At 38.5% G+C, this 239,665-nt stretch overlaps 3 protein-coding genes across 5 annotated transcripts; all 3 read left to right on the forward strand.

Annotated features, from left to right (window-relative positions):
- The first annotated feature begins 24,025 nt into the window (after nt 1-24,025).
- On the forward strand, nt 24,026-59,133 carry TXNRD3 (thioredoxin reductase 3). 2 transcript variants are annotated; one of them, XM_088134270.1, is made up of 16 exons: nt 24,026-24,284; nt 34,998-35,058; nt 39,446-39,555; nt 40,271-40,390; nt 43,139-43,211; nt 46,882-47,001; nt 47,351-47,493; nt 49,737-49,852; nt 49,943-50,168; nt 50,339-50,431; nt 50,762-50,838; nt 51,452-51,608; nt 52,497-52,604; nt 54,646-54,741; nt 57,343-57,477; nt 58,044-59,133. In XM_088134270.1, the coding sequence occupies exons 1-16, from the start codon at nt 24,162-24,164 to the stop codon at nt 58,110-58,112; spliced, it is 1,827 nt and encodes a 608-aa protein (XP_087990396.1). In that variant the 5' UTR covers nt 24,026-24,161; the 3' UTR covers nt 58,113-59,133. The 2 variants fall into 2 exon arrangements, with proteins under 2 accessions (XP_087990396.1, XP_007425248.3); XM_007425186.4 differs by lacking the exon at nt 24,026-24,284 and adding an exon at nt 24,442-24,618.
- Nucleotides 59,134-63,904: 4,771 nt separating this feature from the next.
- On the forward strand, nt 63,905-157,382 carry LOC112540307 (uncharacterized). The gene is made up of 32 exons (XM_088134692.1): nt 63,905-63,978; nt 66,915-66,977; nt 67,422-67,507; nt 68,289-68,375; nt 69,086-69,195; nt 77,075-77,197; nt 77,953-78,029; nt 81,401-81,618; nt 87,428-87,593; nt 89,405-89,611; nt 89,933-90,094; nt 95,595-95,675; nt 98,151-98,313; nt 101,834-101,908; nt 103,306-103,458; nt 104,294-104,384; nt 110,153-110,246; nt 113,804-114,009; nt 115,668-115,750; nt 116,311-116,385; nt 117,137-117,269; nt 118,840-118,994; nt 120,115-120,292; nt 121,811-121,878; nt 131,120-131,189; nt 141,454-141,485; nt 145,355-145,377; nt 147,503-147,574; nt 148,447-148,571; nt 153,877-154,012; nt 155,520-155,660; nt 157,256-157,382. The coding sequence occupies exons 1-32, from the start codon at nt 63,905-63,907 to the stop codon at nt 157,380-157,382; spliced, it is 3,654 nt and encodes a 1,217-aa protein (XP_087990818.1).
- A 13,959-nt stretch (nt 157,383-171,341) lies between these two features.
- CHST13 (carbohydrate sulfotransferase 13) lies at nt 171,342-229,451 on the forward strand. 2 transcript variants are annotated; one of them, XM_007425185.4, is made up of 3 exons: nt 171,342-171,653; nt 219,034-219,116; nt 223,291-229,451. In XM_007425185.4, the coding sequence occupies exons 1-3, from the start codon at nt 171,560-171,562 to the stop codon at nt 224,134-224,136; spliced, it is 1,023 nt and encodes a 340-aa protein (XP_007425247.1). In that variant the 5' UTR covers nt 171,342-171,559; the 3' UTR covers nt 224,137-229,451. The 2 variants fall into 2 exon arrangements, with proteins under 2 accessions (XP_007425247.1, XP_025020521.1); XM_025164753.2 differs by lacking the exon at nt 171,342-171,653 and adding an exon at nt 188,164-188,292.
- The last annotated feature ends 10,214 nt before the right edge of the window (nt 229,452-239,665 follow it).

The raw sequence follows: 239,665 nt of genomic DNA on the forward strand, positions 1-239,665 counted from the left end.
AAATGAAGGATAAAAATCCAATAAATAAATGAATAAAACAATAAATAAAGCAATCCTATGCATGTTTACTGAAGAGGAAGTATTTAATCAAATGTGTTACAGTATGTCAGATGTTTACCAAGCGAAGAAGACTCCATCTCAGTCATAGTCTGCATACAGAAGGCTCTAGATTTTCAGTTCCCTCCAGAGGCACCCACAGATCTCATCAAAGTGGGGTCACAATGCTACTTTCATCATTTCCTCCCCCACTCCCCTGAGCCCCACTGTGGATATCTCTGATTCTTCCACATTTCTGGCAGAATACCATCCCACACAGCTTGAAGAACTTTGGCTAAAGCAGTGTTTCTCAACCTCAGGAACTTTAAGATGTGTGGACTAACTCCCAGAATTCCCCAGCCAGCATGCTTTAAGATATGTAGTTTTCAATTCCCAGAATTCTGGCTGGGGAAGTTGCTGAGGTTGAGAAATACTGGGCTAGAGTGAGCAAGGTGACTCAGTGGTTTAACTAGTACTGGTCAGTTTGTACTTTTTATCAGGTTCATATATTTTCCATTGATTTTTTTTCATTAACAATATTATCCTGCTCTTCATCTGCATCTTTATCTACAGAGCAAATAAAGCCTCTTATTTTACTCTGGCTATTTAAGAACTTCCAAATCCCATACTGCTGCACGTCATCTCTGTTGTCATACAAATCAGTTACCAATTACCAACAGTGATTTAATGGTGCCAAAATATGTGAACCTGCTTCAAAGATTTTGACAAAGTTTACCATCAATATTAGTTATAAATCAGAAATGGCAGTACATTCTGATGTTTCCAAAAGACTGGACTTCCATGAAGTTTTTGATAATGTCCTCAGGAACTGACACTCATCCTTCATCAGTATTTTGTAGACTAGATCCAAGATTTTGATGAACATCCACAGCTATCTTCCTGCATACCACTGATTTATGTAATAATTTAAGGCAGCCTTCTCAATCTGGCATTCTTTAGGTGGTTTGAGATAGCAGCTCCAAGAAGTCCCAGCTAACACCATGGCTATATGTCTTGCCTCATTTGCTGGGGGACACATGGGGAAGAGCCTCAGGTGAGGACTGGAGGTATAGGTAGGTAAATATGAGGGAGAAAGAACCTGACTTTTTGGCAGTTTGAAGGCAAAGCCAAGCATTCAGTGCAGTTGTGAAGCACTGACATATTATGACTGCATCCCTCAGTCCCAGTTAGCAGCTTAATTGTCCTGGTTTGAAATAAGCGAAGCTTTGGGACCATTTTCAAAGATAGTCCCATGTATTACACATAATAATCCAAACTGGAGGGTATCAGAGTGTAAATGGCTGTTGCAAGGCTATCTCTGTCTATATGGGTCAGCCTAAGGATTAGATTCTAAACTGATAAAATACTCCAAGTCATTGAGTTCTCTGTAGCGTGTCAGTGCTGAATCCCAGATTATTCCCCCACCCCACCCCACCAACTATGCATCTGATTTTTGAGTGCAACTCGCTTCAGAACTGAAGAGTTAAACAGACAAACCCTCCACAAGCAGCGTTTCAGACTTGTCTCAACACAGTCTCAGTTTATCACCTTGCACAAACAGTGTTTTAGAAGATTGCCTAACTCACCTACATGATATGAAAAGAAGTGTTCAGTTAAAGAATATATAATTTTTACTGCAAAGGGGAACAAGCTAAACATTCTACTTTTGAAACAAAAGTGGAAACAACAAGCTAGTCAAACAAAAATGGAAAAATATGGCATTTGGTTCTCTCACAGCAACATTTTCTCATTCTCGTGGAGGCTTACCAGTGAGTGAGAATATGTGATGGTACTGACATGCATACTCTGAACAAAGGTCAAGTGCTTGGGCCCAGCTTTTCCAACCTGACACCCCTGTAGATGTGCTGATCTTCAGTTCCCCATAACTGCCAGGCAGTATGACCATGGGCCATGATGGCAGAGCACAATGGGGATTGAAGTCCAACATATCTGGAAAATACTAAGTTGGAGAAGGCTGGTGGAGGTGTTCTGTGTTATAATTTATCATTGGGATCAGTGGGGTTGGGGGAGGCAGTATAGGGTACCTAAGCTGGGTTAGACTTAAGTTGATAGAAAAGTGCTCCAGATCACTGAGGTCACTTTGAGAAGATCTGGCCACTCTGGAAGGATCAGTGAGTTAGGAGAGGCAGTGAAGAGGTAGAGGAGACTGGCGGAAGCAGTAGAAGAAGAAAAGGATGGAAGTGTGGAGGATGCACACAGGTTATCTCATCCTAAAATGAAAGGCAACTGTGGGGAGAGAATGTTGGGAAATCTTTGCGGCCAGTGGGTGTGACAGCCCATGCAGGATATTCCTGTTGGGTTGCCTGCGGCCTAGAGACACTGTTCTCTTGTACAGTAGTAATACAGCATTTTTCTGTGTTTTCTCAATCTGTAGTTTTAATTTCTGTGAAGGAAATCATACTTTCTGGCCCAGAAAATATATTTATGGATAACTGTATACATCCATGTCAGGCCTGTATATGTAATGATCTGCATGTTTTCTTGATTTTTTTGTTGTGTGTGCGCATGTATGCATGCCGAGTCTCTGGTGTCTGAAATGGCCCTAATTGTGCAATGGCTTTTTTGCCCCCTCATTTTCCTTGTTTGATCTAAAGATTAAGGGCCAATTCCTGGTAAAACTAAGGCGTGCTTCTTACACATGGATATCACATTGTGTTGAAGCAACCTAATCCCGTCTTCGATTATAGTTAATGAGCTCTTTACGTAATTACAAACTTCCCACCTCAATGCAAGGTTATAAATTAGGGTGAGATAAATAATGTATATTTCATGTACTTGACAAAATATTTTACTTGGGTCTTCCTCACATTCCTTCTGTTATTAGTGAGCAATTTCTTACAGCTTGATTTTTTTTTTAATAATTTGCCTAAAACAGAAATTTAGCATAGTAGAGATACTGCAGTTCAGAGCCAATCCTCCAGGTGTCAGGTTTTGCTAGTTTCTCATTCTGTGTACTCGAACTTCACATGCTATGCTGTATAGCTAAACCTCTTTCAGACATGGATTTTTAAATCCATGGACCTCTCGTCTCTCTGGGTCTTCACTTCCATTCTTCCAGGGAAGCCACCCCTGGGCCGTTTCTTTTCCCTTCCTGACCAAGAACCAACAACTGCTCTGCACACTTATCTTCCCTCTCCAACTTCTCTCCAGCCTTTCTCTCCAGCTACTTGGTTCACTCCAACTACAGTCTTTTCCTCTCCTCCCCTCTCCTCTCCACTCCGCTCTCTCTCCAATTTTTGGTTAGACCAGCAGAGTCTCCCGCGGCAACTGAGGAGTGAGTGTCCCCCCAGGGCTCTAGTCCTCACCACCCATGTACCTCACTGCACCAATGGGACTGTTGAGTCAAAATCTCACCAGCTCTTCAGGCCTCATGACAGAGCAGCTGCCCTTCAAGGCCAAAGTGAGCTGCTTCTTCTCCTTTTACTCACTCCCATGGCTAGCTCATGCCAGCAGAACAGCAGCCAAGCCAGGCCACTAAAACCCATATGCCACATATATTTTGTACATCTGCAGTTAAAATTCAAATAAGTGAACGTGTCTTATCACACTCTGGAATCTGAAAAATTATTGCAGCATCAAGTCTTGTGGGCTACAGCTCATTTCATCAGATGTAAGAAAAGTGTGTAAATATGCGTCCTAGCTCACACAGTAAGCCAAGAACATGATTAACTTAATCAGTGTTTGCTGAATAAGCTATAGTTGAGTGGGTTCATAGGTCAGGCTAAGCCAAAAACGATGCTTTAGAAACTACAAAACACGAAGCCAAGCAGATGCATGCATACATACATGCATACATTAAACCATTGTTGCTCCAATTAAGCAAATCCTACCATGGCCTCAATGGCAGCTGCTGGTACCCATCATTCTGTCTTTGCTCAATTTTGGCTTTCTGAAGTTGTGGCCTTTCCTGGAATGGAAGAGGCTGAGTTCAGTCAATCATGCCACTTCTCAGTTGGATTACTGTAACTCATCCTACATTCTCCTGTCCCTTGAAGCCCACATGGAAACTTAAGTTGCTGTAGAATGCAAATGCTACATTGGACAATGTCAGGCCCATTAGTCTCACATGACACCATTATGGGACTACAGAGGCCACCATTATCTTTCCAGGTATGTTTGGTGGAAGACAATTGTACCAGCCAGGAGATTTAGGCAGGGTAGTCCATTTTTCTCTGTACTTTTTCTGTGTGTGTGTGTGTGTGTGTGTGTGTGTATTTATCATATTTATATAGCCACCCATCTCACACAAGGTGACTCTGGGTGGCGTACAACAATTAAAAAATAAATACATAAAAACAATTACACATAAAAAACGGTAAAAACACACAAAACAGGAGGGGATAAAATTAATAAGGGAGCCATCATAAAATCTCCCTGGCCCCCTGGGACCCCCAGGCCTGCTCACATAGCCAGGTCTTGAGGGACTTGTGGAATATTAAGAGGGATGGAGCTAATCTCACTTCCGGGGGGAGAAGATTCCATAAGGCGGGCACCACAGCAGAGAAGGCCTGGCTCCTGGGACCCGCCAAATGTAATTTTCTAGCAGACGGGACCTGCAGCATGCCTTCTCTGCCAGATCTGATGGGATGGGCAGATGTAATCAGGGAGACATGGTCCCTCAGGTAACCTGGCCCCATGCCATGAAGGGCTTTAAAGATCAAAACCAGAAACTTGAATTGGACCTGGAAGCAAACTGGCAACCAGTGCAGCTCACGGAGCAGAGGTTTAATGTGTACCACACTAGGAGCACACATAACTGCCCACACCACTGCATTTTGCACCAGCTGAAGCTTTCGGATACTCTTCAAGGGCAGCCCCATATAGAGCGCATTACAGAAATACAAACGGGAGGTGACTAGGGCATGAGTGACAGTGATTAGATCCCTCTGATCTAGGAATGGGCACAACTGGCGCACAACACAAAGCTGTGCAAAGGCCCTCCTGGCCATGACTGCCAGATTGTGCACAGGGTCTGTCTGGGGCAGTGCAACCCCATTCAGTACCAAAGATAGGATAGCTCCAGCACCAGAAGGGCCCAAAACCCACAGCCACTCAGTCTTGTCAGGATTCAGTTGAAGCCTGTTGTTCCCCACCCAGACCCTCACAGCCTCCAGCCACTGGGATAAGACATTCACAGCATTGCTTAATTTGCCAGGGGCAGAGATGTATAATTGGGTATCATCAGCATACTGATGATACCTCACCTCATGGCGACAGATGAGCTCACCCAGAGGCCTCATGTAGATGTTAAATAGGAGGGGGGAGAGCACCAAACCCTGTGGCACCCCATATAACAGGCGCCACGGGCAGTGTCTCTCCTCCCCAACCATCACCGACTATAATCGGCCCTGAAGGAAGAAGGTGAACCACCACAACACAGTGCTGCCCACCCTCAGTCCTCTGAACCAATCCAGAAGGATATCATGGTCAATGGTATTGAAAGCTGCTGAGAGGTCAAGTAGGGCAAGGATGGATGCACAACCCCCATCCTGCCCCCGCCAGAGATCATCCAAAAGCACGACCAATACTGTTTCCGTCCCATACCCAGCCCTGAATCCGGACTGAAAGGGATCCAGATAATCCACTTCATCCAAGGTCCTCTGAAGCTGTTGCCCAACCACCTTCTGAATCACCTTCCCCAAAAAGGGGAGGTTAAATACTGAACAAAAATTGCCAGTATAGTGGGCTCTAGTGATGGCCTCTTGAGGAGGGGGTGAACCAAGTCCTCCTTAAGAGGTTAGGGAACAACCTCTTAAATATCAAAAATGCATTAACCATCGCTAGAACCCACTCACATGACACCCCTCGGGCTGCTTTCACTAGCCAGGAGGGGCATGGGTCTAAAGAGAAGGTGGCTGAGCTCGCAGCCCCAAGGACCCTGTCCATTTCCTCAGGTATAAGGTATAAGCACCTCCCTTTTTTACTCCTGTGCATAGCATGGTTGAGTAAGACTTTAAATGTCTAAAAGCAAGCCTCTGCATCTCCCTGGCCCTTCTTCTTCTTCGTAAATGTTTTCTTATGCAGCTTAGCTCAAGAATCACTGCCTTTTGCCCCCAAGGTCAACCACCTATGCAAAAGTAGACTGATGGATGAGCTGGTGCTCTCTCACATAAACTTTTGCTAGCACTTACTCATGCTTCTTAGTAAATGCATACATGTATAAACAATGTATGCACTTAATAAGAATGAGTCAGTACAATAGCATACTATATAAGATGGGAAACCATTCCTAGGAAGAACTTCAGCATAGATTTGATGCCTCCTAATGGTGCTATGCATTAACCAGAATAATGTGGACAATCTTGCCAGCCAAAAGGATACTCTTCTGTTGAACATTGCCATGTCTTGTTTTATTGCCTTGCCTATGAATATTTCCAGCCTATATTCTATTCTGAAGTTAAAGTTGTTTTGCTTTGCTCAATAAATCATTTCAGCTGTAACTTCAGGTGGGCATTCATTGCCTCTGAATCCACAAACATACTTCCCACATTTTACTTTGGCAAAACAAAGCACAATTCAAGATACAGGTTTTATCACCTAGAAAACCCTACACGGGTTGCAGCCTGGAGTTCTTTGAAATCACCTGCTTCAGGTAGAATTGGTCTGCCAAATGCCTACTGAGAATGTCTGTTGAGGGTCCCCTGCTATTGGGCCATTGGAGGGAAAGGGCGTAGTAGTGACTCCCCTCTGAGGGAAGAGGCGAGGGTACCTCCCTTCCTCATGATCTTCTGGAAGCTTGGTCAAAATTGGTTGTTCTGGAAGGACTTCAGGAACCAATACTATATTGTCATCAGAGAGAGACTTGATGCTATTGCAGTTTATTGTTTTATGGGCATTTATGGGGTGTTGATATATTATGTATATTGCTTGTGTCCTGGTTAGTTTATTGTATTGTAAGTGATGTAGAAGTTTCATAAATAATATATATACGATTTGCTTTGAAATTTGGAGGCATTTGTGCAATATTTGTGTCATACATACTGAATAAATTAATTTAATAAAGAAATAAATGTACAGAATGGTTCTATCTGACCTGGGAATCACTGGTTCATACCTCATCAGTTTCACTGCTTACATCTTTTGGGATTTCCCCCCCCCCCCAGTCTAGCCAACTTCCCTGGAATTCCAAGTGGCCCCTCATCCAACTCTGCTTACCTTCCAAGATCCCCCAAGATTGACTGGAAGCTGCCATTTGTGGAGGCATTAGTAAAAATATAGTTTCATAATTTGCATATTCTATATTATAGAAACATAAATCCAAAGTCCTTGCAAAAAGGAGTCGGGAGCAGTTGCCGATAGCGCGGAAGCCACACTCACCCAAAAAAGGTGCGAAGCAACGGAAACCCCGCCTCCTGCACTCGCCAGCTGGGCTCTGCTCTAGGAAGGAGGCACTGGCAAACCACTTCCGAAACACCTTGCCTTGAAAATTGCAAAGGACTCGTCCAAAAACAGTCACTGCAGAGTCGGTAACAACTGAGTGCAGACAAAAAAAAAAAGGCCAAACTATCTTTGACAAGAACTAGAGATATTTTGGGTTTAAAACAAGAGTTTGTTGAAAAAATTGATAAAAGGAAAATAACAAATTAAGAGATTTGGTAGTCCCTTCTATTAAATTACAATGAAATGTAAGAAGCACAACCTGTGTCAGTATTGAGCAAAGATTTAGATATGTGAAGTGGCTACAGTGTTTTGCAACCGTGGCAACTTGAAGACATGTGGACTTCAACTCCCAGAATTCTGGGAGTTGAAGTCCACCCGTCTTCAAGTTGCCAAGGTTGAGAAACACTGGGCTACAGTACCCATAACAGGAACAACTGATGTTAATAGAACCATTCAATTTTTTCTAGGTTAATTAAGATCTGCAGAGAAACCCATAGCCATTATCTTGATTCAATTAACAGAATTACTTCACGGCAAATTCTAATTCACCAATTTTGTGCTGAAATCTCTCATCCAAATCCTTTTGCTGGAGAATGGCACATACTAATCAGTTTTATATATGTTCATTTATTTATTTTTATTTATTTATTTACCAAATTTTTCAACCGCCCATCTCCTTCCAATGGGGAACTCTGGGCGATTCACAACAAACATTAAAAACATAAATATCTATAAATACATAAAACATTAATTAAAAACATTACTAAAAAGGAGGAGAGTCCAAGAGGATGAAAAATCTGAGGTTGAAGACAGAAGGCCTCTATGGGGCTAGCCATCCCCATGCTTGAGGTATTCCCTCCCCACCCCAGGCCAGGTGGCAGAACCAGGTCTTCAAAGCCTTACGGAAGGCCAGGAGTGTGGGGGCCAATCGCAACTCCAGGGGCAGAATGTTCCAAAGAGCAGGGGCTACCACAGAGAAGGCCCGCCTTCTGGACCCCGCCAGTCGAAGTTCTTTCACTGAGGGGGTCCGAAGCATGACCTCTCTGTGTGATCGGGTAGGATGGGTTGAGGTCATAGGGGAGAGGCGGTCCCTTAAGTAACCTGGTCCCGTGCCATGTAGGGCTTTAAAGGTGATAACCAATACCTTGAATTGGACCCGGAAGCAAACTGGCACCCAATACAGCTCATGGAGCAGAGGCGTTACATGGGCCCTCCTTGGGGCTCCAACAATAGCCCGTGCGGCTGCATTCTGGACCAGCTGTAGCCTCCGGATACTCTTCAAGGGTAGCCCCATGTACAGCGCATTGCAGTCTATCTGGGAGATAACAAGGGCATGAGTGACGTAACTGATCCACAACCTGAAGTTGTGTAAAGGCCCTCCTTGCCACGGCTGCCACCTGCTCTTCAAGCAGGAGCTGTGGTTCTAGGAGGACCCCCAGATTATGCACTGGGTCTGTCTGGGGCAGTGCCACCCCATCCAGCACCAAAGATGACAATATCCTGGATACAGAGGAGCCATTAACCCACAGCTACTCCATCTTACCAGGGTTCAGCCGAAGTCTGTTGTTCCCCATCCAGACTCTTAAAGCCTCCAGGCACCATGAAAGGGCAGTCACGGCATCACTTACTTCACCATGGATGGAGATGTATAGCTGCATATCATCAGCATACTGATGATACCTCATCCCATGATGACGGATGATCTCGCCCAGCGGTTTCATGTAAATGTTGAAAAGGAGCGGAGAGAGAACTGAGCCCTGCGGCACCCCACAAAGGAGGGGCTGAGGAAGGGACCTCTCGCTCCCTACCACCACTGATTGGGATCGGCCCTGGAGAAAGGAGGCGAACCAGCACAAGACTGTGCCGCCCACCCCCAGTTCCCTGAGCCGTCCCAACGGATACCATGGTTGACGGTATCGAAAGCTGCTGAGAGATCAAGGACAGCAAGGATGGTCGCATTTCCACCATCCCGCTCGCACCAGAGGTCATCCATAAGTGCGACCAATGCCGTTTCCATTTCATATCCGGGCCTGAAACCTGACTAGAAGGGATCCAGATAATCCGTTTCCTCCAGAACTTTCTCAACCACTTTCTCACCACTTTCTCAACCACCTTCCCCAAAAAGGGGAGGTGGGAGACTGGACGAAAATTGTCCAGCACAGTAGGATCCAGGGAGGGTTTCTTGAGGAGGGGAGTGCACCAATGCCTCCTTAAAAGCAGCTGGAAACACTCCCTCCTTCAAGGATGTAGTAACCATCGCCTGGATCCAACCACATGTCACCTCCCGAGCTGCTTTCATCAGCCAGGAGGGGCATGGGTCAAGATGGCAAGTGGTGGCCTTCACAGTCCCCAGGATCCTGTCCACTTCCTCAGGAGCAACAGGATCAAACCGTTCCCAGATAACTGTGTCAGAAGAGTCCCCCAGTATCTCCCCAGACCCTGCCCCACGCTTGGAGTCTAACTTGGAACAAATCCGAGCGACTTTGCCCTGCAAATGCTCTGAAAATTCCTCTGCACGGCCCTGCAAATGAACCCCCACATCCCCCTTACCAAGGAGGGACCGAGTGATCCTAAACAGGGCCGCTGGGCGGCATCCTGTGGACGCGATAAGGGCAGAGAAGTAATGGTGCTTCACCACTCTTATTGCCACAAGGTAGATCTTGATAGCGGCTCTAACCTGTGTTCGGTTGGATTTGGTCTTTGTTTTCCTCCAGCGGTGCTCCAGACATCTCTTAACCTTCTTCAGCACCCTCAACTCCTCCATGAACCACGGGGAGTGTTGGGGCCAATGTGGCAAGAGAGCCCGCATAGGCGCAATCCTGTCCAAGACCCCAGCTGCCTCCCTATTCCAGGCAGCAGCCAAGGCCTCCACTGGACTGTGCAGCAGATCCATGGGAATATCCCCCAGCTCCTTCTGAAACCCTGATGGGTCCATCAGTGCTGGGGGTGGACCAATTGCATGGGTCCGGCCTCCCTGCAGAGGGGGGTGGTATAGGAGAAACTCAGGGTCACCAGGACGTGATCTGACCATGACAACGAGGAAAGCTGTAGATCTCCCCTCAGATCACTTTGCCATTGCTCCAACAAGAAAACCAAATCTGGCATGTGGCCACTGTCTCGGGTTGGGTCCTGCACAATTTGAGACAGGCCCATGGCTGCCATGGTAGCCATGAACTCCTGAGCTGCCTCTGAGGACTGTCCCAGGGATGGCAGGTTGAAGTCCCCCAGAACCATAAGCCTGGGGAACTCCACCACCAGCCCCAAGATGGCCTCCAGCAGCTCAGGCAGGGAGGCTGCCACGCGGCAGGGAGGCTGGTACAATAGCAGAACTTCCAACTGTTCATGGGCGCCCAACCTAATAAACAGTGTCTCACAGCCAGAAACTTGTGGAGCAATGCCCCTGAAGGCCACTAGAGATTCCCGGATCACAACAGCCACCCCTCCTCCCCTGCCCTGGCATCTCGGCTTATTTATATGAAACATCATATAAATGTTTCCAGCACAACATTACTTAAGCATAGAGTTAGGGTGTAATATATGTGGACATTGGAACACCACCACCACCACCACCACCACTATATCCTTGAGATAGTTTGCAAAGAAAGTATATTTTTATTGGGAAAACTCATCCACTGAACTCATGTTATCACAGAAAGTCTAACTATTGTTAAGCAAAGTTGGCCAAACACTTTGTCTTTGTTATGTGATTTAAAGTGAACTTTTGCACTTTCAAATTTGAATTTTGGTTGTTGCTCCTGAATGCCAAGTCGATTTGTAATAAATTTGTCCCGTGCACAATTTGTGGGTGAGGCGGCTGACCTGGCATGTATAACTGAGATCTAGGTGGGCCCAGATGAGGGTGTTCCTCTCTTGAAAACGTGTCCACACGAGTTTCGGATTTGGTATCAGCTGAGAGCCCAGAGGGGACAGGTGGCTTTTGTAATCTGTGAGACACTGAGGGCTTTCAGAGGATCTGTTCTGCAGATAACCAGACAGCTTTAGGAAACAGTTGAGTTTTCTGCTGATGCACTGCCTTTCCTGCTGCACAGGATCATCTCTGCCAGATTCAGTAACCTGCTGGATTCAGTTACTGGGGTGGCCTGTGGAGATCCCAAGAGTGTTAATCCTCAGGGATTTTCAATTTTCTGCCAGGCAACACTGAATCCAGGGCAGCTCAGGAGTTCTTCATCTCCATGGCAACCATGGACTTGTCCTGTAGAAGGCTCAGTGCATACCGCTGGTTGCACTTTGTATTACATTGGAGCAGCTGCAATGATCTAGCATTGAAGGACATTTCTATCATGGGAAATGTCACTCTGATTGCCTTTGACTTGCTGGTGTCATCACACCCACATGGAGATAGGGTTCCAGAAGGAGCTTAGGTTTTCCCCAAAGTTCTGGTGGTATCAGCCCCACTTCGCAGACCAGACTAGGACATCCACAGAACATTACAACTAACTTTATTGAGATTAGTTACAATAACAGAATCTTACAAGCCTGATTCTGCTCCTCTCCTCCTTTTACCAGTGAACCAGGGAAGTGTCTGCCTGAGCCATAGGGGGAAGCTGTGGCCAAAAGAGCCTTTGCATAGATTCATCTAATGTGCCAAATGGATTCCTGTAATGTGCTTAGCATGGGGCTGCCCATAAAGACCACTCAGAAGCTACTGCACTGGTTGCCATTTGACTTCTGGATGCAGTTCAAGATGCTGGTTATCACCTATAAAGCTCTTCATGGCAAAGGCTTGGTTATCTGAGGGACCACCTCTCTCCAATTGTTTCTGCTCATCTAATAAGATTGGGCAGGGTGGGTGTGCTCAAGGTCTCCTTGATAAAACATTATCTATTAGAATTTAGGAAGTATGCCTTCTTTGTCATGACATCTGGACTCTGGAATAACATCCCCAAGAGATTTGTATGGCTCCAATCCTGGTGATGGTCTAAAAGCCTTTGGAAAACTAACAATACCTATAGGGTTGTATATATTTCTTGTTTTGCTTGTTATGTATCATTTTTATTCTAGACATACATGAGCTATTTTTTTTTCATTGTTTCCTGCTTTTTTTAAAGTATTATATAAGCCACCCAGAGTCATCTGGGTTTAGACTTATTTTCATTATCATCAGCTGTGTAAGAAATTTGTTTGACAAATTTGGGGGTCTCTGAAACAGTAAGTGCCAAAATGAATGACACTTTATTCTCTGTTGACATCCTTGACAAATGATGTTTCTTCAGAATTTGGTCCTTGATATTTACTCAGAAATGATGCTGATGGAACTGATATATTGTGATGCCATCTGGCATTTACAAGATTGACAAAGGTTCTCTCAACAGGGAATACTCATCTTCTTTGTCTGAACAGAAGCACATGAATTGTGCCACCTATACAACAAGCAGATGGCCCAATTCCCCTCGCTTTTTGGTAGAGAAAAACCAGTTTGTCTTTTTAAAACAAAGTTGAGAACTGAGGCTGAGAAGATAAACAAGGCACCTTTCATCTTCCCAGAATTAACCAAGTGGAATGCTAGGGACTGTAAAAGGAATTGAGTCAGAGGGAAATCTGTTTCAAGAAAAACGGCTGTCTTTGAAAAGATTGGTAAATGTTTAGCTAGAAATATTGTATAAAATTAGTTTTGACTGTGGGTGCTTGACTGATATTTATGTTCTCTATACACATCCAGTAATTTGTTTTTGTGAAACATGGAACTTCGTTACATCATAGCTATCTCTGAACTAGGAAAAAAAAACAGCATTACTCTGTGATCTGTCAGAACTTTATCTTTTCCTGTATATTTTTTCTATTCAAGGGTCTTTTAAAAGGTTGTCCGTAATCTCAGTAGCTCTATATTTTATCTCCTCCACCACTGAATGTTTTACATATGATTACTGAAAGAAAAATGTTTACCCACTCTCTTTTCTTGTTTATAATAAAAGTATAAATAGATCTTGGTAGATAGATCTGTCTCCCAAAAGAGAGGGGCTGATTTCCCTAGTCACATGCTTCAGTGTTAGAGGGCCAGGGGGTAATTATAGAAATAATTACATTTTCGTCATATTTTTTTTCTGTAAGGCACGTTGGCTATGATGGCCTTATCTCTTCCACATCAGGAATAATGGAGAGCACGCCAAGGTATAGGCATCCCCATGGAAGATAGATGGAAGCAGAAGTAACTAACAAGTTGCTAATCCAAGACAGGGGGCCAAGTTAGAGTTTGCAGACCTCTAGGAAAGCTTTGAGACATCCAGCCTTCACCCTATGGACTTAGCCCTAGTGCTACCAATATATTTAGTAAAACGTTCCATTGAATTCTATCATATTTGATGTTCTTTCATCAAAGTCTGAAAAAGCTTTTAAGTTAAACAGATTTATCAATTTATTGTGTATCTTTATACCAAAAATTCTTGATTTCTTTTTCTATCCAAGATCTAAATATCTTTCTACTATCTTGTCAATTTTATTAGATAATAATTCCCAGAATATCCAGCCCCATATTGGAAAGAGCACAAGATTGCAGAAGAAATAACATAATACAATTGTTGCTAATAGATGTTCAACACTAATTGCTGGCACTGAGGTACTAAAACACAGGGGCTATATTCACATAATACATTGAATCACAAATTAATCAAAGACATTTAGCCTAGCCTGTTATAAGAACACAACCTGGGTTGTTAGTTTATCTCAGTATGTTCTGCAAATCGAGAAAATTAGGTTAATCCCATAAACCATGGTTAAATTATGAGTAGGCAGGTAGTGTAAACAAAGTTCATGTGCGTTTATCTGGTTTTTTTCCACATTAGTATTGCATTACTTATCGACTTTTGCTATTAAATAGTACCAGGCATTCCTTTCTTCCTTTTTCTTTCTCTTGTTCTCTATTTACTTACTTACTCGGTTTATATGCCATTCCAATGACTCTGAGCAGATTTGGTATATTAAATTAAGATGGAAAGAATATATTTTTATATCTGAATACAAAATTTATATTGATGCAATATTTTTATTAGTTTAATTGAAAATTTACACAGTAGTAGCAAGTCTATATGTCTATACCAGGTTAATTTTAGATGTACTAAAATGTAGAACTATAGCATTAGAAGTTCCCTCAAAACCATTTTGCCTGACCTCCTGCAGACATTCCTGTATAATTAGGCCATCACAAAGAATTTTCTTTCACAATTCTGCTTCAAGACTTCCACAGGGGATAACCAACCACCCCTTTAGTTTTTTACCTCTCGTAAATCATAATCTACTCTCATCCTGTTCAGAAGATTAGATCTAGTTCACTGACAGTCCTTCCTAGTGTTTACTTGTCTCCACTCAGTCCCTTCTCCAATAGCTTCCCCAGAGAATGTCTTTCCCATGTTTTTAACCAACTTTTTTTACCATTCTCAGAAACTGCTTCAATTTGTCTGTATGAAAGGTGGGCAGCCTTTTGAACATGCACTGCTAGGGGTTGGCTCTGAGGTTGCATAGACACCTGTAATGCTTTCCCCATAGCAATCATGATCATTCTCAGAAAAAGGCTACCTTCCTCATGTGATCATTCTTCCAGCACAGATCAGGTGCTTGACAGGCTGTGAAACATCTATCTGGGGGACTGCTGGGGGTGCAGCCATGTTAGGAATGGGGCATATGAGAAGGGAATCCCCGGTGTGATGGCAGCATGAGCAGAATGTGGGGGTGGCAATGCAGAGGAATTGGTGATAAACGGATACCTGCAGTGGGCCACACAAGAGGTCTCCAAATTACATCAAGCCTATGTTTAGTTCTGATTCTTTACAAACCTGATATTCTTTTCATATTTACTAGTAGCAAACATTCACATCCAGAATATTCACTTCCTATTTTTAGTAACTTACTGACAATTAATTGGGGGAAAACAAAAATTACAAGCTTTAACTAAAGTGCCTTAAATTCTTTTACTTGTTTTTCAGTGGAAGAAGCATGAACTAAAATATCTGACCATCTGAACTTCTTTTTCTAAAAAGATATATTGAGGCAGTATTATGTTTAATAATATTTAAATAAAATAAATGATTAAATATTTAAAATACATTTTGCTCGTTTACAAAAAAAAAAGCTATTCAGAAGCATTCAAAGCACTGAACATGATGCACTAAATTTGCCATTATGGGAACCATACAGGTAATTGAAATGTGCATATTATCTCTCTTATTATATTTTGTCTGTGTGTGTGTAAGAGAGAAAGAAACTGACAATGATTTGTGGGATTCTGATTAATATTAGTAGATGCGATTGTATAATCAAAACTTCAGAATGTATTACTCTTTATTGTGACTTATGAACTGTACACATAGCATATGCTGAATTATTTATCAGTCAAGTGTAAATGAATTGCCTAATAATTTATGGAATGGTCAGAGATCATGTTTAAAACTGAGCAATTAAATTGGGAGGGAAGGAGGGAGGGAAGGACATTCAGATCTTCCCAAATTAGATATAAATAATGGCATTGCCTTTTTGAATCTGATACCTTCCATATGCTTTGCTCTTCTTCAAGTTTTTCATCTGGAAGTTGACCAGACCAAAATCACTAGGCTGTGGAAAGCTGGAAAAAGGAGGCTCATATTTCATCTGCAACAGTATCAGAGGTTACAAGTAAGCCTCAGAAGTGATCTATCGTAAGACAGAATTCCCAGTATGACAAGTCTGTCTCTATTGGAAACTTTTGGCTTGATAAAGCATATAAAACCTTCAAGTTGGTATTAATGATGACATTTGGGCAAAATTTGAATTATTGCAAAATAGTTTTACATTCTGTCAGAAAACGACAGACACGGGTTCGGTTATCCAGTAGACAGAAGTTTTTATTGGGCACGTTTGCAAAGGTGGGTCCCTCCCGCAGCAATGGAGGAACCCCGAAGCAAGGTCTGACAGGTTTTTATACCCCCTATCTGTCCTCCCCCTCCTACGAGGGCTTGGCTCACAATCTCACCTTTTTTACCGCCCCGGAGTGCTGCTAATTAACCGCAAAACCGCAGACATTCCACTTTCCGAATCCAATCAGCGCAATACACATTCCAATCCCCACTTGACCCGACAGCCGCCCCCTGCCGTTTCTCTTCACTCTGGAGCGAACGTGCCTCTTGCCTGCAGTCTTTCCTCCCTCCTGCCGTCCTTCTCCACTCTGGTGCGAGTGTGCCTTCTGCCCATCCTCCCTCCTGCCGTCCCCCCAAGGCTGCCCCATGGTGCACAGCGCTCTCCCCTAGCAAACATGGTTCGTTTGAGGCCCTCACTTCTCCCTGCCTTCTCACAATCCCCCCTTTTTCTTTTCACGCCTCTGTTGGGCCTCAAACCTGGCTAACAGGATTGCTCCCTCGTCCCGGACCCGGGGCTTCACACACTGGGACAGGTAATTCCCACAAGCAGGGAGACATTGCATTAAGCAACATACTAGGACCAGTAAGGCAATGAAACCAATGGCTAGTACAAAAAGTTGTTTTAACCAAGCAAAGTTAGGTAACCAACTAGTGAGCCACGACCAATTCCATCCCTCTGGATCCTCGGATATGCGAGAGGCTAAGGTCTTCAACTTGGCTAGTTTTGCTTCAACATAATTCTTATTGTTGGTTAGGTTAAAGCAACAAAGACCTTGAAAAGATTCACAGCCTTGTCCTGCCCTTAATAGGAGATAGTCTATAGCTATCCGATTTTGAATGACCGCCCTCCTGATCTCAGTGACTTCTTCAGTGAGGGCTGCAATGAGAGAGGATGTAAGGTTGACACTTTTAGCCAGGAGGCAGGCCACCTTCCTTAGGTCCAGGTAAGCCCTTCCACTTAGTGCAGGAACCCCTACTAAGGAGAGGGCCAGAGCCATGGCTTCTGTTTCAGACAAGAGTGTCACATCACTCTCACAATCAGATGGCAGCTCCCTTTTTCTTTTTTTCTTTTGATGGGTGCGCTTGCATTGGAGGCAGGGCATATAGAGAGGTCAGGCGCCCTATGGCACAAGGGCCCCCTGAACTATAGGCTGGAACATAGGTGTAAGCTTCATGTCCACATAACAAAAAGAAACCTTTAGGTAGGTATAGAGGGGTTGAGGCGTAAGGGATATTATAGACCCCTCCACAAGTGAAAGCAGGACCTTTTGAGGGCAATGGAGTTGTACGGTTCTGGGTATTGTTGAAATATACACATTGAGTTGCATTGGTTATCCCCAAGAGATTTAGAGCCATTTGCCTTTGATTAGTCCAGGGTCTTGGAGTGGGAGAAGACCCAAAATGATAGAACATCCCCCCCCACGGGGGATCATCCCCAGTGATCAAAGCTGTCTGTGCCAATTCTACGCCTTTATGTTGGTCATCTCCTCCCCTGCCTTAGTTCAGTTCCTTTTAAGTTTTACTTTGAGTCCGTCTCCCGGTTGGGCAGTCCATGGTCGGGGGTCGGGAGCTCGCTTAACCCGATGGTAGTGGGTCCAACCCCCCTGTCAGGTCCGAACCGCTGATTCAGTTGTCAGGAGAACTTGGTATGGTCCCTCCCAAGACGGCTTCAGCTTCTCATCCTTCCACGTCTTTATCAGGACCCAATCCTCTGGCTTGTGGGGGTGTTGGTCTTTCAGCAAGGGGGCCGTTGAGTGAGGAGTCCCTGTTTTCTTAGAGACAAGAGAGATTGTGACAGTACCAAGAGATACTTTCTCAGGAAGGCATCCTTTAGCTCGGGGATAGGCTCTCCCATTGGAGCCAGGAAAGGTCTTCCCATCATCAGCTCGAATGGGGAGACCCCCACATCCTTGCGAGGGGCTGTCCGCATTCGAAGCAGGGCAACCGGAAGTGTCTTTGTCCAAGGTAGCCCTGTTTCCAGCCCCAGTTTGGTGAGATGTTGCTTCAACACCCCGTTGGCCCTTCCCACAGCTTTACAGTGTCTACCAAAGCCTGCACCCCCCGTGAGACCCTTCGTGCAGTTTCTCCACCATCCCCCTCATGTCAGCACGGCTCACTACTGGGGTCCCCTCAGTTGTAACCCAATGACCTGCTTCCTCCCTGCAACCTTCCCTTTCCAGCAGCTGTGAGTAAACCCCGTTCCAGCCAAATTTTCCCGAAAGTGTGCACTACTCCCCAGGCATATCGCGAGTCTGTGTAGACGGTGAGGGACACTCCCTTTCCCAACTCTAGTGCCCGTTTCAAAGCGTGCACTTCACACAGCTGAGCCGACCAATCCCCCGGTAGTGCCCCCTTCTCTATTGTCTCTCCCTCCGCCGCCACTATCGCATACCCTGACTTCCTTTGTCCCTGCTCTACTCGGCTAGACCCATCCACAAACCAGAACTCACCCTCCTCCAGCGGGACCTCCTGCAGGTCCTCCCGGGTCTTTGTTTGCAGCTGCAACAGGGTGGAGCACTCGTGCTCTGCCGGCTCCCATTCTTTCCACTCTCTCGCAAGAAACTCCGCTGGGTTCAAATTCCTGTCTGTTCCTACCACCACATCAGGACTTATCCGGAGAACTGTCTCATATTTCAACATCCTTCCTTCTGTCATCCAAGCAGCCGCCTGCTGACTAAGCACACTTAAGATCTGATGGGTTGAATGGACAATCACGGGGCTCCCAAAAGTGAGTTTTTTCCCTTCTGTCACTAGCACAGCAGCGGCAGCCACTGCCTGCACACAAGTCGGCCATCCCCTCACCACTGGTTCTAGGGCTTTGCTCAGGAAGGCCACTGGTTGATATTTCCCAGCCCGTCTCTGAGTCAGCACTCCAATGGCAGTTCCCCCATGGGCTGTAACGTATAGGTGAAAGGGGGGCCAAGTTCGGTAGAGCCAGAGCCGGGGCCGTCACCAGGCTCCTTCGTAATTCCCCCCACTTCTCTGTGTCCCTGTCTGTCCATTCTACCCTGTCAGATGATCCTTTCAACTTCTCATACAGAAACTGAGCCTTGCTCATGTACTCATCTATCCATAGCCTGCAATATCCTACTAGACCCAGAAACCACCGCACCTCCGTTTTAGTATGAGGGGGCTTCAACTGCATTATCCCCTGTATCCAAGAAGGATCAATCAACTTCTCACCCTTCCGGAGTACATGTCCTAAATACTTGACCTCCCTTTCCACAAATTGGACCTTCCCTTTTGACACCTTCAATCCTTCTTCAGCCAACCAGTTCAATAAAGCCACTGAATCTTCTCTCACCTTTACTTCCTTCTCTCCAGACACCAACAAATCATCCACATACTGCAGCACCCGAGAACCCCCAGGGGCCCGGAACCCCTGGAGTTTCTCTTCCAATGCCTGTCCAAACAAGAGGGGGCTCTCGGTGTACCCCTGGGGCAGCACCGTCCATCTCAGTTGTTGCTTCAGCCCACGCCTCCCATCCCGGGACAGCGGGTATTGGGCTTGCCTCAAACCCGTCACCCCTGGTTTCAAGGGGATGCTAATTGGGGCGATGCGAAACCGACCCGCCCCCCCTCCCCTGCCCATACCTCAGGGTTCACAACCTCCACGTCCGCCTCTCGCAACAAACACATCCTTTCTGCCTGTTCCACATTCCACAGCTCCACTACTAGACTACCCATTAGATCCCTTCCCAGCAAGTTCACTCTCGCCTGTGGGATCAGTAACACATCTGCAGTTACCTCCTTCCCATTCCACTCCAGTCTCACTCCCTCCAGTACGTCTGCCTTGACCGGAGAGCCTCCCACCCCCATCACCGATACCGACGTGCCCCGGGATTTTCGCAATCCCTGGGATCGGTTGGCACAGCGATGTTCGAGAGGCTCCAGTGTCCACGAGGAACTGCTGTTCCTCGCCAGTGGGACCCACCGTGATGTTTACCAAGGGTTCCCCGTGGGTCCCGGTTGGGGAACCATGACCCCCTAGTTGTACAGGGGAAACTCCTCTCATGTTCTCCCGATGTTCAGCATTATTGGGATCCCAATTTGGGTCTGCCAGAGGGAATTTAGTATCTGCGGCCGGGGCATTTGGGACATTTGCATTCCTTTGCTCCCAAGCCCCGAGCGCAGCTCGCCAAATCTGGCCCCTCTCTTCTGGCGTATAGAGGTGGGCTAAAATGTAATTCAGTTCCCCCAGGAGTATTCCACCGGGCCGAGAAAAAGTTCCAATTGTTCGGCGGCGGTATGGGCGTTCTCTTGCATACGAGGGAGGGTCTTTTTTTTTAATTCCCTCAACTGGGAACCGTTACGTAACTGGTGACGGTCACCCCCTGTGCGTTCGTTCCGTTCGGGACTTCCCGGACGGGGAAGGCACTGGCCGACCTTAGAATAAAGGGCAAGTTCTGAATGTCTTGGTTCAGCTGGTCCAGCTCTTTCCGCAGCCCGGGATAGGGTGGGGGCGCCGGAGGGGGAGCGGTAGGAAGAGGAGGAGGAGGAGGAGGTGGCGGCCCCCATTGAGGTCCAGTCAGCCAGAGGTCCTCCTCATCTTCCTGTTCTTTTTGGACAAAAATTTTGGCTAACTTGGGTCGAGGCCCCTCCCAATGAACATGGAACCAGACTTCCACATAGGGTTCCTGTGTTAACATTTTATGCTCCACAATGTAGTTTTTTAGTTGGGTCACCCAGTAATTACTGGGGATTCCAAGAGTATCCCAATGGTAGGGGAATTCGGGGTCCACTAGTGGATATTTTGGCCATTCTTTAGTGCACAAAGTTATCATGGTCGGTTTTTCCAGACCCCTGGTGAATGGACACAACCAGGGTGTCTCCCATTGTTGCAACAATTGTCCTAATGGAGAATCCGTGGGGATTCCCCCTACTGCGTTTTTCCCATTGGCCCCTGGCCTTACACTCTTACTCTGCGCCTTACCCATCCTTCCTGACTACGTTTCCCACCTTACAGAAGGTCCCGGACTCTTCTGTCCCCTTGCGGCGTCCAACGCCTCGTAACCACGCTAATCTCCCCGAGATTATGGGTAGGCTGTACTCACCAGACCTCCCGGAGATCTCCTCGTCGGCCGACTTCCTCTTTACTTCTGTCTGACTGGCGATTGGAGTCCCGTCCTGGACCCGACTCCGGGGAAAACGGGAGACACCTCAACGGGGTGTTACGGCCGATTACTCACCGGTTCCCCACAGTCCGGTCCACGTCGAGGACTCCTGGCTGGCTCGCCAATTTTGTCAGAAAACGACAGACACGGGTTCGGTTATCCAGTAGACAGAAGTTTTTATTGGGCACGTTTGCAAAGGTGGGTCCCTCCCGCAGCAATGGAGGAACCCCGAAGCAAGGTCTGACAGGTTTTTATACCCCCTATCTGTCCTCCCTCTCCTACGAGGGCTTGGCTCACAATCTCACCTTTTTTACCGCCCCGAAGCGCTGCTAATTAACCGCAAAACCGCAGACATTCCACTTTCCGAATCCAATCAGCGCAATACACATTCCAATCCCCACTTGACCCGACAGCCGCCCCCTGCCGTTTCTCTTCACTCTGGAGCGAACGTGCCTCTTGCCTGCAGTCTTTCCTCCCTCCTGCTGTCCCTCTCCACTCTGGTGCGAGTGTGCCTTCTGCCCATCCTCCCTCCTGCCGTCCCCCCAAGGCTGCCCCATGGTGCACAGCGCTCTCCCCTAGCAAACATGGTTCGTTTGAGGCCCTCACTTCTCCCTGCCTTCTCACAATTCCAAAAGAAAAAAATTACATTACACAGATCCATTGTCAGTAATATCCAGGACCAATACTTGTGCAATTTCAGAGCTTCCATTACAGATAATTATTACATAAGATTGCATAATTACCTCTCCCAGTTACACGTTATAATCAGTTTTCAGTGTGTGACAAAGGCTTGGGGTCATGAGAGAACAGTGAAGTAAAAAGGCTTGGAGTGAAGCGTGAGTTAATGAAATGACTCATACTAATCAATAGAAGGAAGTAATTCAGGCAACTAAGCACATAGCAATGGATATTAGCTTACAGTTAGTATAATGCTAACTTATCCAATGAAAAGTAAATAGAAAACAAATTGCCCATCATAAGATGGAAATGCTCTGTGTTGAGTGATCCTTTTATGCATAATATTTTGTACTCACACCAGTTTATCAGTTCTGCAATGTATTATATGTGACTCCAATCCAAGGACTCTGTCTGTTTCTGATTCAGATAGGCTCTTGCCCTTTATACGCAGCATTGGGGTGGGGGGAGGGAGGAGGAGGAGGGGTCAAAAAGCCATCTTGGGGGTTGCAGACACTTAATCAAAGCCCTGACCCTGCGTATGTGTGTGCGTGATGCTGATGCACATACAAGAGGAGCAGGACTTTGATTGTACAGGCAGGGTCTCCATCTTGGCTTTTTTGACACACCCCCCCCCCCATGACTGCCACTGCCTTCACAGCCATCTGCTGCACACCTTATATTGTGTGGGGATCCTTTCTTTTTATCTTGTTCTGTAGAGGTCGTGTACTCCCAGTAACCTAGAGAGATCCTTAAGGGTTCTATTTGTAGTGCTACCACAACCACAATGAAAGCACTATTATGCTTTTCTCAAAGTTGCAGCTCACCTCTCCCAGAATCAGAGATATCAATTGTTGCTAATACATGGGGAGCTTCGTGTGTGTGTGTGTGTGTGGCCTATTTTGAAACTCCTGTTTTAGACTGTTTTCCCCCTCATATTCCAGCCCCCCTCCTGTCCTGTGCTCATGGATCAATCTCATTTTCAGTTTTAATGTTTAAAATATAAGTTTAATTTCTGCATTTTCTAAATCTTTAAAATTGTTCTGGGATCTCTTTTTTAAAACTGAGATACATATCTAACATGCACAAAGGCATATGAAGCATGAAGCCTGGATTCATCAACGTGCTCAGAACAGCCTTACTTAATTCAGACCTTCCTTCAACTCACCCCACCCACATAGCAGCGGTTTGCAGGCACTGTAGTTCAAAACTGCTCGGAGTCATTAAGAAAGCTACAGTAGCAATTATTGTGGACATGGGATAATCTGTAACAATTCGGCAACTAGGCGTGAACAATCTACCAAACACAGAACGTTTTATGGAGAGGGGGGAAAAAGACATACATTATCTACACACTACATTTTGAAAGCTTGGATGTGAAACATTTTTTATGTACTCTGGAATCCATAACATCAAAAGTGGAGATGACTTTTCTCCTGCATAAGCAAATAAAAATCTCCAGTATTTCCTATAGTGCATTACTTATTACTGTTTGCAATACAAAAAAAGTTTATACTGTACATAGTCATAATGGTCGCAGTGCATTCTTCGGTATACCCGTAAATTGGCGTAAGTCCCCAAGCAAGTCCCAATTCCATACGCAAGTAGTTTGAAAAAAAAAATCCCACTGAACTCAGAGGAGCTTACTTCGGGGGAAGACAGAACCCAAATGATCTCCCCCCATTTACTCGGGAAAACAATACTCGATTGGGCTCCCTGAACATGCTGCTCGTACCCCTTGCTTCACGCGCCTCAGAGGCCGGGGAGGGAAGTGCGCAGGGCAAATTGCAAATTCTACCGTACTTCCGCTTCGCTTTCCCTCTGGCCGCCCTTGCGAAGCGGGCCCGCCCTGCACAGTGCCGCCCACCTGCTCGAGAACCGCCGGGTAAGCCCCCGCTTTTCCCTCCTTCCCGCCCTTCTTATTGGACGAGGAGGAGGGCGAGGGGCGGAGCAAAGGGTGGTGCTCCCGCAGACTAGGCCTCGCATGCACAAGAGTGAAAACCGAGCGCTGGGAAGGAGGTAACCGCTCAGTTGCGATTTGCCGGTGGCCGCTGTTTCTTCGGACTCCGTCGGGGTCAGGCGAGGGCCCGACATGCCGCCTCCGGGTCAGGTCCGGCTCCCAGACCGGGATGCGCTGAAGCTCCGCGTCCGCAGCCTGATCGGCTCCCACTGGGTCATGATCTTCAGCAAGAGCTACTGTCCTTTCTGCAGGAAGGTGAGGGCGGGGGGGGGGGAGGAAGCAGGGGTTGCCGTGGCAACGACCCTTTTTTCGCTGGCGGACCGTCTTGTCGGCTGAGAAGAGGCTGCCGTATCAGTTTCTGCTGGTGTCGGGGGTTCCTCGTATAGAGTCCCTCCCGCTTCCGTTGCGATTTCCCGTTTCTTCTTCCTTGTGAGCGCGTATTTCTCTCCCGGAGGCGTCGAGCAGCCTCTTCCGCTAGCCGGAGGGATGGGGTATGGCGCAGCTGGGCCCTCCTCGCTATGGCTTCCACGCTTTTGCGCCAGCGAAGGCTTGGCCGCGAAGATCAGCCGGGCCGGCGGACAGGAGTGAAGTAATTGGGCCTCCGGGCTAACCTCTTAGTAAAGGCCCCAAAATACTAATTTGGCAGCGTAAAGTTTGGTGTAGTGGTTAAAGGCATCAGGCTAGAAACCAGGAGATTGTGAGTTCTAGTCCTGCCTTAGGCACAAAGCCGGCTGGGTGACCTTGTGCCAGTCACTCCCCCTCAGCCCTAGGAAAGAGGTAATAGCAAACCACTTCTGAAAAACCTCGCCAAGAAGACTGCAGGGACTTGTCCAGGCAGTTGCCAGGAGTCATAAACTGACTTGAAGGCACCCCCCCCCCCCAAAAAAGTAAGGAGGCTAGATCCCCTTTGCCTTGCCAAGTCTTGTCTAGAGAGGTAATTCATCATCATCTTCAACTAGAAATCTAAGGTGGAATCACAGTGCCAGGATTTCTGAGCCCTTTATTAAGGAATGTTGTGCTGCACATTCTTTGAAAAAAAATCTCATTGAAAGGACATAGAGTAAATGTGTCAGGTTGTAGGTCTTTGTGGGTTGACGAGTGTGTGGTTTATGCATGAAATTCCAGTTGTATTTAAATAGCTTATTTTTCATGCTATATGTTAAGATGTTCAGAAAGGTTTAAAATATTAAGAGAGAAGGTGAAATAATTGTACTGTAGAAATTAAAATAATGGTAATTAAGTATGGATTAAAATATTATCTATTTTTCTTCTTAATTTTTTCCTTTGGTGTATCATTTCTGAACTTCCACATTCAAGCTGTTGGGATAGAGACTTTCCTGATGGAAATAAGATCGTTAAGGGTTGGGATTGTGGCAGTAGTTAAGTAAATGTTTTTAATTTAGGCAAATAAGTATATGATTAAACATATTACAGAGAAACAAATTAGTTAGATGGAATGGTAGATTCCTTCTCTGACACTACTCTGACCTACTGCTAGAAGTGGAGCTTTAATGTATTAACGAACATTCATGATTCCAGTAGTTTAGCAATCATTTGTTTGTTGCCACACAGGTTTTAATTGTGACTAATTTTGTACACTAATACTCTATACAAAAGAAAGTCTGGAAATCACAAGGAAACTTAAAACTTGTTTTTGAGTATCACTGCCTGTACAACAAATGATCTTGTACAACTCTTGCTAAAATGCTGCTGCACTCTGTGTTGAGTATCATTGTGGACCCAGGAAAAAATTAATATGATGAGTCATAGTAGAGATTCAACTATGTGGAGATTAAATATGATATATTTGACAGGAGTAAATGTGAATAAGAATTGGCTAGAATATGTTATCTCCTTGCATGATCTCTAAAGAAGCAGAAAATATGAGTTAAATAAAGAGAATGAAATTATAAAGGAAAGAACAGTAATTTATAGTTTCATATATCATAGAAATCTAAAATCAAATTCAACTTCTGGGGAAGAAATGGCAAACTGAAGATAGCTCCGCTAAAAGCGGAGCTGATGACCACGGCAGATTGAAGAGCCGGCAAGTGGACTGGCTCTTCATGTTTCCTCTCTGGACAAGGAGAGGACTTGAAATCACCTGCAAGTGCTCCAGACAGTTGCTCCTTGCAAGGAGACTGCAAGACAGTGGTCTCTGGTGGGTTTAGAGCTTTGGGAGATGAGGGAATGGCCATTTTCATTCAAACTGTGGTCAGCACCTTTTCAAAGGACACCGGGTTTGCAAACTTCCTTTTCTAATCACTTTTGGAATTTGCTTGTAAACTGCTTTTAAGCTATTAGGAAGGAACCTTTGGATCGACAAGTTTTTTATGGCGCCAGGTGAGTTTCCTTCAATACTTAGCAAAAATTTTAAATGCAAGTTTAAGGACTAAAATTTTTTTTTTTTCTTATAATAAACAGCAAAAGGGTGATTAGAATGTTGATTTTGGAAGGTTACAACTGACTCAGGGTCCAGATGGATTAGAAACAAGACTTTGAAATTAATTATAAGAATCCTTCCTGTGGGAAAAGGCTATTGTTTTGAATTCTTTAAAAAAAACGATAGGATGGAAAGTTGGATGCTAGAGGGAACCAGAAGGAACTAAAGATTACGATTAAAGGAGAAGAACACTTAAATTTGACTTACTAATACAGAATGGAGCAAAATACTTTAACATTGGGCATATTGAAGGATATTTTTGAACAATGGACCCAGAAGTTAATTTTGAAAGTGTCTGCCATTACAGATAGACAATGTTTAAAAGATGTTATGGAAGAGGAACAAGTTTTACCAGCCCAGACTGAGACTGATCTGAAAGTGGACTTAAAAATGACAGGCTACAAGAATGATATGGAAAGAGATGCTACACTAAATATACAAATGAAACCGGCTGATGTCTCAATAATTAATAATTAAAAGGGATATACAAATAATAAACCCAAAGAGTGACCTGGATAACTTTCCTATATTAGATTTACAAAACAGACTTGTTAAAGTTTTGAATAATTTTGTGAGAAGGGACAAAGAAAAAAAAGAAAAAAAAATCAAGTTCTAGGATATTATTTGAAGGGATTAAAGATTAAGATTGTTAAAGTTGGTTTATTTGATCAAGGTTAAAATAGATATGTTGCTATGGTAACTCTTAATGGACTTTAGCTGACCAGGGCTGAACAATGAGGTTTTAACGATTTGTTTACAGATAAGATATGAATATGGGAAGAAGAGATCATTTGTTGTATTTTAAGGTGATAAGTTACTAAAATTGTTTATACTTGTAATGAAGGGGAAGTCATTTCTTTATGTATTTTTTTAATGATATTCTTGTCTTCCTTTTCTTTCTTTTCTATTTTTCTTTTTCTTCTTTTCTGCACTTTCTATTTAATCTTTTATTTTGTTTTTTAATTTGTATTAGTTTTATCTTTTTGATTGTAATATTTAATAAAATTACTATAAAAATATAAAATCAAATTGAAAGGCAACATAGGGAAGAAACTAAACTGAATAACAAAATCTTAGGTTTAAGAAAGTCTAGGTGTAAATCAGAAGGGCACAAGCTTTTTCAGGCCAAGGGTTTCTGAATGGGTGTATTTCAACTACAGGTGGAACCAGATCAAAATCTAAGTATAATTAAATTCAAATTAACACAACTAAACATTGTTAATCTCACAGCTGTGAAATAACTTTGGGAGGAGCTTTAGAGGCTACACGCAAGGGTTTCAGGATATGCAGGTGTTCCCTGAGTCAAAATAGAGAAATGCAGTCTTTTTGCTAATATTGACAGTAAGAGCTGTGAACTGGGGACAAGTCTTTCCTAGATAGGATTTCAGTGAATCTTGTTTTCAAGCACTTAAAAAGATACTTCATGAGCTCTTCCCTGTTCATTTACTAATGGCATTTTTTGAAAAACCTTTAAAGTGGAGTTTCTTTCTGATGGCTTGATTGGATTAAGAATCAATTCAGAATGTTTATTTGGCCTAGTACTAAACAAAATGTTGGGTACTGTTATTACCTTCCAATTGTTCCTGAATATCTGAAACAAAATCAGTTACGTGTACTTCTGAATAGATAGGCATATCTGTTGAGTTCAGAAATACATATTCCCAAGTCTACTTAAGAAACCTTAGTTGTGTTTATACTTGTGTTAAAATAAAGTTTGTAATATTACTTAGAAACTATTTACTAGAATACTTGAACAGTTTTAAAAACTAAATTGGATGATCTTGTGTTCCCTTGAGTATTTGCTATCTCTTCATATCTTCCATAATCCAGAAGAAGGGCTGTTTATAATGAATCTTCAAAATTAGGTATGGCCTTGAATGATTACAAGGCAATTCTATATATGTAGCACTGGATAGTAATAGAAGGCAAGAAAAACAGCAGTTCTTAAATTGTATTGAATTGCTGCTTCTTGGCTTGGCTACATGTGTGTGTGTGTGTGTGTCCATCTTGACTGCTTCCACCAAAGTAGAAGGCTAAATGTCTAAACAGAACAGCACATGTGTCAGTATTACAAATACTATCTGCTGCCTAGCTGTACTTCCTTTCTCCTTTCACTGCATCTACTCCAGCTATCCTAGTGTTCATTGTGGTATAGTAGTGCTCTTACAGTTCTGTTCCATCAAATGTACTGAATCACATTGTTCTGACTTTTGCCTCTCTAGCTATTCTGCCAATATTCCAAATGAGTTATGTCTTTGGTTCTTTTTAGCTCAGTTTCTCAGTTCCTGAACTTTGATATGAGCTTTATGCCAATAGTATACAGTTCTTATTCTGGAAGCTACAGGTTTAATGTGTGATGGAAGGCTTGAGCAGGGAGGATTCTGAAATGGAGCTTCAAGGTTACAGGGAGGGGAAGTGACATTCCAAGCATCTCCTTAGCCCCCAGCTGGACTGTGTGAAAGTAAGGGGGAAGAGACTGGCCGTTCCCTAAGGACTTAGTGGTTATAGTTGCTTTCATTGGGGAATTAGAGTTAGTCTGGAGAGATTCTGTCCTTTAGGTGCTAGCAAATAAAGAAGCTGGACTGCTTTCCGGACTGTCTCGTGTGATTCTTGGGCTGAATCTGACAAATGCTTTCCAAAACTTTTGCCCCTAAGTAAATATCAGAAATTGGCTTTGTCTCTCATGCTATTCCTTAATTTTTCTAGGACCAAATAAGCAAGAAGTTTCAGTGCTACTTGAATTAACTATTTATATACAGTGGTACCTCTACTTACAAACTTAATCCATTCCGTGACTCTGATCACAAGTCGAGTTGGTCGCAAGTCGAAGTAAATTTTCCCATAAGTTTCAATGTAATTACCGTTAATCCGTTCCGGCATCCGCGGACCACGCAGCAGGGGCGGAAAAACAGCCGCTGACCACGCGGCAGGGCGGAAAAATGGCCGCAGACCACGTGTCAGGGGCGGAAAAATGGCCGCGGACCATGTGGAACGGGCAGAAAAATGGCTGCGGACCACGTGGAACGGGCGGAAAATGGCTGCGGACCACGTGGAACGGGCGGAAAATGGCTGCGGACCACGTGGAACGGGCGGAAAAATGGCCGCGGACCACGTGGAACAGGCAGAAAATGGCCGCGGACCACGTGGCACGGGCGGAAAAATGGCCGCGGACCACGTGGAACGGGCAGAAAATGGCCGCGGATCCGGTTCGTAAGTCGAGGCGAGTTCGTAAGTAGAGGTAAATTTTTGGGGCCGCAGCTGGTCGTATCTCGAAATTTTCGTAAGTAGGGGCGTTGGTAAGTAGAGGTACCACTGTATTAGAGAGAAATATTAGATTACCTAATTGTGTGTATTAGATCCAAAGTAGTCGTTCTCTTTCTATGAAGAAATAAATGCTCAAATACTGTAAACAACAGTATATCTGTGTAGCTCCATATTAAGAACATAAGTGGATCAGACCCCTGACCCATCTAGTTCAGCAGTCTGTTCTCACCCAACCAACTGCACAAGGAAGCCCAGTAGTCTCCAAGCAGATGGCCTTCAGAGGCAATTACACTGCCATCAAGGCTAATAGGCATTGATTCTTATGACTTCCATGAATTGGTCCAACTCTTTTTGGAAGTTAGCCAAGTTGGTAAACAGCACCGCATCTCATGGTAGTGAATTCCAAGTTTAATTACATGTTGTGTAAAAAACAAAAAACTTCCTTTTTTCTGTCCTGATTCTTCCAGGATTCAGTTTCATTGGGTGACCTCTGGTTCTAGTGTTTTGGGAAGGGGAAAATAGTTTCTCCTTGTCCACGTTATCCATAGTATGCATAATTTTGAGAGCAAAAGGGCTGCCTTCCAGGAGGATTTCTGTGTGGAGCTGAAACCGGCCAATAGGCATCCCTTTCACTCTCAAAGAGCTGCCTACCAGGAGAATTTCAGTTCTGCATGGAGCTGAAATTCTTCATTAGGCAGTTCATTCATTCCACCCACCTAACGGCCCAGGAGATCGCCTAACGACTGCAACTGGGAGTGCCCAGATTGTGGTCATTGAGTGAAGCAGTCACGAGGGCATCTCATTTAATGACTACTTTGCTCAGTGATCAAGATTCTGGTCCCAATTGTGATCATTAGGCGAGGAGTACCTGTATGTGTTTCTTATTTTCCTATTTCTAAATTGATTTTACTCCAGAATATGAAGAACTTTGTCTTAGCATATAATATTGTACTGCTTACTTTAATTACTGAATTGAACCCAAAGTGTTCCTTTTGCAGCCTAAAAGAATTGGGATCCAAAGGAAAAAAAGAGTGACTTTTCAATAGTTCTCCTTGCATCCCCCTTTTTTACCATCTACATTATTCTGGAAGGACCCACAATCCTCCAGAGAATGCTGCAGAGGGAATGGCAATTTTATATTTGATGTGTAATATTTATAAAACTTCCTTTTTAATAGGTGGAATAGGTGAAAACATAAATATAATATCCTTTGCTTGCCATGTTAAAAGATAAATGTTTGGTTAATTATGAGATACCCGTTGTTTATTTGAAACACGTCCCATTAGAAAGGACAAGAAGACAATCCAAATACTTAAGAATTGTGGAAATACATTTTGAATGTGACAACCATTTTTTAGGTAGAATATTGCATATCTGACTAAACAGATAGGTTATTTTATTTAAAAGTATATACATATCAAGTCAACTTAATGTTGCAAAATCCTAATTTAGCTTATGAAACTTTAGGCATGAGAGCCAACCAGTTAGGTCACTGTGGATTTTAAGGTAGATGAACTGGGTTAGAGAAGTTCATCTCTTCCAAGAATTCCAACTGCAGGATGCTAATTTAGCTGCAGTTATAATGCAGTTTTTGAATTAGCATCCTAGCTACTTCAAAGAAAATACTGCTTGGGTCACCATTATATATAGAGGTGTGTGTGTGTTTAAGTGAAAGAATTTAGGAATCAAGTGTGTTGTAGATCTTTATTCACATTTGCTGCTGTTGCTGCTGAATATCAGCTTGTCAGCTAAGTTGTACTGTAGCTTGTCAGCTAAGTTGTACTGCAGTTTGGGGATAGGCATCACCTTGCCATTTTGAAGAAAGAATTTTGAAGAAAAGAGAAGCAACTACAATATATAACTATTTGGCTTTTAGGGCTGTGCACATTTCAAAAATTATTCAGAAGTGCTTTGGAAGTGTGTGTGAATATGAGCTTAGTCCAGTGCTCAAAGCAGCTGCATTTTTTTTTTTCAGGTTCTTGTGGAAAATAAATAAAATAGCTTCTTTAAAGAAGTGAATTCATACACATTCTGAAGTTCCTCTTTTGAATCATTTTGATGCATGCACCACCCTACTAGCCATTTGCAGTGCAACAGCATGTGCTGTTATCTCATAGCTTTGATGGGATTATGTCACTAAATTTAGTGCTAGTTATTTGGCACCTCATACTTCTTGTGTTATATGATGGTTTCATTAGGTGAGTTGGCTGAAGAATGTATACTTGGATGGATACAATTTTTAAAAACCCAAATTATTTTAAATTACACGACATTAAAAATGATTGGGTTCTAGTCCCCCCTCAAAAAAAACCCTACAGTTAAAACTCCTGGTATTATTAGCAGAAGGAGTTGCTATTACCCACTAGACCTTTAGAGATTCTCCAAGGTGTACCTGTACAAAACAGAAAAGGCCACATTTGCAATTAAATGGAAAGAGATGCTTCCATAAGGATGTAAGTTGAAGAAATACGTTAAGTATGTTAAGTGAACACATTTTATACAGTTGATGGCACTCTGAAAAGAAAATGGAGGTGGTAAACAGGGTTCACTATATAAATGTCAAGCATCAGTTAATTTATTATTTCATATATTCAGAGTACATAATAACACATTTAGTCCTATTTCAAAGAGTTTTTTATAAAGAGTAGGGTGCTCATTTGCTATATGTTGAATTATTGAATGGTTGTGCTTGTATTCAGTGTAAGTTATTTACACTGTAGTTTAAGTTGCAGCTTTAATTTTCTGCATCTAATGTCTTTATTTCATAATCACTAAAATAAGCACCTCTCAAACTTTTCAGTATTTTCAAACATCAAATTGCTGCCTACAGGTAGTTCTCAGGTTATGATGGCAATTGGGACCTGGATTTCTGTTGCTAAGCAATGCAGTTGTAAAGCATGACAGCATGTGACCGCATTGCTTAGTGATGGCAGTCCTGGTTGCCATTGTAACTCCAGGACTGCATGAGACATTAAGTGAAGACCTCATGTGACCATGACATGAGAAGAGGCGGGAGTCCCAGGCAAGCAGGCTGGTATATGAGAGCTACAGGTGGACAGGCGCTATGGAGCACAGGCGGTTGAGTGGACGCCGCAGGTGGGTAGGCAGGTGAAAAAGCAGCGGGAGCAACTTGCAACTTCCTACCAGCTTCCCCACTGACTTTGCTTGTGGGAAGCCAGCAAGGAAGGTGATTATGTGACCCCGGGACACTGCAACCGTCATAATTGCAAGCCAGTTGCCAAGTGCCTGAATCGCAATCATGTGACTATGGGAACATTTCAACGGCTGCAACTTCACAAACTGGTCATAAGTCCCCCTTGTTTAGCACCATCATAACTTTGAACAGTCGTTGAACGAGTGGTCGTAACCCAAGGACTACCTGTATTGCTTATTTCTAAAAGAGAGAGAGAGACATGAATGAATGAAATATCTCCCATTGACATCATATGTTTTCTGTTTTAATACATTTTCCCATTAAGGTATTTTTGCAAACAGAAACAATGAAAGCTTTTAATTTTTTTAACTTGAAACGATTATTTCTTTAGATTAGAAACATTTGCAGAACTTTACTTGACCTTTGGATTGATTAGGCAAAAGATGGCATGCAAGGACATTCTTGTGAACCAGTCACTTATTTTCTGTTATTTATGACACATCCAAGATAGGAAAGCATTGGTTTCTTTGAGAGATTGATTGTTTCAAATAACTATACAAGTGGCATTCACTTAAAGCATACAGAACTTCAGTTTCCCCTCCATTCTGACTTCAGAGGAGAATGGAATGTAGTGAATTGTTTTATGGCCAAATTGTTCTACCATTCTGAGATTAACTATCTCTTTCCCTGGAATAGTTCTGTTTCTGCTAATATTACAGTGTGTATGTCTTTATTAAGCTATTGCTATGTGTTAAGTTATTACTAAATTCCCCTTAGAAATAACCAAGGGCTTTAATTAGAAGTTAGCTGGCAACTTCTCACAGCTAGAACATCCACAATATTCTTGTCTCTTGAGATCCTCTTCTCCATCTAGAAATCTGTACCTGGTAAACAGATCCTAAATGCCATTCTCCTCCCTGCATAGTAGTTTCTATTCTTAGTCCTCTTCTGTGAACTTAAACCACCCAGGAATCTGTGTCTCTTCAGCTAAGACTGTCAAAGCAAATCATTGCTTGGTAGTCATTTTCTCCTCCTGCTTCTCTCTAATTCCAAATATTTCCTGCCAGCTCCTTAGCCCATTTCAACTTCCCTCTCCACATGAGAGTCTTTGTATGTATGAAAACCTCATCTGGTTCTTCCCATAGCTTTTTCTTGGAATCAGATTATTAGTCAGAATTACAGTCTTTATTAACTGGGAGATTGTGTAACAGGATGGCAGACAAGCTCTATTTTCTCCATTCTGTCACAGTGAGTTAAAAAGAAATGGAACTTTTTAATGATAAATCAATGAAAACAGAAGTAGGAGTCTTTGGTAAGAAGAAAATGGTTGCAGTAAATAAATACTTCATAATTTTGTTTTGCTCACTTTTGGCCCTACTCCTGCCCATTCCAATGCAGTGCTGAAGACTGAATATTATGTTTGAATGTAGCCTTAGATTAAACTATTTTGGGGGGGGGACAATTAATATTCTGTGGGTACAAAAAAGACATTGTTTGTGTTAGAAGGTGCTAGTATCAGTAAAAAGAGTAGGTTTGGAGTCTCCTTAGAAGAACAGAATGTAGAGGCACTGGGTCAGCTCATAGTAAGGTCACCCTGTGTGGTTATCAGATCCGCCATTCCTGCAATAAAGGTCTTGTTATAATTTACCCTGCTTTTGTAAGTCTTATGTATCATTTCTAGAAGGTATAACCTGTAACCTTGTGAGCCTCAGGGCCCTTATGCATTCCTCTGGCGAGGAGCCCAATTGCCATTTTAGTTGTGCCTGACAATAAAATATACTTTGTTGCATCTGTCTCCAAATGCTTTGGTTCCTTATTTAAATGGGCATTTTCCCCACAACATTTTCTAATTATGCATATTTAGAAAACATGTTAATGATTTTTTGTAAAAATAAATAAACAAATAAATAAAAATTGAGACCAAAACTGGCAGCCTTACATACAGTGTATTTTAAGCTGTACAGCCTGTACAGCTGTACAGCCATCACTAAACAACCACTTGTTTATTTTAAATACTCGTTTAATTTAAAGAACATTGTTCCAAGAGTAGCAGAAATTCTATTTTTGTGCCTTGTCCTGTTTCCTTATCAAAATTTATATTTTGCAGGTAAAAGATCTCTTTCATTCTCTGGGAGTAGAGTACAGTGCTCTGGAACTTGACAAGATTGGTAAGGATAATGTCAGTCTCTACAGAGAATAAAACTTCCTCCAACTAGAATATGTAATAAAATGCTACAACTTATCAAGACTTTGAACAAATAGCTCTTAAAATTCATACTAAGCTGTCTGTGAATCTCTTCCATCTCTTGGATTACACCATCCCTTTCCAGATTTTGTGTGTGTGTGTGTGTGTGTGTGTGTGTGTTGCTTGATAACTTGTTAAAAAAATAATCTAAACTAGAGTCTCCCAAAATGGGATCTGTGGACAGTTTCTTTGTGTCCACCAGGTTCCCTGCTCTGACTTTTAAGCACTGGAACTGGAACACTGTAAATCAATGTGCCAAGTCTTCAGCATCATCTTAACTTCCAAGAATGCCTCTAGGCCCCTAACATTTACTGGAAAAAAATGGAGGTGTGTTGCAGTTCATTGTTTTCTTTGAGAATATGGGAACACTTCTGACCAAAGATAGACTAGCAAGGATGATAGGGAGCATTCTATGCAGGCAAACAAGAGGGGTTATCAGTGAATATTCTGGTAAACCAGTCATGATTTGTGACTATTGTGAATGGACAGGTTTCTTCTCCAAAAGTGCTAACATTTTGTGGAAGCATCCATGTTATGCTCTCAAAATTTGAAGAGTACCCACCTATGTAAAAAGTTGGAGAACCATAGCATATAATTAACCTTCAAGGAAAAATATTCAATTATTGGCAAGGATATAAAATTGTAGTAAGGGAACTAGATTCCATATTAAGTCTGGTACTATAAGATGCATAGGGACATGTCTTGCATGCAATAACTTGTGCTTTAAATCATATCCATTCTTAATCTGTTCAGCTATATTGATCTGGCTTATTCTGATAAAACTATTATTTTTACAGCACACATTTTGCATGTTTACTCTAAATTTTTCTACATTGAGTAGGTTACTGCAAGTGATTAGATTAGGTTTGATTTATTAAGAGCTGTCAAAATAAAAAGTAACTAAGATAACTGGCAAATTTGCTTTATTATTTTATCAGATATGCAGACTAAACTGAGTTTTTGCCTTATTTCTTTCATATGTTACAGAGTAAAAACAATATAGCAAAAGATCTTTGTCAGATTTTTCTCCCAAAAAGAAAAAAGAATAAAAGATTATCTGAAATATTTGTTTTCAAACATGCTGTACCGCAGTTTGGCTTACATTCCTCCCATATATGCATTTTCAGTATAAAATAAAATAATACAATTGTCATAAGGACTTGACTGAATAATACCCAACACTTTGAGGAATGACTTTCTTCATAGCCTAAAATTTCTGTCCTATATTTCAGTATTTTTGTTGGTATTTCTCTTTAACTGTTCATCTTTTGTTTGGTGGTATATGTTTAAGACTGGACTGGTTACTCTATACATTAATTGAGAAACCAGACAGATGGGACAAGCAAGTTATTGTCTTCTGTATAAATGCTGAATGTGGTGACTAAGTATGAAGCTTAACAGAAACCTTTTGAACTGCATCTGTATATTCCTAGATTTTGAATTCTGCAAAATAGATTTTTATCTGTTAGATTATTTTGTGTTTTAATAAGCTAACAGCCAAAAAATGATTGACTCTAGTCGTATTGACCCAAACCAGTACATTACAGAAGAACTTACTCCTAAACACATAACTTTGCTTTATAAATACAGTGATGGAATATTAAATAGAAATTATTAATTCCTAATAAAATTGTAGTACAAGAAAATACTTCTTTAAGAAAGTGATTCTAAGATTCTTGTATATAGGGCTAGCTGAATGTAATGCTGGACTCAGAAGAGAAGTTGTAGGAAATTCTGAATCATTCTTTCCCACCCACCTTCTCTCTTTAGTTTGAAGCTTTGATAAAGATCTTGGGAGATTTTGCTTCACTTTTATTTTATATTAATTGTGTTTTGCCTTATCTGAACCTTAAAAAACTGATTAATTATATCTGTTCTTCATTTTATCAAGCCAGTTTTAAACTAGAACTAAAGAGTCCTTAACTTTTGGGCCAGTAGGCATATCTGCATTTTTTGAAAGCAAGCTACAGTGGGGCAAAAAAGTATTTAGTCAGCCACCAATTGTGCAAGTTCTCCCACTTAAAAAGACAAGAGAGGCCTGTAATTTTCATCATAGGTATACCTCAACTATGAGAGACAAAATGGGGGAAAAAATCCAGAAAATCACATTGTCTGATTTTTAAAGAATTTATTTGCAAATCATGGTGGAAAATAAGTATTTGGTCAATATCAAAAGTTCATCTCAATACTTTGTTATATATCCTTTGTTGGCAATGACAGAGGTCAAACATTTTCTGTAAGTCTTCACAAGGTTTTCACACACTGTTGCTGGTATTTTGGCCCATTCCTCCATGCAGATCTCCTCTAGAGCAGTGATGTTTTGGGGCTGTCGCTGGGCAACACGGACTTTCAACTCCCTCCAAAGGTTTTCCATGGGGTTGAGATGTGGAGACTGGCTAGGCCACTCCAGGACCTTGAAATGCTTCTTACAAAGCCACTCCTTCGTTGCCCGGGCAGTATGTTTGAGATCATTGTCATGCTGAAAGACCCAGCCACATTTCATCTTCACTGCCCTTGCTGATGGAAGGAGGTGTTCACTCAAAATCTCACGATACATGGCCCCATTCATTCTTTCCTTTACATGGATCAGTCGTCCTGGTCCCTTTGCAGAAAAACAGCCCCAAAGCATGATGTTTCCACCCCCATGCTTCACAGTAGGTATGGTGTTCTTTGGATGCAACTCAGCATTCTCTCTCCTCCAAACACGACAAGTTGAGTTTAGACCAAAACATTCTACTTTGGTTTCATCTGACCATATGACATTCTCCCAATCCTCTTCTGGATCATCCAAATGCTCTCTAGCAAACTTCAGACAGGCCCAGACATGTACTGGCTTAAGCAGGGGGACACATCTGGCACTGCAGGATTTGAGTCCCTAGTGGCATAGTGTGTTACTGATGGTAGCCTTTGTTACTTTGGTCCCAGCTCTCTGCAGGTCATTCACTAGGTCCCCCCATGTGGTTCTGGGATTTTTGCTCACCGTTCTTGTGATCATTTTGACCCCACAGGGTGAGATCTTGCGTGGAGCCCCAGATCGAGGGAGATTATCAGTGGTCTTGTATGTTTTCCATTTTCTAATTATTGCTCCCACAGTTGATTTCTTCACACCAAGCTGCTTGCCTATTGCAGATTCAGTCTTCCCAGCCTGGTGCAGGTCTACAATTTTGTTTCTGGTGTCCTTCGACAGCTCTTTGGTCTTGGCCATAGTGGAGTTTGGAGTGTGACTGTTTGAGGTTGTGGACAGGTGTCTTTTATACTGATAACAAGGTCAAACAGGTGCCATTACTACAGGTAATGAGTGGAGGACAGAGGAGCCTCTTAAAGAAGTAGTTACAGGTCTGTGAGAGCCAGACATCTTGCTTGTTTGTAGGTGACCAAATACTTATTTTCCACCATGATTTGCAAATAAATTCTTTAAAAATCAGACATGTGATTTTCTGGATTTTTTTTCCTCATTTTGTCTCTCATAGTTGAGGTATACCTATGATGAAAATTACAGGCCTCTCTCATCTTTTTAAGTGGGAGAACCTGCACAATTGGTGGCTGACTAAATACTTTTTTGCCCCACTGTATATTATATAATACCAAAAGTTAGTTATATTTTAAAGGCATGCTTCATATAAAGCACTTATAACTTGCTATTTTTATTTTCTATAAATCTTTATGAGCTCAGAGGCATTCTTAAAAGTAAAAATGAACCTCCTGCTTTGATTCCAGTTTCCCTCCCACCCCACCTTAATTACAAAGATCCAAAACTATACTTTGAAAGTCTGGAGAGCTTGGCAGTTATCAAGGGTGGAGCTGGTATACTAATACTCATGAACATTGTTTTGGGGAACCAGTGATAATGAAGCTATCTTGTTTCTACTAACCATAGTTAAGAATAACTAACTATACAATATATGAAACAAAATTAGCCCAAAGTGGCATTGTCTGTCCTCTTTATGACTAAACTGGATGAGAGAAGGAACATTAATGTCTAAATTCTACATCTTTTCTGCATTTAAATGCTACAAGTCTGAAGGACATGTTTTGTTGATAGACTCTTAAAATATACTTGTATTTCAGCTTTAGGTTGACCAGTTTTTATGTTATGTACTTGTTTATGGAGTATTAACAATTCTACAGTCATTGAATAAATATTTTTACTAATTCTGTCAAACCTAGTTTTGTAATAGAAATGGATATTTTAATTTAAGACAGCTTACTACTAGCGTGGATCTTAACAGGGTGTATAGTGCTTTTTATGCTGCATAGTAAATCAATGAACTTTACCACTGTAAACAATATTTTTCCTTTGTTGTTTCTAGATGATGGACCTAGTATTCAGGAAGTACTACTAGAACTAACGAGCCAAAGGACTGTACCCAATGTGTTTATAAATGGAAACCATGTTGGTGGATGTGATCAAACTTTTCAAGTAATCTTGAACTCCTTTCTCTTATGCATGAAAATGAACTGTGACTCAGGTTTTTAAGCAGCTTCCCCAGCAGTATTACTTTTGCAAATTCTGATTATACTGAAATGAATTATTGTAAAGAATAGTATGCACACATATAAGATGTACATGTATGCACACATATAAGATGTGTGCATGCAACAAATTTTTGTTGTTGATTGAGAATGTAGTATCTGCCTTTCCTAACATTACCCTTTTGTGTTGTTGTTCTGTAAAGCTATAGTTTAGAATATTTACTTAAAATAAATTTTCCAGCTGTAGTATTTGTCACCTCTTAAAGCTCAAGAAAGCACTGATATACAGAATAGTTGCTGATCTGGCTAGCTGCATCCTGTTACCAAAGCAGACCTTGATGATCAGCCTGAAGACTTATCTAGGGTCTTTCTGCTCATAGAAACAAGTAGAGTTTCTATGAGTGGAAAGGGAATGAAGGCATTTTTAAAGTTTCTTTTTCCACTACTGACCCTTCCCCCTCCACTTTTCCAGAGGGTCACCCAACTTCTGAATGGGAAGTTATAAAACTTACCTCCGTTTCATTTCCAGAAACTTTCATTGGATCAAACAGTCATCCACGAAAGGAAGAAAAGCATTAGATTTAATTTAAGATTATGAATTTGAAGTTTAGCAAAACTAATAAGGGATTCCACTTTTTTAATGAGTTATGTTGTTATTGCAGGCTTACCACAATGGCACATTGCAGAAACTTTTAAGGGATGGAAAGGGTGAAGAGATGGAATCTTACGATTATGACCTAATTGTTATTGGTGGTGGTTCCGGTGGACTTGCTTGTTCCAAGGTGTGTACTCAGTGTTACTCCTGCTTTTTAGTATTTTAAAATGACTCTTCAGATTTATCCTATTGATTATATAATATAACATTATCAGTATTTCATGTTGATGTTGAACCAACATGCAAACTAGTTTGTTTATATCATAGTGTTAAAGAGCTGAAGAAGCTCTGGAGGAGAGCCAGGTTGCAATCCTACATGGAGTCCTACATGTAAATTCCACTGAATATTGTAGAATATGTATTTCAGTCACTATGCATCAGCTCTTGCTACAAGTGCATTACATTTTTTATTTTTCAGCAACCAATCCTACGTATTTAGGTATTAGCCTTTCTTGGCCTAGTCTTCTCCATATTGAACTATAATTTTCCTCAGTCCCATCCATTTTGGAAATTTTAGCAATTTAGAGAGTTATAGGCCTGTATATTGCAAAGCCCCCACCTCCATCCTGAGCCCATAGTCATGTGGTGTTGCCTCATTGTGATAGTGGTAGGCGTTCCTGGGAGGGATGAGTGAAAAACACCAGAAATGTATCTGAAGAGTGACCATTACCTCTGTGAAAATAATTCCAGCTGCCCAGGTAAAGCAAGCAGGCACCTGTATTGGGCAGCAGTTATATAGAAAGATCCTGGAGGTGGAAGATCACTTTAGTGATCACAGCAAAGGCATCATTTCATACTGCTCAGAAGAAGGCAATGAGAATTCACTCCTATATTTTACCAAGAAGACCGCATGGATAGAAAATATGAAATAATTGACAGTATAGTGTCAAATGGTGGGCCCCTAAGGTTGGATGGCACTCAACATGTTACTGAGGAACTAATGGTATTTATGATGTGACTAGATTAAAGTTTTCAGGTTGTCTAGTTGCTGATGTTGCCATGCAGATAAAGTCCAAAGCTGTGAAGACAGATTTATAGTGGGAACATAGTATGTAAGAAGTATGAAAATGCAAAGGTCTGCAAGCTGTAGTAATAAAAATCAGGGAGCACAGTGAAAAAAATGGGACTAAGGTTAAATATAAGAAGAACAAATTCACGTCAACAGGTACTGCAACCAGCTTTAGAAGTGACAATGAAGATACTGAAGTGCTGGATAGCTTCTGCCTTTTAGGGTCAACCATCAGCAATAAAGTAACCAGTAGTCATGCCACAGATTAGCACTTGGCAGAGTAGTAATGAAGGCCTTGGAAAAGATACTCAGATGCTGGGATGTGTCTATAACCTGCAAAGATCAGAATTGTGCAGGCAATGATTTTCCTTATGACACTATGTGGGAGTGAAAGTCCTGACTTCGCTCCCATCTGGGTGTGTTTCCTTTCGACTTCAGTGTGGTGGTGTACAGAGGCCAAATGCCAGAACAGTTATCCTTGTTCCAATATTTCTGGTCCTGACTGTATATTCCTGGGAAAGGTGAAACAAAAGAGAAAAACAGAATGAGCAGCAGCAATGTGGATGGACTAGTTACAGCAGTGATGGGTGCACTGTTGGAAGGCTTGAAGGACTAGGTCTGGGACAGATCTCCCTGGAGAAAATCTATCTATGTGGTCGCTAAAGAGTTGACATTGACTTGATGGCATATAATTAAGATTGCAAACATGGGCTTATGCTTTCTAATGTATGGAGCACACATTGTTCATGGATAAATTAATTTATTCCATCTAACGCAAGCATTTTTTCTTTTAAAAATTGGCCCTTTACACTTTTCTGTATTTTTGGAGGCCATGGGGGAAAATAAAGAATTATACCTGTCAGAATGAAAATGAATGGAGGAGGTGCAAAAAGCAACAGATAGTTGCTTAGGAAACCTTTGAAAATTAGCCTCACCAGCCATTTGGGAGTCATAGGCCTTTTTCCAATTCCTAATTATTTTAACCCTTTCTGTAATGCTAAATTAAACTTGTCTTTTCTTCCCTGCCCTTGCCTTATCTCCATTTTTCTTTTTTGCTGGAAAGAGGGTCAAGAATGTCTATACATTTACTTGTGTATTGTGTGTGAGAGATTGTTTCATATATGCAGATGAGGATGGATTAATTTCATAAATGGATTCTTTATAGGCAACTAATTTTAACCAAAAGTCATTAATTCAATTCAGTATATATAGTGATGTTTGTCCTGATCTCCTTTTTTGCAGTGTAGCTTCTGGCAGATGTACACTTACAGAAATATGCAAAATCTTCCATGTTTGGAACAGAACATTCTGGGGAACTCCAGAGCATTCTGGAATGGTCTTGTGTTTTTTTGGGGGGGGGAAATTAATCCTCTGAAGGTGGTTTGGGTATCTAGAACATTGCAGACAGCTTTCAGACTTGAAGATTAACTTCGGGAAGACTCCTGGGCCATCCCTGGAATGGCTGGAGCACTCTGTCCCCAGAACAGTAGGTTTTGCACATACCTATCCTTAACATATACATACATGCATATACAAGTGGGTCACTTGCATATGTTTATTGGGGAAGGGGAAATCTCCAGAATTGGTTTTGGCTAGATTTAACAATATAAGGTTAATAATGTGGGGAAGCTGAGTACTGCACAGGACTTCTGTCTGTATTTATATATTCTATTTCTGTTTTTTGGAACCATCTTTAATTCAATTTATCATCCTTTTGAATAAATCTGATAAATGCTAAATTGACTTGGGAAAACATACATTTGACACTGTATTTTAATTAGTGACTGTTGTTATATATTGTAACTCTTAAATTCCATATTTCAAAATCATAATCTATTCTGCTTATCCATTGCCTGTTCTTTACAGGAAGCTGCCACCTTAGGGAAGAAGGTTATGGTCTTAGACTATGTTGTACCAACACCATTGGGTACTACATGGGGTACGTTTCATGCTTGCATCAACTTCTTTAATGCTGCTTATTGCTCAACTTGCTGACATTCCTGATTCGGTTTATTCTAGATGGTTCAATAAATTACTATGTGTAATCAGTTCGTAAACATATGCTTTGAAAAAAAATTGGTCAGCATATTATGGAATATAATTTCAATTCTTTTTTGAGTCCATTTCTATAATTATATATATTCATATAAAAAGCAGTTACTCATATGGCTAATATTTTGTATTTTAAAACATTTTCTGCAAAAATGGGGAAAAATTCTGGGTGTATTAAATCTGCTTGGATGAGTACTTTGGATGTAGATATACTTTTGATATACTTTGACTTTCTTCTGCAATGTGGTTTCCTGATTATGCAACATGTTACGTATTTTATATGCTAATTGGGCTGAACATTTTTACAATAAGTATTACTCTTGCTATTATATTATATAAGCTTTATGTACGTGCACACCTGTGAGTCACTCTTGACTCCTGGTGACTACATGGACAAGTCCATGCAGTTTTCTTGGCAATATTTTTTTGGGGAAGTGTTTTGCTGTTGCATTTTTCCTGCAAGGAAGTGTCTGGCCCAATATTACTAGTGGGCTTTGTTCCTAAAGCAGGACTAGAATTTAGTTTCCTGAGTTCCAGCTCAGTGCCTTTAACCACTACAGGAAATAAGCTCTCTATATAAGTAGTATTAATTACAGTTTGGTATATTGTAAAGAAGAAATTGTAGCTTGCTTGCTTGCTTACAATAGAAAGACTTGACCAGAATGAGTATAGGTCAACTTTTATTACTGTTTCAATGTTTCATGTTTAAATGCTAGGATTAATTACACCACTATATTGCTACTTCTTTGTCGTGGTCCCTGCCCTTTGGAATGGCATTCCTCCAAAGGACTGCATTACCCAGACCCTGCTGGGAACTGAGAAACCACTAATTTTCCTTTTTTCCCATAAATACATTAAAAGTTGTTTTAAAATATGGGTAGTCCTCGACTTACGACTACAGTTGGAACCGGAACTTCCATTGCTAAGTGATGCAGTTAAGTGAGTCGTGCCCAATTTTACAACTTTTTTACCATGGTCATTAAGTAATCATGTCATAGAATGAATCCAGCTTCCCCCATTGACTTTGCTTGTCGGAGGTCCCCTGGGAAGGTCACAAATGGCGATCACGTGACCTCAAGACCCTAACTCTGCAACCGTTGTAAATACATGCTGTTTGCCAAGTGCCTGAATTTTGATCATGTGGCCGTGCGTATGCTGCAGTGGTTGTAAGTGTGAGGACCAGTCATAAGCCACTTTTTTCAGCACCGTTGTAACTTCAAACAGTTGTTAAATGAATGGTTGTAAGTCAAGGACTACCTGTATTGTACTGGAAATGTATTGCTAACAACTCACCCATGCAACACTTAAATAGCCTAATGGGACTCATACAATAAACTGTTGACCTCATAGATGCCTCATTTGTTGAGTTTCTAATCTTATTGGAAAAGAATGAAACAGTCTTTTAACAGCCATTAAACCACTGATGTTATAGTCTCTGTGGCTGTTGTGATCTCAGTTCATATTTACATCTTCTAGGTCCATAGTCAGTTTGGTATATGGAATTATTCTTATCTAATTTTCAGATGTGCACTTCTAGGCTTCTTCCCTCTGCATTTATATGAAGATTTCTACCAAAGTTGCAAATTCATGAAACTGGAAGAGACCTTGAAGTCCAGTTCCCTGCTAGTGTAGGAAATGTACAGTGATAGCATTCCAGATAAAATGGGATGGGCAATACTGTTCTTTCCAGATATTGTTAAATTGCAGTTTTCTTTCTTTTTTATTAAAAAAATATTAAAAATTACAGTTCACAATAAAAACTAATATAAACTAAAAAAAAGAATAAAAATAAGGTGCAGAAAAGAAAAAAATAAAACTATAATAATAAAAAAAAGAAATATATAAAAAATTAATCCCCCCTTCATCACAATAAGTGTAAACTATTTTAGTAACTTATCACATTCTCTTAAAATGCAACAAATGATATTTTCTTCCCATATGCCATTTCTTATCAATGAACAAGTTCTTAAAGCCTCATCATTTCAGTCCTGATGTCAGCAAAAGTCCACTAAGGGTTACCAGAGATAACTATTTTAACTTTGATCAAATAAACCAACTTTATATTCCTTCCTTTTACTTCTAACAGTCTTGATCTTTAGTCCCTTCAAATAATGTCCTAAAACTTGATTTCATTTTTTTCTTTGCTCCTTCTCACAAAATTCTTCAAAGCTTTAACAAGCCTCTTTTGTAAATTCAGTATAGAAAAATTGTCCAGGTCACTCTTTTGGTTTGTTATTTGTATATCCATTTTAATACAGCCAGTTTCTTTTGTACGTCCAATGTAACATCTTTTTCCATGTCATTTGCGTAGCCCATCATTTTTAAATCCACTTTCAAATCAGTCTCAATCTTGTTGGGTAAAACGTGTTCCTCTTCCATAATATCTTTTAAACACAGCCTGTTTATAGAGGCAGACACTCTTAAAATTAACTTCTGGGTCCATTGTTCAAAAATATCCTTCAATATGTTCAATGTTAACATACTGTGCTTCATTCTGTATTTGTAAGTCAATTTTAAGGGTTCTTCTCCTTTAATTGTAATCTTTAGTTCCTTCTAGTTCCCTCTAGTGTCCAATTTTTGGACAATTATCTTACTATGATTTTTTAAAAATTCAAAACAAAAGCATTTTCCCACAGGGATTCTTTATAATTAATTCCAAAATTTTATTTCAAATTTATCTGGACCCTTAGTCCATTTGTAACTTTCTAAAATCCAAGTTTTATCACCCTTTTGCTGTTTATTTTTTTAAAAAAATTCTTTTAAGTCTTTAAACTTGTATTTAAAATTTCTTTCACTATGATTTGAAGGAAACTCACCTGGTGCTGTAAAATTTGTTGATCCAAAGGTTCCTCATAGCTGAAAAACAGTTAACAAGCAATTTCCAAAAGTGATTAGAAAAGGAAGTACGCAAACGTCATTTCAAAGGCACTGACCGTGATTTGAGCAAAAAGATAGCTATTCCCTTGTCTCCCAGAGCTCTAAACCTGGAGACCACTGTTTTGCAGTCTCCTCACAAGGAGCATCTGTCTGGAACACTTGTGGGCGATCTCAAGTCCTCTCCTTGTCCAGAGAGGAATTATGAAGAGACGGTCTACTCACAGGCTCTTCATTCTACCATGGTCGTCAACTCTGGTTTTCCCTTGTTTGGGAAGTATTATGTCTCATAATTTCTATCATAAATGAAATTGAACAATCTTCATTTAAAAAAAAAAGAATAAAATTACTTTCTGTCAGTGTACTGTGTAGAGGTTTCTTAGTAACAGTATATTCAATTCCATTTTTTTCTATGGAGTGGTGTATTATCATGGAGTGGAAAAGTAAAAGTGTGTGAACAAAGTTATCTTAAATTGTTATTTTTCCCAAATGAAAGATATGTAATGTATCATGATGATTTGGCCCAACTTACTTTTCATTTCCTCCAGCAGAGGTATTATATTACTATTCTTACCATGTTAAAAGGCAGCTAGGATACATAAATCTGACTATGTATTATGATAACTTTTGTTAAATACTATTAATATTAAATGAAACAATTAAAATTACACCTTCCATTTCAGGGCTTGGTGGCACTTGCGTAAATGTTGGCTGCATTCCCAAGAAGTTGATGCATCAAGCAGCTTTATTAGGTCAGGCACTGCAAGATTCAAGGAAGTTTGGCTGGGAGTATGATCAGCAAGGTTTGTGAATTTATTTATGTGGCAGGATAAGAACACATGGTGATACTAAGGTGTAAAATCCTACAACTGATGTAAAACTAAGTTTTTGGTATAGAACAAATGATGAAATTGTAATGGTGTTTCCCTCTTCTCTTCATTGAATCTTCTCAGACTTGACAGTCTGGTCCAAATAGGATATATGTGTGTGTGTGTGTATCAATATGATTAATTTTTTCATTCTAAAGCACTTGGGTTTTAAATATTTTGCAGATAAATACTGCAGTGTGCTTGTACAAGCTCATTATAAATTGGATCTGAAATTAATCCGTTTTCATACTCTCTTACCTATGACACTTGTATCTCTTTTCAGTTAAACACAATTGGGAAACCATGACTGAAGCAATTCAAAATTATATAGGATCTTTGAACTGGGGATATCGGGTGGCTTTGCGTGAGAAGTCTGTGACATACCTCAATGCATATGGAGAATTTATTGGACCACATAAGATCAAGGTACTTGCAGTATTTTACAAAAGTTTTGATCTACCCAAATGAATTGTATATACAGGGTGTACCAGAAGTCAGGCCCCATAAACAATTTATTATATAAATTACATTAAATGTTTGAATTGGTTGCCATTTTCTTCTAAACACTTCCTTACTCATTTGATGCATGACCTCTGAACATTCCTAAGTACAGTAACAGTTTCTCTGGAAAAATAAGCACTCATAAAATGTATTGTGATTGACCTATGGGGTCTGACTTTTGGTACAACCTGTATATTTATTACTAGGAATAAAAAGTTAGTGAAATGGGTCAAAGTGAATATGGTTCAGGAAAACTTGATTTTCTTTAACCTATCTTGCATCTGCAGACTACATTGTCATAAACAAATTTGAAACTACTCAAAAGACATTGAATTAGTAACAAACTAGATACATGGGCGTGTTATAATCAGTTATGAAGGAACTTGTAAAATAATTCACTGGAGCTTTGCTAAAAGAAAAAAGTTTAAGATTTTTATATTTACTGTTTATATTAATTTATCTGCAAACTGATATTACAGTATGCAACTTTGGTTGCTGATTTAATTATGTGCATTTGAATGAGATGCTTCTCTGACTTTGGTATTAAATTGAAATTGCATTTGGTTATAAAGATTGAACTGGAAAATCAATGTTTAAAAATACAAGTATCTGAATATGTTGCTGTTGCTGTGTTTTGTATGTTAATGTTGCATTCTGTTTGTATTACCTGAAAAAAAGTATTGTGGTAAAGCTAAATATATGAACAATGTAAAGTATTGAGAATTCAAAGAGGCTTTCTGTGCTCTTGAAAGTAAGAAAATTAGAAAGGGCATTTAAACTTGAAACAAAGATTGTGATCTGTTCCATTAAAACTGTCCTTAGACTAAGTCCTTTTAGGCATTGCTTCAATAAAGAATGATTAGTTCAGGTAAGAAACACCAATTAGATAGTTCTAAAAATACATTTAGAATATACTGAGCTTCAATCCACTTGCTCCCAACATGATAACATACAATTAGATGCAAGATGTTTTGAATACAGATGAAGACATAGGTGAATAATACATTCATTTGCTAGTAAAGAAATGCTGATTTTTCAAATGAATGCTTTTAAAATTAGAATAATAAAATTAATCATTTCTGTATCAATCGTCTTACTTGTTTACAACTTGTATCTTTCTTTGTCCTCTATAAACAAGAGTTCTGATTAATGCTACTAGCTACTGCAGTGGTGTATGAGTAATTTAAGAAGTGTTCCAAGTTCAGAACCAAACAGCACTATTCAAAATGTTCCATCATAACATAATCCACATTGGAAGTAAACTTCAAACATGTCAAATGTTCCATCCTAAGTAACAATGAAGAACTTAAAATAGGTGTCTTATGTCCTCCTTTTTTGTCTACGGGTAACAAAAATAGGTGTGGTGGTAGTCTGTCTTGTGCTGGCTATCTCCTGCCTACAGAAAATTTGGCTAAGAAAGTGACTTTTTGCAATAAAATTTAAACATTTTTAAGTCCTTGTCACAGAGAGTTGAAGTGATATTTAATTCTCAGCGAAGGATTTACATCCATATATGGACAGGATAGCAGCAGCAGCTATGTACTTACTTAGTTGTTGGCTAGAGGCTTCTTCCTAATTTGTGCCCATAGTGCATGTTTATACATCTGAGAACCTGCCTGCAGAGCTCAGCAAAAACAAAGTGACAACAGTTTTTGCTGTGACATCAACATAACATTGATTGATTGATTATGTGCCATCAAATCACTATCAACTCCTAGCAACCACATAGATAGACAATCTGTCCCTAACCTGGCCTTTCATGTCTTCCAACAGTGCACTCATCACCACTGTAACTGAGTCCATCAACCTTGCTGCTGGTTGTCCTCTTCTTTTCTTTCCTTCCACTTTTCCCAGCATTAGAGCCTTCTCAAGAGAACTACTGTAGGCCTTCACATAATGTGTCCAAAGTAGGATAGTTTATATGTAAGGCAATGTTGAATCAGTGTAGGCTGAATCAGCCATATGTCATCCTGAACTCATTGTTTTAAATCAGAAAACTCAAAATAGTCATTCTAAGTGTAGAATATAGTAAACTTTGAATGTTTCATGCTCTATATAAAACATTTTAAGAATTGATTATGATAAATATATGCTGCTGGAAATAGCTTTTGGAAAATATTTAATGTCTAGAAGGACAGCAGACCTGATGCTGTAATTCTTTTTACTAGGCAACCAATAGAAAGGGACAAGAAACTTTCTACACAGCTCAGGCATTTGTTATTGCTACTGGAGAAAGGCCGCGATATTTGGGTATCCCAGGGGACAAAGAATATTGTATCACAAGGTTAGTTGAAATGAAATCATTACTTTTTCAATTTGTTGGAAAAGGATTTTTAAATTTTTAATAATTTATACTAATGTTGCTACTTTTCAGCGATGACCTCTTCTCCCTCCCTTATTGCCCTGGAAGGACTCTAATTGTGGGAGCCTCTTACGTAGCTTTGGAATGTGCAGGATTTCTTGCTGGCCTTGGTTTGGACGTTACAGTTATGGTACGATCAATCCTTCTTCGTGGCTTTGATCAAGAAATGGCAGAGAAAGCAGGTGCCTACATGGAAACACATGGAGTAAAATTCATCAGAAAGTTTGTTCCTATTGAGGCAAGTATCTTCAGTGTAAGATTTTTTTCTTTCCAGGATTGAGTGATATGGCAGATCAGCATAAATTGGTGACTTATATATATATGTAAATCAGAATAAAGACTATAGCAGTCTTACTGCAAAAACTTATGCAGTAAGCTATAAGTTTTGTTTCTTCTTCTTCCGTGCAGGTTATAAAACTAGAGGATGGCATGCCCGGAAAACTTAAAGTAATTGCAAAATCTACTGAAGGATCACAAATGATTGAAGGAGAATATAACACTGTAAGCCACTTATACATTTCTATGGGTAGGATTGATAGGATTGGCCACTCTTAAGTCCTTGGAATTCATATTAGAGGTTAGCAATAGCTGCCACTGCACAGTCTTTGCAAAAATCAACATTTGTTATTGGATTGCTTGCTTTTATCTCAGTGCTAACATCTATCCAATAATAATGTTAAAGAAATGAATGATGAAAACTTGCTAACATTTTGAAATTATTTTTGTGCATAATCTGTAATGCTTTTAAACAAAACTGTGCTTCTGAGTATGCAAAAGATTTTCTATACAGGACTGACACCCTGTAGTTTGATAATGATTCATTTTGTGCAGGTTTTGATAGCTGTTGGCCGTGATGCTTGCACCAACACTATTGGCTTGGATAAAATTGGTGTGAAAATGAATGAAAAGTAAGTATTTGAATTGTTATACTTCTCTGAGAACCTATTAATACTTGTTTGGAATTCTATTGAAAAGCGAAGGGGATATCCTCTAACATACTTACTTAGAAGACCTGAACTATAAAGGTACCACTGAATCTTAAGTATTGTGATCTTAATTAGTTTGAGATGAGTTTAGATTATGCTTGCAGTTTTTATTACCAGTAATGAGAATGCAAAATTCTTTTCAATTTTGAGATTTCTCAAATTTTTTTTTATTTTGCTGATTTTAGATAAGTATTATGAATGAAGCAGGAGATCCCACTTCCTTAAATTAATTTGTAATTTGCTGTAGACAAACACTTTGAAATTATTTACTTTGGGAATATTTTATTATTTGCTTCGGGAATGTATTATCTAATCTTTAGATAAACGAGTTGCCCTATTGGCACTATTTATGGAGATGAATCATAGAATAGTTTATTAAGTGTCAGACATTACTGAGCTACAATGTGCTTTCTATGTATCATACAGTACAGTGTGTGCGTGTGCGCACACACGTGTGTGTGTGTGTGTGTGAAAGAAGTGCAATGAAGTAATGGAGCTGTGATTTTGAACTGCTACCTTCTTCTTTCATAACAAGGAATGGGAAAATACCTGTGAATGATGAAGAACAAACCAATGTACCTCATGTCTATGCTATTGGGGATATTTTGGAAGGAAAGCCGGAACTTACGCCAGTTGCCATTCAGGCAGGCAGGCTATTAGCTCGCAGACTTTTTGGAGGAAGTTCTGTAAAGGTAAATGTATATTCCTAGTGGTAGTAATGAAGGACTTTTAAGTTTGGACAAAAGGCTGGCAATCTTTCATTTGGGAGCTTGAAATTCATTTGAGCTATTGCACTAGGTTTTAGGATAAAGCTTAACAATTTTGGTGGAAAGTACAACTAATCTGTCTGCAGATACTAAAATTAGTTCAAATGCAGTACAGCAGTAGCCACTGTTTTTTCAAATTGTTACTAACAAGAGTTTATTTATGTACCTATTTATTTGAACAGAACCTAACGCAGGTCTTACACAGTACTATACAAGTTCTCATGGGAATAGAACTGGGAGGAAGTCTAGATAGTTACTCCAGCAATATCTCAACATTCAAAATTCAAATTAAATTGTATTATGATGTGAGGCCAGCATGTTTAGAAACAGACAGAAAACAAAAAAAAAATCAAAGTCTCTAAACTTAAGATTTGCAATAAAATTGAGATTTGCAATAATTAAAACCAAAATACTAGTAATGATTGTAATTTTTTTGCTACAGAAATAATCTATATTTTTAAAGTGAAATAGCAAAATTTGGCAACATATGTAACATAGTAATGTTCAATAATTGAACATTATTGTCAGTTTTTTAAAAAACTACATAAAAATCTTCTGTCTGGAGTCCCTGCTCCAGAAGGAAAAATAAGCTTGAGTCATAATAACTCAACTTTTTCTGTTCCATAGCATTTAAATATACATACCTTTTTACCTAACATTCCTAAAAGGGCTGAAATTTAGATTGCTTTTTCTCTATAGAGTAGACCACTATCTGTGCTGTAGTCTTGAAATATTTAGGGTAGAATACAATCGTTGGCTTCTTTGCTATTGCTCTTACGTGTTCTGAGTCCTATTTTATGCTTTCAATTTTAGTGTGATTACATCAATGTGCCAACTACAGTGTTTACACCTTTGGAATATGGTTGTTGTGGCTTACCAGAAGAACAAGCTATTGAACAATTTGGACAAGAAAATATAGAGGTGCACTTGAAACTTTTCATTTGAAAATAGTTACATAAAAATATATATAACACACACAGCCAGCCATGTAGTCGTTCAGGCTTTTTAATTAGCTTGTGTAAAATAGCATGGTCTGTTGTAAGGAATGGAATGTATGTAGTAGTTCTTATTTGAATCAGCTGTATTGGGCATTTTCAGCCACAAAAAATTATTTTTAATGTACAACATAGTTAAAAATGTACAAAATGCAACATTTCAACAATAAGCCAATTGTTATCAGGCAAATGCAAACAGCAGTCAGTTAGCTGTAGGCCATGTGATTGGTACTCCAGTGAGGTGTCACATGATTAGGTCCCCCCCCAGTGTCACATGATTAGTTCCCCCCCCCCATTGCCTAAAGAATTCTGCATTCCATGTTCTTTCAGTTCAGTGTTCTTTTCTTCAAACCGTTTTGAGCCAGTAATTTTTCCATTTTGATTACTTGTTGAATCAACAAAATCCAGTAATGGAATTCACAGGGGAAAAAGAAATTTTTTCCTGGATGTCTTTATCAGAACACAGCTCATCACTAGGGTCTACAAAAGGTCAACCTATACCAACTAATACTTCAATTATCAATCAAACAGTGCAGGAAAAAAACATGATCAGGATGATAAGCACGAAGCTAAGATCAGATGCAAGATATAAGATAAGATATGGGAAAATGAAACCATAAAACAAGCCTTCAGGAAAAAAAATAATTACTCCCCAGAAAAATTTGAGTAAATGTGCAACCCCACCCCCCAAAATAACAAATTGTGCTATAAACTCTACCGTAGAGGGGAATATACACAGAAGAAATCATAAGCATTTGCCAAAAGTACAAAATTCACCTGCTTGTGAGGCAAGATAGAATACAAAAACATTGGAAAGTAATGACCTAAAAACCAAAAAAAAAAAAAAATCGCAACAGGATGTCATTTATTGGATCCCAGTGTCACCCAGCAAGAAAGTATACATGAGAGAAACAGCAGGTATTGAAGACCAGTCAGTAAAACATTGAAATGCCCTGAAAAACCAAAGTACCCAAAACAGTGGAGTTGATATGATGCATCGAGTGTTGCCACTGACCACATTGGAAAAACACAGTCAGTTTTTGAAGACAACAAATGCAGAAGCAAAGTATAAGAACATTCAAAATAGAAATAGGTAGCTCAAAAAAATGTAAAGACCATTTAACTTGAAAGGATGTGAAATGTAGAATTCTAGATGACTAAAAAAAATGTATTTGTAAAATTACTAAAATATAATTTGATATAAATTATATAAAAACAAGGAACCAATTATGTGACCCATCTAGAGTTAACTGACCATTGTTTGTACTTGTCTGATGACAACAGTTTATTATTGAAAAGTTGCATTTTGTACATTATTTACAATTGTGCTGTAGATCAAAAAATAGATTTTATGTGATTGAAAATGATAGTGAAACAGATACAAATAAGCATGGTGTTTTCTCAGAATGTTCTGCTGTCATATATTATACTTCCACTAGCTGAAAGCACCCATCAAAGACTAGAATCAGCTGTGATAAAGTGAGGAGACAGCACATTCCAGGATCAGACAACTCTGTTTTATACACTAGGTTGTTTTCCCTTTAGATGTGTGTTTTTGTATAATAATGGGTACTCTATTTTCCCTTTCCAAAAGAAATCATGAAGCTCTGTGATGCTCATCAAATTTCTCCAGCCTAAACATTTTCAGTGGTCAAAGGATAGTGTTTCTTCACCACATAAAGTATCTTTTTCCCATTTATACCCCACCTTATTTGGAATCTTCCTACTAAAACTGCAGTTCTCAATCCCATTTGTTTTTTGTTTGTTTTGTTTTGCAGAATGGGATCACTCTAGTCATCTTTTTGGTAAAATAAAGGCAGAAGACTTCATGCTTTGCTCTTCATAAAGTTTAGACTTCTGCCATGTAGACATCTAACTTTAGAAAGCAAATGTCCATGATAGTCAAACAGTAGAAGGTACATAGATAAAAAAAACAATCTTAACAGCTGAAGTCTGTTTTTCTCCAGGTATATCACACTTTCTTCTGGCCACTTGAATGGACAGTACCCAATAGAGACAACAATACCTGTTACGCAAAAATAATCTGCAGTAAGCTTAACAATGTATGTATTTTGCTCTAAAATAGAATATTTATGTTCATATCTTCAAAAATGAATGTCATGTGTATGTGAATTGCTCTATTGCTATCCACAGTAACCCTGAAATGTTTGCTATAAGTTGGATACAAAATCCTTCCTTGAACAGAAAAGTTCTTTCAAAGGCCTGAAATCTAGTAGAAATTATTATTAATTTTTGCTACCTCCCATTATTCTGGAGCAGTTTTTCCAGTGGGCAAAGGGATCATCAGGTAGAACGTGATATTGGTCAATTTCATTTTTATCTTAGTAGTGTCATGTGTAGAATTTCATTCCTTTTCTAATTCCTGATCCAAATTATACAATTGCTATGAAATATAGTTAAATATACAATTGTTAATATACATACATACATAGGGTTTCCAGCACACTGGCTTATTAACTTTATTAAAGCCACTAAGAAGACTAGATTTCCAAACAATCCACTTGGTCATACAGGTAGTCCTCGAGTTACAACAGTAATTGGAACCAGAATTTCCATCGCTAAATGATGCGGTCATAAAGTGCAATGTCATGTGTCTGCATTGCTTAGCAACAGCAATCCTGGCACTCCCTGTTGCTATCGTTAACTGAAGTCCACCGGTTGTTAGCCAAGGACCCACCCCAATCCAAGCAATTCCAGGCTTGGTCCCTCCCAGCCCCAAGCCTCGGTTCTTCCAAGATAAGGGACTGCCTCCCCTTCAACTCCCCCAACTGCCTATTAGCCCACCCATCTCTGCCCTTTTGGCTGCCCTGCCCTGATTAGCTGGGCAGCAAACAGCCCCAGAACCATGCAGCTCTAGGGCTGCTTGCCACACTGCGGCTCAGGGACTTCTTGGCATGCCACAGCTCTGGGGCTGGAAAAATCCCCTGAGCTGCAGCACAAAGCTGCAGCCACCCCTGGAAGCCTCAGCACCCCCAGCCTGGCCCAGCAGTGTGGTGTGGAATGAAGCCACAGCTGCACCAGGAAGCCTCAGCCGCCCCAGCAGGGTAGTGTGGTGTGAAGCCGCAGCCACCCCAGGAAGCCCCAGCTGCCCCAGCAGCATGATGCAAAGCTGCAGACACCCCAGGAAGCCCCAGCCCAGTCACAGTCACCCTCACCACCCTGTACTCTAAGGCTCTTGCTCTCCCACGCTTTAACACCCCAGCTGATCTTCGCCATCTTCTTCTCCTGTTGATGGGGCATGCCCACCTTGGCCCTTCATGAGGCAGCTGCTGGCCACATGAGGCCATCTTCCCCAGGTCTCATGAGGAAAATGCCATGCATGATTTTGGGAAGAAAGCCTCATGTAGCCAGTAGTTGCCTTGCGAAGGGCCAGGCGTGCTTGGTCAGCAGCAGGAGCAAGAAGACAGCAAAGGTCAGCTAGGGTGGTAGGGTCCACGGAGTGCAGGGAGCCAAAAGGGCATAGATGGAGGGTGGATATGGGTGGGTGGAAAGAGTTGAAGCACCCCTATGGTCATAATGCAGGTGGGCTCCCAAGCACCCAAATTTTGATCACATGACCACGGGAGTGCCGCAGCAGTCATAACTTTGGGAACTGGTCATAAGCCCCTTCATTCAGTGTTACTTTGAATGGTCACTGAACAAATGGTTGTTAAGCAAGGTCTACCAGATAGTCCTCGACTTATGACCACAGTAGGGACCAGAAAATTAGTTAAGCAGTGTGACCATTAAGTGAGGCATCACGTGACCACACCCAATTTTACAATCTTTTTTGTCACAGTCATTGAGTGAATCACATGGTTGTTAAGTGAATCACATGGTTCCCCATTGATTTTGCTTGTCGGAAGCTGTCTGGGAAGGTTGCAAATGGTGATCATGTGACGCTGCAACTGTTGTAAATATATGCTGGTTTCCAGGCACCCAGATTTTGATCACGTGGCTGCGGGAATACTGTGATGGTCGTAAGTGTGAGGACAGGTTGTAAGTCACTTTTTTCAGCACTGCCATAATTTTGAACAGTTGCTAAATGAATGGTTATAAGTTGAGGACTTCCAGTATATAAATGTATATATGTTATATACAATATGTATGCAAATACATAAATTAACTTCAGAGGTACTATCCTATAGCAGCTGGTTTTTCCAGAAAATGGCAGATTATATTCCCATCTTCTGCTTTCTCCATGTTTTCTCACTAATCTGGGTTGAAGTAAGTTTCATTTTGTCTCCTAGTTTTGGGTTATTGGTTTATTTGTTTTTTTTACCTACTCTAAATTCATAGAGTACAGACGATACAATTTTGTTTTGTTTTCTGTTCCTAACTTATCAGGCAATGTAAAGTTTCTTTGACTGCTCTTTCATTACTTTAGAAGACTGGTTGATCTTATGTGTTCTACTTTTTTTAGGAAGCAAATGTTCTAAATCAATTCCATTCAGTCTGAACATTTTTATATAGCATTTGTAGGTAAATTCAAATAAACTTAGAAGACAGACGAGTTAAAAGTTTCTATTAGTTTCAGCAAGATTAAGTACTGGCATATGAAATTTGATCATCATTCCTCAGTGGAGTAGTAGTGAAAAGAAAGAAAACGAAGTAACTGATCTATCTTCTTGTCTCTTTCTGTATCTTACATCTCTTAATTACAGAACCAGGTAATAGGATTACATGTTCTTGGACCTAATGCTGGGGAAATAACCCAGGGTTTTGGGGCAGCAATGAAATGTGGTATCACAAAAGAATTGCTCGATGAAACGATTGGCATACATCCAACTTGTGCAGAGGTAATAATTAAAATGTGTAAATGTTGCTTAAAAGATGTTGCGTATACGTTCAAACTCCTAGACTGATTTTCCTCTTTATTGTAACTATTTCCTAAGATCTACCATCATTAAACAAACAGCCACTCCTGTTACAGCTACATGTTGCAGCAATTTTTTCCCCACCCTATTATTTTCTAGAGCTCTAGTACTCATTTCAGGTTGAGATAATTGTTGTTTAGGAGGCAAAATACTATAGCACATTAATCTTAAACAAGAGTAATGTTTTGTTAATGAAACTCAGCTTAATATTGTTACCAAGAGAGTGTTCATGCCACGTGCAGGCATTCTCCCATATATAAATGCATATCCACCCATTTTCCTCTCTGTTTACCTGTAAGTCCTTTCCGTAATCACAGAAGTTGTATCTTTAGAGCTCCCTTCTGATTACATTGCATCAATGGAGACATTAAGGAGTGGGATGTGGGTATCCATGTTGTTGCTCATATATATTTACATAAAGTCCAAAATCTTTTATATGCTTTGTTGTTAGGGTTTCAGTCTAGTTATGCTATTTCATTCTCTTGCAGGTATTCACTACAATGGAAATCACCAGATCTTCAGGACAAGATATCACTCAGAGTGGTTGCTGAGGTTAAACCCTGCTGTTTAAACTGTTTTCTGATGGCCCACTTACCTATTGGAAGTTTCATAATGCATACCAAAATACACGGGTAAATAAGTAATATGTGATTGTAGTATTTTAATACTACAGGTGATGCATTTTTGAAACTTCTATAAAGATAGTGGTCTCTGCCAGAAATAGCAAAACAGCAGGGTGAACATTAATTCTGACATGTTTAGAATGACACGCAAGTGTATTTTTGAAGTTATGGCTCTGAACCTAATCTGGAGGCGAGTCATGGCTGATGATTTCTATACAGAGTTGGGAAAACCTATTCGTCCAGTCAAACAAGTAGAAAAATTTCTTCCAGAGGAACTTCTGAATTGCACAAATGGAATTTCTTAGTTTCAGTGCTTTTGTATGAACACTCAGGCACAGCTGAATGTACGGTTGATAAATTTTGCTAGCATCTCCTGTTAACTTAGTTGAGACACTAGTGCATTTTGTTAATTGTTAACATGAATGCTGAAGTTTGTTTGCATTTTTTATAAATATCCCAGTTCATATAGTCAGAAATCTGTTAATGCACATTATTCCCCCGTGCATCAAAGCTCCCAAGACATGTAATGTGTGTGTCTGTGTGTTTAAATCATATAATTCTAGTCATCAGAGAAAGCAGTATAACACGTGAAATTATCTCTACCAATTTTTGGGAACAGTTAGTATTTTGGCATTTCTCTTTAAAAATAATTCTGCCATCCCCCACTTTTGTCTATTCTAAAATAATCCCAAATAAAATTGAAATAATATGTTATAATATTTTCTGTTTATGCAGTAAGCAAATAATTTCAGCCATAGAATGAAATGTATTTGGTTAGATTACTAGTTTATAAGTACTTTGCCTCAACTTTGTCATAGCAGTGACAATTAGTTTATTGTGCTTTGTGAAATTCCTATTACAGTAAATAGTTTTAATCCATGGCTCTCCTTGGCAGTCCTCTAAGTTGGGTTAGCTTAAGGAGGTTAGGCTTGGGTTTAGTTCATTTTGTCCAAAAGTGTGTGTTCTAAATGCTTCAGTTCAAAAATTGTATCACATGAAGTGTTTTAAACTATGGTGCATCATGGAGAGAAGTCCAATAAATAAGCAATGTTATGTTGTGTAAACTGTTATATTCATTAAAAAAATGCAGCTTTTACTAAAATAAGTGTATGCATTTGTATTCTTCTAAAATAAAAATTTATGATGCCGGGAGGGACATAGATGACTTTTTATCATAGGGTGTAAAGTATGATATTCTGTTCTGCCTGAGGGGTGCAGGGATCTGGGCAGTGATATTCAGATGTAATTGGAATGGATGTGGCTGAAATGATTTTACTTTCATGTTTAGGAAGAGAAGTGAGAAATTTTAAAGTGTTTGTGTTTATGAAACTGCAAATATTAATTTTGCAGAGATTTAAGGCACCGATTTTGTCTCTTAAACTCAGACTGGAAAAATCAGCCCAGTATTGAGAGGGTCCAGAGTGCTGTATTTACAAAGTACAATGAGTGTCTTATGTATCTTCTTAAGGCACCAGTCTTGTTATGCAACCTCATTGTAGAAAGGTCCAAAACCTTCAACACTTCCCCAGCTTAAAATGGGTGTTGGGATTTCCTGGTTGCCCTCCCCACCCCCGTCCCCACTGAATCATAGCTATGGTTCATTCTCAAGAGATTCTAGGAATATGCTAGTGCTGTACTTCAAATATGTATCCACTTTCTTAAGATAGTCCATTCAAACTGTCTTATTAATCATAATTATGCTTATGGACAGGAATATGATTTTATCTGACTTCCATGTGTTTCACATTCCTTATACAGCCCACAGGGTTCTGTAGAAAGCTCGGTGCCTCACCCAAACTTCCCATGCCCAATTCTGCCTCCTTCTCAGATTTGTCTTACTCCCTCATACCTGATTCAAGCTCTCTCACCACTGGATAAAAAAGATCTTTCATCAACAGCTGATTAGAAGAGTTTGAATTTCTTACAATTGGACTATTTTGAAACTAATTTACTATTCAATTTGACTATTTTGAAATTAGTTTCAGAGCTGGATATTTTTAAAAGGGGTTACTCCTAGGAGGGATGGACTACCTGTCCTGCTTCTAATGCTGTGATTTTGCTTGAAAAATCAATTCCCCAAACACTCTACAAGGGTGTTCTAAATTTGTTGAGTCAATTCATATTTTAAAGGTGCATTGTGATTTTGTGAGGAGGTTGGGAAAGCAATGGGAGGAATGTTAGACTTAACCAAGAGAAGGAAGGAGTTGTACCCCAACATGTTGTAGGGTTTTTTTGAACCCCCAATAATCAGATTGACACAGACTCAGTAGACACAAAGCACAGGAAACTTACTGGGTTTTTGTATCTGTCTTCATGGCGGGGGGGGGGGTCTTTATTTTATGAAAGGAAAGCTTACAATAAAAGAAATAGTAAATTATTTAAAAAACCTACAACATGTTGGCGTACAACTTAGTTTTAAGGGAGAAAAATGGTGCAACTAAATGTTTGTGCAGTGATTGAAGCCTCCAGTGGCTCAAATAACTCAAATCCACAAACTTTTCTACATAGCAGTCCTAACATACTTTCTGTGGGAAAATTCCAAATATTTTTTTTATTCCAAATAAATAAATTCCAAAGTAATTTTATTCCAAGCAAGTACTCCAAGAAAGTTATCCAAAAGAACTTCTGATAAATGAAATTACTGTTAAAAAATCAAACCATTATAAAAGAATTCCAGTAACATCTATACATTAAATCCAAGTCTTATTTATAGCAAGATTTATACATTTTTGCACCTCTTCCACCCAAAACTATGTAATGGTCTGAACCAGTGTTTCTCAACCTCAGCAACATTAAGATGTGTGGACTTCAACTCCCAGAATTCCCCAGCCAGCATGGTTGAGAAACACTGGTCTGAACAACCCTCTTTTTGGGGGTTGAAGGCTTGGTTTTCATTTGTCTCTTACTTGTTTTTTTGGTTAATGGACAGTTCTGATACATGGTTTTCCTCCAACCATGTGAGAACTAAGGCTTTGGCTCATAGGACAATTAATCAGGATTGAGAAAACATCAAGCATTTCCTTCTATCCCCATTAAAAATGAGATATTTCCTTTTCAAGGCACTGTGCAATTGAGTTAGAAGAGATTGTACCCCAACCTTCCGGACTGGGGAACTACCAATCTGAATGCCTAAAATGCCAGTTTACAATACTGGCCACAATCCAGCCATTATACTTGGTTCACAATGGGACAGCTTTGCTTGAATCTAACAATCAAGAGAAACAGATCTGTGGGTCATCACGTGCTAGTAGCATCCAAGTCTTTGGATAACCTCACTCAGAAGGTTCATCCAGCGAGAGAGATCAGCCCGAACCTTGGAGGATCCAGTTCAAATGCTACGAAGTTGAGCCTAATAGCTGTATTGGCATACTTTCCTAATATTACTGGCTGAAACCAAAACGTAGCTAAGAGCGGAAGCACCATATTCACTCAGTATACTATTAATATAAAAATATGTAAATTGTAGCCTGTGAAATTCCATTCCTGGAAGGAACGTGGTGGGATGCAAAAAGGGCGGTTGGAAGCTGCGCACAGCATGTCGGCTGCTTCCCTTCTCAACCCGTTAAGGCAGTGTTGTCCAAACCTGGCCCCTTTAAGATGAGTGGACTTCAACTCCCAGAATTCCCCAGCCAGCCATGCTGGCTGGGGAATTCTGGGAGTTGAAGTCCACTCATCTTAAAGGGGCCAGGTTTGGACAACACTGCCTTAAGGAATAAAAATCATTGCAGTTTTACTGTAATTTTATTACACTATGGATTGCCATATGGCTATTGTTACCCATATAACAATCGTCTGCGGAAAGCGGCGGGTAAAAATCTAACAAAAAGGAAAAGATATGTGTTTCCCCCGAAAGACAGCAGAACGCGTATCCCGTTGAAAGAGGAGCCCCGCGGTGAAGCGACCGCAATGGCTTACAGGGGAAGAGACTTCTCTTATTCCAGTTGAAGACGAATTAAAATTGTTTTAACTCAGGGGCTAGGGATGACACGGCGTCGATCGGGCGATCCAGGGGAAGACTGAGTTGTTACTATGACCGTACAAGTGCAACGGGGGCAGGGCTCTAATCCGCAAGTATCTGACCTATAGTAACATTCACGCGCAAATCTCAACGAAGAAGGTAAGAGGACGCCGGAGCGAAGGCTCTGCGGAGAAGGTTTTGCTCTGCCGGTCAGACCGTCCTGCTCCTTCGCGGGTCGACCAACCTTTCACAGACAGGGCAGTCTGAGGAAAACGGTACCCCCTCCGTTGTAACTCGTCCTTTATTACGGCTGCTTGCAACAGAAGTGTTTCAAATGCCCCGATTCTTCAGAAATCCGTCTTGCCAAGAACACTTCTAGCTCGGTGGCAATACTCCGTTAACCAGCAATCGCAGACTACCATCTTCCAAATCCTCCATTCGGCTGTAGTGGCAAAGCCAAGGAAATGTTAATCACTGGTGGCTTCTTTGGCAGCGATGCTGGGATTGGACTTCTGGAGGGAAAGTCCCACGACACCCCCCCCCCCTTCCCCTTGCGTGAAATAGCTGCAGTAACCGCGTCGCTAAAGCGGACAAGCAGAACTCCCCGCCCTCCGAACGCCGAGTACAATTGGCCCCGCCCCCGTTTGCTGAGACCTTTTTAATAGAAGGCGGTCGCGTTCGAAATTGGTGGGGTGGGCGGTTGTCGATTCGCTCGCCGCCTCCCGATCAAGTCCGCCTGTGCTGGTCGCCCGCGGGGAGTTTCCCACCTTGACTCGCCGGGTGGATTTCTCCCCCACCCCATCGGGAATCCGCAGGCCCGCCCAGCACCAACCCCAACACCTCCTCACCATTGGCCGTCGTATCCCATTGCCTCGAGGGTCGTAAAAAGAGTTTTATTCCTTCGCGTCTTGCCTTCATTCCTTGAGAACCCCGTTTTTTTTTAAGCTGAAGCAATTAATCACTTTCCGTAACTGGAAGAAAGCAAGTTGATGAGGGGAAAGTGAACTCAGGAGCTCTTCCTCTTTGATGAGGGGTAAATCCTATTAGTGCAGCTAAGCAATAGGAAGCTGTTCACAGTATAGTCTATGTGTCAGGGTTGAGTTTCAGGAGACATCTGGTTGTTGGTAACTCTAATCTTATACAGCTATATACGGATATGAGGTCTTCTCCATTGACTCTTGTGAACCAAATATTTCAGCTTGATTGACTGAACCTATTTTTCTCCACAATAACAACCTTGTCATAGGCTGTGTTAGGTTGAAAGAGGGTGAATAGCCCAAAGTCACCCAATGAACTTCTGTGGTTGAAAGTGGAGAAGAGTCTGGATCTCCCCATTCCTAGTTCAACACTAATCACTACGCTACACTTCTACTTTCTTCCAAGTTGTAGTTATTATATTCATTCCACTTACACAGAATTGACACCAGCTTGATAGCACATAATTAATCAATACAATACAGACTCGGTGGTTTGCAATAAATATATATATATATATATTCATGGCTACAGTCTCTATCCCTGTTAATTCTGAACCTAGGAAGATAAACTATTACACTTTCTTCCCTGCCTAGTTGAACTCTGCTTAAGGATATCTAGCCAAAACTCTTATTAAGATAAATGGGTGGCACTGCTACTTTATTAGAGAAATTTATGTTTTGTTTTTAATTTCAGATAAATGCTTTACTGGTTAATGACAGAGCCTTCTTGTGTACCAGGAATCTGCTTAAGTCAAGATTCATTCTGTGCTGGCTAACCATCGGGCCTGAGAATGGACGTTAGTGAAATGATTGCCAGTGCTATTAAAAAGCCGAAAAAAAAAGGTGTCAAAAGTAAAAAAAAAAGGTGAATTTGAAGTTATCATTATTACATGAAAACATGTTTGCATTTTGTTCTTGTTCTTGTTTTCCTTTTGGGTTTACCTGCCTTTTATTTTGAATAGATCATAGATATGAATACTTGGTTATTGGCTTTTCCTTTTTTTAAAAAGGAAAGGATTGGTGCTTAAGTCTAATTTGAAGGTTGGGTAACAGGGTAACTTTCTTAGCAATAAGGATAGCTTGTTAATGAAACCAGTTATGTAGTGAGTAGATACATTCTTTATTTCTGGCAATATCCAAACAGAGGTGGGGCAGCCATCTAATGTTTTTGCTTTAATTTGGATTCCTGCACTGAACAGAAGTATGGATTCAAAAGCCCAAAGGATTCCTTCCAATTCTATAATTCTATAATGTGGAACTATCTTTCACTAATCATAAATGAGTGAAAGCTGATTATGGATATTCATCAATACATTTATTTTTAGGACATATTCAGAGATATTCCATTTCTCACTGTTTTGTATTCCAAAGGCTATGCCCTAAAATAACCCTAAAATATTCAAGCTAAAAATGCATCCCCACATAAACACAAAAGCTCTGTAAATTCAAATTAAGTGTCTTGACCTGGAAAATCTCTTGACTACTATTTTCCAGACACTCCAAGTCTCTGAGGACTTTGTTACTGAAAACTGAAGTTTCTCAGTAAAAAAGGAACTCATACCCACCCATATATTTATGTTTTCATGATTGTAGACTAGGTCATTGATAATTTAAAATTGTATACTTCAAAGAATGTAATCCTCACAATTTATTTCCCACTGGAGATGCAACAAGTTTCAATACAATCAATAGACCAAAGCTAAGAAATGAACAACAGTAAATGCAACAAAAGGTACGAACAGAAAACAAATAATAGACTATATAAATATAACACTGCATGACTCCAAATAAATCCTCTTCTGTGAGACATCCTTCCATCAACAAGTACCACTGACAGAAACTTGGCCACAGAATCAGCCTTTGAATTTTATCCAAAATATATTTAATATAAAACTGAATGTATCTGTCAATGTAGTTCAGTCCAAATAAAAATAAGGATTGTGATTATTACATCTTATTACATTATATGCAACTTTTCAAGCCTACATTGTACACAGGAGCCAATGTGAGTACCACTGTTGTCAAGCATAGATCTGCATAGATTGCCTAGGACTCCAATGTTAAATTAGATGCAATTTACCATATCTACTTAAAAGTCGGTTATACTGAATTTAATAGGACTTACTATTAGATATGTCTTTGAAACATCTTAGACTTTCATTTCTCTATTTGCTTCAACAGTATAGGAACGTGAAACATTTCAGGTCAAGGCCCATATTTGTCCTTTTGGTGATGCATCCAAGAGTTCACCGGAAAGTTTGAAAGGCTAGGGCAAAGAAATGGGTGGTTTCAGAACAAAAACTAAATTTCATTTAATTTATAGTAAATTTACTGTAAATGCAATTAAATATAAATTGAGTGGTCATTCCCTATGTAATTAATCATTTCCCCTTTCTGCTGTAATGATCATTTGGGGTATTCTTTGAAGGGCTCTAAAATGCAACTTCTCAAAGGCTCTGTAAGCTACACCCAAAGTTTCTAGGAGCTGCAAACTACCTTTGAACCTCAGACTGTACATCTCCAATATAGTAATAACAGAGTTATGGGGAGACAAAACTACTTGCTGACTGTCCAGCCATATTTTGTGTGATGTGTTAGGTTATGTCTAGTGTTAATTATCAGATTTAATGCTGAGTGTATTATTTTTTTCCTACTATAACTTTTGTTTTACAGTGTAGAATAAGATGACACTATATGTTGGAAGGTGTAATTTAACTAATGGTAACTCTGATACAATTAGCAATATGGTCTTTCAACTATGACATATTTTCCTTCAAATTAAATGATAATATACTGTATTTTACCAATATGAAATCATCTGGAATAAATATTCAGAGGGCACAAGTAGCTGTTGGGGGATGGAAAGCAAGCAAAATTTTCTCCCTCCTTCCAGCAGTGGGATACCTCAAACCCTTCCCATGGGTAGACGGAGTCTTCCATTCATGGGACTTAAAATTAAGATCCAATTTCACGAATTATATTTTGTTCCAAGATTGAATTGTTAAAATGTTTTTCAACCTTTATTTACATCTCTATAAAACTAAAGGTCAGTTTAGTCAGGTTTTCCAAATCCTTGCATATCTTTGGATTTGAAAATATTTGCAGTTCAATATTTATGTCTCAAATATATTTTATGCCTGCAAAAATAGAGAGTACAGACCAAAAAGGTTTCTGCATCCAGGAGCACATCTTGTCAACATCTATTATTTGAAAAGACAAATGTTAAGTAAAAATATGGTTTATTTGGTTTGGGCTTAGTGCAATATGTGAACCCAGCCATATACTGACTTCAGATCATGATTAAATAAATGGCTTGTCTGCATAGGTAATTTCCAGATTCCTTCTGGGAAGCCATTTTTAAAAATTTCCTGGATCAGAATTTTGAAGAACTTAGTACAGTTGAGCACCCAGCTTCTCCAAGCCCGAAAATGCACAGTATTCAAGAAACAATAATTGGCTATTGTGCAGAAGGAATAGAAAATGTAAAAAAAAAAGGGGGGGGGAGCAGGGAGGGGATTGGATGTTGGGAATTTTGAACAGAAGCCCTGAATCTTGCAACATTTGCTCAGGGTTCCACTTAATATATCAGCCCTGTTCCATGGGACAATGTCACGACCAATGTTCAAACTCTGCTGTTTAGTTTGAAAATTTGCCATTATGGTAAACTCTGCATGCTATCATAGTAATAGAGGGTTTTAGTATATTTTTTTAAAAAATTGTACTAATTTTTTAAAAATTTACTAACTTTTCTTACATCTACTAACAATTCCTTAGTTAATTCAAATCTTTATTGTTTTGAAGATTAACTTTTCAAGATGAAGTGCATGCTGAAGAGAAGTTACTTTTAAAAGATTCAACACATTTGTAAGTATATGCACAATGGAATCTACCTGAAATAGCATCTAATTTTATTAAAACGTAGCTTTCCTTTTAATCTTTACTATTAAGCTTATTAAGATTCTTAGTTGATGAGTTTTTCTCTTGTAGGATTTTTTTTTTTTTTTGCAGTTTGTCATTGTCTACCAAATTATAGTATATTGATTATTTATTCAGATATCATATGTCATAATATATAAATGTGATAAATGAATAAAGGACTATTTTATTTCTTGCATTTTCCTATATGTTGTCTAAAATTAAGTATACAGAGAAAAAATAAAGTGGATTTCAATTATGTGGGGATCATTAGATATCTTCCAGATACGATTTTCTTCTTATAATGTTTTATTTTATGTATATGTTTTCAATAATATTTTTGAAAGCTGTTTCAGCGTGCTTCCAACATTTGATTTTTTTTCCCCGTTTCAGAGTCACAGCAAGAAGTACTAGCTATCTTACCTTTGGCTTTGTTTTTATTAAAAGCTTACCTTATCAAGGTTTAGATATAGTAGGAGGTAAGAGAAAATAAATGTTACTTATTTAAAAAAATGTCTGGAGAAACTGTTGGAAGTTGAAGAGTTCTGTGTGCACGTGTGAGCATTAGAGAGAGCAGGGATCTAATCTTAGCCAGGATTAGTGAAACAGGTTTTATACCTATCAATATAGGCCAATCCCAGCCCCTGGTACACAATATCCTACATGTACACATGTGTGAGTGCCTAGGAAGAAAGAGAAAAGGAAATGGTCTCAGATAAGCAATCTTCTAATCAAAAAGCAGCTAGAGCGATTAGCAAAGAGGGGACACAAAGTAAATCCTTAACCCTTTATCTTTATTCCACTGTCCCCTTATCATTTGGAAGGCATGAGGTGCTGAAGAGCCCGTCCCATTGGACTCAAATCTGCAGCAGAAACATCGTTGCCTTTATTTAGTCTTTGCTTTTTTAAAAAAAACGGAGGAGTTCCACAGAAGTTTTGAATTACTGAAGGCCATATTCTTTCCTGGACCCCTGTCCTCCACCACTCCCAACTTGCTCTTGAGAATAGGAGGACTCAATGGAACAGCGTCAGGAAGTGGCAGTAATGACTGAAGGGAGGATAGTAATTTGGCAACGTTTGCCTCTTCCTCTTTTTCTGCAGAGGAACATCTCCTGAGAAGAGCTTGGGGTAAAACTCAGCAGGCTTTATCTTTATTGCCATCTCTGTTTTTCATCTCATTGTGCTTTTTATACAAAACAAAGCTAGAATTTTTGTTTGGAGGTGCGATCTAAAAACACTCCTTTTCACATTCTTTTGTAGCAACCTATAACAACAGGAGTAAAAAACTGGTGCTGATCGATGGAAGAGGATTTTTCAGTTTAGATTTGATTCCTTCTAATTGTACTGGTGAGGTGAATCTATAGATGGACTTCCATTTCATTTTGCATATTTTGTTTGTTGAGATGTACCTATTACATGACTCCAGTATGTCCACTGTAACTTTATACTAGTATTATATTTAATACTTTGATATTCACTCTCTTTTGCTTCATTTCTCTATTGAGTTCTTAGTGCTTTTTAATATTTTTACAATGGAATGTTTTTGCTTTTTCCTGAATTTTTGAGCCCTTTTGGAAAATAAGTTTTCTACCCATTATTGGAAGCTTTCCAGGATTATTGGAAACACATTAATTTAATTATTAAAACATTGAGTCAAAATGAGGTAGGATTAATGCAAATTAATTATATTTATGCATTAAGTTGGTATATGTGTTTTCTACTGATTTAAGTTATCTTACTAGGGAGAGTGGACTATAAGCTATACACACAAGTTGATAGAGAACTAGATTATTCCTTTGTATCTCTGTTTGTGTTCTTGGTAGAAGACAATAATTTATTTACCAGACTGCTAAAAAGGTTAGTTGCTAGTTGCATTTCTATGTTTACTATCCAATAGTTTTCTCTTCTGCTATAGCCAACTTAGAAACACAAGTATTAGTGTCTTCATAGGCAAGTAGTTAATTATTTTTGAGAAAATAGTTTATCTATTCATTTAAAAGACTGAATTTGTTATTAAATTCAGTCTTTTAATCATAATGTTTCTTTTAATATTTTAGTTAAAAGAGAAATGAATTTTCAAAAGTATCAATTCAATTTGGCAAGGATCATCACTTACTCTGACAAATTCAATGTTTACTTTGTTCTGCAAAAAGATTTTGCAATAAAGGTAAGATAATATATTTCCTTACAACATACCTCTATCAAAAGCTCAAGAATATTTTTAAAGTGGACATTTCTGGGATATTTCAAATATAGAGTAAAGAACTAGAATTTCTGATAAAGTTACAACAATGGCTTCAGGTCCTTAAAAGTGATCACATGGTATCTACAGATTTGAGATTAAGATTGATTCATCAAAAAATTGTATTTAGGATGTATTGGACTCCCCAAATAATGTATTTGAAAGGATGAATGTCAGATGTTTGATGCTGGAGGTATAAGAAATTTGAAGGCTCACTGATCCACATGATACGATCATGTGATCATTTAGTATCTTTTGGGGATTGCTTATTAATGTATACTAGTAGATTTATGGGAAAATCTTTAAATGTTAAAGATGCTAATGTAATGTTGAATTATATACCAAAGATTTGTAATTTGACTGTTGATCAGGAATTGTGGTTGTATCAAACTTGGGGGTGACAAAAAGAATTATATTAAGAAATTGGAAAAGTGATATTATTCCCCATGTCAAGGAATGGTTGTTGAAAATATGTGATCTGTGGAGTCCTTGGGGAAAATGTGTGATCTATCTGTTTTGGAAAAGGCGATATTTTCTACCAATCAAAGGATGCAGCAATATGTATTATTATGGCAGACATTCTACATCTTACAATAATATTTTGTATTGTTTCTGTTATAGTAGTGAATTCATTGGTAAACCAGTGACTATTGATAAGTATAAAATATAAAACATATTTTTTTTCCTTCTTAGTCTGTATTTTAAGTTTGTATTTTTAATTTTTTAAGTTCTTTTTTTAAGATTAAAAATTTCTTTGCTACAAAAAATAGATATCAAATAAATTTTAAAAAATCTTAAAATATTTTAAAAAGATAATGTATTTCCTTTCATGATATGAAGTGCCATTCTTAGATAAAAGAATTAATTTGCAAAATTATAAGTATTAATAACAACAATAATAAAAATATTTCCTGTTTTGGACAATTATGGTTAAGAAGTTTTAAATAGTTGAAATATCTATCTGAGCAAAATTGCTGAAAGAGTAAAAAAATATTTTTTGAAGGAAAATTATATTTAGAAGTTTGGAATTTCATATGGAGGGATGAAACTTCATTTAAGCCAGTATTTTTCAAAGGTGGCAACTTTAAGAAGCGTGGACCTCAACCCTCAGAATTCCCCAGCCAGCCTACCAGTTATCAAAGTAGTTACCCCTTTAAAAAACAATGCTTAGATGCATGCATTCAGATATATCCATGTTATACTCTCAGAATTGTCGCATGTGCTATCCTCAGTTCCTATCTATCAGTTAATGCCAAATTTGGGTTAAGATGGCAATGTGTGAAGCTGATTATTCCAATAGCTCCTCTGAGAAAAAAGTCTCCACTTTTATACTTCTGGCCAATTTTATGTTAAAGGAGGTGATTAAAGGCAATTTTAGTTGAAGAAAGCTGAGGGAGTCGCCCTAACTCCAACCTCAGAAGATAACATTACTACAATAAACATTAAGGTACTATAAAAAAATGCTGATTAAAGTCTAGAAAGCTTTTGAGAACTAATAATGGTTGCTTCATATGTTTATGCTAAAACAAATTAAGAGATAAGAGTTGTTACAATTTTCTGTATATAATGGTTTTCACTCATAGAGGCTATGCACAACTTGGTTTGCAACCTTTAATACAGGAAGTTGGGTTAAGTAACTCACAACAGAGACAACTAAAAATTACTGATTTTTTTTATCTTCCAAGAAACTGCAAATAGTTGAGATTTGACCAAGGACACTGAGGTCACATTAACATTTCATCACTGGTCCTTAGGTCCTCCTCCCCTATTTCAGCAAAAAATAAATGAAACTGGGGTGAATCTTGCTGAAGAGCTTGCTCTTGCTGATAATCAAGAGCATGTGAGCTCAGCTAAAGACTCACCCCAATAAATGATAATGTTTACAGATTGGGAAAAGAATGATATGACAACAAATAAAAGGAACTTATCTTTTCACAATGCACTGTTGCCAACTAGATTTGGAATTATTCACAGCAGACAACCTCCTACTCAGTGTTGGATATTTTGGAGAAATTGCAGGAATCTATTAATAAATTAAGTATGAAATGGTATGTGGAATTTCCCTTAATCAAAAACTTTTTAATTGAGTTAAAGGACCTTTTGTTTACTCTCACTAAACTGACTGAACAAATGGTGGAGACATGTGACACAGCTAAAGGGTCAGAAAAAAGAAATAACTTTTTATAATGCTCAAAATTAACAAGTAAACTACTAGTTTCACAAAAGAAAACTCAAACCCAAATGATTCTGACCCAAATACATTATTTAAAAAGTTTAAATTGAAACAAGGACAGCAGAAGAAAAAAAGTAAAAATATAAATAACTATTCAGTAAGTAAAATGGCTGGGAAGCTAAAATTTAACAGACTGTTTAATATTATGGATGCAGCCAATAACAACAAAAGGGAGAAGAAGGAAAGATACCACAAGAAGCTAAGCAAGAAATCAAGGAGGATTTTAACTATAGATCATAAAAATGATAACAGTTTAAGCGCCAGCTCAGTGACAAATGAACCTTGTGACAAGAGGAAAAAGTAAACTGCTTGTCAAACTCAAATAACCATTGATGCAAAACAATGTTTATGCCCTTTAATGTTGGAAGATTCAACTATGGGTTAACTCCAGATGCTGTAAATGTAAGAATGCCATTACTAAGTTGTTTAATATACCCTGGAACCCTAAACCTGTGCCCAATAAATTGGTTTTCACAAATTTCCCAAAACCAAAAGGAATGTTATCTCATTTGGAACAGAAATTGCATTTTGTTCAACTGATTCAACATTTAATTCCATCAATTGCTATAAATATGATCAGTAAGGTTTAGTACTTACTTACTTTTTAATTATTTTAAAGCAAGGATAATTGTTATATTCAAGACACTAGAAATGGTGGATAGCATATTTGAACTCAAGAATTTTATTCATAAAAAAATTATCATATTATCCTGTTTCTACAAAATACAGCCAACTGTATACCATTCCTACAAACCTAAAGACCAGCTAGCCAAACCATCAGGGAAAATAATTAACTAAGCAAATCAAACATCAAAATGTAATAATGTAATGTTTGTCTCTGCCATGGAATCAAATTGGTTAACGAGAGAAACAAAGCACTTGCAGAACAGATTTAATATTGAGTCTGCTTCAAATTGGCAACACATGAGATAGAGGCCAATGAACTAGGCGGTAACTCAGATAATCTAGTGGCCCTTGCAAGTGAAGATCCCAAGTTTATCCAAAGCTTGCTGGTGAATAATTCTAGAAGCAGGAATTGCTGTGCCATTTTTGACAAGGAAGGATTATTAAATCACACTGATGTTGAAGATTGACTATTTTCGGAATATAGTCCTGAGCATTCCACTTTGAAAATAATTTCCTGAAATATTGCTGATTGATTTAATAAGTATAATGATATTTATTTTACTTGATATTGAAGCGATTTTGATATTACTCTGTTACAGGAAACCTGGGTGCACAATCATTTTCATTTTCAGGGTTTTACCCTATCCATTATAAAGGCTATTAGAACTTCCAAGAAAGGGCATAACAATGCAGGTTTAGCAATCCTTGCCTCAAGTGCTTTAAAGGCAGAGATATCCTTAGTAGGGCACTATGAACAATATGCTGGCACAGTCCAATTAAAACTAAAACACTTTAATAATAATAAATATTTATCTTCCACCAGTTAAAACAAGCTCCCAAATCAAACATATTTGGATAGAATTGGAACAATATATATACAATCTGCTTTTAAAATTCCATCATATATATTTTGTGATTCTGGGTGATTTAAATGCCAGAATTGGCCCTAATAACAAAGTGCTGATAACTAAGTTCTCTTACTTATCTGCCAAAACTTGGGCAAGTGGATTGTATGACAAACAGTCTAAAGATCAGAACATCAACTATGTGGGCTCTTGTTTAGCTGGCCTTTGTAATAAGCTAAACTTAATCTTAAATGGTACAATGCACCATGATCATCCTAGTGAGTTCATGTTTACTTCTGGGTGGGGAGCAAATATCACAGATTATTGTTTAATATCTACTTAGATAATTTAATATCAGCCTGAGATCAGATAGTGATCAGCAACCTATAATGTAGCGGCTAAGAATCAGGCTGGAAACCGGGAGACTGTGAGTTCCAGTCCCATCTTAAGTACAAAGCCAGCTGGGTGACCTTGGGCCAGTCATTCTCTTTCAGCCCTAGGAAGTAGGCAATGGCAAACCACTTCTGAAATCTTGCCAAGAAAACTGCAGGGCCTTGTCCAGGCAGTCGCCAGGAGTCAAGACTGTCTCAAAGGCTCCAAAAACAACAACAACCAATGATAATGATGTTTGTCTGACTCAGTGTTATTCTCCCAATGTTCACAAAGGCAATTACAAATGCAAGATTTTTGGGGGCAGAACATTTAAATAATTACTTAGTTACACTTTTAAACTCTACTCAAGCTTTAAATTTTAGATCATGTATAATAAAAATAAATTATTTTAACATTCTAACAAATTTCATCAGTAAAAGTTTAAAATCTGAAGCATCTACTACATCAAATCAAAGAAATACTTGGCTGAGTACTACTTCCAGCTGGTCTGATGTTGGTTGTACCCCTACTAAGAAGAAATTAAGAGCTTTATACCTAGCATACAAAAAGTCTAATTTACAGCAGCCCCTTTTAAGTTATTATGAATTGAAGAAAAACTATAAGATATGCCAGAAGAAACAAGGCAGAGAGAGACTTCTGATCATTATTAATAAATACTTCTCTATACAAAGATTCTAAAACCTTTTGGAATTTAATTTCCAGGACTTTCACTGTTCCCTCAGTCCCAGATTACTGTATACTATCTAAGATCTGTAAAAAATATTGCAAGTCAATTTTTATGGAGCAGGGGCAGCCTATTGTGAGTATAGCAAAAAACATCAGATCAAAGCTACTTACCCTTTCACAGTGGAAATCAATATCAGAGGAAGAGATTGTTGACCTTATTTCAAAAGTAAAATCTGGTAACGCTCCCAGCCAAGTTAATATACCTTTTGAACTCCTTAAACAACATTTACATTTATTAGTGGCCTTATTTACTGTAATAAATAGTTCTGGTCTAATCCCCTTGGGCTGCAATAGGGCTATAATAGTCCCCCTATATAAGAAGGGAAAAATGGAAGACCCTGTCAATCATAGGCCAATTAGTTTGTTATCAATCCTGAGGAAACTCTATGCTAGACATTTAAATGAAAAATTAACCTCTTACACTGAGGAACACTTTGTTTTAACAAATGCTTAGGCTGTTTTTAGAAAAGGCAGATCAACAATTGATCAATGTTTTATATTAGCCTACCTGGCAGGAAAATATTTTATTTTCCTGAAAGGCAAATCATATGCTGCCTTTATAGATAAGGTCACTTCTGATTCTGTTAATAGAACCAAACTTTGGACTACGTTAGGGAATTTAGTTCAAGACAGGTGTCTCACATGTTTCATACAGACATTAAATCAAGATAGTAATAATGCAGGTTAAATGCAAAAGAAAAAGTTTACTTACAGGTGACTTAATAATGAACAAAGGTGCGAGACAAGGTTGTATTCTGGCCCCCACACTAATAGCCCCCACACTATTTAATATCTGTGTCAGTGATCTGGAGACTATATTGCTTCAGGTTGATGGGCAGTGCCCATTAGTAGCCAAAAGGAAAATGTGTGCTTGTTATATGCTGATGATGCTATTTTTCTTTCACATACTAGGTTAGGTTTGAAACGCCTACTTCAGGCACTAGTTAAGTATTGCCAAGAAAATCAATTACAAATCAACTATGATAAAACTAAATTTTTTTTTTTTTTAAACAAAAAACAAAAAGGGCATCTGGAAAATTCAAGATCATATGATAACACAACTGAAGAAATTTAGTGATCTGGGCATTTTATTTAATCATGCTCCATCCTGGCAATTTCATTGCAAGGCAATATTTCTGAAAGTAAAATCCATTATGATGGCTTGCTTAAATATTTTTATTCAAAAGGGTGAGGAGATTTGTTCCTGCAGCAATACATGTTTTTAATGCAAAAATTGCACCTCAAATTTTATATAGAACTCTAATTTGGATTACGTTTGTCAATAAGAACATAGCTCAACTGCAGGTGAATATTTGAAGATCTCTTTTAAATGTTCCAAGTTGTGTTCCAAATGCTGTTGTTCTCCTGGAAAATGGGCAATGCCCTTTAAAAACAAAGGCTTGGTTAAGTACAGTTGCAAACATATGATTTTTTTTTTTTTTTAAGGAATGATTCCTTCATGAAATCCCAAATGATTCTTTGGTAGATGGTGGTGTAAACGGGTGACCCAAAAGATTAACTAGATCGGCACTGAACCAGATTATTTGTTTTCCAGGGCTATGGCATCAGCTTTTTTTGTGTTAAATGAAGATTATGGGATAATTCAGTACAGGAATTAATGGCAAAAGCAAAGTGCTGTGTTCACCTGTAACTTTTGGAATTAATTACAAATATATATTTTTAGCTCCCTACCTATCTTAATAGTTTACATTTAAGAAAATACAGAATAGCTCTTTCAAAAGCCAGATTAAATGTGTTGCCATCAAATATGCTATATGGTAGATTTCAAAAGATCCCTATCTCTCAGAGATTTTATCCCTGTAATGGTATTGATCTTGAAACGGTGGATCATTTATTTTATTTTTAATTTTACAAGAGTTTTTGGCAGGATATTATCTGGCCTGTTTTAAAGTCAAGGCCAGGAAGAGATATTTATGAGTATGTTAAATTTTTGCTTGCAGGTGAAAAATCCTAAAATTACAGACTCAACAGCCAGATTTTTAACTATGGCTATAAAAACAAGATCTTTAGTAACACATCAGTAAGCTAGAGTTTTAAATGTTTTATGTAATATTTATCAATTATTTTACTTGTCAAACTGTTTTATATAATGACAAATTTTAGATTATATTTGTAATTTGCTATTTGGGTATTTGGCCATAAATAAATAGTGCCAAATTTTAATAACCATCCATAGTCATTTGCGTTTCAGGAAATAAAAAGATTTATTTATTTATTTATTTATTTATTTATTTATTTTAATTTAAGAGGCCTTAATTGTATGTATGTATTTATTTATTTATGTATTACATTTGTATGCTGCCCATCTCCCCCAATGGGTGACTCTGGATGGCTCACAATTAAAACCAAAAACCCAAGCCATTAAAAAAACAATACCATATAAATAATTAAAATTAATTAATCAATTAAAATCCGACTATACAACAACCGTATACATAAATGCTAACATAGTATGGCATGGCATGACATGGCATAGATAAGCCATCAATAAACACATAAACCCCATTTACATACCATTTAAAAGATACAGTCAAGAGCCCAGGATGTAAATAAGCAGCCTGGAACACATTCTGTCTAGGAGCCAACACTGAGATAAGCAGGAAACAGGAATTATTAAGCAGTAACTTAATCAAGGAAGAAGCCACATCTTCACAAGACTGGCAGGGCAAGCTACTCTATGTAATTTAAAGAGCCAACAAACTCCACTCTCCCTCACACTGACAATGTTACCTAGCCTGATAATGAAATGTCTGCAAGAAAACAACCAATCTCAGAGAACACTGAGAACTCAACAATTCTCAGGTCACCTGGAGCTCTAGAAGTTTTATTTTAGAGATAGATGAGGTAGGAAGCTTCTGAAAGGTTATCAGGTACATAGTTAAATTCTTGGGTTGTCGCTTGTTTTGTATCCCATTAAATTTTTGATACATAGATTTGATATCAGTAATTGTTTCTTAAGGTTTACAACAAGGACTATGCTGAAATATGCTGTATAGAAAAGCCAGATTCAGGACGATTAACATTTATATCATTTAACCCAGTGAAAGATGAACTCATCAGTGGAGGAATCACTGGCGTAAAGGTGATGGTTTATCTCATGTTTATTATAGATAGATTTGCTTGTTGCTGAAATGATCAGTAATATGAGAAATTGCATATTTTGGGAAGTGATCTGTACAAAATCAGGATATATTAAATATTTTGCCATTTAAACCTCTCATAGGTTTATACTTTATCACTGATATCTGTGTATTATCAGAATCTTAGGATGTTTTTCTTAATAATTTGCACTTCTTTCAAGCACTGTTGAATGCAGGAGTTCCATTCAAAACCAAGAACTATCTGGCCAACAGAAATATAATTTCTGTCTCTCTGTTGACCTATTGGACTAGTAGGCTTAGTGAAAGAAGAAACGTTAATGTTCTACTACCCTCCCATAGAAATGTTTATAATTATATGAATATATTGTCCATCAAACAATTATTCTGAGAATAGATTGGTTTATCTTTCCAAATTAGATAACAGAGTATATCATATACTTCCCAGAGAAACACAGGGACTGGTGAACTACAGTCAAGGTAGTTGCCCATGCCATGAATTGGATCTTTTTTCACAGATCTCAGTAATAAGTTCTTTTAAAATCCGTAAATGATCTCTGTTGCCTCTCCATAATTCCATTATGTCCCAGAAGTGTGTTATACTATTTTTTTTTTAAATTTCTGGATATCCATCTCAAATATCAAATCACAAGCTGGTTTATTTTTATGTATATTTAGGTATACTTATATATATATATATATGTATGTATATGTATCTATATTTCTTTCTGTCTCTTAGACTTGGAAGTTTAAAGAAAAGAAGGGCCCACTTGAGACTAACCCCATCCCAATGTACAATTACGGCCTTTTCCTTAGGTACATTATTTATTGATCTGAGCTTTGAACTAGATACTATGTAGCTATGAGCTAAATCCCTGAAAATGTGTTTTATTATACTTTGTCACATATTATTTAACTTAAAAAAAACGTGGGAATATGGAGATGAGAAAGCTATGTCTAACTATAAGAATATGAGACAAAATTAAATTCATCTGGTCATATTCACTAAGTTGGCAAAACATTTTGAACTTAGAATGGCAATTTTGGGTATTCTGACTTCAGAACAAATGCCATGTGTTCTGAGAGTTTTGTTCTGATCTTGCATTTTGCGTGTTGAGTAATGTAAAATTACCTTGAAGCAGAACCATTTGCAGCCTTGAAATTGGCCATTTCAGGTATACTGTGCTCTATGCAACATGTATGGATTTCAAAAGTTTTGTTTCAAGTTTAGAACACCACTTTAGAACAAAAACAAAACCCAGGAGCGTTCCTCCTCTGATTGCCAGATGCGAGACCCTATTTATTAAGTTGGGCACTAAGAAGGATCAGTTGGGACTGTTGCTGTTGAACCAGCCTCCCAGCTGCATAGCAACCTCCCTGCCTGAGGTTCTTGACTCCATGGCCGGGCTGGTAGTGGAGTTCCCCAGGCTTATGGTCTTGGGGGACTTCAACTTGCCTTCTCTGAGTGCAGGGTCTGAGGTAGCTCGGGAGTTATGATAGCCACAAGCCTGTCTCAAATCATCCAGGGCCTGATGCATAATAGTGGTCATACGCCTGACCTGGTTTTTCTGTCTGAGCAGTGGCAGGTTGTTCTGGAATTGGGGGAGATACTAGTTTCTCCTCTATCATGGTCAGGTCACTCCTTGGTGAGCCTCTAGTTCTCTGGCACCACCCTCCTCTGCAGGGAGACTAGGCCTATTAGATTGGCCTGTCCCAAGTGAATGATGGACCAAACTAGGTTTCAGAGGGAGCTTGGGATTGTTCCGGAAAGTTTGCTACACAGTCTGACCAGTGTAGCAAACTTTGGACAGGGGCGATCTGGTCCAAAGCCACATGGAATGGGAGAGCAGCCACGGCTTTGGACCAGATCACCCCTGAGCATCCTTTCCATACCTATGGTTTCCAGAACTCTCTGTGGTATACGGAAGAGTTCAGAGAACTAAAAAGGGTTAAGAGATACCTATAGCACCACTGGTGAATGACGAGGAGCAAAAATGATCGAACATGAGCTAGAGCCACTATCAGAGCCTACCTCATGGCAGTAAGGGTGGTGAAATATAATTATTTCTCAGCCTTTATTGCATCCACAGATAGCCGCCCAGCAGCCCTATTTTGGATGACCCAGTCTCTCGGAGAGAGTAATAGTGGGATTCACCTACAGGGTTGCTGTGAGGAATGTGCTGTGCATCTCATGGATAAAATCACTCATATCCAGTCTACATTGGACTTCAGCTTTAGGGCAGAACCAGTGGAGGGTATGGGGGCTAAGTCCTGCATGGTTATCTGAGGGGAGTTTGATCCTGTTGCACCTGGGGAAGTGGACAGAGCTCTTGCAGCTGCTAGTTCAGCCACTTCTGTGTTAGATCTATGTCCCCCCTGGCTGATTAAGGCTGCCTGGGAGGGGATGCATGATTGGGTATTGAGGCAGGGGGTGGTTCTGCTGGCTCTTAAGGAGGTGGTACTGCACCCTCTCCTCAAGGGGCCATTGCTTGACCCAACCAGTCTGGACAGTTTTCGTCCAGTCTCCAACCTCTTCCCTTTTTAGGGAAAGTTGTGGAAAAAGTTACTGTGTGGCAGCTTCAAAGGACCTTGGATGAACTGGATTATCTGAACCCCCTTTCAGTCAGGGTTCAAGCTGAACTACAGGACTGAGATGGCATTGATTGCACTCTTAGATGACCTCTGGTGGGAGCAGGGTGGGGTAGTTCATCCATCCTTGCTCTTCTTGACCTCTCAGCAGCTTTCAATACCATCAGTCATGGTATCCTTCTGGACAGCTTCAGGAGTTGGGAGTGGGTGGCACTGTGTTTCTCCTTCCTCTGGGGTTGGTTCCAGTCGGTGTTGATGGGGGAAGACATCCAGCCCACGGCCCCTACTTTGTGGGGTGTCCCAGGCTGGGTTCTCTCTCCTCTCCTATTTAACATCTACATGAGACTACTGGGTGAGGTGATCTGATGGTTTGGGGTGAGGTATCATCAATATGCTGATGATACCCAGCTTTATATCTCCACTCCAGGCTGCCTGACTGATGTCCTGGATGTCCTGTCCCAGTGCCTGGAGGTTGTAGGGGCCTGATGGGGCACAATGCACTTCAACTCAACCCAAGCAAGGCTGAGTGGCTTTGGGTATTTGGGCCTTCCAGTGACAAGGTTTTTCCATCTTTGGTCCTGGATGGGGTGGCACTACCCCAGATGGCCCCAGTGTGCAATCTGGGGGTCCTCTTGCACTGATGGCTTCTGGTAGAAGAGCAGGTGGCAGCCATGGCTAGGAGGGCCTTTGCACATCTTTAGGTTGTGTGCCAGTTGCACCCATTCCTGGACCAGGAGGCTTTGCTCACAGTCACTCATGCCCTCGTGACCTCTCATCTGGATTATTGCAATGCACTCTACATGGGGCTGCCCTTGAAGAGCATTCAGAAGCTTCAACTGGTGCAGAATGCAGCTGCATGGGTAGTAAATGGTGTCAGATATTCGACACATGTAACACCACTACTGTATGAGCTGCATTGACTGCCAGTGTGTTTCCAGGTGCAATTCAAGGTGCTGGTTATTATCTTTAAAGCCCTTCATGGCTTGGGACTGGGTTGCCTGAGGGACCATCTTCTCCAGTTGTTTCTACCCATCCAATTCAGTCTGGCAGGGTGGGAATGTTATGGGCCCTGACAGCCAAGAAAAGTCATCTGGTGGGAACTAGGAGATGTGCCTTCTCTGCCATGGCCCCTGCCCTCTAGAACATTCTCCCTTCAGATATTAGGATGACCCTGACTGTGTTGGCCTTTTGTAAGGTCTTGAATTGTTTTAAATTGTTTTATGTTTTTACTATTGTTCACCACCCATAGTCACTTGTTAAGATGAGTGGCTATAGAAATCAAATCAAATCAGATCAATCAATCAATCAATAGCACTCCAGCCGTTTCATATGTTGTTCTGGCAGAACACAATCAATTCAGTTCAGTTCTCACCTAGAATGCAAATTAATAGTGTGAAATTTGATCTTTAATTAGTAGAAATGTATTGCTATTGTTACAGTATTATTTGTAGGTTTGTAGAAAATTATGCTTTCACTTGTTAAAATGCTGGAACTCTTTCCTATCTGACTGAAAGAATTCTTTTTTTAAGAAAAACAAATTCAAAGAATGTTCATGGCATTTTCATAATTCAATGTTCTGATAATATTTTGAATTATAGTACAGAATATCCACACATGGGGAAGAATTGGTGTACAAATATGGATTTTGATGTCCTTATGCAAAGATATTATTGCTTTTCTGATGGTCACTTCTTCTGTTATGATATCAATGGGAAATTGCTACTTGAGATACCCAATGCACATCAAAGTTCAATTCTCTCTTGTGTCTACTCATCTGATGTTAATATTTTGCTTACTTCTTCAAAAGACAGTGAAAGTAAGTTGGCACCTAAAAGCAAAAAATATATTGACCTAATCTTTGTATTGACTCGGTCATTTTAAAGAACTTCTAATGGTGTTAAGAGAAAGTAGGGATGTTCATTAACATTATGGAATTTTCATTGTTTAATCAGTAAGACCATAAAAACAGAAAAGTGATATTTTAATGTATTATATCTCTCTAATATACAAACCACTCTCTCACACACATACATACAAGTATATGCATATACTTATACCCTGTAAACCTTTCAGAGACTTGAACAGGAACAATGGGTGACACCTCAAAAGATAAGGCATGATTATGCTACCTTTTTATGCAGTGAAGAGGGGCAGATGTATAAAAACACTCAACAAGATAAACTTTAAAAGGATTTATAGAGATGGCATGGATTGGATTGGCTTGATTCCAGTTCCTAATCTCTTCTAACTATTCTACTAGCCCCATGAAAATTTACAGTTTTAAAAATCTGTTTTCTCCTATGAGTTCTAATGTGGCATTAACTCTTAAAAGGAATATATATTACAGTTACCCGATAAGAAGATGAGGTTTTCCCCCATGTATTTACCTGTAACTTGGGGAGGGGATCATCTTATATTCCCTGATAAAAATAGAAAAAGCTATTGAAAATAAAAGAAAGAGCAAATTATTGTAGACTTTTATTTGGAAAACTGTGGATGATTTTCAATATTAGTTTAATGATTAGCTTCTGCTTGGGGGAAGCAGCTTGCCTAATTAATATTAACCCTTTCTCTAACATCTAAACAGGGTTCCTGGTTGGTTTCTTCTCCTATCCAATGAACTCTTCCTCTTGCCTATGGCCATCCAGTTTGTCCTCCCCCCCCCCCGCACCTTTCCCTTCACTTCCCTGTGCAGTTACCTCTTCCTTTCGTCCCACCTTTATTGTTCCATTTCCGTTTCCACTTCTTTTTGACTATTTCTGCAAGAAGGAGGGAGGAGAGTGTATGTATATGCATATACTTGTGTGTGAGAAAGAGTAGTTTGTATATTAGAGAGAATGGTTCGTATTGCAGATTAATTTTATGAATAGAGTACTCTATTTTACAGGGAATTAACTTCAGTAGTTACTAAAGCATTTTTTTTTATCCTGACCCCCCCCCCTTTTTTTTTTTTTACTATGGCTTTTAGCACAGGTGTGACATATGGATATATTTATTGAAAAAAGGGAAATCTCCAGGATTGATTATGGCTGAACTTTGCAAGCCAAGGTTGACAAGCTGGGCACTGAATAGGACATTTCTCTGTATTTATAATTATTTTTTCATAGAAACATAGTTTTGACAGATACCTCAGAGGTTTTCTAGTTTAACACTACTTGCTCCAGGATCTGCTAAAGCATTTCAGTTGGCTACCCAGCCGCTGTTTGAAGATCTCTAGTAAAGGTGAACATATTTCATGAGACATGTTAATCCATTGTTTCTCACCTTCAAGAGGTGTCTTCCAGTATCTAACCTGAATCTACTTCCCTGTAGTTTCAACATATTGGTTCTGATCCTGCCTCTGGAGCAATAGAAAACAAGTCTACTCCTTCCTGTATATGACAACCCTTTAGACATCTAGACTACTTTCATACTTCTTTTCAGTCTTCTCTTCTGTAGGCTAAATATACTCAATTCCTTCAACTATGACTCAGAAGACTTGTTTCCAGTTCCCTTACCATCTTGGTAGCTAGTTTTTCAATATCCTTTTTAGATTGTGGAATCAAGAACTGAACATAGTATTTCAAGTGGAGCCTGGTCATGGCAGAGAAGAGTAGAACAATTACTATCCATTATATGAACTCTTCCTATTAATACATCCCAAGACAACATTTTTCTTTTTAAAATTTATTTGTAGTTATTGATATGCCATCTACACAAGCAGTTCTATGTGGCTTGCAATAGTATATTAAAAACATTAATATAATACAAATACTAAAAATCTTTTTTTAAAGGGATTCTGTGTCAACTGCAGCTTCCAGATTGTCTTCAATGGCTATATAATGGGCAGTAGGAATAATCTTGAGGAACAGGAGGAAGAGCTGCAACCAAGGCACTGGTTAGATAAAAAATCTGAGCCTGAGGCAGAAGTGTAATTTGAGTAAGCGTCACAGACATGATCCTCCCTAATTCTCATGAAAATAAAGGGAGGGAGGGGGAAGCTCATTCAGACTTGCAAGATTGATGTCAGCCCTTCAAGGTAGACCAGACTAGGTGCCAGAGTTATGAATTCTCATGCTACTTTATTGTAAGGTTACAGGTAACCTTACTGGTACATGGAATGTCAGAGCCATGAACCAAATTTGATGTTGCCAGTGTGAAGACTGAACATTCTGGGAATGAGTGAACTGAAATGGGCCACTTTCCATCAAAGGAGCTATAGATCTTCTAGTGCAGATGAGGAAATCATAGAAAAATGGAGTAGCTGTTGTTAATAACAAAAGGGTATCTAAATCAGAACAAAAACCTGAAGGTAAGGCAAGCCAATCAATATTATGCTGACCCAAGTCTTAGCTCCAACCACAGAAGCAGAGGAAATAGAAGCTGATCAGTTTTATGACAATTAATAGTACCATCAAAACCAATATACTATTTTAGGATATTGGAGTGCTAAAATGGAACATTAATATCTGGAATAATGGGAAAATTGGCCTTGGTCTACAGAATGAAGCAGAAGCCAGAAAGTTCTGCCATGAAAATTCAGCATTTATATAAAATACATCCTTCCAGCAATCAAAATGCTGACTTGCAGAGAAGAAATGGAGTTATATCTAAATAAGCAATACAGAGAATTTGAGGATAATAATTGAATGGGAAGGACAAGAGCTTTATTTAAGAAAAATGCAGCAATCAAGGAAACTTTCATGAAAAGATGAAGGCAAAGCAAAAGAAGATATAAAGAACAGCTGGCTATCTATAGAACTGTATAAAAAAGATCCTGGAATTAAGGAAACACATAACTTTTCCCCAGATTACTATCATTAGGCAGAGGGAAACTAGCCTTTCAAGTTCTGACCTGGTCTGGCCCATGAAGTCTCCCACTCTTACGTCCTTTTCTGAGGCCCTTGTTAGAAAACTAGGCCTTCATCACCTAACTACTACCACTCTGGATCTGATCCAATGCCCCAAAGGCAGACACTGTCACTCAACATTTGTGATAGAAGTAGGTTGTATAAAAGTTGCATCTATTAAGTGACACAGGTGCAGCTTTTGTATATCCTGCCACTGAGCAAAGTTGAAAACTTCTGTCTGTATGAAAGTAGACGAAACAATTCTCATTTATTCTTTTGTCTAAGGGCTGATTCTGTTATCTGAAGGTTATCTGATTTGCCTTTGGGAGGGGTTAATCTGCCCCATTGCTAATGCCATGCCCAGCTGGTGTAGCACCTCGCTACCCTATCCATAATGGGAAGAGAACTTGCAGTTACTGCTGAAGCCCTGATTGTCCCTGTAGTCTACTTTGCCTGAACCTTTGTGATATTGAGAGTTATGTCTGACTCACTCCCTGTCACTCAGTTTCCACTCAGAGACATCCTGGGGCAATCTCATGCTTGTCCCAAACTAAAACCAGTTTGGATCAAACATGCCTTTGGAGGTATTGTCCGCAGATCCCTTGGCAACCACCTTCAACTACATTCAACCATACCATAGCAATGGTGTCTGTCTTGGCAGTATCTGAGCTTCTGAAACAGCGATACTCTTAGGTGGGCTGTGGTTATGCTTAGCTGAGCATAGTAGTGCAAGCTGTCTTGGAAGAAACTTCCAATGCTGAGTTCTTATTTTGAATTGATAAATGATTCTGCTTTGAAGCCAGAGTAACAGAAGAAAGAGAGGCTTAATTTAGGCAACCCCTTTTAAATGGGCTGGGGCAAACTTTGGGGAAGTGTACTAGCTAAAATGGCTCACTTACCCAGGCTATTTCTCTCTGGTGTGTAGGGAAATCCATTCCCCCATTGCATGAATTTAAGAGAGTGCCTTGGTCTGCACCCATATCTGTACCAAGAAGATAAGGACTCGTCTCTGGTAAATTAGATCCACCTTTACTCCAGCTTGTTCTTAGATCCACCTTTACTCCAGCTTGTTCTTCATCTAATTTATAACCCAGTGTTCCAGCTTATGAAATGTGCACAACATATAGTTTGGCTGCAGTTTTAATAGGGCTATCATTGTGAAAAGCTCTTTGCACTCATTATATTATCAAACCAGAGATTAAATAGCCTTCTAATCATTTTATGTTGGTTGTTCAGCAAATCAGATATAAGAGGAAATTCAATATACCCTTTCTCCATAATAATTGGAGAATTAGAATGGTACAATGAAGATACCACATAATTCCTAATCCATTAGAGGACTGCTCAGGTGTTAACAATGTATGCACAACTGAACGCATGAGCATCATAATTGAGCAGCCATTTCTTTCTCCTAATGATTATCTCCACAGATACAGCATAATTGTCTACAACAAGTAGCCCCCACTAACAGAGATATAACCCATGTGAAAGTATTCATGTGTACAAGAAGGTTTCCTGCCACAGACACAAGGAGCTCTATTTGAGGAGGCTGGCTTTTCAGGGGTGTCTCCGTTGTGACTTGGAAAGGGGAAGGGCTTCTATCAGAGCTCTCAAGTTCAGTTCTGCATTCAAAAGTACCATTTGTACAGGGCACTTGAATTCCTTAATAAGGAAGGAGATGGGCCTTGGATTTTACTCTGCAAAAATTCTCAGTGTAGAGCAATGGGATGTACTTTTCTCTTTGCCCCTGTCACACACTCCACTGAGATGGTTCCTTAACCATACTGCATCTACCCTTGTCAAAATTCAAAACTATCATAATGTATTAGAGCCATAGAAATCTTTCATGTGCTTCTTTATGAGATGCTGTTGATCAGCTACATTTTTTAATTCCTCAGAATTAAGACAGACAGAAAAAAAGGCATGTGTTTTTAACATAGAATATAACATCTTCTGTTTCAGGAGTGAATACCAGTTGGTTATGAAAATCATGTATTTTAAAAGTGATACATAAAACAAAAATAGGGTCTGACAGTCTTCATTTTTTCCATTGGCTTCAGTTCACAGGCCATAAGCCTTTTTGTTGACATCAGAAGCTCATACAGTATGTTTGGCTACCCTGAGCCTTAAGATACTGGGAGAAGCAGCTTGAACAGTCTTCTACAATGCTAGCCAGTTGTCAGCCCTGCTCTTCTTGTTTCCTCCCCTCCTTTATATTCATTAATTGTAGGTGTAATTAACTGAAGGAACTTCTTAAATCTCAAATCATGGAGGGAAAAGTAGGAGCTTTCTATTTGCTTGAATGCTGATAACTTGCAAAAAGATATGGTGAAATGAACTAGGTCAATATTTCCCCACCTGAGCAACTTTTATATATGTTGATTTCAATTCCTGGAATTTTCAGCGATTAATATGTTGACTGGGGAAATCTGTGCATTGACATCCAAATATGGAAGCTAGCCAGGTTGGGAGCACTGATCTAGTCAGAGGTGCCATGGGATGATGACGATGACAGTGACGATGACGATGATGATGATTTAAATTTATATGCTGCCCATCTCCCCCAGAATAAAAATTTCTCTTCAGGTTTTGCAGAGAAAAACTTCATATAAGATAAAATAGCACCTCTTGTCTTCAATGCTTGTGATTCAAGTATTTATGAAGCAAAAGTTTGTCTGTTTGTTCAATGTATATAGCTGCCCATCTCACATACATGGGTTCCAATTTTAGATATGTAACTGGATTATTACTCCTTTACTAACAGATATGTGTTTTTCTGATCTTTTTTTTATCCAGTAAAATCTTGGAATGACCAAGGCTGCTTGCTGCACGTATTTCAGGGTCATTCCAAAACTGTTACAAAGCTTCTACTGCACCCAAACACTACCTCTTTATTTATCTCTGGATCTCTAGATGGATCAGTCAGACTCTGGTCATTTGATACTATGGATGCTTTTTACAGGTAGCTGAAATAATTTTTTTTAATCTATACATTCCCTGAGTTGGATCCAAAGACACTGTTACAAAGTTCCCTGAGCATCAGCCCATGTGTTTCCTAAGATATTAAAATATGTAGTTTAAAAAATCAGGATGCTTTGGAGGCTTTTTTAAAAAAAATATTTTTAGATCTATACCAACATTCACAGTGCTATAATTGTGGGTATATTTTTGCAGCTCTAGAACTTGCAGAGAAGGTCAGATGATCATTGTTTTCCGTAGTTATCTCGGAGGTAACCAATAACTAAAGTATCTTTTGAATCCACTATCAGAGCATCAGATTGTGCAGTAACTAAAACTCTTTATGCCCTCTTAACAATTAAGGAGGATTCCCCACACTCCCAATCTGTGCCTTTTTTAAAAATTTATTTTTTACAAATATGTGGTGGCTTGCAAAAAACAAAACAAAAAAACAAACAAAAAAACCCCCAACCCTCTTCTGAAAGGCTGAAAGGTAATAGCAAGGGATTTTTTTTTAAATTAAAAATGCAAACAAATGCCTTTAGATATGGCAATACAGTGGTGAGCCTGGATTCAGAAGCCATTTCAAATTGAATGTGGTGGGGAGAATGAAGGAAGAGCAGCTGTAAAAATGCATACACAAACATCAAGACCTGGAAACTCCATTACAAGATACTGACCTTTATGGAGCTGTGGGGAGAGAATCAATTGCAGATGCTGTTATCTGCTCTGATTTCAGGTGCAAATGAAGTGGTGAAACTGAGGACAGGAAGCAGGTTTATGGCAAGAAATTCTACCCATGGAAAACAGGCAGCTTCCATGGGCTAGGCAAATGTTATGGAAATGTTTAATGATAGATTTTATTTATAAATCAAATTAATATCACTGCCCAACTCCCCCACAAGGAGGGACTCTGGGTGGTTCACAACCAAACAGTTAAAACCAATAAAAACATAAATAATGTTTTATTTAGACATAAGTAATGTATATTATTACATATTGTACATTTTAAAAGAGAAAATAGTTTTCAGTAAGAAATAAAGAGAAATCTGTAGAAACATCAGGTTGGAAATATGTCATCGAAACAACTGAGGCATTCCATTGGTAGTTTAAAAATATTCAGAAGAGCTTAGAGTGACAAGATGCCTTTGGATCAATTTCATATAAGTGGACTTAACATACAATAAGTGGGCTACTATTAAGCTTTTAGAATATAAAAATATAAATAGAATATAAATATTAAAGTTGCAGTGCAATACATGCTTCAGAGTAAGCTGGAGCTAGCATAGATGTGAATATATATAAAGTTGTTTGAACTATTGTCCATAAAATATATTTATTTTTATAAAGATATTGGATTCTTCCCTTGCATGTATCCTTGTAAATACCTCAATGATACATAACTGTAGTAGCTTTCATATGGACTAAAATAAAAATTGTGGAGGACATGTTCTGATCAATTTTCTGTGTGATATAGAAATGATTACAGTAATAGGCTTTCTTCATTTGTGTCTATTCCAAATTGACACAATATTAAGTTCAGCTTTCTTCAAACAAAATTACTTCAAGTATTTGGAATACAATTCCTATCTGTTCCATTCAACATTTCTATTGGTTGGTAATGATGGAAGTTGTATTCTAAAACATCTGTGATGACTCTGGTTCAATTGTACAAATTATTATTACCATTTTATGAAGATGTTTAATTTTGTTATGTCATGCATTTCAAGCTGGTTTCTTCAGCAGTACATAACCAGTAGCTGACTGCCTCTTTTCTTCTTACATTGGTCTATAATGCCATTCTTCTTTATCCAGTTTATCCCTCTTCCAAGAAGGAGTACTTTGGATTGGCACAATGGAAGATAAATTCCTGTACTGCTGTTCTGCTCACAATGTTCATATTTATGATCTGAATTCATTTACCAGCTTTTGGACTCATATCAACAGCCCAATAAGTCACCTCCACATCTGTAATGCTGTTGGGAAGTCCAGCCGGGTGGTTGCAATGGGTGTTGACAACAGGTATGTTAAAATGGTAATAAAACTGGCAAACCTCACCCATACCTTTCTAGGATTTGTGCTAAGTACTAATGCTTTTAATATGAACTAAATTCTGACAAGAACTGAAATTGTCCCAAAATAAGTATACTTATGGACAATAATATCTGTCAAAATGTTACCATATATCAGTAAAAAAAAAAAAAAAATCTTAATTTATGGAGACTGAGTATATGGGATTATTTTATGACAACAAAAAGTTATTTAAGAGTTCTTTTATATATGCTATAACTGTGAAGGTTTTTTCCAAAGGTTTACTAATTGTTTCTCTGTTTATTTTCAAAGTTTAAGAATAATCTCTGTTCAAAATGGGACAAAATTATGCACCGTCTTGCCACCTCCTTATCCTACCTTGCTTCAGTCAGTTCTCAGCTTTACCTACAACCGAACTAGTGGAACTATTTATTTTCTCTTGACACCCTGTGATATATGGGTTTATACAGCAAGGTAATAGAAAGTATGACATCCCTATTTTAATAACAGTTGAAAATAACAATTATTATTTTAGGAGAGGATAATGAATTGGATATGAGAAATTAGAAAATCTACAAAGAAGTTGAAAACCTAGGGAAAAATAGCAAATACTTTTTCTATATTTAAGGTGTAATATGTGGATGAAATTGATGGAATCGATTTATAAAAACGAGCCAAGACTTGTAATATGCAGAGTGTCATGGAGCACTTATTTATTTATTTATTAAATTTGTATGCCACCCATCTCCCCCAGTGGGTGACTCTGGGCGGCTCACAATAAAAGTAAACAGTTACAAAATAAATACCCCCATTCAATAATTAAAATTAATTAATTAATTAAAAAGTCAAACTACAGAAACGCTTATTTCAATGAAAAAGAAATAGTCTTAATGTTGCTAGTATATTTTAGAATTAAAATGAAGCACACATATATTAGCTTTCAGCTTCAGGTATCTTAGGAAATAAAAACATTTTGATAAATGTAAACAAATCAGTTGCAAAACATATGTATTTATCTTTGCATCACCAGAGTCTGATTGTGTTGTGCTACTGAACCATTGATTAGATAAAACAAGAAAATTAATATTTAAGAATATGAATTCACTTCTAACCCCCTAGTGATATGCCATCTTGAAATCTGTGGTATGTTTAGTGTTCACGGTTCCAACTTTTGATGTCTAAATAGTCCTCCCTGATTTGCATTTTAAGACTGAATATGGGAAAGAAATAAGGGAAAGAAAGAGCTATCATTTGAATAATAAGGTTGTTGTAATTATTATTTTTTATTTATTTTATTATTAAATTTGTATGCTGCCCATCTCTCCCAATGGGTGACTCTGGGTGACTCACAATTAAAAATCAAAAGCCTATAAACAATTAAAATACCCCATAAATAATTAAATACTCAATCCATTAAAATCCACTATAAAACAAACCCTATATATAAATACTAAAGACATTCAAGATGATAATTAAACTGATAATCTGTCTCTAGCATCTTCCTATATCTTTGCTGCCTGATATATGTGTTTGATTGCTTTAGCTGAGTAGCTGGGATGACCTTTTTGCCTTGGGTGACCCTACTAGATATATATATTCTTGACATACACTCCTGATCTTCTTTAGTCATCCCTCCCAGAGACAACCACCTTTCATGATAAGGCAGAATAGCAGGACTTGAGGGAAGATCAACAATAGCCCCACATTTTTTGCATGTAAAACAGTTCTTAGCCAAAATTATCTGAGTGATAATGGGAGTGGTAGGAACAGTGACTTCCTTTATTAACTGCCATTAAAATATATGATAGGTGGCAGCTCAGTCAATATTGTGTTCAGTTGTATTGTTGCTGACTTACTTACTTACCAAATTTGTCACTGCCCATCTCACTGCAGAGTGACTCTCGGCAGTTGGAACTATTGGAACTGAGGTACCATATTCTGTTTTCATTTTATTTTGTTTTTGATTATTGTTTGAGCAAAGGATATTAAATTATTTAATGGCGTATTAAGTTAAAAACACACCATTTTAATCTCTGTTTTTAAAAAGAAACATATACTTAACTTCTGCACTTTAGTTTTAGAAACACAATTGGAAAGATTTATGTAAAATTGAAGATCAGAATATATTACAGTTTTAAATGAACTACAATTTTCACTTCCATTTTGTTTTTAGCCTGCCCTTCTGATTGGCCCCCACATCCCCATTTTTTTAAACTAAAGCCTTTTGTTGTTATGTAAAAATTCTTGCCAAAAGGGCATTGCCTTTTCAGCTTGGAATCCCCAGGCTCACTGGCAAAACCACATCTTCAGGGCCTTCCAGAACAACATCAGGGTGGGGGACAATCTTATCTCAGAGGGTCACCATGGAAAAGGCCCTTCTTTGTGGTCCCATCAGGTGTACTTCCCTCAGTGATGGGACCCACAACATACCCAGCCTCCCCGCTCTGGTGGGCTGGGTAGATGTAACTGGGGAAAGAAATTCCTGCAACTAACCAGGCCCCAAGACATTTTTTTTTATCCAAACAGGCATGTTAAATTTGATATATGTTTTAGCAAACAGTTGTATTCATTGTGTTATTTTTACTCTGATTTTTCTGTTAATATACTTTTCCCCCTATGTTTGTTAGCTGTAAGTATGAGAAATATCTGAAATAAATAAAATGTTCTGTAGTTTAGGAGAAGAAATAAAACTTGAGCTTGGGACAAATGCCCTTTCAGAATTTTTGATCAGTATTGCTAGAACCAGTTATTAGGTAACACTTGTTACACTTCAGTTGAATAGGACCAACAGAATACTGTATATACTGTATCTCCATTCAAGGCTTAGCATAGAGATGATAAGAGATAACTCTGATGACCAAAACTGTTTTAGCCTCATTAATACTAAATGTACCTGAAAGAACAAGTTAGGGATACATCATCATGGGAAAAAATCTATGTGGTCACTAGGAGTCAAAAATGATTTGATAGCATGATTTGATTCAATACTGAATGTGACTGTTTAGACAAAACAACAACTATGTATTTCCTATCCAATGTAAATTCAGTAGAAGAAAAAAGAAAATAGAATGTGTGAATTATAATTTAAATAGTATACATGTTTCTCTTCCTTGGTGTAAATTATTCCTTATTCCTAATGCAATAGTTATTTTCTGGCTAGTATAATGTCATCTTTATTAAGCTTAATAATCCATCAAGTTCAAATATTATATTAGAAAAATATAATAAATGTTATATTAAGCTTAGGGAACAATATTGTTTCTTGAAATTTATCAGGAGTTCCTCAGTGAAAAGAGGAATCACAGCTTGCTTACCCACTGGGGCTGAGCTTCTGTATATAATACATAGCTGCCATATATAAAACCCGGCTAGATAACTACTAGTGCTCAATAGACTTTATTAATGCCCCTCTATCAATGGAAAGAGCTTTAAAGTACAGCCCCAGAATCCGTTGTAGATGTACAAGGGTTCTTAGTGAGAATCTGGAAAATTTTCAAAACCCCACCGTTTAAAGCACATGGCATTGAGTTTTCATGGAAGCTGTGCAATCCCTGCAGCTTGTTCGTTATGTTAATTACAATTGTATAGATTTAATCTGCTATGTTAAAATTATCTAATGCAGTGTTGTCCAAACTTGGCCACTTTAAGATGAGTGGACTTCAACTCCCAGAATTCTCCAGCCAGCATCGCTGGCTGGGGAATTCTGGGAGTTGAAGTCCACTCATCTTAAAGTGGCCAAGTTTGGACAACACTGATCTAATGGTTTAAAAATCCTGCTAACATTTTAGCTATCTAGCAGCAGATTGATTGGTTGATTATGTGCCATCAAGTTGTTATTGACTCTTTATGCCCACATGGGTAAATTTTTTCCAGGAGAATCTGTCCCCAACCTGGTCCAATGGTTCACCCATCACTAATGTAATTGAGTCCAGCCACCTTGCTGCTGGTCATCCTCTTCTCTGTCCTTCCACATCTCCCAGCATTTTAAACTTCTCAAGAGAGCTAGGTCTTTGCATAATGTGTCCAAAGCATGATATTTTGAGCCTGGTCATTTATGCCTTGAGTGAGAACTCTGGGTTGATTTGTTCTGTGATCCATTTGCTTGTTTTCTTGGCTCTCCATTATATTCTCAGGCATCTTCAACTTCAGAGTTAAAAATTGTCAGTACTCTTTCTATCCTGCTTTTCCCAAGTCCACTTTTATTTTCATAGAGCATCATTGGAGAAGCCATTGCCTTCATGATTCTGATTTTTGTAGGTATAGACACATCTGAATATCTTCATTGCTACTCTACCAAGAGCTAGTCTGTGGCAAATTTCTTGACTGCTATCTCCTTTACTGTTGATGGCTGATCCTAAAATACAGAAACTATCCAAAATTTCAATATCTTCATTGTTAGTTCTAAGGCTGACTACTGGACATGTTGTCATGAGTCTGATCTTTCAGTTTAATCTTAGTTCCATTTTTTCACTGTGCTCTTTGACTCTCCTTACTAGAGCTTGCAGATCATTTTCATTTTCAGCTATCAGAGTAGTGTCATCAGCATAGTCTGGATTATTGATGTTTCTTCCTCTGGTTTTAAAACTACACTCATTTTCTTCCGGTCCAGCTTCCCTCTATATATTCCGCATATAGGTTGAAGTGAGCATAGGGCAGTTGGGTTATCCCACACTTTATGTACAGAAAACTCATACAAGGATTAGCATATATAAATCACTTATCAGTAAGTGAAATCAAATATGTTGATGTCATTGAAGAGCAATTAGTTTCTCAGAATAATATTTACAGTATCACCCCATTAACTTACTACTCTCTACTTAACATCAGCATAAAGTCCTCCCTTTGTACCAAATTCAAACATCCTATTGACTGTTAATTATTTGGGCAGCTCTGAGTCTTAGTTTGTACAAAATAGACAATACTAATGTTTGGCACATAGGTAATAATGAATGTAATTGAGTTCGGCCAATTTCCCAAGGTCTTTATAGATATCATTATGACCTAAAGCTTTATCATGAATTCAAAAATTATCGTTGCTACTTAGTGTTAATTTTCTCTTTGATTAGGCAAAATGTGTCATAAATTCTGTTAGCTAACAATGGGAACAAATTGAAAGGTAAATAACTTGTGCTCATTTTGAGTGAGTACTGATATCTATATCATACTGAGCTATTAAGCCTTATGTAGTGCTTTCTTAGCCTTCTCTGCTGCACAGCACTTAAATTCAAGTGTGACATAACCCAATCAGTCTAATGATACTTTCCCTTCCCTTCCTGCCATCCAGCATGTGTAACCACCAGCTTTGTCTTTTCCTCACTGTTTCATAACCTAGAATGTCTAGAACATCTGTGCCCAGAATTCATATGTTCTGAGGACATGCCTGGATCAAACAGATACAGTATATTCTAGCTAGGTCTGACTGGAACACATATGTTTTTGTCTAGGTGGAGCACATATGTTTTGGTCCAGACATGGAATGCTCAGAACTGCTGTTCTATGCATGGAGCAGTCTATACTCAAAACGTTTTGCACATCATTAAACAAACAACAAATTAAACCCTTGTGACTACCTGCTTATATAAATTAATATTAATTTTTTTAAGAATAGGAAAGAACTGTCCTAGTTGCCCAAACCTTCAATCCTTCAATCTTCCTTACTTCTTATGAAGGTTGAAAACTGAAAAGTCATTAAAATAAACGAATGGCTGCTTGTCTCAGTCTCTCATTACAGTTCTATTGTAAAACAACTTTTATTAGTTGTACTGTATGTGATTGGAAAATGCTTCAAATTCTTATGCTGTAGCATATTTGCTTTGTTCATGTTAAATGTTTATTTGTCATTTCCAGAGAGAATGTGCATCAGATGGGCTGTTGATCCAATGAAGTAATATTAGTATAATAATTATGCATATTTATTATTTTTATCATTATTGCTATTGGTATTATTTACATCTGAGGTTGGTTTTGATTTTAGGACTGATCCTGCATGTAGAGTAGCAGTATGGACTACTAGGGAACTACAAGAACATTTACATCGAAAACACCCCTTAGCTTCGCAAGTATTTTTAATTTTGTTGTGATTAAACCAAATGGTTGGCCAGCTTTTTCATATGTTACAGAGAGAAGTTTATGACTTTGGTTTGTTCAAGGCAAGATGTTTTGATGGTATTGGCACAACATTTAAAATATTGGGTTTATATAGCTCATTTTCCAGAACATTTAAGACATAATGTTGTTTCACAAATTTCTAATACAGTGATCAATATGGAAATTATTTATTTATTTATTCCATTTATAATTATTCTTTCTATCCAGAAAGTGCTGAAGATAGCTAAGAATAAAAACCTCTTTAAAATTAAAAATCATAGGCCTAGCTAAAGAGGAAAGTCTTGAACCTTTCTCAAAACAGAAGTTGGATTTAGTGGTATCTCCCAAGGAATTGCATTCCATAGCATTGGAGGAACAACCTAAAATGAAAGCATTTTTAAAAAGGTTTCCCCAGGTATTAGTATCCAGACATGGTCCCTCAGTCAAGTCCTAAGATATTTAGTCAAGAACGACACTTTATATTGTGGCCAGAATAAAATGGAAAACAGTACAGGACTTTCAACACAGAAATAATATGTTCATAGTACTGAAAACTAGTTAACAGCGTACTGCATCCTTAGTGTTTATCAGCATCAGAACATTACATATACCTTCTTGTTGGTGGTATGTAAACTACAGTATGTTGGCTTGCAAGATAATCTCTATGTCTGAAGGAAGGTTGTTTAATGTAGCAGAAGAAAGTGAATGAATACATGCAGGGAAGTGAAGATGTAGGTTTAATTCAAATGTATGTCACAATGTATGAAAAGGTGTTTTTAGGTTGTTAAGGGTATGCATGAAAGCTTAGAATTGTGATTATTGTATTTTATGCTGCAGTGATTGGTGATAATGGAAAAACCAGGTAGTTTCTGGATCAGAAGGAAGGTGGTCTGATCTTGTGATAGTCCCCATCTAATGGCTTTCCAGAGAATAGAAACTGGGCTTTTTCAGAAAGCCTTTGATGATCACACAACTGGAGAAAGGTCTGAAGCATTAGAAAGGATGAAAAAAAAAATACCTTTGCAGTGTTGCTGGAGAAAATTGTTAAGACTACTTTAGACAGCACTGTGGGGCAGCCAGACCAATGTTCAAGGTACCATAATCACTCAACCTCATCTTCTGGACATGGCTTGAAAGGAAAGAATGAAACCACTGATACTGGTAATGCCAACCCAGCAGACAATCAAAAGCATAGCAGGTTTGATGGTATCAAAAGCCACTGAGAGATCCAAGAGAACTAATAGGACTACATTCTCCCTATCTCTTTCCCATCACAATGGCCAAAGCATTTTCAATCCTATAACCAAGCAGAAGTCTCTTTTGTTTCATAAAAATAAAAAACAGGAAATGAGAGCTTCCCAATTACCTTTTTGTAGTAGCTGTGAGGCTGCTTTCCATCAGACCAAATCATCTGATTATGTATTGCCAGTGCAGAGGGGTGAGTGCTTTCCTAAATGGGTTGGCTGGGTGGGTGGGTGGGTGGGTCAGTCATGTCATGCAAATAAAGCTATAATCTGAGAACTTAAGTAAATTATTGAAACATCTGATCAAAGCAGAAGCGGAAATTAGAACTCTGGCTTAGCGTGTGTATCTGTTATCTTTATAAGCAGTAAAGAAATTGGAATATGCCATAAGCCAAAAATGATATGAAGTACTAGGGATGGTTACATTTTTATATATGGGAAAGACTTTCTTTTTGAGCTCTGGAAAGATTAACTAATCAGAACAAAGCATGTTTAAATCATCTTTTAAGGCTTAAGTTTGTTGATGTAACCAAAGCACAGAAGCTGCTCTGAGGGGGTTTTTTGGGAGGGGCTAAACAATAGGATAAATATGCTTCAAAGAAATAATAATAAATATCTCAAAAGAAGAAAAGAACACATGAAAGTAAAATAAGATTGATGCAGAAGTTTTAACTTAAAACATATATAGATGTTTCTATTTGTATACAAATGGCTGAGGAGGTTTTCACTGAATAAAGTTTTACAGTATAAAAGATCCCTGAACATGGGCTGCCAGATTTCCCCATGCAGCCTTTGAAAATAGTAATACTACTACTACTACTACTAGTAATATTATTATTATTATTATTAATAATAATAATAATAATAATAATAATAAGCTACCTGTCTCCCAGCAACTCAAGGACCCAGCTTCTTTGGGAAGAGAAAGAGCTACCACCTACCATGTTCAAATAGTAACTTTCAAGCTTCCTCTCACTTTTGCTGTTGGGATGGAATAACTTTATTACAAAATCTTGCCATAATTACATGTTCACATTATAGTATTATGGCTAACAAGACCATAATAGTTTTGTCTGGTAAATGCAAAACAACATTGACCAAAATTGCTTTATAAAACTGTTGCATCTTCTTTACAAGTAAATTGACTTACAACTGGTAGATGCTTTCTGACTGAAAGCTATCTTAATATATCTTCCTAGATGTATTGAGAAGAATGAATATTTTCAACATACCCAAAAAAATAACTTTAGGACTTCAGTGAGATGTGAATGCCTCTGCAGCTTGTCCTCACCACTATGTTACTTGGTAGATGAAGGGATGGTGTATGCAGATAATCAGGAATTTCTGGTTCTTGGTATGCAGGTAAAAAAAGCAGCTAGATGTATATTTGTATATGTTTGCTATTAGAGATTATTTGAAAATGATAACTACATTGGCATGTTTCACAAATATTGCAAATATAAATTGAATTTATATCACTGAGCTTTAAGGAGGAGTCAGTACAGCACAATCAGACTTGTAAGATTCTGTTATTATAGCCAATCTCAATAAACGTAGCTTTAGCCTTCCTGTTGAATTGATTTAATGGCCTGGTTTATCTAGTGGGGCTGACACACACTGACATAATCTAAAGTATCATCATGCATTGGGATTATACTTTTCAGGGAAGGAATGTGAGTTACAGTATCTAAATCAAAAAGATAAAGTAGTATCAGATAAAAAATCAAAATGCTGTTTGCTTGGATCAATGTGAGAGGAAAGATGCTAGACTAGAGGGGCGTCTGGTCTCATCTAACATATTGGTTGATATGAAAGGCAAGAAGTTGAGTATGAAAGGAAATGGACATTGAGATTGAGGAGAGTGAGCAAACTGTCCAAAGGAAATGAAAGAAAAAGGAAAAAGAAGGGGTGGCCCTTCTGCTGCAAGGGGATTATAAGATAGTAACAGGTGACCAGGAAAAGGCAGAGATTCTTCCTTTGCTTTCCAAAGGAAAATATGTTGATTTGAGCAGAACATCTGACAAAAGGAGGCGGTGGCAAGTAAAGAGACAGTTAGGGAGCACCAGGCTACCATGAGCAAGTTTCCAGGACCAGATCAATGATATCTGAGTCTTGTAGAAATTTGTGGATATCATCTGAGAGCATCTTTCTGTGAACCGTGAGAATTCATTGATAATAAACATGCTGAAGGACAAATATTGTTCTTGTCTTCAAAAGGGGGAAAAAAGAACCCGACTAACTATGGTCCAATCAGCTTGACGTTAATACCAGGCAAAACTCTGGAACAGCTTATTTAAAAAATGCGTCACTTGGCAGGAGCTAGCATTGGTTTATAAAGAAGAAATCATGCCAGATTAATCTTATCTCCTTTTTATAGTGTGGCTAGTTTAGATGACAGCAAGAATGAGATGGACATTATATACCATAACTTCAGCAAAGCATTCAGGAACATCTCCTATGAGATTTTAGTAGAGAAGGTGGTAAAAAGTGGACTTACACTATGCTATTAAATGGATACAGAGCTAGTTGAATGCTTGTATCCAATATGTGTATATTAGTAGCTCCAAATTAAGCTGGAAGTGTTGTTGAGTGATGTACCATAGAGTTTCATTCTAGTCCTATGCTTTTCAAAGTATTTATACATGATGTTGGATAAATGGTTAGAAAATACATTTTTCAAATGTGCAGATGATACAAACATGGGGTGGCAAATGCCTTAGAGGACAGTATCAAGTTTCAGGAGGACCTTGATGAGCTGGAACAATGGGCAGAAACAAGGAAGATGAATTTCAGTGGGAACAAGTGTGAAATCCTACCTTTGGTTACGAAAAATCAGAGGCATGAATATAGGATGGGGAGAACCATACTGACCAGGATGTGAACTTTTTCAGAGAGTGTTTCAATTAAGTCCATGATTGTGCCATTTTCCATTTCATTTTTTGTTTGCTTGTCCATGTGATTGTTGTGGATTATCTAATAGGTTATAATTTTATGATGTAGATTTCAGATTTTTATGCTGAACATTTTAATTAACTTTTTATAACTTGGAAGTTACCTAGAATCTTTGGACTGTGGCAGGATATAAATATGATAAATGTATGCACATGCATGCAAAAAAAATTCAGGATATCTTGAACCAACAGTGTGATGCAGCTGCAGGAAAAGCAAGGCTGCAATCACAATACTCTACTGTCAAAAACAAGACACATCATCTATTCGGCATTGGTCAAATCATACCTAGAATATTACAGCCACCGCATTTTAAAAAGAGCATTTACAAATTGAAATATGTTTATAGGAATGCAACCAAAATCATAAGTGTCTGGAAGATAAAAGTTATAAGGAATTATTTGAAGTGTTGGCTGTGTTTAGCCTGGAGAAGAGAAGAATATGTAGACACACGAGCTATCTTCAAGTATGTAAAGGACTGTCATGTAGAAATGTTCAAATTTGTTCCAGAAGATAGAACAAGAAACAGTGTTTTCAAACTGCAAAGAAGAAGATTTTAGTTGAATGTCAGGAAAAAAATCCTAATGGTAAGAGCTGATTAGCAATGGAGCAGATTGGCTTGGGAAGTGGTGGACTCTCCTGTGATGCAAGCATTTTTAAACAGAGGCTGAATGCCATGTGTGAGAGATGCTATATTAGGGGTTGCCTAAACTGGGCAGATGATCTCCAGGCTCCCTTCCAAGCCTAACACTCTATGATTCTAGAGAACACTAAAATTTCATTCAATTATTTTAATTATGATTTTGGGTCAATAAATTAAGGTTTCATTGGGTTAAGATTAAACTTAGATGTGCTAGTTTAGTATGAATTTAATTATTGGACATAAGTTTGCATTAGATTTATATTCCTCATTTTAATTAGAATCTGTTTTACAGCTTCTGGTCTTTCATGCCAAGAGAACACCAGTAATTATATCTGAGATGTTTGGTGTATTTTGAGAAAATATAGCAATTTATTAGAGTGAGGTATAAATACATATTTCAGTTTTTTCAGGGGTACAGAAAAACATCAAAGATGCTACATAAAATCCAGTATGAAATGTTCAGTTTACTTATTCAATACCTTAAAAAGAAACCTTTGAACAGTGAAATCAGCACACAGAATAAACTTATATACATCATTTTAGAATTAATGGAAACCACTTTTACCTATCCAAACAAGCATAGGGAACTTAGTATCTGATCCATCCATTAATGTACATATGAGATGTGAAGTTAAAGTATTTCAATTTGCGACAGCATTTTGTACATCTTAAAATGTATCTCATTATTACTTGTAGAGTGGGTCTCCTTATATTTTGATTGTTTGTAGCTCAAAAATTATAATGAAACCTGAGGTTGGACACAGGACTTAGTCATTAGATTTTTATTGGTGACTTTTATCAAACAGCAAATATCTATAACAAGGGCTTCAAACTTTTTCAGGCTGTAATCCTTGTTAGTTTAAAACTTCCCAGAATCCTTGATCAAGGGGCAAAGCTCTAGTGATAGAAAGTTGGCTGCATTTGAGTGAATTTCCCTCCCCCCCTTAATTTCTCCAGGAACCCCATCAAGTTCTCATGGAACACTAGGATTCCATGGAACACCTTTGAAAAACCATGATTTATAAAACGTTTATATTCAAGGATTTAAACATTCCAGGCAGCTTATTCATATAAAATGAGTAGCACAAAATCATTGCCTCCTGCACACAGTGGTACTAGGGGAAAGAATCCTATAATGCTCCACAGAATTATTTTTCATTCTGCAAAATAATAAATATAAAGAGAATATCAGTTTGCAGATTTCTATACATCTGTATGTATATGTATATGTACATGTGCATGTGGTATATCAGATTTTCATCATATTGAATATAATATTTCCTTTAAAAGGATGGAAGAATTCTGTTTCTCCATACATCAATTCAAAACTTGGTATATTATGAGATGGCTACCTATAAAGATCCTGTAAGTGCATTTTTCCTAATGTTTATTTAAATTTAAGGTCAATATATGTACTAACATGGGTTTGTTTCTTGTTTCAAAATTCAGTATAACGCCAATTAAAATTATACATTGACATGCTTATTCTTTTCAAATAAGGTTTGGTTGTGTGCGATGGATATCACAGAGATCTGCTACACTGGACAGATCTTCATTCACTTTGGAATCTTAGAAGCTGACAGGACAATTTCAGTACAATTATATGAAAATTATCATTTCAGTAGTTACTAATGTTGTTTCCAAAAGGCTGCTGAAAGAATAGTCCTACATGTTACTACTACCTTGAGTTGCTGTGCCCTTTATGTAATAAAGATTGACACACAGTTATTGAATCTATGCATAGAAGGTTATGTACAATACAGATCTCTGCATATACATGCAAAGGATTCTTTCATTTACTTCAGTGGAAATTGGTTATGGTTTTTTCAATCACAAAATGCCAAAATCCATTAACACTTGTTTTATCAACTCCTAAAATGGTGTAGGTTATACATGATCATATCTTGCATGATTTTTCCCATGACTGGTACTTCTGGCATTCAGAAAAAATAAAGGTTGAGGTTCCTCAAATTTCTAGTTAGAAGAAGTGGTTAGTAGAATGTTGGCTGAGTTCACTGAGTTTAAGCTGCATGATAAGCGTAAAATCATAACTTGCCACAGATCCTATCTGATTTTATTTATTTATTTATTTATTTATTTATTATAAAAGGACTTATATGGCTCACAACAATCCATAAAACATAGTTAAAAACATACCCTTTCCCCTGGGCACCAGACCGAACAAATGAAACATGTTTAATTTGTTAAAAAATGGAAGCTAGCATGTACAGATCAAAACCTCCAACACACACACACACACACACATATATGCACTGTATATATATATATATTCTCATCAAGAGTGAGCCTAATATTCTTTTGTTAGAAAAATTAAAGTAATGGTTTATTTGGAAGTATGCTCAACTGTCCAAAAAAAAAAAAAAAGGACAAATGAAAGTAAGAGAGTAAAGGTGGTGGCATGTAGCATTCTGGAAAATCATGGCAACCATTTTGTGAACCTGGGAAGCCCACTGAGCAACCATTTTGGGGCAGCCCATGTGATTTTAATTAAAAAAAAATCTTTGCAATCACAGCAATTATTACATTTCTGAGTTTCAAACTTACTTTGTAAGAATTTAATGTTATTAAATATTTATTCGAAATAATTATTGCTACCTTAACATACCAGTATTTTGCTTCCAAAAACTATATAGGAGTATTAATCCAGTGGTCCAATAACCTTTTACATTTTTTTCCTATTTTTATTTTTATATATCACTTAGTCAGAAATTGCTTTCATTAAAAATACATTCACCATTTAGGTCATCCATTTACAACATGATACAGCCTATCGACAACTGGTAATCATGTGCCAGAAACCAAAATACAAATTGATTCACTTCAGAAGCTTACCTTCTCTGGAACTGGTCTTTCAAGTTTATATACCGAACGATGGCATTGTTTTCACAAGGCTTGTGAGTAATAGGAATAGTTGTGTAATATTGTGAGTGTATAGTTGAATGACATATTGCTGAAAGGACTATAATTATTTATGAATTATAACTGCCGGTTTCCTTATGATTCCTCTAATCATATGGTATGGCTCCTATATGTTATTTGATATATCTGGATATATCTTTGCAGCTAGTCATACAGGAGAAAAGGTTTCTAGTTGTGGAGATACAGTATATGTGGAGATTTTTAAATATTTGAATTTATTATCCCAAGATTCTTGAACAGTGAGCACTTTTATTACACGCAAAGTATAAAATGGTTTTATGGACATTTGTCAAAAATCTGTGCAAAATAGATATGACCAGCTGTCTTTCAGCTTTCATTATCTATGGAGATTTCTGCTAAAGTATTGTAATTCTTGCCAAGTTGTCTTTTAGACGTTCCCATATGACATACATCATTGTCGTGATTTAGGACTAATGGTACTGAACAGCCATTACCTTACATAAAATAATTCTCTTAATAATGAAAGTGTGGAAGAATACTAGTAAATGTATGGAATAACAGCCCTCTGATAAAAAAACATTTACTAATTTTATATGCTTAACCGTTCAGTTTTATGTACGTAGTTGTTATAATTCCTCTGTGTTAGGAAAGAGAAAAACTAGCAACAGGAATTCTTTATCTGAAAACACATCTGTTTTTATACATTAGGTGAAAAAGCAAGGATTTGATGGCTACTCTATTATAAAGCCTTTGTTCAATCTGAATCCGTATTTTTTACTATGGACTAAAGCTATAAACACAGTGGACAATGTTTGTATATAACAAATTAAAATAATATGCATATTTCAGGACAGATCACTTTTTATTGGCCTGAAATCTGGCACTGTGGATATTTTAAGTATTCTAGAGGAAGGCAATGAAATGACATTTCCTGAAAAAGGTATGAATAATACATTCATTGTTAATAATTTAATGTACAGATAAATTAGAAGACTTAAAACATAGGTCTGTGTAGTAGAAATTTTTCTAGCGTACATCACTAACACATGGTTCCCCCTCCCCTGGATACCTGATTCTATGGCTGGATTCAAAACAAGCACAGTGAGCAAGAAGGGACAGTTTATAACCATGGTTTAGCATGCTGTATAAATCCAGCTGTTTGCTTAAAGCAAGCCCCACTTATTTGAAGCATATGCACAAAGGATTGCAATTTAATTCACTTATGTTGTCATGGTAACAATCTAGTTTCTGTTCCTTGATGAGTTTTATCTTTAAATTACATACTTACCATTTAGTTGGGCATCATGCCCAGAAAAGACCATTTAAATATTGTGCAACTGTTATTTAGATTACAAGAAACTTCAAATAGATAACATGGCTACTCCATGAAGTATACTATGTAGATGCAATTTATATAATTAAATTAAATCCTCTGGCTTTAAATATTCTAGTTTTATATTTTCATACCATTATTCTAGCAGAAACATTTTAATGTTTAACATTTATTTAAATTTGCTTTCCTTATGTGTATTATTGTTAAAATTAGCCCTAAACCTAACCATATTTCTTAAGCTGGTTTAAGTAGAAGTATGACGCTTTTGTTATCCTTGCTCTAGTTCAAATAGCTTAAATAAGTATTGAATGCAAGTGAAAAACCAGTGTGTTGATCACCGGTAGCTCCATCCATGTTTGCAAAAATAAGAAGCATAATAGTTTTTGTTTTACAATATATGATTTTATTATTAGTCATTTTGAGAGCTAATAAAATGTGGAATAGTAATTCAATACTTACTGAAAGTTACAAAATATAAACAATGCACATAGTTCCTGTATTGCATTGGCAGAATATTTTAAAAATACCATTCTTTGGAGGGAGTACTGCATGATGACATTTTTAATACAAGAATTCATAAAATTAGCTAAAGTTGATGAATGTGTGAAGTAATTGCCCCAGGGATAAATAGTTCAGACGTTATTTGCCAGAAAGTGGATAACTGCTATAATTTTTTTTTTAAGCTCTGTTTTAAATACACAAATTTGTTTGTCTTTTACACTAAAGGTGACAAATTAAAAGCATTAATCTCAAAATGGAATTCTGGAATTACAGTGTTAAAATATGTTTAAAGTTTTGCGAAACACCTGTGTGAATGTTCTTAACAGCCAAGGTTCTGGGGAAATAGCAGGAGATGGAGAGTTAATGAATGTAATTGCTGAGATCATACTGTTACATGTCTCTGAATGAAAATTATGGTAGTGTGGAAGGACATACAGTAGTTGTGTAATATGAACCATCTCTTTATCTCTCTCCATTTTGGCTCAGAGATGTATTAGTATTGGGACAATAGAATCAGAACCAACCAAATGTACTCTAGGTTTCATCTTAGTCGTATCTTGCAAAGAGAACATAAGTACATGATTTTGTGTAGATCAGTGTTGTTTTTCACCTGTGGCCCCCTTGAAATATCCTAGGGCCCCCAGGGGACCATATGGTCCCAGTTGAGAACCGCTGGTGTAGATCATTAGTATATGATCCAAAAAAATCAGTGTCTACAGGCTTATTTTTTTTCAAGGGATTAATACGTCCTTACCAGGAAGGGACGATGCCAGAAGACTGAGTAATTTTTTTTCACAATTGACAAGTGTTCTCTCCCTGCATAATACTGTACTGTGTAATACGGTTCTTGTCACCTACTTAATTCCACCCACAAATATTTTAGTCAGGAGTTCTGTAACACTTTTCAATTATTTTGTACAGTTTAACTTTTGTCATTCAGTTGCTTTCAAGTCTTTGTGACCTGTTGAACATCATTTTGTCAGGACTGTCTATCAGTAACTGCTTATTTGAGTTTTTGTAAACTCATCCTTGTATATTCAGTGATAGTATATAGGTACCTCATCTTCTGTCACTCTCTTTTTCAGTTGCTTTCCATTTTTTTAAACATTTGGTCCTTCTCCAATGACTTTTGCTTTCACATTATGTGTCCAAAATATTTAAGCTTTAGCTTCATTATTAATGCTTCTAGTGAGCAGCAGTTCACTTTATTCCAGCTGAAACTGCTGTAGATGTAATAAATACATCTGTTTTTAAGTTGTTCCTAATAATGGGCAATTACAATTCCATTTATCTGGTATATTTTTTCTTTTTATTTATTAAATATTTTTGAATAAGCAATTAAAAACAAAGAGGGAGATCACAGTAGTTTACAAAGACATGTTTTATCTCAACTATCTCATAACGGTAAATATTAAATATCTATTAAAATATAGAGAAAAAACTTCTCTCTTGAACAATGTTTAAGTGCATATTCAGGGCCAAACCAAACATGACATAGACAAACTTTGCAGTGCTGTGGTCACTGTTAAAACAAAAGGAGGGGTCCAGTTTTAACTACAATGAAGATATGTGAGGAGCTGAAATTTATTCCTAGAAGTTTTCTTCCTTTCTTCAATCTTTCTGTGATACTGTCATTTCTGCAATTCAGTTATTTCTGAACTCAGAAATGAATCCAATGGGAGAGAGCCCATGGGGATGCAATTAGTCATATATTAGTGTTCTTTAGCTCTTAAAAATGGGCACTTTGAACACCTCCCAAGCACTTTTTATTGTGAAGGGGTTCTTTTGAGAAATGTTACAGACCACCTACAAATAATTTTAAAGGTCAATATTCAGCTGAAACCAGAACTTTTCTTGCTGAGACTAATGGATAGACAATTAGAAAAGAGTGATGGAACATTGTTTTTTAATATGATAACTGCTGCAAGATTATTATATGCACAAGAATGGAAAGATTCTGAAATACCCACAATGGAGAAATGGTTGGCAAAGATGACAGAATTAGCAGAGATGGCAAAATTGACTTGTCTGATTAGGGAAAGGACAATAACCACATTTATTAGCAACTGGAAACCCCTTATGGACTTTTTGCTGAAGAAAGAAAAAAAATGAACTTGTGATTTATGGGTTTGATGAAAGGGTAGATTATGGAAAGAAGGAAATTATGATGTAATTTTAGAGCAAGAGGGCAAAATATAAATGCATTTATAACCATTGTTAAGAAGATTGGAAGCTGCTTCTTTATAATCTTTTCTATTTTCTTTCTTAACTATTCACTAATTTTGTTTGTTTTCCTTATTTCTTCTCTAAAATTTATACTGTTTTTATCTTGTTAAAATTTTATTTAATAAAAGTTATAAAAGAAATAGTACCGACCACCAACAAAGAGACTGTTGTTATCTTTCCTGTGTTTCCAGGGTGGCCTTTATTATATAAAAGTTTTACAAACTTATTTCCTAACCTTATTAGATATCATTTGAGTATATGTTACAAATTATATACCATATTTTATTGTGTTATAGTATCAATATAAGTCTTAATATATTAGAATAATTGACAATGTTGTTGTTACAGATTTACAGGTTTTATAGGTTCAATCTCATGGGTTAGTTTTAATTGATTATATGTAGGTCCTGTTTATTTTTATAGGTTAATAGGCTTTGTAGGACTACAGGATATGATGGAATGGAATTATGAAGGCCAGACTCAGGAATATAAACATTTTCCTAGCTCGCCAGAGGAGCGTGGGAGATACAAGAGGATGAGACTGGCACCTCCCTGAGGAATTCATCCTGTTGTGGCTGGATGGCTTGGGAGCTGGAGTTTCAGTCTGGGAAGATTCTTGCTAGAGGTTGTAGCTAATAAACAAAGCTGAACTGAATTTGCATTGTCTCTAGGAGTTCCTTGGGCTAGGCCTGACATCAATCTTCCCAGACTCCTACTACCTTCAAGTTGAAGGAGTTTGAATCATGGCAACAGATCCTCAGGGAGGTGCCAGTCTCATCCTCTTGTATCTCCCACACTCCTCTAGCGAGCTAAGAAAATGTTTATATCTCTGAGCCTGGCCTTCATAATCCCATTCCATCACACAGGCTTAATCATTTGGCTTAGTTTTATACATTTTGGTCATACTTTATTTATATTTGCCTCCAAACCAACTCTGGACAGATAATATAGCAAAACAATATAAAAACAATACAAAATAAATAAGATGAGATCTGGCCACTCAGTACAAAAACACAGACAAAAACACATCCAACAAGGGGCTCCATCCACTCTAATCCAAGTCTTGGGAGAACAGCCGGGTGTTCATGACCTTTCAGAATGCCATCAGGGTAGGAACCATCCAGATCTCAGGAGGGAACTCATTCCAGATGGCAGGCATTGCAACAGAGGAGGCCCAATTCCTGGGTCCTGATAGATGGCACTAATTAATCAAAGGGACCTGTGAGCTGTGAGGTGATTAGTTATGAGTGACTGTCTGGAGAGCCTCCCAATCCAGGAAGGGATGCAACAGGCATACAAGCTGGAGCCATGCAAAGGCCTTCTTGGTCACAGCTGCCACCTGTTCTGCCAGGTTTTATGCTTACAATGCATACAATGTAAAGCAAGATAAGATGAAGAAGAGAAATTGGCTTAAGCTACCCAGTAAACTTCACAGTTGAGTGATTTCCCCAATCTTAGCCCATCCCTTCTAGCAACTGTATTTCTATTCTTGAACATTGATGCTTGCTCCTTGGGAGGAAAGCTATGGCAAACCTAGGCAGCATATCAAAAAGCAGAGACATCACCTCGCCGACAAAGATCCGCATAGTCAAAGCTATGGTTTTCCCAGTAGCAATGTATGGCTGTGAGAGCCGGACCATAAAGAAGGCTGAGTGCCAAAGAATTGATGCCTTTGAACTGTGGTGCTGGAGAAGACTCTTAAGAATCCCCTGGACTGCTAGGAGGTCAAACCAGTCAATCTTAAAGGAAATCAACCCTGACTGCTCATTGGAAGGATTGATAATGAAGCTCAAGCTCAGATACTTTGGTCACCTAATGCAAAGAGAGGACTCTTTGGAAAAGACCCTGATGCTGGGAAAGATTGAAGGCAAAAGGAGAAGAGGACGGCAGAGGATGGTTAGATAGCATCACTGAAGCAATGAGCATGAAACTGAGCAAACTCCGGGAGGCAGTGAAGGATAGGAAGGCCTGGCGCAATGTGATTCATGGGGTCACGAAGAGTCGGACATGACTTAATGACTGAACAACAAAAATGTTTTTATTTATAATATTTGCATAATGTCTTGAAATAAAGCTTTCTTGGAGGATTACAATCAGATAACAGGCCACATACATCTTTACTTAGAGTTCAGGGAACAAGTAATAACTGAGGCTAAGACTATTGACAGCATATGCTAATTAGAGTAAGCAGAAACAGGGCTATATAGACAACTTGTCTGACATAGTTCAGGATAGACCCTAGCTAAAATAATGTTTAAACATTATCTTGTATACAGAGAGTAATGCTTACACATAGAAATACTCATTGGGAACCATTTTGACACTGAAAGATGCATTAATAGGACTTATATAAAGTAAATTGAAGTGCTTGAAAAAGACCGTGAGTCTTACAGCATGATAAAGGTAAGTGTGAGTTGTTTATATTACCACAGGGTACCCCCTCTGAAAAATTTTAGTAATGCTATGGTTTGTGGTATTACTGTGTAAAACTAGCCATACAGCAATTAACAAATCTGAAAGCTCAGGGAAGCAGAGAAAAAGACATAATCCTGCAGATTGTATTATTATAATCTAAAAATAAAAGGTGTATTCAAACCTTAAAATTAGGTAGCACAATTCAGAACTGGTATTTATTTTCTATCTTCAAGAGGAAATAGAAGAAGATGCTTCAGCAAACTATCATGATGGTCCTGTAATAGCAGTGGATTCCTGCAAGAATCTTTCTATCTTTCTGAGTTGTGGGTAGGTAAAGAGATCAATGTTGCCTTTTTATAAAATAAGGTCATAAAGTGATGAAATAGGACAATGATGATTGCACACAAACCAGTGTCTCTTTAAAAAAGAATAAAAGATCAGTGCTCTGAAGAATAATGCTTGGCAGGGTATTTTGTGGCTGCCCCCTTAATTTTTCCAAACTGCATCTGGATTTCTGATTAGAAGAGCTGCCACAGCAGTTTCTAGAGCTTCTCTTTCCAGCATTTGACTGCTTATTCATACTGCTGCTAAGCAGGGTGGCACTGTCTACCCCTTTGCAACCTGACAAACTCAATATTATAGGAGGTACGCATATCTTACCCAAGGCCTTTTCAAATGTAGTACTCTCATTATATTTCAGAAGACTTGTTTCTATTTCACAAGATCTCATCTTCAATTTCAGAGATGTATGAAATACCATTGAGAAATTCCTTTAGCTACATTTACTTAAGACATTTTTAATTCTACTTTTGTTAGAAAAGTAGGATAGTCAGCATGTCATTGGGGTGTATTGTGCCTATTGCAATCCCATGATTTATCCACCTAACTCATGGGTTATTTTGTCAAATGCTTGCTGAAATCAAAATATGTCTATAGCATTCCAGTAATTATTTAAGGAAGTTAATAAACAAAATGTATCCTGTTCAGAGGCATGCAGATGGGGGCAATCTGAAAATAATGTTAATTTAAAATAATAACTTGAAAAAACAAAACACAGTAAGGTTAGTCTGGCAAGTTATATATTAACAAATGCAGGCTGATTTCTGGTGATTTAAACTATTCTTTTTATGACCTTCTCTAGAATCTTCCAGGCCTTGATGTCTGAATGACTGGCCTGAGTTCCCCTGCATCCTCTTTTTTCCCTTTTTGAAGATATGGGCAACATCTGTCCTCCTCCAGTCATCTGGCATTAAATCAGTTCTCCAGGATTTCTCCAAGATTGAACAGGCTATAAGTTAGTTCCTTCATTACCCTGGGATGCAATTCATCTAGTCAAGGAGGGTTCAAGTTATGCAAAGTAAAGAGGGATTCCCTGATCAAGATTTAATCATCCTGTTCTTCACAGTTTCCTGTTGGAAGCCTGAACTAAAACAATTGAATGGCTCTGACTTTTCTTTATGACATGTTAGTATTTTGCATTCTTCACTGAGCAGCTGGTATGCTGATTTTTTTCTTCTTCTTCTTCTTTGGAATATAAATGAAATAGCCCCTGTTTATTATTCTTGGGATTCTCTGCTAATATCTCATTCATAGCTTTTGCTTTCCTTTTTTATAATTTTGTTAAAGATTACAATTAGAAAAATAAAAACGAATACAAACTACAAACAATGTATGATTAAAGAAAAAGAAAAAAGAGTGGAAGTGTATAAAAGAAGAACAAAAAAAGAAAAAGAAAGAAAATATATAAAGAAGTTACTTCCCCCTTCATTGCAACAAGCATAAACAATTTTAGCAACTTATCACCATCTTTTAGAATACAACAAATAAACTTCATAAAGTCCAAAAGTGTCATCATTCATTCCATTTCAGCAAAAAAAAAAAAAAAAAAAAAACCATTAAGGGTTACCAGAAATAACTACAAATTTATTTTAACCTTGATCAAATAAGCCAACTCTATATTCATTCCCGGTACTTTTAACGATCTTGGTTTTTCGTTCCTTCAGATAATGCCTTAGTACTTGATTTCTTTTCATTTTTTCCTTGTCCCTTCTCAGAAAACTTGAACAAACTCTTTTGTATATGCAGTAGATAAAACTTATCCAAATCACTTTTCTGATTTAATATTTGTATGTCCCCTTTAATTATTAAGTCATCAACCACTTTTATTTGTATATCCAGTATATCCTCCTTTTCCACATCCTTCTTGTAGCTTGTCATATTTAAATCCTCATTACAATCAGTTTCAGTCACTTCTGGTATAGCTTCTTTTTCTTTTGCTGTAAAATCATTAGCACACAATCTATCTATACTATCAGATATTCTTAAAATTAATTTCTGAGTCCATAATTCAAAAATATCCTTCAAATTATCCAATGTTAAAATAGTTTGCTCCATTTTTTTGTTGACAAGTCCAATTTAGGTATTCTTTAACTGTAATCTTTATGCTCTTCTAGCTCCCTCTAGTGTTCAACCTTCAAAGTCCCATCCTATCATGTTTTTTTCCCCCAAAAAAACCCAAACAGCCACAGTTTCTCACAGGAAGGATTATTATAATAAATTATAAAATTAATTTCAATTATTCCATATCCATTTGGACTCTTAGTCCATTTTTTAATTTCCGACATCAACCTTTTTGCTGTTTAATCCAAAGAAAATAATACTTTCCCAAATCTTTAAAGTCATATTTGAACTTCTTTCATTCAGGAGAAGGAAATTCACCCAGTGATTACAAAAAAGACCTTGTGGTTCCAAAGGGTCTTAATATTTCCAAAACAATAAAAAATGAATTCCAAAAAAGTGATTAATAAATGAGGCTCAGTCGAACTTTATGCCCTTAAAAAGGTTATGACTGTGAGCTTAGGTGGAGTCCCTTGACTCCCAGCCACTCAACTCATAAGCTGACTGAAAAAAAGCTTGGTTCCTGCAGTCTACTCATGAGGAGTAGCTGTCCAGAGTACATGTGGGCTATCTCAGGATCTCTCCTTCTTCTGGAGAGATTTCACCGGCCAGGATCCAGCATCCAGCCACCACGTAAACGCCATCCCACTGTGGCAGAAACGTCTAGCTTACCATGGCACTCACCAGAAAGCTCCAAAGGCTTTTTCTACCTAGACTACATGTCTACACTGTTCCTTTGTGACTTGGCCCTCTTTCCATTTCCTGTAGTTGTTGTGTTTTATTTCTAGATTCTCTCTAAGCTTTTTGTGTAATCACATTAGCTTCTTCTGCAATCCTATATTTTTTTCTCTTCACAAGAATTAGTTGCAGTTGTGCTTCTACTATCCACTCCTTTAGGAACTCCCATCCACCTTGAGCAACTTTTCTGATGAGTTGCTTCTGCTAAGGATTTTACCATTGATTTAAATATTAAAATGCACTATTTTGAAATCTGGGATACAGATTTGACTACATTTAGCTTTAGTTTCTGTTAAAAGCAAGACCTTTGTATTGCATGGTGATCTTTTATTCCCATACCCCTTGTTTTTCCACTTCCTCACATCTTCTTTATTGATTAGTATCAAAGCAAGTATAGCTGATTCTCTTCTGCTTTCTCCACCATCTGAAGAATAAAGTTGTCAGCAAGATAAAAGATATTAAAAAAAAGTGAACTGTGTGTAGAAATGCAAACAGAATTAGTAATTATACTAAATTTAATCTGGAAGTTATTTAACAAAATAGAAAAAAATGCACAGGAAGCCTTTTTCCTTATTCATCTAAGGTCTATTCCCTCTGTTAGACACAATCTTGTGATGAAATTTGACCTCTAAGCTAAATTATACAGAAATGTCCATACAGTTTGCTTCCTGTGTATTTTAGTAGTATGTGGAGCGTCTGCATAAAAATGAATTAAATTTTATGTAATGACTATTCCTTTTATTTTCTAGTTCAGATGCCATAATAAAACTATGGAATATTAACAAAATCCTCGTGGCTGAGATCACGCTTGATAACACTTTAAGCACAGCCTGTTTCCTCAATAGTTCTGGTGACATTTTACTGGCTTTCAAAAATGATATTTATATCTTGCATCACAATAAAATATCACGCATTTTGAAAACTACTGTTCAAACTGCCAAAGTCTCAGAAACAGGTAATCTTAATTATATTAACTGAATAGTATTGTTTTTATAAATCAAACAGTCTAACCCTATCCCTTTTTATTCAGATGCATATCTTACTATATTTAATGGAATTTAAGACTTTGTAGTACTGCAGCTTCTTTGTGCCAGCTTATAGTAATATATTAATAGGGAATTCATTCTCTGCATGTGGATTCTCAGATAGCTAAAGCATTTGCCCGAAAGAGGGAGGGATCAGCAAATTTGGGGAAATTCAGACTTCACAGAAGTATGAACTAAAAAAATTACATGGAGGGGAAATTAAAAACAATGGAATAATGTTTGTGCATACTTAGTTAACATGGAAATTATTGTGGCAAGGCGATCTTTCAATATTGTGTGTAAATAGAACATTAATGGATTTATTAAAGTCTCACAGTCTCAGCTGAGGGTTTATGAAGTTCTGTGTAGTAGTTCAGAAAAATAAATGTTGTTGTCAAAACTGATAATGCAATCTATAACCTTCCAAGTATTGAAATGAACTTTCTTCATTTGATTCAAATGGACATGTGAACTTTCCATATTTGCTCAGTGAAGCTAGCAGGCCTTAGAAATGCTTTGAGAAAATAAATTGGAAAAATTTAAAAAAATTGGGAGAACCATAGCCAAGACCTATTAAAAATGATTATATGAGTACCCTTCAAAGCATCTGTGGCAGAAAGTATTCCCATATAGCCTATTTCCAAGAACCACCCCCCGCCCCTGTTTTGACACATCATAGCCACATGATTGCAAGCATTGCTACAGTGACTAGGATTGAGAAGCATTAAGATGTGAAGAAGCACAACAAGGTCTTAAAGAAAAGTGGGGTAAGGTTTCCTGCCTGTCAGCTGATCATTACAACTAACCTTTAACACAACTGAAAGTGTACTCTGGTGTTTTGAGAGAGGTTGCTGAGGAGACCAGATATTTTCAGGACATCTTTGCAGCCCCATCCAGTCTCATATACATACATTTGGGATTTGACAGAGAAGAGAAAGTCTGCATATGGGTATCAGTGAAGGTAGATGAGAAGAAATTTAGCATGTAGAATAAAGGAAATGATAACAAAACAATTATTTCAAAAATACCAGGGAATTTGGTAGTTCAACCAGTGTTTGCATCAGGACAAGATTTTGGGCAGAGTTCTAAAGCTCCATTTAGCAGGATGAATTGGAATGATGCCACTTACATCAAGCTGGCTGATTGTATCTTAAAGCAATCCTGGTTACCACTGAAAGAGCCAAACCTCTTATCCAATAACATTAATAGGTTCAGAGTTAGAATCTTAAATTTATTTATTTATTGGATTTCAGGGCTGCCTGACTCTATTTAAAAGAATCATTTTATATAAAACTAACACCTCAATTTACAAACCATAAACTGTGTTATTTTGTCTCCATGGACTCAAAATGGCATCAGGTTTGGGAAGATAAAGGATCCAAGAAAAAAATTAAGTGGTGTGTTTGCTATTCATTTAAGCAAACTACCGAAAAACATCAGCAAGAAAAACAGATTAGCTCTCCTTGTTGTTTTTACTTTAAATTTAAAAATATAGTAAAAAGTAAAATATAAATGGCTTTTTATCAAAATAATTTCACTGTCAGATAATGTTACTATATAAGTATCACCATTGTGATCTCCTTTCTAGAATCCTATATTTTTGAAAGCCAGCTTTTAGATGAACAAGACAAAATTGATGTCTCTAAATCAGTTGAGATGGCTTCATATCTGGTATGTATTCTTTTGATATCATTTTAACCAACTGAGGACCTGAGACCACTAAACTAATATTGGGTGCAGAGTCTGCCACCCTCTGTTAGATACATCCTAGCACAATAACTCCAAAGGGAAATCTGTTTTTAGGATTGCTTTAAAATGTAGATTTAGAATATGGCATTAACAAAAATATTTTTTTTCTGTATAAACATAAGCATGTTCTTACGTGATGTTTTCTGCTTTTTAAATATTAAGAATTTAGCAGATGCTTAACTTCAATCAAAGCTAATTTCTCATTAGGATCATATTTCCTAATGAGAAATTTTTCATACAGTGTACACCTCTTAATTCACTGAGATTTCAGTCCTTTACTCACTTAGCATAAGCCTCATTTCATTAATTAATAGAAATAAAAATATACAAGACTACATTGTAAATGTTAAGTACAGAACTTTCTAACACAAATATCTAATAGCTAGAAATTCATGCATTATAGTATTAAAAATTATAGTGCCATGGATATATTTAGTTTATAAATGCATTAGTTTTTGTCTGTTTCTTTTGTTTGTGGTCAGGTGCCTTATAAAGGCTATGCCTTCACTGAAGATTTTACTTCAGAGCTGCAGGTTTTGCCAAAGAAGAAAGGAAAGGTCAGAATACAAAAAGCCTACAATATAAAGAAAAATATATTTTTATCTGGGAATCTCCAAAGGATTTGGCTAGCGTGATTTAATGAATAATGCTTTGAATGGGTGAATTAATTTATGATGGTCTCAAACCAATTAAGTTTAATAGCAGCAGAATAAGCTTCTTAAAAGAGGATAATGTGATTACAAAGGAAACAAAATTCTTTCCTTATTTTATTAGCTATTTTTTAATTTTTTAGTTGAAGATAGAAAGGAGTTTCAGGGGGGTCTTCTGAATAGTATCTGCTTTGTCATGAGTCTCATTAGGTGGCAATTTTTTTTAGTCTACCTCAGTAAGGTTGCTCTGAAAATAAATCTATAAATAGAGTTCAGAAGGCTCACTTGAAGGAAGGGTGGGATACAAAGTAATATATAATAGTGTACTGGAGCTGTTATATACATATTAATAGAGCTGAGAATTAAAGATCACACTTTGCCTTTGAAGTGGTCGTGATTCTGCTGTCATGAATATAGTAGGAAATGGAAAAAGAAAATATTGAAGATAGCCTGCTTTTCTAATAACAACTGCTAATGTATCATTTAGTGAATCAAATCAGTCACATAGTTCCTATAGTATTTAAAGGGGCCTACAAAAGCGGGTATAAGATATATCCAAATTTGTTTGAATGGAATTGATAAGCAATTAATAAAAGCAGATAAAGGTTTTTTTTAGCAGATTACAATCCTGGCTATATCTTTTTTTCTCATCCCTTAGAGATTCTGGAAACTTCCACTAGCTCCTTCAAAGATATACTTGTCTCCTTGTACCTCAGAAGCATCTTTAAAAGTGTTTGATTTCCTTCTCCAAGCTGGAACTCATAACCTAGAAGAACAAGATAAAGTTAAAAGTAATGGTTTTGAGAAACATTTTAATTAAACAATTAAAGTAAATTAAACAATTAGTACAATTCTGACTTGTGTACAGTACCCATTGTTTGAAAGACATACTTTCTCTGTCTGATGAAAATTTATCCCAGTCCAGTGAGCATGCTTTTTCTAGCATAACAAGACCTTCACTTAATTTGTTTGGTATGCACTAAAAGCTGAGTAATGGAGAGAAATTATGAACTATATTATGACTAGATAATTGCCTGTGAAATGTCCTGAGTGGAACAGGAAAGGGAAAATCAGTTGTACATTGCAACTTGATTATACAGTATATGCCTTCTCCTTAATCTCATTTATTTGTTCTTCTTCCTAATCCTCCTTTTGCTGCACTTGTTCCCACTTTACAGTCTCTTCTGAGCACTGTAAAGGTGGAAAGGTGTGCCCAATAGTTTATCTAATTATCCTTGAACTGTGGTCCCATTTCTTTGATACTGAGAAGTAACGAACTATTATGGTGGATCTAACAAAATCATTCTTTCTAATTGTAAGGAGGATGCTTTTGGTACTATTTGCTTTGGAAACTAAACAGGGCTTTTTTTTTTCTTTTTTCTTTAATCTCCGCTCAGTCGTTACCGACTCTGCAGTGACTGCTTGGATGAGTCCTTGCAGTTTTCAAGGCAATTGTTTCAGAAGTGGTTTGCCAGAGCCTCCTTCCTAGAGCAGAGCCCAGCTGGCGAGCGCAGGAGGCGGGGTTTCTGTTGCTTCACGCCCTTTTCGGGCACGCGCGGTTTTTCGCGCTTACCGGCAACTGCTCCCGACTCCTTTTTTGCAAGGCTCCACCAGCATTTTTCCTCCCACCGGAGTGAGAGTCCCCATTTATCTACTCACATGAGTTTTCAAACTGTTGGGTTGACAGGAACTGGGGAGGAAACAGGAGCTCATCCTGTTAACGCGAAGGCTGGACTCGAACCGCTGAAGCGTCGACCATTTCTGGCCAGCAACTTTCAGCGCCATTAAGCCGCTGCGCCACCGCGTCCCCAAACAGGGCTACCAAAAGCAAAATACAGTTTCTGCATATTAAGGAGCAACCCCAAGTTTAGTCAAAATAAATGGCTGAAATTGTGTAAATTAGTGCATCACCCCCCAAATCAGAAACTGAGCATTATTCATATGTGTCATGACCTCATCTCTTTTCACATAGTGCAGTAGGAAGGCAAATATCTAAGCTGGACACTGAAACAGCTGCCATTTTAAGAGATACAGGGCAGAAATGCTATATACTACCTGTCTTTACATGTAACTCTAGAAGTAGTTAATCTATGGGCTGCATAGTACATCTCCAGATAAATTAGTATTGACTAATAAATACACTAGAATTTCAAAAAAGTGGTCACTATTGCAAGCAGAGAAAGAGAGAAATGAATCAAACAAATGTTAACAATTTACTTTGCTTAAGGGACATTCAGTCTCAGTTTAATCTGGCAAACCTTGCTTTTTAGCCATAAGTTTCATTGATTCGCCATCTGATTTAAATGATAGAGAAGAAATGTGAAGTCTCAATGGATGTGACAATTTGCTTTATTTCCTCAGTGTCTGAAAGGATGATTGTGACTAAAGATATGAAATATGTACCTGGGCCCAAACCTGCAGCACCAGCAGTGTTGGAAATACCATTCTTTGGAGTTTCTCCATGTCCATCTTTTGTTCAAGAGCCACCTAAGACAACTAAACAGCAGGAAGAGCAGGTTTTTATGATATTTTGTATAGCTAATGTTAATATATTGCAGGAACAATTCTTTAGCAGATAAGCTGTAGCTGCAAATTTGTGTACATTCTCCTTTCAAATCGCCAATCATGTCTTCTTGTTTGTTTGTTTTAATATCAGTTCATGTTAAGTGGAATCAGAACTTCTGCCATTCTTCTGAATGATTCATGTTGCCCGTGTGGAAAATAGGTTTCACCCAAATCATCAAAGGATACTGCAACTTCACATCCATTATTCTAGCAGGATTCTGCTAGGGTCCTAGGACTGTTATCACAATTTTTATTAGAAAAAATGAGTAGCTTGCTCAGATAGCACATGATGAGAGCAATAACAATGCCTTTTTCTCTGGGATCTCTTTTTGTCCAAACCAGTGATCCATTCTACTGCAGCATGATAGCCATCAGCAAGAAGAGGCAGACAGAATCATAGGCAGGAAATTATTTGTCAATTAGTATTGGAACTACTGCTATTTTCCGTTCTGAGTTTTCTCCCAGTGGGATTGATCCTTCCTTCCTTCCTTCCTTCCTTCCTTCCTTCCTTCCTTCCTTCCTTCCTTCCTTCCTTCCTTCCTTCCTTCCTTCCTTCCTTCCTTCCTTCCTATTGTTTTCAGCCTGTTTACCTCTTTGTCCCCCTGGTTTTTGCTCCTATGTTTTTCTTTTCCATTGTTGCTTCCTTTTCCCTTTTCCCCCAATTCTTTGTCTCACTTTTTTTCTCTACTCCCATTTCCCTTTTCTTGTTACTACTACTTCTTGTTCTAATTTTTATTTTTGTTTTTTTCACAATCTTAAATCTTAGGAGTTCCGTTGCCACTAAGGGGGCATAATGGGTTAGTGCTTTTATTTGTCTGGCAATTTTCTTGAGAGCAAAATATCTCCTCATGTTCTTCCTTCTTCTCTCTTATGCATTTCGGAAACTAAAAAACTGGAATTGCCACATAACCACTATTAGCTGGGTATTATAATATTGAGTTTATATTATAGTCCTAGGATTGCCAGTATTGAAATTATGGTGAAAAGGTAGACTTTTAGGTCTAAGTTTTTCTTTTTCAGGGAGTATTGTGCTTCTTTTGTGAAATCTTCTACTGCTTTATTGTTTTAAAGACAGTTGAAAAAGTGTGTGTATTATCCCCAGTGGAACCATTAAAAGAAACTCTGAGCGAAGCACAGAAGCAAGAAACAGCTTTCTGTGAAGAAACATCTCAAATACCATCAGAAATAATGCCAAAGCATGTTTACAATTTGCATAAACAGACAATATTAGAGACAAATCTTCAGAGATGTGAGTTTCCATTATCTACTTTCAATAAATCTCTAAATATTATTGATAGACTTTGGGAATAGGTGCTGGTTTTGTGGCCACATAACTGTGCTAATAGACTCACGTCAATGCATCTGTTCTTTCCTGAAAAGTAAAAAGATGAGGTATGAATTGGATGCCAAATATTAGTTAATACATTTCCTCCTTCTGAAATTGGAGTTTTGTCTTTGACTTTACAGAATAAACCAAAGAATGCAAGAATGTATTCTAATGTTGTAGGATATAAATCCTCTTGAATTCACTGGAATGTTCTTCTAAGTAAAACATGTCAATATTACCATAGTAATGTTGTATAATTTATCGTTATTATAATAATTGTTGTATAAAATATATAACAAGTGGAACCTGCAGCAAAATACAAACAGTGTTAAGTGCTTCTGTTTGAATGCCATTACTTTCCCTCTCTGATTTCCCTCCCACTAAAGCAGTCAGCATTCTATGGTGTCATAGCCTTCAGAAATGGTCTTGAGAAAAGAGAAGACTTAGAATGCCCCTCTGTCAGAAGAGGAAATAAAAATTTCATCCAGCTCACTAGAATTCAGGCACTTGTATATGTAGGCACATTGTAGACTTTTCTACAAGAAAAAGCCAGGCTTAAATAGGGATTAGTGCTTCATACTTAAAAGTCCATAGCTAGAGCTTCCATGACCAGGAGCGCTGTCATGATCAGTCTGCATTTTCAGAACTGCCAGTTTCAGGAGCCTCCAGGCTTGTATGCAAACTCACTCATTCTTTTCCTGAACTGCATTTAATCATTAACCTTGATGTTATTGCCTCCACATTACGGATACTCTGATTCCTGATTTGTTTCAGTTCTGCTGCTGGATTTCAGTTTGACTCTCATTAGCCTGAAGAATTAACCATTCATAAGATTAATTAAGATTCATAAGAGTCATTTCAATGAGATGGGCGGTAACAAATTTGTTAAATAAATAAATAAATAAATAAATAAATAAATAAATAAATGGTAAATAAATGGTAAATAAAATAAACGAGCTGCTGCTGGTATCATTTTAAGTGTATTAACTCAAAAGAGCCTTTGCCTTTTTATTATGTATTATATACTGTATGTTAAATGATCTTTAACATTTCTCCTTCCAATATAAAAGATTCTTTGGTTTATTTCAGGCAGAATGTGGCATTTCCTGCATTTCTCCTATTTGCCTTTTTTTTCCTTCCGGAAGGCAAACTTTGGTATTAACCTTAGTATTAGGAAGCTGACTCACTGCCATGTCCCATGCCTTCCAAGCCATGAATTACAAACAAGTAATTAGAACTACCAATTGGATCTACAGGCAAATTTGCCCCATGTTGCAGATAGCATGTGTTACCAGTGAGTTGCAGTTTGAAGAGCAGCATAAAAATAACTAATAATAATTTGCTCTATGGACATTTTGTTGGATCTAACTATTTTCATATACATGATACCTGCAAATAACATTATTACATTAGTTCTCACCATTTTTTCTTTTTGGTTAGATTCTTACATTTATGAAGGAAAGCTAGGAAAATATTCTGAAAAAGACAGAGTATTCAGGAAAGTCAAGGTATCATCTTATTTAATATAGAATTACTTTAAAGCTTATTGCTCTCAATAGGGGAATAAAACATTTCTGTAACAATCATTGTAACCAATAAGCATGCTTAATTTTGGTTGGGTTATGTTATTATTGTTAAACATTTTTCCAGTATGATTTTAAAAGATTTTTCAATAACTTACTACAAATAGTAATTTTCCAAAGATAAGGAATAATAAATTAGATCCAGCACTTACTGGGCAACTACCCCAGAGTCAGGAAGAAGAGATCCGCAATGTCTCTACATCGTACACTCAAGACGGCATAGTAATTAGAAAACAACAAACAATACAGCAGGAATAAGGCAAGAAAAGAAAGAGAAGCATAAGAAACAAAGTAAAACTAAAAGAAAAGAACTACATTTGATTTTCCTCTGATCCCTTTGTTTACAACTATGCAGCCATCTATATAGCACTTATATATCAGCCTACTCTCTCCTGTCGTCTAGATGCACTGGGTTAAAAATACCCAAAGTCAATTGTGGCTTAGATTATGGCTTAGTCTAGTATATCTGGAGAACCCCACGTTGTGTATCATAACATATTTTTGTGTTCAGATGCATAAAATGATTCTGCAACATTTTATGTAAATAATAACAATGTTTACATCATTATAAATTCATTAGTCTTCAAGTGCCATGGTTAACATTACCTGGATAATTGAAGATTTGAGAAAAGTAATTTTTGTTCTGATTGGGTTTCATTTTATTATTCTATCCTTGCTTACTTATATTTAAATTGCTATTGCTTTTTTTATTCATAGGATAGAGGCAATGATAAGGGAACTTGAGTTAAAAAATTGTTTTAAAGAAATATTCCTGATTGTGTTGGCTGAACAGGAAGTACATTCTTGGGAGATAGATTAAGCTCCCATGCCCACCGTCCCCCGCAAAAGTCTTTGGAGGAAACCTTTTGAACTACTATCTTGAATAAGATTTTTAAATAAAATTTACAACTCAGCCCCACTATATACATAGTCGATTGAGATGTTGCCTCTAGGATCCATCATGTGTGCAGAGCAGATCCTGCTGCCCTAATGCTGTATCATAGGCATGCATTTGCAGGCTTGTGTATTTCGGAAAGTCATTAGAACAATCCTTATGAGCAGGTTAAGTCTCCATGGACCCAGGAAAGCTAGTTAGAGCTAGGCTGCAGAGTAAGGTTCATATTCTGTTGTCCTTAGCTAAGACTTACCAGGTTGCATACACTCCATTTCTTAATTAGCGTAACCCATGCAATGTAATGCTTAGGATTCTTTTTTCTTTCTTTGCTGTGTCGTTATAAATCAATACCACCATGGAACTGGGCACAGTTGTGTATATTTAATAAAATGATTTCAATGTTCAGTTATGTAAATAGATTATTGGCCATTGCACAATACAAATAAGGCATCTGTGACTTATTTCACTGTGTAATAATTAGATTTCTGATTGCCAGTTTATTGCATGAATGTGGTTAATTAATTGCATGCATTTGTTTGAATATTTGGCCCATAGCATCCTATGGAGACGATCTCGTCTGGAGAAACAGCCACATACTCAGGCTTGACTGAAATACAGAAAAAGATGAAGGTCTTTGAGTTTTATTTTTTCCTATATTTTATACCTTGACTTTTGGAGGACGCTGCTCTTAGAACACAGTCCAGTTCAAACCTGAACAAAAATAAACGCTCCTGAGAATGCAGACCTGATGACTGAATGTTGCATCGCTTTCTAACATTAGCAGCTCTTTTGTGTCTCAAAGCAGATATGGACAATTAAGACTGTGCCACTCAGTGCACCTACATCATGCTACTCAAATTTGGCAGCAGAAATGCTGTTTTCCAATATAAGCTTTTTCTCTTTTTTTCCCCTAAAAGCACTCTGGTTCTGTCATTGTGTCATTAGTTATACCCCTTGCCCAGGGGAGTATAACTAAAACTACAAAAATGTTGCCCAGGCCTATTTTGAAGGGACTGGAGTTCACCCATGAACGCTGCCATCTACTTTTCTGACTATAGCAATGGTTCTGTTGCTTGGCTTGTTTCTAACCTTTATCAAGACTATTCTAATGGGGTTTGCCTTAATGCTGCTGTGTTCTTTTCTTTATTTCTTTTATTTTTGTTGAAGGGATTTTTTACAGAGTAAAAAAAAAATACAAATTTAAAGAAAGAAAAGAAAGAAAGGTGATAAGTAAATAAATAAGAAATGAAAGATGAAAGAAATGAAAGAAAAAGAAAAGGAAAAAGAGATATAAAGAAGCAGCTTCCAATTTTCTTTACAGCAGTTATAAATGCATTTATATTTCTTTAAGTTTTTCTTTCTTTTCTATTTTTTCCTAACTTTTTTCTTTTCTTGCACTTTTTGCTTTCTCTTTGCTTTCTTTTTTTCTTCTTCCTTGCTTTATATTCGTTTGTGTTAGTTTTTAGCTTCTTGTTTAAAAGCTTTAATAAAAAATTATATTAAAAAAAAATAACTGCATTTATATTTTATCCTCTCTCTCTTTAGTTATATCATGGCTCCCTTCTTTCTATATTCTACCCTTTCTAATCTCCAAACCCATAAATCACAAGTTCATTCTTTTCTGTTTTCAGCAAAAAGTCCATAAAGGGTTTCTAGTCACTGACAAATGTAGTTATTGACTTTTCCCTAATCAAGGAAGTCAATTATGCCATTTCTGCAAATTCTGTCATCGTCACCAGCCATTCCTCCATTGTGGGCATTTCAGAGTCTTTCCATCTTTGTGCATATAATAATTTTGCTGCAGTTACCATGTACAAAAACAATCTTCCATAGGTCTTTTCTAGTTGTCTATCCATTAGTCCCAACAAAAAAAGTTCTGATTTCAGTTCAATATTAATCTTTAAAATTCTTTGTATCACTGTGTGTATTTGAACCCAAAATTTCTTAGCTTTTTTATAAGTTCAGCAGGCATGATAAAATGATTCTTCATGTTTTCCACATATCCAGCATAGGTTTGAAGTACCTTTATACATTCTGGAAAGTTTTTCTTGTGTCATATACCAATGGTACATCATTTTATAAAAATTCTCTTTTAATTTATAACATAATGTGAACTTCAGTCCTTTCAACCACATATTTTCCCATTGATCCATCTGCATATCATAACCAAAGTTCTTAGCCCACTTTATCATACACTCTTTAACTTGTTCTTCTTCCATTTCAAATTTCAATAAAAGCTTATACATTTTAGCAATTACATGTTCATCATTTGTACATAATGCAATTTCAGATTCTGTCTTGTATTGTTCAATTCCAAATATCCTTTTGTCTACTTTAAATCTTTCTTTTAACTGTATGTATGAAAACCATTGGAAACGAAATCCCTCTGCAGTCAATTGCTCTTTTGACTTCATCTTATACTCTTCATGTTCTTGTTCTAACAACTTTAACAATGGTTAACTCTATGTTAACCATTTCTCTTGCCTGCTGTTTCTTTTTTATAAAATGGTTCTTGTGCTGAGATCCACAAAGGCATTTTCAGGCACGGCCTGGGTTTATATCTATTCCATATTCTTAATATGCTGCTTCTAACATAATGATTTTTAAAATCAACATTAACCATTTTAAAACTTACATTAATTGTACTGTAAGAAACCATGCCATGCATATCTCAGGCCATGCCCTTCTAACTAAAAATCTCTAATTTCTCATTAATACAATTCTTTCATCCAAACCAAACAGCAGGCTGCAAAGTACAATTTTAGATCAGGCAGTCCCAGTCCCACTTGTTCCTTTGCACCTTGAAGTATTTTAAATTTGTCTCTTGGTTTTTTCCTTTGCCATATGAACTTAAATATATCTTTCTGCCATTGCTTAAATGGGACATCAAGTTGTCAAAATAGGTGTTGTTTGAAACAGAAACATCATTCTAGGTAATACATTCATTTTTATCACAGAAATTCTCCTCAACAATGACAATTGTAATTTTTCCCATCTTAATATATCTTGATTTCATTCTGTACCTTAACATAATTATTTTGCAATAATGCACCATTCATATTAGTCATAGTAATACCCAGGTAATTTACTTTTTTCTCAATCTGAAAACCAGTTTTTTCCATAAATTCTTTTTGCTCTTCCATCCTCATATTTTTGTTAACATCTTTGTTTTCTCATTAATTTTAAATCCAGCTAACATACCAAAATCCTTTAATTTTTCCATTAATATTTCTATTCCTTTCAAAGGTTCTTCCAAAATGATTTCCAAATCATCAGCAAATGTCCTTAATATATGTTTCTCTTTTAATCTTCACTCCAGCAATTTTCTCATCTTGTCTTATGTCTTTATTCAATACTTCAAGAGCTAAAATAAATAACAGTAGTGATAAGGGGCATCCTTGTCTTGTCCCTTTCTGTATCTCACAGACTTTTGTTAATTCTCCATTTACAATTATCTGTGCCTTTTGTGAAATATAAATCGATTTCATACATTTAGTAAAATTCTCTCCAAAGTCCGTACTCTTCCAAAATTTTAAACAGGAAAGTCCAGTTTAAATTGTCAAAGGCCTTTTCTGCATCTAGAAAGATCAATGCAGCTTGTTTTTCATTATATTGTTCTAAGTATTCCAAAATGTCCAATACATTTCAAATATTATCTCTCAATTGTCTTTTGTGTAAAAACCCAAACTGATCTTCATAAATAAAGTGCTGTAAGACCATTTTCATCCTCTCAGCTAAAATCATCGTAAATAACTTGTAGTCATTATTCAATAATGATATCGGCCAGTAATTTTTTGGTGAAGTCAAATTTTGGCCTTCTTTAGGTATTAATGCTATGTTAGTCTCTATTCAATTATCTGGTATCTTTCCACTCTGTAAAATAAAATTCATCATTTTTGCACAGATTGTAGTAATTCATCTTTAAAGCATTTATAATAAGAGGCTGGTAAGCCATCTGGTCTTAATAGGTGTTTTCCCTATTTTAGTCTTTTTTACAGCTTTACTATAACTTCCATTATTTTTATAGGTCCATTCATTATTTCTGTTTTTCCATAATCTTTGGTAGATTTTGTTTCTTTAAATATTTGTCAACTTTCACTGGGGAAATTTCTTTTCCTATATATAGTTTAGAATAATATTGATGAAATGTTTTTTTTTTTCATATTTGCATTGTCCATTGTCAGTGTTTCCATCTTGTAATTTTAATATCATTTTCCCCTCTTTTTCTTCTTGTAATTTATATGCCAACCATTTTCCTGCTTATTTGCACATTCAATTTTTTTGTTTCTGTTTTAGATAGTTAATTTTTACTTCCATTTCTCTTATTGTTAATATAGAGAACTGCCACTGTAAAAGTTTAATTTGTTGTGTAATATTTTCTTTTCCGGAAATTTAATTCTTCTTTCATTTTTATCTCATCTAAAATCACTTGTGTTTTCTCTTGTCTCTTCTTTTTAAGATTGCTATTATGTTGTATGAAATGTCCTCTCATAAAAACTTTACTTGTGTCTCAAACCATCCTTATATCTCTATTGTTATTAAGATTATTCTAAAAAAAAAAAACCCTTTTAAATTCTTTGTACAATCTTCCATTACTGTTTCTTTTTGTAACAATGTTTCATTCAGTCTCCATCTAAAGGAACTAATTTTCCTTTTAAGTGTTGGTCTTTTCTCAAGTGGCTAGTTTCCAAATGAAACATCACTACTATTTCATGTTATGCTTATTAATATTTTTATAGTTTTCTATAAACAGCAGTGCTATCTGGGCAGAATTTTTATGCCAAAATCCTGAACCTTGCTGAGTTTGAATGAGCAGAAAAACCTCCAAATTGCATAAGGCCATGTTTTACTTTTTAAAATAAGTAATATACATGCAGTACTGTGCAAAGGTTTTAGGCAGGTGTGAAAACATGCTGTAAAGTAAGAATGCTTTCAAAAATATATATTGTAATTGTTTGTTTATCAATCTAGGTATACTTACATGCAGTTTTTGAAGGAACTCAGCAGGTAGGTTGTTCCAAACATCTTGGAGAACCAACCACAGATCTCCTGTGGATGTAGGCTGCCTCAAATCCTTCTGTCTCTTCATGTAATCCCAGACAGACTCGATGATGTTGAGATCAGGGCTCTGTGGGGGCCAAACCATCACTTCCAGGACTCCTTGTTCTTCTTTACGCTGAAGATAATTCTTCATGACATTGGCTATATATTTGGGGTTGTTGTCCTGCTGCAGAATAATTTTGGGCCAATCACACACCTCCCTGATGGTATGGCATGATGGATAAGTATCTGCCTGTATTTCTCAGCATTGAGGACACCATTGATCCTGACCAAATCTCCAACTCCATTTGCAGAAATGCAGCCCCAAACTTGCAAGGAACCTCCACCATGCTTCACTGTTGCCTGCAGACACTCATTCCTGTACCGTTCTCTAGCTCTTCAGCGAACAAAGTGCCTCTTGCTACAGCCAAATCTTTCAAATTTTGACTCATCAGTCCAGAGTACCTGCTGCCATTTTTCTGAACCCCAGTTCCTATGTTTTCATGCATAATTGAGTCACTTAGTCTTGTTTCCACATCAGAGGTATGGCCTTTTGGCTGCAATTCTTCCATAAAGACCACTTCTGGCCAGACTTCTTTGGACAGTAGATGGGTGTACCTGGGTCCCACTGGTTTCCACCAGTTCTGTGCTGATGGCACTGCTGGACATCTTCTGATGTCAAAGGGAAGTAAGCATGATGTGTCTTCCATCTGCTACATTAAGTTTCCTTGGCCAACCACTGTGTCTACAGTCCTCAACGTTGCCCATTTCTTTGTGCTTCTTGAAACCCCATCTTGAAACCCCAGTCTGCTTTGAAATGTTTGCCTGAGAGAGACCTTGCTGATGCTGACCTTGTGTCTTGTTGCTGTCCTCAGTCTTGCCATGGTGTATGACCTGTGACATGGAACTCTTCCACAACCTCACCTTAGTAGCAGAGTTTGGCTGTTCCTCACCCAGTTTTAAGCCTCCTACACAGCTGTTTCTGTTTCAGTTAATGACTGTGTTCCAACCTACATATGAAATTGATGATCATTAGCACCTGCTTGGTATAATTGGTTAATTATACACCTGACTCTAATCCTACAAGATCCCTGACTTTGTGCAAGTGTACAAAGTGTGCAAGTGTAAAAATTGATGCTGGTTTGAAGCCAAAGGGTAGTCACACCAAATATTGTTTTGGCTTATATTTCTCTTCTGTTCGCTCACTTTGCAATTTGTAAATGGATAAACATAAACAATTACAATATATATTTTTGAAAGCATTCTTACTTTACAGCATTTTTTTCACACCTGTGTAAAATTTTTGCACAGTACTATATATAAAGGGAACCTCCTTTCAAGACCATTGTCTCCTGTGTCTCAGTCATAAATGTACTTGTTTATAAGTGCTGATGTTTGAATAATATAATGTTTGTGAAATGTTTAGAAACAAATGCTCAAGAAGCATAAGCCAAGGAAGTTACTCAAAACTGCAAAAATGGGTGTCATGAAGAAATGGTCGCCAAAATACACAAAACCATTTTCTGCAACAACGGTAATTCTTGTTCTTTTAAATAATAAAAAAAAAGTATTTGGATTTTTATAAGGGGAATGCTAAGGTTTTTGTTGACTGTGCCAACCAACCCATTATTGTCCTTTTTGCTCTTCTAGCTGACCAATTACTGATTGCTCTTGTTTACTATCCTCTGGGCTCCCCTTATTCCCCTTTCCCATCTCATTTACAGTATTTGTTGCCTGCTATAAATACAGTACAAGGTCTTTAGAAGCTAACCAAGTGATAAAGTGTATGTCAGAATGCATGGATTACATCTGGAGGCCAGAAAGAATATTTCAGTAGTTCACCAAAAAAAAAAAAAAAAATACAGAGCAGATCAACTCTAAGATATTTCTAAATAGTACTCAGCCAAATGTGCATAGGATGCATTCCATGCAGTGCTACTTATTTATTTATAATTCACATTTCTAAATCTGCCAAACTTTACACAACTCTCAACTGCCCATTCTCAGCTTAGATTATTTTCCAGGAAAGGGTCATGTTGAAAGCAAAAAAACGGTACTTCCACTTTTTTAAACTATCCCTTCCTATTCTTCAGCATTGGCTACAACCGTAATGGGATACTTAGAAAAATGCATGAGAAAATAAATAGGCCTTCAATAGTCAACCTACCTACCTTCCTTCCTTCCTTCCTTCCTTCCTTCCTTCCTTCCTTCCTTCCTTCGGCGACTCACTTACTAAGTGATTGAGAGACTTGCAAAGAAGTAAAAACATCAAAATAGAAAAATAACACATCAGTTAAAACATTGCACTAGGAACAAAGAAACGCCAATTAGACACAATATTTTTCCACATTGGGAGCCCACATAATTTCAGTGGGAATATTATTCTGCATAATGGATATCACAATCAAGAATGCCCTCTGACTGAACCCCAGATAAATGAGTATCAGTAGATCACAGCACAGTAAGCAAAGCATCCTCAATAGAACACAATAACCAGCTATGCCTGGATGGGAAGAAGTTTCTGAATTAGTTAAAGCTTGATAAATCTGCAGAAACATCTTAAACTAGGCTGAACCAGCTGCAGATTTCTCCTGACCTCTTAAGGGTGTCCCCAAATAAAACACATTACAAAATCCAATGTTGAAGTTAACCCAAAAGGTTACAACTGTCATTCCAAGCAGAGCTGATACCAGTTATTAATTATTACCAATAGCTATTATTAATTGTTGCTAATACTTTTTAAAGTATCTATGCTAACAGGAGTCAAATCACTATAAGAATGACTTCTGCACAAAATCTATAAAAGTTGTCCATCAAATAATTCAGCTGATTCTAAATACTGAGACCTGACCCCAGATAAAGTGGGCCCAGATATTTCTGTCTTGCAGTTGTGCTGCTACTATATTCTCAAGTCTCCTTTCCCTAAGGAATGGTGATGGGTGGGGTGAGGGATTTATAACAAGACAATAATTTTCAAACTCTGAGTCCAGAGAGCCCTTTATTTAGAAATGATTGCATAATTGTTTCTTTGGCGGTAGTTGACACCACACCTTCCAGTAATAATGCATTAATCTGTTCCTTGAAACTTACTACTAATTCCTCTCTTCCACACTCCTATACACACAGTAGCTTAATGCAGGGTGTGTAACAGGGGAAGAAATATTTCACCTATAGTGTCCATATTGCAGTATTTGTTACAAAAAAATAACCACCATTTTCTGTTGCCTCCAGGGTGCTGTGAGATCAAGAAACATCACTTGTAGCATACAGGCTCGATCAGCACAATCTGCAACTTCTGTTGGTAAGATCAGGTATTCTGAAAATAAAACAAATTTGTTTTGTAGAGAAAGGAAGAACCAAAAATTACTTTGTGTAACAGATACTTTTCAAAATCAAAGTAATGTTAATTCTAACAGGTATTGAATTAAGGTATTGATGTATTTGAGGAATATTAACTTCTTTAATCCTATGCATTTTAAATTACAGTATAGTTTATGCATGATAATAACAACATAATTTCTTATTGATATACTAAATAGTGTAGAATCTTTTCCTTCATTCCATTATCTGACTCAGAAGTAAGTACTATGAGGATTGTACAGTTTAACATTGGAACCAAAAGAGCACCAAAAATAAGCAATATTTAGTAAAAACAAGCTCAGATATTTCATGATCCAAGATAAACCTCTTAGCCCAGTTGGTGGATCACAATAGCTTCCATTTAACCTAATTACAGTAAAGTAATTCAACTGATGGATCAGGATGGTTTGCCACTGATACATACACACACTTTAATGATTCATGTTATATTATCCATTGTGGATGGATAATATAGGAGACTAATTTGTGGCAGCAGCAAAAACGATTAAACTTTAAAAGCAGTGCTTTTCAAAGATTCTCTGGCACTGCTTTGCCCTGATGTCTGTTCCTCGTTGAGAGGAAACTTTTGTGGAAGATCTGTTGGTGCTACTGCTTGACAGAATACCAAATACCACTTCAAGTTCAAATGCTGAATAGCATGTGCTGCCCCGGCAAAGCAAGCAGTGATCTTCTTATGGGACGCTGTGGACCAGTCCAAGCCACGTTGCTGCTCTGAGAAGAACACTGATTTGATGGAGACTTTCTTCAGGGCAGGATGCTCTAAGCATAGGAGGGCCCTAGAAGGCCTGTTAATTCTGCTCTACTGAACCAGTATAACATATTATTGACAGGGAAAGAGAAGCAACAACGGATTAGTATTCAGTGGGGATGGGGATGGAGGGAGAGGAAGGGGTAGCAGTAGTTAAGACATCTAAGGTAGCAGTCCCCAAGTAAAAACCAGCATCTCTGAGAAAAAGCTTGCACTGCAGTTACCTTAAATAACCAGAATGTGGAGCATAAACTGCACAAACTGTTTTGGAAATGTGAAGTTAGCTCCTACATGTTAGATACAATTATATGAAATGGCCCTTCTCCTCCCAAAGAGAAACATGAATTTGGGCTGTACTTTCTTTATAGTGGTGGTAGCACCTCTGTGGAATTCCCTCCAGCTGGGGGCAGACCTCACCCTCACTGGCTGATTTTAAGAGAAACCTAAAAACGTATTTGTACAAGCTAGCATGCCTTCTTAAACTCTGCATTTTTATTATTTTGTATGATGACTGATTTGCTTTCTGTAGGTGTCTGTATTATTTATTGTCTTATTATTTTACTGATATTGTTTTAATTGATGCTATTTGTTGTTTATTGTTATTTATTGTTCTATTGTAAATTATACAAACATGGGAATAAATTTTTTTAAATCCTGGTCCTAAAAATCGCCAAATATTTTATTTATTCAGTATTTAAATTTACACTAAAATATTTTAAAATTGCTAGTAGTCATGCTGCTACTCCTTTAGCAAATAATTCAAAAATTAAATTTGACAATACCTGTATTGGGACCAGTGGAAAGGTCTAGTGACAGTTTGTTCCAGTTTGGTCTTCAGAATGGAAAATTCTCTCTCTCTCTCTCACACACACACACACACACACTGCCAAATGAATATCTATGGGCTGTGGTACTTCTAGGACTCCTTTGTTGAATATAAGGACCACATAGGCTTCGTAGGCCTCAATAAAAACAGGCATTTCCTTAGATAATCAGTCCCTAGCTGATCAGCTAAAACCTGATAAAAATTACTTTGAAAACAGCTTGAAAACTACTTGGTAGCCAGTGCAGAATCTTCTGTAGAAGAGTTGCATGTATACAGTTCTGAAAACCCTAGTTTAATTGTTCTGCCCTTGCTGCAACTGGTCAGCTGCTCCTAAGAGGAGCTGTAGGTAAATGTGCTGCAGTTGCCCAATCATGAAAACTGAAATTATCAGCACATGGTCCACTGTGGCAAGCCTATCCTTGGCCAGTCAAAGTTGTAGCTGGCAAAGGAGCTGAAATTGGTAATAATACTGTAGCTGTTGGCCACTGAGTGAGTCTCTAGTGAAATGATTCTACCAACATCCTCAGAGTGAATTTTCTAATTTGCCTTTCTTATCAACTTTAAAAGCTGAACTGTTAGATCCTCCATGACCTCTAATAGGCTCTTCTTTGGAAGAAGATATGGATATGGATAAGGATATGGATAAGAGTCTGGAGGCTAAATCCTATGAAGAATGGCTAAAGGAACTAGATATGTTTAGCTTAACGAGGAGAAGACTGAGGGGAGACATGATAGCAGTCTTCCAACACTTGAAGGGCTACTGCAGGAAAGAGGGCATCGATTTATTCTCCATAGCACCTGAGGGTAGGACAAGAAGCAATGGGTGGAAATTTGTCAGAGGGAGATCCAACCTAGAAATAAGGAGGAATTTCCTGACAGTGAGAACTCTTAAGGAGTGGAACAGCTTACCTCCTAGAGTTGTGGGTGCTCCATCACTGGAGGTTTCAAGAAAAGATTGGACAACTGAGATGATATGAGGACTCCTGCCTTGGGCAGCAGGTTGGACTAGAAGACCTCCAAGATCCCTTCCAACCCTATGATTCTATGATACCTCCACAGACTGAGAAGAAAGGTGCTTCTGGCAGGGCTAGGAGTAACAAGGATATTGGTCCCTTGATGGTGTTACATTAGACTGATTTTTTTCAAGTTGCTGGACATCTCCCTCTCTTATTTAAGAAGAAATAAACTCTTAGTACTAGGGAGTACTAGAATCAGATATGGAGGCTCTGTCAGCCACCAGATATAAAACCATCCTTTTGAGGAACAAACAAAAAGTAGGACTCAGGTCTACCTGGGCCTATTCAGAAACTTGCAAAGCTCATTCTAATAGGCCGCAGCTGAGCTTTGGCTGGTGCTTTGACAAATGAGTTTTAACTGATAGCTCCAAGTTCTGGTTGTTAGAAGCAGTGCTTATCAGCCATTGCTGATTTTGCTGTGTCTTGATATAAACTTTTTTGCTGAAACCCTGATTCTTAGCCTGTTCCTGAACTTTATTTTGGGGTCTCATCAGCTGTTTTCATGTATGAATCTTGGCTTAGCTTCTGGACTTGGCATTGGGTTACTGCCTTTCTGAATCACTGGCTGAGGTATGCTTTTTAGGAAGTTATAAGCAAAGCTGGGTATGTTGGAAGACTTTAGTGCAGGAAAGTCCTAATTCTTAGGATGTAGACCACAGACTGAAATTAATTATTACCAGTTATAGTACTAGATGGTAATTGGTTTAAAATCACCATCACCAAGAGTTTATATAACATAAATCCAGTATCACCCTTATAATTGGCTACTAAACCAAAATTACCACAGGATTTTTCTATCACTTTGTGCACTGAGATTCCACAGTCAGTACACCAGTTCTAGGGATTTATATCCCAAGTATGGCAAGAATATTATATATTTTTTAAAAAATGAAAAACAGGGAAATATGATTCTGACTATAGCTAAAAGCAGGAAGAAAGAACTACAGTGGAACCTCGGTTTACGAACTTAATTCGTTCCATGACTCTGGCCACAACCCGAATTGGTCACAACCCGAAGCAAATTTCCCCATAAGGTTCAATGTAATTACCATTAATCCGTTCTGGCGTGGAGGACAGGGAGGCGGCTATTGCTTGGAGGGAGAGTCCCCCTCCCTACGACCATGTGTCAGGGGCGGAAAATGGCCGCAGACCACGTGTCAGGGGCGGAAAATGGCCACGGACCACGTGTCAGGGGCGGAAAAATGGCCGCGGACCACGTGTCAGGGGCGGAAAAATGGCCGCGGACCACGTGTCAGGGGCGGAAAAATGGCCGCGGACCATGTGTCAGGGGCAGAAAATGGCCACGGACGTGTCAGGGGTGGAAAATGGCCGCGGACCACATGTCAGGGGCGGAAAAATGGCCGCAGACCGTGTCATGGGAGGGAAAATGGCTGCGTATCCTGCTCGTACCCCGAGGCAGAGTTCGTAAACCGAGGTAAATTTTTGCGGCCGGAGCTGGTCGTAACCCGAAACGTTCGTTAACAGAGGCGTTCGTAACCTGAGGTACCACTGTATATAACTTATTGATTTTATTTGTTTTATTTAAAGCAGTTATGTCCCTTCTTTCCTGCTGGGAGTTAAAGACAGCTAAGAAAAGAAATGGCAATTTTTCTAAAAAGTACTTACAATTTTAAAAGAAACATTAAAAACCAAAGTGCAAAACTATAATTGGTAGGAAATTATTAAAATAATTAAAACATATTCTTGACCTATTATAATAGCATGTTAAAAATTACATGTTGAATAACTTTCTATAAATAAAGCCTTCAACTTCTACTAGACGATCCTGAAATGGACATCGTAAAGAAGGTGTTCCAGATTCTAAGTGCCAGTCCTTTCTCTAGTACCAGCTGAGATTATCTCCAGGTTGGTGGATATACTGTGCCAAAAAACTTCAGAATCCACTCTTAACAAGTAGGCACCCAGTGGGGCAGTTATGATTAATTATCACACTGACACACATTCAGTGACCCTGTTTATACTATTGTGATGTAATGTAAGGTGCTTCATATTTATGAAACACTGAAATCATTTAAACCTCCAGTCTGTCAATATCATCCACAGGTAAAGCAACTGAAGTGCACTCAAACTGAGTTTTTTTGTTTTTGAAGCTACATTTGTATTAGAATAGTTACTATTTTATGAAGGTTTGAGATTTACTTATCATTTTGTGAAGGCAGTCTTTCAGAATATTAAATGTTCTAAATCATGATTGAAGGAAGCTGACCACATCTCTATGGAACTTATGGCATTCTCTGTGATTAATATAAAGTAGAATAGTTATATTGTTCTGGGGGCAGCCCATTTATCTTGCCACCTTAATACTTAAATATAACCGTTTTCAATAAACCTAATCTACAATTTTTCTGTCTAGATTAATTTTATATAATACAAATTGGTAGTAATACCGTTTGCTTGTGGCTTCTGTAAGTAAAAGGCCAAGAGGTTATGCAGGATCTCATATTGCTAAATAATTAGTTATTACTTCATTGAGGGGAACAAGTTGTAGATATATATAGAGAAATCAGTGGAAAATATAGGATTTCATTCTACCACAGAGACTCTTTATTATCTTCTAAAAACTATATTAAAATTTAATTGAGAGTTCTGTGGAACTGAACTCTGTAAACTGGATAAATTGAATTTTTACTATTTTTTATTTCTCTCAGAAATCACCTATTCTCTAATACATGCACACAGTTCTTCTCTAATGAATGACAGAACTATGGGATGGTATGTGATGATGCAACATAGGAGATTCCACCTTCTTCATTTTTCCCCCACCTTCATTCCTTCAGCAGAAAGGCTCCATTAAATCTCAGTTTCCTACCAAGGAGTCAATACTGGATCCAAGCTTTTATATAATTAATAAAATGGCTTCTGTGTTCTTCAGCTGCTATGAAATGAAATACCTGTACTTAATTCATATAGCCACAACCTAGAGGATAATATAAGAAATATCACATGTTGCTTCCATTCTTTTTTTTTTTAAGAATTATATTGTGTGTAAATGTGTAATGTTTGAAAATAATGCATTCTAAAGAGTATGTAATATTGACTACTGAATCTTATTTCAGAGTAGCTGAACATTTTGCATTTCAATTAGATTTTGTTAAACACTCTACCAAATAAATATTGCTTAAATTACCTCATTATTTTGTTATCTATCTCAAACTAGTCAGGAAATACACCCTGATACTTTCAAACCTCTGACTCTATGTGTGTTATATGCACATACACACAAATTCAATTCTTCCAGAGAAGTGCTAATATGTCTGAATATTATATTTTCTGCTCTAGAAATATTTATATAATACAAGAGCCCCAAATCTGAAGATAAACTTGGCAGAGCAGGATTTTGATTCTATATTGGTATTTCTCATTTTTATAATAAGTATCATTCTGCTAAATATATATATATATAGAATAAGAAAAGCTTATGACAACAAAAAGGAAGGAAGGATGTAGTGGTAATGATCTGTACTCATGCTTTTGTTATTGTTAGCTGGGGTGGTTTAAAGTATTGACTTGCCCAGGATTAGCCTTAATTATTAGTGTCAAGGCCAAACTACAGCCATAGTCTTTATTTTAGCCAACTCTAGACTGGAGGTAAGGCAGGTTCCCTGAAATTAGTGGCTGCAGCTGGAGTCTAAATGTAGCATGCAAAAGGCCTTGCTCTTTTGATCTATTTTGATCAGTAGGCCAGGCTTCTAGTACCTTGAACAGTACTGATTGATCCAGAAGCTTCATTTTTTGTTAATCACAGGAATGGTTGTTAAACCACCTATTTTGATCTGCACCTAAAGAGAACTCTAGAAGTTAGACAAGCAGCACACATAGTTCATACTGGGCTCAGCTCTAGAGCTGTAGTCTGAATTTTCCAGTTCAAATTTTGGAGCTCACAAGAACTGGTTGTTTTTATGTTAGGTTTCTAGCTTTTCATGGAGTGGAATATTAGAGGGCATCTGCTGGTGTGGTCACTGACCTTGAGCTGGACATCCTAGAGACCGAAGTCAAGTGGGCCTTAGGAAGCATTACTAACAACAAAGCTAGTGGAGATGACAGTATTCCACCTGAGCTATTTAAAATACTAAAAGAAGATGCTGTTAAAGTGCTGCACTCAATATGCCAGCAAGTTTGGAAAACGCAACAGTGGCCACGGGATTGGAAAAGGTCAGTTTACATTCCAATTCCAAAGAAGGACAATGCCAAAGAATGCTCAAACTGCTGCACAATTGCACTCATTTCACATGCTAGCAAGGTTATGGTCAAAATCCTACAAGCTAGGCTTCAGCAGTATGTGAACCGAGAACTACCGGATGTACAAGCTGGGTTTCGAAGAGGCAGAGGAACTAGAGATCAAACTGCCAACATTTGCTGGATCATGGAGAAAGCACGAGAGTTCCAGAAAAACATCTACTTCTATTTCATTGACTATGCAAAAGCCTTCGATTGTGTGGATCACAACAAACTGTGGCAAATTCTTAAAGAGAAGGGGGTACCAGACCACCTTACCTGTCTCCTGAAAAATCTGTATGCGGGTCAAGAAGCAACAGTTAGCACTGGTCATGGAACAACCAATTGGTTCAAAATAGGGGAAGGAGTATGACACGGCTATATACCATCACCCTGCTTATTTAACTTATATGCAGAGTACATCATGAGAAATGCCAGGCTGGAAGAATCACAAGCTGGAATTAAGATTGCAGGGAGAAACATCAACAACCTCAGATATGCAGACGATACCACCCTAATGGCAGAAAGTGAAGAAGAACTAAAGAGCCTCTTGATGAGGGTGAAAGAGGAGAGTGCAAAAGCTGGCTTGAGACTCAACATTAAAAAAAACTAAGATCATGGCATCTGGACCCATTAATTCCTGGCAAATAGAAGGGGTAGAAATGGAAACAGTAACATTTATTTGGTCTCCAAGATCACCGCAGACAGAGACTGCAGCCATGAAATTAAAAGATGCTTGCTCCTTGGGAGGAAAGCTATGGTAAACCTAGATAGCATATTAAAAAGCAGAGACATCACCTTGCCGACAAAGATCCGCATAATCAAAGCTATGGTTTTCCCAGTAGTAATGTATGGCTGTGAGAGGTGGACCATAAAGAAGGCTGAGCGCCAAAGAATTGATGCCTTTGAACTGTGGTGCTGGAGAAGACTCTTAAGAGTCCCCTGGACTGCTAGGAGGTCAAACCAGTCAATCTTAAAGGAAATCAACCCTGATTGCTCATTGGAAGGATTGATAATGAAGCTCAGGCTCAGATACTTTGGTCACCTAATGCGAAGAGAGGACTCCTTGGAAAAGACCCTGATGCTGGGAAAGATTGAAGGCAAAAGGAGAAGGGGATGGCAGAGGATGAGATGGTTAGATAGCATCACTGAAGCAATCAGCATGAAACTGAGCAAATTCAGGGAGGCAGTAAAGGACAGGAAGGCCTGGCATGATATGATTCATGGGGTCACGAAGAGTCAGACACGACTTAACAACTGAACAACAGCTAGGTTTATTATGAAAGCACAAAAAAACTGCAATGAAGAATTTTACCATGCTGGAAGCATTTGGATTCTCACTGGATATACCCATCTCTATACAGTAAAGTAAGAGTGGTTGAGCAAAAGGAAGGAGTATTCTACAGCATCACTGAAAATCTCTAACTTAATCATCACAACTTTCTGAACACATAGCTGCATTTGTGTATCGCTAAAGATAAGTCTGATAAAGGTATTCAGATGCCATGATGTGTGACATCCCTACAAGGATCAGAACAGTGCAAACAATTATATTTCCTGTGACACTCTATGGAAGCAAAAGTTGGACTTTGAAGAAGCAGAATCAGCAGAGTATTGACATGTGTGAACTTTGGTGTTGGAGAAGATTCTGAGAATACCATGGACAGCCAAGAAAAACAAACAAATGAATAATCGAACAAATCAACCTAGAGTTGTCAGTCGAGATACAAATGACCAGGCTCAATTTATTTTACTTCAAACACATTATGCAAAGATTTAACTCTCCAGAGAAGAAACTAATGCTGGAAAAGGTGGAAGGAAAGAGAAGAGGATTACCAGCAGCAAGGTGGATTGACTCAGTTACAATGGCAATTAATGTACTATTGGAAGACCTGAAAGACCAGGTTAGGGACATATCATCATGGAGAAAATCTATCTATTGAAAACTGAGTTGATACAACTTGATGGCACATAATCAAATATGGGTCAGTTTCAAAACTGATTATCTTAGAACAGACCCAATGGATTCAATATGACTTAATCTAGTCACAACTAACTTGTATTCTATTTTATTTTATTATAAATTTTATATATATTTGACAGTACTATAGACTGCCTTACCCTGAACAAATGTAGGAAGCACTCCAAAGGATCTTGCCAATAAGACTTCAGCATATTCACACTGCACCTTTAAGCTGCTCCTATCCCATGCTGATGCCACCTGGACTTTAAACTGGGTTGAAGAAACTTCCCTGAAGACTGAGGTGCTTCAGCAGGTGCTCAGTCTGGGCTACCAGCTACAAGGCCGCCTGGACAGTTCCCTCACTGCTGTGGCTCTTAACTTACCATGCCAGGAAAGCAATTGCCAATCACTTTCTGTTCTGTGGGTAGTGCTTACTGGGCATATATGCATTTATGTGTGTGTGTGTGTCTCCAGATAGATATAAAAATATATGTATAAAGATTACTAAATTTATATATACAAAATTAAACATAAAATCCACATATATGCAGGCACAACCATCACCTTTAAAATAAAACTTCCTTTCTTGAATGTTCCCAGCTTTGCCTCAATGAGATCTGCAGTTTCTGTTAAAGATCTTTCTCAGTAGTATAATAGTTATAACTTTTACCTGAGAGGCAGAACTTCACTAGTTTGAAACCTCTTTGCTTGTGTTTCTTTGGGTTTTTTATTATTACTATTTTTCTTTTCCTAAGCTACCTACCTTACTCCTTTTTTAAAATCAGGCCACTGTCTTCATCCTTGAAAAGCAATGAAAGGGTGCATTGGTGAACTGATTGTTTAAAAAACAGTAAAATGTGTTATGCAAGAAAAAAAGCTATTAAAAAAAAAAACTTCTGTATTTCAGACTGGGAATGTTGTGCAGATCAAGCAAGTGTGTAACCAGTATGGTTCTAGAAAAGACCTGTAACAGAAGCTGCAGCAGATCTTATTGGGGCCAAGCAGAGCAAAGGAGGAGGGGACATTCCTTTCTCTTCAAGGAGCCAAAATGCAGGGGGTTTCCCAGGAGAAAGCAGACAATGCTTGAACCAGCAAAAGCCAAAAAACCAACTTTCCACTTGAAACAGGAAAACATAGGCCGAGATTATATTCACAATGGGCTGGGGTAAATAAAAGAAATGTCCATTTCTGCCTTCCAGAAACAGTTTGTGGCCCACACTTAGGAGAGGGCAACCTGGCAGTGCAGATATGCCCTGGGTTTGCACCCAATCTAAGGAAACCTCAGCTGCATAATAAATAAATTCCTAAACAGAATATTCAGGTGGCATGAAATTTCAGTTTAGGACTAAGAAGTATACATAATACTGCATTCTGTTTGCTTGTTTTTTGTACTAGGACAAAAAGTATTCCCTGCCCTTGGAACTCAGGTATGACATGTTTAGTAAGAATGTAATACTTAAAGGGAATTGATGGCATATTCAAAAACACATTTGTGTCTTGGATGCTATACTTTGAAACATTGGCTGACTTAGGGAGAGGTTAACAATGTTGGGATCTTGGTGTTCGCTGGACAAGTTTTCTTCTTACAATGTTTCATTACTAATATAGTAATGTTAGTACTACAAATGTCAATGCTTTGACAGAAGGGAGGGGAGTTACCGGCTTTTATGTCTGACAGTTTGTCCTGCCTGTCCTAATCAGTTATAGTTTGTATTGTCTGTTTCTAATTGGCCTACCAGCTTGGTTCATTGTTTTGTTTCGTCTTAAATTGTTCCTCACTTATTATTATTGCTTCAGAAATAATATTCTGAAGCAGGTTCCAAACAGCTTGGCATTGTCTACAGGTGGTTTTTGCTCTAGATATAAAAATCAATATTGATATATAGAGATAGAGACGGAGATATAGTGATAGTGAGAGGTAGAGAAAGGGAGAAAGGTAAGATTGACATTGCAGTACTGAAGAAATATTTGTTTTCAAAATGCCAACCAGTCATATTCTTTTACTATATATTTCATTCTGACTCTGCCCCAATCAGCCTCCATGCTTTATTCTCATTGGCTTGTTTGGGAGGAACTTCTTTCCTTAAAGATTTTTATACTTCTGCAAACCTAAGGCCTCCTCAAGCTCCCTGAAACTCTCTGATTCTCTCTTGTGAATGGGTGACATTACTTTAGTGACATATTTGGAAAATTTGATCACTATTAGTACATTAGAAATTGATGGGGATTTTATGCATGTATGTATGTTATGTAAGTACCAGGGGCAGGGGGAGGTTTTCTGTAACTTTTTCCAAGGAGTATGCTTATTTTACACTGAATGCTAAAAAGCATCAATGAAAAATATTTTTTTACAGACTTGGAAAAGTATAATGGCAGATATCCTAAGAGGGAGAAAGTTAAAATTGTCTTGGCTAAGAAGAATTGGCAGTGGTAAAAATGAATATTTTGCCAAGGTTTAATTTTCTATTGCAAATGTTTCCAATAAGAATGGAAGACAAGGTACTAAACAAGTAGCAAAGACAAATAACTAACTTTATATGGTCTAATAAAAGAACAGGGATCAATCCTAAGATTTTACAAGACCTGAAAGAACAAGATAGAAAGAACCAAACGTCAAATTGTATTACCAAACTAGCTTGGATTACAGACTAGATTGTATTACTGTATGGCCAGATTGCATCTATCAAGGAAGCAGAATTTCCAGTTGATTTGCATAAATACTTCTGGTTTCATACAAATAGAAAAATACAATTTATAAGGGAATTATTACTTATTCAGTAATAAGTTGCGTGTTAAAATATGGGATAAACATAGGTGAAATATCACCTCTTGCTTCAGAATTAAATATTGGTTTCCATGAAGGTAAATGTATAAAGAAATTTGACCAGTGAAGAGTTAATAACTTGTATAGACTGCAAGACCTAATTATCTATATACCACTAAAACTCTCATGTCTGTTACCTTCAACTGGGTGAAACAATGTGTCATAGGGCAACAATTTTTGAACCAAGGTACCTCAAATGGGTTAATTTACAGAATGCGTCCAAATTTTGGGACCCATGACTCCTGTGGGATTGAAATTTGGAAAATTCATGGCTGCTTCAGCACTGCTGTGCTGCTGCACCACTGTGGTCAGCCCAGGTCACGATCATCATGGGCATATCCCTGACCTTTTTCCCACCTCCCTCTGGTCCTGCACCCAACTGGCTGGCAGCAAGGCCCGACAGGTGAGTGGCGATTGGCTGCTTTGGAAATGAGGCAGAAATTTGAAATTTCTTAACATCTGTGGGCATTGAGGGAGGGATGAAGGAGCGACGGATGCCTGCTGGTGAGGTAGAGCTGACTAGGGGGTGCCAGTGGTCGATGGGTGAACCCTCTTCCATCCTTGAGGGAGGAGGCCCTTGGGGACATGCCAGAATGGGGAGCAGAAGTGCAGTTTTGTTCATGGTCCACAGCTCCCTTTGTTCCACCTCCCCCCAGAAAAGTGGCAGGCAGTTCTGCAGGTCAGCTGAGGAGGAGGGGGAGGAGGCTTCACTGGGGCTTTCTTCAGGGTCATGAGGGGAGGGCAAATGGTGCAAGCCTATATTATATGTGGAAATGGACGGAGGGAGGGAAGAAGGAATGAGGGAGGAGGGAAGAGAAGGAAGGGAGGGAGGGAGGGAGGGAGGGAGGGAGGGAGGGAGGGAGGGAGGAAGGAAGGTAGGTAGGTGCTGGCAGTCAATGGGTGAACACTCTTTCTCCCTCAAGGGAGGGAGCCCTTGGGGACATGCCAGAATGAGGAGCAGAATTGCAGTTTTCCTTGCAGTCCATGGCTCCCTTTGTTCCACCTCCCATCAGCAAAGTGGCAGGCAATTCCATGGGTCAGCCAAGGAGGAGGAGGCGGCTTCACAGGGGCTCTCCTGAGGGTCGTGAGGGGATGGCAAATGGTCCAAGCCTATATTATATGTGGAAGGAAGGAAGGAAGGTTTCTGACCCTCCCTGCCAGCTTCCCACAAGCAAAGTCAATGGGGAAGCTGGCAGTAAGTTGTAAGTTGCTCCCACTCCCACTGCTTTTTTGCCCTTGGTCATTCTGTTTCTCTGTTAGGTAAGGAAATATCTCTGAAATGATGACCCAACAGGTCATGGGTGGTCTAGTTAATAAAACAAAGATGAAATCTTTCAAGATTCTTTCTTTGGAATTGTCAGCTCACTGGTTTCAAGACCTTCAAAAAAGGAGTATAGTTTTAAAAGAATTACAAAAACAAGATAGAACACTTGGAGACCTGACTGAATTTGTAACACTGATAACACAAAATAGAAATTAAACAGAACAATGCAACATGCAACAATGGAAATATCAATAGAAGAAAAACATTAGATTTGCAGGGAATATTACACTTAAAGATAACTGATCTTTTACTGACTATATTACTCTAGTAGTGACTCCTAAAATAGATAATTCATTCTCTAAAAATGGTTGGAAATGTAATAATCAGGTCAGATCATTTTTTCATAATGGATTGCAATATTTTAAAGCCCAACAGTTTTGGAAAATGTTTTATAAAGGAATGAAACACATTCTAAAGGTTGAATTCTCTTTTGAATCTGCTATTTTTCAATTAAATATTACCAAACCACATATTCCCATTAAATATACCAAGATGGCTTTGTATACATTGACAGCTGTTAAGATACTTTGTGCTTTTCAGTGGTAATTAGCTATGACCCCTCTTGCAGAATGTGGTAAATTAAGTTCTGGGAGTACTCATCAATGTCAAAAATAACCTTGTGTTTGAAAAATAAATTGGATAAAGAATTCAGTGTGACATGGAAACCATTCCTCAACTATAATTCCACATGTGGGCTTGTACTGTATCCAAAATTTGGTTTTCTTCTTATTTAAGGTTTTAACATGTACATTTCTTTATGATTGGTGAAGTATAGATTTTTTAAAATTAGGCAGAAATCATAATCTCTCATTTTGCTTATAATTTAGACTATATGGGTTATCTTATTAATTATTGCATATTATCTTGATTGCAATAACACTCTGAAGTTTTAAACTGACATACAATATTTCAATATATAGATTAAAATCAGTTACTTTAACATTATTATTTAATGCTTTTAGATCTCTTTCCTATTTACTTTTTGCTTTCCCTATTTTTCTGCTTGTTCTTGATTATGTTTGTAAATATTTAATAACATTTTAAAAAGATAAATAATAAAACTTCTCTTAAGAAAATAGCTGATACATCTATATTTTTATATTCCAAACTTTGCCTCTGTTTTCATTTAGTATTTCTCTCTGCTTTAGGAATTGACACCTACTGAAAAAAGGTTTGTATAATGGAAAGAAAATATTGGGATATTACAAATAATGTAAATAAATAAAATATTAGGTGATCAGATCTCTACTTCCTGAAACTTCCCCTTTCCTGAAAAAGGTTTTGGGGAGATATTCATTGGAAGACTCACACTTGTGATTACTCAAATTGAAAAATGAATTAAAAGGATTAGAATGACAAGAATTAGGTAAGACACTAATAGTTCAATCATTCATTCATTCGACATTTATTTATTTATCACATTTGTATGGCCACCCATTTTAACCAATATAACTGTGGGTGGCAAACAAAAAATAAAAATACAATGAACAAACAGAAGGCAGTTTAAAAAATTAGTTGAGGTATTCCTAAAAAATTCTCTAGCAACACAAAAGCTCACACATACTGGGCTCCACTACCATTCTGTTCCCAATACTCAGGGGAAGAGCTAGGTCTTCATGGCCTTCTAGAAGTTCAGCAGGTCAGGACCCTGTGAATCTTGGGGGCGGGGGTTGTTTCACAAGGCAAGTGCCACAGCAGAGAAGGCATGACTCCTGGGTTCTGCCAGATGACGTTGCCTCACAGAAGGGACCCTGAGTATGACCACCTTGCCAGATCTAGTAGAATGGACAGAAATCATTAGACACAGGCAGTCTTGCAAGTAACCTGATCCAATGCCATGCAGGGATTTAAAAGTGACGACCAGCATCTTCAGTTGCACCTGGAAGCCTACTGGGAATCAATGCAGGTCTCATAGGGGTGATATTACATGCATGTACACCATGGTACACCCAACATTTTATGTGCTGCCATATTCTGGACCAGCTGAAACTTCTGAATGCTCTTCAAGGGTAGCCCCACATAGATCACATTGCTGTAGTCTAGCCTGGGCAGGACTAAGGCATGGGTAACTGAGCAGTGCCTTCCAATCTAGAACAGGGACAACTGATATACATGGATTTATGCAAAGGTCCTCCTGGACATGGCTGCTACCTATTCCTCAGGCAGGAGTCATGGGTCTGAGAGGACCCTCAGATTACCTCAACCAGAGTTAATGATGCAAGGTCTCCAAATTCCAGGGTAGGTGGAGGAAGCAGGGGGGACTAAAACCCCACAACCACTCAGTCTGGTTATGGTTCAATCAAGTCTTGTTACGGTTGAATCAAAACTTGTTCCTCTCTAAGTCCACGCAATCTTAAGGCATTGGGAAAGACTCTCCAAGGTATCACTTGGACTGCCCAGGCAGAGATGTATAACTGATGATGCTTAACCTGGTGCTGACAGATTACCTCTCCCAGTGGTTAATGTTAAATAGGAGCAGAGAGAGAGTTGAGCCTTGCAGCATGCCACAGAGCAGAGGTCAAAGGCTAGGCCTATTCCGCCCCGCCGCCCAAACACCAATTTGTTTCCTGTCAAATCCTATAGAACTCCCAGTGGTTATCTTGTCAATTTAATGAAGCTATACAGGTTTGATTTATTGCTCAAATAAAACTTCTCCATAATCCATACAGGGTAAAAGGTTTCCAGCCTCCCTGCAGAAAAAATAAACTGGCTCTCATTTCCATTTCTGGCCAAGCACCTTGTGGTCAAGTGCCTCAATGAGGTGGCTCTGAGTCTGTTCCCCCTCCCCCCCCGCAGTGGACTGTGTTAGAAATGATTGTGTCACATATGCTGATTCTGAGTTTTACAGTTATTCCACTGTCAGTGTAATTTTCTTTGGTATTTGATAATGTATTAAAGTTACTGTGTTAGCCTTGAGATGTATTAGTGGCAGACATTTCCTGGCACTTTTGACATACTCTTTAAGGACCTTTGAAAACCTTGATTTTAAATAAAACATAGCCAAAGTGGAAATTACACATATTTGTGAGTAGATATTATCAGTATTCTGATAATACTGGATTACATGCAAACCAATGAAATGCTGTTGAATGTGCTTAAAGTATTTAAGTTTAAAAGGTGATTGGGAAAATATATATTCTTTTCTAAAAGAAGTTATAACTGGAAAATCATATTGAAGAAAAGTTCCTTATATAGTTTATTAGTCCATTTTGCAAATTAAAGAATTGTTTTTTGGTCTGTCTAACATGACTAGGGTCTTACTAATTAAAAATTATATATATATATATATTTTGTAGGCCATTTTCAAGAAAGAAAACAGAACAACAATACAATGAAGGCTATAAATCCCCTTATGAAAAACATACAAGGTACCCTTATTATAAAACATATAAGGTACCACTGATAATAATAATCATTGTTATTAATAACTTGATTTTCTCTTCTAGGGTGTGTACAATATTACTTACACTAAATCATATAACACATTTAAAGGACAAACTCACAGTCTAATCATAACTAATGAAGCAGCAGATAAAAATATAAGCTGCTAAAGGCCTGATGAAATAAGGCTGCATATCCAATGTTCCCTCTAATTTCTGACATGCCATGTGCATAAAATAATTGTGCAGCTTTTCCCAACCCAAGTACAGAAAGCACCTCCCCCAAGAGCTTTTGCTCAGTTCACACCATGGGAGTGCCAAGCTGCAGTTAAGCCAAAACCTTTCAAGCTGGCAAGCTTGTGCAGGCCTCCTTGTGAGCCTGGAATTTTATAGCGCCCAATTTTATTATTATTTTGGGAGAACTTAATATTGTGTATGCTCAACTTTTTATTGAGTTCATGGGTTTGATGAGGAATGTGCGTGCACACACCTTAGAGAGAATATAGCTCATATGTCCTGAGGTCTAGCAGTAATGAGTTGTGGTGCAATTTCTTGAGAAGGGAATTACTATTGATAGTCCTGATTTCATCCACAGTGATCTCCAAAATGTATACTCATCATTACAGTACCATTGTTGTTGAAGGCATAGTTTAAGGCCTTTTGGTTATGAGATAAGTGACAGTGAAAGTAAACAGGAAAAAAAAAATCTAATTCATGATATTGTTTACTAAAAGGTTTGCTTTAGTAGCAAAATTCATAATGAATCTTGGTAGGCCACTTGCAGAAGCATGAATAATTAAAAATGTCTAAAAGCACATAGATAAAATTCAGAGCTACTTGTACCATTGTCCTTTGTTTAGAGGGATGAGCTGGAGGAGGAAAGAAAATGAACGAATTCAGCAAGTGGAGGAACGTCTGTCGCAAGAACTTAAAAAAAGGCCGTGTTCTCACACTCGCTGTTTCACACCTGACAGCTCTCAGCAATGTAAGGTTGATATAACAGGGCTAAAGGGTTAGACTGGGAAGCCAAAAAACATTCTGGTAAAAATTGATGAGAAGGCAAACCATTTTCACACCGTTGCCTAGTGAATTGCATAATATGTCTACAGTGTCACCAGGAATCAAGCTCAGGTTAAAAGATAACTTACCTTTATGTTTAAATGTAAAGTTGGACCTTAAGGAATGACTCTGTTTTTCCTAATATTAATTTAGTAGCATTATTTTCTTAGTAAAGCTATTTATATATAATGATAAGGCATGAGTTTAAGGCATAATGAACAGACAGTGGAAGGTTAAGTCATGGTTTAAGTTCTTAATAGTCCTAAAATAGAGGTGATACTAAAGGATGAACAACACCAACAAAAATTTCAGTGAGGGGACTGGAATTTCCCTCTCAAAGTTCTACTCTCAATTGTTTTTGTTGCTTAACTCTAGGCCACATAAAAAGCAATCAAAATTAGAAGTTATGATCCATTCAGTGTCAGCATGCTCTTAACCTTAATTTATTTGCTGATGGCTTCTGTTCTAAATGACAACTAAGTTTGAACATATGGTTTATATATGAGGCATGCAACTGAGAGTATTTCTTCCATTCTGTGTAATTACTGACCATTTATAGCCCAGTACACACCCTTTCCATGCCAACACAACAGATGACATCGATAGAATATATTTTCCAACTAAAATAAACATTTCTTCCCTGGTATATTTTTTAGTTATGCAACATATACCACAAAAGAGTTGTCCACACTATTTCACTGATAACATTTAGATTTTTAAATATATGTACAACTTGAACCTCTGAAGTAGACACCATATGTTAGTTGAGTAACACATTTATAAGTTTAGGCTACAAATCAATATATTTAAACATGAGCAAAACATTAGATAACCTACCTTTAACACATGCCTTTCTACCTTGCCTGAGAAATGCAATTAACTGATGTTACAAACATGGTGAAGAAGATTGTATGCCTTGAGGTCATAAACAGTCGTAATATTTGGTATAATGTTTATTTTTTACTTGAAGACAAGCTAATTCTTCTCCAAGATTTTAGATTCTGCACTATTCAGTTCAATTCAAATGTGATGCCTTTCAGGCAACAAATGCTTAGCCATGCAACATTCTGTTGCACCTGGCACCTAATTTAAATTAGGCCCTTGGCCTCTACAACTGGTATGTTACCACAGTAATATATTATTTGTTCAGGCTGTAGAACCATGTCAGGCTCCCACAGCATGTGAGAAAAGAAGAAGTTTAGTTTAGACAAAATGCTAGACAAATATGTACTGCTTCCTTATGAAGTTCTTTTGTCTATCATCTTTATACTAGGCCCCAAAAACCCCTCTATTGACAGGATCCTTTGTCATGTTTGAGGTTTGTGTTATGGCTGTGTTATGTCTGAGGTCAATTCATCTAGCACAGAGAAATATTATAGAATGGCATTTTATGATCTATCAAACATAGTATGTTCAAAACTGCATAATTCACCAGCTTGCTTCTTTTAGACTGATTGAATTAATGCATGTTAGCATAGTTTGTACCTGCTAGGATTCATTTATAAAATTAGTTAATGTGCTTTTTATCATTAAAAATGATTCCAGAGGAGAATTATAAAACATAATAAAAATAAAAACAATAGAACTATACAAAATCCCTTAAATAAATAATTAAAAAAGCAAGACAAACAAAGGTCTTTGCATGGATTCAGCCAGGGCCCAAGAGAATATTATTGTTTGTCCCTGATTTGAGGAACTTTTGTAACAAAAACAGCCATTCCTTAAGATCTGTGCTACTTCCTTAATATCTTAACCTCTTTGCAGGGCAAGGAAAAAGTCAGTTAATTTAATTTAAGGACATTTAAGTCATAATTTTTAAATACTAATTTTAACTAAGTTCCTCACTATTATAAACCATATATTATCTGAATATACACACAGAGATTCTGAGTGCAACAAAAATGTTAATATTCAAGTGATATAATAATTTAATTCTGCTTTAATCTTTCCCACGTGAAATTAAATTAGATGAAATTACTTATTTTAAATGCACAAAACTTTCCTGATGCATTAGCTGGTGTTTATTTGGAAGAACATTGGTTTTCTATGAAAATAAATGTTCACGCTGTAGCTATTAAGACTCATAACCTTCTGGATCATTTTCACTCTGGATATGGGACCAAGTCCACATTGATCACTGCTGTGAATGACCTCTAGCAGGACCGGGACAGGGGAAGTGCAACCCTCTTGGTCTTGGTTGATCTCTCGGCAGCCTTCAATACCGTTAATCACAGTTCTTCTAGACTGCCTGCAATTGTTGGGAGTGGCAGACATTGTTTTTCAGTGCTTTTCTACCTTCTTGAATGTCAAGAGAGAGAAGTCAAGGATCAGGGCCCTCAACTGTGGTATTCTAGAATTTTTGACACTTTCTCCCTTCCTATTTAACATGCACATGAAGCCACTGAATAAGGTCATCAGTTGGTACAGAATCAGATATCATTAGTATACCTGATTCTGTACCAACTGATGACCTTATTCAGTGGCTTCATGTGCATGTTAAATAGGAAGGGAGAAAGTGTCAAAAATTCTAGAATACCACAGTTGAGGGCCCTGATCCTTGACTTCTCTCTCTTGACATTCAAGAAGGTAGAAAAGCACAGTATATGATATTCAGCTCTATGTCTCAATTGCTGGCCAAAGAGGAGGTGGATGCTTTCCTGGTGCCTGGAGGCTGTTAGGGTCTGGATAGAGATGGACAGGTTTAGGTTCAATTCTATTAAGATAGAATAGCTGTGAGTGCAAAACCCTTATGATTCCATAGACATTCCATCTTTAATTCTGGATGGGGTCACACTGCCTTGGGCAAAATTAGTTGGATGAGCAAGTGGCAGCTGTGGCTAGGAGGTCCTTTGCATGTCAGTTACAACCTTTCCTGCTTGCTAGCACTCATGCCTTGGGCGGGCTTCCGGTAGAACAATGGTGAGATAACGCCGCTTTGCCTAATGGCAGAGACAACAATGAGGATCTAGCCAGCAGCCAAGTTTTACACCTGAGTGAACAGTGCTTCCCTGGGCAAAGGAGAAGCTGCAAGATTGCCCATCTGCGCTGTCTTTTGCACTGGGAGCCACAGAAGAGAACAAGCTCCGAACCTCAGTTGGAGACCAGTAAGGGACACTGGGATTGCTGAGTCTACTTCTTAAGCACCTTTTTTGTAATGCAAAAAGAATCTACTGACAAAAGAGACCTTCAGTTCAACAAAGAGGCTAATCCCAACCTGTTAAGTGGACCTTTAACTCATGGAAAGAAATAAAAATTAAGGGTTAAAAACAGTAAGAAAGAAATTAAAAGCAAAAAGCTGTCTGAGGATTTGGACTAGAAAGTTAAAAATGGACTAAGGTACCAGCTGAATTTGAGACTTGCTAATTAAACAAGTAAAAGGAGCCAAAGTAAATAAATAAACAAAACATACCTTTATGGGGAAAAAATGTTGTTTTGGATTGCTGAGAGAGGTTTGGCTGGCTTTGGTTGGCTTTGGTAAACAAAGGGATGACAGAGTTGATAGAGAAATGAAATAGGAAGTTACAAAGTTTTTTGAAATACAAAGGTATTTAAATTCTCACAATGGAGGAATGGATCGTAAAAACATTAGAACTAGTGGAAATGGCAAAATTGACCTGTTTGGTCAGGGAGAAAACAAGTGTTTTTTTTTTTTTAAAAGACTGGAAACCTTTTATGGACTTTTTGCTAAAAGAAGAAAAAACCCAAAATGATAGTTTATGGACTTAATGACTGAAACAGATGAGAATTAAATGAGGGGTTGAAGGGATTTCTGGAAGAGTTAAGAGAGAGAAGAGATGATAGGTTTGCTAATATCTGTTGAAGAGAAGGTCGGAAGTCATTTTTTTAATAACTTGGGGTGGGGGAGCTAAAGCACGGTCAGACTTGCAAGGTTCTGTTACTATAGCCAATCTTAACAAAAATAGTTTTCGTCTTCCTGTGGAGTTGATTTCTTAGTTTGCTCTACATAATGGGGCTGACAGGCTGGCCTTGAAGACTTCTCAGAAGCTTCAGCTGTCCAGAATGCAACAGCGTGGGCAGTTATGGGTTTTAATCAGATCATTTTTTTAATGCCACTTACTGTGAAGTTGCACTAGTTACATTTGCTTCTGGGTGCAATTCAAGGTGCTCGTTTCAGCTTTAAAGCCCTTTATGGCTTAGAATCGGGGTATTTTCAGACTGTCTACTCATAGTAGTTTCTGCCCATCCATAAAGATAAGGAAGAGAGAGGATCTTCTCTTAGAGAGTGCCATCTGCAGGTCCTTGGAGTAGGGCTTTCTCAGTTACTGCCTCTATTTCTTGAACCACATTTCTGTAGAGATTACATTGACCCCTACATCCCTGAATTTTCAAAAAGCTGTAAAGATCTGGCTTTTCTGGCATGCCTTTTGGACTCGGTATGTTTTCTTTTTCCTTCCTGTAATGTCTGTAAATCTGGTGTATTTTGGTTTTTAGTTTTGGGTATTGTTGTAATCTGTTTGCTGTACCAAGTATGTATGCCACTGAGAATCTACTTTGATAAGAGCAGCCTATAAGCCTATTAAATAATTCTGTAATTTTTAAAAATCCTGTCTCAAAAGAGTAGGACACCTTCTGAATGCTATGATTAATTTCCAGCCTTGAATACAGTAGGGAATAAATAGTAAATGCTTTTATTTATTTTCATCCACATATTGCACAAATCAGTAAAACCTTTTCTAGTATCAAATGTACAAAATCAGCAATTTAATAAACCAATCATTCAATAAAAAGAAGAAAGAGTTAATAAAAGCAGTATACTATTAAGAATCACTTATGAAGGGGAAAAACATACTGAATATGTCTATGCCTGATAGTGAAAAGACAGGTCAAAGTAGGTATTAGGTAAATCTTCTAGCAGGAAAATATTCATAACTGGATTGTAATTATCAAAGTAGATAAATATAAGCACTGTGTATCTTAAATTGCAATCTTATTCTTCCTCATCATTCAGTGGGAATAACTTCCATTGAACTTGGGCTTAGTTGTGAGCAGGTATGCATAGAACTGCTCTGTTGTATCAAATTTATATAGCTTGATATCAGAAGTTACACTTTACAATATCTGTGAATACATAGAAAACAGCCTTATAACTGAAGGAAACCAACACTAAGAAAGTTTGTTGAATGTAAGGTCAGTTTAAAAAAAGAATGTAAGTTTAACAAATGATGATATGAAACATTCAGATTTCTTTCTCTTTACTCCTGGTTACCTAGATAAAACATTAGAATATTTTGACATTGTTCCTGAATCATTGTTTACTTGGATGAAGCCTTACAAACAATATCACGGTCGCCCATATACTGTGATGGAAGAAACTACCATTAACCTTCCTAGGGACTTTCCTTACAGGTAAGTAAGTAAGTAAGTAAGTAAGTAAGTAAGTAAGTAAATAAGTAATAAATAAATCCTTTAAAAATGTCAGTTTGTTTTTTAACGAATTCCTCTTGGTATGGTTTAAAATATCTTGCTCTCATTCTGTCATATTAAAATTTAATCTCCCTGCAATTAGAATAGAATCAGTTATTCCATGTATGGTGCAGCACTCAATTTAAAATTTCATTTTGCCTTTTCATCCTTCTTTTTGGGTAGTTTTGTCTTTGAGTAAATTTGGGGGATTTGGAGTGATTCTATCCTACTTTAACATCTGCAGGGCATACCTCAGCTTTTCCTGTCCATCTAGATTACACAGAAATCCTTCTAGGATTCACCAAGAAAAATAATTAAGGAGAAAAGGGTTTGTTCTGTTTGATAAGGAATTCCTTAACAAACTTCTTTTATAATGAAACTCAGCTTTGTTGGCTTTTTCTTCATAAATAATTGTGCTTTGTATTATTTTGTTAATACCTTTTTGTACCCTTGGCTCTAATAAACTTTGGAAACAATACTTCTACTTTATTTTTATTATTTATTCTTGTTTACACTGCTATTTTCTGTATAACTGCACTGCTGGGATACTTATTTAATTTTTTAAAATGTTTTTATTTTGGAAAGATGAAAAAGAAACAGGAACCATCTTCACTGTCTGCAATTATATGAGGTTTTATGTGTATTAAAATGTTCTGAAGCTGGTCAAGTTGGTGATTCTTTGTTTAAATGTACATTAAGCCAGGTTTAAAGAAACAGATGACAACACAGACACTTCCTGTTGCAGGTAGAAGCATTCTCTGTGTTAGTATGAGTGTTTCTGAGAGCAGGAATCTCTCCTGAGCCAGGCTTAGTGAAGCAGGCTTTATAATTCTAACTGAAAGGATATTGTTTTACAAGAAAAACATTATAAAGACAAAGACCAGCACTTAGCTAGCTATTTCCTACCATGTAAAGAATCCCAGAGTATGTGCTCTTTGTGTGTTTGCCTGGGAAGAAACACAGAAGGAAATTACCTGAGCTTAGCAAAGAACAGACACAGAGGGACACAGAATAAACCTACATAGACGTCCCCAGTGCACTTTGTGGTCAGTAGGTTACGGAGTGCTGAAGAGTCAGTGCCACTGGATTCAGACTTCCAACACTTACACTTTAACTAAGTTTTGGGGTTATGAAAAAGGTGGAAGAGGTTTGAAAATACATGATGGTTGCAGTGGGAAGATGACGGCATCTGGCTCTTATAAATTATAAACAAAGTATGGCAACTAGCAGGCCTTCTTTGGAATGTCTTTTGTCATCCTACAGAAGACAAAATGCATGTTGAAAGCCTCAGTGCCTAAACCTATTCATGTTTGTTTGGAAGTATGTCCCAATAGAAGTGGACATAGGATTGCATAATATTCAAACGCTCAGATTGTATTAAATTGACATGCATTTTTTTTTGTCCTTAAAGAATATATATTTAATTCAGTGTAATCCATTATATTCATAGGCTGGCCTGGGGGACACCAACCACCCAAGATCTGAACATAAAACTTTATCATCCCAAACTGAAATTCAGAAAGGAACAAAGAATAAGCAGACTGCTTGAAGAGAAAATTTTGCAACCAACCAGATCAATTCCGGACAAAGGGTATATTTAATAGATAACAGATTCGGTCATGCCAATACTCCTTTGCTAGCAATAGTATTGGTTGTGTCAGCATTACATTTTCATTTCATGGATTCATGTAAGACAGGGAACAATTTTTTCAGCGTGCTCTTTGAATGCATTTTCAAAATTTGATAGATTTTTAAATAAAAGGGGAATTATTTATGGAATTATTTAGAAAAATGCTGTTTTAAGATTGTTACTAAAACCTGAACATTTGGAAAGCTGAACTGAGCAGATAGATAGCAACCATTTTTATTACATTTCCCTACAGTAATCAGTTTTACGGATACTTGCCAAAAGGGTAGAATTGGTTCTCTATAATGCCAGACTTCTTGCCTTGATAAAAATGCCAAAGCTGATGCTACTTTCACCTTGCTAGCACATAACAGGATCTAGAGATCTTTGGGCAACCTCCAGCTTTCACAGATGTATCAATGGGTCCAGAGGGAAAATAAGAATTATTAGATTTCATCCTTACTTCTGCACTATACCCAAGGTTTTTAGACATCTTTAATAGTTCCCACCTCTAATATAATATGAGATATTTCCATGGATGTGCAGAATTTTTCAGAGCTACTATAGCTAATGTCATATGGAGATTCTCAGACGTTTAAAAACAACTTTCCATATTCACTATGTTAACAGATTTACTGAATATTTCCTCTATTGGAAAAATGAGCATGGCAACAGTAAAAATATGAAAATCAATAGAAGTTAAACAAGCATTGAACTGGAACTGAATTGGCAAGGGTATCCTTGTACAATAAATATATCGCACATCCCAAACTTCTCTCCTTTTGAAAAGTTATTTCAAAGAGAGCATACCAAAATAGCTCTTCTTAAAGAAAATGAATACCATGCTTTATGGTCCACAAGAGTTGTAAAATCAAAATGCAAGGACCTCTTGTTCTGGAAGAATAGATTGTCAGTGGTAAAAAACTGAGGCATGTCCCTTGTCCCTGGTTTTTACTTCTACTACTTCTGTAATGCCAACTGAACCTAAATGAACATGAAATTATGTGTGACACATCAGAATGAAAAGCAACATTTATTTGAGTAGCTAAGGTAGGAGCACGTAGTTTTTTTCTGTGTTCTGTTGTCTTCTATTGCCTTGCACCTTCTATAAGGACACAAGGGCCCATCTCAGAACTCCCAGTTGGTGAAGAAGTAACCCAACAATTCTGACTTCTTTACATACAGCTACTCTTGTCAGACCCGTATGATTCTATTTCCTTGAACGTAGCAAAAATTTGTTATACTGTCTGTAAAACCTGAAATGCTTTGATCACCTCCATGATGTAGTTAGAATTTTATCTTTGTATTTTATTTTACTTGAAGCAGAAACTGTTTACTTTGTTAACTTGTGGAGTTCTGGTCAGTGACCGTAGTTAAGAACTTTTTTTTCTTTGGTTAAGGCCACATTTGGCCATGAGTGGCATGGTGGGGGCTTCACTCTAAAAAAATAATGATCAGTTTATTTAAATGTAAGTTATATTTACTGAATATTTCAGTATAGTTAATGTGGTCACTGACTAGTTTTCTTTCTTTCAATGAGTCTTTCTTGTACTCTTCAGGAGATACATCTTAGTGAATGACTCAAATCCAGCACCTTCAGCTCCTGTTATGAGTTCACTGGAAAGCAGGTTACTCAGTGCCCGTTTCCCTGGACAGAAAGAAAAGATTCTCCGTTCTCTCCTCTGAGATATGCAGGAACCATAATCGTCTTACCCACTTCTTTCAGCAGCTTCATTGTAGTGAATGAGTCATCTTCAACATCGTCATTTCTTGTATGCCTTCACTAGATAGCAATGCTTAGGTACAAGTGCATTCTTCATACATTCCTCCCAAACCTGTGTAATAGTGTCCTTTCCCTTCATATTATTTGAACAAGTAACCAGGTTTGATTAGCCATGTAATAACACCAATATCTGAGCCTCCACATTTCATTGTGTAGTATGAATCGTTTTTATGATGTACTTTCTGCAGCTCTTAAACTATTCTTACATGAATACTTTGTCAGTGTAGTAGTTTTAGAAGCAGTAACAGCAGACCTAAAGATCCAGAGTTTGTTTTTTCCACACAGAATATAATGTACCTTCTTGTACAGTACTTGTTTGCTGCAAAGACAGAATTTACTCCCTGTGGTGTTTCTGTAGCCACCTCAACATGTTTTTGGTAGGTACTTTGGCAAGCTGGTGATCTGTCCATGCACAGTCCAATCCTCCTTGAGGACTAATTGGTAGTTATGTTAACTAGTCCTAGCTGCTACTAAGTGAGAAGTAGTATTAACCAGGATTTATTTATCCCTGTAAATACTGAAAGGAGAGTTGCTTTAAGATTCAGGGACAGCTCTCAAACTGCTGAAGCCAGCGTATCTAGGTTTCTTACCCTCTTATCAATGCATTGGATTCTGTCTTTTAACATGTCTAAGTATACCTTAATTCAAGAGATGTGAGTTGGTAGCAAACTTAAATAAGACCATATACTTGAGATCTTTAATTAAAATATTTGGTATTGAAGCAAAGTTAATATAATTTTGCTAAATCAATAAATGATGCATTTAAAACTACTCTTTGGCCAATATTTCTCTTTTTCTTGTGTAAGTTTTTGTCTTTCAGTTGCTTTCTAAACTCCAATTTTCAGAGTTCTTCTGGGTATAATCAATACATATGGTCTTTCCATACCTTGGACCAGAGATATGGCCCTTGAGCTTCTTTTTACAACTCTTGGAGCCCTCTTTGACAGCAGCAATGATGTTTTGAGGCAGGAAATACATAATGACATTAGTGAGAGCCATAACATAAGCTAAACAGTTTTAAAATCAAAGAAATACCCTACTAATTCCAACAAGCCAAATACACAAAGTCATGACCTGACCTGAGATAATTTTTATTTCAATATAAGTTAGCTGCCTCTAGGCTTGAACAGAATGGCCAAATATCCATTGACTCAGAAAGATGGGAGGAGAACACTAGAATTTAAACTCTGGATCATCAACCTATATGTACAGTTTGATTGCTATATAGGCAGATCTTCTATGTGAATATGAGTTTATTTGCAATAATAATGATTTAAAAAACCTAATCAAGCTGTGGCAAATCTGAGAGTCTACTGCAGAGAAGCAAATATCTAGATAAAGTCATGGACAACAACAATCCAGTCTCCAACCTACCTTTTTAGGGAAGGTGGTAGAGAGGGTGGTTGGACTTCAGCTCCAGAGGACTATAGAAGAGGCAGATGATTTGGACTTATTTCAGTTTGCCTATTCTCTCCAGTACACAGTTGGTTGGAAGTGAAAACAGAGGTCAATGTGCTTGGAGTTACTGTACACAGTCTTGTCTGCAGTCCTTTTGTCTATTATACTTCTGAAACTGATGGAACACTCATCATGGACTGGGTTGGAACACTCACAAAATAGTTATCTGTAGCCATTCTATGTCTGACCAGCAACATTTGCAGAGATTCATCTTATGTGCCAGTTGCACCCCTTCCTGTATTGGTAGGCTCTGCTCACTGTCACACTTTAGTCACTTTCTGGTTGGATTACTGCAATGTGCTCTACATGGGACTGCTCTTGGAGAACACTTGGAAGCTTCAGCTGGTGCAGAATGTGGTAGTACAAGCAGTTTTGTGTGCTTTAAAGTTTGCCTGTGCAACATACACTGCAGCACGAGATGCAAAGGCTTCCATTATGCTTGTGGATGCAATTCAAGGTGCTGGATATCACCTTTAAAGCACTACATGGCATGCATCTCTGAGGGTTTCTGCCCATTCCACCAGAACTGACAGGGCGGACATGCTTCAAGTCCCCTCTATCAAACAGTGCCATCTTTCAGAACCAGGGAAGCATGACTTTTTCGTACAGTGCCTGTCCTAAGGAGCAGCTTCCTCCAAGATTCATATGGCTCTATTGTTCTTCCAAGGCTGTTAAAACCTGGCTTTTTCCTCAAGCATTAGAGTCAGGATATTAGGGGAGCCCAACAAAGATGCTTTTGTTTTGATGGAATTGTTATGTAATGCCTTGTGGGATTTTTTTTCTGCATTGGATTAATTGGTTGTGGTGGATTTTATATATATATATATATATATATATATATATATATATATAAATATATAAATATAAATGTGTGTGTGTGTGTGTGTGGAGAGAGAGAGAGAGAGAGAGAGAGCGCACTTTGATATGGTTTGTTCACTGCCCAGATTTATGTATTTAAGATGGCTTGCTATATAAATTTTCTAAATAAATAAATTTTTCCCTGATATGAACTGAAAAGGTTGGTGGCCCAGCTATTTTGTCAGATGTTGTCTCTTCTATGGATACCAACCTCATTTCTGTCAAGCTGTGCACCAGCAGGAGAAAAAGTGTACTAGGAATTTTTAATTATTCCGTTTCTCAATATCCTTTCCATTTGGATGCATTTTTCCTAACTCCCAAATGCCTCAGCACCCTGAACTGGATTGAAGCTGACCTTCTGAATGTTTTTGGACTTTGAAGAAGCAAGATAAGAAGAATATTGACGGTTTGAACTTTGGTGTTGGAGAAGACTCCTGAGAATACCATGGATAGCCAAGAAAACAAAAGATCATTTAACAAATCAACCCAGAGTTCTCAGTCAAGGCACAAATGACCAGGCTCAAATTATCCTACTTCAGACACATTATGCAAAGACCCAGCTCTCTGGAGAAGGCTCTAATGCTGGGAAAGGTGGAATGAAAGAGAAGAAAGCAACCTCAGTGGCAATGGGTGCACCATTGGGAAAGAACAGGTTAGGGATAGATTGTCACGGAGAAAATCTGTCAGTGGGGTTGCTAAGAGTCGAAAACAGTTTGATGACACATTAATCAATCAATCTGAATGATTTTGCTCGGTCCATGGGATTGCAACCTGAGTTCTCAAACCTTACCCCGTTCTTATTCATCCATATATTTTGTATTCTTATTGGCTGTGATTTATATTGCCTTTGTGGAATGTTATGTCTTGTCCTTTAGACTTGTAGATGTGTATGCAACAAATATTCCCCTTTAAAAGAAGTGTGTGTGTAAATAAAACCTTCAATGTGTTTTTGTCAGCATCAAGGATCCCTTAACATGTATGCCTTGGAACGTAAATGAAGTAAAGACACATGTCTGAGAGCAGTTGTGGTAACAGTGTGCCACCTGACCAACAGACACACACATTTGGACTTGTAACTGTCCAGGTTAAAAATCTAGAGGGTGCTTCCCTTCAGAAAGAATTCTAAAAAGGAAGGAAGAATTTGAATGTCTATTTCTTTAACTGTATGCCCTCCAAGTTGATCTCAGGACTTTTTATAAACTGGGAGGTGGGAAAGAGACATTGGGAGAGTGGTGGTGGTGGTAAAGGATACTAGATGGATTCTCCAAAAATAGCTTCTCACAAAGTATATTTTAAACTGAAGATAAGGAATATGATGCTTTCCAGATTTTTGTTTAGTTTATGTTTACATACCAGCAGAGAAAAAATAAAGTGCTTCATACCAGGAATCCGCTTGTCTCCCATGGCTGTTTTCCCATGGTATCATCCCACAGCCACCACCCTGATTGTTCTTCCACTTAGCTCCCTTAACTTTGCATATTTACAGATATATTCCATTTTAACTGCACATTAAAATACACACCAATTTTTTAAATGTAGCCAAGCTTTTAGAGGCCAGTCAATACAGTTGGAAGTTTGACAGCATGTGAGCATTCTCCCAATATGGCGGTAACTGGGATGAAGGCTTACTATTCATAGCATGACTACCATAGTAGACTCTAACAAAGCATCCTAAAGGCAGGTGGATGCATTTCAAAACAAAGCATTGGGATACATCCATTGCTATGGAGTCTGTATGGAGCGCAGAAGCTTTATTATGCATGAAGATGAAACTAGCAGTTGGAACAATGTCACATTGAAGGGAATACAAGATCTACAATCCCCCCCCCTTTTATTGTCTAAGATTGATAAAATATGATTCAGGAACATCCTGCTTTGTAAGTCATGCAAGGACTCAATATTCAGTGGAAATCACCCATTACACCCAATCAAGAGAAGGAAAAGCAAAAACATGGAGACTGCATCAATAACCAATTTATATGTAAAAGAAACCCAAACATTAAGGCAATATTTTATAAACTAATATTAGTTACTTAGTTCTGTAAAATTCATTATTTACACTTAAATATGCACACATTTTTCATTTAGCGAATTAGAAAGATCTGTGTTATGGCACCCAGTATAATATATTAGAAAATCTTGCAGTAGGGAACAGTATGGTTTTGCAAGTGTGTTGTTTTGGGAAGTACTGCATACTGGATAGATAATACTATAGTTCTATGATTCTTTTGTTGCTGATGTTTTTAAATTATTTTTCCTTTTGATAAAGGCTATTTATCAAAACTAGGAAAATAGTTTTGTTCTAAAATATAATATACAAGTTGGGGCTAATAATCATGTAGGAAAGCCAGCTAGGACAATCTGTATCATGCTCATTAGAATATTTTAGAACAGCTTCCAGGCATAAAGGTGGCAAAGGCAGCATAACCATTCTGGCTTATCCAACTGGATCGTTTTGAAATTCCCAAGTGAAGGCCACCAGCGTCGAACTCCCTAGAAAGGCTACCACTTAGCCTGACTTTACTGCCTGATGTTCCGTCACCACCCCAGACATTCTTGAAGCAAGGTGGCTTTCCTATGAAGTGGAAGCTCCTCCTTTCAAAATCCACAACAGGACATTTCAGGATGTGAATGGCAAACTGAAGCTTTAATAGCTGGCAGATTTAATAAGATGCCTTCTGTGCAGCAAAACAGAAGGATGCTTCAAGTGGATGAAGGCATCTCATACAGAGAAGATTTCTGTAGCCTGTAATTTGTTGTCTTCCCAATCCTGGCTATGCTCTGCAGACTAAAGCAGCAATTGTTGCCAGTTGCAACTGAAGTAGCAAACTGTCTGTACAAGGCAAAAATCTATTTAGAAAATGCACAAAATGTCATTGAATAAGCCCAAACTTCCAGACTGCATCAAACTCTTTCAACAGATATTTGATATAGCATTATTTTTGTCCAATTAATGGCATATAGTAATGATTTCTATTAGTGTACAAAACAACAAATTCAGCAGTTCTATTGTATTACTAACCAAGAAAGAGACAACTTGAATATTCTTCATCTAAAGCTATTGTTAGTTTAAACAATATCCTTAATGTTGCTTGCCAATGTGTTGCCACTTTCAACCTCATTCACAGGGTTAGCTAAAGGAGGTCTTGCTTTTAAGCTGATTCTTAAAACAAAAGATGCTTCACTTTGCAGAGATATTCTGCTACTAGAATTTTTTATTCTATTCCCTGAAAAGGGATTAAAGAGAAACAGTAATCATTAGTGGTTAAGGCATTGGCTAAGACTGGGGAGATGCAGGTTCTGGTCCACCCTCAACTATAGAAGCTCCCTGAGCGATGTGAGGCCAGTCACTATTTCTGCCTAACCTACCTCACAGGTGGGAAATGAAGGGGTGTTTTATACATTTTCTTGAGCTCTTGAAGGCAAAGGCAGATATGAATCCTGTCATAAATTCAAGAAAGTACAATGAATTTAGATAGATCTTATCAGAATAGAATTCATAATTTTGAAAATCATAATATGAAATAAAAATATTTCGGTACATAAAAATGGACTTAATCTAGAACAATAATAAAAAGAATGAATGATAACTAGTAAAAAGGATACTGTCTGCATTTTTAATTTTTAATACATTTTTGAAATAATAATTTATTAAATTTATATGCTATCCAACTCCCAGTGACTGGGCGGTTGTTAAATGTATAACAACCATTTATTTCTTATCATCACTGTAAATATACTTTATCCTTGCATTGTTGTAACTGATTACTTATTGTTTCAATTTATTTATATTTACCATGGACATTTTAACTATTACAGATGTTTCTGCCAATTGTTGTGTAAACCACTGTGAGTCTGTATTGATTTGGCAGTATATAAGTAGAATAAACAAATATTCAGAAATAATAACCATTTGCATTTGCAATAAGCTCTACCATAGACCAGAACTTGTTAGGATTTGCATTCATGATAATACAGGATCGTTTTGCTGCTTAGTTACTTTTATAATGGAGAATATTGAGCTCTTAGTTTAATAATGTCTTGAAAGACCAAAAGATTGGACACACATGTGGAATTCTGGCTTAGGAGCTTTCCTCATTCATATCAATGTAGGGTGAAGAGTTTGACATGTGAAAGAGCAATTTGTGTATTTAAATGCTGTATATATTTAGATACTTAGGGTGAAACTTCTGTAAAACTCTTGCATACACAAAACTCTAGAGCAGTGTTTCTCAACCTCAGCAACTTTAAGATGTGTGGACTTCAACTCCCAGAATTCCCCAGCCAGCATGTTGGAAGTTGAAGTCCACACATCTTAAAGTTGCTGAGGTTGAGAAACACTGCTCTAGACTGATTTAGGCTACTTCAGTAGTAGCTGAAATGGACAGTAATAGGTCTGCCTTGATCTGATCTCATTTTGTGCATTGCATCTTCAAAAAGATTCAGATACACTGGTGGAGATGTAGAGAAAGGCAATGAGGATGATCGGGGGACTGGTAAATCTTAGGAGGAGCAACTTAGGGAACTCAGTAACTTTAGCCAGGAGAAAAGACAACTGGGAAAGGAAATGATAGCACTTGTCAAGTATCTGAAGAGGCGTCTTACAGGAGAAAGTCAAGATCTATTCTCTATTGCTCCCGAATGATGTTATTCTGGAGTTGGAATAAGTTTAAAGTTACAGGAAGGCAGATTCTGGTTGAATGTTAGGAACACTTCCTTACTGGTAAAAGCAGTACCAGAACGGAATTGCTAGCGTAGAGGTGGTGGGCTTCCTCTCACTAAAAAGATTCAGGCCAGTTGGCCAACCATCTGCTGTCGATGTTTTAATCTAGATTCTTGCAATAAGCAAGGGATTGAACTGAGTGGCCTAAACCACGCCTGTCAACTCCAGGATTCTATGTTCTAAGAGTTCTTTGGGAATGTGAAACTCATTTTCCCCAAAGAAAATATTTTATTATATATAGTAATTACTTTGCCCAGTTAATGTTACTAATACCATGCTTTGGGCATTGCATTTTTTAAATACACAAATAATAATTTGGCAAACAGGTGTTTCTGATTAAAATGGGGATCAATTAGCTCAAATCAAGCATTTTTACACTCAGAAGCAATGAAAAGTGATAAATCAAACCAGCATTGAAATTTAAAAGCTTAAAGTACTTATTTTACAAATGCACAAAACCTCAGAGATATGGAGAAGCACGCCTGCCTTGGAGAAGATAGCTTGGCTCCTCTTCCCATCTGCTGAACTGACAGGGTATATTAATCCAGAGAGAGTAGAGGAGGAGAAAGGGGAAATTGCATTTACCATATATGGAAGATGGTGGTGGCCCAAGGAAATAATGCAATTGACGTGCTTGTTAAAATGGTGAAAGTATGAGAGGAAGCAACAAAATCAACTTTCCAGAGAAAGGAGGGTCAAAGAGGAACTTCTTTGTTGTTCACTGATAATTAAATTGATATGCTACATTCAAGCCTTCTACAGCAGGAATGGGCAAATTCCCAGCCATTTGGTATCTCCTTTATCTCAGTGAGCAATGGGAGCATAAGAAGCCTTTACGGAGCCTTTGATCCTGTCAGCCTCACCATCTCCTTTTCCTAGCTGCCTTTTCTAAAATACTTTCCCTATCTGTTCTTCTCAGTTATTTCTTTCTGCTGGTTTTTGTTCTTTGTTTACCACTGCTTGATTATATCTTATTAAAATATTTGCTCTCCTGTTTTGCTTGTCTCTTATTTGCTTTTAAACTTCAATTTAATGGGTACGTGTTTTTAGTTATCCTTGTGACTCACAAAGAAATGGGTATTAGGCCCAACACTTAAATACACCGAGGGATATATATGAACATTGTGGGTTTCCATGGGCTTTGGTTTCAACCATAACCATTCTCATCCTTGAATAAAAACATAGAGAGAAATCTCCTGGTAGCCCAGAAAAAAGAGAAGAATATAAATGGGATTACTATGAGTGCATCTACTTCAGAAAGATGCTTTGATAGCTGACTCTCATGAAAAGAAAATAAAGCTAAAGTAGTCATTGCATTGAAAGGGTCAAGGTTTTTCTTTTTTTTCTTTTCAAATATATCTTGACAAATAAACCTTCTGGGGGCTATTGAAGCCATCGCTTTTCATTCAAACCAAGGAATTTTGTTTTTTAGGTTTATTTATTCATTAAACTTGTCCCCACCCATCTCCCCCCAATGGGGGACTCTGGGCAGCTTACAACATATTAAAACAATAAATAAATATACAGTTAAAATTTATAACAGGACACATTTACAAAGAATAAAAGGAAAAGGAAAAATCCAGGAGGCTGATGGAAGCAACATCAGGCCTCTAGGGGGCTAGCCAACTCCACATCTGATGACCTCCCTCCCCACCCCAGGCCAGATGGCAGAGCCAGGTCTTCAAGTCCCTCCGAAAGGCCGGGAGTGAGGGGGCTTGTCTCACCTCTGGGGGCAAGATGTTCCAAAGGGTGGGTGCTACAGCAGAGAAGGTCCGCCTTCTGGACTCCGCTAGTCGGAGTTCTTTTGCCAAGGGGGTCCGGAGCATGCCCCCTGTGTGATCGGGTAGGGCGGGTTGAAATCGTGGAGGCGGTCCCTCAGGTAACCTGGCCCCATGCCATGTAGGGCTTTAAAGGTGATAACCAACACCTTGAATTGGACCTGGAAGCAAACTGGTACCCAGTGCAGCTCACGGAGCAATGGTGTTATATGGGTCCTTCTTCGGACCCCAAAAATAGCTTGCGTGGCTGCATTCTGGACCAGCTGAAGCTTCCAGATACTCTTCAAGGGTAGCCCCATGTAGAGCGCATTGCAGTAGTCTATCTGGGAGATAACAAGGGCATGAGTGACCATTTGAAGGGCATCCCGATCCAGGAAAGGGCGTAACTGGTGCACAACCCAGAGCTGTGCAAAAGCCCTCCTGGCCTTTTGTAATCTGCATGGCTTTTTTTTCAATTTAGGGAATAGATCACAACTTTAAAATATACTGTATGCTTCTCTTCAGGATGTTATTCATGTGTAAATGTCCAAAATATGCATGTGTAAAACCCCAGTTACCATTTCACACAGAAATAAAATTCCATTTGGATTCCATACCCGTTCTGTGAAATCAAAAGTTTACTGTAGAATGTTTGGGATATCGTTTCAACCCTCCGACTCTGCCATAAGCACCAGTAGCCCTTTCCAGTGCAGTGATCCCATCAGAGGAAAAAGTGCAGTGGAGACTCTCATCTTTGTTTATATCCACTCTATTTCCAATTTAAACTGCTATTGGGGAAATGGAGGGAATTATAAAAACAAGTTTAAACAGATAGGCCTTCCTGAAGTTTGCTGTAAATTCAGTCTCCCAAAAATGGATGTAAAGCAAGACCCTTAAAGCTTGGAGAGGTAACATAGCAAGATTACTTCTTTGTAAAGAGCAGAGGATCACATTGTTCCCTTTCACCCTACCAATAAGAGTAACTACCATGATGAATGCCTCGTTAGCAAATTCTTAGCACCTCTTAGCACACTACCTGTCCCTCTGAGTTGGTGGGACACACAAAGAAGTATGTTGGCTTACAGTTAGTCTCTAGAGTAGAGATCCTAGGATTTGTCTTGGAATAAAATGGCACTTGGGGCATTTTGGTGCAAAGAGCTCCACAGTGATGAGTATTGTCCTTACCTTTAGCAGGGATGGCTCTTGTTCCTTTTTTGCCTATCAGAGTTTTGGTCACTTATTTGGGCTGTGTTGAATGCATTCTACATGATGTATCTGTGCAATATTCATATGACTGAGTTGTTAATTAATAAAAGTTGGTGGAAGCTGCCTGTGCAAATATATCTGCTGTCAGGCAAAACCTTTTTGGGCGTGGGATTTTATCACAAACAGCAGGCAAAAAAGGAACAGCTGCAGGGACTATTGTGTGCAGAGTCCCTGCACACTAAGAGTCGTTACCTACTTTACACTTTCCATATCTTATTAAAACATGTTATGTGAAACCCACAATTCATCAAATTGGGACAGGTGGAGTAGAGGAATACATGCAAAGGAGTGACAGAGTAGGTTTAATTATGAATTAAAAGGCTGCAATGTATGTTAGAAACTATGAATTGGTGTCCTCTAGGTTGTTGTATGTATACAGGTAGGAATCCATAGGCTGGTAATATTTTTATGTTGTGATCTTATGAATGATAATGGAAGAACCAGGGACAAGATCTAGGAAAAACTGAGCAACATTCTGAATGAATGTCTACAGGAAAACGTTAGTTTGTCAGGTGACATAAAAGGATAGTGAGAACCGAAAAAGAAAGTGCAGAATAAATGATTGTGTCATTTAAAGATCCAAGAATGAATAAGAATGCTGACTGTTATTCATAGTTTAAGCATAAGCCTATTCATGCTTATTCATACATGTGGCAAAGGCTGATTGATTGTACTGTTTATGACAAAAGATCAAGAAAACTAGTGAAGGATATCAGAATGACAGTCCCTGAATGTAGAACAGATCTTTTTGGATAGTGTCAAGTATAGATTGTGGGAAAACACAGAAAATGAAGAAAATAAAAGAAGTGGAAGAAAATAGAGTTAAAATTAAATGGCCAGAGGAAGAGAAAGTAAAAATCCTATATGAAAAAGTATCAGACAATAGCATTTTCTCCCAACAGAATCAATGGAAAGTGGGTCTAGGGTATATGGAAGCCACTTCAAATAGATTGAAAAGAATTATGATACAGAGTGTCATGGCAGTTTGGAAAGCTCCACTAATGGAAACTACTCAGAATATGGCTTCTGGATTTTCCCCCCAAATCCTTCACAATAATTTTCCCTGAATCCCATGACCAGGAGAGAGAGGGGCTTAGAATGGAAAAGTTCATAATATTGCAAGCTACTGCCAAACTGCCTCTCCCATAGGAATGTGTTGGGAATTTTTTTTCTGGAATACTTTTTCTTCCTGGCCTGATCTGGTCCATTTTCAAACTCAACATTTCTTTTGCTGGCTTCTCGGCATACAACAAATTTGGCCCCATTCTGTTCAGTGTTTTGGAAATAAACCTGATGATTGACAAATAGAATTCTCAGCCCCTTCACATTTCTTTCCATTATTCTGTTGGGTTGGAAAGAATTAAAAAAAGGGTATTTGGTAGAACGATGAACTGAAAGAGGCTGTGGATGAGAACAAATGCATATCATAGAATGGTTGCTACAATAAAATCAGAATGAGAGAAAGCTATTGTATAGTGTGTGTGTGTATATACACCCACAAATATAAATTACAAGGAATGTAGTCAAAAAAGCAAGGAATACTTAAGATTAAAAGATGCAGATAATGCAAAGTGATTTTGATGGGGAAAATTGTTTTGGAAGTAAATGAAGAGGGTTAAGCAAGCAGATCCAAGAAGAGTCAACAGGATACTAATAAAAGTGATAGAATTATTTGGGATGAAACCAAGATAAGTAAATGCTAAAAGGAGTATTGTAGAGATATAAATAAGAAATTCAGTGCTATATCAAAGAATGGAACTGAAAGTAATGCTAGAAATAGAAAGTTTCCAAGAAAAAACGATAGACCGGAAGTCATAAGGGCTGTGAAAATGTTTAAAAATTGTAACTTTAGGTGAAGATGATACAACCAGAGAAATGATAAAATATAGATGTTGTTTCCTTATGGATTAGCTGTGCAGTTTGTTTAAACTGCATGTAAAGATTATGGAAGATATAATGGCATTATAATGACATTAGAGGTGTATTGGAAGGACATAAATGTGCATATACAGATGATACTAAATTGATGGCAGAGAATCCAAATTATTTGCTGCCAGTGTTTAATAGATAGTATGATGCTAGGAGGAATATGGATCTGAAAACTAATGTAGCCAAACCAAGGTAGTTGCATTTGGCAAAGAAAATGAACTGGACAATTACAAATTATTCACAAAAGGTGAAAAACCTGAGCAAGTAGATGAATTTGTGTACTGTGTAGAATGTTTATTAAGGATGGGAAAATGGAGAACTCTGAAGGCATGCAAAGACGAGTAGAAAGGCACTTGGTAGTATGTGGTCTGTGGTGAGGAATGAATGCAAAAATGGCTGTATATCAGAGTGTGTTTCTGCCTACTTTATTATACGGAAGTGAGAGTCGCGTATGTTTGACGAATTATAACAGCAAAATGGCTGCACTGAGAATGGGTTACTTAAGTGTACGTGACAAAACAAGATATAGAGTCAAGAATGAATGCGTGCAGAATGAATGTGGACTGACTATGCACGTGAGGGACTAGTACAAAAGAAGTTAATTAAGGTGATTTGGTCATATAGAGATAATGAATGAGGAGTGAATCACTAAACAAATCTATGAAGGTTACCTTGTAAGGCTATCACCATCCTACATGCAATTTAAAAATTAAAGATATTCTTAAACTGAGCTTGATAGTCTGCAGCCTGGATATTCCTCAGAGGTCTCCTGTCTAAGTATTACAAAGGCCCAATCACGTTTAGCTTCCAAGCCCAGCTAGGGTCTGCCAGGTCCAACCTTCTGAGACGTTCTCCTAGTGACTACATGAACTCAGCCATCTTGCTTTCCTTACAACACTCCTGCTTTGCTGCTGTCTTTCCCAGACTTTTCTTCTCCCCAGTTTAGCCTTTAGCCCTAGGATTTCCTAGTGGTTTCCCATCCAAGTACTACAACTATTTCTTTTTTCCAAGATTAGCCAAGGGTTGATAAGTGCTGCCACCTGCTGTGAGTACTTTTGGGGAGGGGGGAAAAAACCTTGCAGGAAGGGGCCACGGCATGCAAAATATTTCAGATTCAATCCCAAGTATCCCTACATAGGATTTGGGAAGAGTCTGATCTTCCCTAAAATTCCGGGGAGCAGCACCAGATAAGGTTGACCACAATGAGTCTCAAGGGCCAGTAGGCTTCCCTCCGTCGACAGAAGGGTCCTACGCCATGTCACCCTTTATAACAGAAAAGGCACTTCTGGCACAGGGAAGCCCACGGACGGAGCCGCCAAAGAGAAACGGCACTGCTGAAATGTTGGGGCACGAAACTCCAAGCATCGCGACACCGCCAAGAGAGCGACGCAATTCTTTCCTAGGGGTAAGATTATTTTCCCAAACTAATTACCAGATGCACAGCTATTCAGTGGCGTTTAACAGAAACTCTTCGCGTGCTCAGGAACGGTCTAGTCTTCCTTCCTTCATTCGTCCCGGGGACCGGGCTCCGGCGTTAGCAAGAACAAGAATGCAAGCTGGACTTCCGAAAACTTCCCCAAACACGCCACCTCCGAAGCAAACGGTACATGCCCCGGTGCGACTTTGCCTGCGCGTTGTGACTCCCCTCCTCAGTCGGACTGATCCACGGGGCAGGAAAACGGAGGGGGTGCCGCCTTTCCGCTTTCCTGGACGGTCGGGTGTCATAAACGTTTGTTCGCTTCCCCCCTCTAACCACCCGAAGACAATAGGCCAAAACGATACAGGGGTGGCACCAAGAGGAAGGGGCTCACCGCGGGAGAGCATCTTTTCCCTCCCTTCTTGCTCTTCGACCGCCACTCCCCGGCCCGCTTACTTAGTACGGCCCCATCCTGTGAAGAGGTTCCCCTTGGCCCAGGGGAGCCGAGCCGCGGGCTTGCGAGCCAGAGGAGGTGGACGCGGCTGCGCTCGGCTGCCAGCCGCTCGGAGCAGAGCCGGACAAGCCGGGCCATGAGCGGCTGGCGCCGCTCCTCGCTACTTCCCCGGACTTCCTCCCTGCTCTGATCCCGGGGGATGCGGTGCGGAAGCAAGGATGAGAAAAAGCAGGGTGCACCGCATGGTCTTAGCCACTTGCTTGGGCTCCTTGATCCTGGTCATCTTCTACTTCCAGAGCAGCCTGAACCCGGGTAAGCGAAGTCTTTACTCCGCAGCCGCGTCCCGTCACGTTCTTCGCCTCGGCGCGAAACCAGGCGTGTTTTTGGGGGGGGGGGCGGGGGAGGAGCGCTCTCTTTTTAAGCCTTTTTGCCCCTGAGTTGAAACAGCGGAGGGACTCGTGGCACCTTCAAGGTTCTTCTCACGTTGTTTTCTGGCGTAAGTTTTTGACCGAAGAGCAACACAGATATTTAAGGTGGCCTCAGCAGAGGCGCTTTGTGGCTCTCGCTGCAGAAGACTTAACATCAGACCCCCTTTCGAAGTTGGCCAGGAGGGGCTTTTCTTAAGTCCTTCTGGTTAATCTTCCCATTCATAAGGCGGCGGCAGAGTTCAACACTCTTTATTACGGTTAATAAATTAATGACATGGCTTTGCTATGATGGATACCTTTTAAAGTAACATTGACAAATAAAAAAAAATAACGTTGCTATAACATTGATACAGGCTACCATCCCTAACTTACTTGAATGCTAAATGGGTATGATTTCTGAGAACAGCTAGGAAGGAGCCGGCTGCATGGTAGGGGAGAAAAAGATATACGTAATTGAGAGGTGTCCAGCAGTGAAATACTTTCAGTCTGCTGGTTTCAGTGAAAAGATTTTAGTGATATTATTTTCATGCTGGGACGTGAACCAGTAGGGTTAATTGATATTCAACAGGCAACTGAGTCAACATCTAGAGATGGACTTCTGATACAGAGTGTAGAAGTTGCCAGGTGGCCAAGGTTTTCTGGAGAGTAAGGACAACAATATAGATAATATTAGCATATTATCTTAAAATCCCAATTAGCTTGGTGACTTATTTCTAAGTGGTTTCAAGTTTAGGTTTCTTAAATGTGTAGCTATAGGACACTGAACACAATTTGCACAAAGGATATTAGAGGCTGATGGCCTTGAGACATGTGAAGGTAAGTTAAGGCTTTAGTTTAACTGAATTCAGTTTAAACAAATAGGCTGTGAAATCAGCTGGCCTTCTGTTTAGGTATATATGCTAAATTTTCTGAACTAAAACACAGTTCATCTTAATATTGGGTAGGTCAGTTGTCAGCAACATTGGTAAGCAAATATGAACTTACTGTGAAAGCCTTAAGTAGAATCATAGAAATGACACTAGGGCAACTCCTAAGATATTGCAAATTTTAACTAAGTTCACTCTTCGGATGGTTGCACATTTTGACAGTGGGGTGTGACATATAGAATGCGCTTGCTGCAAACTGAACTGTGTTTAAAAACTTACCTTGGCATAAATGACACTCAGAGTATCTGTAGTGGAGATAGAATTGGTATGGAAGTCCACCTATTCCTATATAGGTCTTAATTTCTTGGATTCTAAACGTTACTGAACAAAATGACTTACCTCTGAGTAACATGAATGAGACACATGCACTTTCTAATGCCCATCCTAAGAGTATGGTGGTCCCCTTCACGCAGAGATGATCTGACAGTTTTTAGCAACCTACATCCATTTACAATGTAATTTTTATATCACTCTGACACCAAATTTAATTAGGAGGGTATCGTAGAGGCAAAGCAGTACAGATGGGAAGGCATAGAAAGGCATAGAAGTGTTGCACTCCAAGACAGATAACCTTCTTGATCACATATGCCTTGCTACATATAACAAAGTGACTCTCTTCAACTCCTCTAGACTCATAGGTAATAACAGCTATGGTTTGTTGAGGCAATGGGAGTACTAGGGGGAAGACTCCCCAGGAAAGAAAGCACAGTGGGAGGCTCTCAGTAGGAAAGCAGTTCCAGTTCTCCTCCTCTATTCCCTTGATCCCTTACCTCTCCCCAAAAGCTCACCAGCATTCCTGTGGATCACCTAAGTGAGGCATGCACAAACCCAACTGAAAGAGTTTTCCAGATTCAGGAATGTGCACAGAGTTACCTAACGGAGCTTGGAATATGCTGACAGAAGCTTCTTTCACAGATGCTTGGCTTTAACTGGATGGGGCTTGTGACTCAAACAGAAGAACTTGGAACTCGCTCATGTATTTATTCTCTGGACTCTGTTTGTCCCTTCCTACTTTATATACTGAGAAAGATTCCCTGCACTGGGAGATACGCTTTTCAATACAACTTAATATTCAACTTTGCATTTGTTGCATTAATTTAACTGGACCTTAAGCACAGTGCAACACTTCTTGTCCATGCCTATTCCATTCAGTTTGATGGAGATTATTTCTGGATATATGTATAAGATAGCAGTCTTAGCATGTCTGAGTTTCTGGCTGAAGACCAAAGCCCATATAACTAAAAAGAAGAGATTCAATGAATTACAAAACATTTCTTCTTTATATAGTGATTCAAAAGAAAGTCAGTGTAGTTTATTTCCAGCTAAAAATGCATAAGATTATAGCCTTGGTATTAACTTTCTTGATTCCTACAATATTTTTCACCATTACTCTTCTGCATCTAGGACATTGAATTGCCCATGTCTTTTGCCTTCAGAAAGGTAGTTTATCTGAGGAGAAATTATAACGCTTTGGATGAAGACATGACTGAATTAATTTCCATTGATTTCATTGGTTCTTCTCTAAGTAGAAATAACTTGGATCTCATAAATTGGCTGGTTCAGGAGTTCCAAAGCATTGACAAGAGGTTATGAATTGAAAAAATAGTTCCATTCAGGTATAATAAATGAAAAGCTGATTCATTTCTGTGGCAGTTAACTAACAGATTAATCTGCCAATTAATTCAATTAATAATTTGGCTATTCATCCAAGCAGTGCCAAACTTAAAGAAATCATCCTTTTGTTTCCTTCTTTTTGGTTATTGGATGTATGTTACTTCTCCATTCTAGAAAAACAAGTCCATGTGATTTTTGTGAATCAAGAATATGCTGGTATTTCTCAAGAATTTCTTAGCAGTTATCAGGATTGTGCTGATGTAAGTGGTGTCCTTTTTTTAGCACTCCAAATTGGAAGTAACATGTTAGGCAGAAGAATATAATCTAGTTGGCTGGATATTACACAATTTGAACAGTGTGTTATGGGATTGGTGTATGTTTAAATTTTACTACAGTATTGGGCTATCTTATGAAGTTCTGCAGTTTGGAGAAGACTGTATTTTAGAATTATAACATAACAGAGTTGGAAGGAATTGTAATGGATCATTGCAGAATCCATTACAGAATCACTGACGGATCATCCTCTAGCTTCAGTTTGAAGACTTCCAGCAAGAGAGAAATCACCTTTTAATGAGCAAACCTGTTCCAGTGGCTGATAGTTCATACAATCAGTTCCTCCTGATGTCTAGCCTGAACCTATTCTTTGTACTTTTAACCCCCTGGTTCTCCTCTGGCCTTCTAGGTCAATAAAGAGCCTCCTGTATCCTTTTCTCATGTAGTACTGGTCACCCCGTCCTATACTTGCACCTTACATTTTTCCCACCCAGATGCAGAACTTTACATTTTTCCTTGTTAAATTCCAGCCTGTTCATTTGAGCTCATGGTTCCTGCATATCTAGATCTTTTTGTACTAGTAGCTGTTTCTCAACCATTTTTTAAAGACAAAACTATCTTGATAGTATATTTACTTTGTTTAAGGTATGAAAAAAGAGAGATTTCTTGGTTGTACAAAAAGAAGAAGAAGAAGAAATTGCATTAGTTTTCATGGATTAGAAGTAAGGCTAAAGCAGTGGCTAGATCCAAAATTACTAGAAAGTAAATGCTCTAAATGCAGAAACCAAACATTAGGGAGTTATAAATCAGGCAAGATCTGATTCAGATTTGCTATTTGGCCCAATTTTATGATTTAAAACAATAAATTGAATTGATGAAAAGTGTATAGGCCAAAAGACTACAAAATCTTGAAATCAATTGCCCTTTGATTTGAAGGATGATTTGATGGAACTGCCTTTGAATCAAAGTTTTGGCTAATAAGCATACATAGGCTTGTGTTGTAAGTCACTGCATTTGGTCCTCCACCAGAAGGGGAAGAAGAGAAAACTTTTTTTATTCAGTGCCTTGATTGTACTTAAATGATATAGTTGATCAAGAATACTGTCTCTTTCTAAAAGAAACCCCATGCAAATATATCGTCCATGTCCTTGTTGGAGGTTATGAAGCACTGGGTTCAAATACAATATAAAAGGTATGATGTTTGTTCAGAATTGTGTATTGATAACTGAGAGTAAGACCTTGGAATTGGAAAGTGCCATTTAGGCCCCTGAGTTCACCTTCCTGCATCCAATTTAAAGCATCCCTGACAAGTGGCTGTTTGGGCTTCTTGTTCAGCTTGTTGTCTTTTTTAATGCGCCTTTTGCTTTGACATGTCTGAGAAATGAACCCCTTTCAAAAACCCTGACTCAGACTCAGATATAGATCCTTGCTGTGTTAGTGCCATCTTGCTTGATCATTGATAAATATATGAAAAACTTCTGAAGTGACAACCAATATTATATATTAGAATATGGTCCTGTATTATCCCAGCTTTATATACCCCAGATTTCTAGGTTTGGCCTTACCTAGTTTCCTTACAAGTTCCTGTGAAGCCCCATAATGCTGGGAAATTCAGGAAACAAGGACCTCTTGGATTTCTGGAAAGTTCTTCATTGCTAGTATGTAATGTAACAGGATCTTGAAAGCATGTGGGAACAATTCTCCTGTCAGACTTACATCTAGCGTAATTAGGGTGGAGTGGAGTGGATAGCATGAGCGGGGAAGATTCTGGGATGGAACTTCAAGGTTGTCAGGAGGGGGGAGAGACATTCCAGGGCAAGCGCCTCCTCAGCCTGCAACAAGAGCGTAGGAAGACGAAGAGGATGAGGCTGCCCCCTCCCTAGAGTCTCACGGGGTTTATCCACTAGTTGCTTTAGATAGGTTTAGTCTGGTGAGATTCTTTCTATTAGGTGCGAGCTAATAAAGGAACTGAACTGGACTGGATTGCCTTGATGTTGTTCTTGTGCTGAACCTGATAGGAGTTGCTGTGAATCTCTTTTCCACACTTCCCCCCTCCTCTCAGCTGAGGTGTCTCGTGCACTGGCCCTGTTTCCTCCTTCGCTTTCCCAGGGCCTGCTAGATAATCACACTTCCTAACTTGAAGCAGCATTTTTGAGAGGCAAGCTTTGGAGCCTCTCTAAACTTTTGCGGTATATCTTCTATCATCCCCCATCTGTGTGGTAATGTTAAAAAACAAGTTATCTAGACTAATCAACAGGCTATAAAGTGTTTATAGAAAAACCACAAGCAGACTCCTTTTTGTTAATTCTCTAGCAATGATTGTTGAGATGCATACCACTCCAATACAAGAGCTATTGTATAGCCATCATGATTAATCATCTCTTATAGACTTATCTATGAATGTTCTTAATGCCTTCCAAATTGGGGCCATCTTGTGATGCTGAGTTCTAATTGTACTTTGCACTGTTGTTCTTTTATATCAAGTCTCAGTTTGTGTTGAACTAGCCATAATCCTAATGCTTGAAGTATCCAGGGAAGACTTCCCAATTTTTAATCCTTTTCTCACTGCTTTGAATGAATGAAAGAAATGACACAATTTAAGGCAAACACTCTTGAAAGAGTTCTAATTGAATGAGTCTGGTTTTAAGAATTTTTACATATTCTATTCTCATATTTGATATGAAGGTGACCTATGATGTTTAGACTCTGTTATGGTCTTAATTATGTGGGCTATTTAAGATGTTACCCACGTTAGCGTCACTAGCAGATCTGATGGGTCTCAATGGGTAAAACAATGGTAAAGTGATTATTAACCACTGAGGAAAGGTTTGGAACAAGCCAAACTGGTACAGAAGGCGAGGCTTTACTTGTACCAGAGTGTAGCTGCATTTATTTAACAAGGCTTTAATAACATGGATTTACTCAGTCGATTTAATCCCACCTTGCTTCCAGGAGCTTGTACTCTACCCTCAGTTTTTTTTTACCACAGTAATAACCCTTCAAGTTTCTGTGCCCTTGGGTGACTTGAACTCAGTTTCCCTAACCGTCTTCCAACTGGGTACCTCCAGCCTTTCTCATCCTGAGTAATGTTAAGATGTCTAGATTTCAGCTCTCAGCTTTCTCAGCCAGTTGGGGGATTCTGCAAGTGAAGATGCACGCTCTTGAAGGCTGACTTAGCCACTGTCCCACCCATAAAAGGGTGGAGGAACAGCTTTCTAGAGGAAAGGGGATGAGTGTGAAGATCTTTTTGTTGTGCTAGAGGGGAAGGGAGAGGAATAAGCCAAAGGCACACAGCAGAAGATTGAGACAAAGATATGAAAGGACAAGATGGGAAAACACACGTGCCAGGGGTATTTGTAAAGGGAAAGTTTTTTCTATACTAATATTAGAAGTTTCTGAATCAAGCAGGGGGTATATTATGGATATACATATGCTGAACACTTGGTATAAATATTATGAATATATGCTGAACGCTTGGTATAAAGGACAAAACTAATGGAGTATATTCATCCATTGATGCAAACACACAGAACAGGAAAGGCATATAGTATTTATAATAGGAACAAGACTGTATTGGGAGTATTTGTTGTACGCCGCCCAGAGTCACCTTGTGTGAGATGGGCGGCTATATAAATATGACAAATAAATAAATAAATACAGGGGAGGCAACCATCTAAATTTTCTTTATTCTTCCTAAATATTAAATTGCCTTTAAAGACCAGATATGCTTACCCCTTCTTCTGTTAGGATGATTACAGGCTTCAAGAGGGTCAGTGTCCCACTAGAATCCCCCAAAGGGGCAGATTCCTTTTAGGATTACTGAGGATTATATACCCAGCTCAGGCATGAATTAGTCTGGTGATAATGCTGTTGCTCTCTGGACTGAAATGTTCAGGGTGATCCATGGAGAATAAAAAAAGTGTAGCAGTAAGGAGTAGTTTCATTATCCTCACCTACACTACATAAATGCATGTTTCATTGGCTATGCTGCCTGAAGATAATGAAAGTTACAGTTTAGCAAGTCTATAGACCACCTATTTGCTCTACTGTAGTGACAAATTGAAAAGAAATCACCATGTTTCGATAACATATCTGTACGGTTTAATGTGTACATATAAAATTGCTGATCTTCTAATAGAGAACTTATGAAGCTGAATAAAGAAAAATTCAGGCTTGGCAAAATAAAACAATCCTTCCTATTGCACAGAGTCTGATTATGGAATTTGTCACCACAAAGTTTAGTGGTGGCTCCCTATTTGAAAGCTGTTGAAATGTGATTAGACAAATTAATGGAGGATAAAGCCATCAATGCCTACTAGTTACATCGGCTCTATAATATTTCCAGGACCAGAGGTTTCTGGTGATGTGTGCATATGTCTATCTGCATTTGAACCAGCATCTGATTGGACATTGGGTACATGGATGGGCCTTTAGTCAGGACTGGCATGACTCTTCTTAAATACTTTTCTTTTGATGAATTAGGCTTCTTGCTAGAAAAAAGTACTTCGAAATTAATTTAAAAAATGGAAAACTGTCTCAGCATTGATTTCAGAATGTATCTCTAGCCAATTACACAATGAATCATAAAAATACTAAAATTATGCATAGTAGTTCACAAAAAATTGAGGATTGATTTAAAATAATAATTTTAAAAATTTGTTCTACTAAACTTGTAATGATATTCTATGTATGCCAAAAATATATTGTTATAACTATTAAAGCATCAAATTAAATTTGGCATTTCACATTGGGAAAGAGATCCAGACCTATCTAACAAGAAAATTTAAACTACTGTCATTTATAAATGACTCCATATTGATTATATATAGACAATGGAATTATAAAGGATGATTATCATTACTTTTATTAAAGCTGTAGACATGTCCAATTATTTCCAAATATCACGGGTGGGGGGGATTAAACAATGTAATGTTGAGAAACAAAATATCTTTAAAAATGTTGTTAGATTTGTTTATGAGTCAGTAAAAAGAAAGCATTATTATTTCACTGGAATTAATAATGATGGACATTTGTAGCCTTTAAATAGCAAAATAGTGACATACATTTCATGAAAAAATTGAATAAAATGTATGTTGCAGAAAATATGAAAGGGGGAGGAAAAAAAGTAAAAAGGTTATGATTTTACCTGTCATGAATGATATTATAATCGTAACAGAGTTCATTCCATTTAATGATAATAAGAGATAACAATAAATCAATGCTTGTCAATTGGTGGTTGATGAAACTATTGCAAAGGGTCTCTGGTGCAGAAACCAAAATATAAATATTTTAAAAGGCAAAAGTTTCCTGAGATCACTAAGTCTCCCAGAATTCTGGTGTTCTCGCATGTTTGTAAGATTCTGGCAGTTTTCCCAAAATTTTGCAAGAATTCAGATGAGAATGCTTAGATCTTGTGAGACTTAGTGATCCTGGGAATTTTTGCCGTTTTTAAAAAAAGCAATTAGTTTTTATTTAATGGGGGGTCGTGCTTTGGTAATCACAGGCACTTATTGCTGGTACATGGATAATGGGGTGGTTTTCAAAAATTATTAGTAATCTGCATAAAGGGAAATATTGGGAATCACATCAATAGATGCTACCGTTTTATTTTAATTTTTGTATAACTTTTTAATTTTATAAAATATTTTGATAACTTATTACTTTAAAAATGTATAAATTTGTATTACCTAGCACAAATTTGTGCTGTCTTATGTCAGCTAGTCCTAAAAGCACTCTCACTCTTTTCAAAGAGAAGTGCAAGTTACTTGCGAGTTTATGAAGTTCCTTTTAGCTCTTTCTTTTTAATTGAGGCTGTTAAGGATGTGCAAGTGATATGAAGTTTGTTTCTTTAAGTTTTACTTTATCCAAAGCAGTCAGATTCTAGCAGTGACTTCTTGGCTTTGGTTTTAACATGGTTTCAGATTATGTTTTTAAGTTAGTTGTGATAAACCTAATGATGATGGCAAGTTTCAGAGGTCTTTAAGATGTGGCAGTCATCTGAGATTGCTATTACTTCCCAAAAAGCTGCTTGAAAGCAAGTTTGTTTTTGTTTATTCAGGCTAGTACAATCCAATTCTCACAAACTAAACAACACTTACAACTAGAACTGATTTTTTTAAAAACCTTTAGGATTTCAGTAGATTAAACCTGACTAATATAGGTTCACGAAGTGAGATGAGGCTTTTTAAAATAAGCTAGTAGCAGTTAGGGCTTACTTAAAGCAGTTAAGGGGTTGGACCAGGAGAAGGGACACCAGCTTCTAGGCCAGTGTTTCTCAACCTTGAGAACTTCGCTGGCTGGGGAATTCCAGGAGTTGAAGTCCACACATCTCAAAGTTCCCAAGGTTGAGAAACACTGCTCTATTCCATCTTCAGCTGAGGAAGCTCCTGAGTAGCTATGAGTCAGTCATGTTTCTCAGCCCAACCTACCTCACAGGATTGTTGCGCAAAATAGAAGGGAGTGCTACGAATGCTACTTTGACCTCCTGGAGGAAATGGGGGATATAAAACAAGCAAACAACCTTATTCAAAACATGGAGAATATAAATGGTTGTTTATCCACAGATAAGTGCCTGTATGAGTGTACAAGCTATAGATTTATTAATAAACAGTATATTTACAAGTCTAGAATAAAGAAATCCTTAACTATTAGTATTGACACTGAACTCAATAAATTCACCTCAAGATGAATGAAATGCTACTAGTTATAAACTGGACAGGCTCACACAGAGGAAGAAACTCCTTCACTGAAGTCTTTCTACCTCCTGGAGCAGCCCCTGTTGAGGGCTCGGTATTATTCCCTCACTGCTATGACATTGCAGCCTAAATTGAAACAGCTTCTTCCCGAGAGATGCCCTAGCTTAGCTACCACTATGGGATTCATATTTTTAATATCCCACAGCCCAGGAACATGGAGAAAAGTTAGAATCAGCAGGCTTTTATTTACAGACAAAGCCCAGAGTTTGAGTCCTAAGGTACTTTGGTTGGAATTTTGCAGGAAACGACTGCCTCTACGGAACTGCTCAGAGCTCTGCCTGCAGCCTGTCGAACTAAATGTTGCTTCAAAACTGGGGTTGGCATCAAGGCCAGTCTTTCTCCTTGAACATAGCTGCAAAGAGCCTGATATGAATAGGACCTTAGGGAGGAAGATCCAAGGACTTAACCTTTTACCAGCTGAATCAGAGAAGCTCCATCTGCCTTGGTCTCCCAAACCCCACCCATCGGTGGCAATAGTTGGGTTTTGCTTGGGTGGGGAGAAGCAATGCAAAGGCTGAGAGCCAGTATCCAGTTTAAGACCACAGCAGAGGCCAAGAGTTAAAACCCTTCCTGCCTCTCCTGCTAACCCTCTCCAGGCCTCTCTCTCCTGAGTCAGACAGGTGGGGCAGGAGGCATTATTTTAGATCTTATCCAGGACCCTAGATCAGTGTTTCTCAATGTTGGCAGCTTTCAGATGGGTGGACTCCAACTCCCAGAGTTCCCCAGCCAGCCATGCTAGCTGGGGAATTCTGGAAGTTGGAGTCCATCCATCTGAAAGCTGCCAACATTGAGAAACACTGATGCTTGCTTTTAAGAGTTGACTGTGTTGTGGTGGTACAGATGTGGCTTCTGTTTAGCTAAGGAGCAGCATGTGAAACAAAAAATAGAATTATTGCTCTGTTTTGATGGTTGATGGGTTTCGATCTCAAGAAAATACCAGTTCTGTCCCTTTTAAATTTAAGCTGAGGATCATGCTCTTTTTTATCAGTTATGTCCTTAGTACTTTTTCACAGCACTTAATGTTGTTTTTTGGTTCTAATGGTTTTTAGCAAAGACATAGTTCTCCCCTGCAACATTACTTCAGAGAGTGATAGTATAAGCAAGGTAATACTAAGTTATCTGTGATGATAATTTATGCTGTGCAACTTTAATTTGCTTGCAAACTTGGTATATTAAAAAAACAGTACAAAACTGAATAAACTCTACATAGTGCAAAATGACAGAATGATATCCTATCAGTTCCATTCCTTTGCTGTAGTGCAGTGTTTCTCAACCTTGGCCACTCTAAGATGTGTGGACTTCAACTCCCAGAATTCCTCAGCCAGCCATGCTGGCTGGGGAATTCTGGGAGTCGAAGTCCACACATCTTAGAGTGGCCAAGGTTGAGAAACACTGCTGTAGTGACTCTGTGTGTTTTGTGCTTATGATCCCTATGTGGGTCTGACAGATCATGCGTAACTTTCTCAACATTGTATTATTGGGGATCAGAAACTATTGTTTTGATCTGGTCTTTGACAAAAATAAAGTTATATTGTTGGTTGCTGATTTACTGCTGATTATGTAGCAGTGCAGTAACTGATCCTATTCTATCTCCCATTCATCCTGATGATTCAGGATTACACAAGGCCGATTTCTTTGTTTTTCATGCAGAGAGCACACTCAAAGAGAAAGGGTCTTCACATCTAACGGGGCAAATAGCGTAACATCCCCTGATTTAGCAATGGAATATGCAGAAGCACCCAGGGTGATTGGAGTCACTACTCAGTCCAGAACCCTGATCCCAATGGAGCACTCAAATGCAGTTGAAAATGAACTAGTGTCCTTCATAAACATTGTAATACAGTACATGGGCAAAGAGCTGATGTGGGGATAAAAGAAGGGGTAATTCCATATTCACTGCTTTGAACTCCCAGGGGAAGGGGAGGTGTGTACCTGCATGTATGAGAGTATCTGTAATTCTGCAGCACTTCTCTTTTTACTAACCCTTTGATTGCAGATATCTCACATACCTCTTTAGATGGAGGAATATGGGGGAAAAACAGCAGGAGTCTAAAATTGTTTGCTTTGAAACTACATGTGGAAATTTGCACAGCAGTTGGCTGGGCTTGCAAAATTCAGTGTTTACACATTTTGCATGCTTCAGAATATCAGATACTTCTACTATTTCCTGTGAGAGTTGCTTTAAAAAAATCACCTTCCTCATCCCTTCCTCTCCTTCTGTCATGAAGAAGTTCCTCACTTCACTGGAAAATATAGAAACTAGCATCTCCTGCCTTTCTGCATTTTTTTTTTCTGTGTATTAGGCAAGTTACACCTTTATCTGTTTGTTTATTTAATTTCAGCTCCAGGACTGGAAGCACTAGCTCCAGATTAAAAGATATGCAAGTGTCAACAGGGAAGGCTGATGCCACATTTACAACGTATTTTGATTTTTTTCAGAAGATAACACGAGAATAGAGTCTTTTCAGAAGTTGTTGCCGTTCTGTTACCAGTACCATCATTTTAGTCTTCATAATGAATCACTCTGAGGCCTTTTGGACAACGTTGTCTTAAGGCGAGGGAAGGTGATGAGAGGCACACCCATGCTGTTCCCTTGGCAGAATGTTAGGTTTGAACAAGGCCTGGAGGAGAATTTCAGAATGTAGGTGATCTCTCTCACTCAGGAGAGGGGGATCTTCTTTTCCCCAGCAGTTATACTCCCTTGCAGCTCATCTTCCAGGAGGTGCAGACTAGTGGTGGGGATGATGAGAATGGTTCATACTGAGACTGGAACCTTCCTGTAATATCGAAGCAATAGGTTGGAATGTTTCCACACCTTTTTTTTTGTTCCCCTCTCTCTCTTGCTGTGCTGGAGTAGGACATAACCAGAATCAGAATTTGATTCCAACACATCAGAGTAACAATTTATGGGACTTTAGCCCTCTCAAATTCTCAGAAGCCTTTTCACAATGCAGTGTGAGGGTCCTTGCTGACTTCCTCACAGTGCTTAATACAATTCCTGTGAACCCACCAGCACTGTCACCAGCTGGTCCTGCACCCTTGGCTTTACCATTACTTTGCTGTATTTATTTTTGTGGCAAGAAACAGCATGAAAAAGCATGGCGAAATGGTGGACACCTTGGCACTTTGGCAGGGAGAGGGGAGAAGTCAGGAGACAGGCAAGGCAAGAGTTATCACCAATGAGAAACTACCTGCCTTGCAAATTATGTGAAGGCATACTGCGCTCCCTGCTTGTTAAATGGCCCTCGTGGTGATTGTGGTTGTTGCATTGAGGAATAATTTGGGGTCTTACCTGCAAGTTAAACCAGCAACGCTGGCTCCAGATACGTGTGATCTTTGTATGAGTGTCTCCCTCAACAACTTGAGGCCTAACAACTTTGAGTCATGTATGTGAGATGGGCAGCAATAAACAAACTTTATAGGAACACAGGGGAATTGTGTTTTCTAAAATTTGTACGTATTAGGAACATCACAAGTGCTGTAATGTAGTTGTGACAGTTGTTGCTCTTCCCTGGACAGTCTTACTGCAAATGCTAAAACACTCTGGCTTTTTATGAGGTAAAGAATTAGATTATAGCAGTATTTCTCAACCTTGGCAACTTTATGATAGGTGGACTTTGACTCCCAGAATTCCCCAGCCAGCACAACTAGCTGGGGAATTCTGGGAGTCAAAGTCCACCTATCATAAAGTTGCCAAGGTTGAGAAAGACTGGATTATAGAATAGGCAAGCATAAGAGCACAGTTGAAGGAGACCAAACACAGTCCATGCGGCCTGAGAACTCTGCCCCTCCCCTCCAATTTTACACTTCTGTCGTTTACCTGCAAACTAGCTATGCAAAAGTTTCCTTCACCTCTATCCCTGCTCCCCTCATGCAAGTAACAGAAGCAGTAGAGCCCTTCCTTCATGGACTATTTCCTCCTATTTGAATTTGTTGAGCTGCTATAGGAAAAAGAAGCTGCAGCCCTTAGTGAGGAGAAAAATGTTAAAGAAGGTTAATGTCTTGGGTTATAGAGGGGAACTGGGGATAGGCGCAGATTTGCTTTTATTTTAAAAATACTGGTGATCAAGTGGTAGGGAGAGGAAACTTTTTATTTATAGGGTTTTGGGGATGACTGGAAAATTGCTTGACTCTCTTTGAGCAGTTCTGTTTTAGTATTGCAAATATTAAGGTTAGGAAACGGATCTGTTTTTACTTGTTTTTTCTCTCCGCATGTTCTGCTTGCAGCAGCTGTTAGAACTGTGCCGTTTTGTTGCTGTGTTTGAGCTGGATTAAATCTTCTCCAAAGCTGACATTCTTCCCTTTTGCAATATTATTTACACCTCACAGGCTTGGAAACCATTTGGTTGGCTCCAAATAGAAGAAGGCCAGGAATGTACAGAAATCTCCTTTATGTGTCTGTCACTCAGGACCTTCCTCCGGTTTTCTGGCTATTGGTCAGTTACTCACCCAGTCTAACCCACGTGACGCAGCTTTGGAAAAAGAGGTAGCAAGTTCCACCTTGGGTTCAGCGGCCCCGTGTGGGAATGCCCTCCTCAGTAACACATCTGTTTAATGCCTGGTCCCAGTTCCTTCCCGGCTCCAGTAAGCAGCTGAGCTTTTCTGTTGAGTGGATAGAACCAAATGGGTGTTAAGTATGGGCTCCGTCAGTTGTATCATGTTCCTTTCCTTAGCGCTCCAAACATTAGAGAGTGATTCTCTTGCTGTTGAAAAAACTACAAGCGTATAGTCACTTTCTATTCTTCAAGCTAATGATAAAAATAAAGAATGTAGATACAAAAAAGTGAGATAATAAAAGCAAACCAGGAAAGAAAAAAAGGACATAAAACTGTAAGAAGGAACTTTTGATGGCACATTTTCTCTCTCTATTGTTTCCATCCACTAACCGCTACTTAAGTATTTATACTTTTTTTGAACATTGGAGATTGTTGCTTCCCTCTATTTAGATTGTTTTGCCTGTTGTTTTTGATTAGTCTCTTAGTTCTTTTTCTTAGAAGCCATATTCCAAATGTTTCAACTTGCCTTGCTCTGTGATTTATTGCGTGCAGGGGAACAATTCCTGCTTGAATTTAGTTCAGTTTCTGTTACGAAGATACAGAGTCAGTTTTGCCCTCGCTGCATATTCTTCAGTTATTCAGCAAGGTTTCACTTTTCCGGTGTTGGGCCATATTAGTTCTTGCTGCTCTCAGCAGTAGATTGTGATGCTTTTGTTGATATGCTCTGGAATTATTCCAAATAAAAAATGTTTGTGGATTCAATTCAAATTTTATTTTTAAGATTTAAGGTGTTTTGGTATATTTCCTTCTAGTACTTCTGGATTTTTTTTTTATACGACCACCACATGCAATATAATTCAGTTTATCATTTGTTCTGTTTCTGTGTCCTCTTTCAATAACAATTTATAGATGTGTCTTAAGGAGATGATCTTGATTCTGTAAAAGTGTTTCAAATTCTCTCCACTTTCCCAAGGTCCCTCCTTCTTTCTTGAGATCACTTTTTATTCTTTCAGTAATTTGTAAGTACAATAGCCATGGTAAATTCCTGCTTTCATCGAGCAATTCTTGCTGTGTCTTTAATCTGTTTTCTGATTCTGGATATACGATATTGGCATATGTGATTAAATCTGTTATAATTATTCCTGAAGTAAAAAAGCATTTTACAGTAATGCTAGTGGTGAAATTGCTGAACTTAATCCTTATGCTCAGAAGGCTTAGCAGACTTTGTTTTATAATGCTTTTCAAATTCTTTGCTTCTTTTGTTTCTTTATACCATAAATACCTCTGGAGTCCTTTTGCTAAGCCAGCTCTGGGGACAGCATCAGGTGGGAAGCTTGACTGGGGCAATATACCTGTAAAACTGTGTCACAGGTGTCCTAAGGCAAGCTCAGGGAGGATGAAAACCTCCCACAGAGCAAAAGAGCAAAAGCTTGCTTGATCTTGATTTGAAGATTCTCAAGCATAATCCTTCACAGTAGCTGTGTTTCATTGTGAGAATGTCTTGAAATTCTAGCAAATTCTGGCTTGCTGTTCATAAGCAAGCATGAATGCCTTTCTGTGATTTTTCCCCTCAGTAGAAGGCATTAAAGCAGTTAACTTAAAGCTTCAGAACTGTCTCTGGCTTTCAAAAGTCACAGGGGAGACCCCCTGAACACTTCCCAAAGTGACTGATATTTTACTATCATCATCATCATCATCATCATCATCTTGAAGAAAGGTGAGGGAAATGATTAAAGGCATGGGCTGTAGACATATCAATTGTATTTAATGAATTTTACATGCATTAAATCTAAATGAAATCAAGTCAAATGTAGTTTCCATCCTAGCACCATTACATCGCTGTTCTAGCTCTTACTTTTTTGCAATGGAAAAAAAATGAGTTTTTTTAATCAGAAACCATTAAAAAAGAAGAAGGTTTGAATTGCATCAGAACCTGGGCTCCTACTTTCTCACATCTTCCCCAACAAATAAGATTCTAGAAGCAGGATTTGTAAGTGGTTTCCCACTTTTCGTTTAACAGCCAAGTGGCAAGTAAGGGGCCAGGTTTGAATATACAGTAAAATCTTGATTTTATGGATCAAATGGAGAAAAGTGATGGCATATTTAAAATAAAGATGTACAACTTTATAAAAGCTAGGATCCACATAGAAAATATTTTAAAAAATGGTCTCCAAGAGCCTTGGTAGGCTGGCTTTGACATCACATGAGTTGTGGAGCTAGGATTTTGGTTTTAGATTCTTGATTGTTTGCTGCTTTTTCTGGGTGATTCCCCTACCTACCTAATTGCTTTTCCAATTACATGCCTTTTTTGTTTGCTGAAAATAGGCTGGGAATCGTGCCTCTATATTTGACATTTGCTGCTGAATTTCTTCATATGGAGGTTGATATGAGGGCCATATTAAAGGAGGTTTGCAGGATTCATCTAAGCTTATTTGAAATCATGACTTTAGGAAGAAATGGTAAGTCTCTGGCAAAACATATTTTTTGTATGTTCAAGCTTTGATTTGGGTATTCTATGTTACCTCATCCTCCCTGGTTTTATATCAGTTTGAATGGGAGTCTATTGGGTACAGAAAAACAAAGAACACTGTGATAGTGGCAGATGATCTAATATATTGCAGAATAAGTTTTCATAGGCCAAAGTCCATTTTGTCAGATGCCAGAAATGGTCATGGAGAGGGTACATGTGGATTTTTTTTAAAAGGACTGTTTTAAACTTTTGTAGCTTTGCCAAGGAATCTTGGAACTTGATGAGAATTTTGCGTACTCAGATCCCTGATTCTCCCAAAAGCTGTAGTATTGGAATACGAGATATATTACTTTATTTTTATAAGCTTTTCAGTTTCTTCTTCAGCAATGACGAAGTCTTAGCTCAAATAAAAGGGAGTAAGATAAGTTGGAAAGATATGAGAAGTTGTGCTCTATCTCCATTGTTCTATGGCTGGTTACTGTACCGTGAACTGGAATTCATCAGTTCCAGATGTGGAATTGGCAGACAAACTACAAACAAGCCATTCAGGCATGCATTGCCCTCTGAGAATGTCAAGTTTGAGCAATATATCATAGGGGAAATCTATTTCTCTTAGCTCTTGATGTGTGTGACGTTGGGTGTTCCTGGAGCTAATTTGTAATGTACAAAAGCAGTCATGTGAAATATTAGCAGAGTCTGAGAATGGACAAATGGTCACATTTACTCCAGAAAAAGCTCAGGATTCATTAGGTCAATTTGAACACCATTTGCATGTTGCCATTTGAAGCAGTAGGTATAGAGTGTAGCTCCTATGAAACAAGGCATACATTGTGCCACTCCTTCTCACATTGTACAGAGGATAGTATCATCCATTTATAATCCAACCATATTTTTCCATTGCCCTCTCTCTCTTTTTTTTCTCTCTCATTGCACAAAGTCTGACTATTTTGCAAAGGATAGAAGAAGGATACATTCTCCACAGATGTAGATCTTCTTTGTGTTACTCTTCTATTGTTTTGTTTGTTTTAAATAAGCATGTTTTTTATGCAGGAATGGGCAGGTGAATTTATCTTAGCATAAATCACTTTTCTGATGGATGTGTATTAAGATTTGTTGCTCATCTCATGTAAAATGAAAGGTTTAATATGGGATTCTTTCTTTCTTTCTTTCTTTCTTTCTTTCTTTCTTTCTTTCTTTCTTTCTTTCTTTCTTTCTTTCTTTCTTTCTCTCTCTCTCTCTCTCTCTCTCTCTCTCTCTCTCTCTCCTCTCTCTCTCTCTCTCTCTCTCCCTCCTTCCAATAGGAAGCAGTTTAAAGCAGTTTCATATCTTGAGTTAATTTGTTTTAAGAGCGTTTTGTAAAACAATCTTCCAGTTCTTTCTCAGATCCCAAGAGATTAGAGCAAAATAAAAACAAAATTGGAGTTCCACGGCCTATGTAACTGTTGGTTTATCACCTATTTGCTGTCAGAACAATGCTGGACTTTCTCAAGTTTTGATTAATAGAATTAAGTTCAGTCTAGTCTTACATCTTCTGTTGTGGAATTTGGCAGACTCCTGTTATGGGTGTCTGGATTTTTCACTGCATGTATTATAAGAAATCTACGAGCTCTTGCTCTGCTCCCCGTTTTGTAACTTTGTTTTTTGGGTTTTTTCTTTTTGTTTTTTGGAACTTCTTTTTCAGGCAGGCATGCAGGCATCCAGATACTGGTGCTGATGATTTGCAGAATGGTTAATAAGATAATCACCTTGTCTTTGGGATATACTAGTTCAATATGTGGGTGCTGGATGGGAGGGCTTGTATGGGTAAGAGTTTCTTCAGGCAAAAGAATAATTGCACACAGAAAGTTAGAGATAAAGGTATGAGTCAACATCTGCAGTCTAAAGTTGGAATGTCCATTTGAGCATCTCAGGACTTAGACGCCTTATTTCTGTCCTTATTTTGGTTGTATATTGCCATTTGGTCTAAGTGGCTTGTGTGATGGCGCTACAGGAGAAGATCAATTGTTAAATATGCATATACAGTGCATTCGGAAAGTATTCAGACCCCCTTCACTTTTTTTTCAGTTCTCCTATGTTGCAGACTGATACTACAATCGTTCAAATTCATTTTTTTCTCATTAATCTACACTCAGTACCCCATAATGACAAAGTGAAAACAGAATTTTAGAAATGTCTGTAAATTTATTAAAAAGGAAAAACTGAAATATCACATGTACTTAAGTATTCAGACTCTTTACTCAGTACTTTGTTGAAGCACCTTTGGCAGCAATTACAGCCTCGAGTCTTTTTCAGTATGACGTGACAAGCTTTGCACACCTGGATTGGGGGATTTTCTGCCATTCTTCTTTGCAAATCCTCTCAAGCTCAATCCGGTTGGATGGGAACCATCGGTAGACAGCCATTTCCAGGTCTCTCCAGAGATGTTCAGTGGGGTTCAAGTCAGGCCTCTGGCTGGGCCACTCTAGGACATTCACAGAGTTGTCCCTAAGCTATTCCTGTGTTGTCTTGGCTGTGTGCTTAGGATCGTTGTCATGTTGGAAGGTGAACCTTCAGCCGAGTCTAAGTTCCTGAGCACTCTAGAACAGGTTTTCATTGAGGATATCTCTGTCCTTTGCTCCATTCAGCTTTCCCTCAACCCTGACCAGTCTCTGCTGCTGAAAAACACCCCGCCCCCCAGCATGATGCTGCCACCACCATGCTTCACTGTTGGGATAGTACTGGGCAGGTGATGAGCAGTGCCTGGTTTCCTCCAGACATAACGTTTAGAATTGAGGCCAAACCATTAAATCCTGGTTTCATCAGACCAGAGAATCTTGTTCCTCACAGTCTGAGATTCCTTCAAGTGCTTTTTTGCAAACTCCAAGTGGGCTTTCATCTGTTTTGCACTGAGAGGCTTCCATCTAGCCACTCTGCCATAAAGCCTAGAACAGTGGTAGTTGTGCTTCTGGAACTTTGTCCCATCTCCACATAGGATCTCTGGAGCTCAGTCAGAGGGACCATCAGGTTCTTGGTCACCTCTCTTACTGAGGCTCTTCTCCCCTGATTGCTCAGTTTGGCCGGGCGACCAGCTCTTGGAAGGGTCCTGGTTGTGCCAAACTTCTTTCATTTGAGAATTATGGAGGCCACTGTGCTCTTGGGAACCTTCAGTGCAGTAGAAATGTTTTTGTAGCCTTCCCCAGATCTGTGCCTTGCAATAATCCTGTCTCTGAGCTCTGCAGGCAGTTCCTTTGACCTCATGGCTTTTGGTCTGGTACAGTATGCATTGTCAGCTGTGAGGCCTTCTATAGAGAGGTGTGAGCCTTTCCAAATCATGTCCAATCAATTTAATTTACCACAGGTGGACTCCAGTCAAGGTGTTGAAACAGCTCAGCAGTGATCAAGAGGCACCTGAGCTAAATTTCAAGTGTTGTTGCAAAGGGTCTGAATACTTATGCCAATGTGATATTTCAGTTTTTTCCTTTTTAATAAATTTACAGACATTTCTAAACTTCTGCTTTCACTTTGTCATTATGGGGTACTGAGTATAGATTAATGAGGGGAAAAAATGAATTTGAACGATTGTAGTATCAGGCTGCAACATAACAAAATTGAAAAAAGTGAAGGGGGTCTCAATACTTTCTGAATGCACTGTATATTTCATTAAATGAAATTAGGTTATTTCAAATGCTCTGGCTTAAATGAATGTTATATAAGAATGCACGAACTAAAAACATATATCTGAAGGTGATATATTTGTTTGTTTTCCTTAGTTTGCTTGCTTCTAATATTTTTATTCACAATCTGTGATGGAATGGAATTATGAAGGCCAGGCTCAGGGAGATAAGCATTTTCTTAGCTCACTGCAGGAGCGTGGGAACTACAGGAGGATGAGACTGGCAGCTCCCCGAGGAATTCACACTGTTGTGGCTGGCTGACTTGGGAGCTGGGGTTTGAGTCTGGGAAGATTGATGTCAGGCCTAGCCCAAGGAACTCCAAGAGACAATGCAAAATCAGTTCAGCTATGTTTATTAGCTACAACCTCTAGCAAGAATCTTCCCAGACTCAAACCCCAGCTCCCAAGTCAGCCAGCCACAACAGTGTGAATTCCTCGGGGAGCTGCCAGTCTCATCCCCCTGTAGTTCCCACGCTCCTGCAGTGAGCTAAGAAAATGCTTATCTCCCTGAGCCTGGCCTTCATAATTCCATTCCATCACACAATCCAACAAGACTTCTTACTCCTAAGCTTGTTAAGAGAAACTAGTCCTGTGTTGTGTACTGTGGCAAATACAGTACAACCTGTTACAACAAGCTATGATTAAACCTTCCCCAAAAGACCAGAAACAATAAAAGTGCAGCTGCAATTCTTTTCCTCCTCCACCCTTCTTATTCGTTACCAATTATCCTACTCAGATCTATATCTTTGTTGAATTTCCAGGCTATTTGAAAATATATTTTGGCAGTTGGGGTTTCTAGTCTCAGGTAATTGTTATATGGCTTGATTCTAATTTAATTCCTTCACAAATCCTTTGAAATAGAATAAAATAAGAAAATAATCAGGATTTAATTAGGATTTCATAGAGGCCAAGTTCAGAGCAAGCAAATAAAGCCCAGGTAACCTCAGGTAAATTCTGAGGTAAGCCTGGATAATGTAGATGCTTAACCATAGGACTTTTGAGCCATGTGAGACTGATAGAAGGGTTGTTGAGTAGAAAACTGGGATGACTATTGGACAGTTTCTGAGTATAGTGATAAACTGATAAGGGACTTTTTTATGCAGAAATTTGCCTTTAAAGTTGGGGGAAAGCCACACAGACTTGGGTCTTCTGACAGTTTTGCACAGGGCTAAGGATTATCTCCAGTAGTAATGTATGGCTATGAGAGCTGGACCATAAAGAAGGCTGAGCGCCGAAGAATTGATGCCTTTGAACTGTGGTGCTGGAGAAGACTCTTAAGAGTCCCCTGGACCGCTAGGAGGTCAAACCAGTCAATCTTAAAGGAAATCAACCCTGATTGCTCATTGGAAGGATTGATAATGAAGCTCAAGCTCAGATACTTTGGTCACCTAATGCGAAGAGAGGACTCTTTGGAAAAGACCCTGATGCTGGGAAAGATTGAAGGCAAAAGGAGAAGAGGATGGCAGAGGATGAGATGGTTAGATAGCATCACTGAAGCAATGAGCATGAAACTGAGCAAACTCAGGGAGGCAGTGAAGGACAGGAAGGCCTGGTGTGATATGGTTCATGGGGTCACGAAGAGTTGGACATGACTTAACGACTGAACAACAACAACAAAAGGATTATCTGTTGCTCTGTCCAACCAGAGACAATTAAAAAAAAAAAAAGGGCAACCTATGGCTTCTCTAATTATTGGACTCTATTCCCCTCTAGTTATTCAAGGAGTTTGTTTATATCATTTATCTGACATTCTTTCCCTCCTTCACTGTGAAGTAGATCTTAGTTCTTGTTATATAAATCCCAGGCAGTTGTTTATTGCTTTCCTTCTTGTCTCACTTTTGGAAGCTAAAAATTTCCTTCGGTACCCCTCCACTCCTTGGGAAAGCCAGATGTCCTAATTCCTGCCACTGTCAAAGATTGTTGGTGTGGTAAGCATATTAAAGCATTACATTAATATGGACCTAATTTTGCAAACATGACACATCACAGAGTATTTTATGCTGACCACTCCAATGTCACTTTCTTTTCCCACCAAAAATTATATTATGGGAACATAAGAGAAAATCATGGTATCCTTCAACGTCAGTAAATTCCTAGAATCCCTAGCTAGAATTGTAGTTCCAATACATATGGAAGACATCAAAGAATGGGTGGAAGATATTGTTGTAAGTTCAGCACCAGGTTTAGCTCATGTAGTCCAGTGTTTCTCAAACTTGGAAACTTGCTGGATAGGGAGTTCTGGGAGTTGAAGTCCAGACATCTTAAAGTTCCCAAGACTGAGAAACATTGATGTAGTCGCTATTTATTTATTTATTTATTTATTTTCAAGATTTATAAGGCCGCCCAACTCTTACAGTGTGACTCTTGGGGGCGGGGGGGGGAGCATAAAAAAACAAACAACAAAAGAAAAAAAAGAAGAAAAATTATTATCTCCATATAATAATAAATACAATATATAAATATACAATATGAACTCACTAGGATTGGATTCAACACAAGGGTACCTTTAACTTTTTATTCTTTGCAACCCAGTGGCAATTTGGAAAGAAATTATATAAAGGAGTTCAAGGCTCTTTCTATCTATCTGTCAGTTGGATAAGTCCCTAAAAACTGAAGGGAATGGGACAAAATTTGGTGTGGGGGAAAAAGGCTGGGAGAAGAAAGATTGAGTTTGAAAATGGGCTGGATCCAGCTTGGGGATTTGGAGAAAAAAATCCAGAAAAAAAAAATCTCCCAATGGTCATCTGTGGGAGAGGTAATGGGCACCTGGTCAAAATGTTGTTGACTTTTCCATTCTAAGCCCCTTCTCCCTGTTTCTTCCCAGCCTTGTGACTCAGAGCAGAGCTTTAAAGGGATGAAAAGGATTCCAGAAACTATGTTCTGCAGAATCTTTCCCTACTATATTCTTTTTTTATTGTATTAAAAATTACAAATACAACAATAAAAGCTAATATAAAACAAAAAAGAAAAGAATAAAAAGAAAAAATAGAAAGTGCAGGAAAGAAAAAATAGAAAGGAAAAATAGAAAAGAAAGAAAAAATAAGAATATAATTGTGGAATCAAAATGCAGGACTCAGATGCAAAATAATCAAGGCTTCACTGCAGTGTTTATTAGACAGTATGTACTGGAGGGAGACCCCCACCAAGGGATAGTGAGACACCCCCTGCAGACAAAAGAGATGCTCTGATATTTGTACATTTCAGGGAAGGGGAAAGGATGGGTATATACATATTGATATGATGGGTCAGGCATACATAAGTAAGTAATAGATCTCAAGTTACTTTCTTCCCCTCTGTTATCTACTACTACAAGGAAAACAATAGCTTTACTGAGAAGAATCAGTAAATCAGTTCAGGGTGCCTAATGCCAGGAAGAACACATTCTCCTTCAAGGCAGATGCCTTGGTAGTTCACACCAGCTCCAAGGATGCTGCACATTCTTTTATATTTCAGTTTTATTAAGGCACTCCCATTCATCCAAAATGTATTTCCCATACATGGTAAAGAAATATATATAAAGAAATGACTTCCCCCTTCATCACAAGTATAAACAATTTTAGTAATCACCTTCTCTTAAAATACAACAAATAATATCTTCTCCTCATATCCCATCTTTTATCTATAAACAGATCCTTAAAGCCTTGTCATTTCACTCTTGATGTCAGCAAAAGTCCATTAAGGGTTACTAGAGATAACTATTTTAACCTTGATAAAATAAACCAACTTTATATTCTTTCCTTTTACTTCTAACAATCTTGATCTATAGTCCCTTCAAGTAGTGTCCTAGAACTTGATCTCTTTTCATTTTTTCTTTGTCCTTTCTCACAAAATTCTTCAAAATTTTAACAAGCCTCTTTTGTAAACCCATTATAGGAAAATTATCCAGGTCACCTATCTTGATTTGTTATTTGTATATCCCTTTTAATTATTAAGATATCAGCCAGTGTCTTTTGTATATCCAATGTAACATCTTTTTCCATGTCTTTTGTATGTCCAGTGTAACATCTTTTTCCATGTCATTCTTGTAGCCTGTTATTTTTAAATTCACTTTCAACTCAGTCTCAATCTTGTCAGGTTCCTCTTCTGTAACATCTTTTAAACACAGTCTATCTATAATGGCAGACACTCTTAAAATTAACTTCTGGGTCCATTGTTCAAAATATCCTTCAATAAAATATTTTGTTCCATTCTGTATTAGTAAGACAAATTTAACTGTTCTTCTCCTTTAATTGTAATCTTTAGTTCTGTCGAGTTCCCTCTGGTGTCCAATTTTTAAAATCTTATTACTTTTTTTTGTAATTCAAAGCAAAAGCATTTTCCCACAGGAAAGATTCATTATAATTAAATTCAAAATCTTATTTCAAATTTATCTGGGCCCTTAGTCCATTTGTTACTTTCTAAAATCAAAGTTTTAATCAACCTTTTGTTTATTCCAAACAATTTTTTTTTAAAGTTTTTAAACTTGTAGTTAAAACTTCTTTCTCTAAGGATTGAAGGAAATTCACTCAGTGCTGTCAAACTTGTTGATCCAAAGGTTCCTAATAGCTGAAAAGCAGTTAATAAGCAATTTCCAAAAGTGATTAGAAAAGGAAGTATGCGAACTTAGTGTCTTTTCAAAGGCACTGACAGTGGTTTCAGCAAAAAGATGGCTATTCCCTTCTCTCCCAGAGTTCTAAACCCACCAGAGACCACTGTCTTGGAATCTTCTTGCAAGGAGCATCTGTCTGGAGCACTTGTGGGCGATCTCAAGTCCTCTCCTTGTCTGGAGAGGAATTATTGAAGAGCTGGTCTAGTTGCCAGCTCTTCGTTCTGCTGTGGTCATCAGCTCTGTTTTTCAGAGCCATCTTCAGTTCGCCATTTCTTCCCTGGAAGTCTGAAGACCATGCTTTCCAAGAATATGACTTTATTCTCTATAATAAAAGGTAAGAAAGTATTGGCGACGAAGTTGAAAAGTATGAAAATGCTAACTACCAACCGACATTTGTGCTTATGTGTCTAAAACAAGCACAGAGCCCTCATTGCATATCATCATTATAATGCACTGAGCTGGTTCACAGATTTTACATCTTCACTGGTATATTTGTCCCGCTTTGAGAATTTGAGGACAGCTGTCAAGGTTATAGTCAAGATACATTTGCTTAACTGAGCCAGTTCCAGGAACTGAGTATTCCCTATTAATGCCATATTAGTATTAGTATGTGTCTGAATTCTTTTTAATCTAGTTGGATCAAAAGTGCACAAACCATAAATTCAGTAATTAAAAGGAAAGGATATGAAGTTGGTTTATTTGATCAAGGTTAAAATAGATATGTTGTTAACTCTGGTAACCCTTAATGGACTTTTGCTGATTAGGGCTGAAATGACTATGCTTTATGAATTTGTTTACAGATAAGAGATGGGATATGGGAGGAAGAGATTATTTGTTGTATTTTAAAAGAAGGTGATAAGTTACTAAAATTGTTTATACTTGTGATGAAGATGGGAAGTCACTTCTTTATATATTTCTTTTCTTTTTCTTTACTATATTATTTTTTCTTTTCTATTTCTTTTTCTATTTTTCCCTTTGATGTTTCTTTTCTGCACCTTCTACTCTTTCTTTTTATTCTTCTATTTTTTTCAGTTTGTATTAGCTTTTATTGTTATAATTATAATATTTAATAACTTACTATTAAAAAAAAAAAGCAATGGTCATCCACTATCGCTCTTGGAAAACTAATATGTTCTCCACAGTTCTTAAATACCTGGGCATCTCCTTTCAGTCCTTGGCCATCTGGAAACACCTAGAACCCCTAGGGATCATTTCTGTCAAGGCCTACAGATTTGCAAATGCCATTATGTGTTATGCCAACAATAAAGGCAGCAGTTATACATCTGCTGTGATACAAATCTTCAGAGCAAAGATAATTAGCCTTCTGTTTTACAGTCTACAGCTTTGTAATTACTGTGATTCAAATCTTCTAGAAGTAGTCCAGTCTAAATTTTAAGAGACTTGTTTTAAGTTCTTTGGTGTGTTTCCAACTAATTTCTTTGAGGGCTTGAATGTGACTCTCAGTTACTGGGTTTAATGAGTCTTGTCCAGTAGTTTTATAGTTTCTGTAGTATTTCATATCATTATGGAGGAAGAACATAGATTTGATTGTTGACCTCACTTAGCCTTGGGAGAGTCTTGATGGACCTGAAGCAATAGGGTCTTGATAATGAACTCCAGAGAGACCTGGGTACAAGTTCCTTCTTATATAGGATGGGCTTGACTGGAAGAGTCTTCTCCAATGCTGATTATTTAGTCAGCATTTTATTTTTGTCTCGTAGAACAGCTTTCACATTTGCCAGACTCAATGTTGTGCCCTGGAAGAAAAATGTAGTAACATTCCTTCTAACTAATAGAAGGAGTGTTACTACATTTTTCTAATGTAATTTAGTAATGTAATTTAACTAATAGAAGTCCTCTAATCACCAAAAGGGAAGAGAAATTTTGCTTGATTGCCATTGCTAAGTCATAGTTACTTTGCTGACATTTTTTTCTTTCAGTTATCTGAATAAAATTTATTTGCTAGTATTTCTCTATACTAGTCATTTCCCAAGACTCCAGAAGATTTACAACATTCAATAAATAAATAAAACAATAAATAAAACACAAAATCAGCAACAAAAGATAATAAAAGATGGCCATCCGAAACGATATATCCATCAACATCAACAATGACTCATTGAAAGTTGAAGCAGGACCATTTTTACAGTTTGCAGGAAATCCAGTAAGGAAGGTGCCCAGTGCATCTCTGAGGGAAGATGTTCTAAAGCAGGGGGTCAGTTGCAAAGAAAGTTTGCCTTTGATCTTTCATGTGGGACCCTAAGCAGCTCCTCCTGGAATGCACAGGACAGGCAGATTCCATCTAGAGGAGATAATCCCTAAGGTAACCTGGAGCTAAGCATATATGGCTTTATATGTAATAACCAGTGCTTTAAATTGGTCTGGAAAATAATTGTTAACCAATGCAACAAGCAGAAAATTAATGTTATATGAGAATAGCAGCTCTTATCCAGTAACGTTTTGGCTGCCACAGTCTTTGGATAGTCTTTAAAGTCAGCTCCATGAATAACACATTAGAGTGATGAAGACACAAAAAGAACATGAGACACTGTTGCTAGGGCTTTATGGTCCAGGTGAGGTCATAATTGAGCCATGAATTAGAGAGAGTAAGGAAAATGATCTTAATGGAAATATGCAAGCTCTGTTACCAAAGCAACAAGGTGTGAAACATGTCTTAAGTCCACAACAGGAAGATAATATATGGAAGAGACTCAGTCACTTCTGTAATTCACAGAAGTATAAGAAGGGGGAGGAGGTTCAGCACAATAGGACTTGCAAGATTGATGTCAGCCCCACTGGGTAGATCAGACCAGGAAATCAACTCCACAGGAAGGCTAAAACTACTTTTATTGAGATTGGCTATTATAATAGAATCTTGCAAGTCTCATTGTGCTCTTCCTCTTTGAATTAGGGAGGTGTCTGTCTGAGCCTCTTCCATGAATATGTTGATTATTGTCAAACATTACAAAAAGAAAATGAACTCTTTCAAAAGAAGGCTCACTGAATTTGAACTATGACATCATGCTTCAAGCAAGTATATTTACAAGTGGCAAGCTGGTTTTGATTTCAATATTTGTAAATAGTATTTTAATGTAAAAGTTGCTTGCTTATTTTTCATTGCAGATATTTGCATACTGCTGTGCTTTCTTTGGAACAGCTTTTTCAACTTTGCTATAATTTAAGATTAAAATCCAGATGCAAGGAAATTCAAAATTAAGGGCAGAGATTCAATGTTGTAATGAGGTTCATCCAATGTGTTTCCTGTTCCTGAGAGCAGTGGAGAAGGGAAAGAGTTTCAGCGTTAATAGCAGTATTAAAAAAATTCACTGAATCTGAAAGCTTTGAAGTGACATAGCTGTTATTCCTGGCATTTTACTTTCTGATGTCTCTGTTAACAATTTAGCAGCCAGTGTGTCACCTCACACGAACATTTCATATAGCTGCCTTGAGTCTCCAATTGCATGTTGCCAGGAATAATTTTAATTATTCCTGCATCAGATCTGGCCCTAGGACAGAATGGTTTTTCTTTATGAAAGATACTACTGGAGAGATCTGCGAGAAGAGCTTCAATACTGAGTGCAAGATTAATTTTCTTCCATATCTGGATTCTTGCTACAGAAACCCTCACAAATTTTATGTTCTGTGATTTCTGTATTCTTTGTCCCCTTCCACCCTGTTCCCTTTTCCCCTTTCTTTTCACACATACTCTTCTGTGAGGGGGAAAAAAAGTATCCACATTAACCATAGGAATTCTTCCAAGAAAAGAGGAGATGAATACAGTGGGGCAAAAAACAATTTAGTCAGCCACCAATTGTGCAAGTTCTCCCACTTAAAAAGATGAGAGAGGCCTGTAATTTTCATCATAGGTATACCTCAACTATGAGAGACAAAATGAGAAAAAAAATCCAGAAAATCACATTGTCTGATTTTTAAAGAATTTATTTGCAAATCATGGTGGAAAATAAGTATTTGGTCACCTACAAACAAGCAAGATGTCTGGCTCTCACAGACCTGTAACTACTTCTTGAAGAGGCTCCTCTGTCCTCCACTCGTTACCTGTACTAATGGCACCTGTTTGACCTTGTTATCAGTATAAAAGACACCTGTCCACAACCTCAAACAGTCACACTCCACACTCCACTATGGCCAAGACCAAAGAGCTGTCGAAGGACACCAGAAACAAAATTGTAGACCTGCACCAGGCTGGGAAGACTGAATCTGCAATAGGCAAGCAGCTTGGTGTGAAGAAATCAACTGTGGGAGCAATAATTAGAAAATGGAAGACATTCAAGACCACTGATAATCTCCCTCCATCTGGGGCTCCACGCAAGATCTCACCCTGTGGGGTCAAAATGATCACAAGAACGGTGAGCAAAAATCCCAGAACCACACGGGGGGACCTAGTGAATGACCTGCAGAGAGCTGGGACCAAAGTAACAAAGGCTACCATCAGTAACACACTATGCCACCATGGACTCAAATCCTGCAGTGCCAGACGTGTCCCCCTGCTTAAGCCAGTACATGTCCGGGCCTGTCTGAAGTTTGCTAGAGAGCATTTGGATGATCCAGAAGAGGATTGGGAGAATGTCATATGGTCAGATGAAACCAAAGTAGAACGTTTTGGTCTAAACTCAACTTGTTGTGTTTGGAGGAGAGAGAATGCTGAGTTGCATCCAAAGAACACCATACCTACTGTGAAGCATGGGGGTGGAAACATCATGCTTTGGGGCTGTTTTTCTGCAAAGGGACCAGGACGACTGATCCGTGTAAAGGAAAGAATGAATGGGGCTGTGTATCGTGAGATTTTGCGTGAACACCTCCTTCCATCAGCAAGGGCATTGAAGATGAAACGTGGCTGGGTCTTTCAGCATGACAATGATCCCAAACACACCGCCCGGGCAACGAAGGAGTGGCTTTGTAAGAAGCATTTCAAGGTCCTGGAGTGGCCTAGCCAGTCTCCACATCTCAACCCCATGGAAAACCTTTGGAGGGAGTTGAAAGTCCGTGTTGCCCAGCGACAGCCCCAAAACATCACTGCTCTAGAGGAGATCTGCATGGAGGAATGGGCCAAAATACCAGCAACAGTGTGTGAAAACCTTGTGAAGACTTACAGAAAACGTTTGACCTCTGTCATTGCCAACAAAGGATATATAACAAAGTATTGAGATGAACTTTTGATATTGACCAAATACTTATTTTCCACCATGATTTGCAAATAAATTCTTTAAAAATCAGACAATGTGATTTTCTGGATTTTTTTCCCCATTTTGTCTCTCATAGTTGAGTATACCTATGGTGAAAATTACAGGCCTCTCTCATCTTTTTAAGTGGGAGAACTTGCACAATTGGTGGTTGACTAAATACTTTTTTGCCCCACTGTATCTCCATTTCCCAGGGCCAAATACAGTGGTACCTCAAGTTACGAACGCCCCTCCTTACGAATTTTTCGAGATACGACCAGCTCCGGCCCCAAAAATTTACCTCGACTTGCGAACTCCGCCTCGAGTTACGAACCGGATCCGGGGCCATTTTCCCTGCTGCCACGCGGTCGCGGCTTCCTGTGGGTGAGATCGCGGTAGCAAGGAGACGTTCGGTGAGGCTTATGGTGTGTTTTGTGGCATTTGAAAGGTGTTTGGTGTGCTTGTCAGCATGGCTCCAAAGAAAATGCAGAGCAGGCTTGGCAAGAATAAGGCTTTGAAGAAAAAAGTGACAATCGAACTTAGGAAGGACATTATAGAAAAGCACGATCATGATATTCATGTGACTGATCTGGCCTTGGAGTACAAGATGGCGAAGTCGACCATCTCAACTATTTTCATGTTTTTGTGGTTTAAAAATAAAATGCATATGTTTCAGAACTGTTAACCGTATGTATTTACATTGAACCTTATGGGGAAAATTTGCCTCGTGGTGCGACCAAATTTGGAGGGCGGATTAGCTGTATTTACATTGAACCTTATGGGGAAATTTGCCGCGTGGTGCGACCAAATTCGGAGGGCGGATTAGCCGTATTTACACTGAACCTTATGGGGAAACTTGCCTCGTGGTGCGACCAAATTCAGAGGGCGGAACAGATTAACCGTATTTACATTGAACCTTATGGGAAAATTTACCTCGAGTTGCGACCAATTCGAGTTGCAACCAGTCACGGAATGGATTAAGTTCGTAACTAGAGGTACCACTGTAGATTTATTCTTGATATCTTACATGCTGAGTTTCTATTTGGGCGGGGTCTCTATGTACATCCAAAGTCACAGATTTCTTAATATTTCAAATATAAGAAAAGGGACGTGTAAACTTGCTATGCTTTTAGGACATATAATTCTGCAAGTCCTCTGGTTTCTGGGTGAAGCAGAAGTTCCATTCAGTTTCAAAGGATTATTTTCAAAATGATTTCATCATCACAGGGTGACAGGATGCCATGCTGTTATCCATTTTGCTTCTTTGAGTACTGGTACCTAGGGAAAATTAGGAAACTCCTGGAACAGAATGCTTGCAGATGTGATTGGTCTGTGTGTCTGTACATGTACACCCACCTACAGCTTCATCACTAGATCACATATGCATGTATGTGGGCTGAATGCCATTCAAAGCATTAAAATAAGCACAGAGTAAGGTTGTTTATCCTACTGTGTCTGCCATGCTTTATCAAAAAATCAAGGTCTTGCATGAATACTTTGTTTTGAATTGGGGTCCAGACCATAAGTGTCTCAACAATTTTTGAGATTTTATTCATAAAAGAATAAAAGAAAAGCCCTTCCAAATATGGAACAAATGATGTTAGTGAGCACATATTTAGGATGAATGGCTGGGGGAGGTCAGTGCTCTTTTTTTAATGAAGTTTGCCCTCCCCAGGGCCCCCAGATGTGTTGAACTCCAGAACCCTTCCTTCCAGCTAGCATAGCTGTCCCTGGGTGGCAAAGCTGTGGCCGTACTGGAATTGTGGGAATAGTAGAAATTGTGGAGGGCACCCACTCGAGGGAGACTGACCTAAACCTATTCTTCATCTAAAAACACATCTTCCTTCTTCTTCTACCACGAGCTGCCTTAACTTATAAGTCCCAGCTGCCCATTCTCAGCAGTGGACTTAACAGTTTGTCTTTCCAGTAATTCTCACTTCTATCCAGTTGCACCCAAAACCACAGTTCAATACCACACCTACTACTTTATTTTATTTTGAAAAATATTTGGAGGCCACTTCTAATAGCAGAAAAGCAAGCCCCTAACCGAGTCCAGTATCAACATCCAGCAAATAACTTCTGCTGAAAATATCAGTCAGCCAATAGCAGTCACTTCAACAACCATAATCTATTTATAGCAATGCCATAGAAAACAGATGTATCTGCTAAGGCTTTTCTGGGGTCTCTGCTGTAATAATATAGATGAAGACATCTATTTTCAATTTATGTATTTGAATTTAATGTCTTATTTCATGCTTCTCCCAGCTTGCCCTCTGCTCTTTTTGCTGTGAGATGTTGGCTGATTTAAGTATCTCTGTTGATGTTATAGAGGAATGAGGATTTGAACCAAAGTTTTCATGGTGCAAGTCCAACCAGGCTCTACAATGCTTTATCTGTGTGTGTGTGTGTGTGTGTGTGTGTGTGTGTGTGTAAATTTCTGACCATCTGTAGGATCTCCAGGAATTCAGAAGAAGCCAAACTATTTGTAGACAGGAGGAGCTGGCAAGGGGAAGGATAAGAAAAAGGACTTGCTTTCATGGAGAATAAGTAACTCTTTCCCTTTATTAAATCTATTTCCTTGTTAACTTGATTAGACAAGAAAATAGATTGTGAAGGAAGGAACATTTCCTGGTCAGTACCATATAGCTTCTAATTCCAAATGCATCATATGTACATGTGCTTAAGAGGGAGTGAGGAAGAATCTGGACTAATTCATGGATTTAGGAGAAATAGTGTATGTATACTGCTGCTCAGTGCAGCTCAAACTTTAATTCATTTGGTTCAAACTTGCACAGCCTTTGTATCCAATTGCCTACGCCTTCAGTGACTTCTGAATTGGAAGTAAATTTGTGTTTATTCAGTGGGGGTTTATCCATGCCAGAACAGCTGTCTCTAAATTCAGAGAGAGGCTTCTTTATTTATTGCCTTCATATAATTCATCCAATATTAAAATTGCTTGCATTCTCTTTTGTCTTGCAAATAAATAAAATGCAGTTGAGTTTTTTTCACTGCACTAAATCTTTCTGATTGCCAAAATTTACAGGGATGAACACTGTGAACAGTTTGTGATTAGTTTGTGATTATCTTATGCACCAGACAGGGATACAGGGAAAAGAGAACATATGGATCTCCTAAATTTTAAACATTGCTATATGTGATGCGTATTATATATTTATTCACAAGCATAACATTGTGTTCATAGTCTCTTCATCTGTGTCTCCCCTGTACCTGTCCTCAAGATGGTTTTATTGATAACTCTAGCAGAACAGAAAATTGTAACACAGTCAGTTTAGTGTTTCTTGAGAAAATGAAGAGGGAAGAGTTCATTGCTCAGCCATATGGAATTAGATGAATTATCACCATGTTCTTCAAAGTGACAGGGCTTGTGTCTAACCAATGAGCTAGACACACTTAAGCCATAGAAGAAGTACAGTATGGTCCACATGGCTGATATAAGTATTCCATTACTATTCTGATGGGAACAGCAACTTTGAAAATAATTTGGTATATCTTCTTTTTTCATTTGGTGCTTCCCACTGATGATAGTTGGAATCACCAGGAACAGTGTTTCTCAACCTTGGCAGCTTTAAGATATGTGGACTTCAACTCTCATGGCTGGCTGGGGAATTCTGGGAGTTGAAGTCCACATATCTTAAAGTTGCCAAGGTTGAGAAACACTGACCAGGAGGAAAGAGAAGAGTGTGAAATGCCATCTCCATTATATGATTGTGACATCTTATCTGCTGGATTACATCTGTTCAGTTTCTATACTGGAGTAAGTAGAAGTTGAAAATGACTTTTTTCCAACTTGAGCTACTGGGAGATGTGTTCTCTGTGTGTGAGGATTCCCAGATATTTTCATTAAAGCCAACAGAGGTCTCACTGGCTATGGAGGCCTCAGTCAGAAAAAAAAGATGCTTTTTGGTCTAAACTGTTCACATAGGACAGTTAGTCTTTCCTTCCAACTGGCCTTTGTCTCAAAACAGTAGGTGAATATCACCAGTATGGTTTTCTAGCAAAGCTTGCAAGGAGATTTTGTCTGGAGCTTTGCTGGAATCTACTCCACAGTTGATTGCTGTTTCTGAAAGGGTAGGCGGGCAAAGGTGGAAGGGACTTCCTGATATGAAATGTACTAAACTAATTTTGTAGCAAGTTTCTCTTCCCAGTGGATGGATCAAGACAGTAGGGTTCCTGGCATGGACTCAGTAGCAAAATTCCTCTAATTTGCTTATGGAAGCTGGTAAATTAGAATGGGGTCTGGTATATTGAGATGTAGAGAGCAAGGAAGATGACCTTAACAGAGATATGCAGGAATCATTACCTAGGCAAAAGGGGCTGAAACATTTTTAAGTCCAGAACAGCAGGATAACAAGTGGCTCAAGCAGTCGCCTCCCTAATTCAGAGGACTATAAGGAGGAGGAGGACTTACAGCAGAATCAGATTTGCAAGATTATATTAAAAGTAGTTTTAGCCTTCTGGTGGAGTGAGGTCCCTAGTCTGGTCCACCTAGTGAGGTTGACAGGAGATCTTTTGTTTCAAGAAACCTGAGGCATTTCACTGGGCAGTGAAATGCCTGAGATGAAACAGCATTTAGGCTTTTTACATGATGACTTATTCACTTGCAAGGGTGGGCAGGACTGATTTTCACATTGGCATATATCACTTGATTTCTCTAGACTGGGCCCAAGAATTGAAAGTTTAAAATGGCTGCAAGGATGTGAGGCTGATGCTCATGGATCCTTAGCCCTTTTTTAAAAAAGAAAAGAACCAAATATTTCCTCTGATATATTAAAACAGACAAGAATAAAACAGAATAGAGCTGTCACATAATATTTTCCAAAAAAAGCAGCAGATCTTAGGGGGAAAAAAATTTGCCATCCCTGTTGCTCTTAAGAAGCAGCTGGCTTGCCCACAGTTTTTAGTTAACCACATTTTCCACTTACATTTCTAAAATAAGAATACCATTTGTAGCTCTTGAGCCAATCCATGTCTCCAATGTGATCTGTTTCTCCCAGCCCTTAGAAAAGTCTGGCTTTATTTCTCTTCAAGATTACATACTCTTTCATTATGAGCTGCTTCCCATTGAAGATCACACTATTGGTGCTTAATACTCATCTTATACTTATTCTCTGATAAATATATACATTACCTATTTGTGTAAATTTTCTATAGGGCTCTGTATCTATATTATTAATGTGGTCTTAACTATGGCTGTGAAAATTTAAATCAGTTTCTTTCTAGAAATAGGAGTGTTGGCTGGAGAATTCTGGGTGTTGAAGTCAACACATCTTAAAGTTGCCAAGTTTGAAAAACGCTGATTTAGTTTCTTATGGAGCTCCATCAAGGTCTTGCAGCATGGAACCCAGTTTGAAAAACCCTGATCTACAACTCCTCACAACCACCTCTGCATACACCCCCTATCTTTTATCCCAAAGTGACATTCACAGCAAGACTTGGTGCCCATAATCCTGATGTAATAGGGAAGACAAGAATTTCAACTTGTTAAATAGTTTATCCATTCAGCCAGAAAGTTGAATCCAGTTTCCTTGCCCCATATATTTCAGGTTGCTTTTGATTGTGCCCATTTTTTTTACAATGCCTCTCAAGCAAACAAACTGGGCCAGTACAGGTTTTTGCAAGTCTCCCATTGCAGCTATTAAGTCTGGGGTCTTTGTTAGATAAATTGTTCCAGCCCTTTGACTTTAGCTTGCTGTCAGACCATAATCATGCCAGTCTCACTTGGAAAAGGAAAATGCCTGCAGTCTGGAGTCAGATGAATCTGCAGGAAGGGAAGACCAATAACTAAAAATAAAGATCATCTTCAGGGGCAATGTAGGTTAGGGACTGACTGCCAAAATGCAGCTGAATTTCTTCCATTCAGACCTGTGCACTATGGCCCTTGTACATTTTTTAAGTAGCAGAACTGAAAGACAGCAAAACGTTCTTAGCTGGCATGACTCTCCTGGATTTTCATGTATTTTTTTTTAATCAAGAGATTTAATTACCTGTCATGGTCATAAAAGCCCTTTTCCTACTTTCAACTAATTCACTGGCTTCGCTACTCTCTGCAGAAGATTGCATTGTTTCAGTGTGCAAAATTCTGAGTAACCACATCTCATTTCAGTCCCATAAATTCCCATTTGGGAACTGAATGTGAAATTTTCTTTTCATACACAGCCTATATAAGGGAAGAGGAGGATGTACCAGCCAGATTTTTCTTTCTTGCTTCTATGGAATGTGAGAAGGACCTCCCAAGGATGCCCTTAAACTTGAGCAACGGTGCAATTAGGGCTGGGCCAAATCCAAAACCGACGAGGCCCCTAAAAAGATCATCTGAGCAATGGCAACTGAAAGGGGCTGTGGCAAAAGGATACCTGACACTGATTACTGCAACGTCCTGTTCCATCTTTTTTTTTTTTAAGAATTCATAATCACAGGCCAGGCATGTATGTTGTTACAGTTCCTTGTTTATTTTTAGTTTTAAGCTGTTGCCCTGTTCTATTATAGAATGCTGCTTATCCCCACCTAAATGCAGTAGGGCCATAGAGGTTAGCTTTATTTTATTCCTGTTGGCGTGATGGTGTTATGATTTCAGTTACTTAAAACTTGAAACTTCACAAATCAATACATGCTTTAGAAATAATCAGGATTGCTAAATTATTTTTTGTTTTTGTATTTACAGGGATTTTAAATCAGAGAGTGGGGCAGGAAGTTGATAAAGCTTGAGTGTAGCACAGTTGCAAATGGCCATCTATGGTTCCTTCCTAAGTTATTTGAGTATGATCTCTAAACTGCATTACTGCATGATTTCACTCGAATGATCTTTTCTGTGTTTCTCCCTATAATGCAAATATAAAAATTCCATATTTGTTGCAGTGCTTTTTGAATTCATTTTCCACCTATACATTGGCAATATACACAGTTCTCCTCCTTGACCAGGGAGAAAAATAATCCTGAGAAGTAGACTAGGTTGAAAGACTAGCAAATCATTCAAGTAGTGAGCTGAACTTCGCTCTACTGTGTGCCATCTTGGTTCATGACATTTGATTCCTCAAGTAGTGTTAATTAAGAACTTTACCTGTGGTGGTCTTCATAGGATAATGGTCCAGAGAGGTGTGTCTGTGAAAGAGAATTTAGGAAGTTGCAGATCTGTTCTTTGGCCCATCTAGTTCAGTACTGTGTCTCTGCTCAGCAGCAGCTCTCTAGGGTTTCTTTCTCATTCCCCCATTGTGATGCTCGAAATGAACCTGGAATTGTCTTCATACAAATACGCACCTTACCTTTACGCTTATGATAGGCTGGCTTGAAATACAATGGCCGTGCCTTCCTCAGAGGCTCAGGCAAAATGCAACAATTTATTATGGATGTTTCTTATAATGACATAATTCCAACAGAGAAAGCCATTTTCTCTCTTTCCATTTTGTGTTGATTGTCGTGCTTTCTCAAAGGCTAACTCCAGCTAAGGTGTAAAAGTAAACAGCCAGTAAATGCAGTTTCCCTCTTCAAAGTAACACTCTTCTAAAAACAGCAAAGACGTACTGTAATAAGGAGAAAAAATATTTTGGGTCACGTTTCAAGATCTCCAGCTCTGGATAATTATTGACCAGAGCTATAATTTCTGCTTTTAAAGCAGCTGTATAATTTTCAACATCTTTTTATATCCTGTATAGATACAACCAAAAGAGAAGAAGGTGGCTGAATTGAGTAGCTGGAGAGATTAACATTTTGTACATGCTACAGATGGGCGAATATTTTCATTCTCTAGCTGTTTTGGGCTTCCCTGAGATTATGATGGTCCAGTCAAAGTCAGTGCTTTTCAATACTGTAGTGGATTCTGATGGCAAAATGAAGCAGTTGAAATTAAAGTCTAGAGCTTTATTATCTGCCCCACATGTTTAATTGTTTTCACAGGAGGTGGCATATCTCATTCCCTAAAGTGCCTAGTGAATGAAGTGCTGAATACAAAACAGCAGACATTCTTTCTACCTGTATACTTCCATCTCTTGAGATGCATCTAATCTTAATCATCTGTTAATTCTATAGAAAGGAAAGATTGAGACATGATTGACCCATGTTGTGCAATTCTCTTGGCCTACTTCCTTACCCTTCTCATGCTTAGATGGAAAGGAGAAAGAGGAAGTTGGAAACTTGGGTTGGTGGGGAGAAGACTGGAGTACAGCTGGGACTGATTCTCCACTAAGAAGCGGGGGGGGGGGAACTTGACTGAAAACTTGTATTTGGATCTCTCGATCAGATAATACCAGTGTCAAATATAATATTGGAATTTTGTAGAAAAGTTAAAGGGTGGCCAGATCCATCTGCCTAGGACTACTCAGAATGCTAAGTCAGAAAATGATAATAGTAAGGGGAAAGATTAGAGAGGCATTAACTCTGGGCCTGGGTGCTGGGTACTGAAGCTATCCCAAAATATCTGATTTCAAATAGCTAATAGCAGCAAAGCTCTTTTCTAAATTCAGGCTCTCAAAGGCTATCAGAGAACATTCATTCTTTGTCCTTTATCCCATTCAGTCAGATTAATAACTCATCAGGCTGAGCTTCAGATTGATTTCCTTCCTATTCTTGAAAGAGAATGATGGGAACGAATGGCAGCCCATTTCAAGACCTTGATTTAAAGTGATTATTGCTATCTAATTGTTAGGGAATGGTAGCACTGCTGATTAATAGAATATTACTTCAACCTGGAACAGTTTTCTTTTCTCTGAGCCCTATATGCAAGATTGATAGCAGGAGTGGTGAACAAACAAAGCTGTTCATCATTCATGAAAAAACATGAAAGCAGCCTATGTTACTGTGCATTAGCAACTACTTAATTGCTTTATTAATTTTGTTTACCAATGTTTGTACTGGGAAAGACATGCTATATCCACCCAATTTCATTCATTTTACAAAATTTGTTTGAGGTTAACAGAAAACATGTTTTAAAGGTATAGATGTAATAAATGAATGTATTATGCAAAATTCCTGTGGGTCATTGTCTACTTTAGCTTAAATGGAAGATTACAACTGTTTCAGCTCTCTAAACATTTATGAGGCAAGATGTTGCATACAGCAAGTTGTGTTAGGGCAAAGGAGGGAAAGAAATGGGGGAACACAGGCTTGTTAGAAATAAGAGAAGTAGGTTGCCGAGTTTCTGACTTCAAAATATTCAGCTCTGCCCCTGCCCCCCCCCCCAAATAACTTTTGGTAAATCATGCCAGGTGAAAAGCTCTGGAAATTTTGAAACTGTCCAAAGTGTTATGATATTTTGGTTGGGTGTGTTATACAATAATATGGATTTTTACTGTTGTGGTTTTAGCCAAAATGAGCATGTTTGTTTTTCAAGGAATGTTGATTGCTTTCATTTCTATGCTTTGTGTATATATAAAATGGATCTGAGCCTATCATAGCATAGTGTGTGTGATTTGTGTGGTTGGTTTAGTTTATACCTGCAGAGATGAGTAACTTCTGGCTCACCAAGTATTGTTAAACCTCTTATTTCAGGAGCCCTAGTTAGCTTGGCCAGTGGTGAATAATGTTAGGAATTGTAGATCAGTAATGGTTGGAGGGTCACAAGTTCCCATCCATGTGTTAGAGAGAGACAGTGGAACAGCATGTTCCTGGATACAAAAGATCACTACTCCCTAGAGAGGTGTTTTTCAAACTTGGCGACTTTAAGACATGTGGACTTTAACTCCCAGGATTCCCCAGCCAGCATGCTGAATTCTGGGAGTTGAAGTCCACACATCTTAAAGTTGCCAAGTTTGAAAAACACCGCTCTAGAGGTAGGGCTATTAGAATGATCGAAACACAATGCCTGTCTCTGTTGGTGATTGACCTCATTGTTTGACCCAGATCAAGCACCTTCTTATATTTTGTGCTGAACAATACTCATTATACATTTTCTTACATGGGGGCATGAGAAAAGAGTCATGTATTAAATGGCTACAGGTGTTTCGTTCAGGTTAGTTCTCAATACTAACATGTGTTTTTCTCCCCAACCTGTGGTCAGTGATGGGTGTTGTACTTCAACCCATCTGAAGGGCACCAGATGGCTGGAAATGATAGGCATTGTGGTTGGAAATGAATGCTTTCATCCATTCATGTGATAGAAAAAAAGGACTAGCCTGGAGAGTTGAGATTACAATGGGAAACATAAGCTTTGTTCTGTTCTGTTAAACTCATTTCATTGCAAAATTGGGCTTGATGTTTGAAAGAATATGGTATGAGCAGAACAGACATAAGGGTCCTCCTAGGATCATAAAGTTGGATGATTTTCAGCCAAGATATTTAAATCTTGGGAGACTTGTAGTGATGGAGAATCCTGCTGTACTAATGTCTGTAATCTCAATATTTATTGCCAGAATATCTGTATTTCTGTATATGGGAAGAAAATGTGTGCATTGCATCTGGTCTCCAGAAAGCTTTAGTGTGCCCCTAATGTCCTTTTCCAATATGGCATTAAATGTCCTAGGGTTTAGGGGTCAGGTGCATAGCTCAGTGATAGAGCACGTGTTTTATATGCAAGAACTCCCATATCTAACTCTGTCATCTCAAGATTCAAAGGGCACTCAAAATTCAGTAATGATGGGCTGTTTTGAATGACACTGATAGCAGATAATGTAACAACATTTTTTTAAAAAGCAGTCCCTTCCACTTTAAATTAGCAAATGTAGCTAACATTTGAATTGTATGGATCTTTTGGGTCCAGAATAATGATATTGTTCAATATTTGTATTGCTTGTGGTATTCCGCTCTTTTGTTTTAAATAAAAATACTACCTTACTATATAGTTAAGATTATGTTAACTGGGGGAGATCAGCATTGTAGATTCCTATGCCTTCTCCTGAAAAATCCCTTGATCAAACACACAACAGTTTCGATTTACAGAAAAGTCAGTTAAATATATCACAATTATATATTAAAACATTTTGGGATCCTAACATTGCTAACATTTAGAATATATTTAGGAATAAAGTCTGTATGCAAAAATGATGTTTTCTCCTACTAAGCGTACTGGTTAAGAATTTAGAGTTGCAAGTCCAGCGAATGTGGAGAGTGTCTGCTTGGGTGGAACCCATGTTAAAATAGCAGTTGTGCTAAATTAAGATTATTTCAAAGGAAAGTTGGTTAATTCATTCTTCCTTGTCTTTGCATGTTGAAAATTGCTCAGGGCTGGTTTCAAAATGTATGTTTACAATCATAGGGTTGGGTATGGCTGTTTAGGCCATCAAGATTATATTGGTGCAGGAATCCCAGTTAAGATTTCTCTAGTGGATGGCTTTCTATAGCATGTGCTGGAACATACCCAGTGAAAGAGAGCCCACCATCTGTTTGGGTAACTGACTTCACTGCTAAACAGCTCTTATGTTAGTTCCCCCCCCCCAACATTTAGGTAGAATCTGGCTCCTATACAATAATATAAATTAATGATTTTGTGTCCTTGCACCCTGAAATGAGAGAGAATGGGTCATGTCCTTATTCTATATGACATCCTTTCAGGTATTTGAAAATGGTGACCATATTCCTCCCCTACCCACACCCCCATCTTCTCAAAGCTAAACATGCCCAGTTCCTCCAGTCTTTCTTCATAGGACAATTTCTAGTTCCCTGGTTATTCTCATTATCCTTTCTGTTAATCTGTTCCAGTTTGTCTGAATCATTCTTAAAATGAGGTGCACGTTCCAGGAGGAGTCTGTTCAACTATTGATCAGCCTAAACTCCAAATGGCCTCCTTGGAAGCCACACGTCATTCCTGATTCTTGATCAGTTTGCCTTCTGTGACTTAAGATAGACTTTGTTTAATGACTGCCTTGTTTAGTGACCATTTGCAGTTACATGGTGATGAAAAAGTAACTTTATAGCCAGTCCTTGCATTTATGACCTTCGCAGGTCTGTAAAGCAAAGGAAAGCTTCATAAGATTGTAAGCATAGTTGCAGTTTCACTTAGCAACCACTTTGCTTAACGACTGAGTTGCTGGTCCCATTTGTGGTTGCTAAATGAGTACTACCTATATTCTGCAAACTTTTGCACAAATACAATGGCCAAGATGGGCAGCTCCCATCCTGTACCTGTGTACTGATTTCCTGTTTAAGTGAATAACTTTGCATATATCTCTGTTAAATTTTGTTCTGTTAGTTTCAATTCATTTTTCTAAACAGTCAAGATTATTTTAATGCCCATTCTCTGTATTTCAGCTATCTTCAAATTGGATAGGCATTCTTCACCTCTTCATCTAAGTTGTTGGTAAAAATGGATGTGATGGCTATACCGACTATACTGTTTATGTCCAGCTGGATTCTAGTGAACATTCTGCCTTTCTAACCTTGGAGGAGAAAGGAACAGCTGCTTTGGCAGCTCCTCTTGTCTCTCCATTAGAGGCATTTTCCTTTGATGATAATGGCTAGAAAAGGCATAGACAAGGGGAAATGTCTTGGGGCAGAGCTGGTCCTGACTGATAAAGACCAATCTGGAGCCAGAGGTTCTCCAGAGTCTAATGGGACGAGATCCCCTCCTGAAATGCTTAATTGGGCATTTCTCTAGGAGAACACTGAGAGAGAAAATAAGTCCTTTTTTTTTTTAAATGGTCATCTACGCCTATGAGGACTCTACTGTAATGCTTTTACTTGCATTTGGTAACAGTAATTTTGTGGGCAAGGATAGCCGTTGCTTGCAACATCCCACTTCCTGTTTCACTATGGTAGAGCCAGTTGGGGAAGAGGCCTGTTTACACCACTTAAACCCTAGCCCCAAAGCTGACTTCCTGGAGGTTCATTGCATCAGCTACCCCTTGCTGTTCCTTTACCCTCGTGAATAGGCCCTTTGCTTGCCCCAAATAACGGTTCCTGCTGAATGAGCTTGCCTCATCAACTCTTCTGTGACAAGCAAGGAGGAGGTAGGCTACGTTTTTGGTTTCTGTGGTCAGGTTAAATTCCTTTTCTGCTGATCTTTAAAGCTGATGGAAGCACTTGGGTTGTATTTATGACTGTTCTTTGTTTCCTCTTTCCTTAACAGGCTATAGTTAGAAGGCTGCATTTTCCAGGTGCCTATCAATGGTCTCTGTAGACTTTATAATAGGGTTTCCCAAACAGTGAGGTGTAGACAGAGTCCAGGGAAAGTCTGAAGAACCTTTTAATACATTGTTATCATAAATCTACCTTTCCCAAAATTTCATTGTATTGCTTTCATTGTTCATTTGTGTTCATTTTGGTGTTTGGAGTTTTAGGGGAGGTGTATATAAATTAAGATTACACTAAAGGGAGGGGTGATGGCAAAAGGTTTTGGAACCCTTCCTTTATAAATATCGATTTGACATACAATCTTTCTTTGTACTTCACGTACGTGGTGTCAACAGAGGCAGCAGCTCCAGAGAGCAGTTATGAAAAGTTGTATGAGGGCCAATTCCATTCTAATGTGTTGTTATTAGGGCCATCAGACCTGAGCTGCAAAAATCTGGATGGTAGCAAATTAGATCTTGGCTTTCATTTAATGATCATCCAGATTTTTGCAACCTAGATCTAGTGGTTCTATTATTATCACAGTGTTCATGAGGAAAGGGGGCATAAACTTGGATATATACCACAGGCTCTACAATGGATAACAGATATCAACATGTTCCTGGCAAAAGACTAAAACTGATGCTTTACTGTTTTTTTTAGCGAGAGACCCTATCATAGCTATTGTAGGAGTAATGGTTAAAATCTCTTCGGTGGAACTGCTTTGATAGATTTTTCTTTTCAAAAGCAAACAATTGACACAGCAGGTCCCAAACTTTAAATTGGGATGCAAAGGAATCCCATGGTTTCTTGTGGTTTGAACAGACTCTTATCAAGACATTGCACAACAGCATTACTTTCTGTGGTGCTTGGGAGTTGAGTGCACCGTGTTATGGTGACTGTCCTCCTTTCTCAGTGGCCAGATCTGGTCAGTATTGGCAGGGGGGAAGAGATCACACCCTTGGCCATTCATCTGTGGGGTGCCTCAGGTCTCTCCCCTCCTGTTCAACATTTACATGAAACTCTTGCAGGAGGTCATCAATCAGTTCACAATCTGGTATCAAACCATGGATTGTACCCATTTGTACATCTCAACCTGAGCCGGTCAGGTGATGCCATCAGTGTCCTGTCCAGTGTTTGGAGGCTGGGTGGGTCTGGGTGGGGAGGAACATACTTAGGCTCAGTTCCGACAAGGTGGAGTGGCTGTGGCTTCTTGCCTCCACACCAGATCTGGTACTTTCCATCCTTAGTCTTCAGTAGGGTGCATTTCCCCATTCAGGACTGTGTACAATCTGAGGGTCATCTTGGACTCACAGTAGCAGATCTAGCCAAGAGGGCCTTTGGGGCCTCATGGGGTAATAGTGCCTCTTCCTAGATTAGGAGGCTTTCCAGATTATCATTGATTCCCTAGTCGCCTCATGGTTGGACTGTTGCAATGTACTCTACATGGGGCTGTCTTTGAAGACTACTTGGAAACTACAGTGGTCTTGAATTCTGGGCAGTATTGGACATGCCTTGGTATGCCCATGTGACACTACTGCTCCACAAACTGTCCTGGTTGTCAGTTAACCTCTGGGTGCAATCTAAGGTCCTGGTTATTACCTATAAAGCTCTTCATGGCATAAGGCCAGGTTATCTGGGGACCACCTATCTCCCATGGTTTCTGCCCATCCAGTAACACTGGGCAGAATTGGTGGAGTTTGAGTACCCTTGATTAAGCAATGCTATTTTTATTTTATTTTATTATTTATTTATTTATATTTCAAATTTGTCACTTATCGGGACCCAGGAAACATACCTTCTCTGTCACAGCACCTGCCCTCTGGAATGATACCCATGTAGCTCCCACTCTAGTGATGTTCTGGACATTTTTAATGCTTGGCTATTGGCCCAGATCTTGGGTAGGTTGGTTGGGAAACCCTGTTTGTTTTCTGTTGCAGGGAGTGTGTTTGTCTGGATACATGGGATTTCCTTTATGCTGTTTTATTTTTATTACTTCCTATTTTAGTGCAAGCCACCCAGAGTCGTTTGGTGTGGTTTTTTTTTACAGTAATTTTATTAAAGATTATAATTACAACAATAAAAATTAATACAAACCAAAAAAAGAAAGAGTAGAAAGTGCAAAAAAGAAAGAAAAAAGGAAGAAAGAGAAAGAGAAAAAAAGAAAGAATATAGTAAAGAAACAAATATATTAAGAAGTGACTTCCCACCTTTATCACAAGTATAAACAATTTTAGTAACTTATCACCTCCTCTTAAAATACAACAAATTATCTCTTCCTCCCATATATCATCTCTTATCTATATACAAATCCATAAACCATGGTCATTTCAGTCCTGGTGTCAGCAAAAGGCCATTAAGGGTTACAGGAGATAACAACAGATCTGTTTTAACCTTGATCAAATAAACCAACTTTATATTCCTCCTTTTACTTCTAACTATCTTAATCTTTAGTCCACTCAAATACCGTCCTAGAACTTGCTTTCTTTTCATTTTTTCTTTGCCCCTTCTCATGAGATTCTTCAAAATTTCAACAAGGCTCTTTTGTAAATCCAATACAGGAAAATTATTGAGGTCACTGTCTTGGTTTAATTGTATATCCCTTTTAATTATTAAACATCAGCCAGTTTCTTTTGTGTGTCCAGTGTAGCATCTTTTTCCATGTCATTCTTGTAGCCTGTCATTTGTAAATCCACTTTCAGATCAGTCTCGGTCTTGTCAGATAATACTTGTTCCTCTTTCATAACATATTTAGATGCAGTCTCTCCATAGAGGCAGATGTCTCTGTTGACACTATTAAAATTAATTTCTGTGTCCATTTTTCGAAAATATCTTTCAGTATGCTCAATGTTAGAATATTCTGCTTCATTCTATAATTGTAAGTCGAGTCTGTGTTCTGCTCCTTTAATTGCAATCTTTAGTTCCCTCTAGCGTCCAATTTTTAAAATCTTATTTAAAAAAAAAAATCAAAACAAAATCATTTTCCCATGGGAAGGATTCTTTATAATTAATTTCAGAATCTCTTTTCAATTTTATCTAGACCCTTAGTCCATTTGTAACTTTTTAAAATCAAAGTTTTAATCACCCATTTGCTGTTTATTCCAAAAAAAAATTTTTTTTAAGTTCTTAAGCTTATAGTTAAAGCTTCCTTTTGCTAAAGATTGAAGGAAACTCACCTGGTGCTGTCAAACTTGTTGATTCAAAGTTCCTAACAGTTGAAAAGCAGATAACAAGCAATTTCCAAAACCGGTTAGAAAAGGAAGTATGCAAGCTTAGTATCCTTTCTGTGATGGAATGGAATTATGAAGGCCAAACTCAGGGAGGGAAAGATGCTCTTTCGTCTCCTGAGGGGCGAGGAAGAGATAAGAGGATGAGGCTGGCACCTCCCTGAGGAATTCACTCTGTTTTGACTGGCTGACTTTGGGAACTGAGGTTTCAGTCTGGGAAGATTCTTGCTAGAGGTTGTAGCTAATAAACATTGCTGAACTGAATCTATATGGTCTCCTGGAGTTCCTTGGGCTAGGCCTGACACTTTCAAAGGTACCAATCATGGTTTGAGCAAGATGGCTGTTCCCTCATCTCCAAGACCTTTAAACCTGCCAGAGACAGCTATCTTGCAGTCTCCTCTTGAGGAGCAGCTGTCTGGAGCACTTGTGGGCGATCTCAAGTCCTCTCATTGTCTGTCGCAGTTATCAGCTCTGTTTTTCGCAGAAGCGTCTTCAGTCCATCATTTCTTATTGTGGAAGTCTGTCCAGGGTTGTTTTGGAGTCAGCCAGCCTCTAAGTCTTGTAAATAAAAGCTGAAAAATAAAAATATGCAAATTTAGCAAAGCCTAACTATTCTTTATCATTAATTTTGGGAGAGAAACAAGACATAGAGCAACTGAGATAATCCTATTATTAGATCAATTGATTCTCAAACTGCACATCTAAACATACAGTTTAACCAAGTCCTCTTGAGAATTTTCCCACCCCAGTGCTTCCTGTTGGATTTTTCTTACTGTCAGCAATCTAAAGACACTGTGCAGCTATTTTCCCCTTACTTTTTTTCCTAATACTTCTTTGAGGAAAAAGATAGGACAGTCACAAATGGCAGATTATGTCATTTAGAGATTTGGCAAGGTTCCCTCACGAGGACAGGGTGGTTGTACAACAATAGCCTAATTTAAATGAACCCTATGCCCACTCTTAATTTTTGTAATCCTTCTCTAAGTATGACTAAGCCTGATCTGATCCATTGCATTTTCCATTAAATAGAGAAACTTTGCCATGTGTTTTTAAATCTGCCCCCCCCCCATCTCTTCTCTTTCTTTTCCAGCTGCAGAAGACAGGATATTGAGGATCAGCTGGCCTGGGAAATCTGGTCGAAGTCCACTTCACACTCTTTACAAGGGTGACCAGGTAAGTGGACTTGAAAAGACAAAGTGGTTCTTTGTGAAGGAAGAGAACAGGCAGTAGTTGAAGAATACTCTTTGCATGCAGAAAATGTGACCCTCCTTCCCCACCCCCCAGTTGCCCCCACAAAATTATGCACTTCTTTTTGTGAATTGGAGACTTGGACCCTGCCCACAGGGTTTCACATACAGAAACCTACAGAAATAGTTATTTCGTTGTAAAGTCTTTTGAGAGACAAATAGGGTAGTCTTTCTCCAACTAATTTGGAAATCCAAGAGAAACCCTGTGAATGAAAAGCAAGCCTTCTACGTCAGAATTCCTTGTGTCCTTTTTTTTACACGTCATGTGCCTTTGGTTCTTCAGATGTAAAACAAGAGTCAGAAAAGAAAAAAAAGAAACATGGAGGCCAAGTTGCTAATCCACACATCTTAAAGTTGCCAAGGTTGAAGAACACTGGGTTTGAGAGTTGATTAACATGTCAGGACATGTTGAGCTTTTGTCCTGACATGTTAATTTGAGTTCTCCTCCTGTGAACTCCCCCCAGCCAGCTGGAATAGTATGATCCAGGGAAAGCTTTGACCCCTCATTTGCTACTCATCAGAGTAAAATGCTTGTATTCCAGAGATTTTGGTCTCTGGATTTTCCTGGGCAAGGAACCTGCGTTCTGGGCAAGGCTGTCGTAAAGTGACTAGGCTGGAATTGCAGGTTTTCCCTATTTTTCTTGCTCTGTATTACTGTTGACCATTAAACATGTGAAAATGAACTTAAAACCAGATTGCAGCTTTTATCTTCTCAATTTGGATTCCCAGTGGCCCCCATAGAGTAAACTAAATTGTTTGCTGAATGGTTTTGGACTCCCGCTTCCACAATCCATTGCTGTACACTATAAAGTCCAAAATATCTGGAGGACGCCAGACTGCTAGCTTTCCCTACTCAGTTGGAGGTTATTGGCTGGCACTGGCTCTAGGACAAAAGTTCAAGTCTCTTCTATAGATTTAAGAAGAGAAGAACAGCCCTGCCAGATCAGACCCAAGACCTGCTGGGTCCGCTGTATTGCTTCTTGCAGTGTCCCACAAGCCAGTCATAAATGCAGTGCACCTTTGCTGTTCTGGTTGCACGTTGGTTGCCAGTCTTCTGGCTTCTCTGTTAAATCATCGTCTGCCTGCCTTGGTCTCCTCCTGCCCTATCAGGGTCCTACTGGCAGCATGACCAAGAACAACCAAGGCTGAGATGTGTATTAATAAAGAGCGGGGGCCTCGTTACTCTTATCTGACAAGTGAGATCAAAGTTTGTTTGGGAGAGCAGATGCCAGTAGCTGAGGGAGAGATGGGGACATGAAAGGTGAGCTGAGGAAGGAGGTGCTCTTGATTGTGATAATGGCTGGCTCCTGTTCGGCAACCACAACTGCCAGAATGTGAAAAAAGGAAAAATAAATCTACTGGGTGCTGCAGCATATTGTGCTATGGTGAGAGCCTCCTGAAGGCCTCCACAGGTTCCTACTATGAACTGTTTGTGGAATCAGAGCTCTACTAGTAGTTTGACGTGAATCCTGCCTAATAGGAGTTCCCTCATGAAAGCTGGGAATCCTGGCCTGATGTAACACAAAGCATCAGCGTCATTGAACAACAAACTGCAATGTCTTGTACAGATCTTTGGGTTCACTGAGCAACGGTAATACAAACAGAACTTCAAATAAACTTTTTGTGCAATAGCATAGCAGGTGGGCCAGCTTGGCTAATTTTCAAAAAGCATGCAGGGTTGGACCTGGTTAGCACTTGGATGGGAGACCACCAGGAACTCCCAAGGCAGTATTTTATTTATTTATTTATTTATCAATCAATCAATCAATCAAATTTATATCACCGCCCAACTCCTCCACAAGGAGGGACTCTGGGCGGTTCACAACAAAACAACTTAAAATCAGTAAAAACATAAATAATACAAATATAAAATACAATTACTACAATTACAAATATAAAATACAATGATTAAATACAGTAAAATCCAAGAGGTGGTGATATTTTTTTAAGCTATACTGGGAAGCTTAAAAAAATCATCCTGCAAGAAAGAGATGGCAAACTGCTTTCATACTGCTGCCAAGAAAACTACATGGGCCTCTCCATGAACTCACCATGAAGTGATTTGAAAAGCAGGAATGTGTTATATTTAGTATCTAAAAAGCAATAAAATCTGGGGAAAATGAAGGAACAATAAAAACAGTAAGATCCTATGACACTTTTAAGAATGAAATACATAATCATGAGATAAACCAGGGTTAAGCAAAGTGGTCCCAGTGACACCTCTCTGGATACCTGCCCATCTCCCTACCCCGCCTGCCTTCTTTTTCAAGACTCTTTTAATGAGAAGTAATGATTAAATAGGGGGGTTGCAAAGCAGTGAACCAAGCTCTAGCATAATCTTTACTTCCAGGAATGCTGTTGAAAAGCCCCGGCAGGCCATCTGGAAAAAAAAAATGGTGGATGGGCACATCCCAGTTCTTTGGCTATAAGTGTAGTCATCTGATTTGGGGAAAAAAAGGGGGTGAGGTGGGAGAATGGGCTGGGAGGGAGCATTCTGGAGATTTGGGGGGCTGACAGGGAATCTTACCTGTTTGCCTTCCAGTGAAAAGCTGTTTTGTGATTGGCTGCAGCCATTGTCTTATAAAAAGAGTCATTGAATGAGAAAGCTCCTGTCACATGTGCTCAGCATTCTAAATGTGCCCGCCCACCCCTGACCTAAGCTTGTGTGCATCTGATGAAGTGAAGTATATGGCATAATAAACACACTCATCTGTCTCTCTTTCTGAATATAGCAGAGACGGTATAAACGGCTTGCTGAAATAAATATTTAGTCCAACTGCAAATAAGCCTTGTTTTAACTGTAATTAGGGGGAAGGAAAAAGATTCCCCCCACCCCCATATAAACAGATGCTGCTTTAAGTTTCTGTAAAGAAAGTTAAAAAGATATTCAAAATCCACACATGGATAGTATCTTTCCTAGAACCAAAATGCTGCAAAAGGACATGGGAGTTTTGGGAATTTTCTTGAACCTTTCATCAGGTGAAGTGCTATAAAATGCCGGAGAGATAGGGAAGGATTAAAAAAAAATCCACCATTAGCTAAAAGTTATAGGAAATCAAGAATAAACCCCAAGAAGGAAATTTATTTCCTGAATATGTTGCGAGTCACACTTTCAGGAGCCAAGCTCCAATCCCAGGTGGCTTGAGGTACCCTTTTCTAACAGATGGTTCACCTGGGAAAGGACTCCAATTATGGGAAGGAAGGAAACTTTGAATAGCCAAGGGCAGTTGGTAATCATGGGGATAGGCCTATATTCACAGCACTTTGTTTCCAAGAGCACTTTTCTCTGCTAAGAAAACTCAGCCGGACATTTGATGTAGGCTTCTGATGCTCCATCATGCTAAATTAATGCATCTTAACACTATTCATTTCTTTTATCGTTAAAACAAATAAGAGATGATCAGGGAAAGGAAAGAGGCGATTGAGTCCTTCATTCGGAGGAGACACTGATGTTACTCAGAAGCCTTGAAAGAGCTGATAACAAACAGTATGGGATTATTTTCATTCTGAATCTACATTTTGATTCATAGATAAATTTTGGATTTATACCCCTCTCCTCAGTGTAGACACATACATTCAACTGAAATGTCAGTCACAAAAGCAATGAAGTTTAAAATGAAATGGAGCACCTTTAGACCCTTACCTTTCCCTTTCTCTGCCAAAGTCAACTGCTCCTTAACCATTTCTAAGACTAAAAATGAGACTCAGAATGGGAAATTTGGATTAATAATCTCTCCTCTCTGTGCCAGTCCTTCCCAGTCTCATGACCGATAGACTGTGTGGTGCTGAGATTTGGACTTTCTAGCTAGGAGTTCTGAGACTGCAGTCCTGTTCCACCTGAAGGACCCCTAGTTTACCAGTTTTACTTTCTGTTAACCTTTAAATCCCCACTGTTAAAGGGTAAGTGCATCACTTGAAGGAGTAATTATAACCAGTGATAAGACAACACATGAATCTTAAAGGTGTCCAAAGACACCAGCTCCTGCGCATGGGCGTTGGCGGCATGGAGGGGGGATATTACTGGGATCTGTTGAAAGGAGCTCGGCAGGCAGCATGTGGTGACTCCTGTTCCCCCTTCCTCCTGCCTTATGTCTCCTCAGTTTGAGCAGTCCTCCCTGCAGGCAACCCATCAGCACAGGAGGGAACTGCTAAGCAATATGTGCCATCGTTACACCCGCAAGCGGCGCCTCCTGACTTCAGACGACTTGCGACACCTGGTGGTTGATGATGTGCATGGGCTGCTGTACTGCTATGTCCCCAAGGTGGCTTGCACTAATTGGAAGAGAGTCATGATGGTCTTGACAGGGCAGGGCAAATACCAGGACCCGCTGGAAATCCCAGCACATGAAGCGCACGTACCATCCAACCTGCACGTGCTCTCTGAGTACAGCACTCCTGAGATCAACTACCGCTTGCGCAACTACCTCAAATTCATCTTCGTACGGGAGCCTCTTGAACGGCTAGTCTCAGCCTACCGGAACAAATTTACCCGTAGCTACAACACGGCATTCCATAAACGATATGGGACCAAGATCATCCGACGGCATCGTCAGGACCCTAGCAACGAGGCCCTGGAACGTGGCCATGATGTGCGTTTTGAGGAGTTTGTGTACTATTTGTTGGATCCAAAGACCCAGCGTGAGGAGCCTTTCAATGAGCATTGGGAGCGAGTGCACTCCCTTTGCCATCCGTGCATTGTCCACTATGATATCATTGGCAAGTATGAGACCTTGGTTGATGATGCCAACTATATCTTGCAATTGGTTGGGGCTGATGCAGGCATCAAGTTCCCATCCTCTTCCAAGACCACCAGAACCAACAATAACCTGACAGCAAAGTTCTTCAAGAATATCAGCCCCTTCTACCAAAAAAGATTATTTAATTTATACAAGATGGATTATTTGCTCTTCAATTACACCATCCCTTCTTATTTACACCTCCGATGAGACTGGCTACCAGAAACATGCCTTTTCTTCATCATTTCTGCTGTCAACCAACTGCCATAGATAGGAGATGCTTGCAATTTCAGCTATGCCCGTTTTTTATGTTTTATCAGCTGGCATAGTTCTCTCTCTTTCATTCCTCTGTTTCAGTGACAGAACCTACTCTTATTTGATTATCCTTCCTCCTGTTCCTTAAACAACATTTGTTTCTAGGAAGCACTGGAATTAGGACCTTTTGTCAGGAGGTGGGAGAGTCCTTGTGGAAGTAGCAGACGTAATAAAATGTGCATGCATTTAATGTGTTCAATTATAATTCCTTCAAACCTGTCTCTTCTTCACTGACGGAGGAAAGGGGAATATGAGCCAGAAGTGTCTCATTGTGAACAGTTACTTGGCGTGGGGCAGAATTTTCTGTGAGACAAGAGTCTACTGCATCTCCCCCTTCTACCCTCTTTCTTGCAGCTGGTGTTTACAGAACTGCGTTTTTTCCGAAACCACCCAGTCAAGTTCTGCTCCCATGCAGATTCCATAGATGTGCACTGGAGCAATGCTTGGTGGATTGCCCACTTTTATGTGCAGGTTGCAGGAATATCTTGACCAAAAGAAATATTTAATTATTCGCCTTGGCTTTTTCCATGTGAATATGTATTGGCACAAGAGTTGTTGTGGTGTCCTGTTTCATGTAGGCCTAGCCAAATTATGTTCCAGATCCAAGCTCTTCAGTTTAATTAGTGGACCCTTATCCAGGTGAGTTAGAACTGTCTTTTTGTGGGTGATATCTGACACTGGAAGAATAGTGGGCTTGGGCAGTGTTGGCTTGGTTAGAATTCTTATATGTTTTTGACCAAAACCTGTCACCTCTTACCAATATGGCAGCACTTTTGGGTGATAATGGGAATTATAATTTGGCACATTTGGAGAGCACTGGGTTGTGAAAGCTGAACAGAGCATTGATCAGAGGTCCTACTTTGCCCTTAAACAGCATCTTCAGAAGACATGTCTTGGGTTAAGCATGAGCAATGCCTTTTGCTGTAGAACATTGCTATACTGTGTCAGTCAAGTAATGTTTTCTATCTAAAATAGCTGTCTTCTTTTTATAAGCAGAAGAATTTATTTTACTGCAGGAAATGGTTTGGGAGACAGAGGTTGCATGTGGAAGGGTACTGTAGAGAGAAAAACAGATACTTAACTGGTAAAGCTGGAGGCTTGTACTTGAAAAAGCAAGCCTTGAAGAATAAACTTAATTCAGTCCACATGGACAGTTGTGCTTAAATTGGCATTTTGTCTACTTGGTTACATTTCTGCATATACTAAAACATATCACCTCTTTTATGTAAATCAGCTGGAAGTAGAGTTATTGTACAGCAACATTCCCCAACATGTGCCTTCTGGATGTGTTGGATCTTAACACCCTTAAGTCCCACTAAGCATGTCTAGACTGGGTAGGAATTGGGAATTATAATCCAACACATCTGATTCTGTGTGAATAATTTGATTTATGCAATACTGTGCTGAATGTACTTGGGCTCTTTGAGGTACACAGGACATACAAATTAAAAACATTGTGATTCGGGTCTTCTGTCCTCCTGCTATATGAATGTGGCCTTTTTTCCCATGGTTGCCTGCTTTCTATTAGGCTAGAGAGAATTCCCAAGAGGGGATTGAGTAGTACAAAGTTTAAATTAGTCAGCTCACCTGTATTGGCTCTCAGTATTGATCCAAGCTTTAATTTTAGCTAGCTTAGATTCTGGCCATAGCTTTTTCTTATGATTATAGGTAGTCCTCAACTTACAACCACAATTGGGGCTGGAATTTTGGTCGCTAAGCAATTACACCAAGTTTACAATCTCTGGGTACGTAGCCAGCAGCCATGTTGGCTGGGAATTCTGAAAGTTTGATCCCAGCATGTAGGAGAGGCACCAGCTTGGGAAGGGTGCTATTTACAATGAAATCTCTGGTTGGGATGCTTAAGGCTGCTCTAATTCTGTGGCAGATTATTACATTCCTTTGCAACTATGTAGTTTCTATACATCCTGTGGCTTCCTTTAATGCACCAACATTATTTTTGCACTAACATGTAACCAGTGATGCTGTCTGCTCTGTGGTTTACAGCTTTCCCCAATCCTTGTTGTGACAATTAATTAACTGCACTCAAAGCTGGCAATACTGATGAATTAGAAATCCATATTATTTAAAAACTGAACTAGGCAGTTGCACTAATCTCCTCAGTAAATTGTCCAAAGGTATCAAGAACAAAACTTAATGTGTGCCAGTGTGCAAAATTGAGTGATCAGTGCCGTGTGGGAAGAAAGCATGATGTTACTTAGTGACTAAACTGCACTTAAAAAAACAAACATAGGATTATTATGGTATTTAAATAAAAATCCCATTGAAATATTTACTTCTAGTGAATTGATATGTAATTCCTGTTCTGGGCAGATGTTTCTGCTAAAGTGAACAGATCTACCCAAAATGATGTCCATTGGTAAAGTAGGCTGCAGCCCTCTCTCTGTCTCCCTGAAAAGTCATACTGAAGTGAGTGGGACTTACTTCTGAGTAGGCAACTATGGGAATTTGCTGTTGGGCATATGAAAAACTGCAGGACCTGAATGTGCTCAGGGGCATTACAGTTTGATCTTGCTTTTTTTTTTTTTTTTAATGAATAGCTTGTAATTTGATTTGTTTGTTTGTTTGTAATCCAGCATTTATCCTTTTTTTTCCTCAATGGTAATTTATCAGAGGTAGCAACTTGTGCAGATAAAATGGAGTGGGGGATTGAGAATCATATGCATCACTTTGAGATCCAAGCAGAAAAGCAGAATACAAATGCAATAAGAAATAACAATAGCGTAATCAGGGAAAAACAGTTAAAATGCAGAATATAAAAATCACTGCATTAGGAATATCAAATTATTTTAACAATACAAATGTGTTGAATAGGTGAATCTCTAAAAACACACAAACCAGCAAAAACCATCACTGATGGGCTAGATGGATATTGTTCTGAAAGTCACCATTGCAGATAAGGCCTGGTCACTTCACCGCTTCGCAAACATTTGACTTTAATGGAAGGGCAGTGAAACTCCAGATATTGGTCTCAGAAGTTCAGGCAGGTTATGTCCTGATTTATATATTTTAGCTGAAGCTTAGAGGTAGTAACTGAACCAGGATTATCAGTAAAATGGCACAGAATTGTAAGAGATTATTAGTTTATTCTGGTAGGTGACAGGCTGTTTCTATCAGATACATGAAATGGAAGTAGAAAGTAATTGGTGTGTGTTTGTTTTTCATGCCTTCAAGTCAGTGTTGACTCCTGGCGCCTGGAGAAGGCCCTGCAATTGTCTTGGCAAGATTTTGGAAGTCAGTGGAAGTGCTTTCTTCCTGGGACTGAGAGAGTGACTGGCCCAAAGTCACCCAGCTGGCCTTGTGCCTAAGGCGGGACTAGAACTCACAGTCTCCCTGTTTCTAGCCTGGTGCCTTTAATCACAGTTTCACACACCGATTCAGATGTGAGACACATCCTGCCAAGTGCAAAATACCCATTTCAGGTGGGAAGCAGCTGTTTTCAAACTTGGGGTGGCTGTTTCAATAATTTTGGAAGTGTTTCAACCCTGAAATACTTCCAGACTGGACAAAACAGCCAATCTGCACACATGAAACCATTGTTTTTTTCTGCAAGTAGGATGTTTCAAATAACACACAGTTCAAATTAAAAATGTTTTGTGCACTCCTAGTGCAAACACATCTGCACATTGCCACCCAATGAGAAATAGAGGTAATGAAAAAGCAAAAAGCAAAAGAAGAAAAAGCCACATCCTTTGGTAATAGCACTCACATGTTTATTCTGAAGAAAACCTCATAAAGTTCAGTGAGCTTTACTGGCATAACTTGCTGAACTGAAAATTAACCTAGCAAGGTTGCGTGAACCTTGCATGTGTGATTTTAGAGTTCCATTTCTAATTAGGTTGAATAGGTCACGGCTAACTTTGGGCAAGCATGTCCTGCAAAGCCAACCAGTTTTTAAATGCATGGGGGGGGGGGGTGACGGTATTTATTTTGTTGCTACCATTTCTCCGTGGCTTCATTCCAACTGCCTTTGAGAATCATACAGCAAAGATTAGAAACGAATGACAGCATCAGCCATAGTAGCGCCATCCACCAGTGGCAGGCCCAAACTAAACGCCCCCCAAATGTGTTCTTCCCGTGGAAACTCATCAGGGCAGTGGCAGTCTGTGTACAGGAGGGCAAGCTGTTCTCCATTGAGAAGGCTCAACTACAGGGTCCCTGCTGATGGAATTCACTAAATATTTTACATTCACACACACAGAAGTGAAAAGTAACTATGTATTTCAGCATTTCTCCCAGTGGCTCTGATTCTTTTGTAAGTGGCTCTTGCAAGCCTTGGGCTCCTTTTTTCTTTCTGAGCATTGCCCTAGTTTTGTTATTTATTGATTAAAATTATTTATGTGTTAGCTTGTATGCCATTTTCCTGCATGAGCTCAAGGTGGGGTATGTTAGGCACTCCATAGCCATGCCAAAATCCAAAGTCACAATTTTTTGTATCTTTTTGCTACCATCCAGTGGTGCTAGAAATTACTACAGCTCAGTTTTGGTATGCCTAGCCTACGTAGCACTTTCCTTTTTTCTTTTTTCCCCTTCCACAACTACTCCATGGGGTAGGTTGGGCTGAAAGAGCATGAGTGGCCCAAAGCTTACGTGACTGATGGTAGACTTGAACCTGGGGCTTCTTCATCCCAGCACAACATCTTGACTACCTTTGTTAGTCTTGAAAGTTTCACAAAGCTCTTCTGATGTTTCCAGACAAGGCTGTTACCATGCAACAACCTTCCCTCAGTGGTGGAATTTTGCAGGAGATCCAGATGTCATCATTTTCCATTTGTAATGTAATTTTACCCTTTCTTCCAACTCTTCTCATACCACACGCACAAATTTGTTAAGGAGGGAAGAGTGGAGTAATTACATGGTGCCTTTTGACTTGTCCATCTGGAGATGTGCTTTTACTGCAACAGTTTTACAGGCCTTCTGAAAGTGATTTTTGTTCGATACTCCTACAGTTAAATGTAAACTTCTGATACCTATAATACCTAGAAACAATATGGAGCTATAAGGACATCTTAAGGTCAAACTGATGAACTGCAGCCATTTAATTAAAGTGGAATGTCATAGCTCTTTATGCATTGAAATGCCTTTTTTTTTTCCTTACGCTTTTTGCACATCCTCACTGATGAAGAGCTCTGGAAAACGTGAAAGCGTGCAAAATATTTTGTGTTAATTTTATTTAATCCTAATAAATATCTTACCCATAATGGATTTTGGATCCTTTTTTTTTCTTAGATGACCAACACTGCTCATTTATTTATTTGTTCATTTTTTTAATGTGACTTTCTATATTGTAATTACAGGTCTGTTCTCTGCTACATTCCTTTCTGGTATTGAAACTGGCTGGAAAGTCTGACCATTTCCACTTAACAAGTCTTCAAATGTTTCCATGGTAGTAGTTATTGGGCATTAGCATACCACAACAACACATTTCAACAAGCCATTTTTAAAATGTGGGATGCTCACTATTAGGATTGTATGATATTCCAGATTCCATTCAAGAGGGGTCCTTCAGGAAGCACGGAGCTATGGGATCCTGGAAACTGAGGCATCTGCTTTCATGAGCCGCAAAGAGGCGCTGTGTTGATGCTCCCCTACATTCAAAGCACCTCTTCCAAACTGAATCCAAAGCACTGCACAGCCCTACTTGCTTTGCAATTGAACAAAATAATTCTAGAAAGAAACAGAGAAACAAAATAAGCATCAGCTTCTCCAGCACTACTGACCTTGCTGAACATGTACTTCCAACACTGTACTGTACATGTAGGGACCATAATTGAAAGGGGAAATACTTCAGTGTTGCTGTTTGACTGCTTAGACCAGCCTCCCTCAGTATGGTATCTTCCAGATGTGATGAGATTATACCTCACTGAATTTTCAGACATCCTGCTTGTGCTGGCTGGCAGTGTTAGGAATTACTGTAATTTCATCACATCTAGAGAGCATCAAGTTAGGGAGAACTATCTTAGATGTTTCGTCTAGCACAAAGGGAGATACAAGATTGCGCAGCACTTTGGATTCAAAGGCAAAAGGTGCTTCAGATCCTGTGTGAGCACACACATAGCCCTTGCTGGTGACTCCTCAAACCAAACTTCTTTTCTGGGATCGTGCTCCCTAACTCTTTTTGTCTGTTTTTGCCCCTGCTGGTGGGGGAGTTGGCTGCTGTTCTCTCTAGATGAGATTATCTTTGGGGTTTTATTGTTGCTTTTATTGTCTTATATATGCTATATGCCAATCTACCCAGAGTTGTCAGAGTTGGGTGGCCTAGAAATTTAATAATACATTTAATTAATAGATAATCAGCCCCCTATCCTCTCCAGCTGTTCCTCCCAATATGGAAGCAGTGTGATTGACGAACATCAGTGGTGCAGATTCTCACTACGCTGAAGTTGGAAACAAATTAAAACTCTACTGCCCTAAGGAAAGTTTAAAGCATTAAATACACAAGATACTAAATCCCCAACAGAAAAAAAAAAAATCATTGTAGCACCCCTACTTATTTATGCGATGAACACTGGCCATGATGTACAATTGCAGTATGCCCACGATGGTCCTTTTCCCCCCAGATATGTTGAGAATGTCCCAAGAGCACCAAAAGATTGCTCATACTTTGTTCTAGAGGATTGAGGTGTGCTAAGCAAAAGATTCTTTTCTTTTTCAGAGCTTTTCCATCAGAACAAAATGCATTTAAAGCAATTTAGCACAGAATGAGGATATGCAGATATAAGCAGATCTCTGAAATTTTTGAAGTGGAACATCAAAGTTCTGTTTGACTTGTTTTAACAAAAAGATCAGCAAAATCAACCCCTAGAATAAAATGTAGGAAAAACAAGCTTAATTCAGAGCTGGCATTCCAAGCCAATATGTGACTTAGTACTCTAAGGGCATGCATGCCAATCACACCTAATTCTGGATTGTGGATCCTGGAATTCTAGTTTTAAAAATATTAGCAAACACCTGTTCTAAGATCATTTTGTGTTGGAGTAGTTAAGTGCTCAATGTTAATAGCAGAATGACTGGAACAGATTAATGTGCAGGGAATCCATAACAAGCCATGATGATGCCAGAATGATAACAGGTGTGTTGACCTCAGGATGGACATGTCTTATTTGACCTCCCTCCTTACTCCCTCTGCAGATGTCATTATTTTGTGTGTATGGGTGTGTGTCAGTGAGTGTATTCTGTTATTTTGCTCATTAAGTCAATAGTATTAATAGCTATAAGGCTACTTAGAATGACAGCAAAATTGAAGCATTAAACATAAAATGCATGTTTGTTGATCAAATGGGCAGCATCATGCATGCCTGACTTGCACAAATTCTGATTTTGTTAAAAGCCAGTTCAACAGTAGATCAAATTAACTTCAAATAGACTTTGGGCCATCTGTTGGAAATAGGCTAGCTTGGATTAGACAACCTTTGACACCAGATGTTGCTAAACTACAATTCCTAGCCTAGCTGATCAATGGTAAGAAATGCTGGGAGCCCTCCTTCCGCAACATCTGGAGATCAACAGTTACTCATTCATGCATATAATGGATGGACCCGATGACTTCAGTTCTCTCCAGCTCAGTGATCTTATGACTTACAAAATGCTGCATCAGGACTTAAGATGAGAACACTTCTCCACTTTCAATAAATCCTGCTACTGCATCAAGCACACAGATTTGCATAGTACTACTCACAATTTTTGTTCATGACTGTTTTGCAAAGTATCACTCTTGGGCCAGGAATTAGTATAGAAGTTACCCTGATCAGATTCCCTTGCCTTTAACAGCAGGTGTGACAGGCAGCAGTCCAATAGGTGCAGCTTTCCCCTAGCACAGAGATGTAATGATACAGGCCAAACAGATGGCTGGTCTCTAGCCGTAGTTCCAGAGAGGTATCTGTAGGACTGTTGGATGGATAATTTAGTTTAGATTGTATTCAGCTGGACAACTCAAGCCAGCTGCCTCTCTTATACCTCTTGCAAGCTACTAAAAGAAGAACTTGCATTTGGGAGCAGTTGAGCAGCTGTGACCTGAGGCCTGAAGCCAGACTTTGGAGTTAATTAAGGCCCATTTTTAAATGTTCCCTCTCCTGAAATTTGCTTGCTTTCCTTTCTTATCCTTGTAAAGTGCAGAATCCTTGTTTCTTTGTTCTGAATCAGAGAACAGTAATTCTCTTTGTCTTTTGTTTTGTGATCCACACAGTAAAACTATCCATCAGCTCTCTCTTATTAAAAAGTCTGAAGAATTTCACCTGGCTTCAACCTTTGGTCAATTAGATTAGAGCATATTGGATACAGTGGAGCTAATCTGGCTTCCCTCAAACAGTCACACAGTTCTCTCTCTTTCAGTGGAAAACTCAGGCCCACTCTCTGGATGGCTCTCTGAATGGACTTTAATTGTTTCAACATAACACTAAAGGACTTGACTTAGTAATAAATCTTTGTTTCTTCCACAAAGGGCTTTAAAAAAAAGTCTGTAATTGCTGCAAGATGCAAAAAACCAAAAGGAAATAAAAACCCTGCAGCTCTTACCCAATTCCTCTAAAGTAGAATGTGTTTTTACTTGCAATCTGTTCCTGAGTGCAAGGTAAAGATTCCTAGAACACTTACCTGGGGCTGATTTCCTTGGAATTTGGTTGTGGGAGGCAGTTTGGCATTTGCAAAGCATGTATTTGTTTGCAAATATCCTGGCTGCATGGAGGTCCTGGCATTCAGCTGAAAATTCTGAAGATAGTGAATGTCCACCGATCCTGCATAATTTTTTTTTTAGTAAGATATTCCCCAGTATTCTAAGGTACCGACAGATACCCAAATTCACATTTCTCTGTGTTTTTCAGTCTGCTTCAAGCAGCTGTCTGTTATTCATTTCAAAAATGCCTAAGGTGATATCATCTGTATCAAAGGTGGATGCGTGCAGGGGCTTTCATGGAAATGGGGGGGGGGGGCTTCAAAAAGTCAGGTTGGCTACAGCTCTCTGACTGAAGCCCCACCCATTTTTACATGCACTGCAGACATGGAACACATAAAAAAGGGGCAGGGTTTTGATCGTGCAGATGTGGCTACCATCTTTACTTTTTTAAAACCTTTGTGGACATCCCTGAACACATGTGCATGTATGTTGGAGGGAAAGTCTAATCCATTTTCCAAAACATGTTAGTCTTTTCTAGGCTCTGGCTGCTTCTTAAACTTTCAGATCTCAGTATAATTCAACCAGGAGCCAACCACAGAGCTGACACAATTAGAGAAGGTGGAAAGGAGAAATAGATCTGGGTGTCATTTGTGTAAAATTGGCATTCAGCTGCATAGTCCCTAACAATCATTACTAGTGGCTTCATTTAGGTAGTCCTTGCTTACCAACAGTAATTGAGTGAGGGTGAGGTATCATCAATATGCTGATGATACCCAGCTTTATATCTCCCCCCCAGGCCGCCTGACTGATGTCCTGGGTGTCCTGTCCTAGTGCCTGGAGGCTGTAGGGGCTTGATGGGGCGCAATGCACTTCAACTCAACCCAAGCAAGGCTGAGTGGCTTTGGGTATTTAGGCCTTCCGGTGACAAAGTTTTTCCATCTTTGGTCCTGGATGGGGCGGCACTGCCCCAGGTGGACCCAGTGTGCAATCTGGGGGTCCTCTTGCACTGATGGCTCCTGCTATAAGAGCAGGTGGCAGCTGTGGCTAGGAGGGCCTTTACACACCTTTAGGTTGTGTGCCAGTTGCACCCATTCCTGGACCAGGAGGCTTTGCTCACAGTCGTTCATGCCCTTGTAACCTCTTGTCTGGATTACCGTAACACACTCTACATGGGGCTGCCCTCGAAGAGCATTCAGAAGCTTCAACTTTCAACTGGTGCAGCATGCAGCTGCACGGGTAGTCAATGGTGCTGGATATTCAACACATGTAACACCACTGCTGCATGAGCTGCATTGTCTGCCAGTGTGTTTCCAGGTGGAATTCAAGGTGCTGGTTATTATCTTTAAAACCCTTCATGGCTTGGGACCAGGTTACCTGAGGGACCATCTTCTCCAGTTGTTTCTACCCATCCAATTTGGTCCATCAGGTTGGGCATGTTACAGGCCCTGACAGTCAAGAAATGTCATCTGGCGGTGACTAGGAGATGTGCCGTCTCTGCTGTAGCCCCTGCCCTCTGGAACATTCTCCCTTCATAGATTAGGATGACCCTGTTGGCCTTTCGTAAGGCCCTGAAGACATGTTTATGTGCCCTGGGCCCAAGTGTGTTAAGGGCCCAGATTCCTGGCTATATTGACATATATGGCGATAATTTTACTCGGTGACCATATATCTTTATTTTGTATTAGCTGTAATTGTTTTTAATTGTTTTAGGTTTTTATTATGGTTCACTGCCCAGAGTAACTTGCTAAAATGGGCAGCTATAGAAATCAAATAAATAAATAAATAAGCAAATAAATAAATAAATAAATAATTGGGACTGGGAACTCTGTCGCTAAGCAACCTGGCCATAAGGCACAACATCACACACCGACTTACAACGGCAGTTCCAGCAGTCCCAGTTGCTGTTGTTACGTGAATCCCATATGGTTGTAGTATCCCCCAGTCATGTGATCGCCATTTGCCTCCTCCTGCCAGCTTCCCCATTGACTTTCCTTGTCAGAAGCCATCAGTGAAGGTCGCAAATGGCAATCATGTGACCATGGGATGCTGCAACGTTGTAATTGCGAGCCGGTTGCCATGGACCTGAATTACGATCATGTGACCACGGGGATGCTGCGATGGCTGCAACTACAAGGACTGGTTGTAAGTCCCCCTCGTTCAGTGCCATTGTAACTTTGAATGGTCACTGAACAAGTGGACATTAAGCAAGGTCTACAGAGATTGAAGAGCAGGAGAAATTAAAACAAGCCTGTGGCACTCCACAGTTTAATGATTGCGGAGAAGAACAGTAATCCTCCAGTACTACTGTCTGGATCCTGCCCTTGAGATATGAACAGAATGATGACAAAGCTGTGCTTTCAACTCCCAGTGGTTCAGGAGGACACCATGATCAGTGTTATCCTCCTAGAGATCCAGGAGCATGAGCAAGGGCATGCTTCCTCACTTGTGAGTGAGGGCAGATCTCTGTTGTGACAGGCCTATGGAAGACACGGCAGTCATGAACTCCATAACTGAACCTGACTGACATCAGCATGCATGCTGAAGTTTCCAAGCAGCATCAGGTCTAATGGCAACACCTTCCCTCCCCAGGCCCTCTCTTCTTTAAAACAGAGGAAAAATCTACAGTAGGTCCAGATGACACTGACCAGCTCACCCAGCTAGGTCTTTGTTAGACAAACCAGATCAAATCTCCTAGGAGGAGAATCTTATTCGCCAGCAGACTGGTATTTGACAAGAGAAGGAACACAGTGGGGAACTGCTGGGGCACCTCTTACCTTCTCCAGGCTAAAGCAGATCCTGGTTGAATTATTTCTCATTTCCCCATAACTATAACTATGTGCCAGAAAGTTGATTAATCTAGAAACCTCTTTTAGGCAATTCTAGAGCTCTTTCTGTGCCTTGTTAATTTTTTTAAATAAATTGTATACATTTTTTTTAAAAATCACCAAGATTCTTGGATAGATGTCAGTACTGTACCATCTATCAGGTCAGTTAGGATATTCTCAGTATGAACATACTCCAAATCAAACCAGGGTTTAGAAAGTACATTGCTGCATTTTTGGTGACCTCTTTTAGTTGTTAATACTATTACTTTACCTAAAACCTCTGTTATGTTCCCATATATGTCTAAGACTCTCTATGACTTAGTCTCTAGGGCTAAGGTTCTTCATAAGTTTTTTAAAATGCTTCCCATTAAGAAGGGTTTCTTTCATATTGGCAGTTCATTTTGGATGCCTCTGATACCACAATCCTCTTAAAAAGAGGCATAGACTACCTGTAATCAGCAGTAGTAGTGAAGCATACTACTTGTGAGTAGTGACTTTAGGTGAAGCATAGTGCGGCATGAGAAGGTAACATATGGCCATGACTACCCATCATCTGGGCATTTCTATGTGTGTTTGGGGTCAAGTGCAAAGCTTCATGGAATTCCTACCTTAATTCAGCATGGTGCTGCTGGACCCAATGGAAATTTGTCACGTAGTTACACACATGGTGAGGAGTGACAAGCATACTGAACAGAAGAACACAGCCTTCCTTATGTTCAGAACCAGTCATGGCCTGCTCATTTTCTTTGGACCGTCAAATGCATTTCTCACACCACTTCACATTTTTGTAAACAGGAGAAGGATGTCCTCCTTACCTCCATGCTTTAAGAACATTGTACTTGGTGCCAAACTGAGTTGCATGAGGGAGGGGATGAATAAGAGGTATGCGCTAACACCAAAGTCTGCTTTCAGGGCTTGTTGTTAAGTGGTATAGATTGACTGTATTTACTAAGAGGGATAGTCTTCCTGCCAAGCAGAAAATAGTGCAATAAGCACCCAGGGAAGCTTTAAAGAGATCTCTTCAAATCTAACCATGTTTATTTGTTGGTATTTTGTTTGTTCCTTGTTAAAAGAATGTTCTACCTCTATCAAATTATTCCTCCTGGAAAACTCTTGGCTAGTGCCTCAAGCATCTCTTTCTGTGGTGAAGTATTAGGCATGTGTATGTCCTGTTTTTCACAGAAATATGCACTACTGCTAAGGCTGAGCCAAAGTTTTCTGCTGCCTGAGGTGGATCAACAACTGCTACCTTCTCTCTTTTTTTTAAATAATAATTTTATTAAAGTTTACAAATACAAAGATAAAGAACTAATACAAAGTAAGAAGAATATAAAAAGTAAAAAATAAAAAGTGCAGAAAAAATAAGAGAAAAAGACATATAAGGAAGTGACTCCCTCCTCCCTCCAGACAAGTATAAACAACTTAGTAACTTAACACCTTCTCTAATATTTCAATTAAAAAAAATCTTCTTCCCTTATCTCATCCCTTATCAATAAAATTGTAAAAACCTGTCCGTCCTAATCAGCAAAAGTCCATTAAGAGCTACCAGAATATTTTAACCTTAATCAAATAAATCCATTTTATATTCCAACTTACCACTTTCTCTAATAAATAAAGCAAAAGAAATCTTTCCCCATATCTTATTTGTTATCTATAAACACATCTTTAAAGCCTTGTCATTCGTCCTAGTCAAAAAGAAATTCCATTAAGAGTTGCCAGAAACCACATCTGTATTTTAACCCTGATCGAGTAAATCCACTTTATATTCCTTCTATTTAATTTTAAAAAGCTTGATCTTCAAATAATGTCCCACAAATTGATTTCTTGTCATTTTGTCTCCTCTCAGAAACTCCCACACGTCTCTTTTGTAAATCAGAGGAAAATGAAGTACATCGTAGTGGATTTCAATCTAAATTTGATGCGATGAGGACAGCCATATCTGTGGTTTATCTAACCACCCATTCCTTTTATGTAGAAAAGAAAAAGAAGTGACGAGTGTTAGTGAGTGTAGCTTTCCAGAGGCCTGCCAGTGATGGGAAGTGATCCATCCATCCATGCCTTGCTTTGCTGTACTTTCTTGGGACCCACTGCTGGAGCTGAAGGGCTGGAGACAAAGTGGTACATGGGTGAGCAGAGATAAAGATCCCAACGCTAGGTTGGAGGGGAAGATGGATAAAGCAGTCACTGCTGTAACAGCGTGTTAACATCTGATGGGGAATAGACCCTGGTGGGCATATTGGAACCCACTGGAGATGAAGGCACTAACAAAATATTTTTGAACCTCTTGCCTTCAAGTGTTGAAAATCTAAATCCAGTGGAGGGCATCATCTAGCATACTAACAAAAGTTCAACTCCTGTTGACCTCATTTGTCAAAATGAACAAAAGAATTTGCTGAGAAAGATTTTGACTGCAGTATAGTGTAAACATAACTTTTATACGCACTGGGAAACCAAAAAAATTGTGTGACTTACTTTAGTGCGATATTTGCTTTATTGGGTGGTCTGGAACGGAACCCACAATATCTCCAAGGTATGCCTGTACTGTTGTTGGTGTCTAATATTGCCTGCTCACCCAAGGACACAATGTGAATGATGCTTTCTGAAAACAAATCGAATTTTAAAAAACTAAAGAAGCAGGTTTTTATAAACTCAAAACCATGGTGTATAGGATTCCATGATGGGAAGCTGATGGGAAAAGGATCCCAAGGAGAGTTGCAATTCCTAAAAAAGGAGATAGCAAATTCCAACGGAATGCTAGGAGAAAATCCCTGAAAGTAAGAGCAACTTAACAGTTAAACCAGCAACCTACAGATGTGGGCACTCCCCTTCACTGGATGAATCTAAGTGGAAGTGGATTCTTATGTTAAGCAGAAAGTGGGACTCAGCCTAGATGCTTCCTTCCAACTTTGTGAAACAATGACTTCATTTTTTAAAATAAAACCAAATTTGGCAAGGTAAAAATTAAAACAGTTGACCACCAGGAGACATAATGCTTGGAAGTATACTTGCTTACTATGAGTCAATTAAATGTTCATCTGTGGAAAAATATGCCTCCCCTCCCCTCGGTTTGTGTTTTATTCATCACTATGGTAACCACCCTCAAGAATATTATTTTTTGAGACAGGGAACTGGGGATAATGCCAGCCACCATGGGATGAAAAGATTTAAGGATCCTCAGTAAGTTCTTAGTAAGAACTTCTAAGGCAATGCCCATACATGATTTAGACAGAACATCAGCTGCTTTCGGTGAATGAACAAGCTGCAATTCATCATACTTTACACTAGTTCCTTTTCCAGCCCAATTTGAATGAGTCGGAATTACACAACAGCAAAGCTAAAACATGACCAGATGTTCTCTAGGGACTCTGCCCAAGGTAGAAATAAACAGTACTTTTAGATAAAAAGATATTTTTTCTTTTTCACTGAAAGGGGAAGAGTTAGGATTCAGGAACGCGGTTAGGACTGTAAACAAACACAAATCTTTAACAGCAGTTGCAAAAATCAGCGCTATAAAAAGGCGAAGGCATTGCAGCATTCATTTTAATATTCATGTTCTCTAAATAGATGGTCTTTAAGTAAAATAAATAAATGTCCTTGAATGGCAGTGATGGACAAACATGTTGGGCACCAGCAGAGTATATGCTACTCTGCTCCCTGAAATGACTGCTTCTATTCAGACAGCATGGAGTAGCTTTTTCTTCCTGTCAGTAAAGTCATAGTAAAGAAATAGTATATTATCTAAAAACACAATTTCCTTGGACATTATCACTGCATTCCTGGAGTTAGGAAAGTACCTCTCTCCAGTTGCACAGCACCTGGACCACAGCACTTGCAGCACATCTTCTTGGGTGGACCATAGCAGTTGCAGCTGGTTTACCCTTGTAGTTAAATGCAGTTGTAACCAAATCATTCCAGTTTTACAGTAAAAAAACAAGCAGATTTTTTCCCCCTTATCCTCCATCTTCCCATC

Source organism: Python bivittatus, unplaced genomic scaffold (genome assembly GCF_059951505.1).
Source record: "Python bivittatus isolate LINGU-HERP-01145 unplaced genomic scaffold, Pbiv_v1 ctg000080_np1212, whole genome shotgun sequence".
Taxonomy (NCBI): Eukaryota; Metazoa; Chordata; class Lepidosauria; order Squamata; family Pythonidae; genus Python; species Python bivittatus.

What these genes read in the sequence shown, in the direction of transcription:
- LOC112540307 (XM_088134692.1), top strand. Translation starts at nt 63,905, where the DNA reads ATGGACGTTAGTGAAATGATTGCCAGTGCTATTAAAAAGCCGAAAAAA. An exon ending in TTAAAAGATTCAACACATTT is followed by an intron (nt 66,978 to 67,421) that starts GTAAGTATATGC and finishes TCCCCGTTTCAG; the next exon opens with AGTCACAGCAAGAAGTACTA. An exon ending in AGATCAATTCCGGACAAAGG is followed by an intron (nt 155,661 to 157,255) that starts GTATATTTAATA and finishes TGTACTCTTCAG; the next exon opens with GAGATACATCTTAGTGAATG.
- CHST13 (XM_007425185.4), top strand. Translation starts at nt 171,560, where the DNA reads ATGAGAAAAAGCAGGGTGCACCGCATGGTCTTAGCCACTTGCTTGGGC. An exon ending in CCAGAGCAGCCTGAACCCGG is followed by an intron (nt 171,654 to 219,033) that starts GTAAGCGAAGTC and finishes TTTCTTTTCCAG; the next exon opens with CTGCAGAAGACAGGATATTG. An exon ending in CTCTTTACAAGGGTGACCAG is followed by an intron (nt 219,117 to 223,290) that starts GTAAGTGGACTT and finishes ATGTCTCCTCAG; the next exon opens with TTTGAGCAGTCCTCCCTGCA.